This window comes from Halichoeres trimaculatus, unplaced genomic scaffold (genome assembly GCF_033239565.1).
Source record: "Halichoeres trimaculatus isolate MK-OKI-2021-1 unplaced genomic scaffold, fHalTri1.1 fHalTri1_scaffold_4, whole genome shotgun sequence".
NCBI classification, from domain to species: domain Eukaryota; kingdom Metazoa; phylum Chordata; class Actinopteri; order Labriformes; family Labridae; genus Halichoeres; species Halichoeres trimaculatus.
The window spans coordinates 27255273-27530756 of record NW_027437182.1 but is presented as its reverse complement, the minus strand read 5'-3'; the positions used below and the strand labels follow the sequence as shown (position 1 = coordinate 27530756).

At 41.3% G+C, this 275484-nt stretch overlaps 11 protein-coding genes and 1 long non-coding RNA gene across 19 annotated transcripts; 6 read left to right on the top strand and 6 right to left on the bottom strand.

Moving 5' to 3' along the window:
- The first annotated feature begins 24507 nt into the window (after window positions 1–24507).
- On the top strand, window positions 24508–28339 carry s1pr3a (sphingosine-1-phosphate receptor 3a). The gene is made up of 2 exons (XM_074668278.1): window positions 24508–24762; window positions 25531–28339. The coding sequence occupies exon 2, from the start codon at window positions 25686–25688 to the stop codon at window positions 26877–26879; it is 1194 nt and encodes a 397-aa protein (XP_074524379.1). The 5' UTR covers window positions 24508–24762; window positions 25531–25685; the 3' UTR covers window positions 26880–28339.
- A 10169-nt stretch (window positions 28340–38508) lies between these two features.
- On the bottom strand, window positions 38509–66274 carry shdb (Src homology 2 domain containing transforming protein D, b). 3 transcript variants are annotated; one of them, XM_074668320.1, is made up of 8 exons: window positions 66127–66274; window positions 62326–62699; window positions 60445–60595; window positions 57775–57996; window positions 47543–47620; window positions 46611–46785; window positions 44924–45043; window positions 38509–40911 (listed from the first exon to the last, which is right to left on the bottom strand). In XM_074668320.1, exons 1-8 carry the CDS (start codon window positions 66185–66187, stop codon window positions 40725–40727), a joined length of 1368 nt encoding a protein of 455 aa, XP_074524421.1. In that variant the 5' UTR covers window positions 66188–66274; the 3' UTR covers window positions 38509–40724. The 3 variants fall into 3 exon arrangements, with proteins under 3 accessions (XP_074524421.1, XP_074524423.1, XP_074524422.1); XM_074668322.1 differs by lacking the exon at window positions 66127–66274 and adding an exon at window positions 63311–63557 and having other exon boundaries at window positions 38510–40911; XM_074668321.1 differs by lacking the exon at window positions 47543–47620 and having other exon boundaries at window positions 38510–40911; window positions 66127–66266.
- Window positions 66275–66335: 61 nt separating this feature from the next.
- Window positions 66336–85624, top strand: ankrd24 (ankyrin repeat domain 24). 3 transcript variants are annotated; one of them, XM_074668317.1, is made up of 23 exons: window positions 66336–66633; window positions 66838–66906; window positions 68742–68872; window positions 69153–69241; window positions 69346–69410; window positions 69982–70039; window positions 70265–70335; window positions 70445–70551; window positions 71021–71193; window positions 71696–71718; window positions 71965–72057; window positions 75225–75341; window positions 75440–75559; window positions 75730–75859; window positions 75998–76176; window positions 76836–76999; window positions 79167–79954; window positions 80072–80388; window positions 81673–81906; window positions 82617–82793; window positions 82875–83042; window positions 83184–83249; window positions 85245–85624. In XM_074668317.1, exons 2-23 carry the CDS (start codon window positions 66871–66873, stop codon window positions 85305–85307), a joined length of 3369 nt encoding a protein of 1122 aa, XP_074524418.1. In that variant the 5' UTR covers window positions 66336–66633; window positions 66838–66870; the 3' UTR covers window positions 85308–85624. The 3 variants fall into 3 exon arrangements, with proteins under 3 accessions (XP_074524418.1, XP_074524417.1, XP_074524419.1); XM_074668316.1 differs by lacking the exons at window positions 66336–66633; window positions 66838–66906 and adding an exon at window positions 67958–68480; XM_074668318.1 differs by lacking the exons at window positions 66336–66633; window positions 66838–66906; window positions 71965–72057 and adding an exon at window positions 67958–68480.
- Window positions 85625–85695: 71 nt separating this feature from the next.
- shc2 (SHC (Src homology 2 domain containing) transforming protein 2) lies at window positions 85696–101195 on the bottom strand. 2 transcript variants are annotated; one of them, XM_074668899.1, is made up of 13 exons: window positions 99971–101195; window positions 96198–96268; window positions 92455–92515; window positions 92071–92190; window positions 91640–91693; window positions 91499–91550; window positions 91233–91359; window positions 90183–90366; window positions 89586–89679; window positions 88481–88660; window positions 88043–88371; window positions 87764–87915; window positions 85696–87484 (listed from the first exon to the last, which is right to left on the bottom strand). In XM_074668899.1, exons 1-12 carry the CDS (start codon window positions 100736–100738, stop codon window positions 87787–87789), a joined length of 2169 nt encoding a protein of 722 aa, XP_074525000.1. In that variant the 5' UTR covers window positions 100739–101195; the 3' UTR covers window positions 85696–87484; window positions 87764–87786. The 2 variants fall into 2 exon arrangements, with proteins under 2 accessions (XP_074525000.1, XP_074525001.1); XM_074668900.1 differs by having other exon boundaries at window positions 85697–87484; window positions 88481–88648; window positions 99971–101188.
- Window positions 101196–104045: 2850 nt separating this feature from the next.
- cks2 (CDC28 protein kinase regulatory subunit 2) lies at window positions 104046–107881 on the top strand. Its single transcript, XM_074668098.1, has 3 exons — window positions 104046–104269; window positions 104680–104807; window positions 107500–107881. Exons 1-3 carry the CDS (start codon window positions 104211–104213, stop codon window positions 107541–107543), a joined length of 231 nt encoding a protein of 76 aa, XP_074524199.1. The 5' UTR covers window positions 104046–104210; the 3' UTR covers window positions 107544–107881.
- Window positions 107882–107964: 83 nt separating this feature from the next.
- cimap1d (CIMAP1 family member D) lies at window positions 107965–110010 on the bottom strand. The gene is made up of 4 exons (XM_074668097.1): window positions 109918–110010; window positions 109299–109409; window positions 108799–108912; window positions 107965–108556 (listed from the first exon to the last, which is right to left on the bottom strand). The coding sequence occupies exons 1-4, from the start codon at window positions 109955–109957 to the stop codon at window positions 108069–108071; spliced, it is 753 nt and encodes a 250-aa protein (XP_074524198.1). The 5' UTR covers window positions 109958–110010; the 3' UTR covers window positions 107965–108068.
- Window positions 110011–111494: 1484 nt separating this feature from the next.
- On the bottom strand, window positions 111495–159489 carry cpamd8 (C3 and PZP like alpha-2-macroglobulin domain containing 8). The gene is made up of 44 exons (XM_074668096.1): window positions 158742–159489; window positions 156325–156476; window positions 155789–155811; window positions 155090–155255; window positions 154033–154085; window positions 153582–153599; window positions 153125–153179; window positions 152904–153017; window positions 151503–151587; window positions 151224–151332; window positions 150743–150970; window positions 150411–150581; window positions 150190–150318; window positions 149827–150025; window positions 149417–149592; window positions 148227–148376; window positions 147808–147969; window positions 147540–147682; window positions 146941–147003; window positions 144745–144976; window positions 142640–142793; window positions 141494–141624; window positions 141303–141354; window positions 140875–141173; window positions 140223–140291; window positions 139981–140137; window positions 139599–139775; window positions 138259–138340; window positions 133731–133887; window positions 133249–133323; window positions 128915–129080; window positions 127145–127231; window positions 126890–127026; window positions 125528–125683; window positions 124728–124790; window positions 122574–122842; window positions 122406–122493; window positions 118998–119072; window positions 118741–118846; window positions 118427–118537; window positions 118131–118343; window positions 115817–115891; window positions 112705–112906; window positions 111495–112588 (listed from the first exon to the last, which is right to left on the bottom strand). Coding segments are annotated over exons 1-44 (5616 nt in total). The 5' UTR covers window positions 158828–159489; the 3' UTR covers window positions 111495–112587.
- A 150-nt stretch (window positions 159490–159639) lies between these two features.
- Window positions 159640–165246, bottom strand: sac3d1 (SAC3 domain containing 1). The gene is made up of 4 exons (XM_074668370.1): window positions 165136–165246; window positions 162463–162877; window positions 160754–161036; window positions 159640–160529 (listed from the first exon to the last, which is right to left on the bottom strand). Exons 1-4 carry the CDS (start codon window positions 165210–165212, stop codon window positions 160063–160065), a joined length of 1242 nt encoding a protein of 413 aa, XP_074524471.1. The 5' UTR covers window positions 165213–165246; the 3' UTR covers window positions 159640–160062.
- A 263-nt stretch (window positions 165247–165509) lies between these two features.
- On the bottom strand, window positions 165510–205087 carry haus8 (HAUS augmin like complex subunit 8). Of its 3 annotated transcripts, none has more exons than XM_074668481.1 (14): window positions 205001–205085; window positions 197191–197299; window positions 173671–173788; window positions 171709–171809; window positions 169829–170035; window positions 169446–169510; window positions 168934–168992; window positions 168034–168160; window positions 167713–167823; window positions 167523–167626; window positions 167207–167365; window positions 166836–166977; window positions 166314–166455; window positions 165510–166033 (listed from the first exon to the last, which is right to left on the bottom strand). In XM_074668481.1, exons 5-14 carry the CDS (start codon window positions 169891–169893, stop codon window positions 165907–165909), a joined length of 1101 nt encoding a protein of 366 aa, XP_074524582.1. In that variant the 5' UTR covers window positions 169894–170035; window positions 171709–171809; window positions 173671–173788; window positions 197191–197299; window positions 205001–205085; the 3' UTR covers window positions 165510–165906. The 3 variants fall into 3 exon arrangements, with proteins under 3 accessions (XP_074524582.1, XP_074524580.1, XP_074524581.1); XM_074668479.1 differs by having other exon boundaries at window positions 165511–166033; window positions 168934–168995; window positions 205001–205084; XM_074668480.1 differs by lacking the exon at window positions 197191–197299 and having other exon boundaries at window positions 165511–166033; window positions 168934–168995; window positions 205001–205087.
- foxe3 (forkhead box E3) lies at window positions 178922–180172 on the top strand. Its single transcript, XM_074668828.1, has one exon. It carries the CDS (start codon window positions 178922–178924, stop codon window positions 180170–180172), a length of 1251 nt encoding a protein of 416 aa, XP_074524929.1.
- Window positions 186723–188973, top strand: foxd2 (forkhead box D2). Its single transcript, XM_074668428.1, has one exon. The coding sequence runs from the start codon at window positions 187177–187179 to the stop codon at window positions 188272–188274; it is 1098 nt and encodes a 365-aa protein (XP_074524529.1). The 5' UTR covers window positions 186723–187176; the 3' UTR covers window positions 188275–188973.
- A 3034-nt stretch (window positions 205088–208121) lies between the features above and the next one.
- On the top strand, window positions 208122–273017 carry LOC141789221 (uncharacterized). The gene is made up of 3 exons (XR_012598186.1): window positions 208122–208273; window positions 258879–259000; window positions 272850–273017. It is a non-coding gene; the product is annotated as an uncharacterized LOC141789221 (long non-coding RNA).
- Window positions 273018–275484: the final 2467 nt, after the last annotated feature.

Genomic DNA, 275484 nt, shown 5'->3' with positions numbered 1-275484 from the left:
AATAACCAAATTTAGAATAATTTGCTGTTCACTTTTAATTTTTAATTTTATATTGTTTCCCTTGATTCTTGTGCCAGCCGTGTGTTTCATCAACAGGCTGTCACTGAACGTATCACTGAGAGGAAACCACATGTGTCACCCTGCATCATGTTTACGGTAGCACATGGGGGCTATAGGCCCGTGCTGTTTATGAGGAGGGGAGGGGACAGGGTATAGTCACAGGAGATAAAGGTAAAAGACTGTGTCCTCATCCAATGACTGTTTCTAGATCTCATGACTCACCAAAGGCAAAGTTAATGTATGTTGACCACTACACGTGACACAGTGCATCAACAACAACACACATTGATCATGTGATGATGATTGAGTTAATGTGCCTCATTTGGAAAAGCATGTGGAGACAGCAAACATTTTTACATCAGTCTAATAAAATGGGGGAGAGGCCTGTGGGAAACAATGGAGTACAACTTAAAATATTGACTCTACATGTTTGAGGTTTCACCACAATATAAGCTGCAAAAATATTGAAATGTTACCCCAGTTAAAAAATTAGTTAATAAATCATATTGTAAGGAAAACCAACCCAAAATTGAGTTTTAGTAGGAGTGAAACAGAACCTTCTTGGAAATGTGTCTGTACTTTGCAACATAAAGTGAATATAGATAAGAATAGTTGGGGTTCACTGATGCAGTCATTAATAAACTGAATTTGGACTTAATTGCTAAAATTACATGATTTCAAAACATGTATTTTTTCTCTTAGAGCAAAAAACTCTAAAAATTATTATTACACAGAAAAAGTACACGCTTTCAAAGCTTTCAGAAAAAAGGATAGGCCTAACTGTAATTTTTTGCCGCCCTACTTCCCAGTTGTCAACATCACCTCAGTTATTGTGTCAAAATGTATAGCAGGTTGTGTTCAACAAAAGCCTAAAGCACACATAGAAAACAGAACAAAGCACATTGTTGTTTGGGGAGTTACTGCATGCTCTGGATTTTCTAATTGTGTCAGGTTTAGTCTATTTTTAGCCATGTGTGGACATATTAGGGGTGTGTGTTCTTGAGTATGATCATGTGTGAGGTAGTAATAAGTCAGTAGTGAGATTGAGCTACAGCTGTTTTGTTTTTTAAGTACGTTGATATTTGCCACCACCCTACAAGAATGCCAACACTTATGGACAACAGGCTAACTGTTAAAAAAAGGTCTAAACTGGGAGTTAATTCACATTTGTGTCAGTGTACACCTGACAGGTAAACAAATATTTGCTGACCTGTCAACACAGCACACCAAACAAGCACGTTCATAGTAACAAGACACATCATCCACCACAATTTTTGTTCTTAAATCAGTCTGTATATCTAACAAATGCTGCTCATGAAAATGGTTATGTTAACCAATGAGAGGTCATGGTGTTAATCTGGCTGAGTGTGGTCAGTCTATGAATTGCTCATCAACAGGCAGTCCCTCCCTCATTAAGAGACCTCTTCTCTCTTTATGACTCCCTGTGTGAAAGGGTTTGAGTGGGGCCATACAAGCAACAACACCTTGTTGTACCCCCCTGTTTTTGAGTCTGTCACTTAGCATGAATAGGAACAAAGGTGATCATAAAAAGAACAACTGAGAGTTTGTTTTCCCCTTGTTGTAATGCACTGTGCAATTTGAGCTCTACAATGAACACTTTATACCAGACCACACATTTATTTTATTGTGTCTTGCTTTTCAGTAAACCAACAACCACAAAATGAACAACACAAGAGAAGACAGGAGGCTAAGATGGAAGTGTTGTGCAATGTGCCTTTTTCAGGACAGGTAAAAATTTATTTTACGTTCTACATAATTTTGTTTGGTCAGGTGTGATGAACACAAGTTTCTGGAATGCCATTTGCAAATACGCTATGTGACGCTAGTGTGTTTCCCACATAAGCTTATATGAATGATTCAAATGTTGCTATAGAGTGAATAGGTACTTTTATCTGAGACAAACTCCAACAGCTGACCTTTCCTCAACGATTTCTACCCTTACACATTTTTGTTGTTCTTGGAAAGCATCGGAGTGCCAGTTTGCATTCGTATTTGTTTTACAAATGAAGGATGAAAAAAAGTTCTTGTCCTTGTAAACAATAGTGCTAACAGAAAAATGGTGTATCATTTAGTGATTACTACTTCATGGAATGATTGAATGAATTCAAACGATGAGGAACTAAACCTTGGGTCAGTGAATTTTTACATTTCAATCCTCAAATATGCCTTTTTAGTTGTTTTAATTCTTCACACTTCAGTTTGTGACTTTAACTCAGGAAAAGAAGCAGTCCAGAGCCCGTAGGAAGAGAGAGTAGTTACTAAGAAAGACTGAGACACAGGGAGAGCACGTTGAGGACAGAACAAATTTAGTCTCACAAGCATTCAGACCTTTAACTGTTCATCACAGTGTGAAAATATTACTCTGGTCCTCTCAAACTTTTCAGCTGCTTCCATCACTTTTCAAACTGAAAAAGGAGCAAGGTTTTAGGACCACTGCTGATCCAGGAGTGGGTTCAGCCCGTCCATACAGAAGGGATTTGTTGAGACTTTTTGGACTTTGGGTCACCTGGCACATAAGCATACAACTTATTAAAGTTACTTCATCAAAGAGGAAACATTCAAATCTTCTGATGTTCCTTTTTCTCAGTACAAAAAAAAATATAAAAAAATATATGGTCAAAACCATAGAGGCCAGCTATGAAAAAGTTTCAGTAAACTCCAGTAGTGTCAATAATAAATGTGTTTTTGACAGTCTGGGAGTTCTTTGGCGTTTGCTCGCAGTTTTGACAGACTGAATCTTCTCCTACACCTTCCTTTAAAACTGATGTGTATTTGTGTAAGTGTAAGTATTTTTCTGCAATTTAACCTCTTAAGACCTGAGCTTTTGTCTGGTGTGCAACTTTTATTTCATCTTGCTATTTGAGATGAGAGTAAGCCCCGATGAGTATAATGACTAAACTTGGTCTTTGTACAGGAAGTTTGAGTATTTGTGTCATGAGTTCTCCCTTAGTTGTTTGTTAGTGTCATTTTACTCAAATACATTGTGGGTTGTTTTTTTTTTTATACACAAAAATAGGTGTGGCTAAAGATGATGTGGGCAGTGTCCCTAAATGTGGCTAATCGGTGAGTTTTAAAAAATGAAGAATCATGAGTCTGAGAGGCAGAAATGTAGTTTCCACATATGAGGACACAGGGTCTTAAGAGGTTAAAGGAGGCACCAACTTAAAGCTGTGTAGAATATAAATACAAATAAAACTCAGCAGTCTGCTGTGAACACATGTTCATTGATTTTTATACATTGTACTTGTAAAACATAAAGACACATGCCTTGCCCCAAACAAAGTCTGAAAAAACTTTGCAGTGATTATAGCAACATGGAAAATACAAATATATAGGCACATATCAAAGTTTATCATACATTTCTATGAAAGTAAACAATATGTGATGTCTGCATCACAGCTTTGTATTTCTGTCATGTCACATTTTTTGAATGAATTTAAAAAATGTCTCCCAGACATTAAAAAACTCAGATGCTTATTCCTCACAACACATGTATATATTCCAAGATCCAAACCTGATGCTTATTCTTCATTCCAAAACTAACAGAGCAGGCAACTGTCATATTTCTGGTACAACAAAATCACTCACTTTTGCCATAACTAACAAAGGTTGACTTTTATTTTCTCTCTGTTAGACAGTGCGTGTATAATTTAATGGAAACAAAACCAAAAAGAGCATTTTTGGATTTAGAGTGTTAGAGGCAGGGTACAAATTATAGATTTTTAACCTAAGTCCTGTCTTTAATGTGAAATCAACTGACTGTAGCTTTGAATTTTGGGGAGGTGACAGCAGGGGCTCATGCTATTTCCCTGGACATGGTGATGCCCTACAGTGCCTCAGATGGGAGTTTTGCTAACTTGCAGCTGATGATATAGAGATTTAATTACATGCCTCAAATGACAAGATTTTTTCACTTATCTAACTTGATACATTTTATAACAAAACATACAAACAAAAATACAAACAGATCTTTTAGATTTAAATGCTGATGATGATGACGATGATGAAGCGAAAACAATGACCCTTCTACCAACATGCAAATAAGAACAAGTTTCCTGTTCAAATATTTGGCTGTATTGAAGAGTTTCTCAATGCGGGCCAGTTGGACCAAGGGTTGACCTTTTCCAAGATCCACTCATGACAGGTTTTGGTCTTTTTTTTTCATCTTAAAGTCCTGATGGTGACCACTATGCTGTCACATGAGCTTGACACAAACAAAGACTTCATCCATGCACATCAGTGTATGGCAATGCATTGAATGTAAACTTGCAAAACTCTGAAAATAATAGTAAAAATTCTGTACGACTCCATGAGGCAGTGTAGGACACCAAGTGACACTTCATATTTAGCATAAGGATGCTAAGCTTTTTAACTATAGGACATATCAAAGGACTTAGACGTGATGTAATGTTTGCTGGAAACAGTTATGGACAATTAAAATAAAAAGAAATGAAATATAACTCTCAGTAAGCACAATGGGAAAGAAAAAGTGACAGAATTGATAAAAACATTAAACGTTGTCTACTTCACTGCACAAAAAAAAAAAAAAAAAAAAAAAAAACAAGACCGTGTCAACGTGACCTTGCATCCTTAAGGAGTGAGGCTGTTACTGCAATACAAAATATCATCAATTTAATGCAGTAGAAGATTATAAGGTTCATTTATTTCCTCTCAACTCAGCCTCTCCACATTGTCCGTTTAAACAATTATGAAACAACATCCAACACTGTTCCTCATCTCACCGTTTAATTGAAAAAGAAAAGAAGGAAGAAGCCATTTCCTCATTCTTTTCTGACTTCCTTGGAATGCCCGTGTATTTTTCTGAGCTGACTGGTTTGCGATAAATCACAGAGAGCATAGCCATCAGCAGACTTGGACCAAACAACCACCCCATGATGACAACATATTAACTCTAACAGTATGAGAGGTTGCACAAACTCTTAAACGTGTCATTTAAAGAGTTTACAAGCTTTGTTTCAAACTCAGAAATCAGAAAAACTTTTAATGGAGTGAAGCATCTAAAATGAGCTGTGCAGTAACATGATGTTGGTCGGTTCAGTGGTAGACTTGTCTGTCAGTCAGTCAGTCAGTGCACATGTGTTGCACATCACACTGAAGCACATGCTGTTGAAAACCACCAGACATCAAGAAGTTAAATAACACCAGGTTGTATAACGAAAAGTCATCTCAAAACTTCACATTTTTATTGATTGTAAATTGTTTTGTTTACGTTTGTCTCTTTCTCTGTTTTGAGCCCCAATTTAAACATATATCAGTATTTACGTTGTGGCTCCGTAACTACCATTCCACAAGGGGGCGATGCTGTGCTGTGTATGGATTGATCCAGGAATTGAAAACTTCAGCTTGATGACAAACATTTTTTCCTGCGGTCAACAACCTGTTTTAGCTCTGTACAGGCACCAAGAGTCAAACAGAAACACTATTAAGGTGTTTGTTGTAATATATCCAGAGAGGTTAAGCTCCATACTCTGTATGTATCTGAGTCTGTGTGGCTCACATGGGATAAAGGAGATTACCTGCAGAGCAGAGGAGTCATAATTGGTCTAATTTTCAGTCTGCTGGCTGCTTTGTTTACTCTCAGGTTTCACATGCATACTAGCATGACTCACCACACGTCCCTGTCTGTGACATGTCACTTTTTCATTGTATGAAAGATAGTTCAGACCTGATGAGTAAACTCTGGAGCAAAGCTACGCTCAGTGACTGGTACATTGTCCCTAAGAGTCTCCTCATTGCACATTTTCAGGTCAGCACCCTTTCTCATTCTCTCACAGACAATTTTCTGCTGTTCTTTCTTCTTCTCTGTCTGTCTCCCACTCCCTCTCTAAACAGGATGTTTGTGTCTCAGTGGGGCAGCCGGCAGCGGACCAGCACAAAGCTGATGACCAGATAGCACGGCTGTGGAGTGCCCAGTTCTCCCAGCACTCTGACAGATTAACTGGGATTTAGGGCTTCCATTCAGATTCCCGACTAAACCAACGCACTGCAAAGACACAGCAAAACACAGGAGGTCATGCAGCCGACAGCACGCCTCCCCTGAGAGGCTGCTTTCTTGGCAGTGAAACCCCCTCACATGTTTTATTTCAAATTGCTTCTGCGGCCCACAAGTGTGAATACACAGGATAATGACGCCTTTGAGACAAGCATGGAAGTGATGAATATGACAATAAGAAGAAAAGAAGCAGCGAGGTCTCACTGGTTACAGATTGATATGTTTGTTTGCTGATGCGCTGACAGCTAGCATCACAAAAGAGGAACCGAGTCTGAGAGCCCTCTGTTTTATTGTTCCTCATAACTCAGGCTGCATTGGTTGTTACATCTAAAGGTGATATCATGGGGCTCATGAGACGTATGCTTCCGTGTATTGTGCCACTCTGTTTGAGAACACATCATGGTTCGTATGTGAAGCCAGGTTTGGCACTGTTTGTGGAGCACAGGATCTGAATCATGGGTACAAGTTGTTTCATGACAAAACAATGTCACACAAGTCTGAGTTATCTAATCACAATTTCTTGTTGGACAAAGTCATGGAAAAGGAAAATGTTCAACAAGAGGAAGAGTAACATCCAAATATGTTTTTAGGGTTTTTTATGTGTGAGAATGTGAGAAGTACAGAGTCAATAACTCAGCAACATTACTGTTAATAAATAACAGGAACAGTATTTTAAAAGTAAAAGCAGGAAAAGTGCTGTCATTATGGTAATATCCTGACTGTGTTCTGTTCTCTTGTTTTATTAATAGTCTGAGAAGAAGAAGAAGAAGCAGCTTTCATGGAAACAGTAGAGGGCATTTCCTGTGAGAGGCAACGAGCTCAAATAAAAACACAGGAGTGGAAAGATGTTCGGCTCTGCCCTGTCCTGTTTTAGCCGCTCTCCACCCTCAAGCCCCTTTTTCTCTCCTGTTTGTGACTCTCATCCCCGACCCCCTCCTCCACTCACCATTTAAGGTCCTATTTTACTCTTAAAGTATCTCCAGAGCAGAGCAGAGCTGGGGTGAAGAATATTCAGTTTGTGTAAGGTGTCTCTTTTCAAATTGCAGATGTGAAAACATGCCGGATGATGTCTGTTGGATAAAAGGATCGAGTTCCATTTTGACCCAGAGCAAGGATCAAAGAAGGTCAAACATAAACCTCTAAAAGTGTTCACCTCCAATTTGACTGACACAACTGATGCTCTGTTGGAGGGATTTCCTCTCATGTTGATTTTTTTAAACATTCACAAGAACCTGAGTGTGAATTAGGCCTGTAAGTGGTGTCATTAAGTCACTGACGCCCAGACACACGGGCCTTTCACACCCAGGACTCACTGTGTACACACATGTGCCATAGATACAGCGTACAACTAGTCCACTGTTTGAATCCAGGGTCAACCTGCCATCATACCCAGCCCCCTTTTCCTCCACACAATCAAATGGACTGGGAGAGGTCTGAAATATTACATCACAACTCAACGGTCACTGGTTTTTAATGCTCTGAGTTATATGTGGTCTTACCACTTACAGGCGGCTACTTGGTGTTCATGTCCAGGGATTTTCTGCTTCATGTTGAGTGACTTTTTACTGCTTTTCCTAGCAGTTCTACAAAATGCACAAAAACTTAACCATGTTCTTAAAAAGAAAAAAAGTCTTCCTGAGAAAATTGTACTTAAGTTTCTGTTTCAACCTGCAGTTGGTTTTCAGGTCAGTTGCACCAAGCTGGTAGGGATGTGTCCAGCGACTCAGAGTACTGTTTCAATGGACTGTTAGCTCACTAAATCCTAAATCTTTCATCTTGGAAAGAAGAGGGTCATAAAGTGCAGTAAATTCAGTGATTGAGTGAGTTTTAACTTATCAAATTCTATGTTTTCTCTGATAAACAATCAGCACTACAGTACTGTTTAATTGGTGCTAATGCTAACTGTGGCTACAGCTAGTTTGGTTTTTTCAAGCGGCAACCTCTGGTCTGAGAATATGAGACAATGCGGAAGTGCTAAAATCTGCTGTTTCTGGAGTGTCCACTTGAGGCTGGCTCCAGAAGTAGCGGAAGTCACATACACACCAAGCCAAAAAAAGCTGCTTACAGAGCAGAAATTAACCTATTTACAGCCTGGTTCAAAAAACGTCTCCTGTCTGAGTCGCTAATTTTATGATCGGCACAAACTGTACGGGGGGTGAATCTTTTTTCTAACTTGGCCGTTCAGAGGATATTAAGATCGCGAGCTTCCCCAATAAGAGGCACAGCTGAGGGTCATGTGATGGCCGACGCCCTATGGCTGTAGGCGAAGCCCTTGCCACTACCAATATGGCTGCTATAGCCAACGTGCTTCATTTTCCGTTTCAGAAACAGCCGGGTGACGCCGGCGAGACTACATCCATGTTTTATACAGTCTATGGTTTTTCTTCATCACGACTCTGAGATGGCAACTTCACAGGCTAACAAGGACAGGCTTCAAAGACTTAAAAGATCTGACCTTTTCCTTTTCTTAGCATACTCACAACACATATTTTGCAAGTTGAAACTTTTCATCCTCCACTGAAAGTAAAAAAGATAAACACAAACAACATCATTTATGCTCATTTGTACTCGCTTGTACCTCCACTCTGCTTGTTTACTGCTACCTTCTGTATCTGAATGTAGAGGCTTGTTAATGAGCAAACAAAAGCAACTTTTATTGGTTATTTTTAATGAATTGAACTCTATAATTGAAAAATACATCACATTAAATGTCATAATGAAATAATACATGACATAAAACTATTCCCTTTACTGGACTGATAACTTATCAGCCTAAAATAACCATTTATTGTTGCCAGTGGTCTTGTTTGCTTTTTACTATCACCTAAAGATATAAATATCAATTCAATTTTAGTGTCCAAACAGCAAAAAAAATAAAACATAAAAAAAGAATTCAAAAGATAATGACAATAATTCCCACAGGGGCTTTTAAAATAGGTATAACTTTGAACAAGCCCAACAGCATTTCAACCAGTGTTTAAAAAAAACCCAGTGTCTATGTCAAGATGTTGTGACTTCCAACAATGGCCGATAGTTAATTTTCCCCAAAGAATGTTTTTCTGTCAACCTTCTTAGGCTAAATTTGAAGTTAAATTTCACAGCAAGGCAGCAAGCATGCCAAAGGAGTGAGTGCTTCCATGGTGATTGTCTCGTAGGGCTGGCAGTCCGCTGAGAGGTCACGTCTTTATCTTTTGGTCTGCATCCATGGAAAACAATCCATCAGAATGAGAGCTGCAGAGAAAACATTAGGTCCAGTAAGCTTAACCTCTTTGGGAGAACATGTTTTGATATTTTATCAGTGACTCCATCTTGGTAAAGCTTTATCCTGTGGTTAAAAATGATCTTGTGGTGTACCTTAATCTAGGGACCAAACATTGCTGGGGTTTGTCACATTGTAGCAGTGTGAAGTTGTAATATATGTGTTGAAACCTAACACATACCCAAATGAATGTGATAAGATCTCATTCGCAGTCTCAAGCATTTCAAATATTCGTGTGATAAAAGCAAGAGCACAGACCATGTTTGGAAAATGTGTGTGAAAGGATCACTTCTCAGCGTGGGTTGTAGCTTGTTAAGTTGGTGGATTTGTTGGAGGCATATGTTCTCTTTCCTGTGTTGGTGGTTTGATTGTTTTGGTTAGGACTCCAGGGAGAGAGGTCCATGGCAAGGCCAGTGTTGTAACAGTTGTGTGCCTCTGTGTTTGTGTTAGCATGAGTTAGCTTTAACTCTGTTAGAAAGATGCTGTGGATGTATTCTGAAGTGGTTCATCGAATGGAAAGGATGATCTCAGAAAGTAGCAGCTCTTTGTGTTTACACAGAGGGCACACAGACCATGGACAGACCTGGATGTGACACACCATTGTTCGTTTGCTGCCCTCCTTGTGTATTTTTACTCCACATTCCCTCCATATAACCCCTGTCCACCATTTCAACCTCCCTCTCCTCTCCCTTGTTCCTTTTCACTTACACTCCATGAGTAAACAACCTATGACCATCACAGCCAACCTTTCTCCTTCTCTGTTGAAGCATGCTGCAGTTGGACCCCCTCTGGGTGCTCTGCACCAGTGAAGCTGCCACCACACACTGGCAGCGACGGGAGGACAGATGTGGGATGACTGGTTTTGCTGGGTGGGAGGTGGAGGAGGCGGCTGGGATCTCTGCAACGTGCTGGACTATCATGGGTTAGACTTATAAACACATGTAGACCACAGCACTGCAAGCCAAGGACTTCATTGTTTATATGTCTGGATGTGTGAGCAAGGATGCATACAGCTCCACAGATAAACAACAAGACCAAATGCCCCCCAGATGTCAAGAATATCTGCAGGCTGCTGTGCATTAGTCTGAAGAGGATGCATTTCATCTGTGGCCAATTATGATGCCACATGTTGTTTGTCTTTCTGTCTGGGATCTCATGAAGTCATTTCATTGAATGTCAATTTAAGACAAAAACAGTTTTGCCCATGAGATCAGAGGGATGTACTACTGATAGATATTTTAAAGTGGATTTAATGGGATTGACAGATTGTTTTACTCTGTTGAATGATACAATGAACAAGTATGGCTTATAGCAAACAAAGTCCTACAATTGACGTTGGCCCAGAATGTAAAATCGTACATTGTACCTCCCCAAAATTAAACTTTCTGGAAGTTTTATTTCATTGTCAGTTACATTCATTCAATCATTTTCTATACCGCTTATCCTGTTCAGGGTCGCGGGTGGCTGGAGCCTATCCCAGCTGTCATTGGGCGAGAGGCGGGGTACACCATGGACTGGTCGCCAGTCAATCGCAGGGCTGGTACAGAGACAGACAACCATTCACTCACACACTCACACCTATGGACAATCCAGAGTGTTCAGTTAACCTGGTGAGCATGTTTTTGGACTGTGGGAGTACCCGGAGGGAACCCACACATGCACAGGGATGTCAGTTGTGTATCATATTTTTTTCATTGTAAAATCATTAAAACACTGTTGTAAGAGTGGTCAGAGTCGACAAGTAAGTAAGTAAGAAGTAAGAAGTGGCTATGTATGAAAGTGAATCGAGTAATCAAGTTCTTTAAAGTAAGTTTTGGTCTTCAAGTTTTGGGCTTAGTGTATAGGTGCAGCTAATCAAACTGATGTTAGCATAATAAATCACCCTAATGCATGAACCATGTTTTTTTTTGAACCTCTCTCTTTGTGTAAGCCTTCCTCTTTTATTAGATCTCACTTCGTTCTTGTTATTTCAGGGGATTTTATTTATTTCGTTTCTGTATAGTGATAAAAAGCTCATCCTCTTTTTCTTTCGTTGACTCAACATTTCTCAGTTTTTCAGCTCTTAAAGAGGAAGTAAAATACAAATTAAAATTTTGTGAGTAACTTTACCTAGAAAATTTTTTTTGGTTGTCCTGCAAAGTATATGGATTTATTTGAAAATTAAAGTAACTTTGCAGATTGAGAGAAAGCTAAGTTGAGGCACTTTTTGCTTGTCACTATGGATCAGGTAATAGCTTTTGTATTTTTGCTGATCTCATCCTCTTATTGTTTGGGCCATGTAGACTCTAAAAGTTTTTTTTTTTGTAGTTAAAACAGTCTCCCATCATGAATATTTGCCATTGGGACATTCAAAGGACTGTGAGGACTTTCTAGTTGATTTTGAAAAAGTCTCCTTTCTAGATTTATGCCTGATTGTAAACCACACTTCCAATTAAATTATCAGCACCATTATTGGTTATTTCTGAATGCTACTTCTTAGCTCCCAATCAGGTTGAGTAGGATCGAACTGATTCACAGCACACTGAAGTCTCTAAGACAACACAACTCCGGCTGACAAAATTTAGTAGTGAGAGTAGAGATCTGGGTTTTTCTCTGCTGAAAACTATTACTGTGAATAATTTTTGTCATGACAGTGGACACTCTCAGACAGAAAAAGGACAGAAGAGCAGAGGAAAGATAAACGAGAGAGTGATAGAGCACAGGCTAAAGGCTAAAACGTGAGCTAAGCTGTTTGTGACAATGTTCGTTCCAACCCACAGTCAGCAGTTATTCTGTAGTGGTCTGTTCAAACTTGAGAGTCTACCTATAAAATGAAGAGTGAGGTTACGTTAGCTCTGCTTGCTAAATATGGCCGGCAACTAAACTACAGTACAAACTTACATTTGCTTATTGCCATGTTTCAAACAACAGTGCTACATAACTGTTAAAAAATATCGTACCTCATCCCGTCCTCTCCTGGTAAAAAGTTGTCTTGACCATAGGAAAGTTGTTTTAAAAACAAGACCAGATCTCCCTTTATTTCCAAAACAAACAGATGCCTTGTTAAGAGCCACGTCTTCACGACAGTGTGCGTTTGACTCTGGCCCAACAGGTGTTGCTGCAGTCCATTTAACACAGATCTTCCTCACAGCATCTTTAAAAAACTTTTTTTTTTACTGATCATTTTGCAAACTGCCCCATCTGACAGCCCCTGAAAGAGGTACCAGGCATTCAAAACTGTCATATTCAGTTTATTTTGTAGCATTTTTATGAGGTCTACTTTTACTTTGTCTCTCAACTGAATTTTCTCAATTTTGCTAAATTAACAATCCAGTCCCTAAAATATCTAGGCTATATACCTAGAGCAGGTCTACAAAATCTGTCTTTTTTTCTCACCTATTCACGTGCATCTTGTTGGGTAAATGTGGTGGAGTTGACCTGGTTTGGGGCCCTCGGTCAGCGGTCACAGCAGGCCTGTCTAATGAGATGTGAAGTGTGTTTTTAGCCTTTATGTTGTCCAGCGTGTCTCTGGAGCCGGGGAGCTTTAGGATGGCCGTGCCCAGTTGCAGACCTGTCTTATTGTTGTTACTGGTTGAGCGGTCACCATGATGGCCTTTACTACCTCTGCAGATCTCTATCAAGCCTCTCTTTATGTGGAGCATCACCGCGTCACGCCACAGAGCCGACTGTCAGTGAGGGGCTGTGAGCCTGGCTGTGACTGATGGCCATTCACACAGTAATTCATTCACAAACATACTCCATTCATTTCACAGAGCCACCACAGTCGGGCCACATGCTAGGGAAATACCTCCCTATTGAGAGTGTGAGAACAATTACATCCACACACTCCAACTCTCTTGCATGGACTATTAAAAGGACATGCTGTGTCAGTCTGATGAAACTTTCTTTAAAATGTTATCCACATACTTAATATACTTCCTTAAATGAAAACTTGAAAATGTGTTGCACAAAATGAAACCACTAATTTACATTTAAGAGTGTATTACTTGGTCCTTTGAGATTCAGCCTTTTTGTTTAATAATAAATTGATGGCATTTGTTCGGAAAGGTATTCAGCATCAGTATGCATCATTTTAAAAAGCCTTCAGCGTGTCACTGTGAAGCAACCACCAAAAAAAAGGCAAATGAATACAGCCCCTGAGTTAGGACATAGCCACGGAGTGTTGGAAGAGTTACTGAGTTCAACTTTTGTTGAGTTGGGCTGTGTCATATCGTAATAAAATCTGTTTTGGAAAGAAATGATGATTGGCAGCCAATGTTTCAGCTTGATTTGAGTCTATGAGAGCAGATATCATAAATCAGTGACAGAGTTGCACATGCACTGACATTATTCAAAAATAATCACCAAATTAGGTCTCCAGTGAAAAGACAAAAAAAGCAACCGCTAGGTGAAACATGCCCCCACAGTATGCTAATTCTAGCATCAGTGGCGTGGGGATATTTTTTTTAAGGAAGCCAAGTAAGACAAAGCCTCTAATCTGTGTGTTTTTATGGAGTGGGGTACATAAAAGACTATGTTGCAGCTTGTATATCACTATTTCATGTAATGGAATGACCTGTTTAGAGTGCCTAGTGAGCGCTAATTTTATTTATTTTAAACACCAACACACGCCCTTTCACTCTCCCACCTTCAGTCACTCATTCACACATGTACATTGTCTTCTTGACTTAGCTTAAATATTTTATTAATTTACTTAACCGGCCGCTTCATGCACACTGCTAACGTGCTAACTTCCCTGTTTTCATTCAGCGGCTTGATGATGATACTGTGATTTGATTGGTTTGAGGCCAAAGACGGGGTGGCTTCCCTTGACACAGTCTTGGCCAATCACAGGTGAGCAGAGTCGTGACCGGAGTCTTATCTAATTGGCTAATCATTTTTGTTTTTTTTCACCAAGGGACGCTAACTCGGCTTGGCCTCCTTGCGGACAAGTGTGTAATATTGTATTTTCACCGCTCATTCACCACATAACATTTAGGAGGGCGCTGTTTCACACATTGTAAAATGCTCAATAAGTAGAGGAGAGAAATAAAGAAGAGATGACCATGACCAAACACAGAAGAATTATCAAAACTGTCAAAAGGAGTATTTTCATTAAATCACAGCTACAGTCTGAAAAAAGAGAGGAAGCATGGCTTCCCTTGGCCTCTGGGAGAAAGCGCCACTGGCAAGCATCTGTAGACAGTGTTCACAAAAAAAGCAGTAAAAAGCTTCTCTGGTTTAGTCCAAAGGTAGTAAGATAATCTGACAACAACATTCAAAGCTTGTGAAACAAAACAAGTTTATGTTCAAGACATGTGTGCACTACCTACCTCATTTTACTCTGGCAGTGCCTATTTTCTATAAACTGCTACCATCCAAGTCCAAAAACATCTTCAGTGTCAGCTGTTTTTGTCGCTGCTCTCACAGCGCTCCAAGTTAAAAATACAGCAATTGCTGAAACACCAGAAAGATACTTTTCCTACGATGGCCAGCAAAGCCATGTTCCACCAAGCAGTCTGGTTCAGTTCAGTATGGTTTGGCATGATTTGGTACAGTTAAGCCTGATCCCATTTGTGTTTCCACAGCAGACTGTGCCCTCTCGTGGTAGGCGCCGTGAAAGATGGATGCCGAAAGCCACAGCTGTTAAACAAAAGCGTGATGCCGTAGCAGCGCAACACAGTGTACCCCTTCTGAGAGCGGATTGGTTCAGTCTGGCATCCGTACGAAAGGGTCCCAAAAAGTGGGATGGCTCATCTCGGTTTTTGGGGATCTGTCCCGGGATAAGTCAGTGGAAACGCCACAAAATGTGCGCTGTACCGAGACAAACTGAACCGGTCTGCTTGGTGGAAACATGGCTTAGGTGTCAGACAATTAGCAAAAGGGACAACTCATTGGTAGTACAGCCACAACAGAAGAGGTTAACTTTAATGGTGTTTGAACAAGCGGTTATCCTAACGTACTCAGAAAAGCTGTGAAGGTAAGTTAATCATCATTTTCTTTTTGAACTTAAGCTGTAAAAAATAAAGATATCATGGTTAATGCAATGGCATTATTGATTATTAAAGCTAAATATAAAAAGACACACCGCTATTAAATATCATAGAAATATAAAAGATATCCCCATACAAGCTGTGTTTATCACAGCCGATGTTAGAAAAGAAAAAAAAAAATTTCTTTCACAACTTGTGTGTGTCTGTTAAGATAACCGTCCGTTAGAAAACCATTGAAGCTGACCTCTTCTGTTGGGGCTGTACTCCCATTGTGTTGTGGTTTTTGTGTTCGTGATGTGGCTTTTCCATATCGTCGGACACATATTGGCCACCGTAGTTTTCCATTACCAACCAAATAAAATCAAGAAAGGGAGGAATTGATGATATCAGTGTTTGTAGAAGTCTACAAAGACAGAAACTAACCGCACCTGTTTTATTAAAGGTTTAACTTCACACATTTTTTTTTCTGTTTCAAGAGCCACCGGGACACTTTTTTTTTTTTTTTTTTTTTTTTTACCGTTTTGATGTTTGCCCATGTTTTAAAAGTCTTTCCCCATAGTCTTATGTTAAACCCACTGACTTAGAATTATAAAAATAGTCTGGCCCGTCTCTGTCAGTGAGTAACTTCGTTCTCAGGCTTCTGCTTAATTTCTTTGGAAATATGAAAGTGACAGGCTGGGGCAGGCCAAGAGACTGTCAGAGACTGGTGGTGTGTTGGGTCCTGGGGGAAGGAGATGGTGTATGATTGGGGCTCTGTGAAGATGTGTGGAGCATGAAACACTGGACTTTGTCACCATTAGTCTCAGCCTCATGGGAAATGTACCTTTGACCCTTTCTTATAGACCAGCAGACAGACAAAGCACAGCCGGCAAAGATAAATAAACATCCCAAAATAGTAAAGCAGAATTCCTGCATGTAAAGGATGCTCATTTTCTGCTGGGTTAGGTGGTCAATAACCTGATGTTAGAGTTTGCTTCATGGAGAATCATCACTCTGGTAGGGGGGAAAAAAAAAGACATGATAAGCACATACATCAAGCCCACACTTAACTCTTCACAAAGTCATTCATCATGCATGTACATACAAACACACACTCCTACACACACAAACACACTTACACAAGCTTTCCCAGACATCAGAGAAGCAGTTCTGAGAAAATCGGGCATGACTGTTTACACGACTGAGGTCAGAGTTATTTTCGACATATTTTGGCAAAGCAAAGGCTTAAAAGGTTTTTCATGTTTCTGACCTCCTATTGTAAAGAAAACAAATAACACAATTAAGATCCTGACTCAATATATAGTCTCTTCTTTAACCACTTTTAACATTAGATTGTGTGATAATATGTAATGAGACTGTTTCAGTCAGGCATCTGCTAGATAACTCAACTTCCTCTTCCTCACTGATAAGAGCACACATCCAGGGAATCTCATCTCTTTGACTTCTATCTATATTTGCTTATCCTTTTAAAGACATCTCTATAAAACTGTGAGACGCTCTGGTGATCGGTAAAGTAGTTTCAATAACACAGTCCTGCAGATAAAACCATTAAATTGGTTGAAATTGAGATTTCTGAACATATCAGTTCACAAAATGGCCAACCATGAAAATCCATCAACATCCATCTGTCCTCCATCAATCCATCCATCTTCCATCTGTACATCCTTTGATGTCATTATTCTGAGTTGGAGAGAGATAAAAAAGGTTATCTAAAAAGACCAGAGGGACTGTTTCTCAGACATGCAGTCACCATGTGCCCTTAAAGACCCCCCAGACCTCCACTGATAACCCTCCAGCAGCACCCATGCTCCAGATACATTATCAGCTCTAAGGGCTCTGGTCACCTGCTCAGATAGAAACTTAGCTAATATTACAATCATGAAAAAATGTGATGGCCCTGGAGTTTAAGATAGAAGAAGAACTCGGTTGGTTTTTTTCCCTTTTGTAAAGCATTAAAAATAAGTTTAATTAATTAGTTTAGTTAAAATTTGATTCAAACTATCTTTTAAAAGTTAAAAGTAAGGCTTAAATCAGAAAAAAAACAGCAGGTACTACTTTTATTGCCTTGCCTTGCCTTGCCTGGCCTTTATTCACTTATTGGTGTGTGTGTCATGAAGCCAGTGTGAGTAAATCTGGATTTGAAATCTGGCTTCTCTGAGAATTATTTGTCACACAGAGACAAAATGTTGAATTCTTGCACAATGCTTGGCTAAAAAGACTTCACTACTTTCTACAGATATTGCTTGTTTAAACAAAACTATAAAGAGTTGCAAGTTTGCATTAGTACAACGTTATTATTGCTTTTTTAAAAAGTTTATTTTCATGTTGATTCCCTATCTTAAAAAAAAAACCCAACATTATGAGTGTTTCAGCGTTTAATGTTGGGCTTGGAAATATCCAGTTTGGGACCTTGTTTAGCAAAAAATGTTTTGAAAACATTATGGGTTCAGAGGTTCAGTTTTTAACCTTAAAAATAATTCAGAATATTTGGAGAGGTCCTCAAAAGTAAAGATTTGAAAAATCTTGACAAAAAAAAAATGTTCAATTCAAAGTTTTAATGTATTCTTTGTTGTTGTTGTTGTTGACCACAGTCAGAATCATCCCCAATTTTTCAGAGATCAATTTGGAGCATATGAAATCAGACCCTGTACTCTGCAATGCATCAAAATTTTCAAGTGTCAAAGTGTGAACACATTTAAGATTAGAAAGAGGTGTAAGTAACCTAATATTGTTGACAATGTATAAGATGCAGTCACCTGGGCAGAATAAAAGCCATAATACAAATCTAAACCTGCTCTCAGTTTCCTGTTGGATGGGATCATTGCTGAGTTTCCAAAGATAAATGGGGAAATCAGTTCCTCCAATTATCAAAAGTTTAATTTGATGGCATTGTTAATATGTTCTTGGATTTCCACTTAATTTTTCAAGCAAAAAATGCTGGATATTTCTTTCTTTGATTTTACCCACTTAGTTCTTTTGGGTAACTCAGTCCCACAGTCCTCAAGTAAGTCATCAGAATTGTACAGCTCTGTGTCGTCTCCATAGCAACGGAGCTTTAAGTCATAGATGTGTTGGTGTTAGAATCAGAGCAGTAAGGGGCCCAACATAGAACCTTGAGGGATGCCACAAGAAATGTTTGCTCTTTCTGATCAGAAAATGTCATTTGAAAGGTTTTTTTTTTTTTTTTTTTTTTTTTTGTTCAGGGAATGTCCTGGACCAAGACATAACAGTGATTTTCAAGTTCTGTTTATGTTATCAAGTAGGTGGCTGTAATAACAATGGCTTGAGTAACGGCTGTGGTCTGTAAACCAAGCATAAAGAGTCTGACTTAAACTAGTGGATAAATATGTGGCACAAGACGTTTTCCCTTTTTGTTTAATATGCCAAACAAATTGAGTCTTTCTTATTCTCTTGGACACATCTATTTCATTTTTTTTCCCCAAGCTTTCTTTTTTTTGTCAAATCATCCAATATAAAATCTATTTCTCTTTTTGATTTCTCTCTTTTGGGTTTTGTTTGTTTGCATACCTCTGAACCACAGACCCACAATCAGCAGTTTACCACCTCTAACAGCTGAATACATTGTATTGCATTGTACTCCCTGGTTATAGGAGCAATGAGCAACCATTCAGTTATTGGGGCACAGTTATTTTTCAGTCAAAGATTCAATAAATAATGAAAAATGTCAAATCGGTGGTCAAGAAACCATTCTGCTTTTCTGAACTTGCCAAGAGATGTGGGCCATTTTAAAAATATTATGCTTTTGAACTTGCAACTCTCAGGCAACATTATTTTTGATTCCTATAAAAGACATTAAGTGGGTGTGGGTAAACTGCAGGAGAGGAGGGCCATGGGGTGACGGCCCAAGAGGCCTTTCTTTTCCAGTGCTGTGGTCCCTCTTTCGTTCCCACCACACTTTACATTCCAAAACTTCTAACTCACCATTGGAGCCTACGTCAGCGTGCCCTGACTCACGATGCTGCTGCACACATACACACCAGCACCAGCCCCATACACAGACACAATACAGTTACACAAATGCCTTGGCAATACAGGGGTATTTTTTCATAATCTGGTGACCTGAAGCCACATTTCCTCTTTCCACCATTGAACCAAACATCCAGGAAGTCTGTATCCAGCTTACAACAACACAGAGCCAAGGCCTTCAGGGTGTTTTCATTTGGTTATAAATGGATTGTCAGAGCGTCCGTACATCTCTAGGTGCTCAGGGTAAAGTCAACATTACTGGAGGTCATTCATTAATCTGCAATGCCTGGGGCTGTCAGATGCGCGAAGGCCAGACGAGCTGTAACCCTTCACAATCAGTGATACCAGAGGGACTGAGAGAAAGAACCGTCAGCTCTGACGCTCCTTCTCCGTCTTCGCCTCTTTAATGTTTCTTACATCTCCCCTTCTTTTTATCAGCACTTGTTATGCTGTCAGACTCTGTTAGCCTGTACTGTCATCAATCAAAGTCTCAGTTCATGGCCTGTTCGATGCTATTCTTGCCTTCTTGATCTAGCAAAGTCAAGGAATATAAAAACGAACACAGAGGAGATGGATGATTTGAAAACCAGAGCCGCCGTAAAAAGGAAAAGTCAATGCAAACACCGCAACCAAAGATCATTCTTGGCTAGGATAGAGATAGTTTGACCCTATGCTACCAGGCGTACTATACATGATCAACAGACTGTACCTTATCAATCAATTCAATTCAATTCAATTCAATTCAGACATCCATTAATTTTTTTTAAAATGTACAACATAACTTTTGTGTTTCTGATCTCTAACCGAAATCTGGGCACAATAGTTGTTCAAAAGTCTCAGCAGAAGGACTATTTTATTGCTGTTTTGGAGCGTTCAACTGTTGCATTACCTGTTTTGGCAAATGAAGCACAACATTTGTTGAAACAAGTCAATATGTTCTCAAAAAAATCTTTGCAGTTTTAAAGTTTAATGTGTCTTTTGATCAGCACAGACATGATGGTAGCCAAAAGGCAAAACAAGCAGACACTCAGAGTCCTGGTCCAGTGGAGACAAACTGTTTCCTGCTGTGCAGTGACAGCAGGAAACCTCCAAACTGACAGCGCTCACTCTGGATGTTCTACAAAGGGTTGCATGCATATTACACCTATGCAAAATTTCTCAATGAAACAACTCATTGAAATATAAAATGGTAAATTAATCGCCTGGCAGTGAGGAAAGCAAGAGGAAAAATTGGACATGGACTGCAAGACATGGTAAGAAGATGACAACGGCAATGAAGATGACTATAAGATGCCAGCCCAGCTCATCGGCAGGAGATACCTGAACTTCTGCTAACATATCATTATGATGCTTTTTCTTTTATCTACGACATTATTTCAATTAGCAAAAGTGTGTCCATCTCTGAGGCTATACCTAAGATACAGTGGCTGCTGCTGGTCAGTCAAGGAGGGGAAGCTCATTTTTTTACAGCCTACATCATAAATTTGTTTATTTATTTAAACGTAAATTCTACCCTCCGTTCCTTTTCAAGAAAATGATCTGTGACCCTGTCGTACCAACCAGGTGTTTTTGCTCCGGTGGGGGGTTGTACTTCAAGATCGCTGACTGGCTCATTTCAATGTCAATCAAAAAGGAATTCGGCCTCAGACAGATCATCCAATCATCATGCAGAAGCCCAGCGTCCAGGCCAGCCCACTGCCTCATAGACCCCCAGAGACGCTCAGCGTCCGATGGGCGGGACAAAGCCCAGCGTTTATCCAATGACCGTCCAGTTTCCACAGTGGAACAACCCACTCTACGCTTCCCCGCTGAAGTCAGAAGACGCTCAGTGTCTGACTGTGTTAAAGCGCTGAGACGCTGCAGGGATAAATGAGAAGGAGGTGGAGCCAGTTACCTGTGATAGGTAGCTGACTCTGAACTAAAGATGAAGGAATTCTAGCACATATTTTATCAATGAAATGTACACACAGCAGAACATATCACCACTTTTTAGGGACATTTTAGGGGAAGCTGAGCTTCCCTAGCAGTCTTAGAGCAATTGCCACTGCTGAGATAAGAGTTTGCCACAATGTTACCCCCAGAGTATTTAGCTAGGACCCCAACAGAGCCTTGAATTCCCACTGGATTAGTGGAGGGGGTAGTGACATTTGTCTTGTAGCTCTATCAGCCAGACTGCTTGTATGTATGTATTCCATGGCTCTATGTCACCAGTGAAATTAATCAGCATTCATCATCCATCAAGTCCCCATGGCAAGATCACCCCAAAGGCATGATCACGGGATCCTACATTTGTCAAGTTAACATACATATTGTACTTATTTTATCAAAATGCATTTTTCACAGTGTACCAGTACAAGTGATGACAAAGTATCTCTGAACTGACTCAGTGGTTTGGTTAGTTCACTGGCTAAACTTTACTGCTTTGTGTGAAACAGTGGTATCAACAACTGGCTTTCATTTCAAACCTGATTTCTATCCTGTGAGATTACTCTGTTTTCCATCCTCTGGAAATCCCGTTCTTTTTCTTTTCCTGTACTTCTTTTGAATCTGGTGACATTATTTGACCTTGTGTTTCCCAACTCTCCCAGGCTTAGCTTTAAAACCATGGAACCTAAACTCAGTGACCATCATGTGGGAAAAATGTAATAAATGCATAGCGTAACACTCACTCAGAAGTAACAGCCCCTACCTCTTTGGTTCAAGCCATTGCACCATCCCGCAGTTGGAGTAATGGGTTTCTGGGAATTGGATTGGAACATGGGTTCTGTTCTAGACACAATGCATAGTCAGCTCACAAGGGAAAAGGGGAAAGACTTTTAGAGTTGAAGAGAGAGGTTTCAGATGCACGTCATGCTGTGGAAAAAATAAAGTGGTATCATCAGGAAATTACTGCTGCATTTGGTCATCAACTTTTTAAAATAGTTAAACTTCTTTATGTCTTTGTTCACACTGCTGTTGCTGCTAAAGTTGATTAAACAGACAGCAATATGAAAAAGTGGCAAACCATATACCACAAAGTATCCATGCCAAATGTCAGAGTTTCTCTGTTTGTTGGTCACCTCTGGTTTGCCACCTGTACACCACAATACATTTTTTCTTTCTTGATTATGTAAAGGCTATAAAAGATGCTGAAAAAGGAATCGTACTCTTGTACATCCGTATCAATTGTATGGTTGTCTGCTTCTTATGACATGAGAGGGATTTAACCATAATCAGTCACTGAAATGGAAAGCAAATTAAATACAATTCTACATGGTGTTATTACATGTAGGATTGCACTTATGTCAAAAGTAAACAGGCCAAAGAAAGACATCCAACTCCAAGTTGAGAGAGAGTTTGTCTGTTTGTTTGTCTGTGAGCAACATAACTCAAAATGTACTGAATGGCTCTTGATGAAATTTTCAGGAAATGTTCAAAATGGGATAAGGAAGAAGTGATTAAAGTTTGGAGGTGATTTAGATCACCGCCTAGATCCAGGATCTATTTAAAGGACTCTTGATCATTGTGAGATAGGGCTGTTTTCACCATTTGTGTATATAACTTCAGGATAAATGGTTGGATTGCTTTGCAAAACAATACAAGACAAGGTCAGGATAATTTCTGACAGATGTTCAAGTATGATCCAGATCCTGGCAATACCCTGGATCCTAAGACCCAGAATATGAAATATGCACTGGGTCATCATAATTTTCAACACTGTCAGGAAACAAATTATCGTACAAACCTGCAACTAACACCAAATGGTAGCAGACAGTCTGCTGAAAGGGAGTATAACATTAAAGTAGGACTAAAGTGTTGGTGACAATCACAATACGTTTGACAGAGGTCTGCGCTCTCTGAGTGCTTTTCTAGTTTCTTAAAGAAAAAGGAAGTTATGAAGGGAGCTCACGATTACTCTGACTGGCTGTGCTAATAGGCTAGCCACTGGCGCCATTACCAAGCAGCCATACTTTTAACATACATGAAATATGAACAAAAGAAATGGATAGATTTATTTAACCATTTACACCTTTTTTTGCATTTCCATTTTTGATAAAGACAGAAAATGTTCAGTGGCAAACTGATGGCACAACACAGAGGGGACCCACAAACTGATCGAGTGACTGGTGAAGAGCTACCAGCATCTGCAGAGGATCTGCCAGAATATGGTGTAAACTATTGGCTGCTTTTTAATCTTGCAGCTGGATCTTGCGCAATGACTGAACCCTTAAAGTGTGGTGTTTCGGTTCAGGACATTAAACTCTATGGTGTCGCACATGACATCATTTACTGTAGAGTCCAGACACTCAATCTCTTCTTATCAGTGACATGTTTCTAGTAGAATAACACTTCAGTAGTTCATAAAAGGAGAAGGGAAGCATGGCTCTTCATTTCCCATCAGATCCAGTTGGCTCTGAAGGGAGAGGTCTGACCTATCTCACACTCTGAGGGAGTAAACTGGGACCTGGTTGTCTTTTATTTGAAAATAATGAGTCATCAAATCACAGAAACATAAATGTTTGAACTTCTTGTTCTCTCAAATAAATAAGTAAAATAAATAATCAAGAAAGGCAGCTAAGCATGCATGTTTGTTTGATCAGAAAGGTCAGAACTGAGATATGTTGACAAATCTTAATTTTCTCCTGGTAGGATTCGGTTAGAATCTTTAGATGATTTTGACTCTTGAAAGTTGCGTCACTTACATTAAGAAATGCAAGAAAGTCAACCAGTGTTAAAAAAAAAAAAAGGACAAGAGTCGATTTGGGACCGTCTGAAAGGAGTGACACAACTCCAGGGAGCACTTAGGGCCTCAAGGCAAAAACTATGTTGGGACAAGTGCTGCAATTTTATGACACAGACAAATTAGGTGTTGCTGTCTAACACAGTCCTTGCTCTCTGTCCCCATGAAAACAAAAACAAAACACTTGAGAGTACAGAAAACACACCAAAGTGAACCAAATCAGGTCAGTTAAACCAGTACTTACTTCACTATCAAATAGGCAAAGAAAGCTCATGATTATGCACAGACAAATCTGTACAGTGGTTTGGGTCAAGCAGTGAGAGACGTGTAGATTTAGCTCCTGACTCATTATTTATGGTAAAAAAAAAAAATTAAACGGAAGGTGAGGGACGACCCGCCCCATTGAGTGACTGAGAGGCCGGGAGGGAGGGGTGAGTGTGTGGGTGAGAGCGGGACGCACTGGGGAGCTGGAAAGAGTCACAGTTTGGGGAGGACGCAGCAGAGTTCATGATACTACACGCAGCGGAGGTTTGGAGGAAAAATAGTCCACAGAGTGGAAACTTTTTACCAGGTGAATACCACACATGGACGTTTGTTTTTAGGCGTGGAGAACTGATTGATGGTCATTTTCATACACAACGTTACGCAGAAGGAAAAGAAACATCTTCAGAGTCCTACGAGCCTCAGCGCAGCACCAGGATGTTCCGATCAGACCAGACACTCCTAACAGGTACTTTAAGTTATCACAGCTGTTGTGTTAAGCAGAAACAAAGTGTGAGGACATTGTGCGTTTCGTGCACCGCGGCAAGTTGGTGTCGAAATTATTTCCCATTAAAGCTCGATCAGTCTTCCCAAAACAGGAAAATGCTTTGAATTCCATGAGTGAGGGTCTGGCTGACATTCAAATAGAGTTATAAAGTTACAAAAGTTGGTCTCAAGGCGAGAAAAGTGGCCAATTTGGTTATTTTTAGTTTTTATCCAAATAGAATGAATAGATAAATAAATAACTTGAGCGTATTTGTGAAGCTTAACATTGAATTTACAGAAAACGACGACATAATTTAAGGATTAGAGTGAAACTTTGGACGTCTGTGTTGATGTGCGGGTCAAAATCATACATATGTACCTGCTGAAATGCAAATATTTGTGGCAAAAGATTTATGAACACACGGAACTTGTAAGCAGACAATAAATTAAATTAAATAAGTCCCCTACCCATAGACAGCTCTTCTTGTTTTAGAGATTTCACTACATTTTTTCATAAGATGCCATCCATTATTCAAGCTCTAAGTGACTCCTACTTTCTTTGCCAGGACATCAGGAAAGTTTTGAAACTTACTAATGTATGTTCTTAGTTTTATTGCTCTTGAAACAAGATCACATGTAAAATCTAAAGATTCCATAGTTTTCATACTTTGCTCATTTTCAGCCTATACAGTTGAAATGGTTTAATTTTGCTTTGTGCTGTTTTGATCAGGATTTCTTCATTCTCTCCCAGGTCTCCTATGATCTATAGGTCTCTGAAGAGGCTCTAAGATGCCAGTGGTGACCTCACAGGGTTGAGCAGCCCTGCCTCCCGCTGCTGTGTCCAGTGCTGTGGCGCCCTCTGCTGTGTAACCCAGGAAGGCCAAACAAGAGGGCAGGCCAGGCAGGATGGGGAACGTATTCGAAGAGGGGATGAACATTGTCATTGTCAGCCACTATAACCACTCAGGAAAGTGGGACCGCCCTCGAAGCAGCGGGGCCTGTAAGACGGCTGTGCTGCTCCTCATCTGTGTGCTGATCGTTCTGGAGAACGTCACAGTGCTGCTCGCTCTCTGGAGGAACAAGCGCTTCCACAGTCGCATGTACTTTCTGATCGGGAACCTAGCCCTGTCAGACCTGCTGGCTGGTGTGGCCTATGTGGTTAACATTTTCACCTCAGGAACTACCACCTTTTACCTGACCCCCGTGCAGTGGCTGGCCAGAGAGGGGAGTATGTTTGTGGCCCTTAGTGCATCCACATTTAGCCTCCTTGCTATTGGTATTGAGAGGCACATGACAATGGTGCGTTTGCGTCCCTGTGAGACAGCAGGTCGGGGGAGACTTCTTGGACTACTGGCAGCCTGCTGGCTTGTATCAGTGTTGCTCAGTGCTTTGCCCAGCCTGGGCTGGAACTGCCTCAATAACCGGGCCTCCTGCTCCACAGTGCTCCCACTCTACGCTAAGAGCTATATCGCTTTCTGCATCAGTGTCTTCAGTGCCCTGCTGGTGGCCATCATCATCCTCTACATCAGGATCTACCGCCTGGTGACCTCCAGCGGCCGCAGGGTGAGCAGCCGGCCTTCAGAGCGCTCACTAGCTCTGCTGAGGACTGTGGTTATCGTCCTCGGAGTGTTCGTCATGTGCTGGACCCCCCTCTTCCTCCTGCTGCTGCTGGATGTGGGGTGTAGTCCAGATAGATGCCCAGTGCTCTATCAGGTGGACTGGTTCATCGCCCTGGCAGTGCTAAATTCTGCCCTCAACCCTCTCATATACACTCTGTCCAGCAGGGAGATGAGGGCAGCGTTCTTTCGGCTGCTGTGCTGCCGTCAGACCAGCATGGAGTCCACGGGGACTCCTGTGGTGGGAAACCCTCACCTGGGCACTGCAATCCCCACAGCAGAGAACAGCAAGACCAGCCTGGGTATGGGAGGGGGCAGTGGGATGGGGAAGTCCACGCTGAATAGGGGAAGGGGTCCAGTGAACTCTGACAGCAAGCATGGAGATCCATCAGCGACTGCTGTGGCCCACCCCTCAGGACCTGCAGACCTGCTGTCTGCTGTGCTGGTCAAGGCGGGGGCTCTGCCTCCCCTCAGCAAGTTCTGATACAAAGCACCTTAAAGAGGCCTTACAAACAACAGAAATGAACATAAAATAGAAACACTACAGCTGTCTGCCACTTTTTGTTGATGCACAACGACCGGAGCAGCAAGGACACAAAGAAGGAATGACTTTAATATTTAAACCTCATGAAGAATGCCAGAAAAAGTACAACCAGAAAACTGAAGCCACTATTTCTCACAACACCAGAGTAACTGACACGTTATGTGCCTTAAGCAATGAATAAAGTGAATGTTTTAACCTTTAAAATACAACAGGACAGTTTCTAGGCCAAGGCCAAACCAAACCCCAAATTTAATCTCCTGGCTTAACCCATATCTGTGAATCCTGCTTTCACAACAGCTGAGTTTAACAAACAGTGTTTTGTCTTTGCATTTATATATTTTTTTATTTTGTCATTAGGAGCTGAAAGATAAAATTTGGGCACTTTTTTTGCATGTGCTGTGTGCAAGTACTCTTGAAACACCTGTATCTCCCACCACAAAATGATTTCATAAAGTATTTATTTTCTGTGAAAACATTTGCGGGCTGCACGGTGGTGCAACGGTTAGCGCTGCAGCCTCACAGCAAGAAGGTCACCGGTTCAAATCCCCACCTCGGCCGGTTGGTCTTTCTGTGTGGAGTTTGCATGTTCTCCCCGTGCATGCGTGGGTTCTCTCCGGGTACTCCGGCTTCCTCCCACAGTCCAAAAACATGCTTACCAGGTTAATTGGTCACACCAAATTGTCCCTAGGTGTGAGTGTGTGCGTGCATGGTTGTCTGTCTATGTGTCAGCCCTGCGATTGACTGGCGACCAGTCCAGGGTGTACCCTGCCTCTCGCCCAATGATTGCTGGGATAGGCTCCAGCCACCCGCGACCCTGTAACAGGATAAGCGGTATAGAAAATGGATGGATGGATGAAAACATTTGCAATCTTGATACTTTTGGTATATATTATTTGATATAGATTGTGTGCATAAAACGCTTTGGTACTGGGACTGAATTTTAATTTTGATGCAATCGAAGATGCACTGTGAGAGAAAATAAACCATTTATTTCTATTTGTTGTTTAGACTAGCGGCCTCTAGGGGCTGTGATACTCATTACACATCAGAAAAACAATCTTTTAGGTGACTGAATAATGGGGGAGGAAAAAAAACATTTTTATCATTTGATTCTTTCCACTCCCAGTGGGAAAGAGCGTAAAGATTGTCCTGAAGGTGAAGCTGTTCATACTGGGAATGGATTCATCTTTCACATGTGGTCTCAGCTCTGCTCTGTCGGCATCAGCTGCTCTGTGAGATCAATTAACGTGTGTAATAACTACAGTCACGGACACTTTTTCCTCTCATCAGCATATCTAGAAACCACTCACACGTCAGCTAACCACTAGTGAATAGGAGTGTTGGATGTGAATTATTTAATGGTGGTAGACTGTAAATTACATTTCTGCCTAGGGTGGTGCAGTGCCTGATGCCATTATATAGCAAATACAATAAAATCCTATTCCCTTATATGAAAGATTCACTCTTGTCATGTTTTTCTGTCAAATCAATAACTTGCCTGCTCTCAAATCCATTTTATACCACCCATGTTCAGTCTCTTCATGGCTCCTCTGCATAAATCATCACGGTGCGCATATAGGAAACACAACAGGGATTTTCTGTGCATCCTTTGCACCATTTGAGACGTAAACGTAGGTGCAGATCCTTCTATTATACTCAAGGTTCACTTTAAAGTTTCAGCAGTGAATATATTTATGTTGAAACTCTGTGATTTGTCAGATTATCTTTTGCTATTCAGACAGGAGCAGAGAAATGTCATGAATCGTAACCCACTGCACTCTTTTGATGTCCTAATGGGAGGTTTGATTGATGGTCTCATATCCCTGTTCACAGGTAGACCTGGGTCAGCCTGTGATGAATAATGCAGACAAACTCTTGATATTTATTTTAACCAGGGGTTTCAAGCTCGGTCAGGTCAGGTATGAGGTCATAAAAACCATACTGCATGAGATGTGTCCGGTTATTGTATAAGTTTTCCAGAAGTGGCTGTGACCTCGCCCAGATTACTTGATATTTTCCAAAGGAAAACTAAACTTTAAGGATACAGGGTTTTTTTTTTAAGTTTCCTTTTGTGATATCGCTTAAATGTGTTCCCAATATAGTAACACCATTAACATTTACAGTATGAGCTTAAAAACAATTCCTGACCCTGAAATGAGATGGGAGGGTTGCTTGCATTTAAGTGTTGTGGAATCTAATACTACAAGAAAGTATTATCAAATTCAGGATTCATGATATGATTTGGATTTTTAGGTCTCGTAACTTGAAATTGACTCAGACTCTGACCTTGACTTGAGCACTGACTTCATTTTGACAACACTCATCCATTCTCAACAAGGACTCCAAGACTTGGTTACTCAAGTACAACACTACAAGCCAAAGTGATTTTTTTTTTTTCTTTTTTTGTTAATCACAGTAATCAGCATCTAGATCTTTGGTTGTTTTAGTTGCAGCAGTAAAAGGTTATCTTAACTTGAGCAGACAGGTGGCCTGATTGCAGCACAGTTTGGTGTTTATACCACGTTGCACAGCACAGAGCAGACAGAAACTGACAGCCTGGCATTTCATACTCACCTCAGCTAAAGGATATGTCCCTGCCTCGCAACAGCACATCTGATGGAGGAAGACAGGGGGGACGGTTCCAGCTAAGCGTTTCCAGCTTAAAGGTCACTGACTGCTTCCCATCAGAAATGCTTCGACGCTCTTTCCTGGTTCAGTTTGGTAACAGCATTACCTTATGTCACATTGAATATAAAAAATGCTAAAACATTAAGCCCACATTTCTTGTCAAAGTTGTTACCATCCTCAAGTCACACACCGTCTTTCACCAAATTGTTCGGGTATATTGAGCTGCTGTTAATGCAAACAAAAGAAAAAACTCTTGAGAGGGGCTCACAGCTAACTAACAGAGATTTAACAACAGTCTTCAATAAATCGTGGTTAAAACCTTGTTGCTATTGGAAATGATACAATCCCATACAGAATATTTTACCTTCTATAAGTAATAAAATAATAATAAAGAGGATTAGTGGTGCCTGGTACTGCCATGTGTGCACATTCAAGAGAGCACCGTCCTCAGGTTAACTTCACAGAGAATAAGACTGATATTCAAGGCAACATTAAACGGTAAACACAAACTGTGAAGATATCAAACAAAAAAAGGCCAAGTTTAATCAGCTTCAGTGAATCCTGAAATTAGCAGATAAACTGTTTTTCAATAAAAACTCGAAAAAATAGCTGCTAGTTGCCAGAGAGCCTGGCACTGCAAACAGAAGTGACCCAGGTGCAGCTCACGCTTGCTCATCAGACCGAGGCTGAGCCTCTCCATCCAAACAGCCAAGGCTTGATTTTAAACCACCACTAGCTCCACAATCTATAAACAAGGGAGGGCTAAAAAGACAGATAGCAAGATGTGTTGTTGACCTGTGAGACAACAGGCAGAGATTTAATTGCATGGCTGTCCAGCTAATGATGAGCAGTTTTTCTTGGCCATGCTGCTGGAGGATGATGAGACACCAGGGTCAGGATTTTGATGAGCTCAAGCGATACCTGTGCTGGAGGTGAACAGTGGCAGCTCAGTGGCGTATGTCATGTCCTTATTCTCTTCCCACATTTCTTGACTCCATCTGAGCAGTCGTATTAGATGCAGGTAAAAAGCAGAAAAACAATCTAATCTATTTTTTCATCCTGACTCTTTAAATTACAGTTGACAGTACTTTATTCAAATACTAAACCCAGTATGATGTCAAAAAGCTTCTAATTTATATGATCTTTAATGAAAAGCATTCTACCTCTGTGGCCTTGGTTTACCTCAGGCTTGCACAGAAACGGTGTTTCAGTCGACCTAAAACACAAACTTTTGTAAACGGACTTCAGAGTGGGATTTTTCTGAAACGCTGTGGACACCGTTGCCGTGTTAACAGTAAGCTAGCGTTTTCAGTGGAAACGATGACGTCACACTCCGCCTCGCGCGAGCTCATACAATAGGACAACAGTACCGTTGTTACAATTGTTGTAAACTACCGTGTCATGCTTGTGTTGCTCAATCCGCTGTATCTGCTGACTGTCTTCATACAAAATGTGCATCTGTTGCTCCACTTTTTAACTTCTTGTTCCCCAATACACCAGATGATCGGCCCAACTGTACTTCTGTGGAGATCTACCAAAAGCGGCTTCTGGACAAGACAGTTATAGCACCACCTACAGGCCTGGCATGCTTACTACAGCGTTTTCAGTCACTCTGCGTTACCGTGTAAACGCAGTTTTTTTTTCCACTGCGTGAAATGTTGTTGTGTAAACTGGGCCTTAATGAGCCAATCAAGTGGCTTTAGACAGAGAGAATTCATAACTAGTGTATTTATTAATTTATCCAAAGCTTTTGATGGAGTCAGTGATAGCTTAATATAACATCCTTTGAACTAAAATAAACATCAAGTTTTATACGTAAAATTTTTTATATGTAATTCGAAAGCTCTCTGTCTCTATCCAAAAAATAAAAATACTTTTATGTAATAAGGAGACATTTCAGGAGATGATAAGGTAAAAAAAAAAATCTTGTTCTGAAATTTGGATCTCTCTACCCTAGATAGAAGAAAAAAATGGGTAGGACTGGTAAAACAAAAAAAAACAAACAAAAAACCTCTGCAGAAAAAAAACTAACCAAAGAGGTCAAGAGGTCACAGATGTAGATGTGCAGATCCAATGGTTACAGCGTTAGATATAACTACCTAGAATCAAAAATTTGTGTGTTTAATTCTACTTGTGGTTGTAAAAACAGTAAATATGTCATAATATTGATATGTACTGAGAGGCAAAATGCTGAGCATTTTTTTAAATTTCTCACCTTCATCCTGTTTGGTTTTAGCCTTCTTCATTCCAATTTCTGTCCAAATCTCAGCCCAAACATGTTTAACCAACATGCATAAATTCATATTCATTTTCAGAGCCCAAATTCCAGCTCCGACAGATTCCATTTCTCCAAACACCTGAAACAAACAGAGTTTAATGGCTTGCGCTAACTGGGTCAAACACCTTAATAAATCATGTTAACTAAATAGCCGTCACCGGCTCTCTTTGAGGATTTAGACACGCTGGATTTGTGTCATTCTCTGTGCACAATGCCTATTTGCATATGACTAATGTGAACACGACAGAGGACAAGAGAATCACACCACCCCCTGTCATCATGATCCTGGCTTTATGCTGCTGTGTGGGGAGGAGGAGAGCATGCATGTGTGTGTGTGAGTTTGCATATTGGCCATGTTGTTCAGAAAAATGTGTGTGGGCAATCATGTGTGTTTGAGAGAAAGAACAAAGGCTCCATCTGGTCCAAGCACCCTGAATGAGCCAGTGTGAAACACTTCTGTCATTCTCGAGTCCCTTTTTGAAGCTGCTTGGAGGTGGAGGGGAGGCCAGGCAAAGAACAGTGAGAGGTCCAATTTGAGGCCGGGCCCCCACAGCTGAAGCCGTTCTCTCCCCTACAGCTGAGTTGTTTTGCAGTGGTGTGTAATGATCCTGCTCCCCTACCTTCCCCTCCTCAGCTCTCTGATTCAATACGGTGTAATTACACAAGCAACAAAGAGAATCAAGACCCAAGCAGAGTTTGGTGATAAGCTCCCTGAGATCAGAGGGCTTTATCCGGGGAGCAGCTGGAAGGAAGGTCACTTCTTTAGAGGATATCTGAAGGAGCCGACTGAGTCTTGGACTGGTGGGCACTCTTCTCAGTGTCCCTGTCAGCAGATCACTGCTGTTAATTCTCCTCTCTAGAGCTGATCAAGTCTCGACTCCAGTGGAGTTTCAGCAGGCACAACAAAACAGTAACAAAGAACATTTTGATCTGACAGTCGTTTTAACATCTCAGCTACGCCATTCTATTTTCTTCCGTCTGAAGCTACAACAAAAAAATCCTCTCTGGGATATTTTAATCTCTTTGTGCTTTGCAGAGCTGCAAAATGTTCTCCAATCTTTTCTTAATGTTGATTAACATATCCATCTGACAGAACAAAGATTATACCCACAGTGTCTCCAAAGATACAGATATCTTATTTAAATCTCAGAATATTGTCATCTTTTTTTTTTATTGTCTGAGGACAGTTTTAGAATCGCAAATCAACCACTGTGAATTTTCCCTTTAATTCTTCAGTTTAAAAATGTAAATGTCCAGAATAACTATTCAACAAATGAGGCACCCTGGAAACAATAAATCTAACACTGTGTTTAGGAAGTAGATTCCAGCTAACACTGGATCAGTCTGATAACAAGGAAAGAAGTAACACCTCCTGTTCAGTCCTTGTCTGTGCTGTTAGATTCCAGATGAACACCTTGCAGCAAACAACCACCTGCCAAAAACAGCACACTCTTCTGTGAAGCTGCAGTAATAGAAAAATTATGACTAAAGTTAGAAAATTAGCTTGTGAATGTTAATCAAACTACAGGATTGTTGTAATCAGCTGTCAATGGTTGCAAGAGTTAAAGCCAGTGCTGAAGGACTACAACTAGGGGTAAGTTTTAAAAACACTGAAAACCACATACACACACTTTCAAAAAGCCTTCACAGCAAAAAGTAAACATGCTCACAGTCTGGTACAAAAATCTTTTTAGTCTAAAAAGCATATTTCTTTGAAGGGGCTGTTAGTTTATCTAAAAAGGCTAGTTTTTAAGGCATAAAGACTCTGTTTCCCATGAGCAGTAGCCACAGTCACGAGGATGAGACTCTACTCACAGCTCGGTGCTCTGAGACATGTCTGTAACATTTGTAGCCAATCCTGGTTATGACCTACCAGTGCTCATTTACTACAACCTAACCAAGCAAAGCAAATGTAACCTCACTCTTCATTTTATTGATAGACTCTCAACAGACCACTGCAGTATAAGTGCTGCATGTGGGCTTGAATCAGAAGGGCTTGAATCAGAAGCTGTCCCAATTCAGGGGCTGCAGCCTCCAAAGGCCGAATTTAAAGACAGATTACATCACAACTTGCACGTGAATGCCGAAGATGATGGACACAACAAAACCCTGGAAAAGGAGTCCTGTTTTATCCAGTTGTGAAGAATTTGTGTCTGGCACACTGTGAGATTCTGAAAAAAAAAACTTGGCACATGAGGACATAAATGACCATTACACCAAAACTCAAAGACTTCATAAGACCACGTGGTCTATCACTCTCCTGTTCAGCTTCCTTCTGCTCTTTGTCCCTTTTTCTTTTTGACAGCCCAGCTCCAGTATCCGCTTTTACTACAAAATAAATTCAACAGACTCTGATCACAGATCACAGATCTTTCTTATAAATGTTTAACCTTTTTAGCTGGCACAATGTTGTCATTAAAGAGTTCAATGTGCTGTAAATTATTCTGGTCCTGGATGACCCTGACAGGGGGACAGAGACAAAGCAATTCTAAATAACCTATTTTGGTGCCAATAATCTTTTTTTAAGTTATGCATTATGATGCAAAATATATCTAGAAGTGAAAGTTTTTCAAGATCACTGAGAAAGTCCTCACAGGGGCTTAAAGTGGCTGTGAGGAGTTTGAAAGTGATCTTGAAAAAGTCTACCTTTTAGATATATGCCTGATTGTAACCCACACTTTAAATTGTGATTATCAGCACCAATGTTGCTGGTTACAGGTTATTTTAAATTGTTACTTATTAGCTTTCAGGTTGGATTGTCCAGGACCGGATTGATTTACGGCACGTCAAGGTCTCAGGTCTATGAAAACACCGGCTGACAAAGTTTACCAGTGAGAAGAGATAAAACACAGAAATCTGTGTTTTTCTCTGCTGAGAACCGATTTCTGTGACTCATTTTGTAGTAACTGGGGAAACTGGAGCATAACTGTCAGACAAAAGGGTCAGAAGAAGCTGAACTGGAGTGATACAGCCCAAGCTAAAGGCTAATTAGCCTTTAGCTCGGGCTGTATCACTGTATAACATGGGGGCTAAACTGTTTGTGATGATGTTGATTTCAACCCACAGTCACCAGTTATTCTGCAGTGGTCTGTTCAATCTGAGAGTCTATCAATAAAATGAAGATTGAGGTTATGTTAGCTCTGCTTGGTAGATGACTGGTAGGACATAGCTAACCAGGAATAATAACATTACACATTACAGACATGTCTTAGAGCACCGGCCAGCTGCGCTAAATATAAACGGCTACTAAACTACTTACAAACTGACAGTGTTTAGTTGTTGTCGCGTTAGCCTAGTCGTAGCATCGGGCTAACGTATAGCCGGTTGCTACAACGTTTGCTTGATGTTACGTTTCAAACCGTAGCGCTACTTAACTATGCTGACATATTACCTCGGCGCGTTCTCAAATGACTGCGATAAGTAAGAAAAGCTCTTTAACATTTCTCATTTTGTGTTTGTTTCCGATGCCATTTATATGTTCATATGTGTGTCTGTTTCTTTTTTTCTGTTTCTTTTTTTCTTATTTTGGAAGAGTAAGTTGCCAATAGTTGGGTATTTGTAATTGTTTGCTGTCTGTCTGGGCAGTTTGTATGATTGCCGTCTCATTACAACAGATAGATGGCAGAAGTGGTTAAGCAAACCCTAAATTCCCCCTCTTTTCCTCCATGCCCCTCCAAACAACAGCTGCTTTCTCCCCTAACCGTCTCTGATTGCAGTCTTCTGGCGGGGCCTGACGGCATGCACGCACCTGCTCGCATCGACCTCCAATCCATCTCCTCCTCGCTCGCCTGACACAACTGAAGGGATTAGCACGTCTGGGGCCAGGGAAGAAGTGAGCGAGGCGATGGCGGCCTTTTAGTCTTGCATGCGTGTCCCGTCCCTCAGCAGTGGCATTGAGCGTGTGTGCACAGCTGGCTGATTCTCTTGCTCTGAGCATGCAAGCAGCCCGGAGGTTTGTGTGTTGTGTCAAAGAGCAAATGGAGGAGAGGACACCCATAATAGACTGTGAGTGAGTATGTCATGTAAAAACACCACTCCATGTCTTTTTACAACATCCTCATACTTTCAGAGTTTAACAGTTGATAACCCACTGCTACTTCAAGAGTTTCTACTTAAATTTCTTTAAAAAATCCTCTTAAAGTCCAGGGGTCCAGAAGCACATTAGCAAGGGTTGATAATGTGGAGTTTTAAGCTGATGCCAATAATCAATAATAGTAATAATTAATCAAATCTTACTCAAAGTAAGTGAGCGGGTTGCCACTGTTGGCTATGGCTGCCTTTTGCAGCAGCTCTCTTCCTTGCCATTTCTTGTAATTTTTTGTCTCTTTTTCATCTTTGTATTTGGAGTGGATCATTACTTTGTATGGCTCGTTTGTTGGTCATGGACACCAAACTTTTTGTGTCTTCAGTGATATTTTTACTTCTTTTTCTCCTGTGTTCGCTTGGAGATTCTACATTTAACCATGCTTATTTACATGTGAACTCAGCTGTTAGCAGCCTGTAGCATGTCAATGCTAACTGGTGTAAGGCCTGATGTCTTCCCACAAGGTGAGGAGGAGAGGAGAGGATGACATGCTGGTTCTCAGGTGTGAGCGAAGAAGTGAGGACATGGGCCTGTCCTTCCATCCATCGTTATTGGGAACGTAAGATCTAACTCCAATAAGATGGATGAGCTAGCCGTGCTAACCCAACAACAGAGGGAATATCAGAAGGCAGAGTAGCATCATGCTATTCACAGACATGGCTAACGGAGCTAACATCAGACACCAACGCCACATTGGAAGAGCTTCACCCGCTGTGAGCAGACAGGATCCAGGAGACAGATACTGCTGAAGAAGCTCAGTCCTGGACCCTGTGGAGGTGGAGGCTGGCTGAACTGGACAATGATGGACAAGCTGTCATCATCTATTTTCTTATGGACCTTTTTACACTTTCTATACACTTTCTTACTTTTGTTTTCTTGATTTCTGCTGTGACTTCAATTTTGTTGTACTTGTTACAACGAAATAAAATTCTATTCTATTCTATTCTATTCTATTCTTGTGCAAAACTTGTATTATTGACGTTGATCAGGCTGTGAAAGTGTGCCCCTGACACGCTTTTAGTTTACCCATAATCTGCTGGTAAATCATTAGACTACACATCACACAGCCCAACTCTCTGAAGAAATATTACATTGTATCATTTCAACACGTGAAGCTCCTTCCGCTTAGTTGGGGATCAAGAATTTAAGACACTGACACATCCTTTTTCATTACATTTGACCTTTTACCTCTGCAACTTTTTCGATCAAAAATAAACAGTAAGACTTGTGTCACAAGTTTTGTTTTTCTTGGTTACGGTAAATGCCAATGTGTGATCAAACATGTAATGCATTGTAAAAGGGTCTTTTTTTATTTTGTTTGCAAAATAGCAACAGTTCACAGACCTTTCCCCCAGCCTGTTGACTTATCACAGTAAATCCGTAAAGATGTTTCATAAATAACATTAAAAATAGCCCATTTCTATTTCAGTGTCCCACAAAGGCACAATAAAGTCACAGTTCACACAAAACCAAGCCCCAGACATTGATACACAAGTGGAATTCACCACCGCTATTCCGCTAATACTCACCTGTGCTTTTAACACACAAATATGTCCGCAAATACTTTCAAACACAGTTCTCAAAGACCCCACTTGTGTGTGTGTGAGTGTATGTGTGTGTTTGTGGTTTTTAAACATGTTTTCTGGCTCTGCGCTGATCACAGGTGTTCATTCCTCCGAGCCTGTCTGATAAATTAACAGCTGCCGTCAGTGCATAACTGCCAGATCTGACATTACACACTCTTGAATTCTGATATGACAGCTGCACACACACACTCAAACACACACACATACACACACACACTCAAAAGAGCCATGTTTTAAAGCTGCAAGGATGGTGCCGTTTGTTCCAACCCAAATGACTGTACGTGTAAAAATAGGGTTTAAAATAAACTTCTAAAAATACTGAAATACTGGAAGAAGCAGACAAAAGGTAAGAGCTCTACAAAAGCCAGAGGAATAGGAGTGTGATATTTGTTTGATTTTTACATGCGGCAGTTCTACTGTCGTTATTATTCATATCTCTCCCCAGGGAGCCTTGTTTGAAAAATGGGACTATTGCAGCCCCCCTCCATGTCACCGTCTCCCTCGCTTACACTCACAAACACCCACACATGCAGACAAACACACTTGTTTTGAGTCTAGTTGGAGAAGTACAGCCAGGCAGCATCTCCCTCCTCCTCCCCTCCTCCTTCCCCTTTTCCCTCCCTCCCTTCACTTTTTTCTCCCAGATAGAGAGTGATCCAGCTTGTCTCCTCTCTCCGTCACGCGGGTAATCAGCCTCTGCTATTTCATTTGGCTCAGTAATGAAAGCAATCCCAGTGCTTTTCAGTGCGGCACAGCCCAAATAATGAGGGCTGCCTCACCCCCTCCTCAGCCACACCTCACCCCCCAGTCCTCACCCTCTCTCCTCCCAGCCCTGCTGTTAATGGATGAAGGAAAGCAAATGTGTGCGCGTCTGAGGGTGCGCAGCACGCAATCTTGCCAAGTCCTTTGTGTCTCTTTTCCTTCTTTCTGGGTTGCAAATGAGACTACAGTATGAAATCTGATCTGTTCTACGCTTATCAGAATATTCGAGGGAGGGCTCTCTAAATTGTCTAAATTAATGGCATTACAATTGTACCTCATGTGATTTCTTTGTACCAGATGGAGACCACAAACAGGTTGCATGTTTACAAGTTCTGAGTTAAATATTATTGTGTAGTTTTATTCTGTAATAGCATTTATCTCTTAACCCCTCACATTACTTCAGCTCTCTGTGTGTGAACCATTAATCTATGTAAAAAAAAAAAAAACTACATGGAGAATCATCACTCTGAAGAAACAGTTTGAATGCAGACAAGATGTTTTAACAACATCCTGTCATTTTTTTACTTGAGACAGAAAATATTCAATATAATAACAATCAAAACAACCTTTTAATATAGACTTTTATATCAAGAAACAATGATTTAAATAATGATTTATACTGACTTTCCAATTAGTCATTTCAATGGTTTTAAGTGTTTGGCTGAATTTGGCTTCAGACTGAAATCAGTTTTGGGACATAACGTTGCAACTAAGCAGCAGACATGGAAACCCATCCCAGATGGCAAACATTTAACTCAAATACTCCTCACAAATCAGCATTGGATGACTTTGCCAGCAGATAAAAGTAGGAAGTGAGAATGCAGCCAGGAGTTGCAAAGTTTTAAAGGATTTCAATATTAAAGGGGAGGTATTATGCTCATTTCTAGGCTCTAAATTATTTCTCCAAAAGCCTCCAGGAAGTTTACTTTACAATCATAATAATCTTTGATTTATCAAGACAGGACTCAATGTTTGAGGCCCACAGTCTCCAATGTTGTCATGCAACACATCTGACACAGTGAGTTTGGAGAAGGAGCAAGAAGATTTGCAGCAGCAGGAAAAAGAGCAGGACATTTCTGTTTGGTAGAGCTTACATCCATCACAAAAGTCACCTGACTTACTCAGTGACTTTGTCGAAGATGTGGTGTTTTTACCACCAGACGAATTTTTTTATTTCAGCTTCTTTGTCATAGAAAACTTCTGCTGTAAAAGGCAGTTCTGCTGTGGCTGCAACACTATGTGCTTTGAATTGGGATACCCCAATTTGTGACATCACACATTGTGCAAGTCTCATTTCCTGCTTGTTTAAGTATCATGTGGTTTTTCCGAACAAGTTGTGTTAAGCAGCTTTATCCTGGGATTGCTCCAAATTTGATCTTGGCACACAGTTTGTGCTAAAATCTAACATTTTATCTATGACTTTGCTTTAAAAAATGAAAAAGCATAATACCGCCTCTTAAAGCACCTTATAGTACGGCTTGTAACTCTGCCTCAAAGCCAAACTCTAAGCCACTGAAAAGACAATAACAGAAGTGACAGGTTGCTTTTAACAAAGAAAGCAGTGTCGACTAAAAGCAGCTCAGGAAACCAATAAGATACAGGTCAGCGAGGTCAACACAAGTACCGATAAAACACAGTGTCTCAGTTGCTTTCCATGAACAATCGAACAGATAACACTGATATGTGTCAACAAACAGCAGCATGACAACACAGAACAGACTGATAGACGATAAAGAGGTGTGGCTTTGTGTAGAAAAGCGTCAGAAATTTAACTGCTGTTGGTAAAACCTCACATCTCTGAAAGGAGCACAATTCTTACAGAGAAGTACATTTTCCCATCTTTTAGAAAAAGAGTATGAGAACAGTTTCTTGTTTTATGCACAGCAATACCATTGATCGATTCAGGTATCAACATGTAAATTCAGCACAATATGACTTGCAAGGTTTTCACCTCACAACAGCAATATTTGAACAGGTGTGGATGAGGTGTTTTTTTGTGGGACAGCAGTAATAAAATCTCAATTTTCTGCAGGGCTTCTGTAAACTGGGGCATCAGTACATTCACAATTTACAGACTCCCTCCCATCTGCAGCTCAGCTAGCTTCCTCTGCTTTTCAGCAGGCTGTGAAAATGTAAAAAGTTAACAAGGGAATTTCAAATGTCCTCGAGTCTGCCCACATTAGCTCGGGGAGGAGATGAGAGAGGGGTAGCCTAAAGTTCAGTATTACATTTCACACGAATCAATCCCAAGGATGTTAGAGACTTTTGGCACAGGTATAACAGCAGTGATGGTTGAGGGCTTGAGCTCCTGGTGTGTTGAATCATCCAGTCCAGTAAGAAGAAGGAGTAAAGGTATTCCACTGGGAAGATTCCCAAAAATAACATTCAAGTGTTACATGTTCAATCACAATGAAATCCAAGAGTTCAAAGAGTAGGACCAGGGTCAGTCAGAGTGTCTGCACCAGCACGGGGAACAGCAGGGACAGGTGCTCGGCCCCCCGGATCGGGAGTTTGTGCGTGGTATAAAAGTGGATGACCTCGGGGATGGTGTCAAATGGAGGGCTGTTTTGTCCAAGCACGTACTTTCCATCTTTACACCGTGTGAACTTCATGTGCATGAAACCCTGGCAGCTTCTGGGAGGACACAAACAGGGAGAATAGGTTGATAAATGAGTAAAAAGAAGAGCAGAAGAGGACAACGAAAGAAGTAACAGCACAAGATATGGGGGCACATAAAACACAGCGTAGCCTTCAACCCATTTTGTCACATAATATCAGTGGAAATGAACGCCTGGATTTATGTTCGCTCTTTTTTGGCACTTTGAGGACACATTTCTTAACAAGATTTAACACCTTGTCACCAATTATGAACACAGGGACATTATGATGGATGGATGGATGGATGATGGTGTAATGGCACACAGAAGAAAAGACAAATCCAGAGAGAGCTAGAGAGACGAGCGCTGAAAAGCAGTGATGAGTGTGTCAGCCAAGAGAAACATGCTGGTTCCTTCCCTTTAAGGACCGAGCAGCCATGACATGACTTCCCCTTTAAAAGCCAGCCAGCCAGTCATAACTTAAACCTAATTATAGAAGCAGAGGAAAAGACAAGGGCTGGAACGGTCACTGTAATTGTCATTGTTCTAGTAAACCAAATTAAATTTTGAAGAGCAGTGAAAGCCAACGGCTCACTGTGACTACAAACGGCCAAACAACAGGCAGAGTATTATCGTCCCACCGGCCTCTGGAGCACTGACGCTTCAGCCTGAGTGCTTTCATCTAGTTCTGTTTGTTTTCAGGGATTTTCTGTGTGTGTGTGTGTGTGTGTGTGTGTGTGTGTGTGTGTGTGTGTGTGTGTGTGTGTGTGTGTGTGTGTGTGTGTGTGTGTGTGTGTGTGTGTGTGTGTGTGTGTGTGTGTCCCATGCTACATTAGAACATACCAGTGCTCTTATAAATATTTATGTGGGGTTATCTCCGACAGGGCAGTCTGTTTCAGTGCTGACTCACTTTGGAGAGGCTCTTCTTTTTGTCTCCATTAATCAAACTGGCCTCATCAGCCCTCCCACGAACTGGTTACAGTTTGATCCATTTCATCAGAAAGAGAGGTTCCCGAGGACTTCACAAAAAGAAGAGCACTTGGATTCTACAGTTATCCACAAACTTAGGTGGGAATCAGTATTTATAAAACAACCAGTCCTTTTTTCAAGGGTATACTGACATCATGAAGATATTTACGTGAGGTAAACCAGTCATAACAGCCTGATAAAGACTTGCTTCCTGCCTCTCACCAGTCTAGACACAGACATGATGGAATACCTTATTTCTGTAGTTTGAGCTCAACAAAAGCTCAACAAAAGTGCTGACAATAACACTACAGCTAAGTCAAACAGGGCAAGTGACTAACGTCATCTGAAAGTTAAACAAACAGGTCACTTGGCAGACAGTTTGGTGGTTAAACCCAAAGGATCTGTCTCTTCAGTCACCTGACTCAACAGCATAAAACACAATCTCTGCTCACCAGAGTTTGCTCTGTCGTGTTTCATGAAGTCGCTCAGGATTAAGGCTGAACGGTTTTGGAAAATAATCTAATTGCGATTTTTTTGGACCATTATTGCAATTGCAATTTAGCTTGCAATTTTTAATTAATTGAATAGAATAGAATAGAATAGAATAGAATTGAATTGAATTGAATTGAATTGCGTTGAATTGAATTGAATTGAATTGAATTGAATTGAATTGAATTGAATTGAATTATTATTATTATTATTGTTATTATTATCATCTTTTTTTTTTTTGAGGGGGGGGGGGGGTATCTTTTGCATTACTTACTAAAAACAATTAATAAATCATTATATATCATTCTATAGTATGGAGGCATGGAGGCTAGGCCTACATGTTATGATGAAATTAAATAGATTGACGCATGAATTGATAAGAATGATAAATCTTTCTTTAACTCTCAAGATCACAGAAGAAAATTGACTGATTGATTTAACTTCAAGCCCTGTAGACGGGTCATATTTTTGCCAGAAAAACAGCATTTTGACTTTCCGTGGTTTTAGGGAAGAAGGAGCACAAGTTACTATATCCCCTCCAGGTCTGTGTACATGAAACGTTCTAAAATTTTATGTTTTTAATTTGCAGACTCTGCGATTTGAAAATTGCACTCTGTTACATATCAATGTTGGTTTAAATTTGATTAATTGTTCAGTCCGACTCAGGATAATGTTGTTGGTATGTTTTTTGGAGAAAGCCTTGTCTCTTTAGTGCTGTGTTATTTTACACATACAGATTTGAAAATAGAAAACAGGGGTGTTGTTGACAAAGAGGCTTCAGCACATTCCCCTGTACAGAGGCCATAGCTCTTGTCGCAGCATGTCTTTCCCCACTCTCTCGTCCCTACACTCCCTGAATCTCTACAAATTTCTGATCCATCAAAGACGATTTGAACAAGAAGGAGGACTCCCGCACACTGTCTAACTTGCAAGAAAACAATTTATTTGCGACGTTTCACCGAAACGGTGAAACGTCGGACTTTTTCTCCGACGCACCTGTGTCCCAAATTAGATGTGCGAAGAACTCTCCTGATTTTGATCCATCAAAGACAAAATGCTACAAAATATCTCATAAGACCAAGTTATCTGTAACTCAAAGGTCTAGATGTCCAGCATGGGGAGTGTCTACGACTGACCAGTCTCTCCATATCAGCAGGCTTTAGTGTACAATAAAAGCGTCCACAGAGAGATAACCTGTATGAAGAGGAAAAGCAGGTAGGACAGGCACTGCTGCATGTAATCTATGATTGTTTTGTCTCTGTGTTCAGATATATTTATGCAAGTTTAGCGAACAAAAGTCCCAGAACAAGAAATTAAACTTGAGTGACAATCTGCCTGCTGTTGTGTTGTGAAAGCTAATCAGTGGTTATATTTCTTGACTCCTACGAATGCATCAGAAATGACAGATCCAGCTTCTGTTCAACAAACAATCGTGACTGAGGTCCTATTACACAAAGTTTCTTCTTTTGGGGAGTTTTGTTTTGTCAGACTTTACACCATATTGTAGGAAAATCAAAAGTAAGATGTTTTCTTTATCATGCCACTGAAGTAAAATAGAATAAAACCTCTGTATAACAGACTACTTAAACAAACAAACAGGCGCTTTAGGGTATGTATCGAGCCAAAAATGACAGCATTTCTGTTGCAGAAGAATAGTCTTGTACAAAAAATGGTTAGAGTGTTTTGTTAAATGTGATACCTGACTTCATTCTATCTTGTTTTGGTAATATTTTATAGTGTCTATTTTTGATGAGATTCAGACGTTTCACTAACTTAACTTTATCAACAACCAGCTAAAACTTTGTGGTTGACAAGTTTGTTTTTTTGTAAGAGACTTCCCAAACTCCACATGCTCCACCCAGGGAATTGGTTTCAGTAGTGACCTTGTTGCATGAGCAAGTGTTTGTGTGTGTGTGTGTGTGTGTGTCACCGTCTCTCTACCCATGTTAATGAGTAATGCATGAGCTTGTTTATATGTCAGCACAACACAGGGACGCCCATCCACCCCCCCTCCCCTCCAGATTTCCTTCTTGTGTGGCCCACAGACGGTAATTCATATTCATTAGTGATTATGGGTAGGATGATGTGTGCACTGAAGTGTGCTCTACCTGCCTGATTACCACTTAGAAGGCCCGCTGGGAGCTAAAGAGGAAGGCCACTGAGGAAGAAGCCAAGGATGGAGAGAGGACAGAGGATGATGGGAGAGCAGTGTGGGGCAGGGACGATGGATCACGTTTGTAATTACAAGGGAGAGATTTGACCAGATAAGCAGTATTGTGCCCTGCAAATGAGTATCGGGAGAGGAATCAGTGCTGCGGAGATCCTGAGTGGGGGTGATGCTGGAGGAGGCTGGGGGAGACAGATGGAGAGGTGGGGAGACTGCAATATGAGCTCAGTAGCTCAGGTGGTTTCATCCACTCTTTGCTGAATCTTCTCAGCTACACAGCAGAAGAGCTGTTTGCAGGAGAGTAATTTAATTGTAAAGTTGTTTATTGGAGTGTCATTGAAGCTCCTCAGGGGTTTGCTTCTCTTATCGTGGTCTGTCTGGGTGTGTATGTGTGTGTGTTTTTGTGTTTGTAGGTCTGACTTACCGCAGGGATAAGGAGTAGTCAGAGCGGTTTGTCTGGCTGTTTCTCACCAGGTAGCTGCACTCTTTACACAGCGTTAGCAGCGACTCTGCCTCTGACCGTGACAGGGAACCGTGGTACCATCTGATAAAAGACAAAAAAACAATGAGATATGGAGAGAATGGAACATCATGTATGATCCACACGTCACTAAGTTGTTTTAACAGTCATGCAAGCACCTTTTAAAGCTTGACTTTAGTGTTTTGCTGCTTTAATCTTAATGCTTTCTCCATTATGCTAACATTGCTATCATGAAGTTAGCCTTGTCTACCATCTTAGCTTAGGATATAAGCACTGCACAGTGGCAAATCTGCTCTCCAAATAATAGATAGCTAGAGCTGACAGGGATTCAAATGGCTTGGCAGATATTTTAGCACAACACTGAAATGCTAAAATTAGCTAGTAATGACTGTCGTGACTTGAAAAGGTGCACTGAATGCTAAAGGTTGATGATATTTCTTCATATCTGAGCTGAAACAAAAAAACACAAACCTCATACCCTGCCCTTAACAGATCATCAGAGAGTAATGGAGCATAGTAATCAACTACCACCCTCAAGTGAATTTGTACACATGTATGTATTTGAGAGCACGACTCAGTGTGTGTGTGTGTATGCAAATGTGTGCTTAAGGGTTGTGATTTGCTTGGATTTCATTAGTAAAACAGCCGTTTATGTGCACAGAAACTGCACATAAATTACACCAATGATGTCTGAAATTACAAGACCAGAGTAAATGTGTGTTTTTAATGTTCTGACTTAATTAGTCCGTCGTCTAACCTCCCTAGTCCTGTGAGCTCTGGAGAGAGCTGCTAAGTCAAACTACATAACTGTTTTGTTTTATTGTGGCCACGCCCTTGATGAATCAAAGCAGTGGGATAAAATGTATTCTTGTTCTAATCTGTGTGATGTAGAGCTCTGTTTTCCCCTACAAATAATCTTAATCGCTTCTATAACACTGTAGGATAAATGTGTTCATATGGCAGCTCTGCAGAAACATTTAAAGACTAGGGGCGTTAATACGATATGCAAATTATATTTACATGCATAAATACCATAGTCCATGTTTTCTAATATTTTTAATTATCTTTGCTTGGAGGAATTGAAACGCTATATATTATACTCGAAAAGCTTAAGGATATTAGTTATATTAGCATATAGGTTGCTATGCGCCGCCCTGTTGGCTGTAGCTGCCTTTTGCAGCAGCTCTCTCTTCTTCGTCCGTTTCTTGTAATTTTTTCGTCTCTTTTTCGTAATCTTTGTATTTGGAGTGGATCATTACTTTGTATGGCTCATTTGTTGGTCATGGACACCAAACTTTTTGTGGCTTCAGTGATATTTCTACTACTTTTTCTCCTGTGTTTGTCTGGAGATCCTACATGTAACCATGGCTGCATTGTTAACAAGTGAACTCAGCTGTTAGCAGCCTGTAGCATGTCAATGTTAACTGGTGTAAGGCCTGATGTTTCCCACAAGGAAAAGGAGGTGAGGATGTCGTGCTGGTTCTCAGGTGTGAGCTAAGAAGTGACGACATGGACCTGTCCTTCCATCTATCGTTATTGGGAACGTAAGACCTGTGTGCTCTCTGACACATAAAAACTTGAATGTGCTAATGTCTCTTCTACAGTTTAAAACATCAGACTGCATACATACACCTGTTTCTCCAGAGCCAGAGTAGGATCCACTCGCTCCCCCACCATGGACAGGCCCTCCTGTGGCATCCTAAACTTCTTCCCCCCTCCCACCAGCGGGCTGGACCTGGGCCCTGGGGGACGCAACCGCTCTGTGGGTGACGAGGAGCGGTCCCATTCAGCGCCATCGAACTGCACTGTTGGCAGACAGGGACAGAAAAAGTGAGTCACTGCATTAACACGGTGCAATGATCAAAAAGGATTTGACTTCACGTTAAGACTTGGGTAAACATCTGACTTCCGGCTTTTGTGAAACCATGCATGACGCAGAGAGACCTCTGATAGATGAGTCGACCCAGAGGAGAGCAGATCCCGGTCTGACAGACTCCAAAACTATCAGCATCATTGCAATCACTTTCATCAACATTTTTATGCGTCTCTGAGGGGAGATAGAGGCAGGAAGTTGGCGTCTTCCCTGGATGGCTCTTTTGCACTTCTTTGTTTTCCATTAGGCAACACTGCAGATTACTTTACACTGACTGTTCTGATGGTGGAGAAAACTGCTCACAGTGAACTGTTTTAACTCCTTTGAGGCTGATTTTAGCAACAAAACAGATCAAAAAAGGACACGTAACTTAACATTTACTGTGCTACAACACCACTTAGTTCTCTGACTTGATTGCAGACGCCCTAATTTCCTGGGAGCTTTTTATGCATGGCTGATGCGAGAGTGAAATGTGGTAAAAAAAAAAAAAAAAAGAGCTTTGAACCCAAAAAACCTAACACTCCAACCATTCAAGCAGGAAGAGACAGATGCAGGTTAGATGCAGAGCCAGGGGGTAGATGTAACAGCTTGGGTCATGACAGCCGAAGTGACAATGCATATATGCGTGTTTGGGGTGATAACGGAGGGCAAAGGAGGGGGGTGGGGTTGTGTTTAGGGTGAGAGGTCACCTTGCTCTCTGGCAGGGGGCTCCTCCTCCATTTGACCCACCGGGGCAGGCCAGGGCAGCTCCGACATTTCCCTCATTTCTAGTGGAGGGGAAAGGAGTGGGAAGGAGGAAAAAAGGGGTGTGACAGAGTGAGAAAACAGCAGATGGGTTAAAGGAAGTTAAGCTTCAGAAGGCGGACTAAAGATGTGATGATGGTTGGAAGATGAGAGCAAAATTAGGCGCAAGATTTTCATGTGAAAAGTAGCAAGCTGTAAGAAGTAATGGATCAAATAAAGAAAAAGCCTTGCTCAAAGTTGGCGAAGCAGCATGTGTGTGCTTTTGACAGGGAGGTGCTGTCAGGACTTTGGCTAACTGTACCACCTGTCATCAAGAGAAATAATGTACGCCACCACCTGTCTCCTTCTCTGCTTTAACTGGCTTACAGCTATTTATCAAGTGAGATAAGACTGAAGACAGAAAAAAAAGATGAAGTCAGAGGCTGCATTATTTATAGTCATCTGAAAGAATCCACTTTAAGGAGCTGTCTGGTTGAAGGAAACAGAACGAAAAGGAAACGTGACTTCTGGAGCTTGTCGACCTACAGTGCAGTCTTACGGGAGGCGCGTGGGGGCAAAACAAGGCTTTATTCACCGTCTCACCTACAGTAGGAGGGCGGCAGAAGGTGCACCAAGAGACAGAACTGAAAATAGCTCATTATCTACCATGGCGGGCACTGATCTACTGAAAGAGTCATTACTACAGCTTTACGCACGCACACATTATACCAGTCACCCACCTCACATTCAGCCCCTGCTAACAGAGAAAACAGATTACAAAACAAATAAAGGGAAAAGAGGGGTGATGTCTTAATGAGCCGACAAATCCAAAGACCCCCCAGGCCAGCGACATCAAAGGCCATTTGAATGGGCGTTTGGAGAGCGACCCGGGCTGTACATACATGCCGCTCTCCCTCCCTGGTTAATTATTGAGCAGGCAGACACACTCCGCCACTTTCTGTGGCTCTCTGTGAATTATTGATGCACAGCGCGGTACAATGGCCCCATCTGGAGCGGGCCGCACCTCGGCTGAAGCCAGGATTAAAGTGTGGCCTGGTATCCCTGAATGAGACACATGCACATGAACACACAGGTCCTAACACACACCTACACACTCACACACACACACACCTGACATCCTGCAACACCACAACTGCGAAACTCTGATCGCTTTCCTCACGCCACCGGAACACATTTCACACCTCTGATTCTCAAGCAAAACTGAGACAGACACATGGGGTACAGGAGCAGCACAAGAAAATCCAGTCACAGGAAAGAAGAGCGAAACAGGAAGAGAGCGCGAATGGACAAAGCCCGGACAATTTACAAAAGATAAGATGTGTTAAGAAGGATGGAGAAGGATAATCTACCTTCCAGTATTTAGCTGACTGTTCTACCTAAAGTACTATCTCATGTTATCTTCAGCAGTGTGGTCTAGTATGATAGAATCTTGATGTTTGTGTGCAACAAAAGCAGAGATGAAAACTATAAAAACTGTTGAGTTGACTGATGTCAGCTCCACTTCTTCATCTGATTGGCCCATCTTAGTTTAGGACTTAAATACTTTAAACAACATTTTTGCCTCAGGAAGTTTTACCTGTTTCAGTCTACCTTAGTTCCTGAATTCTTTCCACTGACTGTACTAATACAGAAAGCACACCTCTATGTCTTTCTGTAGTAAGAAGTGAAACAAAAAATACCATCTCAGTGGGTGGTGCAGACATGTTGAATGGTGGAGCCATGGTATGCACAGAAGCAATCTGGCAGGTGAAGCAAAGCGGGACCAATGTCACAACCCTTCTTGTAAATCTTTTAACTGATTCAATATAAAGCTTTTTAAAACATTAACACTGCTGAGAAATTGACATGATAAGAACCAATTATTTGGTAGAAACCATATTAAAGGGGAATTATCTGACATTTATTTTACAAAACTTAGTTTGAGTCATGTCCCATCTGTCAACATGGAGTAAGCAGGTTTTAAAATGACCTGAACTTTCACCTGGGGAAACTGTTCTGTCCATGTTTTTACACGGTCCATATTTGCAAGTTTCTTAATTCCAGGTAGAGCTGTTCTTTCTGTGATAGTTGGAGGATGTTTTTTCTGAATTCAAGCAGCACAGTGTTCCCAGATTGGTTAGTAAACATTGCTTGTGTTTGTGTGCATGTAGATAAGGTCATGTTAGTTGTACTTGTGTTGTGTAGGCAGGGCTGGGGGATTACTTTAAAAATGTAATCCAGTACAATTACAACTAAACTGTTAAAAAATGTAATCAGTAACTAACTCTAAATATCACAATATTAAATGAATGTACTTGATTACTTTCAGTTACTTTTGGATTACTTCGATACCAAACATGCACATAAAGACAAGAGAGTATAAAAGATGTGTCACCAGCTGTGTAACATACATCGATAAAATCTCCTTTAACACTTTTAACAAATCAGGTGTCCACAAACTAAATTTTGAAAAACGAAAAAAGAAATTAAAACTCTAAAGCAAATTCAGCCTACATCTGCTGATTCCAAATTATCCAAGTATTTGCCTACAAAACAGTATTGTTCACAAAGTTGACAGAAAATGTGTCTTTTCAAAGCCTAAACTTAAAATGTTGCATGCCTGCTCACTGTGCATGAGTCTGCTGCACTGAAGTATATCCAGTTTGATTTTAAAATGTAATCCTGCTAAATAATCCCCATTTTTATCAAATATACCAGTGATTTGCTTACACATTTTTTCTGTAATGTAATGCCTTACAGTTACGATCGTTTTTGTATCCTAATAACATATATGGATGGGTACTGAGTTAAGTACTTTTATAGGTACCGACCAAATTCTGTGAAAAGTACCGGGTACCTATTCTCGTAAAATCGAAGGGTAACATGTTAAGGTACCTAAACGCATCCTTGTGACTGTGAGGGAGTGGAAGAGTAGGCGATTTTCCATGCTGGGCATGAACACAGCATTGCAAGGTTATATAATGAAAAATAAATGTTAAATTGAAAAAAAAAAAGACATTTTGTTTTTAAACAAATTGATACTTTTCTCACCACATAAACACCAATTTGTACCGATAATTGGTACCATTGAGTGCCAATACGGATTGCCAGGTACCAGACATCAATACTGTATGATTTCAAATGATAAAGGAACCCATCCCTAATTACATAACGTCATTACATGTAATCCGTTACTCCCCAAGCCTGCGTGTGGGTGTGTGTAGCTTCCCACATGTGAAACTGCAGTTTCTGACTGTACCTATAACAACTTTAAAGACCTGATGTAGTATGTTAATCAAAGTGCATCCAGCCAACTCAGTTTTATGGTAGCCTCGTAAACTTAGGCCTGAAAATAATTTATGTATTGAACTGTCAAAACACACGTGTGTATATGTGTATATGTTTATATGTTTATATATGAGCATAAAACCACACTCTATTTGAATGAGGAGATATCCGGGAATGTGCCAGCCCAACAGAGACACCACAATGACAAACCTAAAACATCTCACTTAAGTAACAAAAGGCAGTTTTTGAACACCAGCCTGGCGCCAAACACACACACACACACACACACACACACACACACACACACACACACACACACACACACACACACACACACACACACACACACACACACACACACACACACACACCATGTCACTCATTCACCAGCAGGGAACATCTGGCTTCTTTTAACTTCTAACGAGGACCTGTGGATCTGTCTTATGGAGAGGACTGTGAAGCTTTGTTCTCAAACTCAAGACAATGAGACACACTGACAGTTTGCTGAAAAAGGTCCTCCAACACCAATGCTTAGAGCTTGTATTAATAATGTGTACTTAAAATCTATCACAGGGTGTTTACTACACCTCTTTAAACAAAGAAGATTTTCAATTTCAAGCACTTTTCTCTCATTTAAGCCCAGCTGATAAAACAGGTGACAGCAATTTAGTGAGTAGTGGTTTTCCAAAATGCCACATGTGTCTGGCACCTCAGCTACCTGCTAACAATTACCAGAAACTACCCAAGTGGGGGAGGGGAGTGCACACAGTTTGTGCACAGGACACAACGCCATGAGTGACTGATGACTGACTTTTCAGGCGCAGCAGCTGTTTTCTCCGTCATTGCAATAAAGGAGGAGCAGACAAAGACAATAGAACAGCTTGATTAGGTCCATTAATGAAGACATCTGTTTTTCAAACAGCCCTGGCATCTCGTCTTCTCTGCACACAAAGACCTTCTGCCGGGCGAAACGGCCCCCATAAGGACAGATGATTAACACCTTATGCCTAAGAGGGGAAAAACACGCACACACACTAAAGTTCCCATTTCTCAAAGTGTTCCTGTCCCATTTTAATCCTTAGCATAAAAGAATCAGACATCAACAAGCTTGACTGTGCTTCCATTTTCCAGACATTCATTATATTCATTCCCCTGTGGCCTCACGCTGCTCTCACTGTCTTTCTCTCTGTATTCAACACCCCGCTTTCCTCGCCCCCCTCTCACCTATCTGTCTAAGTGGGGCATTATCTCTTTTTCAATATTCCCTTTTTCCTCCTTCTTTGTCCTACTTCCATCATCCTTTCTCCTGTCTTTCATTTTGGTTGGCAGGAGGGAATCACAAAGGACCTGCCTTTTCATTACTGTCAGTAAAGGTTGGGGAGAAAGAGGAGGCGAGAGAGCATGTGACAAAAAGAGAGGGATACAAGAGTCCTTCCTCAGTGGCAGCAAATTGATGAAGAGCCCGGCCAGATGCCCCCAGGGCCTGTTTAGAGCAACAGAGAGCAGCATCTCTCCAGAAAATGAAAATCTCATTTTCTTTTTCATTTCTTGGTTCACATGTTTGTCTGCTGCACACGGACACAAACGTACATTTGTGGTCTCCTTCAGGGGTGCATGCACGCAGAATGGCTCTGGAAACCGTGTACTGCCCTGACAAAACACATGGACTCAGACAATGTGACACAACACATGTACACGTGGACCAGCTGTCAAGGTGTCCCTCCAAGCTTAGCTCAATTCATTTTTTTTCAAGCATCTTTCAAAATTCAGCCACCAAGGATAACGTTTTTTAATCAGTTGATCCTTGAGTTTAAAAAAATTATTTTGAGTTTCTTCAAATGTTTTCTTATTTTCCAACAACCATCTGCAAAATTTACACCATTCCTAATTTAAGCTACATAAAGTGGACACTATTGGCTATGCAAACCTCAGTGACTTTTGTCTTCCTGACATTTTCTCTCATATTTTACTCCACTTCTCTGCCAATCTTGTTAAAAGCTCTGCCCCTTTTTGTCTACAGAGATGTAAGTAATAAAGGCTAAAATTCTCCAAAACATGAACACTTGAAATAAAATATGTACGATAAAAACCAAGTGCTTTGGCAAAAAGCATTTTTGGGAAAAAATTACTTGACTTGTGTTGTATGTTTTAAGTTTGAGCCATGTTTAGTTTGTGATCACAGAGGAGGTGGGCCTTATGACCTACGGTGCAGCCAGACTCCAAGGGAGCTCTAAATGTTTTGTTTTCTCTAAGAAATACAGTTTCAGTCAGTCCACTGAGAGGTTACACTGAGACAGCTGCTAAATTTACCGCAGCATAGATAAACTTACATTTAGCCAGTCAACTTTTTACCATGTCCAGGATCTTAATGGTCATCCTATTTGAAGAGCAGCATGTATTACAACTTTAAACCAATGATTTACTCTGTCAATATTCAACAGGGTCATCAAGATGTTCGAATTCCTGACTTATTTCACTACATCTAAGCTGAGGAAGCTGCTAAAAAGTGCCTACTTGGTGCCTAAGTCAGATGGATTTTTCAGCAGAGCTATACCTTGCCATGCTGCTAGAACTGACACTTTTACACCTTTCCTGTTGTGATAACACCTGACTCACATACATGAAAGGAAACACCATGTATATGCGTCTTCCACCATCCTCTTGCTTTAATGACACACGCGTTGATTCTCTGCAGCTCCAGCCCATGTCCTCTGCTGCTGCCTAATGAGCAGCTGCACTGGAACAAGTGGAGTATAAGTGCTTCACTCTATGGCACGATAATAGTAATTGCTGGGGGGTTGCAATCTAATTCATTCACCTTGCCCATCCACATCACCAGCTGACTTACAGCTCTCTCATCATGTCCCTTCTACTCCACCACCTCTAAATGCCCATCATCAGCTTCGAATGACTCTGAGCTCCTGTATCGGACCATAAAACGAAGAAACAGGAAACACTCATTTGTCTGTTCATGAAAGTGTGTCCATCGCATGGATAATGAAATTGTGCCTTTCATTAGCTAGCTAATTGGTGCCAAATGGCTGCAGGGCCTATATCTCACTGCCGGACTTCTGTATTGACTTTTAGGGATAAATGAGTGCTGTAATTTGAGGTGGATGGTGGTGACTTGCGACAGCTTTCAAATGCTGTAATTAGAGCCCAGCGGACTGAGAAAGGCCTGTCAGGTCTGACCCCTCAGGCACTGCAAGGATCAACTTCATGGGGTTGGTGGTGGTGGACTCCAAACAAAATACAAATTTGTGGTTTGGAAGCAGCTTTTTTTAGTTACATTAGCTGCTCATAGTTTAATTCAAAAAGGTGAATCTCTGATTTGGTAAATAGTCTTTGAAAAATATAATTAGAGAAGGATTCTCTTCCAATGCACAATAACATCCACAATATGCAGCAGCTATACCATTGTAAACCCCCCCTACTTTACCCACCCTCACACTCATTTGTGCCAACATGCACACAACCTCTTCTCACCCTTCAATTAGCTGCCTGATAATCAGCCCTGGAAAACCTAGTCGAGAATCCACACGTGCGTAAGTGTGTGAGTGTGTGTGCCTTTGTGAAGGTGATGATGAGAGGCTTCTGGCAGACTGTGATGCCCCCCTTTGCCCCCTGTAGCGGGTTATCTTAGTGAGTGTGTCACATCCACAGGGAGAGACAGAGAGAGGGAGAAAGAGAGGGAGGGAGGGCAGTGGAGACAGCCCTGTCAGCGCTGCAGTGTTATGTGTAAGAGAGTGTGCCTGTGTTAGCAGATGACTGATTGCACCCTGCCACAATGGCCCTGACTCCCCCTCCCTCTCCCTCCTCCTCACCTTGCCACAGCCCCCGACCATTAATTTTCCCTGACGCCCCTCCCCTCTGAAGCTCTGGGCCCTCACAAACATCCACTGAGTCGTCACCAAACACGCAGTAACCTTGGACGTCCCTTTCTGTCCCTCTGTCTGTCGAGCTTTCTCTGGAGCCTCTGTATCCATTTTCTCTCTCTGTCCATCTCTGAGCCTCACACCTCCCTGTATCTGTTTCCCCCTTCTTTCCATCTCTGTTTCTGCTTCACCCTTTCCTCCGTGCTCCCTCACATGTGGGTCATGCCTAGCAACACTGAGTAGGTCTGGGAATATGGATTAAATGTGAGAATGGAAAATACTGTTTGTGTGTTTACACTCCAGTGCTTCGGTGGACAGACAGCACGCCAGCTCAGAGTGCTGACTCCAAATGGAAAAAACAAGGGGTCAGACAACTCGAGCCATGCAAGCGTTTTCCTCCACCGCCTCCTCTAATGGTGCTGTAAGCTCCCCCCTGCAGGAGTGGATACAGTGTGTGGTACAAAGAGAAAGAAGCAGAGAGGAAGAAACCACAGATAGGGCAGGAATGAGTGCTAAGTAGGTGAGAGGTGATATTGGCTTTTAAATTAACTGTCGTGCGCCTCTTTTGAAATCATCCCCGCTCTCAAATAAGTTATGGTCTCTCTTTCTCTACTCCCCTGGATAATGTGATTTGAGCATGAACCTAGTGTGAAGGGATATATATCAGTGTGCGTGTGTGTGTGTAAGCTCAGGTGATGGTTTGCTGACCATGACTCTTATTAGCACTGGATCAGCCATGCACACGTAGGCATGTAATTAACTGAGAGGGGGGGGCGCATGCAGGATAAGGAGGAGAGAATGGAGGAGAGTACAAAAGGGGGCAAGGTTGATTTATTATCCCATCACCTTGACCTCAGCGACTTGCAGATGCAGCTCAATTAAGTGGACTTGGCCGGGCGTGCCTCACACTGATCCACTCCTAAATGAGCCATCAGTCTGCTGCAGCTCCCCCGACTTCTTCTCCTCTCTCTACCTCCAATTATAAACAGTAGACAGAGCCTAATGGGATTGGATGTGACATGCACTGACAGTGCACATTTAAAAATAGTGCATGCACTTTGCCAATTGTTTTCAAAATACTGCTGATGTGATGATGATCATGCAAGAAAGGGAACCTTGCCTCGCGTCGGTGCCACTGCTAACTTTCCCTTTAATTACCTTCACTGTGTCTCTCTATTTCATACACACGCACAAGACATGTCTGTCAACTCTAATGATCATCTCAGAGGCTGTTGTGACAGTGGCCCTTCACATACATGAGGGGGAAATCAGTCGTTGCAGGAAGGTGTTTGAATGTAAAGGAAGAAAGAGTGAGATTTGTGTCATTTGAGCAGAGACAGAGGAGGTCACAGCTTTCTCCATATCTGACAAAAACTGCTTTGGTAATGGGGGTGAGCACTGCATTAAAGGTCAAGGAAGGTGGATGAGTATTTCAGCAGTGTCAGTTATGTCAGCAGCACGGTGCTTTGTGTGCTTCTGGGAGAGCTTTGACCTTTAAAACAACTTTTTCAAGCCCGACTTTTATCACTTTTACTGTTTCTGTTGAATGACTCCCTTTCAGAAGGGATAAAGCATACTCCACAAGATTGGTTCATTCTCCCTTAGGCACTCAGACTCTTCTGAAGCTTTTGTTTGTATATGATGAAATACAGGGTCACAGGTAAACTGAGTGTTTGTTTAAAGGTCCTATAAGGTCCAATATGCAAAAATCCCATTATTAAGTCCTTTAGTTTGTGGGTATTTGGCTTTCCTCCCAGCCCACAAAATGTTATATTTAATGACAGACCCTGTTCTTAATAGAGCTTGTGAATATAAATCCTGACCTAAAACGAGCTGTTTGGATTTTGGGTATTTGCCGACGTCAGTGATTCCCTTTTTTGACCAATCAGGAGCAAGTCTGACCTGATTGGTCCACCAGGGCAGATACCCCCGAACCCCCTCCCCGCCATCACTGCTCTATTTTTGGCTGTAAACAGCCAAATAGTTCCATGCACAGGCTTACTATCTCAGAAGAAGACAAGACTCAGTGGCTAGAGTTCATTTAATAAGGAAATGTGCCAGCTACACTCAGTAAAACTGTGCATGTGTGTGCTAGTCACTTCACAGCCGACTGCTTTTCTAACTTTGGACAGTACAACAGAGGGCTAGTGAATAGACTGGTCCTGAATCCAGGCGCATCAACAACCATCCACCAACAAACCTCTGACCCTAGAAATGTGAGTATTTTAAATGCTGTGTGCTGTGGAGCAGATTAAGAGCTTTTCCTCAGTGTCCCCCCGTCTCTGTGTTAGCTTCAGGATGCTAACTTTAGCTGCAGTTAGCCTGTTGTTTTAGCCTGTAATATTATGGTAAACAAGCGTCGCTGTTTTCTAAACATTGTGCACTCGGTGCTTGTGGCGCCGCTCTCAGTGATGTGGAAGAGCGGGGTGGTATCAGCGGTGGCTCATTTACATATGAAGGTCACGCCCACTAAATCAGAGCGTTCTGAACAGAGGGGCTATGAGAGCCTGGAAACAATGCTGCTGTGCTTGATTTATTGGCTTTTTGGACAAAAACATGTTACTACCATTTCATGAAGACATCAATGATCCATATTAAACTGCAGAGAAGGAGCATAATATGGGACCTTTAAAAATGCTTTCCCTGCACTGGTTAAGCCCAAGAGCTTAGGACACTGAAAGAAAAAGAAGTTTCTGTTCGGTTCACTGCTGCTGGAACATCATGGACTCACATTATAAGCAAAATATTCATCCTGAGCCTTGAATGAAGAATACTTCTACTGCTTTCAAGCCCAAACTGACAAAACTTAAAAAAAAAAGATTTTCAGAAGGTTGGGTAACATTTTCGCTACAACTTTTCTTTTTCTTTTTTTTTAATTCAAGGCAAGATGCAGACAACTCTGAGACAATCCTGAACACTTTGGGAACAGTTCACTGATCAGGGGCTTTTCAATCCTAAAATAAAGGACTAACTTTTCTTGACCCTCAATTTGCTGTTTCTCTCTGTTGGAATACTGTCAGATATTCTCCACTGACCTGCAAAAGCTTTAGAAATGTGGTCCTTCTTCCACTCCCAGGGTTGGTCGTACTCATCAGCTGGTCGCTCATCATCTTGCGGCAGCCTGCTGCTCTCCTTGCCCTCCTCCTGAGCTTCTCCATACACAAAACCCAGGCGCTGGCCTCGCTCATCTTCGTAGGGAGTGTCGTAGAGCTGCACTCCGCCCCGAGCTCGCCCTCCCCCTGTCCCCCGCTGCAGCTCTGTTGATGCATATGCAAAACAGCAGATATTAAACCATGCATGCATGCAGAATTTGAAATCTTCAGGATGTGTTGCATACAACCACTGCAAGACAAAATATGCAATCGGCACAGAGCAGCTGTATTTTGAAGGTTTCCCAAACACTGCATTGGTATTATTCTGGAGGAGAGAGTAAATCAAAAAGCCTGTTGAGCTCTGACACGACTTGAATTAGAGGAGGGAGACAAACAATGTTTGCACAGCTTGCCGTGGGCTCAGAATCTCATATAGAGGCTTAAAGAGGCCCTGGGCTTGTTGCTGAGTAGCAACATTGATGATAAGCTGTAGAGTGTAGACCAGCCCCCTTCCCTAGTCCATCACAGATCCCAGCAGCAATCCTAGATGGCTCACAACAGCATCCATGTTGCCTGTTTAACATTTTCATCAAATTCTCAGTGGGCTCCAACCAAGAAAGGATTCTCAGCACCTGCAACTGTTTGCAGGGCTCAGATATGACTGTGAGATATTGATGCAGGCAAGAGGCTGAAATAAGGTTTCTGAATCCATCAATGGAAGTCCTGTAGCTACAGGAGCAGTAATAACTACTGTCTCTTTGCTATGTTGACTCAGAAATGTCTTTTTTTTTAAATCAGGTGTAAAGGAAGAGGAGAAAACGGGCTAAAACTGAAGAAGTAGACATTTTTTATGTCCACAGCCAACAGCCAAGCACTCATGTGAGAGGAGAAGAGGACTAAATGGAAAGGTTCATGGTGAGCAGCAGGGGAAAAACTTTAACCTTCACAGAATATGACACCCTGTAGTCACCATGGCGACCAAGTGGAGACCCTGAGGGAAGGCCCCGAGGATATGAAGAAGAGGGTGGAGAGGAAAATGGAGAGGAGAAGCAAGGAGAAGGAGAGGAAAGAAGCAGGAGAAGGAAGAGGAAGCAAAGGGAGGAGTGGGGTGATGGGAGAAAAGGACAGGGGAGGGAGGAGAGGGAGGAGAGGGGGCGGGGGCTCTGTCATCATTTGATGTTAAGTCATTGAGACAGAAGCACAGCGGGGCTGAATGCTTCTCTACCTGCGCTCGGAGCCCGCAGTGTCAGCGGCAGCCTGGAGATGGAGAAGATGAAGGTGGGGTGATAAAAACAGGCATGGAGGAAATAAAAAGACAAATTTGTGGGAAATATGATGCAGGTGTGCGTGTGTGTGTGAGTGTGGGTGTGTGCATGACAGAAAAGTGAAAGAGGTTGGAAACTGAGGGAAATGAGGACGAGGGAGGCTGAAGAGTGTAAAGCAGAGGCTTGCTGTTTTCCTGATAAATGAAACAAGAAAACTGAAGTCCTGTCCAAAAGTCCACAGGTGTCTTGTCAGGACAGTCTTTGTGAGAGATAATTACTATTCCAATCCCACATCTGTCTTCTCCGCTCTGCAGTGTTTTCATGAGCAACATCTGACTAAGAGACAGACAGACAAAAGCAGGCAGACAGACAGCCCTGAAGTGACAGCGTCAATTCAAAGTCAGAGAAAGAGCCGAGACAATGCTTTGCCAAACGCTCCGCCATCACCCACAAGAGTCCCATCGCTCCTTTGGCTATATTCAGCTGCAGAGAGAAAAGATTTCTTCACTAAGGTTATTCACTCTGAAAGAAAAACAGATGCACCTTTCCCTTTCATTCTCAGAATTCATTTGATTGCCAAAAAAAGGCAGCACAAGTGACAGAAAAAGGGGAGAACAGGTCAGACAATTTGCTAAAGGACAGATGAGAGAGAAAGCCAGACTCCCCTCAGGGCTAAGGAGAGCCCTTGAGATGAGGAGAGATAGAGAAATGGAGGAAGAGGAAGAGGAAGAGGAGGAGGAGAACAGGGGGGGCTTTTACTCTAAATGACTTGGACAGAGCAGTGAGAGTGCAGGAGAAAGGGGCAGAGAGAGATGTTATGGGAGGAGAGACAAATGGAAAACGATAGATGTGGCAGGATCATGTGGGAGAGAATTACAGGGGGAAGAGGAGGAGGAGGAGGGAGGGTCTGGTACTGGATGTAAGGTAGACATCTGTAAAAAAGACATTTGTGAGGCCCTGAGAGGGGTCTGCCTGGGATAAACTAAAAACATGTAGTGCTTTGTTCTTACAGAAGGACTCATTAAACTAGAATTAATGAGCAAAAATGAATTTAAAACCAGTATTCTTAGAACAAAGACCTGAGAAATGGAAATAAGACTACAGCAGAGGTATTAAAGCGTAGCTATAGAGAAAAGGAACATATTTTATTCATAATTTGGTGAACCTGACATGCAATAAAACATCTTACAGGTTTTATTATGAAAGGTAAAAGGTTTTAATTTCCTTTTGTTTTTCAATAAGAAAAGAAAGAAGTAAAACAAAAAGTAACCAGAGCTAAAATAGAGCCATCAATGATAACAAGATGACTCACCAGAGGCTGACTGATGAGTGCTACAAGTTCACTGACCTGTTATGACCCTCTGGGCCTCATACGGCTCCATGTAGCCGTTGTTCTCACAGGGAACAGGTCCATGATCTGGTTCTGGCCTGTGGTCCAAGCGAGCGTCGAATGGGTCCGAATAATCTGTGTCTCCTGCCAGTGGAGCTGATGGGACCACCTACATGGTAACACGCATTTCATTAAAGCAAACAGTTTCCTGAAAACAAAGATCAATCTCTCTCTACTCTCCTTTGAAAAAAATCAGTCACATACTAAAATGAATTTGCTATTCTCCGAGTGTTAATATCAGCTCTTTAGAAAAACCCTGATTGTACTTGCAGTCTCATTTCTAGGGATTGTTTTGGTGATTTGAAGGATTCAGTCTGTAGCACGTAAAACTGCTGAAAAAAGTAAGGACAATTAGACGGACAATACCTCATCAAGACTTGAGGCGGAGAGAGCAGGATGAGAAAGCAATCACATCCTGGCTGACTGGCATGTTAAATACATGTTTGGCTACAGCCAAAATAATTATGGAGGACCATCAGGGCTCTAATTTGCACCTTTGGTGTGCAATATCATAAAACCACACAAATGTCAGCTGTGAAAAATAGCTCCCTCTTAAAAGCCTTTAAACGGGAACAACACTTTATCTTTATTGCTACATTTAAGTAACATGCAATGCAACCATAAATCATCCTGTCTAAGGTTCGCGTGATTTCTAGATGGAGACCACAAAGAGTAAAAAGGGTGCTGGTTGGCTGTGGGGAACATTTGTTCTTCCAAGCAAGCGCAGGAGGGAAGCAGTGGTCAGCTGGCACACTGACAGCTACAAAGGCAGCCATATGGTCACACACACACATACATATTGTCAGCACACACATGCCTAGAAACTCATACAGAAGCTCTTCTATCATTTAACCAAAAAAAAATCTCCAAAAAGAAAGACTGACTTCCAAAATTTCTGCTAAACCTACACTCACATACATGTGCGCTCCAAAAATTACATCCTAATCCCATGTTGTTTTGGTAACAGGATACCTATCGATGCACAGGAATCTGCAATGTTAATTAGAGTGCGGATGTTCCCACAGAGCCTGGGAAATTAATGAGAGCAGGAGGAGAAAGAGGTAGAGAGGGGGAGCTATCGACTCGAGTTAAGACTATTACTTCAATCCACTTCAAGACTTTTCGCACTTGTAGCATTTTCCATGAGCGGAGTCATGGATTTAACTGCTGCGCTGAAAGCCTGAAACTCTCCTTAACATACTCAGCATATGTGAGCTGAATTAATGAGAGTATCTTGGAAAACTTTTGCTTCTTCTCCAGTTGTTCTCTCAACATCTGTTTGCCTTTTCTCCATCTGTGTTTTCCACAAACAGGCTCAGGAAAGCACTGCAGTCCTGATGACAGAGTTTGAGTTATACCTCCTCACAGCCCCGGGCATATCATCATACTGCACGCTGTATACTGCGCCCTACATGTGCACATACGGGGGTCGTCTCTCAGCTTGCAAAACCAAACCCCATTTATTATTTATGGAGGGACATAAACTCATGGGACTGTGACCCTCTCAGACTCAATGGCCCGCTCAAGCCATCAATAATCCTTCCTTCCATCTATGACAGCAAATTTATGTCCCATGTGGGATGTAATGTGATTTATGAAAAGAATGCAAATCTGTGACATACATTACCAGATTTTTGCTTATGGAGGCTGATCAATAAAGCTGTCACAAAGATGGAAATGCAGAGAAGAGCGAAGTGGAAGAGTGGTTTTATCGTCAGCCACTTACTTGCTTCCTCCACTTTACATGAGAGCAGCCACGTAAAATAACATTTCATCTATCATCACCTGCTTTTTGCTCTCGCCACCTACAGATGCATTCTGAAAAACTGAGGCTCTTACAGGCTCCTGCTGGTCCTCCAAAGAGATAGCGCTGAGGAGGATCTTGGTGCGTCCCAGCTCCTGAGAGTCCACTTTGATCAGTCTGTGTTTGGGAGATTTCATGTCCACACTGGATGTCTTCAAGGGTGACCCATAAACAGGTGTGGCAGGGTCAGAAGTCCCAGACTCGCCCCTGGATCTGTTTTCAGAGTCCTCATATGGATCCTCAAAGTCCAGGTCTCTCTGGAGGCGGTACGCTTTAAGGATCTCGCTCTCTGTGTAGTCTGGTGTGGGCGGCTGAGGAGGCACCTTCCGGCTGCCAAAGCTCAGGTAGTCTTTCAGCCACTTGGCCATGGGAGCTCTGCTTCTGGTGGAGGTGGAGTGGGAGCAGGAGGCTGCAGGAGGGGGCACACAGGGACATACATGTGGATTATTGACCTTATTCTATGATGAGATGTGGATTGGATTTGAGCTGTGGATTTCAGAATAAGTCAATCAACAGATTAAAGAATTCACGTCGAAATAAATTGTGTTACTTCAGTAGAATAAAAAAATCCACAGGTCTTAATCCTCTCTTTACATCTGAGCTGGAAAACTTTCTCCCTCACTCACACACCCACGAGCAGTTCTGCGTTTACATGCGCTCATGTAACATAAAACTACACCAACAGCTGGGCTTTACGCACGCCTTTTGTTTTACGCAGGGAGCAATGACGCCTATAGCATCTGGACTTTGCCCAAAGGCTGCAATTAAATTTCACAGCCCTACAATAAAGTCCGACACTGATAAAAAAGGACAGACGACGGCTGAAAGTGCATGAAAGGCATGGAGAGCAGAAAAGGAGAAAGTTAAAATGTAACGTTTTGTTTGCTTTCCTAATGTGATTTCACAAACAGTTAGTTACAGCTAATTTTGAGAGATCAGTTTCATTCACTGACACAACAGTCACAGAAACCCTGGATTTAAGGGTCACTATGAAGCGACTGCGCTGTAAAGGCACATTACCTTGAAATCCTCTTCAGTCCTTCAGCCACTTTGGACGCTTCAGTTCGCGTTTCTCCATGTCGACCACAACAAAACGGCACAAAGAAGTGAAAAACTCTGCTCCTGTTCGCGTTTACTATCCCAAAAACCAAAACAGCAAAGAGACAAAGAAACGCTTTCCGTGAACAAAACAAGAGCGCTGAAATCCTCTGGAGCTCCTCTTGACGACTGATGGCAAACGTGTGCGAGTGAAGAGAGCGACTCCAGCTCCGAGACAAACTCAGCCGAGCGATTAAAGGGGAGGTGCTTCATTCCCAGAGGACTATCCTCCTATTCTCTTTCACAGTCAGCCGACCGTTCATTCATTCATTGAAATATCTGCGCATCACTCCGTCTACAAAAAGGGGAAATAAACCCTTTTTTCAAACTCACAACAACTGCACGGGGATCACAAATGACGAACAGAAACTGAGAGGAAATAACAGCTTGCACGAATATGCCCCAAAGATGTGAATTATTTATGAGAATGACATCACTGGAGAATTTCCCTCTTTAGCTTCAGTCAAGGTTTCTGAAATAACTTGTTACTTTAGTTCCTAGAAACTACAAAAGCCTGGGGGGTGCCAAAAAACTGTCCCCTGTTATCCTACAAATTGCTTTGTTGCAAAGGAGAACTTAGCCTCCTTTGGGAAGCTTGAACATGGTTGCAGTGAAGTTTTGATGGAGGTATAGACACAAAAACCACAACACATTAAAGCCTGCTCTGTTAAAAATCATATCGTTGAATGTTTGTCATGTCCTTTGTTTGATCATTTTCTCTGAATGAGTTTCATCCTTTCACAGTTATCCCATCATCCAGGGTCCAAGCTGTAAATTGGATTGTGTGCTACAGTGGGTAAGGCCATCTAAGTCTGTTAAGGATTGTAAATGCTTCTTTCTTTACGACACTCATGAGCTCACTTTCTCCCAGGGGCGGGAGGCTGGATGAGGTCATTGAGCTTGAATCCACCCCCACTGCTATCACCACTACCATCAACATTGTCCCATCAAGACCTTCACATCATGCCCGACCGTCTTGTCCGTGTGCTTAAGTGTTCCCTGAGCCCTGGCGTCAGATCCTCCAGTAGAGATTTAAAGTCCCTCAGTGTTTGGGATAGCTCAAGTAGGGGGTGTAACTGCAGACGGGTTGCAGGTCCCTGCAGTCCAGTTTTTATCTGTTTTAGTGATCAAGCGGTGAACTTGAGGACAGGATCAATTTCACAACATAGCTGGGGCCAAAAGCCTGTCAAATTTTGTTATACTGGAAAAGAAGCTCACAATTCCTGTTTTATGTCTCAGTTTTGCTGTACAGATGTCGTCCTAAAAAAGACTGTTTTTAAACAGGACCAGATCCAGAAAAAACGCTTCAGTCTCATGGGAACAAGATCTGTATTTTTTAAGGACAGGTATTAATCAAGTAGGAACAAATCAATATACTGTGAGAAGGGCCTTATCCTCTGGAAATCAGCTTATAGGTCTGTGTTGGAACACTGCAGTTCCTTCACAGAAGAATCTCTTTGCATAACAATATGAATGTTTTTCCTGTAGGATGCTGTAATCTGCCAGGAAGTTTAAAAAATATATATAATAACCAAAACTGAAAATCTCCCTCCTCTCCTCTTATTAAAATATCATATTTTAGTTCCTCTGGGCTTCTGTATCCATCTTTACCAAGACATTTCTACCTTTGGCAGTCTCTCCCTTGTTCTCCTTCTTTTAAGGAATACATCTTTTTTTTTCATCTGCACAATCTGCCCAGTCTAAACGCCACCTTTGACCCCTGCAATCAGGAGAAGCACCCAGCATACATTTTATTTCTGTTTCCATCTCGGCCAAGGTGAGTGCCAGATCTGTGGGAAAGATTAAACTGAGCATGAGATGGAAAACCAGCCAGAGATAGATAGACACACACACACACACACACACACACACACACACACACACACACACACACACACACACACACACACACACACACACACACACACACACACACACACACACACACAGAGGCAGGCAGGCAGGCTGTCAGCAAGAGGACACATGGACAGCATATAGAGAAAGAACAGAAATGGAAAACTAGAATACATCCAAGTGAGGGAAAATCTCACAGACCTACAGTCAGAAAAAAATCATTGTGTTTTTGCATGAAGAGTAAACACTGTTGCATAGGAGCCAAATATTTAATTGAATCACAGAAACAACAAAGAGCTGTGAAACATTTCAAAATTAATAGGACTCCCTCATTATGAGGTGCTGAATATGGATATGACATTCCCTCTGAACTTCTGCTCTCAGCTGATGCTCTTTTTATCCTGCTGAAAGGCATCATTTCTGAATTTCACTGAGGGGCAGTAATGAGAAGCGTGACACATCATTATCAGCTCCGTTTCAAAATCCTACATGTGATTTAAATGTCATGAGCGGACAGTATCTGACCATTTCGGGGCTGGAAAGATGCTTCACAGACTTGAGCACAAGGAACTGAGCTCTACTATATCCTCTGCCTTGTATTTACTGCCCTCATTTGGTGATTTACGGGAATTGCACAAAACCATTCAGAAAAGTCAACAGAGGCAGGTCTCACATTTGAAACTAGTGAAAATGACGAACTGCCTTTCATTCATAAGTAGAAACTGGGTAATGTAGTCAAAAATGTAGGCCGATATGAAACAAAACAAAGGTCATATGTCAGTGTCATCAGAAACTATTCAACCTATAAAGCTGAAAACTCATTGGAACCGAAATTTATTGATTTATATCAAAATGTTGTCCCTACATCGTGATTTTTAACTCACCTCTCTGCCACTGTGGTTTGTTATTGCGGGCTTCCGGGTTCAGCTGTTCTGGTGTTCTCATTGGTTGAATTCACTTTTTCGTTTCAGTGATTGGTCAGGCAAACATATCCAAAATAAGGAACTTTATACCCCAGCCCTGAGTCAAATTGTTAGCTTGAGGCATTGCTAAAGCTAGTCAGACACACCGGCGGAACACGAGCTGAACGTAACGGAATGCTACTCTTTCAGGTAACTGCGGTCTGTCAGACAAAATTATCATCTTCCCATGTCGACACGCGCTTAAACACGCTATATATGAAAGAGGGTATTGCCCGCGAGGAAGAGTACATCATCAATCATCTCCAATCAAACGCTGATCCGGTGTTTTGCGCATTGCTGATTGGTTGATTTACGACGAAGGCGGGCGCATTCCGGTTGTGCGTGAGGCAGCAGTGACTTCAGTATTTTACTGTGAGTAGCTAATGGGACAGACGAGACATTCACCTGATACAGGACTGTCCCCCACAGGTAGGCTGCATGTTTCAACAGTTGACTGTACTGCGGTATAACTGTCTAAGAGTTTCCTCTATGTTGCTGATATGTTTAAAATGTTACAACCACATGTTGCCGTGTAGCAGTGACTGGTTGGTGATGAATGGGACGAGGTTAAACGAAAAGCTTCAGAGAGGCACACAAAACAAGATGAAACTTTTTGCTTGTCTTTTTTTTCAGTGTTCATCTTGAGACAGAAAATTTCAAACAACTATGAAGAGTCTGAAGGCAAAGTTTAAAAAGACTGAGGTAAGAGCCACATGTTTTTGGACCTGTAAAAGTAAATCACCTGTTATTTAGTGTGGCGTATACGCACATTAAATGTATAGATACAAGCCATAAAGATGCGTATAGGCCTAATATTATAGCTGCTCTACACGAAGCTGTCATTACATAAGATCCCAAGCTGGATTCTGTTTTTGTGTATGGGGGGCACTGGGTTTCAGTGTCACTGAGCAGCAGGAGAGCAGGGCTGTCTCCAGACTGTTGCTATAACCAGTATTCTCAGGTAGCCTTTAATTATTCACATTAGACACACACACACACACACACACACACACACACACACACACACACACACACACACACACACACACACACACAAACATGAGCAATGAGAGATTCTCCACGCTCCAACTGTCACAGATATGAAACCTTATGTAACCCTCAAGGACTTTAAATTGTCGAAGGCCTGTTCTCCAGTTGACATATTACCTGCTCCATTTTGCTCATTCTTTTTTTTACATCTGGAAAGTAGAAGCTGTTGATGAAACTGAGCCCCAATGATGTCTAAAGCATCATTACAACCTTTCCTTTCTTGTTACTACCAAGTCCCCAGAACATTTACAACAAGTACGATCAAAAACCCACTTTAAGTGTCATTTACAAGCTGCTGGAGGATATCTTTCTTGTGTTACAGTCAAACTATTCAACTGCTAGATACGATAGCTCTCCTAATATAATTGATATTTTCACAGAAGTTCCCAATATATAACATGGCAAGACATTGTGGTTCATAACCAGCTTTTTTAAACTTGTTTGTTTCCTTTATAACATCTGCTCCTTTCTGTAAATAACAATCCAAACCTGCCCAACACAGTCAGCTCAGTTTCTTTCCTTTTTGCTGAGTCCTCACATCACGCAGGCCCTGCTCTGTAACTGCAGAGAAACAGATCTACGTACAGAATGACGCTGCCAGGGGGATACTGTACAGGACCTGACAAAAAAAAATGTTAATGATGTAGAGAAGAGGGAAGCTTGCCCCAGAGCAGAGGAAGAAATTAATAGGTTAGAGAAAAGAGGGCAGTGAGGGGAGGACGGAGGTGGCTGCATGTGTGTGTGAGGTGCAGGGTGCTGAACACCGGCTGTGTCCCCTGTTCTGTGCTGTGCTGTGTCTGTGCTAGCTGCCGGAGCAGGATGACGAGATCATGTTTTGGATGCGGAGAGGGAGCTCTGCACTGGAAGACGCTGTGAGGACAGCCTCTATAGCAGAAACACTTTTGTTGTGATGGAGTTTTTAAATTAGGTATTATCAGAGGACTCAAAATTCACCGCAATGTAGATCTCTGTGATGTTGTTGTGACCTCTAAAGGGTATGTCGGAGAAACTTGCAGGCAGCAGTAACTAATGTAAATGTGTGTGTTTGAGATTGAGCCAGGATGCAGTGTGAATTGTCAGTCAGGACACAAAGTGGTGGCTTAAAGCTCTGTAGCTGTGTTTAGTTCAGTGTTGGTGGTGCCCTGCTAGCTGGAATGGATCCTCAGCAGCCTGTTTTTAGCCTGATGAAGCGGCTCTGTCCTTGCTTCAGTCTGCTGCCGCTGCCAGTAGGTATCTTCTCTCTCTGTATCTCATTACATAAGAGTATGAAAGGAGGTTGATTTTTTGTTTCTGACTCTTCTCAATATCATTTATGTAATAGAAACAGTTTGTTATAACTTCTAAAACTATTCTCAAGCCACAAAAACATCATACCTGTATGCTGCAAATTCATCTGTTAAATTTTGTTGCATGAAAAATGCATTAGCTATCATTTTGCCATGGGTCAGTTCAGGGTGCTGACCTGTCCTCTGCCTTGCCCCCCTCAGAGTCAGGACTGGAGTAAGAGTGATGAAAGGCTCCTGCAGGCTGTGGAGCAGAATGAACCTGACAAAGTTATGGCTCTCATCGCCAAAAAAGGACTTTGTCCTACCAAGCTGGATGCAGAGGGCAAGTCTGCGTAAGTTTGACACATTTTTTATTCCTTTTTCGGTCAATGAGAGGATGCATCAGGAGTTTTATGAAGTCTGTCTTCCTTTGAACTTTCCTCAGTGTTGTAGCTGTTTAAGAATAGTATTTCTTGATTTCTGTAATTAATAAAAAGCAGCTTCTTGTATTGCAAACAAAACATATTTTGGAACTTGAACTGATGGATAGAGTTAGCAGTTAGAGCTTTAAACTGCTTCTCATTTCTCACCTGTGATCACTCGTGATATGTTTTATCCTTCCTTGTCTGGCAGGTTCCACCTATGTGCATCCCGAGGCCGACTAGACTGTCTGGAGGTCATCATCGCTCAAGGTGCTGATCTGAACGTCACTGATGGTGCTGGTAGGATATTTTATCACCCAATCAGAGTTTTGATATCACAATCCAAGGCTGTTGAATCACGTGTTATGGGCTGTTCATTGATGTCTTTTTATAACCGATTCAAGGCTTCAGCGCCCTGCACCTTGCTGCCAAAAATGGTCAATCAGAGTGTTTGAAGAGACTCTTACAGGTAAAAGACCAAACCACAGCATGGTCAGATTTTCAGAGTAATGTGTGAAATGCTTTTAACTTAGGATGGAGGAGTACTAGTATTGGTATAGGGTATCAGGCCGATACCTGCCTTATTTCAAGGTATCGCTTCTTGCAAAATCTGCCGATACTCAAAGAATTTTTTTTACACCAAGTCCTCCTCGCCAGTAGTTGGCACTACAGTGCTGCAGTTTGACACCACTGCAAATGTAGGTCCTGTTCAGACAATATGAATAAACCAGGGAGTTAAGTTAATTTTTTTTATTTTGCACTTCAGTTTATTTTTTTTTTAATTACTGAAACTCTGACGGTTGATAGTTTGAATTGTATTAATTTGTTAGAAACAAATTGTAAACTCAGAGAGAGTTGTTTGTGTTTTATTTTGGACTAAATGGCAGAGTTACTGTGTTGTCTGTGTTTAAAATGATCTGTCACTGTGTTCATTGAAACTTTATGTATCATGTACTTAATAGGGGAGTACTCATCCTGGTTACTTTTAATACAAAGTTTTTTTTTCTTTTTTGCTGTGTTGCCTCTTCTTTTGTTGACAGGAGAGACTAACAGTGGATTGCACTGACAATATTGGCAGGACACCACTTCATCATGCAGGTAGCAAAAACAAAAAGTGTAAAACAAACCCACCACTTTGAAAAACATAAATCTGCATGCTAATAAATCCCAGTCAACCCTTTTTAAGAGTCCAAAATGAGCCAGCTTCTCACAAAAGCTGAACCTTATCATTTTCTATCTATCATTCAAATTGTAAAGATTTGTGATATTATCTTTATTAAATTGTAACCTGATGTAAACCATTGTTTTGGGTCTTTCCTGCAGCAGTCAGTGGCTGCTTGTCTTGCACTGAGACCCTGTGGGACTTTAAAGCTAATCTGGATGTCCAGGACGAGGCAAGTTACAAAGTTTATTCACATTATTTTATATTTTATTTTTTGCTGACTTTTACTATGCTCTAGGATGTAGAGGATTTTGTAACAATTACCTGTATATTTGTCTCAGGACGGGGCCACCCCTCTGATCCTTGCAGCACAGATGAGCAGAGTGGAGCTTTGTGCTTTTCTGCTGGAACGAGGAGCTGATGCAAACATTCAAGACAACCAGGAAAGGTATACACAATTAATTATAAACAATAAGTTATCTGACTGCCTACTTTTTGTGGCTGTGGATGAAGTTTTGACAGATGAAATGACAGTGGAGGCTGAGCCCAACTGGGGCATCAAAACATCTTATTCGTTCCACTTGAACCCAAAAAACATTTAAGGACCATTCCTACAGCAGTTGGGTTATCTGAGTAAGTATCGGGGAAAGACTCAAATTAAATGCCTCATGCTGGCTGGGACCTCCAATGGTACCATCTGCTTTACTTTCTTGCAAAGATATCTCCTTATAGAAGATAATTAAAGCGTTTTTCTTTTGAGGGTAAAAAAAAACAGTGGTTTGTCACGTTTCTTCTTCATGCTCACTCAGTGCCTTCTGATTAAATTGTCCTATAGTTCACAACGCAACATACACTGATTGTTCAATTAAGGTCTAAAGTTTCTGTTTTGTTCTCTGATATTTTTTTGTTAACTGCAGGTCTGCATTGATGCTGGCGTGTGAGAGTGACAGTGTCGAGACTGTAGAAGCTCTGCTGAGAGGTGGAGCCGACACAAAGCTGGTAGACGCTGTTGGACAGAAAGCTGTGGATTACAGCATAACCATGGGGAACCAAAGCATCATTCATATGTTGGAGAATGGAGTACCCCCAGGTACAGAACAAGGCTTGCTGTTTTTTACTTTATCAAAAACGGTAATTATAATTAAACATGTGGAGTCTAAGTCCGTTAACAGAAAGCGGTATAGCTGTATGAAACAGATTCTCAGCCTCTGTGCATGGCTTCAGTGTGTGTCTGTGCTGCTCTGGATCCTGGCGGTGTCTCTGCTCCCCCAGGAAGCTACTGTTAATAGAAGGAAGTGGATCAGGAGGACAGCTGGGTTTAAAAAAAAGACTTGTTTCACTTTAATCTCCTCACAAAGACACCGCTAATATATGGAAAACAGATGTGTGGCTGGTTTATGAAGAAGATGAAAGAGAAAAGTGCACATGTTGTCTGACCTTCTCAGTTTAATCCAGAGATTGAAGTTTGTGTACGTTAATGACACTAACTTTACCTCAATGTTAGAAAAGTGGCACAAAGTGAGGGTGTGTATTTCTGTGTTGGATAGAGATTTTAAATGTTTTACTCCATCTCTCCCTCCCTGCATACGTAGCTGCTGAGGGCGCAGGCGAAGAGGTAATGTTGCATAGCTGTGTGATGGATCACTCCCTCCACCAAATGAGATCATGGCCTTCTCTGGCCGATCTTATTGTGCATGTTTTCCAATATGAGGTCATTGTTTTTGTGGTCTGCCTTCTTTTCATTTGCTTGTATGCTCCTTTGTTGCTGTCCCTGTGTCTTATCTGAGTTCCCTCTGTTTTCTCATTTTTGAGTTGAGCTTGACCTCTGCTTTTCTGTGATCACCCTCCCACTCCCATGCAGCCCTCCCAAAGCCCCTCAGGCGCCTCATCAGTGCAAGGGGGCACAACCCCCCGCAAACGGAAAGCCCCTCCACCACCCCGCTCTCCTCTTCAGGTACTGTGAGAATCAACCTCTCAGTGAATGGAGGACCACTTTCCTTTTTGATACCAGAGGGTGGCAACCTGTACAGTTTAAAGTGTCATTTACAGTGTAAATGAAGAGTGCACTGACCTATATAATTGGTTTCCTGCCTTCAGGTGGAAAGCAGTGACCACTATCAACACCATTTTTATGGCATCTTTGAGTTGTGAACTATGGAATGAGAAGATTTTCCATGACCAGAATTTTTAGTAGACATAGTGTTAAAATTTAAAGATCCATGGTTTAAAAACAGTTTACCATTTGTATACTACTTGACAGAAATAAGGTACAGGAGTGTCCATATTAATTCTAATTCAACAACAACCTCTCTGGAAATAGATACAGTGGGTAAAGAAGTATTGAACGCATCAACTTTTTTCTCATCACATTTATTTCCAAAGATGCAATTCAAACAAAATTTTTACCAGACATTGGTATTAACTCAGATTATCCACACATGAAAAGAAATCACAACATTCAGGTCCATAAATAATGATTATGTGAAATTAAATGCAATAACACAGGAAAAAAGTATTGAACAACTAATCGCCCACACTGCTCAGGTGTGATTTTGGTCCATTCCTCTGCACAGATTGTCTTTAAATCTGGAATATTCTTTGGTGTCCTCTGGTGAACCCTTTTCTTTAGTTCTTTCCACAAATGTTCAATTGGATTTAAGTCAGGTGATTGACTAGGCCATGATAACAGATCGATTTTCTGTATTTTGAAACCATTTGAGAGTCAACTTTGCCGTGTGCTTTGGATCGTTGTTTTGTTTACTGTTGGTGTAGTGTTTTTTGGTTGATGTGCAGTGCCATTTCTCCTCCAAACATGGTATGTAGTATGCAGAGTTGGGTATATAACTACAAGTAACGAACGTTACAAGTAGTTAAATTACTTTTGATAGGAACGAGTAGTGTAATGGCACTACTCCTCCTAGATTAGTAGTTAAACTAGAGTTAGTTTTACCTTAAGTGAAACGCCACGATCGTTACTTTTACAATGACTGCAAATATAGCAACCAAAATATTACTATTTAAGCTGAGTTCTTTTTATTACCACCAGTAGATTGAACGGTGGCCATACGACCAACTACTCGCTATCTCTTCCGGGTCAGGGCTGATAGAACTGTCACAGTAAAATTGGTTGCCTTATATAAATCTGTGCCCCACTGACAACACTGCACTCTCTCCCACTGTAAATGCCCCTTTTAAAGGATAATTTCAGTTTATACAGTTATTACATTGTTTATAGAATGAAGTAGAACAAAATACTCACCCAGAGGGCTTTCCTGATCCAAGCAGTGCATCGGGAGATATTTAGATCCAAAATTGTGCAGCGGACGTCCGTATAATGGGATCCATCGGGGCATAGACAGCGCCGCTCCTAAAACTGCATTAATCGTCCAAAAACTCGTGTTTTTCACTGATATTCCATTATGGTCCGCTCCAAGGTAGCCCTCTGCTGCAGTCTGTGTCACTCCAGACAGCCCTGTGTGGTTGTACTGATCTCTGAACTGACGGAGACTTTGTTTACGTTTGACCCGCAAAGAAAGGATTCGGGGCTCCAGAAAGTACTGCGCATGCGCAGTACTTTCTGGAGAGCTGACTCTTTGAGGGGCAAGTTTTTGGACGATTAATGCAGTTTAAGGAGCGGCGCTCTCTATGCCCCCAATGGATCCCATTACACGGACGTCTGCTGCATGATTTTGGATCTAAATATCTCCCGATGCACTGCTTGGATCAGATAAGCCTTCTGGGTGAGTATTTTGTTCTACTTCATTCTATAAACAATGTAAAAGCTGTATAAACCGAACTTATCCTTTAAAAGGGGCATTTACAGTGGGAGGGAGTGCAGTGTTGTCAGTGGGGCACAGATTTATATAAGGCAACCAATTTTACTGTGACAGTTCATATGCACATTATTTGGATTTGGTAGAGCAGGAGGAGAAGAGCGTGACCGTAAAATGCAAGTTATGCCCAGGAAATAAGAGGCTGAATACTGCATGGAACACAACCGCGAATCTCTTGAAGCATATAAAGATGTATCAGGGGGATAAAGTAGTGTAACGAGTAGTGTAACTTCGTTACTATTTCCATGGAGTAATCAAGTAGTGTAAGGCACTACTTTTTTCAATAGTAACAAGTAACGGGTAACTCTTTACTTTTTTGAGTAACAGACCCCAACTCTGGTAGTATGACAGCCCAAAAGTTCAATTTTGGTCTCATGTGACCAGACAACATTCTCCCAGCATTCTACAGGCTTGTCAAGATGCTGTTTAGCAAACTTTAAACCAGCTTCAACATGCCTTTTCTTGAGGAATGGAGCCTTGAGGGCTGAGCGTCCATAGAGGCCATGGCAGTGGAGTGCATTGCCTTTTGTTTTCTCTGTAACAATTGTACCTGCTGCCTCCAAGTCTTTCTGGAGCACTTTCAGGGTGGTCCTTGGCTCGTTGAGTACTCTTCTGACTATCTTTCTGACTCCCTGGTCAGAAATCTTGCAAGAAGCTCCTGTGCGTGGCCTGTTGATGGTAAGGTGGTGCTTCTTCCACTTGTGAATAATGGCCCCAACGGTGCTGACTGGAATATTCAGGTGCTTTGATGTAAGTCTGTGACCAGTTCCATTCTGATGCTGAGCAACAATCAGGTTGTGAATGTCTTCAGAGAGCTCTTTGCCTTCAGCCTTCATGAGGTGTGTCTTATTTAAATGCTTGGTGAAAAAAATGACCTTTTTTATAGGACCATCAATTTGCTCTAGCCCAGCTGATGTTGGTTTGCACTAATTGGAAGTTCAAGTAATAATTACTGACAGATTTCAGGTGGTATGGTGCATTTCCTTGCAAAAGTATACAGCCTTTCCATGGTGTGTTTAATACTTTTTTCCTGTGTTCGCACTAAATTTATGGACGTGAACGTTGTGATTTCTTTTCATGTGTGGATTGTTTGAGGTAATATCAATGTCTGGTAGAAATTTTGTTTGAATTGCATCTTTGGAAATAAATGTGATGAAAAAAAAGTTGACGCGTTCAATACTTATTTTTCCCACTGTATGTAATGCAGCACGGCCACTTGAGTGGTTAAACCAAAGAATCGTTAGTCTTTAATGAGCTAGATTGTTTTATTCTGTCTTGGTTCACTAAGATCCCAACTTTGCCACCCACTCCACGGCCCAGGAGTCCGGCTCCACCTCCCCAGTCGCCAGAGCCCCAGTCCCAGTCCCCTTCTCCACAGCCTCCAGACACTCAGCAACCAGCCCAGGTTAGCATTGTAAGCTGCTTCTCTGGTACACTGGCTGTTTGGCCTTCGGGTCATAACAAATGCAGATCAAACTGACATGTTTAATGCTTCCCTGTTAGCCAGAGGATGAGGAGGTGTTTGAGGAAATAAGACGACTGCGCCTGGAAAGAGGCCGTCTGCTGCAGAAGATCAAAGCACTGGAGCAGCAGCAGCAGAGCGCCCTCTCTGCCTTGGGGGAGGTACTGCACTGCCAGCAGCTTAAGAAAAAAACTCATATCCCTTTTAACTCTTCATGATACTATGTAACCTACACTTATAGTCAGAGCGCTAGTTGTACCAGACTCAACTAGGTAGATTTGAAGACTAAATGATGTTATAGTCACCATTTATACGTGTGTGTGCTCTGCAGCTGTCTCAACTCAGGGAGCGTCTAGCAGAGGCAGAGGCAGACAGAGACAAGTTGCTTGAGGAGCTGAAGGGAGGCCACGGCGTTGGAGCCAGCGACTCGGAAGACATGGATGAAATGTTGGACTTTCCAGGTATGCTATCTATTTGAGCTCACACCCTTTGCATTATAAAGGAACATGTGTGCCTACATGTGCCTTACTGTGTGCCCCTCCCATCAGGAAGAACATATGTTTATTTTTGTCCTGGCTGCTCTTTAACGTTCCCTCTAGAGAAGCTGCTCTCTAAGCGCTCCAGAGCCTCCCCTTCCCTCGATGAGGCCACTTGTAAAGCGGACACTGACTCAGCCCAGCCCTGCCTTGTCCCAGCAGACCCAGGAGCTGTTTCTGAGCTGCACAAACAAATAGAGGAACTTACCGCACAGAACTCTGAACTGGTCCTCAAAGTGCAGGTGAGGTCATGAATGGTACAGATCCCAAGAAACACACCAAATGTAGAAGCACTGAGTATGCTGAGACCCCAAAACACTCAACATTTGAAATCAAAAATTAAGTGCACACACTCACAAGAAAGAGAAGTGAATAGAAAATGTTTCCCCATCAGCAGGTGAGGACTCTGGTTCAGGGATGGCTGCATGTGTCTGACTCAGGCATTAGTCATGACCACTTAAAGTTTATGACTCAGGTACACTAAAACATGGTTCATACAGGTATAAATAGAACAGAGCAGCTTCATGTTCTTCACTAACTGGGTCAAGCTTGTTGGAGCACTGAGGCTTTTTTTCCTTTAAATATTCAGTTCTGGTGTTTTTCATTCACCACTGTATGAATGGCTGTGATAGAGGTTCAGGCCTTTAGTTTCTATCTGCTGCATAAGAAAGAGCCAGGCAGGAACGTAGGACACGCAAGGTCTTCTATGAAAGCAAAGAGAAATGGGGTCTATGGAGACAGGCCAGGAGGAAAGTAGCGCTCCAACCAGATTCCTGGGTTAAACTAGGAGGGCTATCCAGAGATCATGTTGTATGGGTGGTGTTTGTAAAAACTTTGAACTTGCAATTAATCATTGATAAATGAGCATCTATAAAACTGTGCTCCTCTGTGTTGTGCTCAGATGCTGGAGATGTTTGAGAAGGATGACACAGACATGCAAACCTCCAGCTCGGACTTTGTGCCCCTCGTCCAGTACGAGACCTTGAGGAAGGAGTTTGAAACCCTCCAGGAGCGCTTGTCTCAGGCCCAGGCTTCAGAGGAATCCTCCAGTGTGGCTGAGGAGAGGTAGGAACATAGATTCACATGTTCAGACATATTTATGACCAGCACACTGAGGTAGCCTTTACGGGTCACATTCACTTAAACTCTGCTGTGTACGACCAGGTCTTTAATCTGAGATGTGCACAACTGATATCAGTAAAGTCTCGGGGGTATCTGCTCAGGGCCTTTTTTAAAAGTGCTGAGCATTTATGTTTTTCCTGCAGAGCACAGGAGGTCTAGCAGGGGGACTGTGTAATCATGACAATGTTTATGAGGGAGAATTGGCCTCATTCAGACAAGTCTTTCCTCTTTTGCTTTTCTTTCTTAGTGATTACCTTTTATAGTGAGTGTAGTGTTGCAATACAGTGCTGTAATACACTGTTAGAATGAGCTGTTGGCAGATTACATGTCAGCAAGTTACTGAGAATAAATATCATTATAATTATCAAAGAGTTACTAAATAAGTCTCTGCATTTCAAAATTTATCAGTTACTTGAGAGAGTTGCTTATGTGTTACTTTTTTTTGCTTTTATAGTCTCAGCAATGCACACATTTAATGTTGTCCAGTCTCACATAAATAAGTCCAGCTGCCTGTTTCGGATCAAGCTTTAAATTGCCATGACCTGGCAGACTGAGAACCTTCACAGACTTCAACTACATACCTTGCAATCAGTCCAATTAGTCCTTCATAGCTTACAGATTGTAGAGCTGGCAGTGATTTTTGCTGTTTGGATGAAAAGACTCCTTCTTGGTCAGCTGAGCTTCAGTGATCTGCACCTGGGTTACCGCTGTTTGCAGCGCCTTGCTCTCTGACGACCAGACTAGTCGATAAAAATGTATGTGGTGTTTTGAATCGGCCGTATTGTATATTGTTTCCCACCATTCACAGCGGAAATGTCATCCTTTTTCTTCATATAATGGTCTGTTAAGCTTATTTATTTATTTATTTATTTGTTTGTGATTTTTAAATACAATGAAGTTTAGTAAATGAAACACTTGTGGTTTTTGTCAGTTTTAAGCGGCGGACAAGCGTCACTGTGCTGGCGTAGAGTAGAGGGCTCACTCATTTAAAGACCGAAAGCCCAAAAGAGCATCTGAAAAACAATGAACTGTGGTTTCAAAGCATGACAGGAGAGTGTGTGAAAGCCTCCTAATCACAATCAAGGCTGCTGCCTCTTCCTGGTAATCCACCTCCACTGGCCCTGCCTGGCTGTTCCCTAAGACCTCATCCCCCCCGAACCTCTGACCCCCCCGACCCATGTTCCCGGAGGTCTCCCTGGGGATAATAAAGGGGTCAAGGAAAGAGAGGACCGCAGAGAACTTCCATCTTTTCCCTGGCTCTGCCCCTGCCCCGCTCCTCCCTCCTCTCTATCAGGCTCAAAACTCCACTGAGGAAAACACATTCGGACTCAGTGATAGCCCGTGCAGGCAAATCCAGCTGGGAACGGATATTTACAGAACTTTCCTTCAAAACCTGTCTCCTCAACTACTTTCACCCAAGCCTGCTCCTGTTTTTTCAAGTCTCTGTAGAGTACACTCGTCGTATCATATAACTCTGGATAATGACACACCGCAAAAAATATTTTCTCCTCCATCTTCCAGCGGGGTTGGAGTCAGAGCAGGTGGCGGTCCCCCCCAATGTCATCAAATCAATGATGTCGTGGGGTAATATCATCGCTGATTGGCTGCCGCGGCATAACTTCACGTGAATTCGCATCCAAAGTTCAATAATTTTAACTCGAGCGTAGAAGGTCCGACACTTTAAACGCACCGACACCCCAAACGCGTCCAACGCACCGTCCAGAGAATCTGCGTCCAAACGGCGTCTTTGCATTGACTTTCTAAATTCACATCCAGTGTGGTTGTATCATTAGTCCTAACAGAGTTGATACTCAGGTAACTGTTCAATTCTATAAAATGTTAAAGTGCATTTAAACCATATATTAACTTTTTTCCAACCATAAGCAGGTCCTACAAAATCAGTTTTGCTTTTGGCTTTACTTCCACTTTCCAAAACTGAAAAACCAGCAAAGCATCCTACATGACTGTCCACACAGAACACTCAATCTACATTCAAAAGTAGCTAGCAGTTCATAGCACAAAAGTGTGCTGCTAACATTTGTGTTTTTCCCTTTTGGTTGAAGTGAGGATTTGAAAGATAACCTTTGTGATGATTTGTCTCATTCTGCAGTGGTGATGAAAAGTCTCAGGGAGGTTGTGTCGACGCACAAAGCGCAGAAGCTCTAAGGGAGAAACTGCGAGGCCTGACGGAGCAGTTAGCCTCCTCCCGGTCAGAGCTGGAGGAGCTGAAGGAGCAAATGCGCCTTGGGGTGCTCTCTGTGGAGTGTGGTGAGGGGGATACTGCAACAGCAGATGGTGGGACAGAAGGGGCTACAGGGGAGAATCCCAGCCAAGAAGCACGGCAGCTGAGAGCGAGGGTGACGGAGCTGGAGGAGGAGCTTGCTAAGAGACAGGGCGAGGCAACAGGCCAGAGCGGCCAGGACAGTGACAGAATCAAACAGCTGACAGAGAAAGTAAAGGAACTCCAGGCTGCTCTGATCCAGAAAGGATCCGCCAAACAAAAAGAGGAGAAAGACAAAGACGAAGAAGAGACTGAAACCGAGACTCTCCTCAGGGCAAAAGTGGCTGACCTGGAGGCAACCCTGGCACAGACCAGGACCTCAGGGAAAGAGGGAGGAGCAGCAGGGGAAGGAGACCAGGTCCGGCGTCTGCAGGAGCGAGTGGGAGAGCTGGAGGGGCAGCTGAGGAAGAGTGTGCCCCGCTCCGAGCTGGAGGAAGTGCAGGTGACTCTTGGGCTGCAGTGTGAGCAGCTGGCCAGGGAGCGTGCGGATGTGGCGCGGAGACTCAACGATGCCCTTCTGAATCTAGAGAGACTCCGGCCTCCTCCACGTGGAGACGATGAAGAAGAGGATGAAGAGGAAGAGCATTCAGAGAGTTCAGAGCTCTCAGTCACAACAGGTGTGCAGTGTTTTGTTGCTCTGCTTTGAGAAGGAAAGCTTAGAGGTGCAACAGATTGTGCAAAGATTACTGTTGTTCCCATCCAACTTGTGTTTGATGATGTCTCCATGCAACCAGATCACTCCAGACGCTCCTTGGCAGCAGTGAGAGAGGAACTGGAAGTGGCGAGGCAGGAGGCAGCTCAGGCCCTGGACTGTCTGTGTGCTGAGCGTGAGGGCCGGGCACAGGACGCTCTCCAGCTGAAAGATGCAGTGCCTCTGTCAAAGCACAGGGAGGCGCTGTCTGCGGTGTCAGAACAGTTGGCTCAGACGCTGCAGGAGCTCCAGGAGGAGAAGACCCTGCGTGGTCAGGCTGAGGAGCAGGCTGTAGGACTAGAGGCACAGCTGCAGGCCATGCAGGACGCCGTCCCTAAAGAGGAGCATGAGAAAGTCAAGGTCACAAAACAAGTTTTAAGATCATATTTTAAAGAACTGCACCTGAGGCACAGACTATTAGAAATGAGGATCCCAAGGTCACACGATAAGCTACAATAACTCAAAAGAAACAAAGTAACCCAAGACCCGGCTCTTTTATTTCTGCTGCTAGTTTAAACATTTTTCTTAAGATGACGTTTTTCTTACTAGTCAGAGATGAGTTAGTTGCTGTTTTGTAGCTAATACAAGCCATTTTGACTTGTTTTGTCTCATTTATATTGATGAGGAGGTAGTGGGTTGTTTGTTTATCCAATCCAGTCCAACTTTATTTGTTAAGCACTTTAAAAAACAACCACAGTTGAAATAAAGTGCTGTACAGGAGAATGACTAAAATACAAGATAAAAGAATAGACATAAAACATAAGTAAAATTAATTTTCAAAGACGAGGAGCAATATAAAAGACATAAAACAAATTAAAATGAATAAAAACGCAGAAGAAGCAAACAAAATAAAATAAACAGAATTATTATTATTAATAATAATAATAATAATAATAATAATAATAATAATAATAATAATAATACAATCACCAGCTACTGTGCATCAAAGGCCAGGGAGAAAAGGTGGGTCTTAAGAAGGGATCTAAAAACAGGCAGAGACGAGGCCCGTTTAATATTTTGAGGCAGCCTGTTCCAGTGTTTTGGGGCTGCAACGGCAAAAGCACGGTCCCCTCTGAGCTTCCGCTTGGTCTTAGGGACCTTCGGAAGAAGCTGATCGGCTGACCTGAGACAACAGGAAGGTGAGGGTGCAGGAGTTCAGAGAGGTAGGGCGGAGCAAGACCATGGAGGGATTTAAAAACAAATAAAAGAATTTTAAAATCAATCCTGAATTGTATGGGCAACCAGTGAAGTTAGGCCAAAACAGGGGTAATGTGCTCATATTTACGAGTGCCAGTTCAAAGACTTGCAGCTGCATTTTGTACCATCTGAAGACGGGCGACGGAGGAAGCACTAACCCCCACATACAAAGCGTTGCAGTAATCCAGACGAGTGGTCACAAAGGCGTGCGTGGATTACAGATTCAAAGTGCTGCTTTGAAAGAATTGGCTTAATTTTGGCCAGCTGCCTGTTTATTATTATTATTATTATTTGATAAAGTATTGTAGCAGGACCAAGGGAGGTAAAAAGGGGAAGTAAAATCCAGACAGGTTTAAGGGAATCTAATTTCAAATAGAAGAAGTTTTTGGATTTTTCAAAATGTACTTTTTACAACATGTAATTTTTCAGTGTGTGTCCTACTTACAGGCAGAGCTCCAGCGCTCACTGCAGGCCAGTGAGAGCAGCGCAGCCACAGCACAGGAGGCCCTGAACGAAAAGGAGATGGAGCTGAGAGAGCTGAAGTCTCAGAAGGCTGCAGAACAGGGTCTGATCTCCAAGGAGGATCACGAGGCCCAGCGGCTCTCTCTGCAGGCAGAGATCAACGCCCTCACAGCCCGTTTTAACGATCTCACTCGCAAACACGAGAAGACCTGCACTGAGGTGTGTGGATGTGCACGTGTGCCTTCATCAGCCCACCCTGAGCCATCTAACACCACATTAGATTTGTATTGTGCTCACCACAAAGTGAGCCAATGTTCCGTAAAGACCATTTTCCGGCCTCTACATTATTGATATGTGTATTACTTTCTCTTGTCAGTACCACCCTGTGTTACATCAACCCTTTTCATACTATATGAGCTTACTAATGTGCTGAAGTTAATTTGCATTTGTTTAAAAGGCTCCTGATGAGACTTCTAAAGTCATTCACCCCCCACCTGCATAGCAGAAATTAATTATAAAAACACGTCTTCGTAGATTGGGTAATTATCTCAGTAATTTTCTGCATGATATCTTTAAGAAACCTTTTAGCTTCTCCATATTTTGAGTGGAGGGATGTTACTGTGGGACTGTTGCAAAGTCTGACAATGCACTCAAGCTAACATAAATTGATCCACAGTAACATTTTGTATTATGTGCACCAGTATGAGTGTATGTAGATCAAAGTAAGTGTGGAAGTTCCTCAAAAATACAACTGTTTTAGATTTTTCAAGCATTTACATTTCTCTGAACTTGATGATCCAGCAGTTAATTTAGGTGTTACGTAGGTTTGCCTGTTTTCAAACATAAGCCAGAGATGTAAAAGGCGAGGTGACCAAACGTAGACGTCTCTGCTGTAGTGACAGGGTGCCCTGGTGGTTTTACTGCTCTAGGTGTTCCAGGTGCAGAGGGAGGCTCTCTTTAACAAGAGTGAGCGGCAGGTTGCAGAGTCCCAGCTGGCCACCGTGCAACAGCAGCTGGCTGAGTTACAAGCCAAATCCAGCCACATCCAGGAGCTCCACAAAAACATCCAGGAATCCCAGGGCCTGGTCAAGGAGAAGGATCGCAAGGTGAGGGTTCAGACAGCAAATCAGAATTTCATTTTGAACAGCTTAAGAGGCTGTCAAACTGATGTGTCTGTCTGTTATCAGATAACAGAGCTGTCTAAGGAGGTGTTTCGACTGAAGGAGGCCTTAGGAGCTCTGTCTCCTCCTCTAGGCATCACCTCTTCCTCCTCCTCCTCTTCCACTCATCATGGTAACCCAGGACAGCAAGTGGCTCTGCAGAACAGGATCGCCATACTCACCCAGCAGCTACAGGTGAAAGTGACACTGGAGAAGTTTGAAGTGGGGAACTGATGACACAGAAGTCATCTTTTAACGTTGCATGTATCAGCAGCTCTATTCACATTTAAACAAGTCATTAAATCGTTATGTGACATTTACGTTTTCTTCTTGCAGGACTGGGAAAGAAAGCACAAACAGGTGGTGGCTATATATCGCTCCCATTTACTGGCAGCTGTGCAGGTCAGTGAAGCAGGAGTCCTGCTCTTGTTTTTAGATTTAGTTATTTATTTGTATTTTTGTGAGGCTTATACTGCGGATTCTGCCTGTTTTCTGAGTTGATAACATTTCCAATGAGCAGCTTGTCAGATTGCATCACACTGTCCAGTGTGTGAACTCCACAAACTACATTTGACTTTGCCCTCTCTCCTCACTTGATTTGCCGACAGTTAAGGATGTAAATGATCTATCCATCGCTGTGCTAACCTGACAAAGTGGATGTAATTTCAGTAGAGGTGCAGGGGAAAGGGGGGGATCACTTTCATCACAATCCACACATAATGTGTACACATACGCTTTTCTGCCATGCTGGTTGTAACTTGAGAGTTTTCAGGTATTGACCTTTTAGAAAACTTTTGGACACTTGGGCGCTTCCTCTGGATATTTTTAGAAGGCCATTTTCTTTAACTGCTCCTTGAACATCAGACACAAGGCTGTCATTTAGTCTAGATGCTTGGATGTCTTTTGTGCTTGAACCTCCAAGACTGTCTTTGATTAGAGGCAAGGAAGGGCACTGTGGAGGGTTACCAGAGAGATTGATCTCTTCTTTTTAGTACACCTTGCTTTTATGAGTGTTGCTGTTAAAAATACTAAATTTTATATTCCCTCCAATTTGTATACATGCTTTCCTGATTTTTAGGTGTTTTGCTTGTATTTTAGCATGCCCCTATAGTAGTACAGTTTTTAAGCATCGGGTTCTTGCTATCTGATCACCCTCATGGGGCGGGACTTAGACCGCTAGTCCATCTGCCCCCCAATAGTGACCACTTGAAACAAAAACTTCTTTCTTTAGCCTCTTTAACTTGTTTTTATAAGAAAAACACTTCTTCACTTTCTTCTTGATACTACAAAAAACTACAACAGGCTACTGTAAGAAAATCTGTTGCTTCCTGTCCTGCCCAGATTAAGCACATACAAACATGCTAATTTACTGCATTCACTGCACTTTACCATAGCAGGACTCAAAATAAACATGCCAAGCAAAACCAGTAATTAGTTCACTTATTTCTACTTAAAGGTCCCATATTCTGCTCCTTTTCTGCAGTTTAATATGGATCATTGATGTCTTCATGAAATGGTAGTAACAAGTTTTGGTCCAAGAAGCCAATAAATCAAGCACAGCAGCATTGTTTCCAGGCTCTCATAGCCCCTCTGTTCAGAACGCTCTGATTTAGTGGGCGTGACCTTCATATGTAAATGAGCCACCGCTGATACAGCCCCGCTGTTCAGAACAGCACAAGCTCTGAGTGCACAATGTTTAGAAAACAGCGAAGCTCGTTTACCATAACATAACAGGCTAAAACAACAGGCTAACCACAGCTAAAGTTAGCATCCTGAAGCTAACACAGAGACAGGGGGGACACTGAGGAAAAGCTCTTGCTCTTCCTGGATTCAGGACCAGTCTATTCACTAGCCCTCTGTTGTACTGTCCAAAGTTGGAAAAGCAGTCAGCCGTGAAGTGACTAGCACACACATGCACAGTTTTACTGAGTGTAGCTGGCACATTTCCTTGATAAATGGACTTTAGCTACTTAGTCTTGTCTTTTTCCAAGATGGGAAGTTTGTGCATGGAACTATGTGGCTGTTTATACAGTGCGGCTCTTTAGCTTTGAACAATGGACCAATCAGGTCAGACTTGCTCCTGATTGGTCAAAAAAGGGAATCCTTGATGTTGGCAAATCCCTAAAATCCAAACAGCTCATTTTAGGTCAGGATTTTACATTCACAAGCACTACTAAGTACAGGTTTTGTCATTAAATATCACATTTTGTGAGCTGGGAGGAAAGACAAAGACCCACAAATTTCACTAAAGACTTAATAAAGTGATTTTAACACAACATGGGACATTTTATGAGTTCAATAAGTTACATCGACAAGAATGTATCTATAGCTTTTCCAAATGATGTAAAATTTAAACAAGAAGCTGAGCGTTCCTTTGTTCTTTGTGTTTCCTAACAGGGTCGAATGGATGAAGAGGTGCAGGGCCTGTTACTCCAAATCCTGAGGATGTCTCAGCAGTGACACTGACCCTAAAATGTCTCAAACTGCTTCTTCATATCCAGATCAGCTACTGGCACAGCAGCCAGTAGGATGAGCATCATTTAGACATTTTCTAGAAAGCCAAATAATAAATGATCTGTAAGACACAGCTGCATGTGCACAGTCCAGTGACTTAAACAACAGCTGAAAGGCTCGACTGATAAACCAAACAGTGAGACAGTGTAGTTGTGGAGTTCCTTCATGGCTTGGTAAGTCAAACCACTGCAGCCTGTCAGTCAGGATTTAGTGTTTTTTGAAGGGTGCGAAAAAAGCTGGTATTTATAAAACAGAACCGAATGTGTGACAAGTCTAATGTTTTGTATCATTTTCTTTTAATAAAAATAAAAATAAAAATGGTCTGTTACAAAAATAAAAGTGGTCTGTTAAGCTTGATTTTTGTACCTTGCCTCATAAACTAGTTCTGTGGATTGAACGAACTAGGTTTCATCAGCTTGACACTCTCCTGTTCTATTTTTGGGTGATGGAAATCTGAAGTCTTAATTTAGCAGCAGTGCATGTGGATGAAAGGCAGACAGCTGGTCCTCAATGTGGAGCTGCTGCAGATATAAAGAACCACAGACGACAAAACAACCTCTTTGAATCATACCCTCTTTTAAGTTCTTTGAATTGACAAACAGCCGTTAAAGTTATTTAAAGAGGAGAAGGTCCAAGAAAAATTCCTGAGAAAGCAAAAACGAGCTCTGCAATAATTAACATTCGTATTTGTTGCTCACCTCATCTCTCTGTGCATTCGTGAGGCTGTGGAGGTCCTAACCAAAGACATGTTTTTACTTTAACAAAGAAAGGCAAAAAGCATACTGGGAAAATCAGAAGCAAGTCACAGCCTGGCATGTAATAACAGACGTGGGACAAGAACAGTCAATACAGTGGTGTATTCCCCTGAGTTGGGACAAATAATGAAATTAATTTAGTGTCCAATCCCGTCTTCGTCATCAGACCAGTGCAGACCAGTTCTGTTCATGGCTTGCTTTAAAATGAGGGTATCATTACAAGAAACACACAAATACAACAGCATTCATGACACAATAAGACAGTATTAAACACTCTAAACAAGAGCAGCTTACATCACTGTTTCAGAATAAGAGCTTAATCATCCTGAAGTCTGTTCAGTCATTCATTGGCATGGCAAGAAAACTTTGCATCAGGAGCATAAATGCACAGTATATACACTGACACAAACACCTGTCCCTGTAGTCTTTAAGGCACTGAAGTTAGAGAGGCTGTGGAAATACAGGTACGAGTATACTGAGAGTTTCTGAAGAGATCTTCCTTTAAACCGAGACAGGATTCATCATGTGAGTGCAGTTCAACCATCAACAGGTTTATACGCTTTTACAATACAAACGAATGATGAGCAGCCCTTACAAACACAACAAAAGTGACTGATACTTAGGATAAAAGGGATTAAAATCCCACTGCTGAGTTAGTGTACTGCATTTCCAGTTCATTTCTACTTGGAAAAAGTGGATTTTGTGATGACGAAAGGCAGAAGAATGTGGCCTCTTCATAAATCAAGCACTGACTCATGATAAGTCTCTCCGTTGTGCCATCTAAGAGTCAGCTTCACCCAGAAACTGTCTTTTACCCCAATGATCAGATGCTTTTCAATTGTCACCCTTAGTCATATTTCTTGTATTTACACTGAACAAACAACTGAATAGCTTGATACATTCTGTTTCTGATCAGAGTCTGTTCCAGATATTTGTGACACGTTTGTTGTGTTGATGTCTGTTATAAGTTCAGTGGATAACAGGAGGTGGGTGTTACTCTGGAAGCACTTCACCGTCACAAGCATGTCGGGATCATCTGAGCATCAAATCCTGATTTGTTTTCCTGAAGTTTGGTTCCTTGGCTACTGAGGTTTGTAGACACTGACGCAGACTCTGGTTTGCCTTTTTTTTCAGCTTACTAGCTGCATGCTGAGAAGTTTGTAACAGCTGAGGGAAAGTTTGGTTGATCCTGTTAGTCCAAAGGCAAAGAAAGTATAGGAAGATGTCACAGGCTTTTCTCCTTTACGTAGGCTTGTTCACAGAAATAAAACATTACTGATATCCTCGCATCCAGACAAACATCCATCTGGAACAAATGTTTTCCGTTCATGTTTTATGTGGATTTGCATGGGACGCAACAGTCTCCGTCTGTGACACAAGAGAAAGAGGAGGGATCAGAAATCTGATGAAGTCATTTCTCAGGCCTGTACAAGATAATAACTGAAAACCTAGATTAAGAAACACAAATTTAACAGCAACCAGATAAATGTTCTATAAGATATGTCTTAATGTAATATTAGCTATTCTTTAAAAAAAGTGTTTTTAAGTAGTTATTATACATCTCCTTCCCGATAGCTTCATTTTCAATCACACTTATTTCAGACATATTGTAAATAATACTAAATAATGTTGAAGTGTACAGCTCACCATCCCATGCATATCCGATTGGCTCACTGTTTCCTCCTGACCACCTGTTTGAGGTGAAGCTCACTCTCTGCTGCCACAATAGGCAGCTCGTTCTGCAGATGGTAAGAGATGAGGTGACTGATGCTCTCAAATAACATGTCTTTGGTTCGGACCTGTAAGACATGAAGGACATCAGATGACAGGATGATGTAAGTAGTTGTGTGTCCTTAATTGAGAACATGCAGCGTTAGTATTGTTCGATTTCAAACAGTGCCATTTCAACAGCTTTAATTTACTAACCACTCCCTCTGGGTCCACTAGCAGCAGGTGTTTTGGCAGACCGCAGTGCATGCCCGTCAGCACATACTGTCCTGGGTTGGTCGTGCTCTCCCTGACAAGGAAATCTCCATCTCGGACCAGGAGTCTCTCTGCGTCTCGTCTGCTCATGCGGCTGTGGTACCACGTCTCCCTGCGGAGCTGTTCCTCGTTGGGAGCCACAGGGGCACGCCGGCGTGGAGGGCTTGGCCACTGGTCCTCCATGACCTGCACACCTCCAGCTGCAGTAGAGACACTGGACCCCACAGCTCCACCACAAGCCTCATGGAGCTTTAGAGCATCCTCAAAGGGCCCTGCAGAGGACAACGATATTCCACAAGTACAAAGTTACTCCAGTATTTAAAAACAAGACAAAAATATAGATTTCTGCAGAGCAGGAGAAACTCTGGTCTCATGTCATACTCATGTCAAAGAGGTCTTTTTTGGGGCTGTCAGGAGCCCTGGAGCCTCTGTGTCCATCTGGCCCTTTTGCCAGTGACTCCAAGTTTTCCAGACTTTGGGTGTTGACGTACTGATGCTCCTCATAATCTCTGCTGTTCGGTGGCTGGCCATCTGCACACAGGTATCCATCTGAAGTCAGACCTGACAAGAGTTAGTGCTCATAATGCATTTCAGAGCTGTGGGAGTGAATTTGTGTTTTGTTGAATTTATCCTCATTTTTAGGAGATTTTTATGGGCCTTCTTCTTTGTCTCCCTCTAGTGGCCAAAATTAGTATTTTAAATCTTGACTCATGTCAGACACCACAGAACATTTACAGTGGGTTTTTACATGTAGAATAAAAAAAATGTGGGTTTCTACCGTGACTATGAATTTTCCCATAGTATCCCATAGTGTCTTATTAAAGCAAAAATGCCAAAAAACAAAAAAAAATTAAAAAAATAACGCAAATAAAATGCAAAAACAAGGAACTCTAACCACATTAAAAAGTTTCATACTTACAAAACAAATTCCAACTTAATAATTTTTATTATGTAAGTTATTTACTCATGTTGTATAATTCACCTTCTCTTTTTCTTTTGCATTTAGCTGTGTTTCCTTTAACCATCATAACTTATTGGTGAATAATAAACACCATGCATACAAACATGAAACAAAGTTAACTGCACTGACAGGATGGATAGATTATTGATGGAAATTTTATGTTCATAATCCAACTAATTATGTTTTCTATACAGTATCATAGTTACAACTCCACTGTTTCAAACTCACAATAGAGGCATAAATAAATAACTCAAACAGCGAAGTAATGAGGATGAATTCTTTAGGGGAGTCAAAGCTCTAAGCTTCTGAGCTGAATAAGTTTATCTCTTTGGACAAATAGTGCAGTCACTAAAAGGCATATACCACCTCAGGTCACAAAAATTTATACCACTTTTGGGGATTAAAAAAAATACACATCTGTACATCCTCAGTTTAAACCAAACCTTTATTCACCATGGACCAAATCTCTCCTCTAAACTTAACCCCCCAGATGTTATACCTGTGTCCTGCCACATGATGTCTCACCTGAGCCACTGGTTGTCTCTGTGTCCCAGTGTAACTCATAGCACAGCTGACCAGGAGGATAAGACGCGCCCTCTCTTCTTGCCGGGGAGCCCATCTACAAATACAAGCATAGCTTGAAAACACATAAATTTGTATTTATGTAGCTTCATAGAAAACTCTCTCAGCTCCTGGCCGTGGATAATGCGGTTCTGCAGCACTCTATTTGAAACATTAGCTGTAGCATGTCACCATATTTTAAATTAACTGCAGGAACAGAGAGAGAAGAGTTCTCTCATCACAAAGGCACAAAGTATCCCAGGCTTTTAATCTAATTATATCTACCAGGGACAAATAAAGTGCAGGGACATCAGGAGGACTGCTATGGGATATATGTTATGTTAACATCATGGAGAAGTAGCAGGAAAACACATGCGGCATGGAATGTGTTCAAGACTGGATGTCATTGTTTGTAAAGGTTAGTCACACAGATGGTGTGATTGTATCTCATTCTTTCTCAAATGATTTGACAAAACATCCTGCAGAGCGTAGGTAATCAGACAAAAATCCAGGTTCTGACCTGTTCTGATGCTGTTACCAAAATCTGGTCGGGATGTTTACCTGTGTTGCTGTCTTGCTTGCTTGTGGTTGAGTGTGGATGTGACCCAGCAGGGATCCACTGGGCCTGAGTCTGGAATCCACCACTCCTCCAACAGGAGGCTCCTTCCCTGGGATGCTGTTGTAATAATCATGCTCAGAGGAGTCTTCATCTTCACCCCACATTGGCTCCTCTGTCCTGACCGACCTGAGGATGGACACGAATGACAACAAGATGCTTCTTACTCCTTAAAATCACTTTTAGTAAATAAAGTTTAAAAAAAAACTTTATTACTACTGCTGTAACATGACGTCTTTAATCTGACCATTGCTGATGACACTTATTGAGTTGTCGTGGCATTTTATTGTGATATTAATAGCAATGATAATGATGAGGAGGTCTGGGTTCTCAAATGCACGCAGTCTGATCAGATGACATCTCCACATCCGAAAGTGATCTATAACGATGTGCCAGAGTTTTATATAGATTAGAGGAGCTGCTGCTAGTGCCGAGTGCAGGAAGGAAACCAGAACATAAACAGTCTGACTGTCTGTAGTGGCATCATTGCAAAATATTTTCAACACTGTCAGAAGAGCAACATATTTATGAATGTGTGGTCATTAGGGATGGGTACCGAATTAGGTACTTTTATAGGTACTGACCGAATTCTGTCAAAAGTACCGGGTACCAATTCAGATAAAACCAAAAGGTACCATGTTTAGGTACCTAAGTGCATCCTTGTGACTGTGAGGGAGTGGAAGAGTAGGGGATATTTCATGCTGGACATGAACACAGCATTGCAAGGTTATATATTGAAGAATAAATATGTTAAATCCAAGTATTTTTATATTCTATTATTAAACAAATTGATATTTTTTACCACATAAATACAAAAATGTACCGTAAATTGGTATCGTTAAGTACCAGTACTGATTGCTAGGTACTGGGCATTGGTACCGTATCATTTCAAATGTGAAAGGTACCCATCCCTAGTGGTCATATTGTGAAACAGATAAAAAAAATAGACTTTGTCTTTTGAGGTTTTTCAACTTTTTCACAGACGTCCTCATTACCTCTCCACTGACGCCATGGTTTTGGGAGGACTGTGTAGGTACTGTTTGAACTGCAGCTCGAAGGCTTGTCCGATGGTGCTGATGACACTCTGTGCCAAACCATCTGAGCACTCCAGGATGTGACATGCTGGAGGAGACAGAAAAGAGAAGACATTTCCAGCTGCTTTGTGCTCTTCAGAGTTAGATCTTGAACATCATTCCGACACTTTCCGAATCACAATATGGTTACTTTGCTAAAGCTGAAGGAGAAGCCTTTGACGACGTACCTCTCTGATTCACTGGATCTTTGGCCACATACGCAACATAATCTGGCGTGTCCTGCAACACACAAGAGAGAAATGATGAAATTAAAGCCTTGATTGATTATTGCGTCATGAGATTGCAAACCAGTTCCATGCTGCACTCACCGTGTCCCCCCCTGAGGCAAAAGAAATGGACTGCATGGGATGGTGAGCTATCACCTGGAGGAGGAAAATGGATAAAGTGACACAGGTTTGACCGTGTACTCCAACATACCACCAGTGAGTCATTTACAAGGCCATGCAGACAACAATGTAACTGCATAAAGGACTACAGGAGCACAAAATAAAGACTTCCTCAGTGGAGTAAAGATGAGGGATTCAGAAATTTACATTTACATTCATACATGTTGACTTTTTCATTTCCAACCAGAGGATTATTAACTTGAAAATTCTTATACATTGTGGATCAAAATGTAATATCAACACATTTTGGAGGATATTGAATTTATTTGTTATTTATGTTGTCCAAGAAGAAAAGTTCTATGTATCATTTGAAGCAGCTGCTTTTATCTTTCAGTATAGTATTAGTGTCTCACCTGTCGTGTGGTCGGGATGAGCAGACCAAGGCCATCTATGGAAATATTGACTGCAATACTCATGCCTGCAAATCGAAGGTTACTCTTTCCCATTATGGACTGGAGAGCTTTGTTCAGGGCCTGTATGGAAAAGGAGATACAGTCAAAAACACATCATTTATAATAAAAAATGCTGTATGTACAAATAGTAGCGCTCTTATGACAGCTAAACTGGCTAGCATGATGAAATTGACTTAGTTAGGTCTCTGTCAGGGAATGGGTTTATTTCCAAGTATATTTTCACATACCACAAACTTGTCTTATATTAAAGAAACAGTTAATATGGATGTGTATACTAAAATAATTATGATTGTGAAAGACTGCATCGAAAGATTTATAGTTAACCTTCTTTCTCCAAGCGCCCTTTCCACCTGGCACAGCGTCACACAGCCTGTTGATGGCTTCTCTAATCAGGGAAATAATGAAAGGTCAAAGGTCAGACAGTACTGAGATACACTGGTCACATATCAAAGAGCTACAGGACACGTCCTCCTTTTAAAAACCAAGTGATTTCTTGTCATCTGTTTCACCATATGAGTGAAAGAGTGGTAACAGTATGGGCTATTAATAAGATTAAAAACATTGTAATGGAAAGTCAGAACTTCAAACCCAGACAAAACGCTGCATCACAGTGACGCACTAACCCGTAGTTAAACGGCAACTGAAGCTTTGTGTTCCTTCCCTCTGGCAGAGATCAGAGGTCATGGACCTGTCACAGTTCAAATGTCACAAAAAGGTTTCCAGAAGGTCTTTTTACAAGTAACCACCTCTTACTGGTGATGTTAATGGTCAGCAGTGACTGTTTATCCAACCCATGTTTAGCTCCCAGAATAACAATAACATTGTTATTCTATCTAAACCAGAGCAACGATGCTTTCTACAGCTCCTTTAGTCCACTGCTCCTTTAGTCCAACATTTATTTTCCACACTATGCTCCTCTCTGCAGTTTGTCACTGAGGCTGCTATAACTCCTGGGAGTGGCTGCCTAATGGGGGTTTAAAGCTCCTGTCCCCTGTGTGTCTGATGGCTGGAGTGACACATAATGTGGCTCTGAGGCTCACACTCTCACTACCAGGGGACAGCAGGGACAGCAGTGAAGAAGCCAGCTGCCCATATCAAGTGGCTCGTAAATATTTAAAAAGCAGCAGCCCAGGCCCCATCTCGAGTAAAGGTCTTCTCAGGGATTTTTGAAAAACATCACAATGACTCATGCTAAAAAGAGGACAGAGGGAGGAGGAGGAGCACGATGAGGAGGAGGAGGAGAGATGGGCTGAGTAAGATGTTGTTTTTGTCTGCAGCCTTGGTATCTTTTCTGCAATAAAACACCGTGCCAGAACTGCTGCTGCTGTCTAACACCTTCACACAGAGAGCGCTGCTGGGAAAATGTATTCTCTTACAATGAAGGAGCTAGAGAACAGCAGGGCTCTGCTGCACCCAATAAGTTACATTTAGAATTAATTAAGATAAAGTGAATAAATTTAGACAGAGTAATGTAATCTGTAAAGTTTTCTTAATTGATTAGGACAACAAATCATTGATTTTTTTTGGCCATGTGGGACAGATGGTCCATTTTACATTGCCCTGGGGAATCAAGACACACAGGTCTCATGTTTTCAGCATCACTGGAAAACTTGGAGATCTGTTTAAAGCTGGCATTGATAAACTGCGTCATACTGAGAGGAAAACGCAGTATTGACTAGTACTAAAGTCCAGAACCGTGAACTGTGATTGATGCTTTGAAATAAGCATGACTTCAATTTTCCTAATGCATTCATTTGTATTAGGGTAGCAAAAAAAACAGTCATCAAGGAATGAGCATGTGTTGTAGCCACAATGCTGTTATTTCAATAAATACACAAATAAAAAATATATGATGTGTATCAGGCTGATAGGTTATCGGTCCACTTAAGGGGAAAAAATATTTCAGTAACCACAGACAAATGACCTTCAAATATTAGTCCAGTAAGTATGTTTAGTTTAACAGCATATTAAGAGATAAAGGTCTCATATTATGCAAAAATCACTTTATTAAGTCTTTTAGTGAAATTTGTTGGTCTTTGGCTTTCCTCCCAGCCCACAAAATGTGATATTTAATGACAAAACCTGTACTTAGTAGTGCTTGTGAATGTAAAATCCAGACCTAAAACGAGCTGTTTGGAATTTGGGGATTTGCTGACGTCAGCAATTCCCTTTTTTGACCAATCAGGAGCAAGTCTGACCTGATTGGTCCACCAGAGCAGATACCCCTGAACCCCCTCCAGAGATTTCTCTCCAGCAGTGGGGAGGAGAATGCCAAAGTTGAAGAGCCATCACTGCTCTGTTTTTGGCTGTAAACAGCCACATAGTTCCATGCACAAGCTTCCCATCTCGGAAGAAGACAAGACTAAGTGGCTCGAGTTCATTTATCAAGGAAATGTTCCAGCTACACTCAGTAAAACTGTGCATGTGTGTGCTAGTCACTTCACGGCTGACTGCTTTTCCAACTTTGGACAGTACAACAGAGGGCTAGTGAATAGACTGGTCCTGAATCCAGGCTCATTACCAACCATCCTCCAACAAACCTCAGACCCTGGAAATGTGAGTATTTTAAATGCTGTGTGCTGTGGAGCAGATGTTAGAGCTTTTCCTCAGTGTTCCCCCTGTCTCTGTGTTAGCTTCAGGATGCTAACTTTAGCTGCGGATAGCCTGTTGTTTTAGCCTGTAATGTTACGGTAAACGAGCTTCGCTGTTTTCTAAACTTTGTGCACTCGGAGCTCGGAAGTCATGGCTATAAGGCGCTGCTCTCAGTGACGTGGAAGAGCGGGGCGGCATCAGCGGTGGCTCATTTACATATGAAGGTCACGCCAACTAAATCAGACCGTTCTGAACAGAGGGGCTATGAGAGCCTCGAAACAATGCTGCTGTGCTTGATTTATTGGCTTTTTGGACCAAAACATGTTACTACCATTTAGTGAAGACATCAATGATCCATATTAAACTGCAGAAAAGGAGCAGAATACCGGACCTTTAATCATGAAAAATACATTACTACATGCACAGGAGTGCTATGGTTTGCAATGAAAACAATAAAAGTCAAAGAGTCCGGGCTTTTTCCTTTTTTTTACAATCTTTCAAGCGCTGTCTAAAAGAGACAGACAAAATAGTCTCATATGCATTTATTTAATGTTTCGTATCATATTATTGCAATGCAATAAAAGATTGTAATGCTTCATCGCAGACTTATTTGGTCATTTAAGTCAAAAGAATGTGGATTGTTCCGCTATGGGCTGTATGCTTCCTCCTCATGTTTTTGTTTTGTTTTGCTGTTTTGTTTTCGACCAACCTCTCTCTCCCTCCTCCTCCTGAAGAAGTTACAACCGCAGACATTATCCAGCAGGGCGCGTTCATGGAGTCCACTGCAGCTTTCCAAACTCATTAGCAAACATCATCAATAATAGATCTCCCTCTCTATCACTCCATCTCTGCTGCCTCCCCACACCCCCCTGCACTTAAGCCTGAGCTGCACAGCGGGCTCAGATTACACAGGATCGATTATGGGAGAGGGAGAAAGAAATAGGAAGAGAGGGAGAGAAAGAGAGTGTGTCCCTGGAGACAAGGAGCCCTGCCTTTATAACAATAACAATAACATCTCATGTAGGGCACAACAACACACAGACGCATACAGAGACCCTGAGGTATCGTCTCATGTCCCAGAGCTGAGCATATACAGTTTACCGCTGTTTGGTTTGGCTCTGTACTTTGACAACTTAACACTTTATTGTCAGATTTTTGCAAAACAGTGTAAGCAGGATGCTTTGATCACATTCACTCCTAAAATTTTAAAATTGTGTTGCTGAGTATGAAACATAAGTGTCCTGTTTTGAATAAAATCTTAATTTATTGATGAATTTACCTTTTGCTTTGATTGCAGTGTAAAGTCTAATAAACGCATTAATTACTTTATTTACCAAAGCTAACTTAAAGAATCAGCCAGAAGTTGGCGCCTTGCAGATAAAAATTATATACAGCAATTATTTTTGTCTCATCCTAGTAGATGTTCTGCCAAATTCTCCTGATATCACTGCAAACCAAGAAAATCACCAGCTTACCTCGTCACCTGAGTCCTTGTGGTAAAGTCCAGTGATCGCATTGACTTCAGTACCTCAATGCAGCCCATGTACTGCAAAGAATATAAATAAAATTGACAAATGAGAAGTTGGCATTGCACATAAAATAACAGATGTAGATTGTTATGTTAGCATGAACTTTTTATGATGAGATTTCTAGCTCAGAGGAAATGTAGTCACTTCAAAAGTTAATGCTAATGGATTTAAGGGAACATGTTGGCCTTAGTGTGTGCAAGGTGACTAGTTTTACTCAAATGGAAATCTACTGTAATCCTTGGCCTTCTCACTGGATTCAGTCTAAACTGACCGGTGCTAAATCATACAGAACAATCCCTAATCTATCAGGGTCTTATTGGTTCCAATGTGGTCCCCTCGTCCTTGATGTTAAAGCTCCTGTGAGGAACTTTTGTTTAACGTCGCTTTTTGCACCCCTTGTTAACAAAACTGTACATATAATGTGTTTTTAAAAAAGTGATTATTGATTACCTTTTTTGTAACTCAAGATCTAATCCTGCTTTCTCTGAACAGTCAAATGCATGACACCTTTCACATCTTTCTCAATAAAAAACACAGAAAACTGCTACTACTTCTTTGTCTTGTACCAACTTCCAAGGAGTAGATATTGTCTGAAAATAACATCAGAAATGATCAGCTAGCTTCTGTTGGATTTGTCACCTTCTGCAGTTCTTAAGTGGGAGTTAGTATAAGTCAAGGTCTGTTTTCAAACCAACCCTGCAACTCCAGACTAATTTACAAAAATATGCCAAACAGTTGAAAAGTAGGCAACATCATGAGTAATCCTCTAATAACAGGCATGACCATGTCTAACACTGCATCATAATCTAACTCATATCCACACACAGGCCATTAAAGAGTACTCCAGTCAGCTGAGCAGCTTTCTAATAGCTGTCAGGTTGGGGTGCTAATGGCACCTTGACTAGATTAGCAGCACTAAAAGCTCCGGATAACGGACAAACTGCTGAGTCTTCGGCCTCTAGGGGATGCTAAGGGTGAGAGTGTGATGGTACACACAATCAGTGCATACATGATTTTCTAATCCTGTGAGTTTCACATAAAAGGACAAGACGCAAGGTTTTGTTTCTGTCTGTGAAATAGCTAACCTGCTGTTATCTGTAAACAGCTATACACAACATGGGCATTATGAACATTCATCCACCGATGAATGATGACAACTAACTATCCCACACTGTCACATTCAGGAAACTGTGTGAGATGAATCACTAAGATGTAAGTATGAAGAATCGACCAGTTACTGTTACAAAGTGAGACTTTTTGTACAAGAACTTCTCTCAACAATGATAACTCTTCAGCTATGTAATAGCTTCTGTGGTTTATGAGCCCTTGTGAAACTAATTTTGCGACACAGAATTCACATCCTCTTCTCCTCGACTCTTGTTTGGTCAGTGTCATATCTGGTTTGTCTCTTTTTTTGGATTGGTAGTGACTGCAGACAAGCAGCAGACAAGAAAACATGACAGCTGTATGGAGAAACTTGGAGAATGAGAGAGCAGGAGAGGGGGAGAAGGAGCGACCTTTGAGCCAGAAAGCTTAATGAGCTTTCTAACCAGATTTGAAACGCAGGGGGAAGTCTTCCATCAGGAAAATTGTCTCTTTTTTTCCATCCCTCTTGGCCAATGCTTCCTTTGTGACACACTACTCCTCTGATTCAACACAGCCACTCTTCTATCAATAAAATCTGCTCGCATAATCCTTTGGCCAAGTCCTCAACACCAAGGGACATGGACTTTCTAAGAAGAAGCAACTTTTTTTGCATCAAGTCCTTGTTAGGGTTACATCTTGTAATGGGTCAGTATGTAACATCCAGTTTTAGGCAAGTTCATGCAAAATGTGTAAGGACTGCAGGGCAGGTGATGGGTACATACCAGAAGTATCTGGTGGTTACTGAAGATATGGTAAAAAAGTGTAAACAAATTTAGAACAGTCATGTCGTGTTTCTGGCTAATACTGAGGCTGCTGACGTATTTTTTTCATGTTGTGCATGATAAAAATGCCACCCAATTTCATACTCTGATGCAATGTTCACGGCAGATTTTAAAGTATCCAACCACCATATGAACCATAAATAAGTCTTTTCTGTAAAATGCACCAATAAAAATGGTTGTTGATATGTAAAATCTGACAAGGATATACTGCAGCAGATTGTAATGTAGCAGCATGAAGTCTTCTTTAGTAGCTGCAGTGCTACTTTTAAAGCTCGCTGCAGTGTCCTGGCTGTCAACAATGGTAGATGCAGGCCAGACAGTGCCTGACAAAGACATAAGTGCGAAAAAGGTAAGCAGCTCTCAAAATCATCTGTGTCTTTCCCAGCACAGGACTGAATGCATGTGGGTGTGTCAGTTTGTGTAAGAGAGAAAGAGATGTGCACTACGGTAGCTATGCTGATTAAAAATGGCACAGCACAGCAGAAATCTACTGTCACTTTGACACTAATACATGCAGCAAGTACGCCTTGGTGCATAGATTCACTATTGAACTGCACCCAAGACCTGCTGCAGCTCCCACAAATTACAATTTAAACATAACGTTACGTGCACCATCTAAAACGACTGCATCCTCCTTCACTTCAAAACAATAACCTGATTAACACTCTGCTATTTTACACAGATGGTGATCTGGTATTAGAGCAGCACTTGTTATGAATCTAGAAAAGCCCTGCATGGTGAGGAAAAGAGAGCACACATACACACGCACACCCATCATGGGACCCCTCCCATTCCGATCCAGACGTCCTCCTCCACATCACATGATGCAAATGACTGTGATTAAACCTAATTGAATATAGGAATGAATGGTGCCTGTATAATGCCATTGGAAAGCGTTCTTGGCTCCCAGACTGGGCTAATCAGGAAACATGTCTTTAGTAGGAGGAGGAGGAACAGGGGAAGAGGAGCCCAAAGGGAGGAGGAAAACAGGAGTGAGGGAGGTCAGTGACAATGACGTCTGAATAAGACAATGTCCATATGTAAACAGAAGTTATCTGTGCAGAGGGCAATGATAACTTTATAAATAATCTTACTACTGGTGGGAGCTAACTTTCTATTGGTAGATGCAGCATATTTATTTATTTGAAAAAGCCTTGAAGTTTTTAATATCTTCAAAGATAGTGATACTCATTATATTTAAGAGCATCATTCTTAAAGCTTAAGGTTTTAAATCACATTATATGGATCTGATCTCTATGTAAACAATCCTGAAACAACACAAAGGACACCACTCCCACTCGCTGACAGTGACTGCTCACTATTAAGCATGGCTTAGGTCCACTATTAACACAAATAGTTACTGTATCATACGATGTGGTCTATGGTAAACAATGTAATTAATAATGATCCTGCCTAAAGCTTGTGCACATAATTTCATTGTTTATTTTTCAACAGCCTGACGCCTGTTTGTTATCCTGACGCAGTCCCCCTGCCAGCCACACCAAGCCCTCTATCTGGATTAAATTATGTATTCCCAGCCCTCCACATGAGCAGCATAACAAACTGCCTGGCACTGTGCTGTCCTTTTGTTTCCCACCTCCATAGTTCAACCTCTAACAGACTCATCAATAACGTTTGCCTCTCCAAATTACAGTGACAGGTCATTTTTTATGTTGGTACCAGAGAATAGAAAGTTGCTTTCAAAACAAAATCCTGAATTTTATAGATGTTTTAGGGGACTTTTCATTCAAAATGTAAACAGGTATTATTTAAAATGGCCCATGCACTCACTCTGACGATATAAGAGGCCCCTGGTCCTGCGATCTTCTTGTCAGGGTGCAGCCAGCCTTGGGAGGGTTTGTGGATGAAGCTTCCCTTCTGGGTGAAGTCCTCTCCCCCGAGCCACATGCCCTCCACTCTTGTCCTCCTGCTCATTCCTGATCTGGAGCTGCTTGATCCCCCAGGGCTCGCCATGGCCTCGGTGGCCCCAAATGTGTGCCCTCCTGGATAGGCAGAGTTCGCCGCTGCAACTGCTCTCTGCCCTCGAATGGCCTGCAAGGAACAGGGGGTGACACACACAGGGTCACAGGAGTTAAGCACCGCTGCAAGACTGGCCACAGGGCCACTGGCTGAGGTCACACCATTGGGCCTGTGTGATGATGAAGACAGAGACCCAGAGCTCTGGGTAGGAGCTGCTGCTGCCTTCCCCGAGTCCTTGCTAGAGCTTGAGCTGGAGCTGGAGTTGGATGGGCTCCTGCTGAGCAAAGAGTTGGAGAACTTCCACTGGGGCATCTTAGGGATGAGCATGCAGAAGGTAGTGGTGGCATCCTGTTCCCCGTCCAGGCATGGGGAGTCGACCAGGGCTGCAGCCCCAGCAGAGGAGGAAGATCTGGTACTGGGATCCAGAGGAGGCAGAGGAGGCAGAGGGAGGCTTGGGGTGGAGGAGGGGGCCACCGGTGTGGCCACAACTTTGCCGCTCATGGCTAAGCTCTGCATCAGGTCGTCGGAGGAGGTCACAGACTCATTGCGGAAGCGGCCATACTTTGGCTTAAGGAGCATGCCCAGAGGACCCGTTAGAAGCTGAGAGGAGGGATGACTGCCAGAGGATGAAGAGGGGAAAAGGGTGATAAGGGGGAAAGGGGAGGGAAGGGGGGAGAGGTGTATTGGAAGAAAAGGAGAAAACTGGAGAAAAAATTGTCCGGATCGGGTCTTATATCCTTGTCAAGTGAACGCTCCCCTCCTGCTCGCACACGCACGCACACTGTCCCACACTCATGCCACACTCCTCTCTGTCTGAGCCGGCCTGCTTCCTTTTACTGCCTAAGGCTCTGCTCCCTCTCCCTCTCTCTTTCTCTCTTTGGATGATGTCATTGGGTCTATTAGCCCTGCCCTGCCCAGCTGCTCTCAGACTGTATTAGCTAAAACACATCTGCCTGAACCACCCTCCTTCAGACACACACAAACACATAAACACTCTTCAAGCTATTGTTTTGTATATGCAGGGGAGATTCTGCAAATTAATAAAGAGCCAACACTCTTTTCTCTTTATGGAGACAAATATGCTAAATTTATGACATGATAAAGACACGATGATTCCTATTGGTTGTTTATTCTTATTTATGTTTTTGAGATGGAGAAGCTAAACTAACGTGTACCATCCTTTGAATCCTACCACAATTTATCAGCCCCTCCCTAAAAATTCACTGGCTTCAGGCTAATTATCGTGGGATGATAAACAACAGGACACAGCTGAGATTTAACAATGGTCGAAGCTGCCAGTGCATCACCAAGCTGTATTTTCACTCCAGTACTATCAAGTAGTCATGTCAAGGTGTAAGAATCTAATGCCTAACAGCAGTTTTGGAGACAGTTTTCTTTATTAGGTTACAACTATCAATTTTTTTCTGCCTCTGTTATCTGTCTATATGTATGTTGTGAATTTTATCCATCTTTATTTTAAACATATTTCTTATGAACATCTTCTATTATCAGCCACAGTAAGAAAGGTGACTGTGTGCATTATTCATCAGCTCGATGCTTAAAATGCTTAAAATGTATAAGACTATCGCATTAAACAACAACCCACCAGTAAAGTTTACTAACAAAACACAAGCAGTAACGTTTTCTGAACAGTGACTTTAAAAACAAGTAGAAGTCTCATCCAATTGATTAAAGTGTATTTTGAGTAATTTGTTTGAATGGTTGTGTAATTCCATCTGTCTTGGCAACAGAGAAAATTTTAACAAAAGAAACAATGCAGCTCATCTCATCAGGGACTACATGTCTAAAACATCCACCCAACCCCATCTGTCTGAATTATTCTCTCCACCACCCTCCCATTCACCTCCCCAGAGAGCATTCAGCCATTTTAGCACCATGCTTTTAGCTCCTACTAGCATCACAATCTCAGCCCTTTTCACTTTTTCACAGTTAAACCATTTTCCACTCACAATTTTTATTTTGTTCTTACTAATTTTTTTAAACATTTTTTTTAATTCTTTTTGTAGAGGTCACATATAATTTTAAGTCAATGAATGGCCTTGCCATTTTTATTATGTAATGAGTGATTAAGCATTGCTATACAGGTTAATTAAGAAATAAGAGACCTGAAATGCTAGGGAGAACATATAATGTTCTAAAATGAGCACCTGCTTACAGACATCCAGGTTTAAAGCATTGTTTACATAAATTGGAAAGTAGCCCAAAACTCTTGGTCATCTGTTTATCTCTAAGCCAAAAGAAAGCTGATCTCCAAATTTGATAATGTTGACTTAAAAGCCAGGAAGATACTACTGAGTTTGAATCAGTTTGCTTACATTCACTAATGAATTAGTCTCATAATCAATTGGAGAGTGTGACATCATGCTGTACATCTGCCAATATAGTAAACAAACAAAGGAGGTAGAGGCATTAAACTTACCTAAATGTTAGGGTCTGTGGAGGCAAAGGTGACAGTGAACTTCCAATGACTCTTACTGGAGAAAAGTAATGTCCTCAGCTGTCCAAGTACAAAGGAACTGCTGTGATTGGTGATGGACGCAATTTCTTTGAGAAGTCAGGAGACCCCAGTACAACAAAATCCAGGAAATGTAATGACAGGACTGCCCACAGCACCCCACCTTCCTACTAACAGCCAATCACTTTGTGTTTGTTTGACACGGAGTGAAAAAAGTTACTGATAAACCTGGCATAATCAATGCATGTTGACAGATGCACAAGTTGATGACCGTTCTTAGTATGTACTGTCCCCCTTTCCTGTTACAAAACAAACCACTGTCAGCACAGTATTCAAAAAGAAAAACAGATATAAGGCTACCTTTACAAACAGTTAGAGTATTATGCACAATATTTTCATCTGCAACTACTTGGAGGTGGTAGTGGGTTTGAGTTCCATTAATGACAGCAGATTTTTTATATTTTTGATAAATAACAAAGAATCTCTCTGTAAGTAAAGAGTTAACATTTACCGCTGGACTAAAGTAGTTTGCATTTACAAGCGGAACAAACCATGCTGTGAATAAGCCACCACTCATTAGCAGCCATTACCCAGAAAACAGTGATTACAACAAAAAACAACAACATAGGTTGTTGTTTAACACAGAGGGTTCTAACTGGAGCATATAGATTAGTTACATGGCGAGAGAATTCATGTAAATATTTTACTTTGAAAGGTAACATTTGTGTAAATACTAGTGAAAAATACACAATGGATGACAGATGCATTTTTTTAGTAGTAGGCCATGTCATGGCGTTATGAAAAGGTCAACTGAAGAAAAGTAAAAAGGAAAACTATTGCTGTGCTTCTGAAGTAAACTATAAAAGAATAAAAATAAAGAATATAATGAATATAACTGCAGGCTGTATAGACAAAGATAAATTAAGTGTGTAAGGCTGTAAGCTCGTTTTGTGTGTCTGAGCTTAGTGCTCACTTTCTGAGATTGATGGCCACAGAGCCAATAAATTCTGCATAACCGATATGAACCAAGATCAATACTTACATTTGATTTGCATTTCCACAGTTCTGACATTGTTTTGCCTACGCCCCCCTACTGAAGCTGCCAAGAAACTATGGCACGAAGAGCTTTTCTCCGACCCTAAAAACTTTGAGACATAAACGTTTCGTGAATACATGACGTAGCTTCAATCTAAACATATACTTTTGATCTTAGTCGAATGGTTCGCTCAAAAGCTGGACGTTATAATCAATTCGTGATATGTAAAGCCTAGTGAAAAGCTATTGTTGTGAACAAAGCTATCCTGGTGAAAAGTTGTGCTCACGGTGCAGGAGCAGCTCATCGTTTTGTAAATAGACGATCTAACTGGAGGAGAAAATCCGCGTGCTGTTGCTTTGACCAATCCGAGGACAGCGAGGAACCGTTGGCGTTTGAATTGTTCCCTGAAAACAGCGGCAGTTGACAGCAGCAAGCAGGCAGTTTGTCACGGTCCTCAGTATTATTTTTAAGCAAGTGGGCTTTATTAAACTGTTAAAAGCTATCTTGACATTTAGCTTTGACTTCATTATTGACCGAAGATGTCGAAAAAACAGATTTTCTATTCTGACAAGTACAACGACGAGGAGTTTGAGTACAGGTATGAAAGTCTCTGAAATTAACGTTATCTAATGTTTAGCGTTAGCGGTTAGCTCAACGTAAAGTCACGGTAGCCTAGTTTCTCTGGTCATTACTTCATCTCGATATAGCTGTAAAAGACTGCAACGTTTCTCACTATGACCTGTAGTGTATTGTTGTTTGAAGCAAGCGATACTCAACAACTGCTCTATCATCACCACTCCACAATTTTCAAGATGTATGAAAGTATGAAACGTATCCATTTGAGCAGTGTGTGTTAAACCTTAATCTTGTAGTATCTCAAAGATAGACCCGAGGTTACATCAGTCATCTTAATTTCTCTGAGTGAACGTCAAGCTATCTCTTAACTCACTGGTTTGTCTTTTAGATTTGTTTGGTAGTTCCTGATCATTCTGTTGTTCTGTACTGTAGACATGTCGTGCTTCCAAAGCAGCTGTCCAAGCTGGTGCCCACCTCCCACCTGATGACAGAAGAGGAGTGGAGGGGGCTGGGGGTGCAACAGAGCCAGGGCTGGATTCACTACATGATTCACAAACCAGGTAAGCAGCCACTGACTTGAGAGATATGTTAATGACTGACTTAATGTCGTCATACAAAGGTTACTAACCCAGTCTCACAGTGATTGAGATACAGGAAGTCACAACAGATGATCCTTTAAATTGCTGTCATATAAGTGCCTTTTGGACTGCCAGTGCAACATTTAAGTCTCATCTCTTATATAAATATATTTTTCTTGAAAAGGTTTGTTTTGTCGTTAACCATTTATTATACATTGGGGAGCCCAGGTATGGTTGTAACATGGGGAGAGTTGTAACACCACAAATTCCACCAATCAGGGATAAGATAGGAGACATATGATCATTTTAGTATTTACCCACTTTCACCCTGATCACACATGGTGATTGTCAGGGCTAGAAACAGGTGCATGCAGATTCGAGAGAGAAAAATAAGTGATTTTAAAGCAAGAAAGTAACTTTTTGGACAAAGATTATATTTTGTTTAGTACTTACACTATTCCAGATCAAACAATTTGGCTTATATCAGAATCGTTTGTAGTTGTTCAGGCAAAATTTTATGCATTTTCTCCATGCAATCCACTATGCTAATGCAGCTAGCTGAAGACTGGCTTACAGGGGTGGGGTGGGTTGTAACACATCTTTAGAAAGTGTTACAACCACCCTTTTATGTACAGCTAAAAACATTTACTTGATTCTAATAATGTTGCATAACCCCTAGGCAGTGGAAAAGAAAGACTGACAGGTGTGCCTGCAGATGTTTTTAAAGAAAACATCTGATAAAGTCACAAAGAAAGGTAAGTCAGTCAGATCAGTCAATAAAGCACAAAGGATCTACCGTGTCACTAGGAATCACTGCAAAAGCTGAGGGTCCAGTGATTTTCCAGTGTGGGTTACTGGAGCAGCAGCAATGTTTTCTCTAGGGGCAGGAGGGAATGTTGCACCTCAAAAAAGAAAAAAAGAGGAACACTCCAGGGTTACAAAAATAGACTGTATAAAACATGGACGTAGTCTCCCTAACATCACACGTCTGTTATTGAAACAGAAAATGAAGCACATCGGCTATAGCGGCCATATTGGTAGTGGCAATGGCTTTGCCTACATCTATAGGGCGCCTGTTGGTCACGTGACCCCGAGCTGTGCCTCTGATTGGGCGAACTTGAGATCTTAACATCCTCTGAACGGTCGAGTTAGAAAAAAATTCACCCCCCGTACAGTGGGTGCCAATAGTAAAATTAGACAGGAGACGTTTTTTGAACCAGGCTGTAAATGGGTTAATTTCTGCTTTGAAAACGGCTTTTTTTGGCTTGGTGTGTATGTGTCTTCCAGTACTTCCGGAGACAGCCTCAAGCGGACACTCGAGAAACAGCAGATTTTAGCACTTCAGCATTGTCTCATATTTTGAGACCAGAGGTTGCCCGTTTGGTTACAAAGGAACATTTGTCACCATTGTGACTTTGATTAAAAATACACACACACTCGAGTGCTGCACGATTTGGGGAAAAGGTGCGATTTGCGATTAGGTGGACTATATTGCGATTAGGTGGACAATATTGCGATTGCGATTGTGCTTGCGGTTTAATAAAAGAAGTTGTGTCATGATGAGTCTACAGACTTGCTTGGTTATCATGGAGAAAAATCTGAATTGCATGTGCTGACATTGCGATTGTGATTGTGATTGCGATTGCGATAATCGTGCAGCCCTAACACACACACACACACAGCTTTTTGTTAGAACTATGTGTTATTTACAAAGCTACATTGTAGTGTTTGAGCATACATACTGTTACGGATGAACTCTCAAGTCAAACTGAAAGTGAGTTACGGTCAGTCACAGAGACATTGTTCTGTTTCAGTGTACCTTTTTTTGAGGGACATGATCTCTGATTTTGCATTTTTTCTAATTGTTACAACCATAGACTGTATAAAACATGGACGTAGTCTCCCTGACATCACACGTCTGTTTCGAAACGGAAAATGAAGCACATCGGCTGTAGTGGCCGTACTGGTAGTGGCAAGGGTTTCGCATACAGCCATAGGGAGCCTGTCGGTCATGTGACCCTCAGCTGTGCCTCTTATTGGGGGAGCTTGCGATCTTAATATCCTCTGAACGGCCAAGTTAGAAAAAAATTCACCCCTGTACAGTGGGAGCTAATAGTATAATTAGCGACTCAGACAGGAGATGTTTTTTGAACCAGTCTGTAAATAGGTTAATTTCTGCTTTGAAAATGGCTTTTTTTGGCTTGGTGTGGATGTGACTTCCGCTACTCCCAGAGCCAGCCTCAAGTGAACACTCGAGAAACAGCAGATTGCAGCACTTCCACATTGTCTCACATTCCTAGACCGGAGGTTGCCCGCTTGGTTGCAACCTACCCTGGTAGTGGGGTAGGTTGTAACAAAGGACCACCATGTATTTGACATCGCCTGGTAAGGTCTGTGATATTCTTGCAGAGGTTTGAGTTGGTGCCATTTGTTGTAAAAAAAATGTTGGTACTTTGCGTTAAAATTTAAGAACTCTGACTCAAAAGTTCAGTGAATTGGAGGTGCTGAAGCAAAAAGTGTTACAATCATAACTGGTCTCCCCTACCAGTTTAGGATCACGAATCAAATATTCAACCATCACTTCAAAAGTTGTGCATCCATGTGTGTCACTACATTCATTATAGTCTTCTGTGTGTACTGTGCTGACTAACTTTCTCTTTGCTTTATTCTCCAGAGCCTCACATACTGCTTTTCAGAAGACCCCTCCCGAAGGATTAACTGGGAATACACCTGCTAGCTTTTTGCTGACTTTGGAAGCTCCGTCGCACCCAAACACTCATCTCCATCAGTTCTCATGTGTTGTTTGGAAAGTATTGTTGCAATGTGTTTTCTTTTACATGTTCCTCAATTTTTTTGAGGTATTGAGAGGCAAACTTCTTGGGTCCACAGTAAATGATAATCTTCTGAACAGTATGAAGGTAGAAGGGAGCCTGCCAATTGAACAATTTAAAACATTTTTATTATCTTATCCATTGAAGCCATTTAAGTGTATTCACTGATTACCTTTATTTTCCTTAAGCTAAACACTTTCTCAAGAGAGACTCTTTTTTTGTGAATATTGCTTGTTCTTTAAACTTGTTTGTGTTTTGTAAATATTATTTGTAGATATACATTTGAAAGAAAGTCATGGTTGATCCGACTAGGTCTTTGTTACTGGAAAAACATAATTAAATGTACTTCTTCACGTTCTCTCTCTTTTTTTCCCCCTTGGCATTCAATATGTCTTGTGGCAGAAGAAAATCCTTAGTCACAGATGTTGACAACTAGTGGGGTAACAAATTCTGAGTGTCTGATGCCCAGTGAGTAGGCTGGTGCCCTTGCTTTGTGAACAGTCACTTTCTCTGGGCTGTAAGTTCCAGGACCAGGTTTCTTGGTAGCATCTCTGGGTAGGCTATGGCGTCCCAGCATGGAAAAAGCAGGCTGCCGGGGTAGATACACACTTGGGTCAGTGCTGTTGTATCCACAAGGTCCTGGTGTCTTAGCTAAATCTTCAGATGGCCCCCCGGTTCCATAGCTACCTGACATTGTGTAGCATGCGCTGGCTGGCTTGTTTGGGACCCGAGGGCCCATCAGTGGAGGGAGAGAATACTTGTTTGGAGCCGGTACTGAATCGATGCTTCTGTAGTTTGTACGAGAGCCCATTGTGTAGCACGGGGGTCTTCGCTGAAGGTTGCATGGCGGTGCTTTCTCAGGACTGTATTCACCTGGACCTGGAGTCTGGAGTAACTCTTCTAAAGGGGAGAAAGCAGCAGAACAATATGGGCTGTCAAAACCATATGGGGCACAGCATGCACTTAACAGGGTTTAAATTTCAGTTGAAACAGCTGACACTGGATCAACAGCAGCATTAAAAGCAATACTAGAGCTCTGGGTTTGTAAACCATTGCATCCTGATGCCATCAGAAAAAAAAGCTGTGACACAAATTGAGTATTTACAGTCATCTTTATTTTCCTGTTAAGAATATGAACTTACTCTGAGCTTTCACTCGCCCCAACATGGAATACGCAGGACTACCATCCCTTCCAAAACGGGTGATTTTTGCATCAACGTGGTACTGGGGCCCAGGGCTAGAGTCAACACAGTACACTGCAAGGAAAGAATATATTTAAGTCAAGTTGGTGTATTGTCTCTTTAGACAGTTTTTTTTGTATTATGAGATGATTCTGAAATAAGTAGTAGTAGCCAACTGTGATGAGGTTAAAATATGACTCTGTCGCCCCCCTGTGTCTTTAATTTGACAGTACACAACTTCAAATGAATACTATTCAGGATAAGCTCATGATGGATATGTTGAGAAAATACAAATGCTGTTAGTGTACAGTGTTGTGACAGTTTTCCAGTTTATGCCAGTAATGACCTTTTATCAGTTTGACATGTTTAATGACAAAGTTTTGACCAAGACAATCCAAATGTTACTGTTCTGGAGAACATGTGTTACTCTGAAGTCACAGGATGGAGTATGATGCACTTACTATGGTCACTCATTCTGCCATGGAAAGAATAGGCAGGGCTGGTTGTCTTTGTGAAGTCATGGCCAATAAACCCAATAGTTGGAGGAAGTCCATAGCGCCCAGGTCCTGGCCCTATGGGGAGGAGACACCACATGGATAGAAGGCACATGCACACATTACGTAGTAAAAAATGACTGTTTTTCAGAACAGGAATGGCAGTAAAATGAAACTAAAAGTAGCAGAAATATTTCTGTAAATCATCACTTGTGATAAAAAATGTATTCATCACAGATGGTGGGGACATGTTTGCAATGTCCATTCGCATGTTTACGTCATCTCATTGTTATCTATCATGTTCCCATGCTGAGACATACAGCACACGACCTAAGGCGAAGTATTACATCAGCATACAAGTGTTCAGGGTGCATGTGAACAAGCAGAGCAAGCAGGAGCATATTTCACAGAAAACAACGAGCCCTGGCAGGTCTGCATGCTCAGGAGACCTCTGCTCTGCTCAAGTCAACATTTCTCCTTTGACACTATGTGACCAGCTGGTACACAGCTTTTAATATTGATATTCTGACACACTGGGCGAGCAGTTTTGTACATACAGAATAGTGATTTTAACACATAAACATACCTTTTTCCCTTCCAGCAATAACAGGGTATTTTTTCTCCATATGATCCTTTGAAGAAGCTTTGGATACTTTCGGGAGCCAAAAGGATTCATGCAGCATTGCAGCCACAACAAGAAACTGCCAAAAGAAATAGTGTACAGTAAGTGGTAGAAAAAAATAAAATGTTGCAGCCTTCCACGGGTGATTCCCCTTCTCCACCCACCAGGCTCCATCCTTGTACAATAGTACCTCACTGCTTAATCCATGTCGATCGTGGTGGTGTTTTTCTTCTGATATTGCAGTGATGTTCCTCCTGGTTGATGTATCACACCTACTCCAGGTTGAAAGTGAAACCCAGATCTGAGGGTGAGCCAGAATCAATCCCTAATTTCCTCTGAAACAATCAGAAACCTGAGACATATAATTCACATCAGTGTGTCAGCACCACAGCGGGCTCCTCACAGGGCTTTATCTAACTGCCTGTTTGTCCCTTCGTCACACTGCTCCACCTGTGGGGGCCCAGGCCGATGAATAGCCCTTTCTGCACATAGGTGGATGTAACGGTGCACTCAGCTGGTACTCAGGGACAATGTCATCACTCCGATTCACTCTCATGTAATGCTAGCTCTCCCTGCAAACCATGAAACCAAGATCCCCCTCTCCCTCCTTTCTCTTTTGACTCTTTCTGCTCATCCCAGTGTGAAGACACAGTATCACTCCTCAGCCATGCATGTGGTTGTCACAGAAACTGTTGAGGACAGTAGCGTAGGTCAAGCCCCCATGCACTGCTGGCTTATTGTCCCTGCAGGAACAGAGTTTTTTCCACTGAGGCTAGGAAGAATCCTGCTGCATCTCCTCAGAGCTTGGAGGGGCCAATAATTTTGTGTGTGTACATGGTTTCTCATCTGCAATTTAAGATCAAACTGATCATGCAGATGCAGCTGCAACTCAGTCTTTGATCTCTTCTAATTACAAAGGATGGGATTTAGTGTTACATACGCCTGAGCAGCCAGAGGACACAGTAACTACGAGGGTCAGCAGAAAACAAACATCAAACTTTAAAACTCTCTCTGCTGCTGCTTTGAGTAATGCTTACATACAGTGCACACTGAAGCCTAAAGATGTACAGTACAGTGTGTATTAACTTAAACCCATATGCAGATGCTTTCTGTTGCTAATGCAGAGGCATGCCAGGGGTCAGACAGTCACAGAGAGCCCTCTGAAGCAGCAGGCCTCTAATACCGTTCACTGCTGACAGGAAATGATCTCCAGACTTAACTAGCCACTCAAAGGAAATGGAGCAACACAGCTTTCAAAAACAACTGCACCGCTGCTCCTCTGCTACAGAGGCAGATCGCCGTTCTGCGCTGCATCTGCAAGGAATAAACTGTTTTAAAAAGCAGCAGAATGGGTTGAGGTTTCACTCTGACCCAGTCAAAAAGAGTATAATGGCTTAAGCTTCAAAAGAAAGAGGGAATGTGAGAAACTGGGCGGACGTTTTTTTTCTTGTTGAGTACATTAGTAAACCAAAACCAGAGCCTTGTATTGTATACAAATTTTATTCTTGTTTTAAAAAGCACAATATTTGAAATGAATAGGGACTACATTTGATCAAATTTGGTCCATTTACATTAATTAAAAACTTCAGGATTTTTCAGTTGATGGCTTCATGAATCATAATTTTAAACAAAAACAAAATAGCTTATGCACTGTACAATCAAATCTTAAGGTAGGTAAGGTGAAAGGTGACTTGAGAGTAGATGTTGTTGGTGTCTTGGTTGGATTCTTCCAGAAACAGTTGAATGAGCGTGTCCCTGTGAACCAGTGGCCCAAACAAACTTCTCCAACTGTAAGATTTGTGGTTTGAGTCGGCCAGAGGCCTTTGTTAAATGTCAGTCCTCTTCTTTCATCGTGTTTCCTGTCAGTCTCTGCTGTTCTATCTGTTATAGGCAAAAAGCCCCAAAGTATCTGAAAGATGAAAAACATCTGAGCTTATGTTTCTGTAAAGCATATGGTTTACATATGTCTTTTACAGCAGGATACCAGCACAGGAATTTTATCAAACATTCCAATGATTGGGTTAAAGCTTGCTATGAAAGAAAGAAAGAAAGATGCCTTTGACAGCACATATCTTCCGTTTGAATTCAAAGAATCACAAGGAAAAAGAGCAGACTGTAAGAGCGGGCAAAAAAAAACAAAATGATATGACCTCTAGCTATAAATAAATACCACAGATAGAAAATATAACAAAATATTTTGCTTAAAGTCAGGTGTAATTACAAACATAAATACTTGATTATTTCTTCTAGTGATTATAAAGGCAGTACAGTGAATAACAAAGACGCTATGGTGACTATGGGTGACTAGGAGTCTGGAGGAAGAAAACAAAGTCTGGAGGACACTCGCCAATTTTACACACACACACACACACACACACACACACACACACACACACACACACACACACACACACACACACACACACACACACACACACACACACACACACACACACAGACTCTATTCAAAATGACACACACGCTCAGACACAGTCACTCTCTCATCCCCCAGACTCCACCATCTCTTCCTTTCAGGCAGGACAAGTCACATGACTCTCTTCTTTTTCCATTTACTAGCATATTCACAAATAATGTACAATTTGGAGGTGGGTATGGCTTCAGTCTTCAGGCGTTTCTGTGGACAACAAGAAAAAAGGACACACTATTAGTACATGATTGTCTAAAATACTGAATATGTATGTGTAATCAGAATCCTTCATGCTCTCTTAAGGCAAATGAAACTTTTTGTACCATCGCTCAGGGGTGTTCTTTGTGTCCAGTGTGGTTATCTGGGTATCTGCTGGAAGGAGAACCTTCTGTTCTACAATCTCTGCCCCTTTAGGAAGGTCAAATTGGTCCCCTCCATCTGCATCAGCGAGGAAAGGCTCGGTGTCTGGGTCATATTCGTAGGAGTAGTAGGACACCTCTGCCATTGAACCTTGCTCCTCTTCACCTGGAGATGGTAGGGATGGGTCGAAAAATGAAAAGAATAAGAATGTGAGTCTAAGTTTCTGCTCATTTTTAGCTCTCCTCATAAGGAGACCTACCAAAGGCTTTTTTAAGTGAAACATATCGAGGTGACTATACCACAACTTAAACTGACATACAAAATTTCAAGACATATTCCTCCAAGTCTGCAAATTAGCCTGAATTGTACTTTTAAGCATTAAGCATTTAGCTTTCCAAATCTGCAATGGAAAAAACATTTGGACACTGACTGAAAACAAAACTCCTTTTTGCTCCACAGCACACTTTCAATAATATCTAAATCTAAACCTCTTATAGCAGTACCCCTCCACAAACAGTAGGGGTCCCTCTCTGACTGAAATGTTGTATTCTTACAAACTGTGGCATGCCTTTTCAAAATCACTCCTTTATCTCAAAAACTAGTATCCTGCTATTAAATGTTTACTTGTGTGAAGAGGTGGTGTTGGTCCAGTGTAACCAGATCCATCAGGTCTGAAAGTTTTTTTTTTTAATTCCACTTGGCTTTATACACATGCTCACACACACATGCGCTAATCACAAAAAATGCCCAAGATTTCATTTTAAAATGAGTAATTTTAAAGTTTTACCAAAGTGTACACAAATGCAGAAAACCTTGTTTCAAATTAAGCCTGCGAGTCTGTGTATCCCTTTACTGTATGTTGATCTCTTGTAGAGTTCACTCATAAGACAAGTCTGCACAGGGAAGCCAATTCCTGAGCTTCAGCTTCCTCCTCTCTTCCAGTGGAAACTGTCATTTCCTTGGCACAGCCCGCCTTCACCTATTACACTCTGAGTGCACTTAGCGGGCATGTCGTCAACATTCTAATGGTTTACAATGACAGTGTTTTCACAGTACTTATTCAATCTAATCAGCCCAGGGTTATCACATTCAGGGCAAGTGTGTGTGTGTTTTTGAGACTGGGCAGGTGTATTTGCCTGTGTGAGCATGCACTATGTCACTGTGTGTTTGTGTGTGCATATTAAGACATATATATGTGCGAGTGTGTGTGTGTTTTATAACGTAACAGCATTCCTGTGGTAAGTGTGAAGTGTTAGTTTTTGTACTAAGGAGACCTTTGACTGTGAGCAGCTTTGTAAGCAACAGCTACTGGGAGCTGCAGGCTGGGAAACAAGTCAGTGCAGGCTGTGCCACATCACACACACACACACACACACACACACACACACACACACACACACACACACACACACACACACACACACACACACACACACATATATGTATATATGTGCATATGTGTATGAATATATATATATTTGTGTGTGAGTGTGTGCGTCCACACACCTGTACACAACTCAAAAATTTCCCATAGGCAGATGTGACCATAACGTTGCATGTCAGTAAAGGCACAATAAACATACAGTATGCATGTACTTCACACTGGCTCCTGCGACCTCTGATTAACCACGTTCTCTTTTTTTTATTGCCAAATATGACACAACTACATCCTCCTTCCACATGCAGCCAAACCTCCTCACAGGAATTCTCTGGCTGCCTCCATGAAAGTGGTAGCTGATCCAAGCTCATGGCAGAGCAACAATCGAGCCCGCAGTGCGAAACCTATCCACCTATTTATCACACCGGTTGTAGACATGATGTGGTGGCTGGGGAATGTTCTGCCACACGCCCCACCTACATATCTCCTTTCCTCCTCTTTTCCTTTCTCTCTTTCTACCCGGTCCTTTTCCTCTTTCATCTTTCCCTCTGCTCATCCCTCTTTGACTCTCTTTCTTCTCACTCTTTTTTTTCAGTCTCCACATCCCCCATGCACCCTTTCATCTCTTTGTCTCTCACTCTTTCTTCGTTCCGCCCTTGTCAACTCTTGTTACCCCCACACACACAAACTCACAGTATAGAGTAGGACACACACACACACACACACACACACACACACACACACACACACACACACACACACACACACACACACACACACACACACACACACACACACATACTGTGTGATGAAAGTGTTGAATACTAATGAAAAATGACCTGAAGTTTGAACACTCTACATTTACATTTTGCTGACACAGGGCCCTGGATTGATGTATTGATTCCTTGAACAACCAAACTGCAGCTTTAACAGGGTTCCTTCAGCTTAAGGCAAGTTAAATTCAAGGCTTTTTAAGACGTTTTAATGCCATTTGAAACTAAATTTAACACCAACTTCACAATAAACACAAATGGAAAAACCACCACATCAGTTCCATAGGGTTACGGACAATAGAGTCCCAGCTGCAACCACTTCTATGTTTGTTGGTTCTGCGATCGTGATTTTGTGATGTTACCACAAGAGTCACTCAGTAAATTACTCAAGAGAAATGAATAAATAAAATATATATGAAAAAATACATAAATAAATTAATATTTTAAATAAATTATTATATTAAATAAATTAAAATAAATAGATAAATAAATAAATAAATAGATATATTAAATAAAATAAATAAAAAAGTAATTATTCATTTTAAGATTTGGGACTATTTACAATCATACGAACATATTAATATTTCTGAAGACTTTTAAAGATTAATTCAAGACATTTTAAGGCCATCTAAGGTCTTGGTTATAGATTTATGAGTTCACTGCCTTTTAAGACTTTTTAAGGATCCGCGGGAACCCTGTTTAAGACAGCGGATATCCCATCCTGCTCCTGCTCACTAAATGTGCCTCATGGGGAAAACTTTCAAGTCCTCTGTAGGTGAGAAACTGAGTTGTACTGCCCTTGCACAAGGGTTCCGCTGACCTGGCAGATGCAAAAGCAAAAGGAAAAGAGCAAGAAAGAGGTGATATGGAAAAAATGGTGGTGAGGGTTAAATGGGTGCAAAAATGGGGAAAGGTTTGAGTTACCTGTGTGTACAGGCACAGAGGGCTGCTCAGTTTCTTGTCGTGTTATTGGTTGCCTGTCCACCACCGTGGTCTCCACTGGAAGTAAAAACACACATTGGATTATTCACATTTATATGTCTGCCACAGCACCCACTAGAAAGCCAGTAATGAAATCAACAGAGGTTCAGTGTTGCATAATCTAAATACAGCACAGAAGCATTATCCAGCCCACTGCGCAACACTTCTTGGCAAAATAATGATGTACACTTAGTCTCAACAGGGGCCTGCATCAGAATCAGTCCAAAAATAGCAGCCAGAAGGACTGTGTGTGGAAACAAATTGTATCTTTTTCCTTTCAAAACAGGAAAATGGTGGCAGGAATCTCCCCCACACAAGCATACACAAACAAACAAGGTCGGGGAGCATGAAACAAAAATACGATTCTTTTGATAATCTACAGCATGAACCACTTGGCACAAACTGAGGTCTTTTCCCACCAAAGTTTTGTCTATGTTTTTTCCCAATCTGCTCCGCAACATGAAGGCTCCTTTGTTGTTGGGCTGTGCGTTGGAAAGGAATGTGACAAGGATTTCAAAGAGCTGGACAAAAGCACTCTGTCATTTGGAGAGAGCCCTGTAATACAGCAGAAAGCAAAGGGGGGAGTGGGGGCTAGGGGGATGCAGTGGGTTGCTCTCCTCAGAAAACTCATCCAGTAATCAGCTCAACACCTGAACAGCTGTTTCTACAGCTCAGATCACAGCAGACAGATGAGCATACACACTCGTGCATGTGCATGTAAACAGATAAATGAACAATGGGCATGCGAGCGATTACACACGCAGATTGTAATACATCAAAGGCTGACTGCATCCAATAAAACATACGAGATCACAGGAGATCACGAGAACACACACTTATTCAGACAGCCACTTTATTCCTGTGAGGAGAAAGAAGTTCAGGGATTTATCTTCAATTCCAGCTACTGGAAACTTATGAAGTATAGAGTTAACTTTAGTGCAAACTTCAATATTCACTGACTCCAAGAAATATACATATTAAAAAAAAAGGGAGTAGTTTAAAGCACATTAGCACATTAAAGTATACACACATACACACACACACACACAAACACACACACACACACACACACACACACAAACACACACACACACACACACACACACATATATATATATATATATATATATATATATATATATATATATATATATATATATATATATATATATATCAAAGAGATATGGAGAATATTTTTCAATATTTCTTTCATCTGCATTTCATTTGTTCAGGATTTTAACAAGGAGTTTTTGGCCTTTTAAAAGCTCCAGTGAGGAACTTTCAACAACACATTTGGTTTGATTTTGGCGCCCCCTGTGGACACAGTGATATCTCTTTTCTGACCTAGGGGCCGTTTTCACGACAATGATTTTAGGGTCAAACGCAAAAGTTTTGTTGCGTTCCAGTATCGTGTTTACATGGGAACGGTGTTTTAGCTGATCTGAAATGCAAACTTTCGAAAACGGCCTCCAGAGTGGGATTTTTTCTGAAATGTTGTCGACACTGTTGCCATGTAAACAGTAAGTCGGCGTTTTCAGTAGAAACGCTGATGTCACACTTCGCTAAGTGAGAGCGCATGCAACAGGACAACAGTAGCGTCGTTATGATCATCGGGAACTACTGTGTTGTGCTTGTTCTGCTTAATCTGCTGACTGTCTTTATACAAAATGAGCATCTGTTGCTCCACTTTTTAACTTAGTATTCCCCAATACACCAGATGATCAGTTTAACTCTACTTCAGTGGAGATCTCCCAATCTCCCAAAATCTGTGTTTCCGTGTAAACGCAGATTTTTTTTCACTGCTTTTTAGCGTTTTTAGATGAAACATTTTTGTGTAAACAGGGCACTAGTCTTGTGCATGAGTACATGCTAGAAGCAAATTCTAAATATATGATTTATGGTGTTTGGTAGAGGAGAAATCACAGGGCAAGTTATGTCCATTTTAGGATCCTCTTTTTGGTCCAATCAGGCGTCTCAGCAGGGAAGAGAAAGTTTTTGACTGCTGTAGTAACATGTGTTTATAGAAATATACTTTAATTAAACAGACAATTTAAACCTTTTCAAGAGAAATCATTGGACTGCTCAACGAGGAAACATGACTTGGACTTAGCGTGAGTTACTCAGGTTATCTAGATGCAACACCTCACTGACTGAATGCATTGCGAGACTCCAACATCTAAAACCAGGCTATGCAAGTTCCAGCAGCTGCTTAAGAAAGGCATCTAGTCTTGTTGTTACAAAGTAAAAAAGCTCTTACTGTGAGGACACTGGGACAGAGGAACCTGCTTGATGCGGGTCCCATTCCGACAGGCAAAAACCTCCATCTGACACTGGTTCTGGTAGAGCTGCCCGTCTGACCCACAGACAGGCTCCCCATCATAACCACAGTCCCTGTAGCAAGTGCAGCGCTCAAACTGTTCCTCCTCCAGACAGCCGAACACATTGTTACACTGGCTGGCCTGCACAAAACCTGCAAGAAAAAAAGTGTCCCTAAAGAGACTGATGGAAGTTGGAAGTATCTGTGACTCATTAGGAATGTAACAAAAGTCTTACCTGTCCACTGATTGGTTGAACTTTCCACCTCGTTGCAAGTGGGTCCATCACAGAGCTCCCGGGCCAGCGGACTGCTCTCGCTTACGTTGTAGAACCGGGTGGCCTCAAAGGCTACACAACATGCACAGACCGACCCACACCGTCACATTCACACATCCACACACGAAACAATGATTATGCTTGCCATAACTAGGTCATAAACTTCCCCATTTCCACTTGAAAGAAGCCACTTCATAAATCATGGTGAGTTAGAGGGTTTTCCTACTCTGTGTCTCTTTAAACAGTGGTGCTAAAAATATTCATCAGAGGCACACCTGGTTCATAGTAGTCATAGATCTTGACCGGAACAGGTGCTGTCTTGCCCACAATGTATTCTCTGACAGCCTGGAAGGCCACACACGTCATACACTGGCTGGGGATCTAAGAAGGGGTGAGAAACAGAATAAAAACCCCACAGAAAAACAAACAGCATGAGGTTAAATATGCACAGTAATACACTTTTACAACAACACATGATTTTACAAAGTGAAAATCTGTTGTCAAGACCTGTAAAAACTCAGGTTTAACTCACCTCATCAAAGTAGAACAACACTTTTCTCCCATTCAGCTCATATCTTTTCAGACCCACTCGCTTGTCCATCAGCAGCTGTTAGGAAAGACGGGAGAAGTCATGTTGTGTTTTTATTAGAATACACATCACAACAGGATAGAACCAAAACCCATTAACCTATTAACTTTTAGATTTTGGCTGCCATATTTAGTAAACCATATTTTTATTTTCTCTCTGGTGAATTTTATGTTTTAATTTTTTCTAAATGCCAACACTTCATTCATTAAATCAGGGGTGGCCAACCAGTTAGAGACCAAGAGCCACAAAAAACGTGGTCTTGCAAATGCACTTCCTCAAACACATGAACGAAATTACATGAAATGAAAAAGAATTCATTTGCAATTTTCAAAACTATCTATCTATCTATCTATCTATCTATCTATCTATCTATCTATCTATCTATCTATCTATCTATCTATCTATCTATCTATCTATCTAACTTTCCAACTATCTATCTATCTATCTATCTATCTATCTATCTATCTATCTATCTATCTATCTATCTATGAGCACATGAGCAATGAGAGAAGTACATGTAGAGAAGAGAAACTGAAACTTAAGTATCATTCTCATCACCCAAGTATTGATCAGTACTGATCCCAACGTTTGCAACAATATATCAGTTTTATGAATGGATCAAAGAGCCGCACCACGAAAGGCAAAGAGCCACATGCGGCTCGCGAGCCACAGGTTGGCCACCCCTGCATTAAATCATTGGATACATTTAAAGTTTCACCTACATGTGGGTGTTTGAGAGCTTGCATGCTTGAAGAAACACTTCAGTGGGTTAGTATTCACTAAATGACCTCTGTGATGCCTTTACAGTCCACAGCAGTGGGAAAACCCCACATTCTGTCATTTTTTGTAAAACAAATTCTTCCAAGCACGTCTACCTTTACCTTGTCCAAACATAATTATATTGAATGGAAAATGATATCAGAGGGAAGAAAACACTTTGACCATAATATAACTGATCTTTAGTGTGTTGATGGAACCAAATGCAAACACTTTGGATGGACATGAACTGAGTCAGGACAGCTGTTTATTTGATTCTAACACGAAACGAAAACTCTGTGTCATTGACATGCCAGTGGATATAAATAGCAATCAGCACCACAGTGGGATGGATAGCTCCGCCACATGCTAACAAACATTATCATACAAAGATTAACTATAAAGTAATAAACCTGTAAATACTGGAATTTGTGATGTCCTGAATCTGAGCTATAAGCAACCCATTAACCTTTGTCAAAGTAGCTAGAAACAGGACGGTACATCGGCCTTGCCACCCAACTCTCAAAGCACATGGGATCAACATTTGAATGTGCTTTGTGGGTAAGAATGGGAATGCAAACCACACATTTTACCCTGCTGTGATGGCTGGTTTGGAATAAACATCACCAATCATGGTACTGTAAACAAGACAAATATTAGCTTTCCTCACCAACTGCTTAATCAGCAATTATAGCATACACAAAAACCAGCCAAGACGTTGTGTAAAGTGTTGTTAAAAAACAAAATGGAGCTTTGCCAATCAATTAAATCTCATATTTTACTCAAAATAGTAAAAAAAAAAAAACTCATCAAATGCTGAAACTAAAAAAATAGTTTTACAAAGAAAAATATATGCATGTTACAAGTTTGATGCCAGCAACATGAGACAAAAAGATGTAACATGAGGATGTTTACCATTGTGTTGCGTCACCTCTTCTTTAAAATGTGTCTGACTCCTGCTTGACATGAGATATCAGCTGCTCAGCATCGCTTTGCTAACATGCATGTCAGTGTATAGCTGGGTCAGACATGCATGACGAAATCTTGTGATTCTGAGCTTATGAATGAGTAATTTGTTTACTACAAATCTGAGTAGGCATAGAGAGCGGGCAGAGGGGGGGGGGATTCATTCTGTCAAAGGTGGCAGCCTTAGGAGAGCAGGGGTTTATGAGGTGCTTAGCCTGTGCTGGCGCCACCGAAACACACACACACACAGATGCACACACTAGACAAGCTGTCCCTCTGTTTTCACAAAATATTGTCTAACCAGCATGTGGCCTTGCCAGTGAACTCCCACAGCTTGAGTGTTATTACTACAATGTGTCCCCAGCTGTTAAATAAAGCTCATTATATTGGGTGATAAGAAGCTGTGGTAGCTCCCGGTCAGTCACCAGAACAATCATTCACGACTTTAGCTTCTATGAAAGCATCTAGACATGACTGCAGAAGCCAAGCTTGCCACCATAAATTGAGGAATGCAAGTGGCAGTCAGGCAGGCAGCAGTAAAACTCCAAGAGAGGCCAGCAGGGGTGTAAACTGAGCTTGTTAGCCACTGCAACTCAGGTCAGCACCGATCAACACACTCCCAGTGTATGTGTGTATGTGTGTGTGTGTGTGTGCAGTGCTTTAACATCTCCCCAGGTAGCCAGAGAGGTGGCTCTTTTAAAAGTGGAAGCCTGCAGACTGAGGCCCCGTAATTGTCAGTAATGAGGGATAGGCTTGTGATGGGTGGCTGGGGAGCTGACCTGGATCCTGCTCTTAAATTTAACATCACTTTCTCTCATTCACAATAAGTGGACCAGTCATCAGATTGCCCATCCACCCTTGATTGCCACTCCTTAATTAAAATATTTCCTTCTTTCACCTTTATGAGCCCTTCATAAGTTTTAACCGGGCTACACTGTGAGGTATCAATAAGTGTGTGTGAGTGTGTGCCTCATAGTGTCAGTTATCCATGGTCCAAAAAGGTCAAACTACCTCCAACCCTGAGATGCTGTAACTCCACAGGGCTTGAGCTGGCTGCTCTCTCTCCCCTTTTATACCAAAAAAAAAAGAACACCATAAAAAGGACCTTCACTTTAATGACCATCCTGTGACTAAGAAACACACAAAAACACATGAAATCCTTCCCCACAGCACATGTGTAACAAACAGCATTTAGAAGCTGGTCACACACCAAAGATGTCTGTATGTTGTTCTCATCCAAACAACTTCAACGGAAAGAATGACGGACTCACTCTCCTCTGATAAATATTTACACCTTCCAACGCCCAAAATTAATATCCATATCAAAGTATGTAAGAGTTTATTTGTACTGGTTACCAGGAGATGCATTCAGGCATGTAGGCGTGAATGTGTACATGTGATAAGTCTGATGTACTTGATGACACACTACTTTTCATTAAGTCTCTTCCAGATGTTAATCCATCTGTCTCTCTTTCTCTGCCTGTCTTCAGGGCACTTTTCTACTATAAGCAATCTGTCAACCGATATTAGTAATAAGACCAAATAACAACTACTGGTTTCTATGGGTTTGAGCAGAACTAGAATGACGTTAAATCCTCTAAACCTTGGGAGATGTGTGCGCATGCATACCCTCTCCAGACTTTCCACATCTGCTCGGAAACCAGAAATCATCGGAACTTCGATGACGGCCATGTTGGATGAGCCTGAATGGAGCCACCTACACAGAGAATTGGGGTGAGGATCAAGAGCTATAAAGTTTTACACGTGTGTATTACTTGAACCCAAAGCTTCTCATACCTTGCACAGACTTCTAGAGAGATTTGGAAGTCCATTTTGTCCTGGTAGGCAGCTGGGTCGTCGTCATCAATGGGTGCACGCCGCTTTCGGTTAAGCTCAGAGCGGTTGTCAGCCCGGCTGCGGGCACGGGAGGATGGATGGCGAGGATTTGAGGAGGAGGATAAAGATGGAGGCTGCTGGTGTCGCTCCTGAAAAGGTTCTTTCAGGTTCACTTTGAGCTGGAAGGCTGGCTTTGATACTGGGTCAGGTAGGTTGTAAGACACGTCGATCTACAGAAAAAAAGACAAGTGGAAAGGTGTTAATTATGAACTTTGCATTTTATAAAGTACTGAATAGTTACCATTTGATTGGTACATTCATGGTGCCCTGATGATGAACCCTATCAATTTTCTTGATCCCTTGATATCAACTAACCACGTTTTACATCTACAACAGTGTGACCAGATTCTGCACAGACATTCAAGGTTCCTGAAAGTTAAATCTCACAAAGAGAATCACTTGAGTTTTTCTGTAGCTACAACAGGATTAAAACCTTTGGTTTTTGTTAAAAAATTAAACAAATCCATAACATTTGCTTGGGTATAAACTTCTAGTCTAATCTGCCAAACTTTACCCAAATCTTACTACAAATATGATCTTTAAGCCTGTGTGAGATGTACTTAGCTGGTTATGAAACAGCCTGATGTTCCCAGTGACGCAAAAAGAGACGGACAATTCCTTTATAGTAATTTTCAGTGCATCTCACTGCTGTGAGGTGGGGTTGATGTTAGAATAGTAAAAGTCTTTTCCCACACCAAATGTTTAAGGTGAGTGATGCAGTTGGCTGTTAAAAGACAGCATGATGAGACTGTTCATCAAACAAAAACTCTAACACGTGAATAAAACCAGCAGAGACAGGAGGTGCTGCTCTGTATACAGGGGGCACCTGAAGTGACACAAACAAAGAGTTCCTCATTGGAGCTCTAAAGTGGGTCACAGTTAGTGACACCCCCCAAAAAATAAATAAATAGAATAAAAAAACTCATCATTAACTCTTAAGCTTGTATTTTCTTTAATTTTAGTCTATGTTTGAAGATCTGAGTGATAACCTCAGAGGCGTTTTGGGGTCAGATTTGGTTTGTAGGGATGTCTTGTTCTAACTGTTAGAATGGGTTAGGGCTTTTTAAGGAAGAAAAATTAAAAACCTTAATTTATCATGTTCAGCCTTATCGATGGACAACATCCTACTTTGAGTTCAAACACTTAGGACCTCCAGCCCCCAAAATACTAGAAAGTCAGGGACAAAAGCCAGAAGCAGCTTTTATAAATGTAAACTACAAATCACATTTTCTTCTATTTCAGCCTGAGGACCTGCTGCTTTGATGCTCTATTAATTTCAAAGAAAATCACCGATATACACATCGTCTAAATAAATCATCCAGACTGATTTGAGACCTCTGCAAAAGCTTGTGAATAACAATCCTGAGGCACAGGACGTATACTCATCACATGGAGTACGTCTACAACACAAACTCAGGCAGGTCTCTTTGATTACCCTGCTCTTGTATTTCATTAGAGCCCAGGTGCTGCTGGCCCCAGGGCCTGTCAGAGGGGTGTGGATGGAGAGAAAGTAGAGAGGGTTAGAGGTGTGAAGAGAAAAATTGTGTGTTTGTGTGTAAGAAACCTGTTGAAGTGAACGAGTTGGAGGACGTTTCAGGCACTGCAAAGTAGAGCACAACATCTGCTGCCATAGCTGCCTCCAAAAAACTCACCAAGTATCCCTGATCCAGGTTTCTCACACAGACTGTCTTTAAAATGTTTTTACTTGTTTGGTTTTAAAGCAGACATGAGATTTCAGGCTCAAAACACTGATAAAAAGACTCCTTTTATGAAAAACATGTTCCTGTTTTTCTGTAACAAGGTAGGAGATAAACAGCATCCTGTCCTGAGGACCACAGGAATCAACACTTTCCAAAACAACTGGTTAAACTCAAGCAGATTACTCCAATTTCTAGAGAGGAATCTGGGCATCATGTTGCTACAAAGAGAGACCCTCAGTATTGCCAGATTCTTGCTGTGAGCAGATGAAGTTGGCATAACATTACAGCTATTTTTCTGGACAATGTTCAAGACTGCAAATGTGTATTTGAGTGAGACTTTTCAGTTTTAAGATACCTGCATGAGACAGCAGCCTTCTCCTTTAGCGCTGACAAAAAGGCCTGTGGGGATACTGGGGATCTGAGAAATAAAAACAGAGAGAGAAAAGAGAAAGGAGAGAAACAAAGAGAGTCAGAGGGGGGCAGGGAGAGGTGAATGAGTCATTTATCAAGTGAATGAACGCTGTAGGCTGCTGCACTGCCACTGGTGCTTCCCTGGCTACCAACCAGCAGGCTTTAATTGCCCCCAATTAAGCTGACACCACTAATCACAGCAGAGGAACACGGCCAGCAGAGAGAATATACTGCCCTCTCACCTGGGCCGCGCTGGCTGTCTGCAGGAGCACTTTGACTCACACAGCAGGATTGACCTGACGCCACAGTGCCCTCGCCAAGGTTGTTCATGCCCACACTGTCAAGTTTGTAACGTGTGGGCAAGCAGGCCAGTAAAACACAGTTATTAAATCAACAGACCAACAAGGTGTTTTTGGGAAATCCAGCCCAGTTAAGCCCAGTTTGGTTTGGCAGTGGGAAAAGGTCCTGGCTCCTCAACAGCCGGACACAGAAACCCAGAGATTAATGTTTGATGCCAAAGTGTGGCTCTGGTGCTATCATAAATCACTGAGCTAAAGAGGGAAATGTTTCTGACATGCATGAAAACACCAGGGTTTCTCTTGGATGAAATGCTCTCTCTGAAGAACTTGGGATCATAACTTTATCTTGATGGGAGCAGCAGCCTTAACAAAAAACTGTCAGGAGTGGAGAAAAAAAATCAACATTATTATTATTAATCTCCTGTTTAGTTGTCATCGTGCTTACCTTGGCACTCTGAAGAAGTTTCTTGTTGTCCCTGTTAAGTTCAATCGTCTCCTGAAAGTCCAGGTTTGTTGACGCCAGTGAGATGGTGAGGTTGACCCCACCAACGTAGGACAGGATGGCGTATTCTGACAGAGCCTGGAGAGCTACACAAGTATCCTGCACAGGGGGGAAAGCAGAATCTACTTCACATCCAAATTCAGGATCAGCCAATCAGTTGATAGCTTGAAGTTGACAATGAGGGACATGTGGAAACCAAGGTTATAATAGTTAACTAAAACGAAACTAAAAACGAAAACTATAATTTAAAATACATTGCAGTTAACTCAAACTAATAAAAACTAGAAAAAAAAACAAAAACGATAAGTAAACTAATACTGTATCTTGTGTTCACAAAACTAACTGAAACTAACTAAAATTAAAGACAAAATGTCCTTAGTTATAGTTTTTGACTATATTAATAGCCTTTAGGATTTAAATTAATCAGACACATTTTCCCAACCAATTTTACGACAGTTTTCGGCAGTTGTCAGTGCCGTACGGCACCATCACAGCGACGTACTGGGACGAGCTTGTTTACTGCACTGACTGGCTGTGCGCTGTGCTGCAATGAAACGCAGTGAAGCTATGAATCAGAGCAATTGTAATAGTTAAATTTCATGTGAGTCTGACTTTATTGTTACAAAGTCCAAGTTTCTAATTATTAAAGCTCATATTATATTGTTTTGCAAAATTTTTGTTTTTATTATTTTTATTTAATTCATGTTAACATTATTTTATATAATTTATGTTTATATTTTTATATTAAGTTTATATTATTTTCCTGTGTTTAAGGCAGCAGCCAGCAGTTCAGTATCAGCACTGACTGAGCAGTGAGCACTATGTTGAACTGGAAAATAAACTGTATTACAAAATATTTACTCAGACCTTTTGAATCCTGCACCTGGTTAATAAGGTATGAAAAAACTAAAACTTAACTAAAACTAAACTAAAACTAAGCCTTGTTGCAAAAATTAAAACTAAATAAAAACTAGAATGCCCACCGTAAAACTAATTAAAACTAAACTGTAATGGAAAAAAAAATGTCAAAACTAAACTATAATGGAAAATAATGTCAAAACTAACTAAAACTAAACTATAATGGAAAATAATGTCAAAACTAACTAAAACTAAACTGGTGGTGGAAACACAGTTTCATTAAAAATTTAGAGCTGTGAGTAAAAAAGTCTCATGCATTCATTCTATTTTTCACATTGGGAGAAATTGCAGGGAGTACTGCTGATTTTTCTTTTTTAACAGACCATAGGATGATTTTGCAAAAAAAAAAAAAAAATCAAGTCAAGAAGATCCAGTAAACAGGGATACCTGTGTGGATGAAAAGCCACCCAAGGCATTCCTCTGTTGGGAGAGCCATTTGACCACAGGCAGGGCAGACGCTACATCTCCAAGGAGGGTGTAGGTGAGAAGGCCGTAGGCTGTCATCTCTACCTCTGCTGACACCACTGAGAACAAGCAAGAAGCAATTTAGAGGGCTGTGGATTTTGGAAGGAGAAGCAGCCTCCTCTTATAAAACCAAGAGCAGCTGTGGGTAATATTAAATATAAGTCTTATGTGGTATACCTGACTGAGATAGGCCATCACTGAAGCCCATAAAAGTGTCCTCATCTGTCATAGTGCTGCCAGTCAGACTCCAGTGGGTGAGTCCGTCTACAAAACAAACACAGTTAGACAGAGACAGAGTGGGCGAAGGGGCGGCATCCTGTATCTTATGACTCATTGAATCAATGTCCTAACTGTGTGAATCTTTTAGCAACTATGCAACCAAACCCTGTGCCTTCATTGCACTGGGGAACAGAAATTATTGTGATAAAAGAAAACAATTTAGAGCTTTCCTAAACTTTTGTTAAATCTGCCAAAACTTGCAGAGAGCTTCAGTCAAGAGGAAGAGAAGGAAATGGCCAAAGGAAACCAGCAGTGAGATAAGGGACAGAGAGGGAAGAGAGGAGTGAAATGAAGGGATACAGCAGCTCTTTTCACAGTCATTCCAGACCCGTAACTTGTGCCTGACTGCTTTTTGAAACTGAAGGACAATGAGGTTAACCCTTATTCTGTGATTCTTCTGCTGCAAAGATCTAACAAGATACATAAACTGTATATTTCCCCAATCCCAAAACAACTGAAATCTGTGTGAAATGTTAATTAACAGATTTTGATAATTTGCAAATAATCTAAGCTCTAAATTCAATATAAAGTTGGGCAAAGATTAAATGTCAAATTTTAAAACTTAACATTTTCATTGTGTTGTGAAAAAATAAGATAAAAAATGTGTTCTATTTAAAAAAAAAAAAAAAAACACATTGAAGAGCATCTCCCAACAAATTAAGTTGAGAACATTAGGTTAGCAATATGAATGTGCATATAACAGACTATCCAGAGAGGCTGACCCTCTCAGAAGTAAAGACAGGAAGACTGCACTAACATTAAGTTCAACAATGATGTTCCTGAGTGTAAAGCCCCAGAGCAACATTTTATTTTTTCCAGAGAGGAACATACAAAGTCCTTTCAGGACAGTTACATACAAAAATACCAAAATATATCCACTTATCTATTACACTCCCTTTTATTTACAGGTATACGAATTAGAAAAACTAAACTAAACAAAACAGTGGGTGTCACACTGCCTCATTTTCCATGAATTTTGACTCACAACAGTTTTCAATCATCACTTACAAAACTTAATATTCTGGTACTTAAAGCCATATATTAGAGATACTCAAAACAATTCAGACCTCCTCGCATTTATATATCTTATCCATCTGGACCACAACTTCTTAAATTTTTTATATTGTAGTTTTAATGTAAAAGTCATTCTCTCCATAATTTAGATTTCATGAATAAATTCTTGCCACTCCCCCAGTGTTGGTGCATTGGGTTGTAACCACCTCCTTGTAATAGCTGTCCTCCCTCCTATCAATAGTATCTTAATAAATAATTGTCTGCTAATGATTGGGAATGTAATGCCATGGTGCCAAGGTACAGTGAACAGATATCAAATGGGACAGTAGTTTGAAATACATACTCTAGGCATTCATGAATGTCAGACCAATATGACAAAAGTAAATAAATGATAACGACTAGCTAAATCTGAAACACACATCTTCCAGCAATTTGCTCCACCACCTTGATGTCTCATCTGGGCAGGGGTAATGAAGAATCTCATAATGTTCTTCCATCCAAACTCACGCCAAGTATGTGAAGTTGTTGTTTTCCATTGCAATTTACAAATACTTCCCCATTCATCCTCAGGTATGACGAGCATTTGTGGATTTCATCATTAAAAGTACAGAATATTATTAAAAGATTCTGTGGCCATGATCTGTGGAACCTCACCTTGTGTGATGGCCATGTGATTGAGGCGCCGCAGAGCCAGCGGAGCGTAAGGGCTTCGTAGCAGAGCCAAGGCGTACGCAGACAGAGCTGTGGTGTAAGGGTCATCAGCTGAGTATGTGTTGCTCTCTAAGAAATCCTTGGCTTTGGCCACAGCAACCTTCTCTTCCTGGAGCAGATAGATACAGTACATGAATAAATATATGACAATCATTTTGTTCAACAGATGTCAGCTGATAAAACTAAAATTTGTAATTAGTGGTGTCTTGGCTCATTGGTCAGCTTAAAGATGCTATGAGGAGGATCTATTTTAGTTGCACTCCCTTGTCACCTTGTGGCCCGGAGTCTTCGCACACTGTCGTAAATTATTTTTGGTGAGGTTTGTGTTTGTTATGGAATTAAATGGAGATCAGATCAAAACAAATTTTCTTTGTTCAAGAAAACTTTTTACTGGATGCAACATACAGAAGAAAGGTGTTTATCAGTTATCAGTTACGTAGCGCTTTGGTTAGAAACGTGACATCAAGCAAACGTTGCAGCAGCCAGCTATATGTTAGCGACATCAGCAGCCTGTCACTCCAACGTATCTATAGGCTAGCATGACAACAAGTAAATACTGTCATTTTGTAAGTAGTTTAGTAGCTGTTTATATTTAGCATAGTTGGTAGTTCAGTGCTCTAAGACATGTCTGTAATGTGTAACATTAGTAAATTCTGGTTATGTCCTGCCAGTCATCTACCAAGCAGAGCTAACGTAACCTTACTCTTCATTTTATTGACAGACTCTCAGGTTTGATAGACTCCCTCTGTTATAGAGTGATACGGCCGAGCTAAAGGCTAATTAGCTTTTAGCTCGGCTCTGTCACTTCCTTGTTTAGCTTTGTTCTGCTCTTCTGTCCTTTTTATGTTTGACAGTTAGGCGCCTGTGTCCACCATCACTACAATATTAGTCATAGAAATCGTTTTTTGCAGAGAAAAACACAGATCTCTGTATTTTATATCTTTTCACAACTAAACTTCGTCAGCCAGTGTGGTGTTGTCATAGAGACCAGTAAATCAGTAGCAGTAAATCAATCCAGTCCTGTTCAACCCGACCTGGATGCTAAGAAGTAGCAATTTAAAATGACCTGTAACCAGCAATATTGGTGCTGATAATCTCATTTCAAAGCGTGGGTTATGATCAGGCATATATCTAGAAAGGTAGACTTTTTAAAGATCACTTTTTAACTCCTCACAGTCCCTTAAAAGTGAATAAAAGAGACAAATTAAAAACACAAAAAGAGAAAAGCAGTGAAGATGGATGGATGGATGAAAATCCAATAAGAGATGTGGTAAAATTTCAATTTCTCCAGTGGCCTCTTGAGGCTTGCTTCTAAGATGAGCAAATCCCCAATCTGTCCGACCCAAACCCTGAAGAACACACCTTTTACAAACTGAGGGCTTGAGATATTTCACTTTACATATAATGAATGAGGCAAACATTAAAGTTTACTTTTTCACAAACTGTCTCTTTATGCCAATCTGTATTTTCTACAGCAGCACCCAGATTTCCTCATCAAGGTCATCCGACCTGCCTCTTATATGACCCGACCTCTGGCGTACCTTTACACACCCTGACATACACGCAAATACGCGTACTGCCTCTACCATCTCTTTCAGTGTTCAACCGTTCCTCAGCTGTGTTTCAGTTATTGACTAAACATTCATTTTGGCCATTAAAAAGTTTAAAGTTGACTTTCATCCAATGCAGATGTGACCTTTTCTCTCATCCATGAGATGATAGGCCTCCAGAGCCACTCACTGTAATTGCAGCAGTCATCTTTTAATTAAGTGAAATTGGAGGGGGGCTGAAGGCTCGGCTTTGATGTGAGGGATACCTTTTCAGTTTTTATCAGTTGTAAAAAGATGGCCTGAGAAAAAAAAAAAGGAGACAGAGAGAGCAGTGGAGAGGGAGCGGGGCAGATGGATGGGAAGGGGCCAGGGAGGGGAAATGCTAAATAAAGAGTCAACCATGTGGACAAAAGGAGAGATCAAAGGCAAAAACAATCAGAGGTTTAGTGGCTGTCATATCACTAGAGCAGGCAATGCATCATTAGGACTACATTACCGGATATATGTTGTAACTTCCCCTTTTCTTGTCTTTTACTGATTGAACAGCCTTTATGGTGCCAGTATTTGATTATTTAAGTGACAGAGTAAAGAAAAACTCTGCCAAAAAAAAAGAGAAAAACAGCGCAACACAGATAAAAAACGGAAAGCAGATAGCAAGGAATGCAACCGAGGTGTCTTTTCCAGACCTTAATTGTCTTTACACGTCAGCCCAAATCTTTTGATGTAGTCCAAGACATGATTAGGTATTAGATTAGAAGCACCGGGGCATAACAAATATGAGTAGGCTGACTGCCAGCACATCCATCTTCACAGCTATCAGGAATGCAGAGATAGGTCTTCACACGACCTGTGCTTACATTCACAACAGGCTGGTAGGCCAGCTGCAAGAACATGTGGTGCAAGTGGGACAGGTAGTGCACTGGGTTTGTGCTTTTTGATCTCAGCCTTCATCAGTGCTTCCTCTTTTAAAACCAGACATCAGGCATTGTTTTGTTTTTCTTTTTTACCTTTGCATCTGTTGTTGATGACAAAGTAGATAAAAGGACTGGTCTACTTTTTTCTGACTACTCTTGATAGCTTGTTTTTTTTTTTTTTTTTTTTGAAGAGGGGTAGTATGGAGCACTTGTCCATCAGAAGTGTATTACTCACAGAGGACCCCAGAGTTCAGAAACCAGGTGGCTAACAAGCACAGACCTTTGGCTAACTTAACCCAGTAATTTAGAATCCTGAGCTTAATATGCACCAGTCTATCGGATGTTTTTGATGTTTATAGGGTTTACCTGAAAGAAAAAAGGTTTTATGTTAAGTCATTTTCCAGTGCTCTCCATTTATAAGCAACTTTGATTTAGCATTATTTGCAGATGCGACATATAAATGCTCCTCCATCTGCTGTGCGCTAATTAGCTTTTTTCAGTTTTTTTAAATTAAGCAACCCACTTGACTTCTGGTTTGTATATTGATATTTTGAATTTAGATGTTTGAGCATTTAGCCAGAGAGCGCTGACCATAGTTGTTGATATATGGTTGAAAACAGGTTGAGATCATGTCCGGGAGTCCAAGATATCATTTTAAAGAATTAGAATCAAGTTTAAGCATCAGCATGTCTTAAAGGTCCCTTATTATGCAAAAATCACTTTATTAAGTCTTTGGTGAAATTTGTGGGTCTTTGGCTTTCCTCCCAGCTCACAAAATGTGATATTTAATGACAAAACCTGTACTTAGTAGTGCTTTTGAATGTAAAATCCTAACCTAAAACAAGCTGTTTGGATTTTGGGGATTTGCCGACACCAGCGAGTCCCTTTTTTGACCAATCAGGAGCAAGTCTGACCTGATTGGTCCACCAGAGCAGATACCCCTGAACCCCCTCCAGAGATTTCTCTCCAGCAGCAGGGAGGAGAATGTCAAAGTTGAAGAGCCATCACTGCTCTGTTTTTGGCTGTAAACAGCCACATAGTTCCATGCACAAGCTTCCTATCTCTGAAGAAGACAAGACTAAGTGGCTAGAGTTCATTTACCAAGGAAATGTTCCAGCTACACTCAGTAAAACTGTGCATGTGTGTGCTAGTCACTTCACGGCCGACTGCTTTTCCAACTTTGGAGAGGGCTAGAGAATAGACTGGTCCTGAATCCAGGCGCATTAAACAACCATCCACCAACAAACCTCAGACCCTGGAAATGTGAGTATTTTAAAAGCTGTGTGCTGTGGAGCAGATGTAAGAGCTTTTCCTCAGTGTCCCCCCTGTCTCTGTGTTAGCTTCAGGATGCTAACTGTAGCTGCGGTTAGCCTGTTGTTTTAGCCTGTAATGTTATGGTCAACGAGCTTCGCTGTTTTCTAAACATTGTGCACTTGGAGCTTGTGGCACCGCTTTCAGTGACGCGGAAGAGCGGGGCGGTATTAGCAGTGGCTCATTTACATATGAAGGTCACGTCCACTAAATCAGAGCGTTCTGAACAGAGGGGCTATGAGAGCCTGGAAACAATGCTGCTCTGCTTGATTTATTGGCTTTTTGGACCAAAACATTATGGGCAGTGCAATGTTAAAAAAATTGAAGAGGAATCATAATGAGCCATTTAAAAAATATATAATTGTGTATGCACAGACACGGGCTGTGAAGTTCACTGTTAAACTAGTTTTTTTTCCATATTTTTAACGTCACTTAAAATGTTTCAGGTCAGCGTGCCATAATTACTAGAATAAAAGGTGCATTATCCAACTAGATTGCTCACCTCTGTCGTTATTCCTGTCTCCAGAAGCGCTGCTACCACGTAAGCTGTCAGTGAAATCTTCCCATGGATCCCTCCCTGTGAACAAAACATGAGGACATAAGATTACAGTTCATTTCATGCTGTTTAGATTGTGTCTGAAAATGCTTGACAAGGGAATTTGTGTTGTACCACACAATGCTGAGCCTTTCAGTTTTACCCCCAAGAATAAGACTTTTATCTCCTTTGGGTCTTGATTTTTCCAGATCTCCCTAAGCGTGCTTGGATGGTGGTCTGAGTTAACTTATACCTGACACATGAACATGGTTAAAGCAAAGTTTAAAGAATCATAGGATCTCAGGGACGCCATCCAAGCCGACACAATTTATGGTCTTTTTGTTTTAGGGAGTGTAAGAAATCCTCTCTTTTCATCTAGATCTCTCCTTCATGAAGCCTCTCATTGTTGTTTACTAAGACTTTAAACCTACTATGGCACAAGCATGTACCTGCAGATCTTTGTTTAGGATGCGTCCCATGGCAGGAAAGGAGCCATCATCTCGCTGGTGTTTGATAAGCCAGGATTTAGCAGCACGAAGCTCCTCAGGGTCAATGAAGATGAAACCCCGAGACTGAGCAAAGGACTTCAGCACGAACGCTGTCAACCTAAAGGAAGACGAGAGAAAAAGAGTGATCGGAGGAGGAAAAGAGGTGAAAGTTGAGTAATGAGATATCAAACACTGTTATGTATGTTTTGATAGAGGGATAAAAAAAACTTGAAGAAGGAAGCAGCTTAGTGCCACTGCAGTTTGATCAAGGATGCAAGAGCTGTGAAATCTCTACAGCGTAATCCAAGTATCTGTTTGGGTCAAAGATTCCCTGAAAGCATCCAAAAACCTATACAAACTGGAATCCCAGGGACAGAGGTTGTGAATCTGGCTGACCTGGGGGTGCAACCGAAAGTTTATGAGCAATGGTTTTTGTTGGCCATGACGAAGAGGGACCAGAGGAACCACAGAGAAAGGCCAAGGTTAGCCCTGGGGGACACGGCTGAGCTAATAAACACACACTCATCCATAAACAACAGACCTCCCGGTTGTAATCGAAAGCTGCAGTCTTTGGCCAACAACCCCTCAATGACAGCGAGGAATTCCATTACAGCACCTCTGACCACGACTGACTTATAGGATGAGGCAAGCTGCTTACCATAAATGAAAAAACACAAGATGGAAATGAGGACATAAATAAACAGGTCATGCTCTAGTTTCTCAACACAGCTCATAAGTGAGAGCAGAATCCAGGAAAGAGCACCAGGAGAGTCGAGCGGGGAAAAAAGAACCTCGCTCTCATAAAGCAAAACATTAAATCTTCCCGGCTGGAACCTGGATGTTATTTCCCCTCCGAGACAAAACTAGGGATGTAGCCACAAGCCTGTTGGAATTTTTAATGTTAAGTAATATTGTGTCGCTGGCTTTAAATGACAGGCCCCGGGGATACTGGTACTGGAAAGCGTAACAATGATTTAGTTAGAGGAAGGAAGGAAGCACTAGAAGCTGACTTCCAGCACTCAGCCCTTGGCTGGGGTCACCCTCTTAGGATCCCCTCCTCCCCTTCTTTCTTTCTTTCTTTCTTTCTTTCTTTCTTTCTTTCTTTCTTTCTGTTGTTTCCAACTTGCCTCTTCAAAATCCTATCACTGGGCTACTCCTATCCAGCCCCATGCTTCAAAAAGAACATCTGAACACATGGGTGTGCTTCATGATAAAGCCTATGTTGGAAAGTTTTAAGGGGAAAGTTGTGTTGGAAATGGAGTAAATGGTTCTCACTCTTCTTATTGTATTACGTGAGCTTGGTACCATTTGTTGCTGTGTACTACAGAAAAAGGATCTGCAATGTTTTCATGAAACTTTCTAAAAGGATTGAGCATGTGTCGAGGGAGAGACAACTAAAATCTGAACCTAAGTGGACCAACAAGTCGATTTTGGACCAGGTATGGATCCTGCCTACTATTAAGTAGTTGCCAAACCAACGAACCATATCACACCACTGTCTGTGTGTAGTTTTGACTTAGTTATTACTTATTATTACTTAGAAATGATGATACTGACACATAACACATGAACAGGTTTTAGCAAGATTATGGATGGGAATTGATAAGATTTTATCAATACCAATGCTCTTATCAATTTTGCTTATCAATCCAATTCTTTATCAATTCCCTTATCAATTCCTCTTGTGAATTTTCTCTGTAAAAAAAGTAACTTTACAGGTTTTCTAGGTCAACAACAGTTAATTGAGTTTATAAGTGAATAAATATGTAATTTGTCACTGGATCTGGATATCTCTAGATGCAAGTATACAGAAATTAGGGAAAATAGTTTTTGACGTGATGTCAATGTAGTGTTTTGTTACGTACTATTGACTGAAGTGGGCCATCTAGTATCTCAAAGTGGTTAAAACATTATTTTAAGTTGTTTGGAACCTTGCCGTAGTTATGAAGCCTGCCATGAGCCTGTACCTAACTTTTATTTTACTTTTCTGTGAGTATTTTGACATTTGGGGTTTTCAGTATTTTTTACAAAGAGTAACTGTGATATGTCTGTGATGTAAGTTGAATTTCTATTCTGAAGCCAAAGTTATACTGATGTATGCTAACCGCTAGCATACCAGTGCAGTTTTCCGTATATGTTAGCATCAAGCTAGCACCATTTTGTTTATTGGAGATTTATAACATGTTGACTGTAGTGACTAGGAATCTCCTGTGAGGGAGTAATGTACATTCCTTTATGAGTTTAGTTCTCCAGTAAAACTATAAAATAAAAATCCTGAATCAGAGTTTTCTTGGTAAAGTATTTTCATCTGCTAAGCTAAGATAGCCGCGGCAGTCTAGTGGACGTAAGGTCCAGCAGCTCTGCATAGTGTAAAGAATTGATAAGGGGATCGTTAAGCACAAAGGCTAATTATATCCATGGATTGAAGCATTTCTTATTGACTCTCAACAGGAATTGATTTTCGATTCCCATCCCTTAGAAAGATGTCAGAAGTTAGGGGACAGAGCTGTGAAGCAACTGGATTGAAGTAATGGGTTAACCACTCCTATCGCAGCTGAGCTGGAACATGACATCAATACATGAGTTGCTGCTGATCACTGGGCTTTAAACGTTTGGTTAACATGTCTATAATTTTCAATTCAAAGCATTACTTTGCAGGCTGCATGAGTTCATACTTGGTAACAAGGCTTTACCAACACAAATACAAACTCCCCAATGGGTCCATAGCTAAGCTACAAAGGACAAAAAGAGACATTGGCCTGAGAGTTTGGCACAGAGCTGTAAAGAGCTATTAGGTTAATACAGCAGCAGGTATCAGCCCTTTTAATCTCTGGTATTCAGCCCCCCAACCATGCTTATGCTGTCAGATAAGTCTTTGGGTTGACACAAATGCCATGCCAGCCTCAACATGTAGAGCCAAGGACTGAGACTGATAGGGAAATGAAAGAAGAACTGCCCCACTCTTAAAAAGATGAAAGGAGGGAGCACACTTGGACATGTTGGTTAAAAGACATGTTTTTGTGATTTCAAGTTTTACAGCCTTAATTGAAGAAATGGGGAACTAATACTCAAAATTCACTTTATAAACCTGAAGCGAGAAAATGAGGTTTCGGGAAGTTGTTCAAAGGGATAAATTTTGGGTCAGTGGTTAGAGAGCGAGTGTGGTCATTAAAAGTCCTCACAAGTTTGGCATTAAAATGCGATGAAAGTATGCAGAGACCCCCATCCAACAGTGCTCCCTCCAGTCTGTATCACCATGGGTGGGTTTACAGGAGGTGATCAAACCAGGGAACGAATTAAGAAGCTGGAGGTTGGAAACGCCAACACTGTCACCAGGTCAGCGTCCTTTCTGCTGAATTATTTTATAAAGTATGGTACACAAAAAAAGGGTTTGAAAGTCACATGTTGTTTTTGACATTTTAATATTCAACCCTCTGATCAGTGAAGCTCTTATCTTTGTAATAAACGTCTGGAGCTGTTTGTTAAATCCAGTCAGTTTCCACCTCGATACACTTTAACAAGCTGGAATACATTAACACAGAATCACCTGTGCTTTTAAGCAGGTAGTAAATACCCTGCTCTCCTCGTGAACTCTGGAGCAAAAGTAAAAGCTGGGCTTGTTTTGGATGCAAACATGTTGTTGATGGATTCATTAAGTGTCTGATGTAGATGTACTGAGGGCTCACTGCCACAGTTGAGCCCAAATCCCACACATGTTGTCCTGGCTGCCAAGGAAAACTCAAACACTGCTTGTTGCATCATTTCCTCCAAATGGCATCATCCAATATTTCCAAAGCTAGTTTCTTTCATAGTTAAGTTTAATGTTACCAATTATACCCAGGTAGTGAATCATTAACAGACTCACTCTACTGCTATGTTCAAGCCACTGTCAAAGTGGGTACTGGTAGCTCCAGACAGCTTATATCACTGTCTCTGGTAGTGGCATAAAGAGCTTCCCTGTGGGGCCAAAGCAGCATGAGTCCTCTCGGTGCCACGGATATGAACTCTGATTAACTGCAAATAAGTCCTGACAGCTTAGCCTACCTCAGGGATCCAATTATGCAGTTTGTTTGTGATACTTAACTGTTCATATAACCTGCTGTTTCACAGTGTTAGCTCTATTAAATATCATAATACCTACCTCAGCTCATAAATTAACCAGTGGTATGCACTCTGTGCACAGGCCCCTCAGTGCAAGCTGTATAATGCCCCACCGAAAGCATCGATTTCAGTTTTATAAATACCAGGAGATGGCTCCTCTTGCCTTGTCTGCCCACAGAGTTTTAACAGGAAATAAACACTCACCAGCCATTTCAACGGAACAGATTCATTTGAGCTAATCATACTGAGATGCTTTTAAGACCTTCATTGTTTGTCTAGCAAAGTATCTGCCAGAAAAAAAAAGCATAAAAAATGTGTCTCCAGCTATTCGTAGTTTGGCTGGAATGAGTTGAGTAAACTTTTAACAGCTACACCCACAAACACTTACCACATACTGCCAGAGGAATCCCTCTCTCCGAAGGCACTGTAGGATCCATCCTGCCTTTTGTAGGTCAGCTGTCTTTGGTAGCCTGGATGAGAGCAGACAAGGCAGAGCCTGTCAAGTCTTGACACATGGTTGAGTTTTGGTGATTTATAGATATATGCATTTGTACACAAAAGTGTAGTTATGAATTGACAGAGCGGAACTGGAAAACAAAAACTTGTTTACTCCAGCTCTCTGAGGAATGAAGGGCGTTAAGCAAACACGATTTCTGCTTCACTGTGATCTTTAACATCCAAGCAGGAAACCAGAAGAAAAATATCAGGTTGATGTGTTAAAGACATTTTAGAAATGGCAAAAAGTTTGCAAAAGTAGCATGTGCTCACTTGCTGTATTTACTTGCCCATGAAATGCTCTTTGGTCATTACTAAAATCCCTGTTTATTTTAATGCAGTGAACAAGACTGCAAAGTTTCGAGACAGACATAGAATTAGACATTATTCTAGTTTCAAGCATTTTTAGCAAAGTTTTCTTGTTCTATTGGAAGATGTATTTTACTTGTAACAAGCAATACAGACCTCTTTTTTGTCTTTAAACAACTTAAAACAAAACATATTTTCTGGACTGATAATTTGAATGTGGCTCATTTCAAGTGTAGTAAGTCAGTTTTGTTCAGACAAAAACACTTGATACAATTTCTGTTTCTGCAGTGTAGTCATCATTTATGACAAGATTTTTTTTTAAAAAAAGAATCACTTGAGCTTTGCCTCCTGTTCAAGGCTTGAGCAAAACTCCTTAACTTCCATCTGCAGAGTGGCCCATCTCTCATGTACAGTAGTTTGAAAACTCAAGTAAGTGAAAGGGAGGAAAGCCTCTGAGGGTGTAAACGAAAAAATCAAATGGAACAGGAAAAAAAATGGTCTGAGTAAATCTGAACAACAACATCCATGTTCCAATATGTGATCCAAAGTATTAACTGCCAGCCAGGCCAAGGTTCCTCTAATATCCAGGGTTCCACAAACAAAACCTGTTATCCAAGGTAAAACTCATTCCAGTAGTTTCCAGAAAACCCAACAACAACACACAACTTGCCAACAGTTAGGAAACACTTCTTCCGCTCTGCGTTAAGTCACTTTGTGCACAGTCAGACCTTAGGGGATTTGACTTGTTGAGATTCAGGGCACACTCTCAGAGCATAATTGACCCTTTTCTTTCCTCTGCTATAGCCGCTGCTTGCTGAGTGAAGGTACACGAGAAAGGTTCAGTGAATGCTGCCCATTTTTGGATAAAAATTTTATCAGTTTAATGGTCTGTGTGTGTTTTTTTTTTTTTTTTTTTTTTTTTACCTTGCAGCAGGTAGTCAGTTGCTTCATTCTCCACCTCAGAGCTGAGCTGCCTGGTCTTCTGCAGGTACTTCAGAACAAAGACATTGGGGGCAAAGTGGATCATGTTCTGCTCCCCACATCCAAAGGGGAGCCGCAACAGCTTGTCCAGGTTGTTGAGAGTCGGACCCATAACATCCCCTGATACAGATACACACGGACACACATGAATAAACACATTTTAAACCTTTTATTTCCATTTACCTCTTATTTTATCTGACCTTATGTCCTTTTGCTCTGTTCAGAGCAAAAGGACATAAATACAATCGGATGGGAAATACAGGGAAAGGAAATGGTTTTGAAATACAACAACATGTGAACGAATGCCAACATAAAAAAGGCTTACCAATCATAAATACAGTGGCTCTTTCAGATCCAGGCACCATGTTGTGTGGGACCCCCAGAGTGAATGCCTCATTGTGGTTTTCATCAGAGTCCTCTTTTCTCCAAATCTTGAACTCTCCAACTGAGCCCCAGCCTGTTGAGAAGCCAATGTGACGCACCTGGACGGCCAAACAAACTGTTATTCAACTGATCTTTAAAGTTTAAATCCTGCAAAGACGCTTTTCATGACACAAAAAGTCAAACCTGTCCAGGAAACTGGCCTGCCCACTGAAGGATGATGGATTCATTGGATGGATGTAAACCGTGGCCCACCTGGGGAGAAAAGTTTAAGAGTGCATTAGTTTGTGCTCATTCTTCATACAAGGATTGCCATGGATAATGAAGAAAAATCACAACACTTCGAAAAAACATTCATCGATAATGACTCTTTCTTAGTAGGAGCTGACAATGTCCTCACTCAGTAAAGAGGGCTGTATAGGTTATGTTCCTTTGCGTAATCACAGTAAACTGAAGCCGAGTTCAACTGCACATTACAAAAACAACACAATAAAAAAGCGGGCTTTCAGCTTTTAAGTACCCTAAAAGTTGTGATGCTGAGACAGAGGCTGGGGAACAGCATGCCCACCTAAGGATGCCATGCTAATACAAGGTCATGGATCACTGAGCGTGCTCAGTGACAGCAGCCTTTTAAGCTTGACCTTAAGGAAAGTATGCCAGTAAAATTGGCGCCGGTCCTTCCAATCCCCAGATCCTGTTGTCTGCTGAGTCTGTTTGCACACTTTGAACTGTGTTTGAGCACACACAGATATATTTTTTATTTATTTTAACATATTCTCATCTGTACTTTTTCATGATAAAAACATTCCTGTTTTTGAGCTTTTATTCAGCACCTCACCTGTACCACACCTCCCTTCCAACTGATCCAAAAGCTGCGGAACTCGTCCCAGGAGAGGATGCCTGGTGTGGCGGCACTGACGACAGGATCACCCATCTTTCCCACAGAGATCCATGAGCGAGTGTTTTGCCTTCCTCCAAGAACAATCTCCAGCATCTCTGCACTGTCATGAGGGCTGGCTGAGAGGGCAAAATGGGCATCGTTGTGGGTCTTCACCGCCACCTGGAACTGGTTCATCTTGGCCGGCTTCTTCACATACTGGTACTCATACTTATTGGGGGTGGAAATGTGGATCCTCTCTAAGAATGGATGTTAGGACAATCAGGTTTTGTGAAATTGAGCCAGTAAGACAAATTCTTACATAATAAGAGAGGGTATAATAAAACTATGATCTTTGATTTGAAGGGAATAAATATACCGGCACTGACCATTGGGACAGAAGAAGACACTGTAGGTGTACTCTCTGGGCAGACCTTCTGGCTAAAAAGAGAGTGAGAAGAAGAAACAACCAGCAAAAGGAGAGAAAAATAGCAAATAAATGTTTGGATGGGTTATCTCAACAAAATTCGACACCTAATGTTGAGTAACTGTTGATGTTGATACATATCAGCTCTCTTACTTCCACTTGGACAGTCCTGCGAACGTAGTCCAGGCCAATTGGGGTCCTTTTTTCATCAATGTCATTGCCTGTTTTTCCTGTTTGGAGTCCATCTGAACAGCAGCTGGGTTCACTGTAGGCGATGGCTCGTGCTATTTGAACAACAGAGAGCAAAATCTGCTTTAAGTGTTTGTGACTTTTTATCGGGGGACACCTCTCAGAGGTGCAGCAGTTTGCTGCTTTTGGTTATACATGTTTGACTGTAGCCAAGCGTTGAGGTTCACCCTAAGAAAACATTAGTTAGTCTTTCTATGGAGCAATTTAATCATCAAATTTGCAAATTTTCAAGCCATGTGAGGAGAGTGTCACATATAGTTTGCCAAGTATAAATGACTTCACCTGGATAAGTCCATATCTCTCGTGAATGAGCATCATCATAAGCTATACAGGACAGATATGGCTGACCGAGGAGTCCTGGTCCACTTGCTGTGGAGCACGTTGGAAACGTGGCCCTGTGCCAGTGGCGTCTCTTTGTGTGTGTGTACTGAAAGGGAAATGCAAGGGGCCAGAGGACTAGGAGTGGGGCCATGGGGGGCCCATTGACCGCCGGTGACCTGCAAGCTCATCAACATGCCACTGAGTGTCACAGTGCAGCTCTGGTTGCTCCCCCACTGCTGGCCAGCTTTGTTCTCACATGTGCTCTGGAGGGGACTGTTTGTAACTCTGGGTGAGTGACCAGATCACGCCTGGCTCCTTGACCAGCAGAGCTCCATCAAGTCAAAGCCTTGCCTTCTTCGTGAGGCATCCCACTGAGGGCACCTCAATCCCCATGAGAGGTTTCTCTCTTTGACGTCAGGTCATTTAATAAATCAAATGTTGCCTTTTTATGACATAGCAGACTTACAGCATTTTTTGTTTACAAGATATTCCTTAGCAGAAAGGCGCCTCCCTGATTGATTGTGCAGCTGTAAATGTGTTACATCCAAATCATTGTTTACAGATTTCAAAGGTAGCTTTACTTTTTATCTTTATATGATGATAAAAACCAGCACCAACAATGTGAAAGTAAGTCTGAAATTTGACCAAAATTAGCTGGATCTCATTTTGCTTTTGTGGTGTCATCTTTAGTCATTCTGGACAAAACTGTTGGCTTGGTTTATTCGTTACCTGTGATGTTTGCAAAGCCCAGCTCGGTGAAAGACAGCACAATGGATGTTGGTGTAGCTTCTCCAGGGGCAACACATTTCTTTCTGGTAAGATGGTGTTTCCCAGGGTGGCCCACAAATTTAATACCTTTCGGAACTGAGACTTTAACGTGAACCTGTGAAGGGAAAGAAGAGAAGAGGAGAGGAGAAGAAGAGACAAATCAGAGGCAATTGATCTCCTCTGACAGACCACAATGACATCATTTCTCGTGGCACGCCCCTCCCTCATATAGCGTGTTCTCCTCAAAGCTCTCAAAGAGATGGAGAATTTTTAAATCACATTGTGAATTTTCCATGCTGTCTGACTCATGCTTCTCAATCTCCCTGAAGGATTAAGTTCCACTCATCGTCCAATTTTCACAGAGGGCTCGGTAATGCAGAGTGATCTTTTTACTGTTCTCCATCCACACGCCACAAGTCGTAAATAACAGAGCAGAAAATATAGGAATCACATGTTGCCGGGTGGACATCAAAGGAAGGGCTACGCTGGTTTGCATGTTCACCTAACATGACATCAGGGCAAGACACGCACAGGCCATTTAACAGGCTCATCTGCAAACATCATGATGTCATCTATGTGGAGCGCAGAATGGACCCATTTAAAGCCAAAACAGAGTTTAGAAGGCTTTCCAAAGTAAGCACAGAAACATACTGTACTTCTGGGATAATCTCCACATTACAATCCTGTGCTTCCTTTGGCCACCACTTCTAATCCCCGAATACCCCTTCAGCCTACCTACCTGCAGTTACTCCATAACAAGGCCTGTGTCTTTTATTACTGGGTTTTGACATCAGACTGGTTCTGCTATGTGCAAAAATGCCAAAACTTCAAGACCTTCATGAAGACTTCCATGATTCAGCCTATTGCTGAAGTTATGTAGTCACATTTTCAAGTTATAGAATAGGAATTCCACTTAATCAAGGAACCTATTTTCTTACTGCTATTTGATTCTTTGCTTAAACCCTCCTCTGACTATTTCAATCAATCAATCAACTTTTATTGTAGAGCCCTTTACAACACACAAGGTGACCAAAGTGCTGTCCATTAAAATCAACATCAGGACACAACAATTCAGATTCAATGCAATAAAAATACAGTAAAATTCAGTCAAAATGGCAAGAATATCTCACCCCATTACTGTATGTTAAAAAACAGTCTGAATAAATAGGTTTTAAGCCTGGATTTAAAAAGCCCAAAGTCAGTAGTGATGCGTAATTCAGGAGGTAGCTTATTCCAAAGCCTGGGCCCAGCGACCCAGAAGGCCTGATCACTCCAGTGTTTAGTCCTTGCCCTTGGGACTTCCAGCAAGAGCTGGTTTGTGGACCTCAAGGCCCAAGTGTGTTTCCAAACACAGTGAATCCATATCATATAGGAAGGGGCAAGGCCATTAAGGGCTTTAAAAACAAAAAGGAGCAATTCAAAATCAATGCTAAAAGAAATAGGGAGCCAGTGAAGGGAAAACAAAACAGGGGTGACGTGTTCGAAACGGCGAGTATTCATTCTGTACCAGCTGAAGACAAGTGAGTGATGACTTGGAGACACCATCATACAATGCGTTACAGTAGTGGAGTCCTTGGTTTGAATCTCCTACCCCTAAAGCTTGTTGTTGCTTGTGAGCAGGTTGGTCAGTTCACACAATGACCTTAAAAAAAATCACTATTGAACAAAATTTTACAGAGTATATCAACCTGACGGAGACTATTTGACTGAGAATATAATTTCTAACATCCCATTTGTTTAACCATTACCCTCTGGAGCAGGGGTTACAAAACTTTTTAGCCGACAACCCCAGAATCCAAAAGCCGACAAAAAATTACCATCAATACTCAATGAAGCTGGCTGATCTTAAATTAGACTACTTTAGTGCACAAATGAATCTGCTGCCACTGATACCAACATTATCCTGGCTTAGTCACATTATGGGTCTTAAAGCAAAAAGAATAGTGGGAAACAGATCGAACACTTTCTGTTTGCACGATTTTCTATAAAATTTAACCCAAATATTTTCCTTATAATAAATTAAATGCATTTAAATGCAAATTAATGCATGTGATTTATCGTCTTACCTCAGCACAGGTTGGTAGGTAGTTGTAGACAGTGAGGGGGACTTTGGTCTGCTCTCCTCTGATTAAACTGTAGGGTAATGTGAAGTCAACAAAGAAGGGCTTAAAGGTACGAAGCTCTGCTCTCTTTGCTATACCCAGACCATTTTCTTCAGACAGACCAATAGCTTCTGTCACCCAGGTAGTGATTGAATCTGGCACATCCAGTCGAAGCTCAGCCTCCCCGGTGTCAGAGCTGGGAACGACACACAAGTTTACTCAACTGGACAGTGAAATAAGCATGTTTTTTATGGTTTTTTCACAACACATTCAATAAAAAAGCCTGAAGGACAGGCTTGATGAATCACTGTGGATTACTTTTATGTTAACACCTGTGTCAACACCAGCACCTGCACTAATAAAATGACAGCAAACACTTTAAAATGGACAGTCAGGTGTTGACCCGATCTGTTTCTTCGGTTCAAAGGAGCTAAGATCATTACTGGCAACACTTTTTTAGTGTTGGTCTTGGAAATCAGTCAAAGGGCATAATAAACTTGAAGAACTCCATGTAAGCACTTTCCTTTGATCAAAGTTGCCCAAACTCCACTTTCGTGGACATTTAAAGGAAATCAGAGCTTTGCACTTGACAGGAAATAAGGCAGAGCTGAGGTCCCATCCAAAGGAATCAGGCATATGGAAATCTATGGGCAGTTCATTTATTCTGGCGTACAATGAATAGAAGGAGCTGCTGAGAAGGTGACAGATTGTTCCAAGATCGCCCAAGTTAAATGAGGCACAGTCACACCCAGAGGGAAGGATGCTGGAGACTGCTGGAGTGATTTCCTCTCACATATAAGCTCCACTTGCACTTTTTTTTCTTCCATCTTTTTAGCATCTCTGAAAAAAAAAAAAACACGCTTCCATTTTCTCATGGACCTTCAGCATCTTTAAACTGATCCTCAATTATAATGTAACAGTTGCGATCAGATTTTTCTATTCCCAATAGAGGGCTTATCAGTCTACGTCATCATAAAGCTGCGCACGCATCTCGACCGCAGAAGCAGCATTTAGCTCTATTCATTCAGACGAGTTAGCGTTTTTTAAACTAAATTCAACCTGTTCAAAGCATCAAAACTTACGGTTTTTCTGTGGACAGCTGTCAAAAACAGTACTACACAATAGAGGCAACTTCTGCCAAGTTCCGACCGTTACAGCGCAACCTGTGTTTCAGCGTTAATAGCGACCATGCTAACTGGTGACATTCAGCCGACGGCAGCCGTGATTAACGGCCGAGAGTCACCAGTTAACATGGTCACACTTTTCACTGATACACCAGCGACGTCTGCGTGTGTGTAATTAAATGTGTATTCTTTATCCAACCTCCGTTAACCAGGTTTGACTGCAAACAAGCAATATCTACTGCTGATACTCAAAATACAGATTTAACTTTGTTTATTTAATGAAAAAGTTGGTTTGGGGCTGAGGTTCTGACCAAACATGGACTCGATATGGACAGTAAATAATGAGTGAACCTATACATTATGATTTACAGAAACGGTTTTTATGACCAAAGTGAAATTAGGGAATATTATGAAACAATGTTTACATCCTGGTCTGTCACAGTCTGATAAGTGTCCCCGGATAATGCAGTCATGAGCATCGAGTGAGAGTTGTGTTTTCTCTCTGGGTACACACTGGTTTCTCTGCTAAAATCATCTGTCCACCTAATATCTGTCCACTTGCTGATCTATTCTGTCCACTCACTGCTATTTTACAAACCTAGGAGCATTTTGCCGTATGTCTGTTGATAAACAAATAATCCCTCCATAATTGTGCTCCTTACATAACATACCACTGTCTCTTCAAATGTTTCTGTCTTTTGTTTCCTGTTTCTTTGTCTTCTTTACAGGTAGACAAAGGCTTGACTTTCTCCTCCTCTCTTCTCTTCATTTCTACATTTCTCTCACTCCTAAACACTTAAGACTGTGATTAAATCCTTCATAATTATAGACAATCAGCTGTACCTGATATTTCTAGCCACAGGCATTTAACACGTACATCAACAAACACTTACATTGACAGACACTGACAGACAGACAGACAGACAGACAGACACACACACACACACACACACACACACACACACACACACACACACACACACACACACACACACACACACAGATGGGAAAAATATTTATATTGAAGTTAAAATACCTGACATTGAGGCAGTGCCACACCCAAGTCTCTGGGAAAAATGTTCGCCTCCGCTTCTCTGCTCTGAAACCAAAACACAAGCTGACGTCAATAAAAGGCCTCACCTGCTCACAATAAAAACAACATCTTTATTGGAAAATGTATCATCCTGAATTCCACATTGACAATCTCTGAGTCATGTCATGTGTTTAATGTTTAACACCAGAGTAAGAGGTATTCGTGGCACTGAGGAATGTAGATCTAAAGGAAGGACAAAACAACAAAGCTAATTTCTTTTGTCATGTTTTCCTCAGCGTGTCCATTACTCATTTTAAGGACCTTGTTCAACCCAAGCATGACAAATACAGAAATGTGTATTACCAGAACATAATGATTCCTGTGAGTATTAGGTAATTACTGTTCTCTTATGGGTTTGTTTTCAAACTCATTGTTGTCAGAGGAGAACCTCCCTACATAACTGTGTGTGGTCCACGCTTACAGTGAATGTAACTGAATGAGCGTCAGGGTCATTTCAACAGTAAAACAGTTTAAAACCAGCCATCTTCTATTTGTTCAGAGATTGTTTTCACAAAAAATAAACTTTATAAATTATCCCTTACCTGGCAGTGGGGCGAGAGTGCATGGCAGCCACCAAGGTGGAGCTGTGCGGCTGGAAAGCTGGAACGGCCTCGTCTGTGTACATGCCCCCACTCTGCCGGTGGTTCAAACTCACCATGTCAGTCATCACAACAAGCCCTGTTTCCTGAGTTCAACATACAGAGAAAAACACACACACACACACACACACACACACACACAGTATTATTTATTCATTTTTATCCCTGTATCATCATCAGGAGAGCTTTTAATTCAAGTATGTGTTCTCACAGTGAAAGCAAAGCGTGCATCCTTAGTGATGTCCCAGTGCCAGGGGAACACAGAGGAGCGCCTGCGTCTTTTTGACGATAGCCCTGGCCACCAGAAGTGTCCGTCATCTTTAGGGATCCCAAAGGCATCAGACACATCAAATTCTGCCAGCTCTTTAAACACCTGCAGAGATAGAACACATTTATCAAAGCACTCAAACAATGCATGGTTATGGAGGAAGAAATACACTTTTATACGTCACTACAATCATGACTGTTTACTTCTTAAGGATAAATAAAGATATGTATAAACTAACACACAGTCTGAAATTGTTTTATGAGTTTGAAAAGAAACTTTACCACTTCAACAATAGACCTTTTCACAACAGGAACAATGTTGACATTATGGTGAAAAAGAATCACAGTAAACTTTGGACTAACCTTGTCTGGACTGATCTGAAAGCCAGGTTTTAATAGATAGAGGCTTTTATCCACAGTAGCCACACACACACAGGAGCCTTTTTCCCCCCGTACATGCAGCGTGATGGGGTCCCCAGGCATGGACTCGTTGGTTGACTGAGTAACAGACACCTAAAAAAACATTACCACAACATTAACAGAGGCATGCAACCTTCACTTTTTAGACCTTTCTATTAACCATCAACAATCTAGTTGTAGTATTTGTTCAGTCTTCTCGCCAATCTGCTTTTTTAGTTCATAACTAAATGTTCCAGCACTAGTTGGCAGTGTTGCTTGATTTTTCATTGGCAGTAAGTCTCCACCGTATACAGTGGAAGTGGAAGAACATTAAATCTATAGCTCTAAACAGTGGGACACGGTGAGGAACGTGAGGACAGGGTGGAAAACTACAGGCTTTGAAAAAAGGAGGAATGGTGAGAGTTGGCTGTAAACTTTCACACATCAGAACTTCAACAGCACACACAGTCACAAATTAGCCCCGTTAATCGGTTCCGCTGCCCTCCTTTCACCACTCTGTAACCTGTCATCCTCTCCTGTCACGACCCCACTCATCTGCCTCAAGTCTGCATGGCCTCTGTCTAATCATGCCCTCACAACCCCCTCCTCCACACACACTCACACACACGCACACACTCTCACACACACACACACAGAAAGAGTGTTGTAATGGCATACCAGGGAGCTGTAAATACTTCAGGGAGTTAACTCCACCTAATGCAGGCAGGAACTAGGGAGCTCTCCCAGGCCAACACAGCTGTTTGTTTACAGACATTACACTGTGGACAGAGCTGGTGCATAGATACTTAGGCTCACCTCCAAAATGTATTTATGTAATAATTATTACATAAACATTAACTTTGTAATCACAAACTTATTTCCAACATAAATGTTTGGGAGAGGAACCCTGTTATCCCAGGTTCAATGTTTTTAATTGTAGGCAAAAAAAAAAGGGTAATGCGATGAAAACTTCTCTGAAGAAGTCAAGGTTTAAAATAGGATGCTGTCTATTTTTTATCACCATATTTTAGCGTTAATATTTACAAAAATCAAATATCAACACTCCTGAAGAGGCAAGAAAGAGCAGGGAATAAGACCTCAGACTATATCTACTATGTGGAGCAAAGCTTTATGTTTAAAAAAAAAAAGCTCACCTGGTTCTCAAAGGCAGGCTGAATAGGGATTTGCAAACTGTCCGTGACACCTTCACCATTTTCCCTCACATAGTACACCAGGAGACGGCTAAGGGGTGCCATGCTGTGGCTAACTGGGAAATGCAGATACGACACACAGCTGTCCATCTCAGCCTGTGAGGAGGAGCCTGCAACACCTGGCAGAGTAATGGAAAAATGGTTTGACACATGTATTCTTATTATTAAGACATCACTAAATAGAAAAAGAATAAGTGGAATAAGTGCTGAGTTATGCTTTGAAAAGAGCTGGTCTGACGTAATGCTTAATATTTAAAGTTATAGCACACGGCTTCACGGAGACAACAAACAGCAGACATCCTAGAAGTGCATCTTGTATTCATTAAAGCGACAAAGGACAGAGGCAGACTTACCGGAGGCAGAGGGAGGCAGCTGGGTGGCATGAATGTTCTTATCAAAAATGACTGTAGCCCTTTTTCCTCGGTGAGAGGCCGTCATGTTGGCTAATTGTTGGCCTGACAGGATGATGTTCCCTCTGGATGTCACCTCATAGTGCAGGGTGAAGTTACAGGGACAGGTGGATTTCAGAGCAACTTCTGCTTCTTGGCCAACCTACGCACATGGAAAGATGCAAATGTATGGAAACTGAAAATGATTTTGCAGCGTTATGATGTATTTATTCATTGATTACTTAGTAACTACAGTAATGCTGCACACAACAGTCCAAGTTCACAGGATTTTGCTTGAAATGTTACCAAAAAGAGGGCGGTACTTACTTTAAGTGGAGCACTTGGGCTCTGAATCTGGATGTGGCACCTACTGGGGGAGTACCAGCTACTGATGGACAGGTAACTGGGCAGGTACTGGTCTCCTACTGTCTTTCCATCAATGGATGTCACTTTGGTCTGCGAAAAAAGAACAAATATACTGTTGAAGTTCACTAAGCTGTGCTAAAAATGAACCTCTTATTACCACTGCTACCACTACAGTCACTGACCTCTAACCACACATACTGGGCAGCAGTCGGGATGGAGGGGATTTCAAAGATGGCCTGGCCATCCTTCGAGATCAGCTCGCTGGTGTAGACATTGTCCTTGGGGGTCAGCTCTGCCTTGACTCTCACCTTTACACCATCAGCAGGGCTCCCATCAGGGTAGGTCACCTCAATCTAAGGGGCGGGGGTTAACATACAGTAAGCAGAAAACTGGTTCAATATCAAGGTATTAGGCCAAAGGTATCCATAGCTGGAAAATATCAAAGCAGTATTTTTCAGTTTAGTGCATTACAACACTCTCCTCAGCTTTGTGCGTAGAATGTCAAAAACCTCACCTTCCCTTTGTATGGCAGACCAGGCTTGAATTGTTTACGCGTGTCCTTTGAGTACTTAATGTCGATGAGCTGTTTATGGACAGGTGTTGAATCATCGAACATGGTTTGCCTGCTCCCATCTACACTGGTCACTGACGCCCAAATGCTCACAGTGCCCCTGAAGTGATCAGCAACATCCAAAGGCATCATGTCTTTGACACACAGGCTGAAGTTAGCAGAGCCTTTGATCTGAGAACAGCAGAGGAGTGAACTCTCATTCAGTGCGCAGAGCATAATGCTAGTGCCAGGGTTTGAATCACACTTAATTATAACTATGAACACTGTACGTATAATAATACTGGTGTTTTGGGTGTTGGCAGAAATTCAGCATCAACAAAATAAACTGACCCAAATAACATCATCAATGATCAAAGTCGATGCTAGCTCGTAAATTAACAAGAAGTGTGAATAAATCTGTTTATTGGAGAATAAATAAACTGACCTCCATGGTTTTCATGACAGGATGGCCCATCTCATGACGGTAGTAGCCCACTCCATTCACCGTCATGTTCACTGTCAGCTTCCCTGTGACTGGTTTCCCGAAAGTATACCTGTGCAACAATGACAGGTCAGACCTTAACGTCCACAAAACAAGCAACTGTCGGTGACTCAAGCGACTGGTTAAAAGCAGAATGACTGATCATGAGCTGAACCTGAGGTGCCCCCTGAAAAGACAAAAAAAAAGCTGGGTTTATTCAAAGATTGATTTTAGGTGACTTACCTGGCCCTGACAGAAGCTTGTTGGCATGAGTTCAGATCACTTATGTACTGTGGTGGATCAATCACCAACTCAAACTTTGGCATCACTGTAAAGAATATGATAGAAAGCTGCTTTTGTTACATATTCTTCTTTTAACAGTATTTTCATAGCAATGCTTATTAATGGCTTTCTGGCATGTTGGTGTTATCATCAAATTAAATGCACATCGAACCTAAGTTGGAATGTTATTGTCTAAACATGGAATATCAAAATATCACATGAAGAAATTAAAGCCTACAAAAGAAAAACATGACAAAATGCATATGTTAAAGGTCCCATATTACGCAAAAATCACTTTAAGTCTTTTAGTGAAATTTGTGGGTCTTTGGCTTTCCTCCCAGCCCACAAAATGTGATATTTAATGACAACACCTGTACTTAGTAGAGCTTGTGCATGTAAAATCCTGACCTAAAACGAGCTGTTTGGATTTTGGGGATTTGCCGACGTCAACGATTCCCTTTTTTGACCAATCAGGAGCAAGTCTGACCTGATTAGTCCACCAGAGCAGATACCCCAAACCTCCTCTCCGCCCACTCGCCTCCCTGCTGCTGGAGAGATTTCTCTCCAGCAGCGAGGAGAATGCTGAAGTTGAAGAGCCATCACTGCTTTAATTTTGGCTGTAAACAGCCACATATTTCCATGCACAAGCTTCCCATCTCGGAAGAAGACAAGACTAAGTGGCTAGAGTTCATTTATCAAGGAAATGTCCCAGCTACACTCAGTAAAACTGTCCATGTGTGTGCTAGTCACTTCACGGCTGACGGCTTTCCCAACTTTGGACAGTACAACAGAGGGCTAGCAAATAGACTGGTGCTGAATCCAGGCGCATTACCAACCATCCGCCAACAAACCTCGGACCCTGGAAATGTGAGTATTTTAAATGCTGTGTGCTGTGGAGCAGATGTTAGAGCTTTTCCTCAGTGTCCCCCTTGTCTCTGTGTTAGTTTCAGGATGCTAACTTTAGCTGTGGTTTGCCTGTTGTTTTAGCCTGTTATGTTATGGTAAACAAGCTTCGCTGTTTCCTAAACATTGTGCACTCAGAGCTCGTGGCGCCGCTCTCAGTGACGTGGAAGAGAGGGGCGGTATCAGTGGTGGCTCATTTACATATGAAGGTCACGCCTACTAAATCAGACCGTACTGAACAGAAGGGCTATGAGAGCCTCGAAACAATGCTGCTGTGCTTGATTTATTGGCTTTTTGGACCAAAACATGTTACTACCATTTCATGAAGACATCAATGATCCATATTAAAACTGCAGAAAAGGAGCATAATATGGGACCTTTAAATGAAAAAGTAAAAAACCCAGATGAATTATGCTGTACAAAACTTCTGTATATGCAGAGGGGTGCCCTGAGCCTCACCATATTTCTGGACTTCAAACGACTTGTTGTAGGTGTGTCCCTGCACCTCCACAAAGATGAACCACTCTCCAAGCATAGGCTGGTCAGACAGAGGGAAGCTCATGTTGACGACACCTGTGGGACAAAAATTTAGGAAACATCAAACTAAAACTGGGAGAAGCTCCACTTCTGTGTAGGTTAAGCTTGAATGCAACTTTAAAGGTACTTCAGATGTGACTCACCACAGCAGATAGATTTTAGACCTTTCCACTGGACCATCCTGGATCCTCTTGGATCCTGGGAGTGCAAATTATAAGTTCAGAAATCAATGTTAAAATGTCAAGTTTTCTTTTCTAAAAGTCATGCACAGACTTTACTTTGCTTCTGAAGAAGGAGCTGCAGCTTTTTATTTGCCTGATAAACATCCAAAGAACTCTAAGAGGCAATAAATGATCAGGGATAGGAAGTGTAAGGCAGGGACAAACAGTGTGTGTGGGTTTGTAGGGCACTAATAAATGCAAAGCCAAGAAAAGACAAGAGAAGAGAGGAGGTTCCTTTCATGTTGTTTATCCTTGCACTGTTCCAAAGAGCACCCTGTTATCTAGGTGAGCTGCTCTGACTTCTGCTCTGTAATCTCCCAACAGGCTGGGAACTAAAATTGCCACTGTTCCCTGGGTGGTCCTGCTGGCTTCCACTCACCAAAACATACGCCTCGATCTGAAAAAAAAAAAAAAAATAGAGAAACAGAAAGAAAAAAGATGAAGTCAAAAAATGTTATGATATCAATGTAAACTTTAAAGCTCAGTAAAGATCCTGAGCCTCCTCCTCATGTTTCTCACCATTTCTGCTTTATGCAACAATCATCCATCTGTGAAAGTGAGTATTGCTCTTTACCGAGAGCAGACGTTTATAGCTGCAAACATCAATAAACCGTCTGTCTGCACAGTTCCACGGTATATTTGGACCCATTGCTGACATTCCTGGAGAAATGACTCTAGCTTGGTTCCTGTAAATAGGTAACTGTATATTTCTCTGAACTCACTGCAGACTAGGTTCCTCCTCTTAATTCCAGCAATTAGAGATGTTAAAGTATAACTGTACTAAATACGCTGTCAAAAATAAACAAACAAAGGCACAAACTTCAGCTTACCTTGTCATTCACTGGCCTCAGGTTGGGGGTGACTGTGTAGACGTTGATGAGCACTGAAGGCAAAGAAGACAGGCGGTGATGTGAATTCAGCAGGTAAACCTTCATAGGTATAAAATTCATGTTATGATCAAGGAGCTCCTGCTTACTAAGGCTCAAACTGACCAAACTGAGTTAACTGAGGTCTCAAAGTAGTTTGATGACGTATCTAACTGTGAAAGCTACAATTAAAAAAAGTTTGGATCACCAAATCTCAGCTATTTCTATTATGAATGTCCTCCAGTCTATGGGCCAGGGGCGGCCAACCTGTGGCTCGCGAGCTGCAAGTGGCTCTTTGCCTTTTGGTGTGCGGCTCTTTGATCCATTCATAAAAATACATATGTATTTATTGTTGAGTGTAGTGGTGTGCCAATCAATCTAAGATATTGAAAGACTGATGCCAACATTTCAGATCAGTTTTGATTAATACTTGGGTGACAAGACTTATACTTAAGTTTCGGTTTCTCTTCTCTACATGTGCTCCTCTCAATTGCTCATGTGCTCATATCTACCTAGATAGATAGATAGATAGATAGATAGATAGATAGATAGATAGATAGATAGATAGATAGATAGATAGATAGATAGATAGGTAGATAGGTAGATAGATAGATAGATAGATAGATAGATAGATAGATAGATAGATAGATAGATAGATAGATAGATAGATAGATAGATAGATAGATAGATAGATAGATAGATGGATAGAACTTTGTCTCTTCTGCAGTAAAAACAGAAATTTGTCTTTGACATGGCTCTAAGTACAAATTTAAACACACTTACAAACACAACAAATCTCACTTTGAAAATTGGAAATGAATTGATTTCATTTCATTTCTGTCAGAGAGGAAATGCGTTTATAAGACCAAGTGTGTGAAGTGGCTCTTTGTCTCTGATTGGTTGGCCACCCGTGCTATAGGCTGACTTCCACTCAGATTTTTCATAAAATAACTACAGCTCCAGTTGCCTGCACTTCTGTGCTGGGATAATCAAATAATCTTTCAGTTGTACAAAAGGAAACCTTTATGTTTGGGTTTGTAGACAGGTTTGTCAGTCTGGATGAAGACAGTCGTGCCCTTGCTCTCCACTGTGACAGTGGTGTAGTTGTGGAAGATGTAGCCTCCCTCTGTAAGGTGACGGTTACCCCACACCTTCAGGTGAGCCTGGCCTCGTAAACCAGAGGGAACCTTGTTGTATACAAACATACACACACACACACACACATTAACACAGGCAAAATAAAAGACAGAGAGGATCAGGGCAAGCATAAGGAGAGTGCTTCAGTCAAACACAGGAGAAAGATGCCAAGCTATAACACAGCACACTACACATTACTGTATTTCATGAGAATGAGGGCGGAGGTTACAGGGAGGGGAGAGAGGAGAGAAGCGACAGAGGGGAAGAATCAAGTTGTGTATACTAGATTGATCTATTCCAGCCTTCGGGGGCGGCGGACCATACATGCACGTCAACAGCTGTTGCGTATTATATTGAGGCTGTTACCTTATTCCCAATGAATGAGTAGAGGCAGATGTTGCATTACAAATAATGTTAGTGTTGATTTGCATGTTGCCTGAGGAATGTGCGCACAACGGACAAGAGGGCTCTCACTACTGTGCAGCTGTCACGATTTAATAGTGCCATGCACTCTCAACATCTCTGGAAAGCAGCCTGCGTGCACTTCACTGCTCTGCTATGTAAACAACACAGTTTGACTCACCTTTAGTTTGATGGTGCCTTTATCTAAAAAAGACAGTGACACAAGTTAATAACAGACATTTTCATGTTTCTGTTGAGTACTTGTATCAAAGCTTTTAAACATCTGTAACAGCTAAACAGTGTCCACTGGTTATGAGAGATATCAGACTATGGCTTAACTTGCTTAATGGTTTGTAGAAAAAACCCAGCTGCATCCTGTGTCAGTACCACACGGGGGTAGAGCTAGGACCGTCTATTAATGGTGCTGTCAAACAAATCACACACTGTGTACACTAAGTGGCTGATGGGATAGGCTGCACCCTCCAATGCCTCCAATCACAGATAATGCCTATGAAAGCCATAGCTGGTCAGGACAACACAGTGAGGCTCTCTTTGTGGGAGTTCTTTGAAATATGATTGCCTGTGTGATCTCAACATCCTTTCATATATCACAGAGCAGAGAGGGGTGTCTCAAATCACAACTTGTTAGTGCAAGTTTTTCTTCCTAAAAGTGACGCATTGTGCCAGTGTAACTTAAGATCAAGAATGTCTCCTCACCGAGCACTGAGCCGTGGCTGTGGGCGACCGCCTGCCCCTTCACTGCCAGCTGCACCTGGACGCGTGTTTCTGCTTTTGCATTGAAGATGGTTACGCTCACACTCTCCTCCACGCCTGCTCGGAACACAGAGGGGGCAGCGACCAGATAACCCCTGAGAGGTGAAGAGGGCGGAGGGAGGTGGGGAGGAGAAAGAGAAGAGCAGGGTGGGTGGAGGTCGATATTGACGTAATGAATATCAGAGAACACAGAGAGGAGAAAAAAGGAGTAGAAGTGGTGGATTTTGAGGTGGTAGCAGGAGATAAAGAGAGGTCAGAGAACAAATGCACATGACATAACCAAAGTGCATCACAGCTCTGCATGTGCCACAGCTGCTCTTATACACATTACTCTACACTGCTGCACACTATTACTGATGTGATGTGACTATGATTTTGTTTTGGAAGAGTTCATAAGGATGAACTTAGAGTGCACCCATACATCACTTACTGTTTCTCACTTTCTCCCTGAGCTGTACGCACATCTGCATACGCAGCAAGAGCACATACAAACAGGGACATTCCACATGGATTTGTGTGGCAGGATCAGGTTTAATTGCAATGGTTACCAGGGACACAGTACCTGTTGGCCAATGAGCTTTCCGCTCGAGTGTTCTCTTTGGGTGGTCCGGCACCTCTGACAGAACCTTGGCGTCTGTTTTGAAAAATAACGACCGAGATTCCACACAGTCACTCTGACATTTAATTGAGGGAAGGGGCCTGTCACTGAGGTCATAGAGCAAAGGTCATTCTTTGATGCTTATCAAAGGTCTGGAAAAAACGCCCAATTGAAGTTTTATTTGGATGAAAGAATGTATCTTCTGGTGCAGAGGGGATGTGTCTTCAGGTAGCAAAGAAAGAATAATGGGTGCTGTTGTTAGTCATGATAGGGTAGGACAGCATAGGCAGATTGCTAATGAGTCTGGTCCAAAGTTTTTGCCTGTTTCCAAGTTTTTTCTTGCTACTGATGCAAAGTGCCTGCTCATAGGTTCCTGTAAAACCTATACATAAAGAGTCATGAGATAAGTTTTGTTGTGGTTTGGAACTATATGAATAAAAATGGTTTGTATAGATTGATTGACGAAAGGGCTAAGTTTAATTTGCCCGCTTATTGATCGACTGATTGATTAGATTTGTCAGATTGCATTCATTTAAAAAAATATGAATCACATTCACTGCATCATTCCTGGCTCTCATTTCTGAGGCATATAGGCCTGCTTGCTCCCTGCAAACTTTACTGAAGATCACACAAGTTAGTAATGAGCAAAGCCCTGAGCACAAACCCAATTGCATGCCTGAGAGAAGGATCAGGTGGTTGGCATTACAGCACTACAGCATTTCAGCCGGAGGCAACTGCAGTTCCCGAGAGAGAAAGTCATGAGAAAATCCCCTGAAAAATAAGACTTCGGGAGAAGGAAGATAATACGAGGAAATTGACTTTGTGCGTTTGATCTACAGTGAGTTTAACCAGCTCTTGGATGAGCCTGGATCAGGTGGTGGAGACCATGCTTATTTCAGTCACATGGCTTGATGTACTCAAGTTCTCATTGCTTTTTTGGCCAACTTTTGTCCTCGGCTAAGAGCTGGTCAGAGCCTGAGGCGGATTAGTGTTTTCTTCTGTCAGTTCATTTTTAGTTCAGTCACATGGGTTTATGTTCTTATGCTTTTCCACCCTCAGCTCTCTTAACACTTAAGAAAAAAGATCTCACACACCATCTCAGGAAACTAAGAATGATTCCTTCAGCCTTGACTCCTGCAAGAATTGTTGACAACCCCTCACTATAATCACAACTGTCAGGTCAGGATTAAGCCCCCAAGCAGCTGACAGCAGTCTGACCGATGACACTAAAGAGCCAAAAGTCCATTTAACCTCTTTGCCTGAGTGTGGAGGGATAAACAGAATAAAATGTGTCATACAAACGCATTTACCTGAAATATCTATTATTATCTTACTCAGCATGAGAAAACCTCAGAAAAAACTGCACATCTTCCAGCCCATGGCCTTTCATAAAAAGATCAGATTAATCAAAATATCACTTTTGGTAACTGTTCTCAGGTCTAATGACTCTGAACCCCTGACAAAAGATGAAGGATGCTGCACACTTTACATGTATGTACCAACATTAAATATCAGATTCAAATTAAGCATCAAGAACAAGGAAAATAAGGATCATGCTGCATGTATTTAAGTTGAAAGTTAAAGTTAGAGATGTTACACATATGGGGTAATCACTGACTTTTCAACCGTATCAAAACTTTGTGGCTGAACTGGTACTTTCATAAAAAGCAGCTTCTGTTTGAGAGTATCGGAAGTGCTTGTTGTGGGTTTAAAGCATCGCACCAGCCCTCAAAGAAAACGCATGCAGCCGTATGCTACTTACTGTCTTTCTTGTGCATAAGTTCTGCTCACGTTGCAGATGAACAAAGTCCATGAAAGACTCAAAGCTGTCAAAGACAACCGCAACATTTTGGCCTCAGTAGCCAAGACAATGCTGGATATCGGTTCTCCCCTCTGGATGAGGTTGGATCTTCCAACTCAGCTGGAAAGTTAAATGAAACTTCAACAGTCTGTATCTACAGCTCACTAAGTCTATCTATCCATTGAGGTTAGTTAACGTGGTAGGTGTTACAGAGCTTCGTCCGGAGCCTAAGATCAACTTTGTAAAATCATCCCTCTTCGGCAAATCCAGTTCCAAGTAAACCGTGTGTTTTTTCTCCTCTCAGAGCCCAGAGTACACGGACAGTCCTCTCCCATGTGCCTTCACCCGCCCCGGTTCCGTTCTCTCATATTTCAGCATTACAAATTGAAAGCGTCCTCCCACTTCAGCGAGCAGAAATGTCACAGAAAAGCAATGTTTGACAAGTGAAATCCGTGAAACTCCCGTTTCCTCAAGTGTTCCTGGTGATCTCTTTCAAGTCTCCAGATCTGTTTTTCCGCTTCTGCAGCAGCGAATCAGGAGACGATCGGCGTCAGGCTCCGCTTCATTCACGTCAATACCTCCTCTCACTTCTGTGCAGCGAGAGCATGACTAACCCCAGTGTCTGGCTGAAACCATCATAAATTACCTGCACAGTTCACATACTTCTGGTTCAGTGTACATCTCGGAACGTCCCCCGATTCACTTACAGCATTTAACGCAGGAAACAGCTCAAGATCACCAAAGATGGGACTTTCAGACGCAGTTTAAAAGAAGAGAAAAACTTTTCAGGTTTATCTTCATTTAAATCTCTAATTTTTGCTCTTGTACGAGTACGGTTAAATTGCGTATAGATATCTGCTGCCCTCTTGTGGTTGATGAGCTAAAATGCAACAAAGGATGAAGGAAATTCGTCCTGGAAAAATAAAATTTATTGAAACGCTTCCCATGTACTGCACACAAGAGCATAAAACAACTCTCTCACATTTTCTGAAATCTTTCACCAAACATGGTCAAACCAGACATATTTTACATTATTAAAATAACTGGTATTATAAATGAAGCAAAAATAGCACACCCACAACTAAAATGGTAAGATTACAATTCATCTGGCATCTACCAAGCAGAGGATGGTTAAAACTGTAAGCTAATCCTTTCATGGTTGAAATACATGGGCATTCATCATCCAGCGCAAATCCAAGGAGTAGACAGCTGCACATAGACAGGTGTGTTACTGGGCATGACAGGAGTACATGTTTTATTCTTGGTAATTTAACATTTTGTCTCAATAGCAACCATGAACAATCCTCCCAACAGTGAGGTCTCTCTGTTTTTCAGCCACTATATCGAGATAAAGTTGGGAGCATAGTGTTTCTTGTTCTGGCTCAATAAAGGCAGCTTTAGAGAAAACCACTTGGTTGTCCTGGTTAACCTCCACTCCATATAACTGACAGAGCTGAGCAGCAAGCGACTTGTCTAACAACAAGAGCTGAGCCACTCTGTCGAGAGGAAAGCGACAGTTGCGGCTGCTGTGTCCGTGACTGTATAGAAGCAGCAGATCTCTACGACATGTCCTCAGATGACGGTGCAGAGCACAGCTCTGCAGAAAGTTCAACCTTTGTGACAATCGCAGAAGTCGTACGGGGTTTCTCTCCAAGAAAGCACGGTTGATGGAAAGAGCAAGGGTGATGGCAGGAGAGCTCCGCAGCTGCTTTGGGAGCTCCATGATGTGTTGAGTATAACAAGCAGAGCCTTGGAGAGATGAAGAAATTACAATTATAAATATTTTTAATCCAAGGAGATCTGTTGATAATCACAATGACACTCAACCACTAAGCTGAGATAGTGGTAGACAGTGAGTCTCAGGAACTTTTGGGTAATGACTTCATAGCAACTAAACATTGTGTGTACAAATATTCATCTATGACCAGCATGCCAGTACAGCAAAACAAACTTTCTATTACATAAAAACCCACCCAAGTTGTACAGTAGACCAAGAGCCTGGAGCTCCTCCTGGTTTGGAAGCGGCCCAGTTTCGGTTTTGTAGCAATCCAACAGCCAGCCCAGATACTCCTGGAGATGTGTGTCATTAATACGTGGGTCATAGAGCCTGAGGGGCTCACCACAGAGCCGGTAAGAAGAATATATCAGAAAACGCACGGTAGGCTCCAGGATAGCCACACACTCCATCCCAGATACTCTCTGGATGATCATGTCCTGTTTCACAGCACGCAGTCGATCGAAGACGAAGCTGTACACCTGAAGACAAGCAGCAACAGATTGCAAAATAAACATGACAATTAGAAGTGCATTTTATGCATTGATGGTTAGAACATTAACATTTATACATATATATATATGTTTGTTTATGTAAATGTAAAAGTCTGAGGCTTGTGTCAGTGCATTAAAGTGATACTCCGGGATGGAACAAGTTGGGTCCTATCACAAGGTTTAGGGCAGAAATTACCCCTACAGCAGTGTTTTTGTGCAGCAGAAGCCCAGGGCGCTCGCACTAAAAACCCCCTCCCTGCTCCTCTGCACTAAGACGGGGCCATATTTTACTGGACCAAAAACACAAATAAACTGACTCCCACCGAAAAAATCGGATATCGGTCTGTATTCACGCTTTATTCAGAGAATTTTCAGCACGATACTTTCGCACAAAAACACAGCTAAATAAGGCTCTAGTTCTCATCGTGTCTCTTCGTCCTGGCAGACTACCTGTGTTTGTTTATATCTGGCATGCCGTGCGCGGACTGATTCACTAAGCGGCAAGTGCCTCGTAGCCAGCTGTGGCTCTGCAGCGGAGGTAGCACCGTTTTACAACACGATGAGAACTAGAGCCTTATTTGGCGGTGTTTTTGTGTGAAAGTAACGTGCTGAAAATTCTCTAAACAAAGCGTGAATGCAGACCGATATCAGATTTTTTCGGTGGGAGTCGGTTTATTTGTGTTTTTGGTCAATTAAAAAATGGCCCCGTCTTAGTGCAGAGGAAACCGGCAGAGGAGCGGGGGGGGGGGTGTTTGGTGCGAGCGCTCTGGGCTTCTGCTGCACAAAAACACTGCTGTAGGGGTAATTTCTGCCCTAAACCTTGTGATAGGACCCAACTTGTTCCATCCCGAAGTATCACTTTAAGAGCCACCACAGGAAAGGGGCCACAACTCTCTAGATATCAAGCCAGTCCTGAATAGATACAAGATCAGAAGCATTTTCCTGCGCCAGGGACTAAGAGAACTTAACTGTTGCTCACTGATCCAAAGTCCTTTTTATGGATGAAGGAAAACATTGCAAGGTTTGGGTCCTTGTTTTAAATCTATATTAACAGAATAAAATGACTTAAATTATCTTGTAAGTCTATTTACACAGCACCCAACTTTTTGATTTGGAGTTGTAAACTAAAGGCACTGAATTTCTAATTTTCATGAGATATAAGTCTCAGTCATCAAAATTAAACTAAAATTATTTCCTTTTACCAGTGAAAAACAGTTCAAATATTTTTTTTAATGAATTTTTAAAAAGAAATGTTTTTACAATATTCCCATGCCTTGAGATGCACCCCCACGCAAAATTTATATGTGTGAGTGAACATTTCATTAGTGTCAAGTTTCTCTTGTGGAAGTCTAAATTTGAGCGTAATTTAAAACTAACTGATTTGGCAAAATCACAAAAATAGGCTACTACTCACCTCAGTCCAGGGCTGTAGATCTGGCGATGCAGCAACTTCATCAATGAGGTAACACACCGTTTTCATCAGCACAGCAGGTGGACGGAGGTCAGTGGGCTTTGTCGAGTCTTTCCCAGCAGCTGGTCTGGAGTACTCTTTGACAGCACGCAAAGGGTCTCCCTTTGGCCTCTTATCTCTTTCACTACCTGCCAACATCTCAAATCGATGCAGACGGTCTTGCGCCTCGCGATCCCGCAGCTCCCGAGCAGGACACATGGTCTGGCATGTCCCCCTTGGCACAGTTTCTTTAACGTGTCGATCAGGACTCTCATCCTCCTCCACGTCTCTCACGCCTGATCTGTACTGGTCTGGACAATCCTCTTCCTTCCTCGGTCTCCGTTCTCCTCTTGGTGCACCCCTCCTCTGAGAGTGAGAGCTGATGGGAGAAAGTTGAAAAAGTAGTATGTGGCCAGTACCACACCTGGGGTCTGTTTCACAAAGCAGTTTCAATAAACTCTGAGTCTACTTCTGAATTGTGTTGATCTACTTTCAGAAAGAAAACTCTGAGTTTTCGGTTTCAGAACAGCTGATTTGTGTCAGTTAGATCGGCTCAGAGTAGATTCACTTGGACTTAAGCCTGTGCAGCCCAACCATAAAAAGCCATCATCAATGGAGCCCCGATTCAGTGATACACCATGGCAACAGAGAGGAGAAGGGATGCATTTTTTTATCCCATTTCAACTAGAAATTTCAATATGCTCATATGAAGAGTCCGAGCATGTTATCAGAAAAAACAGAGCAACACAGCCGCTGCTGCAAGAAAGAGAGAGACAGCATGGGAGAACATTGCTGCTTGGGTCGATGCGTTAGTATAAATGTAGTCCTTTGCGATCACATTACAGCTGGTTAAATTGTTGCATATAAGTTTAATTTATTTAATATGGGTGTGATCTAGAGCTGCACGATTTGGGGAAAAGGTGCGATTTGCGATTAGGTGGACAATATTGCGATTGCGATTGTGCTTGCGATTTAATAAAAAAAGTTGTGTCATGATGAGTCTACAGGCTTGCTTGGTTATCATGGAGAAAAATCTGATTGCATGTGCTGACATTGCGATTGCGATTGCGATATCCTCTTTTGCGATTACATAATTGCGTGTGCTGACATTGCGATTGCGATTGCGATTGCGATTGCGATTGCGATAATCGTGCAGCCCTAGTGTGATCTTGCAGGAGTGAAGTGCTCATGGCAGCAACTAAGGATGAAATATGCGTTAGGAGCTGAAAGGATTTTGCTCTGACTTTAAGTTGCCAGGATTCTGTGGGATTTTAATTCTTTTGTCTCTTTTTTTCCTGGTATATCAGTGTTTTTGTTGATCGATCAAATATTTTTGGGTTTTGGGCATTTTTTTTCGTGTGGATCTATCTTATGTTTCCTTGTGGATTTAATAGCATTCTGCGTTATGTGCGTCAAGGACCAAAAACTGAGTCATAGACAATTTAAAATAGCTTAAAAAGGACACATAGATTATTTTCATTAGTCTGGGACTTTTATATAATTTTGAATTGAAAAAGACTGAGATTGGGGAATTATTTTGGATTTGTCATTACGCGTGGGGTGGGCAAGAGAATGATGAGTTATTGATTGAACAGGAAACATTATGCTTTAAACACAGTATCTGAGAGATTCATTGGCTGCTTTTGTAAACAAATTTATTTTGATTGATATACTTCTTACTGCCAAGGTTTTCTACCTTTCCTCAAAGTTCCCACTTGAGTGTTTTTTTTTAACACTGACTTAATAAAGACCCCTCATGGTGGGGGTACCATTTTTAACATGCTCCACATTGTAGAGTAAATATTAAGTGGCTGTTTGACGGCGTTGTGGTTTGATCCCAAAAATAATGCTGTCTTCACACACATATAAACAGCTTTCTCATCAATATCATATTTTGTTAAATAACTAAGCCCATTTAAACTAACACATGCTTCTGCTCAGCCAACAGAAAGAAAGGGGAAACCACAAAGACTGGTAAAAGCCATTTCATGGTGAGGTACACTTTTCTGCCCACTCTGTGTACAGTTGCTTTTCTTAAATCCTCAGCATCTCCAATATTATACAAAAAACTTCAGTTTACAAAGAATCAGTGCAAAACTCAATATCTGCTGGGAAGTGAGCGCATGACTGTGAGCAGTAATGTTGTAAATGTAAGAACTCTCAGGTTTGATTAACCTCCCATTTTGAAACCCAAAACCCAGAGTTTCTCCTATTTCAGAGTTAATAGACTCTGAGTTTTCATTAAACCTGCTTTGTGAAACAGACCTCTGACATACAGTACCAATAATAAAAAACACATTAGGTCTATCAATGTTGATTCAATTTGTCACTGCAGTTCACAGCGTTACTGTGTTCACCGTTCACTGTTATGATAACTTCACAAGTTACTTCCCAGTAATAAAAGCGGACAACTAGAGGTACATGGTATCTTTTGACAACAAACCAGCCAAATCTCAGAAGACAACCACAGAGCTAGCGTTAAGCTAGCTAGTGAAAATAGACCCGTATAACGTCTCTTCTTAAGAAAATAACATCAAATACGTAAATAAAGCTTTGAACAAAAGGGCCAAGACTTCATCAAGAGTCATAAATTTGCCGTAATGATAGATATATGTAAAATAAAGCCACTAAACTCACATGCGACGAGGTGCTCTCCACCGTTTCATTAGTTCTGCTTTCAAAACAGTAGCCGCCCGGCCTTCAATTCGCAGCATTGTCCAATTGCGTGATGCGTTTTCTCGGTTTCCCCTTACGTCATATCCGGTACCTGACTACGGTTTCAGTTCACCGTTGACATGTACATTTGTATATCACCAGGGTTAGGCGAGGGTATTTCATGTTCTTGTGTGCAGATTTCTCTTAAATTCCTTCAAAAAAAAAAAATTAAATAAACTTAAACCCCAAACCTATACTTTCTGTGTGCTTCAGTTCTCTTTTTATTAAGCACATTCTCATGAGAATCTTGCAGACTTCATGTTAACTGAATAACTAAAGAAACACAGGAAGACAGGAAAAAACCATTTTCTATTGAAATGTGGGTTCTTTTGTTTGAATTTTGCACAAATCTGTATAAAACAAAAAACAAACATTTTAGAAGTGAAGAGGTTTAATAAACTGTCAACATCAGTCTTATCAGGTCATTCGGAATATTTTCTGCATGTTTATCAAACATTTACAAAATGTCATTTATCCATTCCCTTTAGCAATCAGTTCACACATTGTGTTCTTTTTCGTTAACAAAATGCCAACCATGATTTCTCAGTTTACTTTATTGTTTGTTCCATAAAGAAATTAGACAGTACACTATACATTAGAACTAGACGCAAATATGACAATTACACATAACACCAAGGGAAAGTGGTGTATCCAAAGTGCATGCACGGTGTATTTCATGCTGTGCAAATTTTTTCATTGTTTAACACAGTAGAGCTCCTGGGTTCTTGCAGTCCCTAGTTGTTGTTCTTCTGTGGCCTGCTGGACCTGGATCGTATGGCGACAAACTAAAGATGACAGCTCCAGCAATTCTGAACATGTCCTGGAAAAACAGAGAAAGAAAATGTTTGAATACAGGATTCACTTGGTCAACTGAACACAACTGTTGAATACTTGCATTTTAGAGAACAAAGGAAATCATGTTTGAACCATATGAACACTAAAAGATAGTGCTCTATAGAAGAGTTTATTCACATAGTTATGAATAAACAGTAACAAAATAAACCTTTTTTTTTGAGGGACACATTCAAAAGCAGATGAAAAATTTTACAGTGTTATCAGTTTTACAAGCATCTAAACCTCTCATTGCAGTAAATGCATACCCAGACAACTGTTGACTTATATCCTTTGATGTCATTCTTAGGTCTTTAAGGCACTCCAGAGAAGCGCTGTTGTCCTTGTGATCTCCATCTGTGCACTCCAACAGTAACTTCTCACTCTCCTTAAGGCAGGCTTCAGCTTTTTCTAAAACAGGTGGATAAACACAAATTACAACATCATTTCATCTGTCAAGCAATTAAAAATCTGGAGCAAAATTTTAAAAACTAAATTCCTTCAGACAAGCCCCAGTCAATGGTTTTCTTACTGCTAACAGATATTTTAACAGTCATCTGACAAAGTAAATTTACATTATTCATACATTATTAGACACGAGATTGCTGCTTTTGTTTAGTTTGTGACAATCACGCTGATGTAGTAATGTGTTGGAGAAAGGTAGCATGACATAAAATCACGCAATTAATAAAATTTTAGAAGATATTGTTTAGTACCAACAGCTGAAGATGGATGATTACATTAACACAACATTTTAGTTTTTGTTTATTTGATAAATACTTTAAAACAACCTAGAAAGTCCTTTCTGTCGCCGTCGATGTAGAAGTTCTTGACAGGCAGCTCATGTCTGGTGGTGTCAACAGCTTGGGCAAAAGTGTTGTAGTCCTTTGTAAACTGCTTTGCAGCCTCTGCCACAGGGGTCAGTGCAGCAATCTATTGGGAAATATAACATTTATAGAATAAAATTTTTATACTGTAACTATGTCACAAACAAAAACCACAAGTGCATACAATTGTTCACATTTTTGAAAAATATCATAATATAAGAACTTAAACCTGCTGTCAATTCATTTTTTTTCTAAGCTTGTTACAAAGGCCATAAAATGGTATAAAACAATACATAACACCATACTAGCATAGGATATTACACAAGATTTCTGACCTGCAAATCCAGCAACTCATTCACAAGCCTCTCCTTGTCCATCAGGAGATACTGGTGCCTCTTCTCCTGGACCTCCCTTTGTAACGCCTCCACTTCTTCCATCTCCTGGAGAATTCGTGCCTCTGCCTCAACCTTGAGCTTTGCAGTATTGCTCTCCATCTTAAATCAGACATCAAAGACATGGAGCTGGATCATTCCCAACATGTTTCCTCCCTACATCAGAGTCTTTAAATTTAAAGATATGGCATACTGCTTTATCAAATCAACCACGATGAGGGGAGTGAGAGCACACATATTTCAATGTAAGACTACCCACCTTAGCAGTGAGGTAGGCCAGTAGGAATGTCTGCATCTCAACGAGCCTCTTCTCATTCTCTGGATTTCTCTCAGGTTCGACAGTGCCTTCACTAACTGTTTTCTCTACAAAGAAAGGTTTTAAAAAAACGTCAGAGAATACTTGTTTTTGAAAACAAGTTACAGAATGTGAGCTTGTTAAATCAGTTTACCTTTAATGACTGACATATCGAAATCTGGTAGAGAGCAGGGTATATCTGCAAAGGTGGACTGAAGAAGGCTTTTCCCCAGCAGTGATGGATTAGACTCACGTGACATAATTGCTGTAACAAGGGTAACATGAAGAATTTCATGGTTCTCTTTTGGACTGTGTTCTGTTATGAATGCACGATACAAAAAATCCTCTCCAAATAAACACAATGCTTGCAAAAACACAAAGCAGATGTCACATGATTAAAATTAGACCTTTAACCAGTTATCGTGAACAAATGTGTGAGCTGATTTTCATATTTATCAGAATTCAATGTACATACTTGTTGATAGAGCCTGTGGGGCCATTGAGCGTCTTGGTGGAGTGCCCACCCTTGGTTTGACACCACTGGGTTTAGGTGAAACAGGCCTCAGCGGTACAGTAACAGACTCATTTGTCAGGGAGTTACTCTGCAAAATTTTGTGAGGTACAAAGAAATATTTTATATATTATTAAAACTGTGAACAAAACAAAGAGCAAAATTTTGGAACAATTGGACAGCGCAGGAACAGTACTGAAAAGAACACTGAACAAGCAATCAAACATTTCAAAGTAGAGGTAGACCAATATATCGGGCCGATATTTGGACATTCGTCTCTATCGGCCATCGGCCATATTTTCTTTTAAAAAGCCGATTTTTGATCCGTTGTATAAAATGACGCAATTTTTGATCAGGCACAAAAAAGATGAGCACCTCAAACTTGTGGAACCACTTAGATACATTACATACTTTTGTTCAAATTATATTAATAAGTTAACATTTTTTTTTGACATTTTAAGAAGAGTGTGAATGTTTACTACTGCTTGTTTCATTGTGTGTTTACTCAGACAAAATATTTCATTGTTTTGAAAGCTGAATAAATGTTCAGAGGACTGGACACGACTTGTTGTAATTGATTTCTTTTAGTTGCTCAGAAATTGCTGCGTTTCACAAAAATGTGATAAATATATATTTATTTAACAATCGGCCTGAATATCAAATTGGAAAAATCGGCTATGCATATCGGCATCGGCTGCCCAAATTTGGAAAGCATCGGCATCGGCCCCCAAAAAACCCATATCGGTCGACCTCTATTTCAGAGCACTTTGACAGTGTGGATACCTACACTGCCATTGGTCAGAGTGTCTGATGCTTTAACATGTATGACAGAATTAGAAGAAAATATACAAAACAGAGCATTACCTTTGAAAGAGATGTCTTCTCAGCAGCTTGCATATATCTGGATTTGACAACGGTGCTACCTGCTGAAGATTGATGAAATGATAACACACACATGCAAATATGAGTGACTGATGAAGCTTTGTTTACATCAAATCAACAAATATTCCTATGTCCAAGTCCTTCAAACTTATATTAAAAAATACTAACTTGGGCCAAAAGATGCTAGTCAGTACTACATTTGCAGTATTTTTCCCTACTAAGACAGTTGTAAGTTACCAGATGGTAGGAAAAGTAGAATATGCAAGAGTTCAGACGTTTTGAAAATGTCCTTATGCCAAAGTTGTCAGAGTTTAAACATCTTTTAGATTGAAATGTCACTATTTGTCTATCATTAGGACACACTCTACAAAAGCACAAGGATAAGACAGATGAAAATTTCAGGCATAAATAAACAAGTGACAGCTCTACTTAAAATTAATAATATTCACGTCCACACACTGTTACGTGTTTACAGAAATTCTGCTGTTACTCACATTTAACACTTTTCTTTCCATTCCCACTGTTGTTGGCTTTGGAAGCAGTGGTTCCCGTTTTTGAGCTGTAATAAGGGTGAGAGTGAGAGGCTGCTGTATCTTATAGGATAAAACTAGAAATACCGTTAGCTAATTAAATATGATAGGAAAATAATTATTAAAAGTTTTGATATATTCTACTTATAAAATATATATCTACTTTATTCCGTTAGAGAGATTAGTTACAGCGAAAAACAGAAATATAACGTCATGTTAACTTAGCACTGAAGCATCGCTCGGTCTTTGAACGTTATATCGAATTCTCCTCCATTCAGTCCGTTCACGTTACTAATGGGAAATAGCAAGATGTAGTATATAGCAAGAAAGTGAACGAGTTAAAGTACCTTTTGATGTCGTTTGAGACATTTTTAAAACTACTTGGTGCTGTTGTTGCTCTTCTGGACGCCATGACGCTTTGAAGGGGCCCGCCTGTGCAACAATTTTGATGTCCGGTGGAAACCTCAGGACTTCGGTTCCGCGCTGGTTCCTGTGCTTCTGCGTTGGGTATTTTTGCAAGTGTTTACAACAACATGCCGATGTACTACCGCCACCTATCGGTACTTACACCCATTTGAAAAGTACAAAAAAAAAAAAAAGAAGAAATAAAGAACGAATACACAAACAAATTAATCAATATGAATTCATCAATAGATGAATTAATAAATGAACAAAGCTCCTCTTTAAAATTTGTTTAACAAAGATATTGGAAAAAAAAAAGTTGTAGCAATCATCAGTTGAATTTCTTCCCTAGAGTGTCACATAGTTTAGTTTCATGTTATTGTCTCTAGGTCTCATAGTCAGTTTTCTTGTCTCGGCCTCATATCTTTGAACAGCTATGTGACAACATATTCTTCTTCCGGGAAAAAAAAAAGTTTTCTATGGGATGGTTCCTTATTCTGAATGATGGACTATTTAATCTCGCATAACCCAAATACAGTCTTCTCTCCTGGTTTTCCAGGTACTCTATATCTCATCAGTCCAGAACCACCTTTCTGCTAACTCCCTCTCTACATCTTTTGCCACCTTTCCCTGATTTTCTGTCTAATAACGGTCTTGACTCCAGGTAACTGAATGGTATTTGTATTTCAAAGGTATTTCTCTTTGTGGGACACTTTGAAAATTTGTCTGCAGCTTCATTTCTTTTTATTTCTACGGGAGCTGATGTCAACATAAATGTAACCTATAATTTGAATACTGTAAATTATTTGCTTAATCCCCCATAAAATATCTGGTCTGTAATCTGGGTTGTTATTTCAGTACTCAATCCTAATGAACTGGGGTCATAGCATTAAAGATCTAAATAAATACAGAGTAGTTATTTTCTATATACATTTGTTTTTTTGTGATTTGAAGTCTAATTTTTCTTTGCTTACTTTTCCAAGCAGGTAACTCTGCTCCAAAGAGGAACTTTGTTTAAGTTTTTTTTTCTGGAATAAAAGGTAAAAAAAAACAACAACAACGACAACAAAAACATATTTTTTTTCTTTTAAGAAAGAAATCATATAACAAACAAAAAAACTATCCTGTTTTTACTGTTTACCATCCTGTCTGAGTGTAACAATTTTCTGCTGATAAAGATAAATTCATCAATTTGAAGAAATCAGTTTTTACCATTTACCATTTAATTTTTTTTTCTTTGCTTGTCCTTGCCTCAAAAGTTAAATACATACCTATTTTTCTTTTCAAGTGTTTTTAAAAGCTACAGTTCTTGAGGCAGCCACTAGGTGGATGTAGGGATCTTTCTTTCATTCTCTGTGTAAACACATTCATTGTACAATACAAACGGTCAGTACAGAATACATCAAAGATTGTCTCTCACATGTTTTAACCAAAGATTTACTTAACTGGCATTTATCTTAACATTTGTATTGTTTATCATTCATGCCCACATTAGTGTTTGAGGTTAGTTGGACTCATTTCCGCCCAATATGCATGATTGAAGGCCATGGACAGGTAATTATGTGACCACAGAGATAACTTAGAGAAGCATCACTGAAGTTTGGGGCACCCTGATTAAGTTGCATATCTGTGAAACACATTAACCTGAGCCGTAGTCTTCACAAACACAAACACCCCTACTGATATCTGTTTCATTCATGTGAATCTACCTGCAGGTGTATGCCACAGTCCCATGTGTATGGGTACGTACTGAGGATGTTCTTCTGCCTACAGATCACATACTGTGTGCATGAGTCTTAACAAACATAATGGGTGCTGATCCCACCTGTCTGAGCTGGACTTTGGCGGCAGGAAGGACAATGGGAAGAGAGTGGGTGTGGGACAGGGAGGTAAACACTTGTCTGCAACTTTGGTCCTCAGCCACTTCTGTAAACATGAATAAACAACAGGAGATAGTGACGATTAAAATACTTTTTCAAGAAGTAGGCTTCTATTGTGTCCAAATAAAGGCATACTTCCACTGCACTACAGAAGTGCATTTGCTGGATAGCATCATAGTAGCTTTATTCTGACCTTTCTGCTTTAATGAATTCTCTTGAAAAAGGTTGAACATTTTGGCACTCAAACAAACTCTCACAAATACATGCCTGTATCTATATGTGTGTGTGTGCCAAGCATGTGATGTGAGGGCGTCCTTTTATCAGCCCCAGTAAAGGCCGGGTCTTATCATTGCTCTCCTCTCTCCCCCTCAGAGTAATAAAGACTTGAGGCTGGCTGCTGTGTGTCTGCATGTTGGCTGTCCATCTCTCAGCACCAAGCAATGCCAGCACCAATAGCTGCTTTGAGGAAGACAACAAGTACAGAGGATGGTGGCGGTGATATGAGCAGTGTGGATTTTTTTTAGTTCAAATCAGTAATATTTGTTTGAAAATACGGCATGTTTATGGGTGAGGAACTTTAATTTTGCTCTTTCTCTAGATTAAAAGGAGAGAAGAAGAGATCCAGTGCATGGTGGTGTGATGGTGAAAAAGAGAGAAGTGCACGTTGAAAGACAGCAGAATAAGGACACCAGGAGACACTGAATGAAAGTCCTTGTCCTCTCTTTTGCGAGTCTCTCTGTTCCGAAACTCTGACGTCTTATGAAGTATTTCATCTATGTCACTGTGACCTCACTGATACTCTGCTTTGCCACTTGAAGGTAATTTTAGAGCCATTAGATTTTAAGATGAAACAGCTCTAATTTATGTTGTGAATGAAGTGAAAGGCGATTTGTCGTCAGCTCTTCTAACACATACATGTACACGTGATTACACACACAGACAACCGAACCATGCAGCCCACACACCAGCCCTTTTCCCCTTTGCGGTAAGCTGTTACTCATCACAGCCCAGTCTGCCAGTCTGGTCCACATAGCCTTCCAGGAATGCCTCAAATACACAGTGCCTCATGCAGTAGAGCCAACAGGCAGCATTTAGATAGATCTGAATTCAATCCTACTGCTCTATTCTGTTTCTGTTATGGTCCTGACATTTCAGATATGGTGGCAATAAGAAGCAATTTAACAGATTCATGTTCAAGAAATCATCCATTCTGGTTCACTGACAATTCACCAAATCAGCTTTGGTTGGTCTTTTCATTTATTTCAAGCAATCTTCATCAACAAAAGACGTTTCCTTCCCACCTGAGACAGAAGTCCCTGCCCTCCCTTGTGCGTATAGGTGTTTGATTTCCACTATTTGCTCTTGTCTGTGTGGCTCTTATCACAGGGGGGAGCCTTACCAGTGAATCAGTGGCTTGCAGTATTAAACAGTTAAGCTTCTCACTGTTGACTGACCACTTCACTTTGTGACAGGTCCAAAGGATGATGGCATTTCATAATGACAGTAACAGAAGCTTTAATGCACCAAATACATTATCAAGACAACACAAACAAAAAACACATCTTAAAGGAAGAGTATGACATTAAAGCGTTAGTTCTTCTCTGGAATGTACCATTTTGTTTGGCTATGTAATAAAACAGTTAAATTGATTTAATATTTGAACATCTTGAAAGAATCCAATATTTCCATATAATTACAAACTGTACATACAGTTCTTAAATAATACACTGTTAAAAAAAGGTCACAATCATTTTAACTTAATTTCTTTTCACTAGAAGTAGAGCTAAACAAATAATTGAAAGAACTTACTTTCATGAACAGCGACTATTCAAATGTTAATACATTACAACAAGCCCTTAAATGACACAGATACAGTGCTCTGTTCCAAAACACACACACAAACTTGCCTGTCCTGCTGCAAACATCCCAGAGGAGCAGTGCTGGTCATGTCTAAGTGAGTGTCAGGGTGGAGGGGCAGAGTATCAACACCTCAGCCTGCTGGATAAAACATCTAATTGATCCAACCTAAGCAAGAGAGAGCATAATAAAGTTATGATTACTATAAAAGGTAAAGAATTAAAGGTTACTGAGGTGAGATGTTGCAGTATCAGGAATAAATAGTGCACTTTTCTTTAACTGCCTGGCTAACACGAGCCACATGGGGAATGGCTTCCAGCAGATTCCGGGCCAATGCAGTGTTTTCTTACTGTACTATGTCAGTCTTGAACTTACATTTCATCATCCTGCTTTCTGCCTGCCTCGTTCATCTGTTGTCTCTTTTTTCCCCCATTATATCATAGCTTGATGCCAAAACAACAAAGCAATTTTAACTAACATCATGTAAACAAACATTTTTGCTCACTGTTACAGTTGAGTTGATGGTAAAATACAGTAAATGTGGATCAAAGCTTAAATAGTTGTCTCAGACAGTAACTTTGTTTGGATGAACTGCATGGTCTCTAAGCAGCACTGCAGACTCAATCAAATGACCTGAAGCCACTCCATCCATGTGTTGCTAACCTCTTAACTGTGTAATTACTGTGCTTATCTTCACAGGATGTGACCTTAGCTTGATGTTCACTCTTGTGGATGAACCTTACAGCATCCCTGGCTGCAGTGCTGGAGGCTGAGGGATTTCCTGATAGTCTCTTTGAGGTAGAGGGGTGTTAATTCAGGCAAAAAATTTAAGATGCATACCTCCTTAGTTACACTGTTGCAAATATTTTGTCCCTGATCACTGAAGACCCTTGCAGAAAGTTTTAGAATTTTGTCCAGTGTAGTTAGTAGCCAAGTGTTAACCTGGCTTTAAAATGGGGCAGAATTTTTCAACTGTTAAGTTTGAGATAACTAAATGATGATACTTCATTAGGTATTTAATCATACAGATTATTGTGGTATCTGAGGTAGATTTGAATGCAGTTTGCACTTTGGTTGATGTTTTGGTGTCCATGTGATCAGCATCGTCTATGTGAACATTCTGCAAAAGAGAGATGAGCACCATACAGCAAGCATGACAAGTCTGTGTGTGTGTGTGTGTGTGTGTGTGTGTGTGTGTGTGTGTGAGAACCATGTGCAGTGCTTTAGCAGGGCAGTGTAGCGTGCAGTGCAGGAGTGAGCAGAGGCGGCCCAGGCCAGGACATCCCCAGTACCCTGATAATCCCCACGTTTTCAGGAGCCCTGGCCCGTACTTGATGAGCTTGAGCAAGAAAAAGGTTTCGCTCTCTTGTGTGTTTCTCTCTGTCTCTTTCTCTCTCTCTCCATTTCCCTCTCTTTCTTTTTCTGTCTCTCACTCTTTCATTCCCTCTCTTTTTCTCATGCACCCCTACACCTCCCTGTCCCCTGGAGCCACTTTGCGAGTGAATGAATTTTAAGTGTTTACTTAGCAACTGCATGTCCCTCTGTATTTCTCAGGATTTCATCCAATGTAAGAAAAAAGCAAACTGCTGTGAGAGTAAAAAATGTTCTATAAATAGATAAAAATATGAATAACTGTATTTCTACAGTACATTCATTGACAAGTAGAGAGAAAAAAAACTCATAAAAGATATCATGACAAAACCCCAATACCAAACTAGAAAAGCACTCAGAGAGCACAGACCTCCACCAAGCAAATTGTGATTGTCACCAACACTTTAGTCCTACTATAATGTTATACTCCCTTTCAGCAGACTGTCTGATACAATTTGGTGTTAGTTGTAGGGTTGTACGATAATTTGTTTCCTGACAGTGTTGAAAATTATGATGACCCAGTACATATTTCATATTCTGGATCTTAGTATCCAGAATAGTGTCAGGATCTGGATCATACTTTTACACCTGTCAGAAATTATGGTGACTTTGTCTTGTATTGTTTTACAAAGCAATCCGACCATTTATGGTGGAGTTATATACACATATGGTGAAAACGGCCCTATCTCACAATGATAAAGAATCCTCCAAAATTAAACCTGTTCTTCCTAATCCCATTTTGAATATCTCCTGAAAATTTCATTTAGATCCGCTTGTTACTTTTTGAGTTATTTTGTTCAAAGACAAACAGTCAAACTCTCTCAAAACACAACCTCCTTGCCAGAGGTAAAAAAAAAAAAAAAAAAAAGTGAAAAAATGTTACGAGGCAGTATGAGAAGTAATATTAATTCAAACCTTATCTTTAACTAGTTATTCTGACAAGGCAACATATAAAATTAGAAAAATGAAAAAAAAGTAATTAGAAAAATATATGCTAATATTAAATTTGATGACAGCTACACATTTCAAAGAAGTTGGCAACAGCTTTTTTTTCACTATAAAGGTGTGGTGTCCTTGCAGTCACAAGCCCCTGGTCACTAAGAACAACAAGAAGAGCTGCATCCAGTGATATTAGTTTATTAGGCACAAGAAAGTCAAAATGTCTTTTTCAGTCTTGTCAGAAGCCATTCAAAGTTTTTCTCAAAAGCTTTAATGGCTCTTTATGACTCTCCAGTGTTTAGTCTTCAGTTTCTGATACTGTCTAGTGAACCAAGCCCCCAGGAGGAATCAGTGTGATATCAAGTTTGTAGTCATTAAAGCTACACAAATTAAAGGAGTGATTAAAGTTCTTGGTCCTCCAGCTTTTAATACACCTGAGAAATGTGAGCACTGGTCTGAACTGAAAGGCTTAACTGATTGGAGAGGAACGTACAGCTGTGTGTCAAGGGAGTGTGTAAATGCCAAGCAAAAAAGGACCAAGAACAGAGCCCTGATGAATACCACAGTTAAAACCAACACCAGATGAGCTGGTTTTTGCTTTGATTAATATAGTAGATCTGTGGGACGAGTATGGATGTAGAGAAGTTTCTGTAAAGCTGACCTTTCACTTGCATTAAAAAATTAAAATTCAGGAGACTGGCGTGACCATAAATAAAACTACAAACCCTGTTTTCTCCCAAGAACTAAGTCTGTTTTATTCTATTAAATTATTACATTTAGAGCAATATTGTAATGCATTATTGTGTATAATCAGTGTATTCATACTAACTTACTGTTGATAGTGTATTAAATGTGGTATCATTTTTGGTCAGGTCTTGATACATTGACTTGTGAAGAACTTATAGATCCCAATGGACATCACAGGTCAACATCATCTGTTTTTCAGATATCAATGATGATTCATAATGTCTAAGTTTGGAGTTGATGCAAGTTATACACTTTCCATGCATGTATATGTTGGATCCACAAAATGAAAATCTCAAAAACTTGAACTGATCACAGTCCCCAACAAGTATGCAGGGAGCAAAGAGGTGCAGAGCGGTACAGGGAGGCTCTACAGGGCTGGTTTAGGAGGAGTGGGGATTAGTAAGAGGCTGCAGGCCCTGAGGCAGAGGGCCCGTTTCCTGGCCTGAGCCCCTGTTTGTCCTGCCTGACCTGGCAGCTCTGGGGGCAGATCCTGCTTGGATACAGCCCCGCTCCCACGCCTGTCTGAAGCTGTTAGCCACTGGCTGTGAGTAGCTAGCTGGGCTTAGTAGTGTCTGAGCTGCGGCTGTGGTGGGAGGGGTCTATCCACGCGTTGGTGGGGGTAGCCAGCTACTTTGTGCTGGTGCAGTGCAAGTTACGGTAAATAGTAGGCGGTTGTAATCAATAACTAATTTGACAACAGCACCAAACACTTTCAGACACACAGCAACAGAAAGCCATGCTTCTGCAAATATTGTGATTTTCTCCTCTTTTTGTCCCTCTCTATATGTGTTTAGGATGTGTTCAAACAATGAAATATTGTAAATTTCTTTTAAAAGAATTTCTGTCAAATCAATTTCAGAGTTCACAAATTTCAAATATACTTAAAATATTCTGCTTTTTAAAATGGTGAGTGAACAATAACATCAATAACTTTCTCATATGAAATCCTCTGAAGTTATGTTACGATAACATCTGGTAGTTACAAAAATGCTAATTCGTATACCTTTTAGAGGGACCTGATCCTTGTTATGCCTTCGACAGGTCTTTTTCAATTTTATTTTACTCTCACTAATCGATGCATCCCCAGATAATCTAATGTGTATGTAAAATAATGAAATTCTCCCTTGCAGGACTCAGGACAGACATTATAAAACCCACATTAAACAACATCCCCATGTTGTTTGGAGTGAATGCAGGAGGCCAACTCATCCCTTGTGTATCTTTTCCAATGACGCCCTGCCTGTTTTTTCTCCACAGAACCAATTAGAAGCACTATCACATTTGTGTGTCGTTAGAGTTTCGTGTGCATAGCAATTGTGTGCAGAAGTGTGTTTTGACTTAAAAATCCATAAGATAACACATCTCCTCTCCAGCCAGGGGTCTGTTTGATTATCACTCTCCAAAAATGAAAATGAAATGAAGGGATATTTACTTTTCTTCTACCAAAAGCTTTGATAGCTCAATTGCTTGTTTTCAGTGGCTTGTTTTTATTTTTCAATTGGTGGATTGGCTGTTGGGTTTGGAGTAGCACGGAGCAGCTCTGTGAGTGTTGTTTCTGTGCTGGATCTACACAGAGCTGGCAGTGAAAGCAGCCAGAAAGAACACAGAGAGAGATAGAGAGGGATAGATAGGTAGAGAGAGAGGGTGTGTGTGTGTGTGTGTGTGTGTGTGTGTGTGTGTGTGTGTGTGTGTGTGTGTGTGTGTGTGTGTGTGTGTGTGTGTGTGTGTGTGGTGGGGTGGGCATCAGTAAATCTCTTTTAGTGGCTCTTCTATTTATGTTGAAGTTTGTCTTTGACAAAGGTACGTGTGTTTACACAAGGCCATCTCTCAGCATGATCTGGGCTGTGACAAAAGATGTTTTATTTTTTAATGTAATTTTCAAGTAAAGTCTCTTTTTTAAATTAATGTCTGAGGAGGTAAAAACAATTACTGTTAGAATTAAAGCACAATAATAACCCAAACTAAAAAGAGGTTATGAGGTTTTGTCATGTGTGTTGGACATATTAATACCCCAAATGTTTTGTCCCACTGCCTCCACCAGTGACGTCACCCACCCCCCTTCTTTATAAACTGTCAACGCCTCCCTCTCACCTGGACTGACACACCACCCAAACACCAGAGCAGGACACACACAGGCAATTTTTGACCAGAGCAGGGATCCGTCACTTCAAAGGGTATATTCCTTTTTGGTATTTTTGTACTTTTTTCATTTTTGCATAAAGAGATAATCTAAGTGTGTTTTTTATGAATCTGGCAAGTTACTCTTACTTCTCTGGCATGTGCAACATGACCGCAGAGACGCAGCACTCGCCTGCTGAGGCTAGTCCTGTCGTCATGTCTCCCAATGTTAGCTTGGACTCCCCGCTGCCTCCACCGCCTCTCATGCTGCAGGCTCGCTCAAAGGACAACATCCTGATCAAGTCTGAGCCCAGGGGGACCAGCCCCAACACGGAGGATGGAGCCGCTCTGGGGCAGACTGAGGAGCACCTGCCCACTGGTGGAAGCAGGCGGAGGAAAAGGCCTGTGCAGAGGGGCAAACCTCCCTACAGCTACATCGCGCTCATCGCTATGGCCATCGCCAACTCCCCCGAGAGGAAGCTCACCCTGGGAGGTATTTACAAGTTCATCATGGAGCGTTTTCCCTTCTACAGGGAGAACTCAAAGAAGTGGCAGAACTCCATACGCCACAACCTCACCCTCAATGACTGCTTTGTGAAGATCCCGCGGGAACCCGGCAGACCTGGCAAAGGGAACTATTGGACGTTAGACCCTGCCGCTGAGGACATGTTTGATAATGGGAGCTTTCTGAGGAGGAGGAAGAGGTTCAAGCGCACAGATGTGAGTACCTACCCTGGGTATATGCAGAGCTCCAGCGCTTTCACACCGACCCCAATGGGCCGACCTACGTACCCAAACACCCTGTACGCCGGTATAGGGTCTGGGTATGGGTCCCAGCTGACTGCAACATCCCCACATCCCGCCATGTTGCACCACTACCAGACCCCCGGACAAACGCAGCCGCGTATGTTCAGTATTGACAACATCATCAGCCAGCAGACTGTAGTGCAGGGCGGGGATCTCAACTCCCAAACACTTGGGCTGCACGGCGGAGCTGACCTCAGCACCATGACCTCCAGCTGCTCTGTTACCGGCGGCCCTGACCCTTCCGCCTGCTTCCAGACCCAGACTGTCAACCCCTCAGCGAACATGCTGGGCAGAAACACCGGGAATCTCTCCTCAAACTTAGGGGGAGCGTACCCATACTCCACTTCGGCATCCCCACCAACTTTACCCGCCATGACCCAGTCCGGGTTCTCCCCAGGGAGCTCTCAGGTGTACTGCTCCGGGAACAGGATGCCCCTCCCGGCTCTGCGCCCGGGCTCGTGCGCCGATCATACGGAACAGCTGCTGGGCCTCTCGGGCCCCATGAACTCCTACAACAACAGCTACATGAGACAGGCCAACTTTGCTTCAGGGCTAGAGCGCTACATGTGAGGCGTTATGTGCCCCTAAAATCCCGATAAATCTACGAAATACTCTCACATGAATTTTACCTCTGAGAGTAGAACTGCCTGACTGTTACCGTAGTAAAATCCCCTCTTAGATTGTTCTGGAATAGGCCTATCTTGACCTAATGAAATGCTACCTAAGACTCGTTTTATTTCCTAAATTCCTGTAATAAAATTAATGAGTTATTCAAAATAAGAATAGTACCGAGCCTTATAATGAAACATTCCTTTTCTTAAAAGCCATTTAGATCTGTTTGATACATTCCATGACTGTTTTATGCGCCTTATTTCGTTCATCTGTTTTTCTGTTTTAGTTTGTTTCTTGAAGGTTACATTTGTTGTATTGGTCGTCTCTGCTGAATTTCATGTAAATAGTTTGTTGGATGTAAAAACGTTATTATAAGTTTGTTGTTACCACTGACGACAGGTCCTTTGAAATAAAGTGAATTTTACAGTAAAAAAAGAAATCTGGTCTTTATTACTGATTAGGACCTTTTGGGGGGAAAAAAAACATTTTTTTTTATTTTGAAATAAACGTTTTCATTTTCTCTAAAAACACATTTAACCCTTAACCTTCAAAGATATACAGAGCAAAAAGGGAAAATTAGCCTGCATTTTTGTTTCAATTTTAAATTCTTTGGATCAACTTGCATATCATGAATTTGGGAGCGATTTTAATTATGTAGTTCTAAAAGGGAAGTAGTGGAAACAATTTTTTAAAGTAAATTTAAAACTTTTATTCACAAAATTTTACATGAACTAGTCTGTGTCCCTAAAAAAAAAAAATAGGGGAATAAAATAAAGACAGAGAAGCTATGAGACTGTATATTACTTTACACGCCGGGGGCTCTGTAACATGCCAATATCTTAGCAAACCTGAGCTTTCTCATGCTGAAGCTCTATGGCTCATTTTTTTTCTTACCATAGATTTTTTTAAATCTCTATGTCAGAATCAGTTGACTTGTACTTTATCCTTATTCAGGATTATTATTATTATTATTTTCTAATCTGGATGCGTCCTCTTTCATAATTTCATGAAGCACACTGTTTTAACAGTGCAGATATTACGGTTACAATTTTTTTCAGTTCAATCAAAAAAACAAACAAACAAACAAACAGAATCTGCTCATTAGGATCTCAGCATCCTTAAACTGTATTCAATTTGAAATTTGCAATTTTATCAGCTTTTATCTGTTTTTTTTCAGTTGATATTGATAATTATGAGTAAATGTTTTAAAAGGAAACATAAAAAAATCTGGACAGCAAGAACTCTGCATCAGTTTTTGCCCACTGTGTCCAACTTTCTAACTGACAGTTACGGCCACTTTGGAGGTCAAAAATTACTTGTTGCTATTTTTTGTAGGATGGATGGTAGATCTCATGAGTCTCAATACATGGTCATATTTGCCATCACTAACAGAAGCTGAATCTACAGCTGTGACACCCTGGATATCATTGAATAGTGAGCTAAACTCATGATGAGCCAGATCTTTGAAGACAGCATCTCTTTTTAAACAAAAAGAAAACATGATTTCCCACATATTCATGGCCTGCAGTTTTAGCGATATTTTAAAGCAGTCAGCATAGTTGGAGTTCAAGTAAAGGTCTACAGAGGAAGGCAGAATATTTTCCACCACTAGATGGAAGCAAAGAACGTCAGTCCTTGTTATCTTGGTGTTTGTTGAGGTTGTGTTTAATTTCTTCACTCCTGCTCAGCAATCAGCACTGTGACCACTGCCAAGTGATGCACTTATGGAACTTTTCTGTACTTCAACTTATTCTTAATTTTGCTTCTACATCCAGGTTGTTTGATCACTGCAAGTATTAACAAATAGAACATAATGAGACATAATGTTGACTTGAAATGTTCATATCTTTGAATGGTTTCAGGATGTGTCTTCATACTTCAGACTGTGATCTCCTCTCTTACCCAGATTTAATTTTCCCAAGACATTACTTGAGAAAGTTGCAAAGGCCTCTTTGCACGTGATAAATAATGTGCAACAAAGGACACAAAAAGTGCAAGTAACCGACCATAACAGACTTCTGGTGAGCTGCCTTTAAAATTACAAGAAAAAAAAAAAGGAAATTCAAGATTGAAAAGACATGCATGCAAGACTACTTTTTGAGGTGGGCTTTTCTTCATTCTAAAAAACTACTTTTAATATGTGTACATACAAAAAATAGTGATCATCACTATTGAGACTACAAAGAAGTGCCACATTGCTGCATCATTACTTCAACATCCTTATCTTTTTTGATCTTTTAAGCAAATTTGTTCATCATTTTTAATATCTACTCAGAGAGAAGAGGGGTTAGTTCATGCCTGCATATTAGTTATCTTGAAACAAAATGAGGCTCGTGTATTAAATTTATCACTGAAACAAACGTTAATTCATATGTTTTGATCTGGGAGTTTTAAAAGATCTTGTATTGAGCTATGAGTGGGCTCATATTAACCAATTTTAAACATTCTCTTGGCTAAAGTTGAACAATTAACTCTACCTTTATTGTGTGAAAGAACTGGTTTTTGTTGTCTTATGTTAACAGAACCTGAGTTTACATTCCCAAAAGCATGATTTTTTACATAAACACAAGCATTAATGAAGAAGTCAACAGGCTGCCTTTTCACCTCCTGATCTGGCTGGCTCTGGATGATGATTATTTCTTGGTAAAACCCCACTACAGAATGTCTGGCTTTACATTTTTATGACATACGATAGCCAAAAAAAAAAAAAGATCCTGTTTTGCTAACCTGCTGAAACTCTTTAGATGTTATAACTTTTTCCTTTTACATTATGAGAAATTGGAACTTTAGTGTTTGATAAATTCTTAATCAGTGCCATTCAGTTACCTGCAGTTACCATCTGTTACATGTCAAAGCAGCATCACTTCAGAAAATCTTATAAAAGAAACAAGTTAGCGAGATGGCCGTGACTGAATATGTCTGTGAGTGCCTTGTAGTCTGGCTCATAGCTACAAACAGCCAGTCATAGATAGTCAGTAGGGTGGCTGACAGTAAGATGGCTCTTGTTCTTTGATTTGTCTGCATGTGACTCTGTGTCTATCAAACTCATATGGTGATTAATTGAGTAATAAGGAATGTTGCAGAAACAGCATTTTTTTTTTGAAAAAAAATATCTCCTTGCCATTACTGCTTTAAATGTCCCTTTTGTAGTAATTCAAAGGTTTATCTTATCTATTTTGTCTTAAAAGTCCTGCTTTAAAATAACAGACTGGCTGACGCACATTACGTATAATACAGTTTTTATACTCAAACCAAAACCTGGGATTTAATATCAATACAATTAAAGATATTCCTAGTTCTTACAGTAGAGAGGGAAGTTAAATAAGATAAATGGTGACAATCTGTAAATGTGCACCCCCTGCCCCCATTGAGCCACCCCAGTCTGAAAGTCTGGGCACGCCCCTGCACAGAGACACACAGTAATGGTGTGATATGAAAGCTGACAGGCTTTCAGGTTTAATCACCAAAAGCTGGAGGAAAACTCCTCTGTTGATTTTTAAATAATGAGAGGAAAGATAAACAAACTAAATCTTCTGTCCTAAAGGGAGCAGAAAGGTGGCTCATGTATGAGCACAAGAAGGATTAATGATCAGCTGATGCAAAATACATACAAACAAACAAACTCTGATCTACATTCACATACACAGTTTGTCTGTTTTTCCAGAGTTTTCTCATACTCTGATTCATTTATACTGCTCTCTGCAGACTGGTATCGTTTTTTTTTTTTTTTTTTTTTTTTTTTCACTTTTCCTGAAGAGAAGATAGCATTCCCTTTTAAAAAAAGAGAACAGCTTTAGTTTGTATTTCTAACTGCAAGTCATTTATCTGCTGCTTGCTCTCTCAAAGAGATAATGGGCAGTCTGTGATATTACCAAATGAAAATGCTGAAAACTTGAAACTTTGTGCACAGCTACCTAGGAGTAAGTCAAGATAATAATCATAAATGAGTGGTGAGGTGATCAGGGTCTACTGAAGAGAACAATGTACAATATTAATGAAATAATCAGCAAATTCTTAGTAACAGCTTCTTATGTAGCCTGTAATGACATAAGGTGCCCTAAACAGTATCTCCGTGTAATCAATGAGTTTTTTTCTGATTATTGGTTGTTTTAGACTACTCACAAACAGATAATTACTGAAAGTAAAGGTTTGAGGAGTGAGTCCCTAAAAATGCACTTACAGAGTTGTTCATTTACATATTATTACCTTCTGATTCCTTAATGGATCTAGCAGTCTGCTCTTTAGTAACTCATCAATTATCTGCCACTTATAAAGAAACTACATACTGATGACCAATCATGATTCGAATGATGCCCCTTTTGCAGCAGTGTCCTTAATTATTTATCAACTTTTAGCCTGTCTTTTCTTGAAGTTCACTTATAGCAGCAGAGGGCGCTCCAACACCACAAAGCAAAACCACTGAGAAACCATCTTTTTGCAGGAACCATGAGAACAGGAGCCCATTTGAACCTTTTGGATTTGAAGGATCTGAGATATCCAGCTGTGAATAATAAACACGTTTCTAAAAATAAAACTTAAATGTAGCTCAAATGTTTAGTCTTTATAAACGATCAGAAAATAGCCTGAATGTCTGCGCAATGACATTCGGTGGAAAGTTGATTTGCACAGGAGCGCTGGGAAGCTGGATACCAAAAAATAATCTTTAGTATTTATTTTATATTTTCAGAAATTAATACTACTATATGGGTCTTGTCGACAATATCAAACTAATTGTCACATTAAATGTGATCTCAAAATATGTTGCCAGCGACGTTAATGTGACACGCATTTTAACATTAGGATCATATAACGACGTGTGGGCCGCGGATGTGTTACAGGTCTGAAACGACTATAAGCGAAAAAAAAAAAAAAAAAAGAACGGATAAGAGGTGTTGTTTTTTCATTTCTGACGCCCACTTTTTCGCAGATGAAAAAATACTAATAGGCCTAATTTTAATTTATTTATATTTATAAAAGGGATGATGCTGCTCAGACGTATAGGAAGACGTCTAAAGCGTGCCGTGCGTCAGGCAGCTTAGTTTGACTGCCTCACCTTCCTGATTGACAGGTCAGAGAGCCGAGGCCCAGTTTGGGTTTCTCCGGGGAATTTAACAAGATGCATGCTTGACCTGCACTTGATCAACAGTTGTTTCCTCCAGTTAAGAAAAAATACATCACATCAGCTACCGAGTTTGGAAAGACAGAAGCAAACAAACCATGATGATATTACAATCTCGATCATCAAAAAAAAAAAACTCTCGTACAAAACTGAAATATTTAGCTCGAAAATGCAAAAATTTATGACAATCTGGATGTAGTTTTTACGCGATCGATTCATGGGTTTGCTGGTGCAAATGCACTGGAATAACGACAAAGTGTTCCTTCCTGCGCATGTACACACACACAGACACACACACACTCTTCTGCTTGCCTTTAGTCTGGGCGGAGGTGGACTTAAGCTGGTCGAAGCTGACTACATGAAACTGGGGGTGTAGAGGAAATGCTGATGGAAAGTGTTAAGACTTCTGATGAGGCACACAACTACAGCAAGACGCGAGCAAAGGAATTGGGAAGTCTGCCAAAACACCCATAAGGGGATTCAGACCGACAAAACTGCTGATTTATTACAGATTGTCTTCTTCTTTCTGTTAAATAAATAAAATAAGACAATTAAATAAATAAATAAATACACAAAAGTTAATCATATTCCATTGATAAACGATCATGCAAATATTAGATTCAACGTCAAAATATAGCAATATATCGAATTAGTTACAGATTTCAGGCTTTAACCTCTATTTTTAGACACACAAATTGCAGTCTATATCAAACAGGATTTAAACAAAACCACGCATTGTACATGAAACGAACTCAATAATATCAACAATAATAACTGGCCTTTCAACCCCTTCAATTTCTCCCATTCAAAGCTTTAGGTGTAATTCATCTTCATAAGTGTATTTGACTTAAACATGTCGATAACATCTTGATTCGATTGAAAACAAATATTAACACATTTTTAACATTTCACATTTTTAAAAAAATATGAAAGACATGTTTTTCTCTAAAATTAGAAATGAAAAAAGTGGCAAAGTAAATTGTACTGCGTAACTAAGCCACAAAACCTTGTATTCATAAAAAAAAAGTCTTCCTAAACGATTAAAACAGTCGGAAATGGATTGAAAGAGGATGTGTTTGATTTAATGATTAAATTTTTAAAATTTCTCAAATATTAATCACAGAGTTTAGTTTCAATAAATGAAAACATTAAGAAAATCAAAGAAATTAATGCACATTGCAACGAGATATGTGTTCTACGGTTTGTTGTAAGGTTTGTGATTTTATAACAAAATCTGATTATGAGATCCGAGAGCAGATCCGTTAATGACTTTTTTTGCAGAGTAATTTCACTCAGTTCCTGGTAACAGTGACTCGAAGACCACGTGATCAGTGTGCTCCTATAAATACCTTTTGGGAGCTAAGCAGGATAGTGTCATAGTCTGGCTGGATACATACCCAAACCCGTGCGTAAAAGAATCAACGGACTGACACTTGGATATCCAACGGTAATTTGTCAGCATGACCTACAGCAGAAACTCGTCTTAAAAGGCAATAATAACATCTCAAGAAGACAGAAGGCAATCTTGGTTTCAGATCGATGGTCTGTGACTATCTTTTTACGCGTGGAAACCAGAAGTTTTTGCTCGCTAACAATCCAACACGGACCTGCTCCAGCAGCCTCGGATGACCAGGAGTCGCCATTTCCACAGGTCAAAGACACATGTTCTTTTATTTTAATAGATTTTAGTCATGTTTGCATTCAGCTAAAACTGCTGGGAAAAGTCCGGTGTGATTGAGAGGGGGTGGAAGAGAGTGGACGCGCGCTCTCGCTCCGGAGCCTCACTGGACCAGAGGGAGAGAAAATCTGGGAGAGAGGAAGAAGGGCAGCAGCGTCTCCAAGGATGACTTTAGGGACGGATATGTCCGACAGCTCTGCATTGTCCGAGGATGTGGACATCGATGTAGTTGGGGGTGATATTTCCGTTGGAAAGGACGGAAAGTACATCCACCACGAGTTTAACTTGGACAATGACTCGGACGATAATTACTCCCAGAATGCAGCCGAGAGGGTTTCCTCCCCCGGGCTCAGCAGCTCTGACTGCCCGTCTGATCAGATGAGCTCCAGCGCAGAGGTGGGCTCCGTGATTGGGGAGAAAAGCAGAAAAAGTGCACTTGTGAAGCCTCCGTACTCTTACATAGCTCTGATCACCATGGCCATCCTGCAGAGCCCGAAGAAGCGCCTCACTTTAAGCGAGATCTGCGAGTTCATCAGTAACAGATTCCCGTACTACCGGGAGAAGTTTCCCGCGTGGCAGAACTCCATTCGCCACAACCTTTCCCTCAACGACTGCTTCGTGAAAATCCCACGAGAGCCAGGCAACCCCGGGAAGGGCAACTACTGGACCCTTGACCCGGACTCTGCAGACATGTTCGACAACGGGAGCTTCTTGCGCAGGAGGAAGCGTTTCAAGCGGCACCAGGCGAATGAAATCCTCAGGGACTCTGGTGGCTTTCTGCCCGGGTTTGGATACGGACCGTATGGATACAACTATGGACTCCAGCTGCAGAACTTCCACGCAGCACACAACCCGTATCACCCGCACCACACAGGAGGCTCATTCCCGTTCCCCAGCGCTCCCTGCACCTTGCCCTCAACTGCCTCCATATTCCCGGCACCACACCCCTTACCTGCCCTTTTAGGGGCTGATTTAAGAAAGCCCTTTTACCCACAGCTTAGCCCGTCCTTACCACCCCTCAAAGCAGACTCCAGCACCCCGAGTCGGCCTTCCTTCTCCATTGACAATATCATCGGCGCGGCAAACTCCAGCGCCTCCTCCTACAGCGCGCAGCCGAGCAGCCAGGCGCAGATCCTGGCTATGTTGACCCCGGCTCTGGCCTCTGCTTCCAACCATTTGAATCTTTCACAGGAGAACATACTACCACCGCAGAGTCAGACTTTTACCAGCAAAACCCCCAACCTGAACACTTGCCCCTTCTAAGAAAAGAAAAGGCTCTGAAATGTTTTATTAAAAAGTAAAATGTGGCGTCGACCTATGTGAAGGTAGGCTGGACATTCTTGCTGAAATTAGAGTGCTTTGGCTCCAAATTTCCTACCGATGTAAGGAGAGAGGATTATTTATGCTTTGTAAATATGTAAAATAGGAAGAGACACAAACGAGCGAAACTCCGAGAAGGATCTGTCGTGGCCTGCAGTCTGACATGATGTGGCCTTCACTTGTCAGAGAGAGAAAAGAAAGACAAGACCCAGAAAAGTGCCACTCGATTTTAAGAATATATATAATTGAGAATTTTTATTATGATTTATATTGTTTTTATTTTGTGCGTCGTGAGAAACTGGCACTGTTGTTGTTGTTGACATAGGCTGACAGAGACGGCAAACTCAGGTTTTACTAAGAAAGCACATGAAGACAAAAGATGGGGCTGGCGACAGGGGGGTCTGATACAGAAAGGTTCCTCTATCACCCCAACACCCTCCCGAATCCCCTCTACACGGTGAACTTGTGATAATGTCATTTCATGTTGTCGGTGGACACCTAGGCTGTGTGGTTTATTTTGGATATAACAGAGCGCATTACCTCTCTCAACCTTTTCACTGTTGTTCGTTCTCTTTCACGACTGAATCTGTGAAACATACAGTCTGTCATGTGTTGCCAATAGAGAGACACTTAAGTGTTCATAGGTCATTTTTTGTTGTAATGACAAGAATAATAAATGTTTGTGAATTCGAAAAAAAAAAATCAGCCTAGTTTTTTTTTGGCATGGAAATATGGGGTCAAAAATGGACCAAAGATTCATCTTTTAAATCAAGTAAGCCAGGAGCAATGAGAGCTGCTTTCTGTGCTTTATTTTGAAAGGGCTCGCGTTCCCTATGGGCTTCAATTTTTTCATCAAACATTCTTTTTTTTATAACGCAAATGTTTGTATATTGAGTGCATTATTTCATTCGCAAAAGTGCAGCTTGTACACAAAATTAAATCATTGTTTTGGAAAGGGCATTTCAGACGAAAATAGTTCCTTCTCAGTGCAGTTAATTACAACTGATTTACGCACGAAATTCGGTTCAGATATTTTAAACCCGACTCGATTCGGATAACAAATCTGAAATCACGCAACAGTGCGCAAGTATTCCTCTTGTGTGGCTCCTGGTAGCTTCTAAAGGACCCGTTTCTAAAGCCCCCCAAATGAATGGGGGGCGTGAGCAGGCCTCCGCGCTCTGTAATTGAAAGTGAACAAGGATATACCCACGCTCTTTTGGGGTTTTCGTTGCTAATTTGTAGCAGCATTTTTCATCAGGTTCCTAATCCACCATAATGCGCCTTTCTGGTCGTTTGTTGATGTTGTCAGTGTGGACCCCCGGCCCAGGGGAGTGAATGTGTGCGCAGCGAGCGGTCCCCCTGTGAGACCCGCCACACACATTCGGAGCCTGAAAAGCAATCTTCTCTAAAGGCCTTCGCTTTGCTCCGCTTTCATGTCGCCTGTGTTGTCTCGGGAAAACTTCTATAAAGAAGCAGTGGGACTCGTCCTGCTACAGAAAACAGGCCTATTGGTCTTTTTCAGAGTTGTTGGAGCACATGTTTCCAGACAGAAGGGGGTGTGAAGCCTCTTTTATTTACCAGATCTGTGTGTGCAAACGCTTCAATTAGTTTGTGGCTGTTTTGACAGATGATTATTAAGGATGAAGGGTGGGAGGGCTGACTCCTCTGTTTTCCCTCAGCACAGCTCACTGGAAGTCTTTGAAACGAAAACCAACACATGACTACTCTCTTTATCCACACACAGCTTTTCTTTCTTTCTTTCTTTCTTTCTTTCTTTCTTTCTTTCTTTCTTTCTTTCTTTCTTTCTTTCACTGTGCGTGGAAATTGGACAATTGATAAATGTCGCGTAAAGATTTGGGAAATGGTTCAGATTAGAGCTTCCCCTGCTGTATCCATGCTGTTAATTGATATCCTTCTTATGTAATTTGCAGAGTAAATGAGGTGGAAAAAAACATTAGCAGACTCTGGAAGTCTTGTGCGCGCTCTCCCCACTGACAGGGAGTCATTACGCGCCGCATCAGCCCATTAAAATCCACATGAAGCGTTTGCAGAGGTGGTTAAAAAAGCCATTGGAATAACGGCAGAAACGAAGAGAAGGCCAATAAAATCAGCAGACACAAGGCGCACACACTGTATCTGGGGAGGTTCAGCCAAAAGGCTTCGGTTTTTAAAAATGGATGATATGAAACGAAACCCGTTTTTTAAGGATTTTGGCTCAAATGCTCCCCAACACTCATCTTTGCTACAGATTACAGGCTCGTGACCAGAAATAAACTTTCATCTTGCTCTTCCTCAAACCACAGCAAACACTAATCACATTAGGCATCTGAGGCGCATCTTTAACGCCCTTTAATTTCTCATGCCACTCTGTATGGCAAACTATCATCGCTTTAATTTTTACACGTTCAAACTCAGTAATAACCTGGTTTCAGTGAAGGTTGTCACTTTTAGACCACCCACAGTCTTAGCACCAGAGGGCTCTAATTTAGACACCACCATGACATTCGTCACTTTTTACGTGACATTTTCTCAAAAGTGAGTGATATGTGGAGTGACAGCTTAATGACTCAACTGTCCTAAAAAACACTTTCATACATTTCAGGGCTGATCCCATCTCTTTCTGAACGCTCCCATATGCTCTGTTTTGTGTTTCTGTGCCACTGTGTCGTATTTATAGACCGAGAGATTGATCTGTCATTTTTCCTCAAATGTTTTACGGTCTTCAGGATCTTCGATGAGAGTCCTATGATGTGATGATGAAGGATACGATTACGATTAAATGATTCCCAGGATCAGGGTACTACACATCATTTTCTTTAAAATCATTAAAAAATGGTGTAAATTCACCAAAAACAGCGCGTGACAGCAGGGAATTAGGTGAAATCGTTTTACATAAATCTTTCACCGACTTGCCAATAACGTTGTGTTCACTGATCGATGCATGTTAAGGACACGAAGATAGAGGGCGTGTGTGTGTGTGTGTGTGTGTGTGTGTGTGTGTGTGTGTGTGTGTGTGTGTGTGTGTGTGTGTGTGTGTGTGTGTTGTGTGTGTGTGTGTGTGTGTGTGTGTGTGTGTGTGTGTGTGTGTGTGTGTGTGTGTGTGAGAGAGAGAGAGATAAAGAGAAACAAAACGTTAATACGCTATATATATATATATATATATATATATATATATATATATATATATATATATATATATATATATATATATATATATATATATATATATATTGCTGCAGATCTGCTTCACGTTTGATACAGAAGTAAAACAATAAGATCTATTATAAAGCCTACATAAAGTAGCCTTTCAGTAGAACAATAATAATCGAATCTAAGCAGATATTCATGCTAGAATAAAACTGTTGCCTGGCAAAAAATATAATAATAATAAAACAAGAATAAAAAAACAACAGGCGCGAAAACACCTTCAAAACATTTTTTTCTGTACCACTTATTTAACTTTCTTTAACTCCCTAAAGCAGCAGTAGCATTTTTTCATGTTGAAATTAACTCAGAATTAAGAAAAATCATCTCTTGTCCATGTGATCAATAGTTGGTATTTGCCTTAATGTCTTTTATTTGGTAGGCCCTACTTCAAGTTGAACCAATACTAGCACATGACTTTTTGTTAAAGACATCCTTGAATCCTTGATACATAGGCTACATGGGGGACAACCCACCTCTTGCATCTTTGTGCAGCAACTTGTCCGCATCTTTTACATCAAGCTGACCTTTATCTTCCACCTTAACACCACCTCTCTGTCTTTACCCTGTGCCTGTGTGTGGTACGTCAGGCAGACGAGCCTTCTCGCCTCCCTGAGGAATGTTGGCCCGGTCCGCGGCTCCCCGCCCGGCCTGGAGGAGCGTGGAGCCGCGGGCCCAGCAGCAGCACAGCCGCTATAAATCACAGCCTCCCCTTGCTGCTGCCGGTCCCCCTGCAGCCTCTGTGTTTTTGCAACAGCCAGAGGAATCCTGCGCTTAATTAATTTAGAATGTGTAAATAAAGCGAGGACAGTGAACTCCCCATCATCTCTGGAAACACAATATTAACTTTGGAAGATCTTCGCCCCGCCGACTCTGACACACTAAACGAACACCTGCTGCAGGAGGGCGGAAAAAGACGAGGGCGCGCGCGCGTGCACACACACACACACACACACACACACACACACACACACACACACACACACACACACACACACACACACACACACACACACACGCTCCATTTCAGAGCAGGGGTATAAATGACGGCAGATATTAGCTACCATCACCAGAATATGATAGCAGAGGATACCCGTCATTCAGGCCTGTATTAGAGGGACAGTGTTTACTGTAAAGTCTGGGTGGTGCACAAAAAATCCACTTAGACCCCTGACCTGACCAGGGGCTCCTGTTAAGTTTTTGATGATTTTACCCCTAAAATATATGTTAATAAAATAAATTAATATTGTATTGATTTTTTTAAGATCAAAATATGGGAACTGAGATCAGTGTTACGACTGGGGCAATTTACCTGACGATAACAGAGTAATGGCGTCTTTGACGTTTTTCCAAACTGACACACCAAGCATCTAGTGTACACTTGCAGTTGTTTTATGACAGTAAAAATAATAATCACGTGCACATCCAGGTACCCTCTGAGTCGAGGAAGGGGTCCACAGACAACAAAAGTTGCAGGTGATGAGATGGGTCACATCAGCCACATAAAACCAATGCAATAAAATTTCAAAAAAAATATGAAGAGGCAGCTGTCCGCACACACATTTCCATTATCAGTTTATCACCGGGTTTATATCCCTGCATGTAATTTAGCTACTGGATCCAAACTACTTTTACGCTGAACATCTGAAAAAAAATGTAATGAAAACACCCTAACACATTCACCTCACATCTTATCACCATGCACTCTCTCTCTCTCTCTCTCTCTCTCTCTCTCTCTCTCTCTCTCTCTCACTTAGGACTTGTTTGGTGCATTTGAGAATCTGCTTAGTCGTCTGGGGACCACACGTTGAAAAGCACGAGTGTTGGCTTTACCAGGACGTGCAGAGGAACAGTGCAGTGTGCTGCACCCTCTCTGTAGTGGAGAGGCGCAGCTGCTGTTTGGTTGCTTTCAGTAACTTGAAGGTTCTCCATCCTCCAGGTGACTTTTTGATGCAAGCGTTACACTAAGCCATGACCAAGGCTAGGGCCCTCTGCAAATAATGATGCTATAGGCTACTCTACATTATTATCGCTTTTCTATCATAAATTAATTTTACGCACTATGCGATTATGGATTAAACGCTGCCTGCACGTAGCAAAGTGGGTGACTTTAAATTTTTTGACATGCATGTCCACAATACACATCCGGACCTACCCTTACTGTAGACATAATTTCCCTACTCCCTTGCTTACCATGTGATAGGCTGAGGTAAAACAATTAATTCAACAGTTAAAAAGTCGAACTATTTGGACGGAAAGTGAAAGTGTTTTTTCTGCTCCCATAAGCAAAACGTCAAACTTCACGTGGAGGTAAACAAGTTAAGATGACCTAAAGCTAGCTCTAAGTATGTCCCCTGTGTCCCCTCACTCAGCAAAGGTGGAAATGAAACAATGCCCATCTAATCTCTTTCAGTGTGAAAGTGTCTCTCCTCTAATAGTAGGAAAAATCTCGCGATAAAATTGAAGTTTACAATCCGGAGTGAAATGCGATCATGCCGAGGTCGTGGGGCCAAACTTTTTAAGACTAATGTTTATTTAGAGAAGTGAGCGCTGTCTATGGGACTCCCCGTTCCCCCAGAATGCAGCACTAATGTCTTTAGCAGGTCTGAGCAGACCACCAGCACGACATGCACGTCTCTGCAGTGTTTGGAGCACGGACACACACTGCCCGAGAAAACTGCCGACTGACATGACGTGAAAAATTAACAGTTATACAAAAATGTTTTCAAAACCTTTTAAACAATAATCTTTTAATAATGCCCCTTTTTAATCACTGCCATCAGAAGACTTTCTGATAGGGCATTTAAATGACTTTTTGGTTTCTCTTCTGTATCTGTAGAGCTATAGCCTACCAAGCTATTTTACTGAACAAATGTACTACCTAAGGTTCTCAGCTAGTATTAATTGCCAATAAAAATAAAAAACGATTTATTGAACAGAATTTTTGAGATACTGTAAAGCCATCTCTCCAAATCTCCGTTTCCTGTGTTGACCCAGTATCAACAAATTTCCCCATAAACTTTCCAAATAAGCGTCAGAAAGTGGGATTATGCAAGCGGACTTTTTGGCTTTTTAGATCGGAAAAAAAGTGTCATCGTGAGGTGTAAAAATGTGCATATTTGCAGTGCATTTTCCCACTGCTGGAAGAGCAGCAGCGTGTTTTCTTACAGTTTGTAAAATTGAATTAGATACGGTGGGGAATCTGACCTCCCGCCAGAGCCGCATATTTTTCACCCCTCAGGTTTTAGTGTTCCTCGGGTATTTTTGTTTTCTCAGCTGGAACTGCCATTAGACATTGTGTCCGCGCCGTCCATTTCTATCTTTACCATCTCTCCTCTCCACCCCCCAACACCTCACTTTCTCCTCCTCTGTGCAGCTCGGCTCGTACCCCGCCACCAACGTCGATCTGAGTCGGAGACTGGACACAAGACTGCAGCACAGGCAGCGCTGCAGAGCTCGGGCATGCGCACTGTAAACACAGTTTACCCAGAGGAAAGCACATGTGTACACACAGGAGAGCAGAGGGGCCCAGGGCCTTCTGTCAAGTGACAGTGTTAATCAGACTGTGAAACTTCCTCATGGTCATTTTCTGAGGAGTTAGACAGGATTAGTGTTACTTTATGAACTGTAGAATTTTTATTTCCATGAAGAATGAGATAACGTGTGAGCCAATACCCCGAAAGATTCAATTAAACATTCATTCATTGTAATAAATGTTATTTGGGGAGCTAATTTTGTGTGCTAAGGTTCAAAATGACCTTTTCTTAAAGATAACAACAGCTCACCAGCTAAGGCTTTTGGACTTTTATAACTCAAAACAAAAGGTGCTTCATAGGGAATAAAGTAAAATCACAGTGGTCTTCTGCTCAAACATGGTTAGTGCCAGACCATAAAAACCACCAGTCCACAAAGATTGATGCCTTCTTCTATGCAAGTTATTGACTGAAAGTGCCTGTACAATTGCTCACAATATAGCCCCATATGATTCTTCAGCACATAAGAGCCCTGAGGAGCCACAACAGCAGTTATAGAGTCAGCAGCATCACAGCCTGCGAGCAGCCACTTCACTGGAGAGGTAGTGTACAGGAAGAGTCAAAAGGAAAAAAAGAAATGTGTATGTGTGTGTGTGTGTGTGTGTGTGTGTGTGTGTGTGTGTGTGTGTGTGTGTGTGTGTGTGAGGTGGGTCTTTGATATCCCTATATTTTCTTCTTCTTTCAATCTGTTTCTTGGGACACTATCGATCCTCTACATCTTCTCTGAAGGACACTACATGGCATTATAAATGACCCCCATGGAAAAGTTCACTGTTGAATGTGTGGTTATACACTTATACACTTTTAGTATATAATATGCCAAGGATTTCCTCTATAAATAAGGATTTACTTAACTCATAAAATCAGGAGCTTTAAATTCATTATTTTTCATATCAGCCCATGAGTATTGCACTGCTTTTATCTGGATGAGTTTAACCGTGCATTGAAGCAGTTAGACAAAACATCATATAAGTCTTATGAATAGCAGCTGGGACATGCTTCTCCAACAAAGAGCTCCTCAAGTACTCCTCAAATACCATACACATGTCAATGCAAACTAACATACAGAAAGCCCTGATAACAAACTGGGTCTCCAAAGAACCAAGCAATGGTAGCATTTATTTAAACATTGATTTATGCCCTTTTTTACGCTACTAATCAGATTCCCTTCAAAAGATGGCTGAATCGTGTTTTAAGAGTATCAGGTTGAAAGGCGTTCCACAGAGTGTATTTCTATCACTGAGGGTTACAGTACGTGAGTGAAGGAGAGCACACAGAACGCCCAGGTTCAAAGGGGAATTGAATAAAAAGGCCATAGTTGATGGGACCACTCTGAGACTCCTCGTGGAGTAGAGATGTCGCATATAAAGGAAGGGAAGCAGGGCAGAGAAACAACAGCCTGCACACTGAGAGGCTGCTGCATGGGTGAAGTAGCCTGAGATTGCACTCAGAGTAGAGGTAAAGGGGCATCTGATCACATATATGTACGTGTGTGTGTGTGTGTGTGTGTGTTTGGTGTGTGTGTGTGTTCGGATGGGGAGAGGTTAATGTTGTTCATGACTACTAGAGTCATTTCAAAGGGCTGAAGGCGCGGCTGCATGATGGATTGGAGGCTGAAGGAGCGAGCAGATGGGTAAGTAGAGAAAGTGAGGTTAAGTGGCAGTTAGATGTTGCAGATCTAAGCAGATTGAGAGCAGCAGTGTATGAGGGAAAAAAAATCAGTCATGCAGGCATGCTTTCAGTTATACAGGCATGCTTTCTTTTAGAGGAAGCCACCGAGATATAATCAAAGAATCTTAGAGAGCAGTGTTTGTGACAGGTTTCTCACTTCATTTCAGGAAAATAAGATTCAAACTAAATGTAGCTTTTAATGTTTTGTTCCAACAATGATTGGAAAAGAGTATCCAGTCTTTACCAAATAAAAACTGTAAAGCCAAGCTATGCTCCCTGGCCTATAAAGTTGTTATAGAGGTGAGGAATTTTCCAACTAAAGTGGAACTGTCTCACAGAATTCAAGACTACCAGTTATAAGTCATATTTAATGGTATTGTTTTGTTCCACATATATTCAGTACACCTGAACATGCTTGCTAACTCATTCACTCACTTTTCATACAACTTACCCCATTCATGGAGACTACAGGACGAGAGAGAGGGCACACCCTGTAAAGGTCGCATAGGAACTCTTTACCCATGCAATTCCATTTGGAATCACCAGATACCGTATCTGGACTGTGGGAGGGAGTCAGAGTACCTGAAGTGAGCCCATGCATTCACAGGGAAACAAGCAATCTCCACACAGACAAAAAATGAATAACCTCATGTCTGTGTGTTAACAGTACTAACCACTGCACTTAGTTTATAACAAGAACTGACTGTTTAAGTGGGCACTCAGTACAGAGAAACAATACCGTTCCTTGTTTGAACCTTTAATACCATATTGTAATGTCTATGTGCTATTTTCCTAACACTAAACCTGCATCCTAGTGGAAAACCATAAACTCAGATTAAAGTTCAAAGTAACTTTTAGAATGACAACTAAATGCTTGTTTTATAGTTCTGGCAAAGTATTGCAAAACTGTCACATCACCAACAATAGAAATACTTTTGGTAGAAACTGTGGGATACAGCTATTTGAGAGCAAGGCCTAAACATCAAAGGCGCACCCACATCACCTTATGTCAAATACTTGCACTTTCATGGAGACACTGGATTCACTAACTACACCAAGAATCTTCTGCTCTGCGCTTTATGATGCTGCACTCTGTCAAGGTAATAATACAGTATATAACACATAGTATATTATATAACATGTGTGACTCTTCTGGAGGTATCAAAGGAGCTACATACTACTTTTTGCCTATACTTGGTTAGGGATGGGAATCGAAAACAGGTTCCTGTTGAGAATCGATAAGAAATGTTTCAACCCATCGATATCATTAGCCTTTGTGCTTAACAACTCTCTTATCAATTCTTTACACTATGCCAGAGCTGCAGGACCTTATGTGACTAGTCTGCCGCAGCTTTCTTAGCTTGACAGTTAGATAACATTTTCCAAGAAAACCCTGTTTAAGGATTTATAACTTGAAATTTTACTGACAACCTGAACACAGAAATCTACATTACTCTCTCACAGGATATTCCTAATCAATGGATTCAAAATAAACAAAATAGTGCTAGCTTGATGCTAATGTATATAGGAAATTGCATTGATATGGTAGCGGTTAGCATGGATCAGTATAACTTTGGCTTCAGAGTAGAATTTCAACTTTCATCACAGAAACATATCACAGTTACTCTTTTTAAACAATACTGAGAACTCCAAATGTCAAAATACTTTCAAGCAAATGAAAGAAAAGTTAGGCTCATGGTTGGCTTCATAACTACGACAAGGTTCCAAACAACTTGGAATAACGCTATAACCACTTCGAGATACTAGATGGGCTATTTGAGTCAATAACATATTACAAAACTGTACATCAACGTATGACGTGCAATTTTTACTTATTTCCTTATATTTACGCCAGGAGATATCCAGATCCGGTGACCAATTACTTATTTATTCACTTGAAAAAGAAGGGATTGATAAGGGAATTGATAAAGAATTTAATCAATAAGCAGAATCGATAAGGGCATTGATATCGATAAAATTTTATCAATGCCCACCCCTATAGTTGGATGTACATGGACCATTTCTGTAAAAGGCATCATGCAACAATAGTTAGAGTGGAGGAAGCACAGAAGGAAAAGACAAACCTGCCGATGCCAACAGGCTTCATTCTCTGAGAATCAACGACCAATTTGAATTTCAGTGTTATAGTATTACAGTGGCAGCGAGGTGGTTAGCATTTCTCAGAGTCTCTAAAGCTGGATTCTCGCATGCACAAAATTCTCCAAAGATTATTAGCTGTGTAGATGCCAACAGACATCATTTTAACCTGACTTTGCTTTCACACATTTTCCACTCCTTAAGTTTCAGCATGAAGCTATGGTGAGCTGATGTGAAAAAGTAGGGGTGATGATGTTTAATTTGCTCTGTGCAAACCAGACAACATCCATAGAATGAATAAAACCTACTGAGGTTGGGGAGGAAGAAACTTTTCAAGGTTAGAAAAGTGAAGATGTCTGTACTCATGTCTGTTTGCAAGGAAGTAGCTAACTGTAACTTTGGGAAATTTTGGGGACCAAGCTCCTGAAAACTTTTAGAAAAGTTCAGGACTGCTCATGTAAAAGAGGTTCACGGCTGGTAAACTTTCACAGCTGACCGTACAACTGGGCGCCTATATAGTTTGGGGTGAAGGAAAGGGAGCTGTTCTTGTCTGTTTGTCTTCTGGTGTGTTATGGGCTGGTTGGTTAGGGACATGCCGTGCGGGTGGCAGGCCTGTCATGGGCCTGTCATGAGAGTTGTCACAGACCATTGTGGCAGTAGGGATTGATGAGGAGCAGAAACAGGATGGCTAAGGGCTGCTGGGAAACAGGAACAGGAAGAAGAGGGGGAGGAGGAAGAGAATTCAAGTTGCTGTTAGGAAATTCAAAGAATAAAATTGAAGATCAGAAGTTTTGCAAATTATTTCAATACTAGAATCAAAATACAAGTTGAATATAAACTAAACCATGGATGTAGTAAGGAAATACGAGATGACATTCTACTACTGATCTTGTAAAGAAACACCACTTAGAGCCACCATTAGACTACAGGAAACCATTTAAAATCAGTACAGCAGTTTTGATGTTTTTACCAACTTCTTGGTTCCCTTAAATCACTCGCCCGCCTACTTTCCCCTGACCCCACCCACCTGCTACTCTATGAAGCCAAAAGCCAACATTATTTGCAAATAAAGTCCTGTCTTAACCTCTTTTTATGCCGACTCTGATCTGTTTCTTAATCTACCCCAATCATCCTAATCTCCCTCCCTCCATCCACTCCATGATGCCCCTCCGCCTCGACAGCCGTCAGGGGATGTAACGGCTGATCTACGAAGGGTAATGGTCCTCCTCTTCCTCCTTGCACCCCTGCTTTCCTCTCCTGTTTGTTTTGCTCGGTGGCTCTCCCTCCCCTAATTCAATTCTACATGCTTTTCTTGGCTTGGCCAGCTCAAGTTTTCTTTCAACAATTTTGCCCTCTGCCTCCTTTCCTTCTTTTCTTCTCTGACCTCCTTCCTTTCTCCATTAATTCCTTTTTCACTGTTTTTTTTTCTGTCTCTTCTTCAACTCCCAGCGCTCACTGTGTTTTTCCTCTTTCCCCGTTCTGTCTCTCATGCTCCCAGTTTTTGGTGTTTTTAGTGCTGCCTCTGATTTGCAACCTCTGGAAGGACCCCGTGTTGCTCTCCCTCTCTGGGCCGTCTGCCTCCCTCTGAGGGAGCAGCTCACTGGGGCTGAGAGGGGTCATGCCTGGGTGAGAAATATCACTTCTCCCCTATATCCTTCTATCAATCCATTCTTATTCACCATTCAGTTACTTAGCCTTTCCTTTCATCTCTCTCAATCACATGATTTGCTTTTTGGAAATCACTCCTCTTCTTCTTCCTTTTCCTTCCTTTCCTTTTCAAGTAAAACAGAAGTGATTTGCTGAATTCCTCCAGAAGTACAACAAGCCAAAATCCCATTAGAGAAATACTTTAAATATGTCATCCAACTATGAGCAGACTGCTTTGGACATAAAAATATACATATGATTTCAACATCTCAGACATACTGCAAAGTGTATTTATGAGGCATATTTGAAGGCAAAAACATGTATATCTCTTTTAAGTCAGTGCTGAAATGATTAGGCAATAAAATGTGTGTAAGAAATTGGTTCAAGTGCTGCTGATTGATTGAACATTCGCCAGTGATAGGATGTGGAGACACAGAGAAAGTGATGAGTAGACACAAGAGGTAGAAGAAAGAAAACGGTGACAAAAAGAGGAATAAGAGACCCGTTATTGTGTGTTCTTGTGGGGGGCAACTGAGGGGATCATCTTCCCCCTCAGCCCCTCCCTGGCCCCAGCCAGAAGCCTCCAGGGGTCCCTGTGTTCCTGAGGAAAAACATCTCGGCCCCCGTCACCCCTGAACCCGGCGCTGGGCTGTTTACCTTGGCCTGGCTGCCTGACAGCTTTACTGATGTTACATACAGGCACACAGGGACCCTGAGTCAGAGAGGGAGAGGGAGCATGGGCAGGAGGCGGAGGAGAAGGGGAGCAGAACGGAGGAGTGAGGAGGATGAAGGGGAAGAAACAAGGATGGAGGGGGAATCAAGGGCACACATTAAGGTGAGAAAGAAAGAAGAGGTTTGAGAACAAGAGGTGTGCAAGAGCGAGTGTGAAAGCTTATTCTGATCTTAATCGCCATCATCTCAATCCATTTCAAGAGAGATCCAGAGGAAAGAGAGCTGTTCAGAGGGCAACAGAGTGCACACTGAGTACACACCAAGAAGAAATATTGCCGGCCGGCAAAAAGTCTGCACAAGAAACACAGGCATTAATTTTCATCAGCTTTCTAAGTAGATCACTGTGTGTATAAAGCAATATTTTGTTTTCAGGATCATTGCTCAATGCAGAGTGTGAGATTTGGAAAAGCAAAACTAATATATTTTTAAAGAGCTCACCTTACTCAACACAATGTGGTACAGAAAATACATTTACTTTCTATGTATCTACAGCTGCTGATGCTCCAACTAATGGTTCACAAAGTTTTATGGAAGCAGTTCCTTATAACCTCTGTGAACAGAGTTAACACACCATAAGAGCTAAAGGAATACAAAAACAAACTGACTTTTTGGCCCTCTAAATACAAGTGGTTATTTATATTTTTTATTTTTTTAAATAATTTTTTTAGCTATAAATTTGACAATTTTTTTTTTCAAAATGATGACATCAGAATAGAGAGCATAACATAATTTACTTTGCATTAGTTTTGACTTGCTTTCTTTTAAAATCAACACAAAAAAAACAGTTTAAACCATATTTTTGCTCACTTCCATCTGTTCCATCTGTCAATTTTCAGTTCAAGTGCATATGATATATAATAAACCAAAGTAAAGTCAACTGCTTCCATCGTAGCATTAAAGTTGCAGCATCCTTGTTAGCTTAAAAACTTGCATATAAAAATTAAAAATACAAAGAGGCTAAAAGAAATTTCCTTATTATGAATGAAAACAGAATAATTTAAACCTCTGCTTCTTTTACTCTGGTTAATCATTTAAAGTAAGTAATTAATGGAAGACAAGTTGTTTGACTTTGGTTCTTTTTCTAACTTCCCTATCTTCACCCTTTCAAAATAAAAGCACCTTACTCTGTTACATCTTTAACAGGAGATACTTTCAAAGTGAAATTAGAGTCAACAACAAATTATTTGCCGTATGTGCATTTCTTATATTGAGCATTGATAACATAGAAAAGGGCAGGAAGAGGCCTCTGGGGGGTAAACCATGTAAATATTTTGTATGGTGAGCATTCTAATTTTAAAAAACAGGAATTTTCTCGTTATTAATAATAACAAAAGAAATTGACTGAAATTGTGACCAGAACTCTTTAGAAATTCAGTGCCAAATCCTCCTGTTTGCACTAGACAAAAAAAGAATACATAAAAAATGCTCTCAGTTAGATGAGGAGTTGAATTTGCATCCTCTAGGACAAAACATCTCCATCATGCCAGCAGTTTGTCTGTTTGTAGGCGTTTGTTTGTTCATTTTTTCTACAGCCACAATGCTGGGCCGGGCCGTGCTGGGCCGCAGGGGTTTCTGTGATGGGGGTGGGAGGTCTGTGTTTTGCGGCTCAGAGCTCTAAGTCTTGTTTGTCTGTCCTGAGCAGCTGGACAAGCTGTAATAATACAAACGGGCCTTTGAACAGGCTGCTGTGTTGTGCCGCTCCAGCTTGGGTTACATCCCACACACACACACTTTCTCACTCAGAAACACACAACATATGACAGGCAGGCAGGCTGACTGGCAACCACAACACATGCATAAAACTGACCAAAAGCATATGTCAGCGCAAGTCGACACAGGCAGACGTGTAGACATGCATGAATGCTCTAATATGACACACAAATACAGCCCAAACAAGTGCGCACTGATCTCTGCCTAACAGTGATTGATCACCTTAAACCTAGCTGTCACTCTGCCTGATGGCCTGTTTGTCTGTGTCCGCTGTTTGTTTGTTTGTTTGTGTGGACAGACGGGTGGCTTGCTTGTTGTTTGTTTATGGCTGATCATTTGTCACTATAAATCATTAGGGATGAACACACACACTCACACAAACTAACACACATTTCAGTCCCCCATGATTGTTTCCGCCCCTCTCAACTGATATAGGCCTCAGCAAACACTTCAGTTTGACTGCCCTGTCATGCTGGAAGCTGCAGCTCAAACTGAGAAAAAAAGTGGGGACATAGTTGAGTGCCATCGCACTCCACTACACTGACGGATGACTTCCTCTGTCATTATGTAATGGAGTTCAGGGCTTCACCTGCCCTAGTCAGGCCAGTGGCCTCTGTGCACAAAGCAGGATATGAGGGGATGGGGAATTGGTCTGTAGGTTGCTGGGTCACTACTCTGGGGATCTACATCAATAATGGAGAAGAGCCACATAAACAATATATATTTTCTTACTCTTTTGGTATTTAAACTACAGAGACTAGCTTATTTTGATGTTTTTATTGTGTAAGATTTGTTCTGTAAATATGTAAATTAGTGTCTGGCTAAGGCTGTGTACATGTTTAGTAGCTACTTGTTACTATTTAAATAAGTGTTTCTTCTTGAAAATGCAACATCATTGGTAACTTCTGGTGCATATGAATGGTTAGTTAGGTGATATTAGAAACACTCAGATACTTGAATATTAATAAATCTATTTCTAAAGCCTCTGAGAGGAACTTTTGGTTTCTCTTAATGTAGCCCTGTATCTCTCACCTCCATCAACTATAATCAAAATGGGCGGTATCAGTTTGGATCAAGTTGAAAAAGTGATTTACAGTACCCCATGTTGACGAGCTGCAGCATAGGTCATGAACCCTGCCAGTTACACAGAGAACATCAATCAAACTATCAAGTTTATATATGTCACATAAAATATTCCTTGACATGTGTTTCTGGCAGTACAACTTGTTCTCATCACACTGATTTATGCCTAAAATCAGACAAATTATGTCTTAAAATTATAGTTAAAAGGTGATTTAATTTTACAAAAAGACAAGATGACATCCAGTTCATTTGACTATTGCGGGCTCCCAAGCTTTGTGTACTGGCTTTGCAGCATACAGCAGACTCAGTGAGAGAAAGCACAACAAACACAACCACAAGCATCATTAAACTTTCCAAAACCATAACTGACAGCTGAAAGTCAACTAATGACATTGTTCTGCTAAGAACTGTAATAATCTGAGGGATCTTTGATGTTTTACAGGTAAGCTTAACTCTAGTTTGGTAGTGTTGTGGGTGTAATGTGAGTCTGTATTAGTTCAAGATGAGATGAAAACATAAAACAAGAGGTTTTTAAGAAAGCAATACTGGACTGCCCAATCACTTATCAGTCTACTTTGCAATATGTCTAAATTTTGATGGCACAAACTATGAAACAGCTGTCTGCCAGTTTTCAAAAAGGAAAGGATTCATTGAGCCACTTGTTAAGTATATTTACATCAACTGTAAAACGGCCAGATAAGTGGTCGCCAACTACTTTTTCTTTGCTTTTAACGCTGAGTTCAGAGAAAGAGCATGCTGTAGTGTGTGCCACAGTCTTGAATCTAACATTGGATGAAATATGTAGATAAAAGTTGTTTTAGGAGTTTTATTAGATTTTTACGTGCCATGATTTTACCTTAACGAAGATGCTAGGACAAAAAGACAGCTTAACATGGACTCTGGCTGCAGGCTGCAGGTTAGGTCAGGTAACTTTGAGCTGAACGTCTGATCAGAAACGCAAAAGTAGAAAATATTAAAAAAAAAAAACTTACTTCAGATGGAGTCTTCAGCTGCTGCTTTTGATTAAGAAAGATCGCGAAGGATAAACAAAATGCTCTTAATTACTTCCTGGTTCAACCATGGTGCTACTTGCAGTTGAACAGGTTAGAGATATTACAAATATTGAAACCTCTAGCTTTCCGTTTAGGCTTCAAAATATACAACCTATCCACAAAATATTCTTCAAATTGATTTCACATCGTTTAAAAGTCATTTAAGAAACACTCAAAAAAGAGAGAGTATTCCTCACCCCCTTGTGCCAAAGTTCAACTTGGTACAGTCCAGGTTTTTGCGGCGGGGTACATACATGCCAGCGTTCATGAGGGTGACACCCCCAACCAGGAAGTGGACCTTAGAGAGAAGAATAATCACAAATAGAAGAAACAAACACACAAGAAAATAGAATTTAATTTAATTTAATTTAATTTAATTTAATTTAATTTAATTTAATTTAATTTAATTTAATAATTTAATTTAATTTAATTTAATTTAATTTTAGTTTTAATTTAATTTAATTTAATTTAATTTAATTTAATTAATTTTTTTAATTTTTTTTATTTTTTTGGGGGGGGGGGGGGGGGGGGGGGTATGGGTATCTGTCATACTGGCCACCCCAGGGTTCCTTAAAGTTACATTGGTAGTATTTATGGTAGTATGGGACTACAGTTAGCAATGGATACCCATGTTTTTTGTTTTTTTGCAACCAAACAAAGACCCAATTTTTGCTTTTGTTCCAGGATCAAAGAGTAATATGACCAATAGGTTGCCTTGAAATTTGTTCAATACATTGCCAATGGAAACACATAGGCCTAAAGAAAAATGTAATTATAAAACAAGTTGAAATTGGGAAACAGAAATCATCATAAGATAAGATAATCCTTTATTGATCTCCAGAGGGGAAATTCATAGAGGGACAAACAGCAGTGTGCCCCTGTTCTGTGCTCCTCAGCCACACTACCCTCTGTTTTTGACCCTGAAACCTCAGGGTGAGTTTCTAAACAGTTTCTTGGTGAACTCAACATTTGATCATCTTGTTCTCTACGTGCATTGGGAAAAAAAATAAAAAAAAATAAAAAAATAAAAACACATTCCAAAACCACACCATTATGATGTTTGTTGTTATACAGTGTATTTGTCTGCTTGTGTTTGTACTTTTATGTTAAAATAATGTTGGTAAAACCTCTCTCTGTTAGTAAGCCTTTTTATTTACTGTCAAACATCCGTGGGAGTGCACATGACACAGTGACACAGTTCATTTTGCATGTTTTGTTTTTCGGGTCTCTTGAGCAATGCTTTGTTTTTACACTGCATGCTGGGATTTGTTGTGCTTGGGATAGATCTTCTCGGCCACAGTCTTGATTAGATGATGAGGGGGAACAGTATTTGTGGTGGGAAGGTGGAGGTCACAGCAGTGTTTGGAATGCATTCGCATGACTGGTCAGTCAGCCCTGTTGCGTATTTAGACGCTGATGAGTCAGTAAAAAGAGTAGTTTTTTTTGGAGAAGAAAACCATCAGTTACCAACTATTTATTTCAAGTTAACTTGGACACCAAAGCTTGTTTTAACTCATCCTTCAAACTTGTAAGAATGATCCCCTCAAACACAAACTGTCTCCCATGTAACAGAGTCATTCATAAATCTACAACCTTTTTACTTTTTGCACAGTGAAACAGCTTGTGTAATCAAACCATACAAAGCATGTAGTTACTCCTAATTTTTAGTTCAAAGCTTTTGCAACCAACTTTCAGTTTGTTCTGTTGCTAGCATTCTTTGAAGATGAAGTGGAATGCCCTTTCTCTGCATATCTCGATCTGTGCATGCACAAGTTGTATATGTGAAGACAAATCTCATCATGCTTTTTTAACAGTAAAACACATGAGTCACTGTGACTGTTGGCCATGGAATTTGTACACAAAGACACTTCTGAGGAGGGTGCTGTTAATTCCCATGTCTGACCTGACCCTGTGGTAGAGTTGACAGACCTTAAACATTTTCAGTGTTGCAATAGCAATCTACGGTGGTACAGTGGTTAGCACTGTTGCCTCATAGCAAGAAGGTCATCAGTTTAAATCTCATTTTAGGCAAGTTAGACATTTCTGTGTGGAGTTTGCTCCCTGTGCATGTGTGGGTTCTTTTCAGGTACTTAGGCTTCCCACAGCCTAAGTACATGCTCACCTGGTTAACTGGTGATTCTAAATGTCTCGTAGGTGTGGGTGTGCATGAAAGGTTGTCTGTCTCTGTGTGTCAACCACTACAGAGTGTACCCTGCCTTCCACCCAAAGACAGCTGGGGTAGGCTCCAGCCACCCATAGCCCTGAACAGAATAAGCAATAGAAAATGAATGAATGAATGAATGAATGAATGAATGAATGAATGAATGAATGAATGAATGAATGAATGAGTGAAAAACAGTCCTCTTGGGGATGATCTTGTTTGCCGTTTTAAGTAATGAGGTTTTGTTTACAACCAAAGATTACTTCCCAAGATTGTAGCTTTGAAATAACTGCTCATTGTTAGCCTTACCTAAATGTATATTTCATTCATTCAACTTTTTATTATTTGAAATTTTTAGAAACTTCTTCTTCCTTTTCACATTATTCATTTCTGATCTGGATGATTTAGGTAGGGCTAAGCTACTATTGATTACTGTTTAAACAATGTTTAGCTCAGAATTATAAAGAAAATGACATTCAGCATGTACAAAAAGTCCTTAAAACCGATGGAGTGGAAATTCTGAGAAGCAAACTAATAACTATGAGCATTTCAGATGAGTGCTGCTTTTTGTACAGTCGGGAAGGTTAGATTTAGCGGCTCTGGCAAACGAAAAGACCACAAATCTAAGACCCTTGTTGTTTGCAACAGCGCCACCAAGTGGTTGCTAGTAGCGCATTTTTTCGCCCATGATGTTACCCTTGCTTCTGTACAATCCCAGCTCTTACTGTAACTATAGCCACAACTATCACGGCTGCGGGAGTTGTCCTGGGATGTGCTCCTAAAACCTATGGCGCTGTTGAGACGTTGTATTGGAGCCAAAAGCGTACTGTTGGAATAACCTGACATAAAACTTTTTAAACCGGTCACTCGGCAGTGACGTCATCAAAGCGTTAACGCTAGTGTCCGGTGAAATTACGCCAGATGGAGGCTAATATTTTAGCCACATTTACAGTATTTTGTCATATTTTTGTACAAAGGATGAGGAAATAACGGTCTGGAGAAATGAGAAGCAGCCGAGTCCAGAAGAGAAGAGGAGGCCTCTGGTGACACCGGTAAGGTATTGATGCAGCTAGCTAACTGCAGCAGTGCTAACGTTAGAGGGAGCTTAAACTTACGTTTTATATATTGTTTGGAGAGGTATGTTTTGTCAACCTGCGGTTGGTTTTGATAGACTGTACCTGAGCTGTGTATCTTGTTCCGCGAACACACAGGTGTATCAAAGGTTTAGTGTGTGGGTGAATGTGAGTGGGACTGTATTGTAAATCAGTTGAGATACAGGGGAATGGAAATCTAGTGGATGGAAATAGTGTAGGAAAGAAGGGCGACAGTAAACGGTTCACAAGAAATACTGGGAATTATCTCAAAGCATTCATAGTTGATTGTTTAATTCAAGAACAAATTTGAAACACATTCTGAAACTGGCGAGTAGACTTGGCACATCCCTTTTGAAGTGATTGGCAGACTCCTTTTCGTTGCAGACCTCCCATATGACATTGATGAATTTCGTTAGTCTTTCATTAGTCTTACTCACAGGTATATGCGCTTGCTGGTCTTCTCCAGTCCAACTGGCCATCCCTATTGCTCTTTCTGTAGCGTTTGTTCACTTCAGAATTGCTCTGTATTGTTGGGTGAGTGAATTACTTGGAAGAAATTGAGAGATGTCAGCGCAATAAATAAACAGAATCATAGAGAGGAAAAAATGAAAAGGCTTTCTTCCATCTGATGAGCTAAGTCCCTGTACCAGCATGAATGATGAAACCGAATAGGGAAATAAGTCCAGGAGTAGTTTGGGAAATTAAATTGGGAAACAAAAACGGAATACGAGCAAAGAGGAGTTGGTGGGAAAGAGCAAAAGGGCATGTGGAGGCCACATGATCCTCAAAAAAAGGGTTGTAATGAAATATTGCATGCAGCCCTGCTGGCCAGTCGGGTCAGATTGAGCGGACAGGGGGGAGTTAGGGGTGAGGATAGGGCTTTAGTGGGGCTATCAGGAGCAGCACATCTGCAAAAACCATTATGGACTGTGTATGTATGCAGTGTGACACTGTGTTTTCTCTGCCAGGCCTGGCTTGGGCCTGTGCGGCAAAACTGAGATCGGGTTTCACCAGCGTGCAGTGGGGGGCCGACTCCAGTTGACGCGTGATGATTTAGTCAGGTGTGAGCGTGCACTTTCCAATTTGGGGGGAAATAAATTAGAAGTGATTTTTTATGAGGCCTCTGTCCCAGGCTGTCTTAAGGTTCCCTCTCCCTCCTGCTGTGCACTGTCAGTCCAACTGATGTGTTTATAAAGAGTGCTGTGGTGGGAGCTGCCCCCACATGAACACATGCACAGTGGAGATGATCTACAAATACACACATGCACATCGAGATAAGACTAACGCAGAAAATATTGTGCATGAAAAACATGTACTGACATTTAAGAAGCAATACACGTCATCAGCTGTTTGCAAGCTGTGCACATCATATCAAATTTGACCTGCTTCTGATTCAGGGTTGATTCAGTCAAGTTTCACAGTGTCTTAATAGTGCCTGTGAAGTGGAGGGATCAAGAAAAGTAGATACATTCTGGGGAGTTACACTTTCATAGTGCATTTTTAACAAGTCTCAAAGCCCTTTTTCCTTCCACTAATGTGTTTGCAGAAATCCTGCATAAAGCGTGAACAAAAACATTATGATTCAGACACGTCTTCATGTTTTTTATATTTACATTTTTGAGGGATACAGCCATGACATTTCTGTATTTAGAAAACTATATACAGTAAACTATATACAGTAAACTACTACTCTACTGAAAATCCCATTGATTAATCGAGTAATCGGATAAAATACATTTTTGTTTAGTTAAAGAGCAGTTATTTTTCAAATGAAAATTTTTCTCTTTAAGAAATAGATTTTTCTGGTACAGCATGTCAATATGAGCACTTGCTTTGGTAGCTCCAAAATTTGTAAACACACTTTGACACATTTTTTGTGCCTTGTACATCTCATCAAATGTTGCGGACCCAAATGGCCCCTGTTTCGTAGAATGACCCATTAGTCTCCAAACTCCAGAAAAGAAGCTAGATTTGTTGCTAGTTGCTATTTTGTATAAGAGGTAGCTTGAGGGGTCTGAAAACTCTCTTAATATGGCCTCAGCTCTATTTGAAATACCACTCCTTGATCTTTTTTAAAATTAAACAATTCCTTGAGGCGGAGAAAATTACTTGAGTATTTTTTGTAATCGAATACCTCAAATAATTCGAGGAATCGTTTCAGCTCTAGTGATTATACAAGTTGACCACAGCTGGAAGAAAAGATTGAAATGAATAACTGATTTAAAAATCTGAGTTGGTGTCATAGAAATGATGATTGTTTTTGGCAACAAACCGAAGCCTTTACAAAACCTTTGATTCAGGGTGTACTTCCTGCCTTCAATTTGCCTCTAAAGGTCAGGCCATTGCAAGCCATCCAGCCTTGCAATGGTAATCCCAGTCAGTAGTTAACTCTACCAATATCCTTTAGCAGGGTTTACTTTTATTAAGGACCTTTAAACAGGAAGTCATATGTGTCTAAATAGTGTCTAAAGATAGTGTCTAAATTTGCTTAACCCTCCTACACAGCGCAGATGAACAAATGAGATCAGGAACTTTGTTTCTGAAGGGGTCAAAGTCTCCTCCCTTTATGAGTTGTTACAACATGAATGGAAGCTCTAGGAGAGGGAGACAGAGAGGAAAAGTGAAGGAGAAGGGGAGGGAGGAAAGGAAGGAAGTAAATGGTGTAGTTTTCCTCAGCTATAGCGCCCCTGAGCGAGGTGAGAGGTGTGGGCCAGAGGGCACCGGCTGGGTGGTCAACATGAACGGAGACCTGTGTGTGTCTGTGTGTGTTTGTATATGTTAACGTCTGCATGTGAATGTTAAAAAGTCAGAAAGGGAAAAAGGGGTTCTGTCTGCAGGGTTTCAAACTGTGAGGATAATCAAAAGCATTTCATATTTCCCCAGAAGACGTTTGGTTTTCAATTATAGTTTTATTTTCCTTCTACTACCACGACCATTCTGGTGTCATTGTTATTCCATGCAGGGCTTACACATGCACACTGAGGCTTTGCTCTTTATGGGCTGCAGAATGAGGTGTAGACCAAAACGACTACTCTAATCGAATAGCCACACGAGTCCTAAAACAACAGACTACATTCAGGCAATAGAATTCTTTTCTCTTGACCATAAAATATCCAAGCTTAAAAAATGGCATCAAGTATTGAAAGCTTAAATGTTTCACTTCATACAGGCTCTTTGTAAGAAAAACACTGCAAGCAGGGGTCTACTTTTGGTCTTGGCAGGATGTGGATGGTGTTCAAAAAGTACTGTTTGCATCTTTGTTGAAGGTTCCTATAACCCTATAATGAATTAGATTTAGAATTAGAAAATCTTTATTGTCCCCAAGGGGCAATTTGTTTTGCAGCCGTAGTACATACATCAACAGAAACAAGCAAACAATAAAAAAATGAATAAATAAAAACATACATGTATAGGTTAGTCTGACTAACTCATGGATTACATCATAGACAGTAAGTTAAAAAGTAAGAATAAATAGAAAAAACAACACTGTATAGTTAAGAACAATATGCAAGGTATGCGAAAGGCAGCATTTGTCTGTATTGTCTATATTATTGAAAATGAGAATGACTCTACAGTGAGAGGACCAGCTGTGTGCAATAAACTGATCAAATGCATCTTTAAACTTACAGTTAAACAGTGAAGATCAAGTTGATTTAAGTTGGTTAGACGTTTATGCCAAAGTGTGAAAACTATGTGAAGATATGAATCATCTCAGTGTTGGAATGAAGGAAAAGGAAAATTTTTAGGGTTAGTTAATTTGTTCCTGTATGTATGTGCTGGATTTCTTATGGTTGCAGACCAAACAATTTTTTCAACTGAATCTCCTCCAGCAAGCCGTCACCAGTCCATATAGAAACCTGACAGGATAAAAACTGTTGTCAGGTCATCAAAAACTCTGATATCAAAAGTGAATCAAACTCCTGGAAAAAGCGCAAAGACTACAAAAGCATCAGTGCTTTTCTTCGTTAAACAGTGATAATTAGAACATCATGTGTCTTTATTTTGTAGCTGTGTCACTGGACCATGTTCTGTTACGATTCTGAAGAAGAAATCAAACATTTCTTAAAACCCACTAATTCTTTTTCTGTTTCAACTGCTTTATTTCACATAAGTTTTGGATGAGAAAACAAAACATAGGATATAATGTCACTAGTTTTAATATTATGAATAAGCTTGTGTTTCAGAAGCACTGCCTCTGTCTCAGAACTACACGTTACTTGATTGTAGAGCTGAAACGATTCCTTGAATGATTCGAGGTACTCGATTACAAAAATTACTCAAGTAATTTTCTCCGCCTCGAGGAATCGTTTAATTTTAAAAAAGATCAAAGAGTGGTATTTCAAATACAACTGAGGCCATATTAAGGGAGTTTTCAGACCCCTCAAGCTAACTCTTATACAAAATAGCAACTAGCAACAAATCTAACTTCTTTTCTGGAGTTTGGAAACTAATGGGTCATTCTACGAAACGGGTGCCATTTGGATCCGCAACATTTGATGATATGTACAAGGCACAAAAAAATGTGTCAAAGAGTGTTTACAAATTTTGGAGCTACCAAAGCAAGTGCTCTTATTGACATGCTGTATCAGAAAATTCTATTTCTCGAAGAGAAAAAAAAATATTTGAAAAATAACTGCTCTTTAACTAAACAAAAATGTACTTTATCCGATTACTCGATTAATCGATGGGATTTTCAGTAGAATACTAAAATATTCGCTGCAGCCCTGCTTGATTGCACAATCAATGATAAACTAAACTTTCAAAAGGCCAGCAGGGGGCGACTCCACTGATTGTAAAGACATCAGACATGTGACAGTCTGGTCTGTAAAGGGGATAGGAACTTAGCAACGCATGTGCACCTGTTTGTCCGTATTGGTCAGTTCTGCACTGATGGTGTCGGCTTCGTTTAGGTCTTAGTGCAGTCTAAGCTTTATTTACATGAGAGTGTTTTCTCCAGCCTTAGCAAGAAAGATGTGAATTTCTCTAGATGTCAAAGTACTTTAAAGTCAAGGAAGTTCATGATTTGATGTACTGTAGTTCAGATTTAGATTCCCTCTCTTTCCACATCTGTCCATCAGCCCATGTCCAGCAGTCCTCTGTCTCTTACTCAGGCTGTAGCAGCAGTATGAGCAGCTGATAGCCACATTCAAGATCAGCTAGCTGTCATCAAACGCTGCTAAGGCTAAACACTAGCAGCCCCAGACTCGGTTCCCGCTCACCCTGATACAACACTCCTATCGGCTTCCCACACCAGCTTTAAACAAGCACACATGTTCTCGCTCCTTCAGTATTACTCTCAGAAATATTCCTTCATATCTTCTCACCCGGCTCTTTCTCTCATTACGTCCACACCCGACAGCTTTGATCTCCTGATTCGTTTACTTCTTGTGCTGTCTCTCGAGCGGATATCTCCCAAATGCACACATGGCAAGTTGGCCTACATAAGGTAAACACCGAGTCAAAAGAGAAGCATTGTAGATTTATTAGGCTTTGATCCAGGGGGTTCATGTGTGACCAAATGTGTTTGTGAGGGGGGGAAATCTAAACCTGGCAGGAGTAAGGGGATGGATCAGCAAGATCAAGCAATGTGGGGTGAGAACATTCATTTCAGATGGCCCGGGCCGTGACAGAATTGTTCCTGCATGCTGTTTTCCATCCAGCGCTGGTGTCATGTTCACAGGTTCCATGCGTTGTAAAGTCAGAGTGGTTTTGGCACGGGGGCCTCGCCAGCTCCTGTTCTGAGGGTGAACCTCATCCTGCCCGATGCATGGTGGGCTGCAGAACAACACAAAGCCAGGCGAAAGGAGTGAAAGTGTTGACAACGCTGAAGCTAGAAACCCAACCCAACCCTGACACAGAATCCTCAGTCTGCCACTTCATGTTCCCCTTCACAAACATCAGCCCCTTCCAGAGCTGTCGGTCTTCCCCTTTCTCTCTTTGTCTGTCTCTCCAGCAGGATTTTTTTTATATTTGCCCCTGTGTCTGGGCTTGAATTTCAAGTTTTTATAGATAATGATGTGTTCAGTTACAGAAAAAGAAAAGCCGCAGTTCAGAAAGGTTTCCCAAGTGTACAAGTCTGTTACTGGTGTGGGGCTTTTTTCCCTTCTTGTCTTTTGCTTTCTTTTTCTCCTGTCGACTCCTGTGGCTGTCCAGTTTCTGTGTTTATCTTTTTTTCTGTTATTCTGCTGGCACTGAGCTTAACTCAGCAGTTTGCACCATCATAGTACTTCACAAATGCCAAAGAGCCTTGAATCACAGTATCATAAAAAGCCAAAGCATAATATTTGCACTTGGAAATAGTCCTTAAAGAGAAAGTCAAGAGTTTTTGAAGCAGGCTTGCAACAATACATATCAACACTGACTATACTGCCTACAGTAAATGGTGGTCAGCACAGGCTTTATTTGGAAGAGCTGCCATGTTTGCAACATGTTTGTTCTGAATCCAAAATAAATCCCAAGGCAGTTTTTTCCCACCACTACACTGGTACCAGTTGAAGGTGCTGCAAGGACTATCTGGAAAAGCTAGTGTTCTTCTGTGATGAAGGCTCCGTTTCCCTTAAAGATGGTATGAGGATCCGTTTTGATTGCACTCCCTCGCCACCTTTTGGTGGAGGCACACTGTTGTAAATTACCTTTATTGAGGCATGTGTTTGTGTTTGTTTTGGAATTGAATGGAGAGCTGATCAAAACAAATTTTCTTTGATCAAGACAGCTTTTAACTGGATACAACACGCCGAGGTGAAGTGGTGAAGTATTTTAGTACAGTTACGTAGCGTTACAGTTTAAAACGTGACATCAAGCAAACGTTGTAGCAGCTAACTATATGTTAGCCTGGTTCTCCAACGTATCTGTAGGCTAACGTGACAACAAGTTAACACTGTCAGTTTGTAAGTAGTTTAGTAGCCGTTTATATTTTGCACAGCTGACAGTTCAGTGCTCTAAGACATGACCGCAATGTGTAACGCTAGTAAATCCTGGTCAGCTATGTCCTGCCAGTCATCTACCAAGCAGAGCTAACGTAACCTCACTCTTCATTTTATTGATAGACTCTCAAGTTTGAACAGACCACTGCAGAATAACTGCTGACTGTGGGCTGGAATGAACATTATCACTGACAGTTTAGCCCCTGTGTTATGGAGTGATAATTGTCTCCTGTTTAGCTTTTTTCTGCTCTTCTGTCCTTTTTCTGTTCAGCAGTTATGCTCCTGTGTCCACCATCACTACAAAATAAATCACAGAAATCGTTTTTAGCAGAGAAAACACAGATATCTGTGTTTTATCTCTTCTCCCTACTAAACTTTGTCAGCCAGTGTAGTGTTGTCATAGAGACCTAGACGTGCCACAGATCAGTCTAGTCCTGGACAACCTGAACTGGAAGCTAAGAAGTAGCAATTTAAAATAACCTGTAACCAGTAATAAGGCACTGATAATATCAGTGTAAAGTGTGGATTACACTCAGGCATATATCTAGAAGAGAGACTTTTTCAAAATCATTTTTAAACTTCTCACAGCTCCTTCAAGAGATAGCACCTACTGCTGTGAAGATCTGACTCTTTGCAAGGCGTGCGTTTGTTTTGAAGCAAGTGAATGGAAAGCAGATCCTTTTAACATTTCTTTTCTTTTTTCAAGACAATTTTGTCCTGGGTACAAAGAGACGAGGTAATGTATTGGGATTGGTAGCTTTCACATTTGAAACGATACGGTGCTGTTTCCGGGTACTTGGCAATCAGTATCAGTACTTAGCGGTACCAATATTCGGTACTTTTGTGTGCGTATGTGGTAAAAAATTTCACTTGTTTAATAATAAAATGTTAATTCTTTTAATTTAACATATTTATTCTTCAATATATAACCATGTAATGCTGTGTTCATGTCCAGCATGGAAAATCTCCTACTCTTCCACTCCCTCACAGTCACAAGGATGCATTCAGGTACCTAAACATGGTTCCTTTTGATTTTACCTGAATTGGTACCCGGTACTTTTGACAAAATTCAGTTGATACCTTTAAAATTACCTAATTCCGTACCCATCCCCAATAGTTACATAGTGTTACTGTTTGAAATGTGACAACAAGCAAACTTTGGAAACTCAGTTTGTACTGTAGTTTAATGGCCGGCTATATTTCGCGCAACTCACAGCTCATTGCTCTGAGACGTGTCGGTAACTTGTAACGTTAGTGAAACCTGGTTATGTCCTTCATGTTCTCATCTACCAAGCAGAGCTAATGTAACCTCGCTCTTCATTTTACTGACAGACTCTCAAGTTTAAACAGACCACTGCAGAATGACTGCTGACTGTGGGTTGGAATGAACATGATCACAAATAGCTTAGCCTGTTTTAGCCTTTGCTCTATCGCTCTCCTATTTAGCTTTCTTATGTTCTCCTTTCCTTTTTCTTTTTGCCAGTTTAGCTCCAGTGTCCACCATTACTACAAAATAAATCCAAGGATTCATTTTCAGCAGAGAAAGAAGACAGATTCCTTGTCTCACAGCCAAACTTTCCCATCCAGCGAGGTGTTTTCATAGAGACTTCTACTTGACACAAAATCAATCCGGTCCTGGATGACCTGACCGTGGATACTGGAAATAGTATTAAAAATTAACCTATTTTGGCTGTGATAATCTCATTTTCGATTGTGGATCACGACCAGGCATATCTAGAAGAAAGGCTTTTTCAAGATCTCTCAAGGAGCCTTTGTAGGGACTTTGAGACAAACTTAGCTGGCAGCTAGCTTATGCTTTGCAAACTTATTTCAGAGCATCCCCATTAAACACAGACAGCCATCCAACTGTTCAAAGTTGTTGATGAAGGACAAAACCTTGCTTGTTTATATTTAATTTCCCTTTAAATTCAGACTTTTGAGATATTGGGAAGCTCAAGTCGGGATGTCTCTTCAACTTCAAAGAATTGATTGATTTTTGGTCATTTGGTCATTTGGTCTGGCTAGATGGGCTGCCAGACAGATGTTTTTTTTTTTAAGTCAGTTTGAAGAGAAGGGTGATACTCCTGCCATCACTTCAGATACCTGTTATTTGTGTAAACACAGAATTACTGTCCCTCAGATGGTGACAGGTTGGTTGAACACCCCCAGATTCATCCAGCAAACATGCTTTGGATAACCTGAAAGTGAAGTTTAAGGCAGCAGTGTTGAGAGCTACAAAGTAAAACTTGAAAAGAAAAGATGGCGGTGCATGTAATCAGCTGCTGTTTTCTCACCCACATACAGCTTGTGTCTTCGTGTCAGTCATTTTATTTCCGGATGATGATGAGGGTGATGGTTATAAAGGTGAAGTAGAGGCAACAACTCATGTTTACTGGCATTGTAAACAGCTGATAAGGGTGGCAAAGTTTGGCATCTAATTCAGCAGTAGCAGCAGTAGCTGCAGTAACTGCTTCCCAGTATTGTAATCTGATAAGGTGTAAATTATAACTCTTCGTATCATTGTTCTGCTGATATACTTGTGTGGCTCTGTAGATATTTGTGCACAGTAAGAACCTCATTCACTAAAGGGTTGTTTGGCCTTCACACCTGCTGAACCTGTGCAAATAACCCATTAAGACATCATCTAATTAAGAAAGCACGCACAAAGGATTAAATGTGCTGAGGACTTTTGTTATATCCATCTGAATGAGCCATTAATGCATTAATTCCACCTCTGATGCCAAAATAAACGCATTAGTGCATAAAGGCTGACAATATTTCTTTCAATATTTCGCTGTGCTATCACGCACAATTATTATTATTATTTTTTTTTTATCAGAACAAGCTTCTTTTTGCTAGTTCACCTCAGGAAGTAAACTGTTTACAAACTGTTAACTTTGTCACATCTCCATGAATCAATACCACAAAGAAACGGTAGGGTCCATCTCAAATCAGCTCATCAGCTTGGATGAAATGTGTCAGGATGAGTATGCACTAAGGTTGTTATAGTTAATGAAAACTATTGAAGTCACCAAAATAAGATGTAAAAAAAAAACAGGTTTTGTTAACTGAAATAAAAACAAAGATGAGGCTTAATACCCCCCCCCCATAAATAAATAAATAAATAAAATAAAATTTAAAAATTAAATAAATAAAATTAATAAATAAAATACCTCTCTTTAACTGTGTTGTGGGTTTACAGAACTATCTAAAAATTGAATTAGAGAGGAAGCTTGTTTTCGTCTTTGTGATTCTGTCTCACACATAAACTTTGTTTGGATATGTAATGTTTTAGTTGTCTGCCTGTCTCGCGCCAGTTGGTGCTTGTGCACAAACAAGCATGCGACTGCATTTTGTCTCCTAGCAGAGCATTAATGGCAGCAATGGTTCGAAAGCTGCAGAGCGCCATTTAGGATTATTATGACTATGACTGTCTCTGATAGGAGCAAGTGTTTTGCAGTGTAAAGTGATAGTGTGCTGAACGTTTCTTGAGAGCAAGAAATCACTTATCTCTAAGTCTATTATAATAGCTCATACAGGGAGGCTAAGTTAGCTCACTGCCCAGCCCCCTTCCCTGACACAGAAGATAAGTCCCGACTAGGGATGCACCAGTGAGGAGTTATAACCTGCATGCTCTACTGTGGGATAAAGTTGGTAATGTTTTGAGTGAAAGACAAAATGAGTACATATGATGAAATTACCAATGTTGATGTTTATTTAATCTACAAGTGTTGAAATGTTTAACCGCAGTTCGGTTAATATAGCAATGCTTCAGAACTTGCAGAAATGACTATTTTACTGTGAAAATTTAATACCGGGTAGACTAAAACATTGTCTAGCCTAGGACTGGGTAATAAAATGATAAATATATATCACAAAATAATGTTTTCCTTAATAGAAATATGAGACATGGTCAATAGAATTCATTTCTTCATGTTTTGACAGACATATGACTAGCCAATCATATCGGAGAGTAAAAGGTGCAAATATAATCATTTGGCAACTGTTAGTCTCTGTTTTTGCGTCTATATTTTGCGCGACTAAAATAGGGCTGCACGATTATCGCAATCGCAATCGCAATCGCAATGTCAGCACATGCAATTATGTAATCGCAAAAGAGGATATCGCAATCGCAATCGCAATGTCAGCACATGCAATTCAGATTTTTCTTCATGATAACCAAGCAAGCCTGTAGACTCATCATAACACAACTCTTTTTATTAAATCGCAAGCACAATCGCAATCGCAATATTGTCCACCTAATCGCAAATCGCACCTTTTCCCCAAATCGTGCAGCTCTAGACTAAAAGGCAGGTGCAAACTCAGACACTTTGAGGTGTAATGAAAGACAATGGAGAGAGTGAATCTTCTGTGTGCGCATCAACACTTTTGGATAGTCAGAAATAAAAACAGTGGAGACATACTATCTGTCCAACAATGGCATTTCTGAGCTTTGATTTTTTTAATGGGGCTTTGTGTTTTTTTGCCGGCTGTGTTGGTCTCCACCTGTGTGTAATGAATGTGAGCAGGAGATGAACCTCCCTCTTCATTTGCTGGTGACTCAGTTGAAGGACCACTGCCACTGAATGACCTCCAGACTGTTGACAGGGTAGTCACGATCAACGTTAGCCCAGACACAGCACTGACCAGCTGCAATGTGTGTGAAACTATGGCCTGAGTGTCATGGCGGAGGGTGCACACCCCAATGGACGCAGGTCTCACTTCCTGTAAAATAGCCTGTGACCCGTACGTCTGAGTTCTCCAACTTCATGGTTTCAAACTCCACTCTGGCCTTGTCGCCCAGCCCTAGTTCAGTCTTAGTTTCAAGTTCGGACTGATCCTTTCCCACCGATACCTGATCCAGCTTTAAGGGGCTGGATCAGGGGTGATACTCGATACCAGGACCGGGTTGTTGCATCCTTGGTCCCGACCAGGCAGCACGATGAAGCGCAAGTCAACTGTAGGGCAGATAACACGGATGCGGGGCTTTCTTATTTTATGAGGATAGTTGTTCATCTGTTCTCAGTAAATACATTTTTGAAAATGAAATTATGTTTTTAGTTTTTACCACACTTATCTTTTTCTGACATTTTTGAATCTTGGCCCACATAACCATTAGGGATGGGTACCTTTCACATCTGAAACGGTACGGTACCAATGCCCGGTACCTGGCAATCGGTACCGGTACTCAATGGTACCAAGTTTTGGTACTTTTTTGTGTTTATGTGGTAAAAAATATCAATTTGTTTAATAATGAAATATATAAAAAAAACAATTTAACAAATTTATTCTTCAGTATATAACCTTGTAATTCTGTGTTCATGTCCAGCGTGGAAAACCAACTACTCTTCCACTCTCTCACAGTCACCAGGATGCATTTAGGTACCTAAACATGGTATCTTTTGGTTTGACATGAATCGATACCTGGAACTTTTGACAGAATTCGGTCGGTACCTACAAAAGTACATAATTCGGTACCCATCCCTAATAACCATGCAAACAAACTAAGACTAAGCAACTTTAAAAAACAAAAACTTAGCTTAACTAGACTAGAAAGGACGCTTTAGGAAGAAATTAAACTTGACTGAAGATGAAAAAAAGTCAAAGCCAGATGAAAAAAAAAAATTAAGAAAAATGCATTTAACTCTTTCACTGCCATTGACGTATTTGACGTCATTTCAGTGCGGAACATGGCCCGCTAAAGAACAGAAAAAGGTAGAGACAATCTTTTTTTTCTGATGAAAGAAGAGAGTCTACTCCATATTTCGGTTTTCTGTGTTTACAGAGTCATAGAACTCAATATTATGTGGGTTTTAAAAGATAGGTTAAAATCCGCTAAAACGGCTGGCAGTGAATGAGTTAACCATAAACATCCTCGTAATTTTTCTACGCAGCCCAGTTCTGCACAACAGAGACCTGCTGATGGCAAAACATTGTTGGAAAATTTAATTTTAATTTTCTGTTATATGAAAATTCTGCCCTTGAAGTCTCATCAAAGCAACAGATAAATATTTCATGTTGGGTTATTTCTGTCCTTTGGATTGATCACGTGAAACAATAATGTCTCGTTAGATAAAGATGTGACAGTTTAAGAGAGGAGAAGAGTTATGGGGATGGAGTTAAAAGACAATGGTTGTGTCTATGTTGTATTGCAGTGATTCCAAATCTTTTTCAACTCAGGGCCCACTTTTAAGTCTCAAACATCTTCCATGATTGTAACTTCTGTCACAAGAGAGCAGAGAGAGATGTTGCGCTTGTGAAAAAAATCTGTTTTCTCCTGGGCAGTGTCAGGTGCACCTTTGTGGCATCGGAGAAATGTTAGTGACGTTCTTTAAAGTTTTGATCACATGTAGAAGAGCCCTGTGCAATATAATTTACACTTAAAACATCGGAAAAAATAAAGACTATCATTCTGAAGGCATAGCGGCTTTTATTTTGGTGTGGCAGTGTGCCATTATCATTTACATGTAGCGGACACCCTGCCATATACGTTTCCAAAGCACTTTTTTATTGTAGATTAAACATTAAGGACTGAACTGAATACACGAGAAACTTTCCGGAAGCTCCACAGTCGCAAACGCAGCATCTGTAACATGAAAATTTTTGTTTTGTTTTATTATTTCATTTATTTTTAATTCACACTTTATTTTATTTTATTATTTCATTTATTTTTATTTCATCCCCACCGCTGCAAAAAAATCAAACTGTTTTGAAAATGATTTGGCAGACCATGAGCAGGTCACAAGGAGGAAGGGGATGGTACAAGAGAAAAAGCCGACAAAGGGAATTTAGTGTTTTAAAGGTTGGTTTGTAAAAGCAAAGAGCTGAGGATAAGAGTTAATGTATAATAGAATATAGCTTCCTTGTATTTTATATAGACGTCCTCTTTACTATACAACCCAAAGTCAATGAAACCTCCATACACAGCACAAACACCCTGCATAATATTTACTTTTCTCACAGTGACCTGTCGCCCTGCTCTCCCAGTGTAAGGATGTGATAATCAATACTCTAAGTTCCGCCTCAAAATAACCCTATTTTCCTAGAGCTTAGCTGCTCTTATAAAAAAAAAAAACCCTGTTATGATTCATGCAATGCCTAAAATCTCTGATACAAACACTTGAGGGCTTCCCATTATGTGACAGTACTTTAATGCTTTGGCTCACAAGTGGATGAAACATTGGTCATTAATGTGCACCAGCTCTCTTAAATCCATAGCCATAGCAAAGCCGACCCCTGACACACTCCATTAACCCTCCCCTGCTTTTTTTAGTCCCATACAACTACATGCACTTTTATGACTTACTTTTTATATTATCTTAAAATGTACAAAAATCATATAGCTTTGCTTTAGTCACTAGAACGGTATATAATTTTTTAAGAGGGTCACCACCCTCTGAATGCAAGCATCAGCATAAAGAAATTAAAGCAAACTGCTGATTTAAACATTAGCTCTCCTGTAAATTCCCTCTAAATGAGAACTTTGACCTAAAATAGATTTATACATGAGAGTCTTTCATTAGTGCGCATCCTGGTCACTCATTAAACTCAAGTTTCTGTTTTGGCACAGAGAAGAAGACATAACTGCATCACAGTTCAAGAAAATCCCCAAGACGACTCTTTCCTCATCTTATCTCGTGTCGTTAATGAAACGTTTCCCCTCGTACGTCTGAGACTCTGGTTTGATTAGCTAATGAGGCGGCATTAAACACGCACTTGTGGCTAATGATTCTGTGTGGTGTGTAAACACTCAGAGGCAGACGGGGAAAAGCTAGTTTGTCTGTTTGGCTGGTGGAAAAACAGTTGATTTAGTGTCAGTGCTGCAGATCAAAAACACACAACGGAATAAATATAGAGATAAAATATAATAAAAGTGTTTTTTTTAATATATTTTAAAAACTCAATTACTTAAAAATGTTGAGTGACTGCTCCTTGTATTAGCTTGTCTCACTAATCTGCTCTATAAGAAAGGAATACACACTATATTTACACAGTGCTGTGTGAGTGACAAAGAAATAACAGGACTGTAGCAGTGAGGTCGTTCAGCTCAGCAGCGTCTTGCTCAAAGCAGTGATTATCTGTGATAGGAGGTCCCCGTGCCTTTATCACAGTCTTAATCTCAGCTCTGGGTTCAGCTGAGAGCGGGTCAAGTTCTCCGTGTGACAGGTTCCCATTCACTGCTGCTTCAACCCACTCCCTTGATCTCCTCCTGAAACGGCAAAATCACACACACACACACACACACACACACACACACACACACACACACACACAGACACACACACACACACACACACACACACACACACACACGCACACACACACACAGTGTAACATGCTCGGTTCAGACAAGCTGCCAACTTCACTGTAGCTGTGAGAAACCCATGTTTGAGGCTGTTTGATAGTTTTAGTTTTTATCATAATGAAAGTAAATAATCTACAGAATAATTGTGGCATAAATGACACAAAACCTGAAACATAGCCAAGAAGTAGGAGAATAATTGTGTCCTCTTCAACAGTTGCTGAGCATTTCACTTTGATTTTTTTTAAATTGACCAAATAAAACTTAAATTTTTTTAACTTAGGTTTAATAAAGACCATGCTGCTTATAATCCAGGGCGGTATTTCAGTTTAAATGACAAGTATGGAACAGTTTTTACTTGAACTGTTATAAAACATGAATTTTGACTAGGACTGAACAATTAATCAATTTTAAACTGACATCGCAATGTTATAGGATGTAATTTTCAAATCGCAGAGGCTGCAATTTAAAAAGAAAAAAAGTTTAATGTACACAAACCTGGAGGAAGTATAGTAACTTTTACTTGTCCGTCCTTATAACCAGCAAAAGTCAAAATGCTGTTTTTTCCAGGCGAAAAGGACCCCTGTGAGCTACAAAGCTCCATCCAGTAGAATGATTGTGGCTGGCAGAGCCATACCCCTTGATCTCTTTGTTTTGTATGGTTTGTTACTCTTACTGACAATGGGAGGTCAGTAAATTTTTCCAGTGTTCCTTTTTTCTTTTCCATTTAAGAAATGCAAAATAAGACTTGTTTTATCGTTAAAAGTACATTTTTTGTGTTAGTCATACTGTGAAATGACTTAAAACTTGTGAAGTGAACGATGCAGAAGATAAATATCCCCCCTAAAAAATCGTATGCTAAATCGCAATCCCAATATTGGCCTGAAAAAATTGCAATTAGATTATTTTTCAAAATCGTTCAGCCCTAATTTCGACCTACTGTAAACTGAGCCTTCACTGGCTTTTGACAGACACACTTTTGACCTTACTCTATTATTCTTTTTTTGATGAAGATGCAGAGTACAAAATTTGCCAAGTATAAAATTTTGAAGAGCCGGCCTTCACTTGAAAACAGTGTCACAAAGCTGCTAAGAGCAGTTTTCCCTACCTTTTCATGAACAAATACAGAAACTGTATGTGTACAGGTGTTTCCTGACAGTGCACTGAATAACTGCACAAGCTAAGGAACATGTGATCACTAAAGAAAGCTAAAGATGAGTGAATGTATCAATTGAATTCTGTGTTTCAGAACTTTGCTTGTTGTAAAATAGATCAGGAAAGTGACGCATAATGCATTTCTAACAGAAGTACAAACCACAACTTAGTGAGTTGTTCAGAAGAAAATGGATTCATACACAAGAAATTGAATTCATACTTGGATTAGTAATCTTTAAATGATGAGGAAAGATTGTTCTCACTAGTTTTCCTCCCCAGCTTTCTGTCTTGGGAAGAGGCTTGTGAATTACAGGATAAATAACGATTTGTTAACATACCGGGTGCATTACCCCAGTTAACTCCACTGTTGCCCATTGAGTCAGAATAAATTACTTCTCCCTCTTCTCATGAAATGGTTGTGACCATGTGATTTATTCTATATAAATAAAGTGTATATTCTCAAATATTTATTGATCAGTCTCTTCCAAACATATCACAGTTAAAAATTCAACCACAGTTAACCCTTGCACATCACAGTCATTTCGCAAGAAGAGTCAGAAAATGTTTTATTACTATGTTGTAGAAATTCTGTTGTTACTCATGAATAACAAAGCAATGAATTACCACTTCACAGAATATAACAAAAAAAGTGAGGATAATTATCTTAACACCACAATAAGTCATAAAATAGTGAGGTGGTAGGTAGTTATTGGAAGATATGAAGGTTGTCACTTTAAAAAAAAAGTTGTATTGATTTTTTACTGTCTGTGATATTTTAGTATTTTTTGTACCCATAATTGGGATGTTATAATAAAACCAACACTCTTCAAATCCTAAGCAGCCGTAACCTCCACCTTCATTTTCTGGTCTTCCCCTTGTGGCTCAACAAACACACGTTCGCACACCCATGTCCACTTCTCGAACAAGAACAACAGCGCACGGTGGAAGTAGGCTGGCAGGGGGAAGAACAGGGTTTTACAGCTCCGGCTAAAATAAAACATGAGGACTTTGTGGTCCACAGTGCAGTTGGAAAGACAAATATTATTTTCTTTATGAGTGAGAGAAGTCCGGGGACAGGGAGCATAAAACGCCTTAATGATAGAATGGCTGAAGTATTAAACCTTTTAACCTTCGCTGTGGGGCCCTGACCTGGATGAGTGGGAGGCGAGAGAAGAGACGATTACTGTTGGAGCAGTTTGATAGAGCAAACTGTAAGTCAGATCAGCTCACGGAGCAACAACAGAAATACTGACACACTTTCTTTGCAAGTTCCTTGGCAGGGGAGGTGGATCTGTAAATCTGTATCCTGGAAAAAATATTGCAGGAAAATAAATTGTCCTGCTTGAGGCTGTTGAATCTTTTACACACAAACTGTATTGGAGGGAAAAAGCTCTGGTGTTTATTTTTTTATTCAGACTTATTTATGACTAGTCTTATTTTCCATTTCATCAAGTTTTAATAAGTTAAATAACTCAACTATGAGACTCCTGACACAAAATGATATACATTACATGGATAAAAGCTTCCACTAAATTTGAGGCGGTTGTTGTCTGCATTGAAACGATTAGAAGTCTGTGATCATTTTTTAGATGAAGCTTTGAAGCTCAGCCACTGTGGGGCACTGCCATGTTCTTTGATCCCCTCCACATTCAGTCTAACCTGGGATTTCCTTTTGCACTCAGACACTTTGAACTCAGTATGCTAATGTTGACACGCCGCACCGACAGCTCTCCGTTACGAGGCTCATTATCCGTCTGCTCCTCCGCGCGATGATCACCATCATTACTCCAACGGAGCTGACACATCCAATCACGACGCTGCTGGTCAGCATTTCAGGAAGGGCTCAGATTCCAGGCGGGCTTTTCTCACGAGTCCCCTGGGGGGCGACGAACGGACGGACGGAGGGAGGAAGAGATGGGTGTAAGAAAGGCAGGAGGCAGATGAGCCTGCAGGCATGTCAGATATGTTAGGACTGTGAAATTTAAGCATGTACACAAATAAAGGCATGTAAAGAGTATGCATGAGAACAATCTTTGACTGTGGCTCACAAACATGCAGCAACGGATCACTGCACCTATCTCAACCACAAGGAGAGCCACAGGTGGTGCTGGCATGGATGCAGATGTCACAGTTATGTCCTTCAGAGTTTCGTCCTAAATGTCCGAAATGATACAGAAAAATTTTTATTTCAGGCAACACGTGTGGCTGACACTTGTATGAAAGAATCCTGAAGCACACGCACTTCAGAGTGTGAAGCTTGTCACTCTTTTTGTGCCTGTGTGTATGTGTGTGTCCCTCTGTTTCCAGCTGCAGCTCTCATGCTGGGGCCTCCTCCTGGTAGCCATTATTGGTGAGTATGTGTGTGTGTTTGTGTGTGTGTGTATTCGTGCATGTGCTTGTGATTGTGTGTGCGAGTGTGTCTGGGTGGTCTCACCCCGTCTCCCTCCTTCTAATAGTTTTATACCGTTCTGCCCTGGCGGTGCCCGAGGGCAGGGGAGGGTGGAGAGGAGGAGGGCTAAGGTTGGGCGGCGGGTGTGAGCGGCCCCGTTGAGAAGCGCAGACGACAGGCCTAATAAAGCTTCACAGGGTCTAGGCCCATCGCTCTCAGCACTTCCTCTCTGCTGCCCTCTCTGCCCCCTCAGCTCGCCGCTGCCCCCCTTGCAGGCACATGTGGTCCGGCCCTAATGGGACCCAGCTGGACTCCCACCTTCTCTGTCTTACGGACCCCAGCCTCTGCTCTCCTCACTGTTCTCCTCGCTGCCTTTCAACGTTCAGGCCCAGATGGCACTCCTTCTGGCAGGATATTCACCACTGGGGGATGTGTTTAGCATCCTTCTTTATTCTCCTCTTCTTGCTCTTTCTTTTTTTCTTTCTTTCTTTGCAAAACTTGGTGGCCGTGTGATGTGGCTCAAATCAGGATTCTGCTTTCCAGAGGTGGTGGTGTGACTGCACAAGTTAAAAAAAGAGGAGAGCAGAGATGAAGCTGTCTTGTCATGCAGCAGACCCTGACGATTGCCTGCTCCCACCACAGCCAGTCATTCACACGTCAGACTCCCTGCGGCTCCCACAATCAGTGCCTCTCTGCGGTGAGCTCGTGTTGGGAAACATTTGCTCCCCAGACCTTCCCTGCTTCATCTCTCTGGAGTGGCAACCTCGACGTATAAACAGGGTGGTACCAGTTGCCCATCACCAACTTTTTATGGTACTGTTGCAGAGTAAACAAACAAAGCTGAGAATTTTATGCAGCAGCCAGCAAAACATTCTCACAGTGCTGCTGCAGGGGACAAGTGTTTGTAAGGCCCCTCAGCCTTAGAGGGGGAACAGGAATTCAAGCACGTATGTAGGAGCATGCTGATGTGAAAGCAGCTGTGCACAAACTTGTACACAGATACCCTAACTTGTACTCCATGTGACATGATGACATACTCTGAAGTTAATGATACAAATCTGTTGTCATGAGTCACTGCATTTTTGTGGCAGAAAAGTGCCCACAACAGCTATTTTCATTTCCAGATTCTTCACGGCTGAAAATTTTTAAGACTTTAGGAAGAGAAAAACAGTGTTGAAACTGTGCAATATTTTTGTGGCTGAATTCAAACGCAGACTCGACAGCACACATAATTTCTAAATCACTTCCTCCTTGCAGCCGTGCATGAAGTAAGTGTGCTCACACACAGGGGACAGACTGCGCACTTTACCAAAACATCTTATCATTCTCAGACCATAACTAGATGTTCACACTGATGACTGGTTTGGGCCCTGCTGTGTGGTCCTCCTCGGTCCCAGCAGATGGTGTCATAGTGGTTCCCCTCCATGTCAGAGATGAGAGGGAGTTGGGTGTGGCGACACTGGGTTTGTGCTCTTGAATTCATTATCTCTGACCAGATCCGTCCCTGTGATCAGAGCAGGAGTCAGGATGGTGGTGGAAGAAAACAAGGAAGTCTTTCTTCCAGTTAATCTTCCAAGATTCCCATCACACATGTAGACACAGGTTATTGGGATAGTGTGTGTATTTATTTGATGCAAACAGGTGAAATGTGATGCAGGTGCGTTTGGCAGAGAGAGTGAAGCAGTAGTCAGACTGAAGCCATGTGACGCTCCATACTTTGAAGTTTGTCCACTGAGTTATAATGTTACAGCGTGCAAAGTTACGTAATAGTGTATTATAAGACACACCCCACTTCCATTTGATTAAAGACAGTATTTAAAAAGCAGATCATAGTTAACCTTATAACGCCAAACATGTCATATTTGATACATAAGTGTCAGAGACCTTTGTCTCATCAACATGTCAATGGTTTTCTTAAAAACCTCTTAAAAATGTAAAAAAAATAAAAATAAAAATTCTACCCCCTTGAGGATTATCACATCACTACAGGCAGCTGGAGTTGAATTTTGGACCCTTTCAATATGGCTACTCTCATACTGTTCAAGCACTTAGTATTTTCTGCATTGAAGGAATTAACGTTTATTAAAAACTTTTAAAAAGTTGTCAAAACCTCTCAATGTGTCAAGTGTGATACAGAAATATATTATTGACAAAATGATACAGCACATTAAAAAAATACATTTCCAAAAAAAGATAAATTGAATTTTTGATTATTTTTGATGGGTCAGGCTTTACTGGGTTAAAATAATTATTTTTGTGTTTCTCTGTTGAAATCTTACCATCAATAAATGTTTAATTAAATCCAGAAATGATAATCATGATCCTCTTAGAATGATGACTGAGTCTAGTGATGGGTACCTTTCACATTTGAGACGATATCGGTACTCAACAGAACAAATTTTTGGTTCTTTTGTGTTTATGTGGTAATAAATATGAATTTGTTTGATAAAAAAATCTCAAAGTTTCTCAATTTAACATATTTATTCTAGAGAAAGACCAATATGGATATTTTGGGGCCGATACCAATACTGATTATTAGTATGCAAGAAGGGCCGATAACTGATATTTGAAGCCAATATTCATTTGCAGTCTATGTGAAAATATTGGCATACAATTTTTTTAACAATACAAACTCAAATACTTAACTGCAATCAAATGTCTGCAAGCATATGTTTATTAAACAGCTCCCACTCTTAGCAGCACATTTTATAAAGTTAAATGAAAACGTAAGAAAATAAATAGCTTAAGTTTCCTACAGTGAATACAGTTTTCCAAAATTTCTATGTAACTATTAAAACTGGACAGAATTGAGTTTGTGCTGCTTTTTACAGGCATGTAATGCAGTTGAATTAATTTCCTTTTTGGTTTTACATGACTGATTTTAAATGACCATCCAGGGCTTCTAAAGTGTAGACAGGGAGAAATTCTGTGCAGAGAAGCATCAGAGTCAAAAGAACACAGTTTTGAATGGGTGTCATATCGGCCGTCGGATTAAAAAAAAAGACTGATACTGATATGCCCCAAAATGCCAAATATTGGCCCCGATAATCAGCCCGGCTTATAATCGGTCTATCACTCATTTATTCTTCAGTACATAAGCTTACAATGATGCGTTCATGTCCAGTATGGGAAACCACCTTCTCTTACACTCCCTCACAGTCACAAGGATTTGTTTAGGTACCTAAACATGGTACCGTTTGATTTTACCTGAATTGGTATTTGGCACTACAGATCGAATTGGGTTGATACCCATCCCTGACTGAGTCACATTTAAATCATTCATTTATTTTATGGGAAAATAGTTTTATTGTTCCTCCACAGCTTTAAGAGACAAGGCTCTACTTTTCTGTCTTACCATCAGTCAGTGGTAGTAACAGGTAACTCCTAATGTTTTTCACCAGTTTCTCTTTCTCAGCTCTCTGTTTTTAACTGTTGTACTTGAAACTGCTGCTGCAAGCCAGAGACCTCTCTATCGCCCCCTGGGGGAGTGGCTGTTAGTTTAGGGAGTGCTTGATGTGATATGCAGCAGCATTTTGTGCAAGTGGAGCATGCTTTAAAATCACTGTCAGTCATGTTGGTTTAACTGCATTACAGCCAAATCTTGATTGTTTCTGTTTCATTTGTTGTGAAGTCCTTCTGTCAATAAGTTTACCTGCCTTTATTTGGTCAACAACAGACATTTAGCTCTCAGCCCTGAGTCAGTCAAAAACACATCACAGATTATTAATGAATTTAAAGAAATCTGTATTTTACTTCATAGACAATACTTGTTGGGATCTCTTTGTTTTTTTGACAGCAAAGAAAACAGAATGTCATCAGAATTGTTCTCTGTGTTTCAGGGATGCAAACGCTATGTTTGGTGAGAAACATGAAATGTAAGCACACTGTAACTGTGTTTGTTTAGGAGGAAATTCCACAGGGTACTTTTACGCACAGAGGAAAGTGTGAGTTTAGTTTTGGGCTGAGTTTGGGTTAAGGATCATCCCTCCACAATGCCCCCTCCAGTCAATCTGAACACTGGCCCTCTCTGACGTGGCTTTCCAAGGGGATTGAAACCATAACCCCCCTCATCTACAAGGGTCCACATATCCTGCAGCAGAAGAGGCCCCAGAGTGTTTATGTGCGGCAGACGCCCAGGTTAAACAGGAAGGGACAGGAGACCGTCACCCTGGACTCAGCAGTCAGACCCACCTCAGCAGGCTGTCTCAGTGTGGATCAGGTCTGCAGCCTTTGGGTAAAGTCAATATCACAAACTTGACAATGACATTTGTAAATAACCACATAAAGGCTGGAGCGCTGTGTGTGGCAAAAGTTCTGTAAATGACTCGAGTTCCCACCTGCGGTATGTGCACACACTTTAATCCACGCTCATGTTTGAGTGTTGATGTGTGCGCAGAGCCGGGGTGCAGCAGCACTCGTGACAACTCAGGCAGACGGTACACTGTCCATGCAGGGCTTCATGTGGGCCGTTCAGACAGAAAAATAAATACTGCCAGTGGAGGAGAGCAGAGGAAAGCGAGTCTGTTTGAAGTTAGGGAGCTGCAGAGAGACACACATGACCCATCCTGTTTCGGAAACCTGAACGCAGCCTTGTTAAGGAGCAGTAATATGTGTTTGTGTGCGGCAGCAATAACACAGTTCCGAGACTTGGCTCTGTGTGTACACATAATCTTGCGTAACCCTACACACCTCCCCGATGATGTCAGATTAGCATTAAGCGTGAGGTTGGGCCTGTGTTTATACACGTCTGAATGAGTGTGTATTCAGTGTGGCGAGCGAGATGTCTGGTATTGTTTTTTGGCCAGTAAGAGAAATGTAAACAGAGGAAGGTAGCGGCTAAGGGAGAGTGGAAGAACAGAGACGTTCCATGTGTGTGTTTGTGTGTATTATACGTGTGTGTGGCGGATACGTGGTGACATCAGCGGCTGGGCAGGGAGCGGGTGAAGGGGCTCTGGTCAGTGTGAAAGTCAAGTCTGTCACGCAGACGTCCTCCAACCGCACGCCACGCTCACAACAGAGCACTCAGCCACTGGCAGGGGCCTGAGGACTGGCTGACGGTGGTCTGCCAAAGCCTGTCAGCTCTGTGGCAGCTCAAACGTTCGGGGCAGCAGTCTGGAAAGAGAAAAGTAACAGTCGCAGCAAATGCTGGCATTGGATTTCTACATTAAAAGGTTTCCATCTCAACTTCACGGCTATACAAAAAGAAAACTGTGTGTGCTTTTCTACGGTAAATTGAACATTTTAAGGTCAATTACTTAAAATTTGGATAGAGTTTTCTAGTTTTGGTCGTTTTTAACTAAAATTAAAATAAACTGCCCCCAAAGGATACAAATGAAAAGCAGAAATAAGAAGAGAAGGTAAATCTGCTTCGCACTGTACATTCAGCTGTGTGCCAGACGAGTTTGGATGTTTCTGATTTCCCCGATGAGACGTGCAGAAATGCCCAGCTGTTTCCTGTCCCTCAGTTTTTATATCCATTAATTCCAGAAGCTACCGTGTTGCACGCCTGTTGTTTCTGGAAGAATAAAAATTCTCCCATTTTCACACCCTTGTATTTTTAAAAATGGTCATTCTTCTCATTTTTTCCTCTTCAGTCTGAGCCCCTGTCACAAGTCGCTGGTCTGAAAAGCGTTTATGAGGAAGAGGAAGGAACCATATGAGCCCTGGAGTTGCTCTGCAGCTGAACCAGCAGCCTGACCTCCACGGTTGAGGGCGAGTGTAAAGGATATTCCCAACAGGGATCAATGAAGTATCACTTTTACAGTAGTGTTTCATTAAGTATTTTTGTTGAGACCACCAGTGAGGGACTGGCTCCAAATGCAGCCAGAGGAATGATGAAACTTCTCTCAGGCCAAGGCTCATCGGTTCTCTTTCTCCCTCAATCAGAGGAGGTGGCCCTTGCTTTTTTTGTAGCCCGCCTTTGATCTGCGTCTCTCTTCTTCCCCTACGATTCATCCCTCTGGCCCAGACAAAGACTCCTCTTCCAACAAACGCAGCCGCTGCCTTTCAGGGCCAAGCGTCAGGCTGTTGAGGAAAGGAGACAACAGGACAGGAGCAGGGAGGATAGAGACAAGGAGAGCATGCAGTTTCACCCACCCCCGGAGGTCTCAGGCAGCCCCAAGCTCTCAGTACCCTACCTCTAGAAGACCTCATTCAGAGACTCACCTAATGAACACTCCTGCCCTCATTCAGCCCCACAATGGAGCCCTCCACTGCCATTGAGCCTGCTCACAATGGAGAACACCGCTCCAATTAAACCTCAGAGACAATGAGCCCGGGTAGGTAAGAGGTGGAGGTGTGCATGTAGTGTGTGTGCGTATGAGGGGTCGAACTGGGGGGTCAGCAGGGTAATGAACAGACCCAACCTGGCGGATCTCTTCGGAGGTCCACTGAAGTGCCGTTGCCTCTGATGTGCTATTTGGATCAGTAAGAAGCAATTAGGTGCCCATTCCCAGCATTTCCAGAACTCTTATCCTCCCCCAGGAACATTTAGCGTGTTTGTGTGTAACTGAAGCACACATGGGAGAGAAAAGGCAGTGACAGGGGGCAGTCAAAGCAAGAGTTAACCATGAGAGAGGACGGATAAGGGAAAAAAAAAATCATGATTATGCAGCATTAAAAAGAAGAAGAGGAACATGAAATCATGAACTGGCGAATAGGAAGAAGAAGATCATATAAAAATGCATCAGAAATAAAACAGCTGAAACCTTCAAAATAAAAGCAGCACATCTGATAAAAAAAACTGTGATTAAAATGCAAAAATGTGTATGAAGAGGACAAAACTACACATAAAAAAAATGTCACATTGTGTCCTGAGCAAAGGGACCACACAGGCTTCCATAATGTTGTACGTCTGATTATTGACATTGATGCTCAAAATACAGTGTCTGCAGAGACATGACATTTGACAGAGGCAGGAGAGCCAACAAAGGCCAGAACAAAGGCGGGATCTGGGCCATGATAATGCTACTCAGTGCAGATCCCACTCATGAATATGGCAGCTGTGGTGGTGACAGAGGTGACGTTGTAAGCGGGTGTGTGTGATGCATGCTTATGTGTCTTACTGCATGTTTGCTTGTGTGCCTGTGCAGTTTGACCCAGAAGTGATGCGTGTCCGAGCACATCTGCTTTTTAACTGACACGCATGTATTGCTGGATCGCGCCTGTTGGTGTTGAGGCATGTATGTGCCTATCTGCATGTGCTGACTCCCACTGGGGCTAAAAAGTCAATCAACGAGTCTGTCAGGGGAGCAGGACACACACTCTGCCCAGGGATCAATGCCCCTCACCCCCTGGGACCCTCGCTTAGTCAGTGGGGGCATCCAGAGGCTCGTAAAGCTTCTTAAATCCCTCGTTCTGCTCTGACAGCTGACTCAAAGGGACACAGCTCTTTGTATGTGTGTGTGTGTGTGTGTGTACGCACTTGTTTAAGTCTGCTGCTTTATTGTGTTGTTTTTTTTTTCATTTATTTGTTCTATTTGCAGATACAGAGTGTGACTGGATTATTTATGCATGTCCCTTTTAAGGCAGCGCTTCTGCTCCCCGCGGTGTTTGTTACCACATGAGATTTCTTCATAATTTCACGACAGTTTTGTGGACAGAAAAACATTCTGGCTGACCTGAGGAACTAAAGGAAAGGAGATAAGTGCCTCAAATGCTTGAGCTTGTTTGTTGTTATTTATTCTCCTGTAAAAACATTTGCTTTTGTCCAGGATTTCTCTATGGAAACAAGAAGACTACAAGCTTTGTACGAGCTCTATGTGCAGCCTTTATTGAAGCCGTCCAGCAGCAACAGCCTCCATTTTGTCGCCCGGTGCTTTCTGTAGGAGTTAGTTAGCTTTGTTTAGGATCTCATCTGCCCCCAATTTACTCTCCGGTGACCTCCTCGCCCTGACCTGTCAGTGCAGCGTTCCTTTCTTTATTACTGAAAGCCGTTTTTGTTTTCAGATGAAAAAGGATATAAATACTCTCTGATATTCTAGAGTCTCACTCAAGTGGAACTGAGAGTTGCAGTAAATCAAAGACCAAAAAGAGGAGTCCCACCACTGTGTCCAAGTGTCCATGCTGTGTGTCTGTGTGTGTGTGTGTGTGTGTGAAATCTCCCTTTGTGTATGAGTGTGTGTTTTCAGGGAACTGGGTGTGTGTGTGTGAGTTCTCGCCTTCTCTCTTATTTTTTAGCACTTGTTGTCTTCCTCGCTGGTGTTGCCACAGACCTCCTCCTCTCTTCCTCTCCGGTTCCTGTGGCCCCTCAAGGTTTCCCCTTGCCGTCAAGACGTAGGGCTGCTAAGGGACTGGGATGATGGTGGAGGGGGTGGAGGTTTCTAGGCGTGGGGAGGGTATCATGTTCACTCTCTCTCCTACTACAGATTTATGTGGGCTCAGTCCTTCTCTAAATATTTGCCTTTCCCCCTGTACTGTGGGAGATTGATGGCCTTTGATGTGGGGGGGTTGATAGAGGATGGAGGTGTGGAGGTTCAGGGTGTTGGGATGGAGGACGGGAGGAGTGTATGGATAGGTATAGATTGGATTTAGGGCCGCTTAGGGGGCCCAGTGGTTGAGCTGTACAGTGGAACGTTGCTACATGTTAACCTTATGTCTGAAAAGTCCTCATTTACAATCTGAGTTCACTCCCCTGTTTTGATCATGCTTTCTGTGTCTTTTCAGCTGGTGCACGATGAAACAGATGAACCCATGATTGTAACGTGATAGTTTAGGAGTGATGGAAAAAGTCTACCAGTAACCTGTTTCTGCTGAGCGGAGCTGCTAATAATAATCCTATCCAGAGTTGATCACAAGTTACAAAAACATCTGTTACAAAGCTAACAGTCAATCTCTCCCAATCTCCACTTGTAAATAATTGGTTTCAGATTCCCCAAATCTATTTTCAGTTCCCCCCAAAAATGTTGCATCATCTGGATTTAAATATGTCAACGTCTGTTTTCTTTCTGAATACAACTCTTGCTTTCTCTCCCAAAGCTAATTGCATGCTCTCCACTGCAAAGGCCAACTTATCCCAGACAATGATGTTTGTAATTGTCGTAAGTGGACAGCAGATCTGTCCTGTTCTCTCTCTGTCTTGTTTAATAAATCCAAATAAATCAGATGAAGACTCCTCAGCCAAAACAGTAACTGCAGTTGAAAGCTAATGCTTGCTTTGGTTATTTGAGCTGATGGGAAAATAAAGGGGTTATTTTAGTTATCGTGATGGTTAAATCAGGCTTTTAGTCTCTTTCCAAGTTTTCTCCTTCTTGTTGTAGAGCTCTGCTCACACACAGAACTACACACTCACACACTCTGTTAACCCACTGCACATCTCCTTTTCTACTTTCCCTATTTAACAGCTCAGTGTCAGGGGGTAAGTACTGGGGCCTTACCTCTGCACCCTGCTGAGAGGGGGGAGCTCCCACCTCACACACATGCAAAAACAGACACTGAAGTGTTTACACTTATATTTTCATACACACATCCATGCAAACATGCAAACATGCAGGGATGCAAAACTAAAAGCACAAGATAATACAAACAGATAAACTGCATGTACATAAAGTACATGGACATGCTTTTTCACACAGTCTGTTGTCACACACACTCAGTTCAACTCTGGTTCCTATTTACCTCCCTCCTCCCAAGGCAGCCATCGCTCCACAGCAGTGCTTTGCGAGTGACATGGAAGGGAAGGAGGAGGAACACAGAGGTCATTGGGATGACTAATGGTAGAATTCACAGGAAACTCCAGGAACATTCTTCCTCAAATTATGCTATTAGCTGCTTGGGGGAGCGGAGAGAGGGAGAGAGTTGGAGTAAGAGAAAAAAAACAGTCATAGATGTGTGTGTATATGTATGTGTGTGTGTGTGTGTATATATGTATGTGTGTGTGTGTGTGTGTGTGTGTGTGTGTGGTAGGAGGAGGGGGTCAGGCCTTAAAACAACAGAAACAGAAAGAGAAAGGAACTTGTAGCCATTTGGCCTCCTGTTCTTTGGCGGAATGTGGTGCAGTGGCATTTACACGTTCGAAGTGATTTATCAGCCCTGGCGCCCCCCCCTGTCTCTGTCAATACAGGCCTCTCAGAGCCAGGAAAAAGCCCTAAGCCCAAGGAGACAGTGGGCCTGAACTATTCTCCCTCTCCCCCTGCACCTGTTCCCTCAGTGGGGGGAAATGCTAGCCTGTAATTATGTGTGAAAGGGGCTCAGCCGGATAGCCGGTGTGATAGTGTCAATCCGCTAATGTTTTGGATGGAGGTGCCAGATGATCCTATGAGGGGGGATTCTTTGAAGATATGTCTCAATATTGTACCACACAGAAACCACAGTGTTAGGGCTGTTAGTGCCTTACTTTCAGACCTAAAGCTTATAACATCCAGAGATTAAAATGGACTACTGTCTGGTGCTTGTAGTGTCACACTCAATCTGCTCAACACTTCAGAGGTGTGACAGAGATGTCTGTTTTATAGTTTAACACATCATAGGTCTAAGTGTAATATCATGGCCATGTGATGATGACGTTTGTACAAATGGTTCTCTGCACTGTTGTAATCTCCAGGAACTAGTAGAAAATGTTATCGAAGATCAAAATCATAAACATGTTGTTAATATTATTAGGAAACCAGTTAATACAGCTTCAGAGGCCCTTTGAGGACTACATCTTGAAAAAGTCTCACACATGTATTTGCTACATCTACCTTTGTGTTCTATGCTGAAATCTGCACGTGTGTTACTGCCAAGTTAGATTTCTGAGGGGGTGGTGAGCTGTCCACCAGCCGGGGAGCGTTGGATCTCCCGAGGAATAAAGTTATAAAAACTTTGGAAGTCCGGAGTGCAGTAATTGCTACTTGCAAGTGTAAACAGCCCAGTTTTATTGTACTGAACTAATGACTTTGTTTCAAAAGACAATATCTACAACAAAAACACAAAAAAGCTGCTAACTGTGGAAGACACTGGGCCTCTGCGTCCGTGCATGCCGCCATCTTTAATCTCTTTTGTAGTATCACCACGTAATACAAATAAATACTTTCCTCATTACACTGTCCTCTGCAAAAAGTTGTCTTGAACAAAGAAAAGTAGCATTGAAGAGACACACTCTCCATTTATTTGCCTGGCTTGGCAAGAGTTAAGTCTGTACAACAGTTAGTGATAGTGCTTATGGGAAACAGAGTCTTTATCCCTGAAAAACAAAGTACTTACATTAACCTGCATGAATGCAAATTAATAAGCCATTGTTTTAAAAGAGAAGTGCTGGGTACAGAACGTTTATGGCACCAACTGAAACACTTGGATAGTACCGAATATCAAAAAACGCTTCATTTTTGATGCCAAGGTTTGGTACCCAAAGGGTTAATCACATGATCAAGATCTGATAATGCCACCAGCTACTGGCTGTAATGTTTCACTTCATTACAGGACAGTGCTGTCAACTAAGTGACTTTGTTGCTATATTGAGCCACTTTTCGGACCCATCTAGCATTTTTTTTTTTTTCAAAAAAGGAAGTAGTGACAAATCTAGCAGCTCTTCAGGAGTCTGGAGACTGATGTCAAAGCATGTATTGATCTCCAGAATCCGCTGCTTTTCAGGTCCCTCCCATTTGCAAAACAGTCTTGCGGAGCAGCCAGAGCAGGCCATGCAAATTTATCGTGCTTATCCTCGTCTCTTTTCGGTTACTTTGGCCAGTCCAAGCCCAAATAAAGGAGGAGAGTTTTATTTTGACATAAAAAAAATAAATAAAGAAAGAAGAGAGTTCATTTATAGTAAACACATTTATGATGTAGTCAGTTTAAACTGACCTGTCTTTGCACTGAAAATTATTTGTTGTTTTTTTTTTTATGTAAGAGAACTGCTTTGAGTGAGTGGAGAAATACCAAAGCTGAACAATAAAACTCAAGATTTGTACTTTAATATATAATGTAATTTTCTTTTTTCTTAGAATTGATTATTAAAAATTATTTAGGAACCGGTATGGAAGTGAGGGTCTCAGTATTGGTACAGGTATCAAAAATCTTTGATTGATACCCAGCCCTACAAAAGAGACTTTACCACTGATCAAAGTAGACGTTATTCCAGCCATAATATAGATAATGTATCCAAAACATTGCTGCATTCCTATTTGACTATTATGTGGTAAGCAGAAGGATCATTGAGCTTATGAATTCACAGTAAACACTTCATTTATTAGTTCAAAGAGGGACATACTGATCTGAACTGGTTGTACAAGTCAGTTTGACGTGCAAATCGGCCAAAGTTCCTTAAGCATCGACATGATATGATATACATTCTTAAACTTGCATAGTGAAGGGTGTGTGGCTCATTCAGCTTCCTGGTTGGCACACTGTGACTGTTTGTGAGGCAGTGACCTTTCCTGCATCAAATTCACTTGGTTGTTTTGTGGCCGCTTTAACTTATTTCAACCTGAGCAACTGATTTAAATATTAATTTATATTTTTAAATCAAAGTTAAGCAAAATGCTAAATTATTTGAAGAATTTCTGCTTTTTTTGCAGTGTAGAAAATTACAAAGCAGTGGAACAAGTGGGTGCAACAAAGGCCCTAGACGGTAACCAACCCAGAGATATGTTGTTATACTTGGTACCACCAAACTACCAGACTACCAGGAGGTCTAGTGTCTCTACTGTGAATCAACATGTAGTCTTTTATGATAAATTAGAAAAACAGCATTGCTTGATTTTCAGTGAAAATATGGAGTCCCTTTGAAATGTTTCACTGCTCTTAGCACCACTAAATGATTTAATATGTGGTAAATCTGTTTGAGTACTTCAGCTGTAGTGTGGGTTTTGCTTCAGGTTCAGGTTCCCCAGCCTGACTGTGGCTCAAGTTGAAAATAGCTGGAGTGGGAATGAGGTCAATTATTAAATACCAATTTCTGTCCTCCAGGTAGCGGCCTCTGTATCCAGTGGTCAGAGTGGGGCTGTGCTAACAATAGCGGCTCTGGTGTCTTTACTTTGGGAAAATAAAAGGCAAACTGGAGGTTAAACTGCAGCTGTGGCAGCCATGTTTGTTGGAAAAGACTGTCGTCTCCCACTCATCCATGAGGGACACAAGCAGACAGAAAAGGTTATTTCAGTTTTTCCAGGAAATGTTTCTGTATTGTTTATGTGTGTGTGTCTGTGTGTGTGTCTTGACAGCAGTGGGTATATACAGGAAACCACAGAAAGCTAACATTTATCTCCATAAAATGAGGGAAAGGTTTTCCTCCACCTGCCTGATACAGAGAAAATCACAAAGTGCGGCGGTCAGACAAAATAACCGGCAATTTCTACAGCCACCACTAACTTTATAAACCATCTGACCCTGTGTGTGTGTGTGTGTGTGTGTGAGAGAGAGAGAGAGAGAGAGAGATTGTAGAGCGACACTGTGTGAGTCATGGCGAGGCTGCAGGTGATTGGTCAGGAAGTGGTCATGTTATTATCTCTAATTTAGGGGTAATTGTGGAGCTGAGTGCACCGTACTGTACGTGTTAGTGTGTATGTGTGTGTGAATGTTTACTTGTGCCCCTCTATGTGTCTGTGTTTGTGTTTAGATGTATGCAGAGTGGAAAATTACATCTGGAGTTTAGGCTTACTGTGATTAAAAACGAAACAGAGTAAACAGTAAGCTTTAGTGGGCAGCACCAGGAATGGCTGGTTGTGCTGTGTGTGTCTGTCTATGTCGGACTGAGATAAAAAAAAAAATGCTTACCATAGGCTGTAAGCTTCCCTTTTTTTTAGCATATTATCATTGTAACTGGTATGTTTTATTTACAGTCTGCTTATTACACCTGCTGGCTCCTCAACCTCTTATATTAAACTGTTTTTATTTCCGTCATATTTAGTCATAAAAAAAGTCATAAAAAATTTGAAATATCCTCTCTTTCCTGTGGCTGACCTCTCATCTTGTGCAGTCAAGGAGTGGAACCCTAAAACAAAACAAAGATGGCAGGTCACAGAGGTTTACTGGTGGTTACAAACCATAAGGTACATTTTTAAATACAATGTATTTGTATGTGCTTATATTTTCTTCCATTCAAATTCAAAAAGAAAAAGAAAAACAGTTGGTGGAAATCCTATTGCGGAATTAGCACCTTCACCACTTATATTCACCATTACTCTGTGATCAGTAGGGCTGGGACAATATGCTATTCTCACAATTCGATTTATAGATTTTATGATTTTGGAGGCGCACATTTGATTTAAATTGCGATTCTTCAATATGAACTATTTTTTAGTTTACTCTTTATTAACATCAGACCATGTGAAAAAGCTAAATGACGATAATGTCTACAGACTCTATCAGGAGCCATATTTTCCCATAAAATGCACATCACGTGAGTCAGAGAGAAACATTTTAGCCCCTGGTGGAGGAAAGTGGTAACTTTTTCCAATCCATTTTATAAACAAAGACTGAAATAAAGTATTTGAAGAAAAAAAGATTTCTTGAAGAATAATCCAGATTTTGATATTGTCAAACAAAAAGTCTCGGTATATTGATTTTTTTCTCCCACCTCTAGTGATCAAGTCGGGACACTGGTGACCGCAATGGAAATCAGCTGGGGATGTTTTTGCACTGAGGAAACTGTTCCTTCACTATTCACAGTTGAAAATTTTGAAATTTGAACTAAAATTCATGGTCCAAACAACAAAACTAGTTCATGTTTAATTACTCTAGGTGTACTTTTTTTCAGTAGAGCTTCCTATAATTTATTCCCAAGCCTGCAACCACTAACAGTTCCTTTACTCAATAAATTGACTTAATTTAAAAGATTAACAGATATTAAGTTTAACAGGCCACACAATCCCAATTTAGTTTTGGAAAAAATTTCAGCTTTGAAAATGTTGAAACACACAACTTTAATTTGTATCTGTCTGACTGTTACTGGTTCAGGATCTGCACCAACTCTAACATCATGGGTATGCCACCGTACCCATCTGTATTTCAATCATTACCCTTAGCAGAGCTTCTGAACTGAGTGATCATCGTGCAAAGAACACAAAGGCCTTGTACACATGTAGGTGGGTATTTTGAAAAACGAATATCCCTCCATTTGTTTTTTTTTTTTAAAATACTTTCGTCCACATGCATGGGGGAAATCTGCCAGTGAGTGCAGATTGAAGCATGCCAAACTCATATTTGGCAGAGTTTTTCAGACATGAATTTCAGAATGCCATCCAATCAGGATGAACCCTGTTATTCAGCTGTGACATTTGAGAACCAAAAACTCAGTTTTTCAGCCTCTAAACGAAACCATGAAACCAGGGTTTTCCAAAGACTTCACTTTGGCCCAGAATTTTCAGAAAACATTGTTTTCATAGACATAAAACTGGGGTTTCATGTAGACGACAGGCCTAAACGTATTAAAACCTGGCTAAGTGTGGGCATGGCCAAAGACTTGTTTAACAAGTCACAGAACATACACTGACTGCATGCTCAGTTTGTGGTTTTTATTTTTATTTTACCGTGAAATATCACTGTTTAAATTATTCAAAAACGCCAACTCACATTGTATATTAATATCTCTATACTTCTAGATCCTAAAAAGTCTTAGGTGGAACTTCAAAAAGTGTGTTTCACTATCTGTATCATTTACACTGGCATCAGAAAATTATTGAAGGAAATACAAGCGGTCGAAGCTGATCAATCACGGGCTTCTTATCACCACGTGGTTTGTATTGTACCTCCCTCCCTTCCTCCATCGCCTCCTGTCAAAGATGTTTCCTCCCGGCATGTTCCCACCTCCCCCATTATACCGTATACTGGTTTGACCCCCTCCCCACCTCCACCACCTGCCCCATCCCAGATAGCTGTCTGTTCTCACCTACTCTGGGGGAACAGGGATCTAATTGAGGGCAATCATTCAGATAAAAAGCCCCCTACAATGATGCCGCTGTGTGTGTGTGTGTGTTTATGTTTGTGTGTGTGTGAGTGAGTGTGGGGACCAGTGGGGTTGGTCCTCTCAGCTTGTACACCTATCCAACCTCACCACCTCCTCTCCTCTCCCACTCTCTTCACTACCATTAAAATGCCATGTTGCTCTCTCGACCCGTCTACCCTGCAACGAGCCTTTTGTGTGGCAGGGAGAAGAGGCAGAGGCAGAGATGAAAAAGAGACATATCTGCACCTTTTGTTGACTGGTTGTCTCTGGGTTCATGTCCTTAACACTCAGAGATCTGGGGTGCTTCTGAAAGGGCTACACTTTTCACTTCCCTGTCCTGTCTTTTCAGCCCTCTTTACAACCACACCAGCACCAATCTGACCCCATCTCAAGTCAAAATGGGGCCTGTGACGTGTTCATGCGTATCTTTGACTTCAGCACATTTGTTAGCAGTTTTGTGGTTTTTAAACTTTTATTTTAATGTGCTGCAAAGAGACCTCTCTGTTTCATTTTGATGACTACACACTAAGGCCTTACTTGTTAACATCTCACGTCAAGTCTTCATTAAGGTTTTTTTTCAGCAAATTTTGGCAAAAATCATCTTGAAGCGGGTACATAAATGCATTAAAAAAATGCAGTTCAACGTATTTCATCTGCATCAAAAGTTTTGTAAAATTGATCTCATTAGTGATTGACACCCACAGCAGCTGCTGCAACAACAAAGCACACCCTAAAATATGTGCAATGATTGCAAAGCCCTCAATGTGAAGAGCACCCAACCGTCCTATCTTGTATGCACCCCTCTCCCTTCTCTCTCTCTATTCACCCAGTAAGCACCAGTGCTGCTGTCATTGTGGTGTGACTGGTGGTGTGACCCCCATAGAGCAGGGGGAACAAAGTGGAAGTGGTGGTGGTGGTGGTGGTCGGGAGGTTTGGAGAGGGTAGAGTTGGGGAGCTCATAGGCTAATAGGGTGGGACAGGCCATTGTCAAGTGATCCAACCCCACTTGGCACCACTCTGCTCCCCATAGTGTCTGTATCCCACTCGGGATTCTTCCCGTTCCTCTGACCCTTCTTCTCAATTCAGGTCCAGTTTCATTCACGTTTTATCAACATGAGATCATTTTTTAAATCCCCCTATTTGTTCCACTTTATCTCATAGTTTCATTATTTCATCATTATGACATGTGGATTACATCACTGCTCAGCTTTTTACTGTCATCGCTGTGAACTGTTTCCTTATGTTTCAGCATTACTTCAGTAAACACAAAGCTTACTTTAAGCTCTCAGCACACTAAAGCGGCGTTTTCACCAAGCAGTCCGGTTTGGTTCAGTACGGTTTGGCATGGTTTGGTGCAGTTAAGCCTGATCCAGCAAAACTGTGCCCTCTCGTGGTAGACAGCGTGTAAGCCGGATGCTAAAAGCCGCAGGTGTTAAACAATAGCGTAACACCGTTGCAGCATGGCATGGTAAACCCAGCTAATAAATCCAACAAAGAAGAAAAAACGTGACACAGTAAACAAAGAGCAGAGATGGAAGACATGCAGCATTTCGTCCTCTCTGTGATTGGCATGTAGCTCTTTGATACAAAATGCAATCAAACTTTGTTTCAGAGAAGTCTGTGTGCCGCCAGGAGAAATGCTGCCGCTGTCGCGGGTTAAGTGACGATTCTACCGACCAATCAACAGTCTGCAGTGTTGTAGCTCCACCTTCCGAGAGCGGATCAGCTAAGTCCGGCACCCATACGAAAGGGTCCCAAAATGTGGTACGGCTCGTCTTGGTTATTTGGGGATCTGTCTCGGGTTAAGTCAGTGGAAATGCCACAAAATGCATGCCGTACCAGGATGAACCGAACCGGTCTGCTTGGTGGAAACGTGGCTTAAGATTACCCTGTTTGTTTCCAGTGGTGTTTTTTCTGCCTCTGTCGCATTTGCAAACCAGCGTGAAATACAAAAGAAAAGAGCAATTTCAATCAAGACACAGTAAACATTTTTGCATGATCTTCTCTGTTCTAGTTAAGTTATATCTGTCCCCAAAGATGAACCTACACCCAGTAATTTGCTTTACTATGGACATTTTCATTGCACAAGATGATTTTTATGGTATATTGAATGTACTCAGGCTGCATGGTGGCGGAACGGTTTGCGCTGCAGCCTCACAGCAAGAAGGTCGCCGGTTCGATTTCTGTCTCACCTGGTGTGGGCATCCTCCCACAGCCTAGAAACAGGCTCACCAGGTTAATTGATCACTCTAAATTGTCCGTAGGTGTGAGTGTGCGAGTGAATGGTTGTCTGTCTCTATGTGTCAGTCCTGTGATTGACTAGCGACCAATCTAATGTTAAATATAAACCTTCTTATCGTGATGTTTTAAAGAATCTATAAATAAATAGAGACTATGGAGTGAAGACAAAGACTGTGTAAAACATGGACGTAGTCTCACCGACGTCACCCATCTGTTCCTGAAACGGTAAATGAAGCACATCGGCTGTAGCGGCCATATTGGTAGTTGCAAGGGCTTTGTGTACAGCTATAGGGCGCCGGCCACGTGCCTCTGATTGGGCGAGCTTGCAATCTTAATATCTTCTGAATGACTGAGATAGAAAAAATTCACCCCCTGTACAGTGGGTGCCGGTAGTAAAATTAGTGGCTCAGACAGGAGACGTTTTTTGAATCAGGCAAAACAGCTTTTTTTGGCTTGGTGTGTATGTGACTTCCAGTACTTCCGGAGCCCGCCTCAAGCGGACACTGGAGAAACAGCAGGTTTTAGCGCTTCAGCATTGTCTCATATTCTTAGACCGGAGGTTGCCGCTTGAGTGAAGATTACAGAATACTTAATGTGTGATTTGGACATCCTTATCGTACATTTAACAGAAAACTTTGCTCCACGGTCAGGTTATCATACGCATCTGCCTGAGCGGCTTGAAGTTCATAGATGCACTCTCCAGTTTTGTAGCTGCTGTCTGGGGTCAAAGACAGGATCTGGCTCCTTTTTTCCCAGTCAGAGATGGTTGGGGGCTCAGTAGCTCCCCGGGCTTTATATCCTGGCTCTCAAAACCACCTTGAGACTGACTATTATTAATTATTGCTTTTTCTTTTAACTGTGTTACTGTTAAATTGCCTAGACTGTGACAAGACCTTCATGTTCTTTTTCTTTTGTTACTGTTATTTCTAATTGTGGACCTCTTGCATTGCATTTCTCTTATGTCTACATCTGACTGATATTTATTCTATTACCCCTTCAAGTTTCTGTTTTTGCTTTCCTGTCAAAGCATGTTGTAAACATGTATTCTTAAAGGTAATAAAGTTGTTGTTTTTCTCCTCTTCTGTACACTTCCTGCTGATGTTAAGTGTCTCCCCTGGTACTCCAGCCATGGCTGGGAGTTCAAAGGTCAACTTCTGACCCTCTGACTTTGTGTCTTCCTGTGCTCTACCAGACCCCCTTTTCATATATTGTGAAGTCACTCCCTTGTGACTATATGTCAACTTTATTTTCAGTGTTTGGGTGTGCAAAGTCATGTGGGTAAGTGAGGAGGACTGGCGGTGAGAGGAAAGGGAAAATAAAGAGAAGGAATGTTCAGTATTTTGAGGCGAAGGGCCTCTTTGGAAGCATTATTCTGCATTTACTTACTTTATAGTTGGCAAACGTGAGAGCCAATAAGTAGAGCTGAATGAAACTTCTGCGTCGGCTCTAATGTGATTTGGAGCTTTTGGCTTATGGGTGCATTCTGTGGGCGGCTACTGTACTCGTTGTAATGTGGTTTTATGTGTGAGAGTGTGGTTGAGTTTGACACTGCAGGCTGTTGGGCAATTCAGTGAGAAGACCCCTCTCCAGTATCAATTAAAGTCACCCGCTCACTTCATTTGCTTCTGTCACCCAGGTTTACCCAGCTCTCTACTGCTCCCAACACACTCGCAGGGAAAACATTAACATAAGTAAGCCCTCTACTGACAACTCTCTCCCTCTCTATTTCTCTCCCTCCTCATATCGCCCTCTCTCCACTTTCTCTCCACGCCTTTTTTTCCTCTTTTTGCAATCTGTCCCTAGTTCTCTGTCCCTCTCTTTGACTCTCCATCCTTCTCTATCCGTCTCTCCAGCAGGGAAAACATCATTGTCATGGAGAGAGGGACGACAACAATGAAACGGCTGCAAATCACACTGATTGTTAGCGCTGGACCTGGTGGATGGGGAGAGGGCTAATGTAATTGTCCAGGCTCTTGTCACTGTTGATACAGGCTCTTCAGAAGGCGGGGTGATTTAGCTAAAAGCTATCTCTGGGCCAAGTAATTAGACACACCATTCAGGGTGGCATTAGCACGGGCTGCTGCCGCTGTGTCCCTCGCTCTGAGTGAAAACCGCACACACATGTGTGCGCACACATTCACACACAACTGGCAAAGGCCTCATCATGCCACTCTGGCTGTTATTCAAACCATTAGCAGGGAGCATGATGTCCCAGGCTGGGAACAAGTGTGTGTGAATTTTTGTGTGTTTTTACATGATAGAGAGATTCACGCTCTTTCTGCTCGCGTGTTCTCGCCTGCAGCTCTATGTATCATCACCATCGGCTGTTCCTGCACGCTGACACGGGCTGTCTAAGATCGAGGTGAGGTAGCGTAACACACTTGACTTCACTAAAGCATCCTGTGTTCCCCGTCTCCCACTGTGACTCCATGCTCTCCCATTAAATCAATTAAAGCAATCCAACACTCAGCTCCAAACAGACAGGACCGAGCAGAGCAGCCACTGTGCCCCCCTGTTCAGCGTGTACTTCAGTGGCATTCTAACCTAAAAACCCATGGGAATTAGACTGAAGTGTGTTGGATTGTTTAGCTATACTCACTCCAGAATAATGCTTTCTGTAGAGGCCAGTTTTCATTTGAGACCTTGAGATGAAAAACAATATGTCCATTCTGATTTCTATAGTTTTCTCTCTTTTAGTTGTGTGTTCTAACCAGTTTGTTTTTTACATGAATGACATGCAGTATACTGCCTGACAGGACAGGATCTGGGGATCTGGTTTTGACTTGAAAGCTGCTGTGGTTAAAAGCTGATGTTGAAAATCAAAAGAAAAATAAAACACTAATTATTTAACTAGAAATATGATCAGGTAAAACAGGTTGACTTATAGAGCTGCCAATCTCTGTAGTTACATAATGGTAATCTGTGCTTTTACCTGGCGTTGCTCCATTTTCCTGATTGGCGCTACGATCCGTGAAACACCAAACCCCAAAAGGGGGAAAAATAAAAGCAACATCCCCTCTGTACATAAAGTACCAAAAGAAATACTGTAGTTTCAACAAAAAAAGGAAAACAGAGAATTGTTTTTTAATTTTTTTTCTCCTTCTTCCAACTCTCCCTCCTGTGTGCTAATGCCGCACTTCCACCAGATCTTCATCTGATCCTCCCCCAGGCTGTGTTATCACAGAGCCAGACTGCAGTACAGCTAGAGTCTCGTTGTCCATATGAAACGTGTTGACTCCAGGCCTGCCTCTGCTAATTATAACGGTTTGTTGTTGTAGTTAAGTGAAATAAGAGCTGGCACCACCACAGAGTCTTGTACTCTGAAAATCTACCAGATGATTTAATATTGTTTCTGTGCTTGATTTCCTGTCCTGTTCAGTCTGCTTTGTCCAAATTGATGCGTCATCGCTTCTGAATCTGGCAAAAAATAGAAGTCTTGAGTATCTGATCCAGAGGGCTTCAACTTACTGGACTTGAAACCCAGTTGGAACGCAACAGAGCTGAGTCAAAGTTATCACATTGACTAGAATCAGATCCTGTGCTGTAGCGGAGCAAAGAAGAGCTGTACATGGATCTGGTAGAATTTGACCGTAATAAAGGTCTGGTTAATGGAGCACCTTCAAGCTAAGTGTTGTTAATAAGTGTTTCTGTCTGGTATAAATGTATGTTTGTCATTAAGTGGGATGAGTAAATGGTATTTAGAGTTTTTGCAGTTCAGTTAATCAGACTGTGCTCAGGGACCATAGACTGTATAAAACATGGACGTATATCAACCGTCTGTTTCTGAAATGGTAAATGAAGCACATTGGCTAATAGCGGCCATATTGGTAGTGGCAAGAGCTTCGCCTACAGCTATAGGGCACCTGTCCGTCACGTGACCCTGAGCTGTGCCTCTGATTGGGGTAGCTCTCGATCTTAATATCTTCTGAACAGCCGAGTTAGAAAAAAGTTCACCCCCTGTACAGTGTGTGCCGTTAGTGATATTAGCGACTCAGACAGGAGACATTTTTTGAACCAGGCTGTAAATAGGTTAATTTCTGCTTTGAGAATGGCTTTTTTGGGCTTGGTGTGTATGTGACTTCCGGTACTTCCGGAGCCAGCCTCAACCAAACACTCGAGAAACAGCAGATTTTAGGACTTCAGCATTGTCTCATACTCTGAGACCAGTAATGTGTAATGACCAAATGTAAATAGTTAAATTCTGATAATAACTGGAGCTTCAAGACTAATTTCTGGACCTGTATTGAAAATAGAACACTTATTTTGATATCTCCCAATCCTATAGAGGGTCTTCGTTTACATCACTCCCCCTCCGGGACATGCCCACTTCAGTCGGATTGAGTGGCAAAATAAACCTCACTTAGAATTGTGGCAGTTAATATGGTGAGACTGGGAAATATGTGGAATATGACAAGAAATTAAGGATAGTCAGACTCGGCATTGATTCGTTAAAAGAACTAAAGACCCAGGGGTCCACGAACATCGACGTGTCGCCAGAAATCATATCCTGCCAGGAAAACACAGTGCAAAGCCTGAAAGCTACAAAAGCCTCAATTTCAATTTACAGTATAAAGTGTATTTACCCAAGAGAATACACGTATTATCTATTTGTACTCTTGTTATTGAACACAGACTGTATAATTAACAGACATATAGTCTCCACAACAGTATTTAAGAATAGTTACTATCAAATACTTAATACAGAACAGCTACAGCTGCTTGTGCTGGAGTCGCTCCTTACTTGGAAAACTGGGTTAGCCTCAGTTTGAGTTGGTTTACAAATAATGTCGAGCACAACGTTCATAATCACACAAAGACAAAAATGTTTCAGTTATGAAAAGCATATCTGAATGAAAATGCTAACATTTAGAGACTTGGTAGTGTAAGAAATAATTTAACCCACAAATACAGCATAAATTTACGTTAGCTGACATAAAATGGGAACAGCAAATCCAGGTTTTGTTGCCTATCTCCTGGTAGCCTGTCAGGAATTAGCTCTGAATGATTTTCAAACAGGTTCATTCAATCAATCATGCAACACCTCTTCCCCATTTTTTGATTTTGTTTTCGAGTTTAGCCAACGCTGCCACTCATCTCCCTCTGTCTTCCCCTCAGTGGGTGTAACCACGGCGACTTCTGCTTGCTGTGACATCATGTGCATACCCTCGACTTTACTTTCACTGTTGGTTGTTTTATTGTGTTGCAGCTTCGCCACTCTTCATTCATTTAGATAACTTGTTGATGTATTTCTTTCATTTCTGTCCAGCCACAGTCCAATGTAAACGTGTGTTTTGCTCTGATGTCAGGCTGTTAAGATGTCATCCATGAAGACTTTCACATATTCGGCCTTCTCAGGTGTCAACAGACAGTAAAACAGTGTCAACCACTTTGTAATTCTAACAGCCATTAAAAACAACTGGTAGCATTAGTGGTGAGTTAGCTTTACCCACCTAGCATCCGGATAGCCTGAGGGAGGTTTGTGTTGAAGTCGAGGCCAAATGGAAAGCACTAAAATTCCCTCCTAAAAATCATTCCCTCTGTCTGTATTTTCCACCCCCTCCTCTTGCTCTGCTCCCTCTTTATGGGGACACCGGACTCCCCGACAGTTTGTTTTAAATTTGACCGTGCAGATGTTTCTGTGGGTGACTGACTTTTATAGTTTAGAAAAGATTATATCAGCTTTCCCTAAGATTGTGTTACTGTATTTAAAAATGGCTGGAGATCGAAGGAGGAGGGTGGGTGAGGAGGGTTAGTGCAGCAGGGGAAGGGGAGAGGGAGTGTATGCTGTAGGTCTCTAAATCCTGGGTCTCCCTCTTGGTCTTAGCAGTGCAGACTGGACAGGGAGGATGGAGGATAAAGGGAGGGAGATGAAAATCAGGGGAAGGAGGTTAGAGTTCACAGCAGCCAGGTTTGGCTTATTGCATTAGACACAGATTCTTTCTAATTTCAAAGGACAACACAAGCGTTAAATTTGAGGATATTAGTTTTTGATAGGCAGCTGGGGCAAAGCACACAGTAAGAGGGAGGGTGCAGAGACGGGGTGAGTTTTACTTTTTCAACACATAACCAGACGGCCTCTCCTCTCTCCATCTGTTTCCTAAACATTTAAAAATCCTCTCTCTGTAGGGTCAGTCTGCGGGGAACTTTTTCTGCGCCTTTTCCCAGATAACTGCCATAACGTAAGCTGCAAATTGTCTGGTTATTAAAAAGGTGAAGGAAAGGAAAGGTGATGGACTATTTGATTTCAACTTGACCTTACAATAGTGAGCAACTGTTTTCTACTTGTGTGCAGACTGGAGTGGCAAAGCAATTTTCAGCTGTACAACTGCAGGTGTAATTCAAGTGTTCCCGGTGGTTAAACCGCAGCATGTGTAGCTGGGGAACTCGCAAAAATATGCCTCATTTATTTTTCAAAAAGGCAACAAAACACGGCAACAAGCTCTACGTGGAGAGAGGTAGAACCTTCTGCACTGAGGAACAAGAAAAGAAGACAGAGACGGAGGGGAAAAAGTGCATATCACTGATGTGTAATCTGAAAATCAGACAGTCTTCCTCCACCGTATTGGTGTCACGATGAATCGATTAGGTCATTCATCCACAGGCTCAAAAAGGGCAAATCCCATCACCGGTGACTTCTAATGTTTCCTTACACAAATATGCAGAATAGCAGCGGTAACTATAATTGAAAGATTAAAGAAATGGAAGGCGGCCATTGAGTCTGGCTGGTTCGACATGTCCAAGCCATTTTAATGAGACATGAAGAAAGGGTGACGTGGAGGTTTTCTTCACAGGTTGGGCCTGTTTGTTTAACAGGGAGCTTGAGTTTCATTCATTAAACCACAGGCTGCTGCTGAACTGTACGGCTGTAATGCATACGTTATTATCAGACTGCGTGGCAGGAACAGCTTTTAACTTTACTGTGAGTCCTGTCTGATCGCCCGCCTGCTGCACAGCCGGACTCTGTGTTTGACTGATTATCTGATGAGCCGGCTGGTTGACTGAAAGATCAAAATACTAGACATGAATGTTCCTTGGAGTCAAAATAAAACTCTCTTTGGGGGTTAAGATGGCCCTCATCGGCATGAGTAACACAGGAAAACAATGCTTCTCCAATCAGCAGCAGTGCTCAGTGGGTTTAATTACAGCCAGGGTTAATTGTCCATCATTTCCAGTTGTGGTTCTGGTGCATAAAGCAGCATCAAAACAGCTCTTTACATACTCATCAAACGAGGAGAAATTGGGCTTAGCTCTTGTAATTTTCTTGCTGCTGTGGGCGGCCCACCAAAGCTGAGAAAATGCATAAAGGTAATGTTGAAGACAAGCTGTGGTGGACCTTTGGCTCGTTGACTGGTCTGATGTCTGACTGGCTACTGGGCGGACTGACTCATCCATGTTGTTGAATCACCACTTCCTCCTCTCTCTCTGCCTGTGAGGTACGATGGCTGCAAACAAGACTAATTTTTTCTAACTTGGAGCTGCTGAGAGGAGATTTAACTTGAGATGAAAGAATCTGAACCAAGGTTATAATAGTTAACTAAAACGTAACTAAAAACGAAAACTAAAATTTAAAATACATTGAAGTTAACTCAAGCTAATAAAAACTATAAAACAATTATAACAAACAAACAAATAATTATAACCTTGATGTGAACCCAAAGCAGATGCATTAGTATGTTCAACAAACCGAGCAAGACCATCTGCGACATGGCTGACTAATTCTCTGAGACAATGAGAGTCCCTTCTTTTCGACACAGTTAGCAAGAGATAGCAGGGAACTGCTTTGTCCACCAGAGGCACAAAAACTTACACAAATTCAAAGCCTATGACAGGAGCTTTAAAGCAGCGTGAACAAGGAAGAAAGCGATCAAAAAGCTTTCTTCTAAAATAAATGAGAATATAACATGGAGTCAGAGAACAGGTGGAGAGATGTCGTCTGTTCTGCAAAGGGTTGTGCACCTGCACTTTATTGACAGAGGACATCCCAACCAACACCAAAGAAAGAGTCATCCACCCTGCAACAGTTCTATATTGAACTTTGTGTGAAGTAACAAAAGGAGGTTATTTTGAAAGTAGAAAAGCACCCAAAGAGCGCAGACCTCCACCAAGCATATTGTGATTGTCACCAACACTTTAGTCCTACTTTAATGTTATACTCCCTTTCAGCAGACTGTCTGCTACAATTTGGTGTTAGTTGCAGGTTTGTACGATAATTTGTTTCCTGACAGTGTTGAAAATTTTGATGGCCCAGTACATATTTCATATTCCAGATCTTAGTATCCAGAATATTGCCAGGATCTGGATCGTACTTTTACATCTGTCAGAAATTATGGTGACCTTGTCTTGTATTGTTTTGCAAAGCAATCTGACCATTTATGGTGGAGTTATATACACATATGATGAAAACAGCCCTATCTCACAATGATAAATAATCCTTTAGAAAAAAATTTGGATCCAGACGGTGATCCAGATCACCTCCAAAATTTAATCACTTCTTCCTCATCCCATTTTAAACATTTCCTGAAAATTTCATCAAGATTTGTTTGTTAGTTTTTGAATTATGTTATTCACAGACAGACAAACTCCCCTCGGCGGAGGTAAAAATAAAAAATACAAATACGTGTGTAAGTCCTACTCTAGTTTACCTTACCTTTAGCTTTCTGGATAATTTCACAACATTTAGGCCTTGTACACAAGTAGCCCCCCCAATTTGTTTTTAAGAAATACTCAAGTCCACTCTTAACTGGGCAATCCTGCTGATAAGTGTGGCTCGGTCAATCAGAATGAACCCTGTCTTTTAGCTGTGACGTTTGAGAACCAAAAACTGGATCCTGGCAGATACAAAAAACATGGAACCAGAATTTTTCCAAATCTTCCAAACGTTTTCAGAAAATATCATATTTGGTGATATAAAACTGCAGTTTCATGTAGATGACTTTTTTGTTTATTTTTTTGTTGTTATTTTGTTATTCTGTGTTGATTAAAAACCTAATCAAGATGGCATCATGTTTGTATCTTATATTCAACTTATTCCCACAGCTGAAGCCGCCCCAGTAAGTCAGAAAAGTATTATTCTGGAGTTAGTTGTGCCACCACCTCTTCACTTTTCCCTTCCTGTCACTCTCCCTGCTGAAAGCAAAGATTGCTAGTTTGCAGTAATGTACATGTAGAACCCAACGTGATTGTCTTGAAATAGATGAAAGGGCACCTCCGCCTTGAACTTTGAGTGGCTTCCATCTTTTTATCATCTCCTGTTGTGTTCGATCCTCCAGGCTACTCAGAGTCGAGGAAGATGGCAGAGGAGACAAAGAGCCTGTACCTCCAGCATCTCGCCTTCCCTTTGTAGCGCTCTCTCCGTCGCTGTTAGTCACACATGATTATGCCCTGTCGACTGGCGACCAAGTGTTGCTATTTGGCTATAATAGCATGACAATCAGTGTGGATCCGTGCTGGGCTGCAAATGTTGTTCACACTCTGTGCTTTGACTGTGTGATTTACATATGGTTAACATACACAGACGTAGCCTCGACTCCTCTTTGTTGATCCTGTTCATACGTCTCCTCAAAATATAAGATGACTGCACATATATGCCACTAATCATGATCTATACTTTCCATATAAATACCCACTTGGTGCATATTGTTGCCTACATCTAAAGGGTAAATATTTGACTGTCTGCTCTCGTCAGATCAGTTATGTTTTATTGTTGTGAATGCTTTTCACAATCACACACACAGTAAGATTGAACTCCAGTGAAGAAAGAAAGGGCTGATGGGAGATGAAGTGAGAGAGAGGAAAAAGGAGGCAATGAGGGATCATCTCCTTAAGTGTTCTGCTTCACCTTTAATCTATGGAAATGTATGGAGCAGATGAAGTATAATTGTAAGTTGGACTTTGACCATTAAAATCTCTCAAGTGCTTGTTGCAGGAGGAGCCAGAAGGAGACGGAGCAGTAATCACTCCGGGTTCACTCTGCTGATGATGGGGAGGGAATTAATTTACCCCGGAGAAAAACAAATTAAGGCTCTCCTCAGCCCGGTGCTTCGTCACACAATAGCATATATAAATATTTTATCTTGGGCGATCCAGGTTAGCAAAGGTTTAGTACATCTCCATTTTCACAAGGGCCCGCTCTCCACGTCATGGCCTCCGCTCCTCTCTCGGCTCTCCTCCTGATGAGTGCCTGCTGTCCTCTCCTTCACCTCCCTATCTTCTTCCTCCTTTCACTTTTTCCTCATCCCCCTCTCTCCCCATCTTGCAGCAGTGTCTCCTCTCTTTTCCACTCAGTATTTCTCCCCTCGCGCCCTCCTCCACTCGAACCCCCGCTGTCTTTGCTCAACACTTTTCTTCCAGTTGTTTAACACGAAAAAAGCCAAATATTCATCCTTGCATGGCTCCGATGTCTTAATCCCCTCTGACACAGACGTATCGCTTGTTGACAGACAGTGTAGAGTACACCGTGAAAAACAGGATTCAGCTGACACAGTTGAAAATGTCACAGTGATTTATGAACCTGTGTGTAAATCAAGTTGGGGCTGTACTGTATTATAGAAACAACTCACTTTTCCTATTTAAAATGAAGCAAGCGATCCTGCTGGATGTTTTGGATTGCAGTAAATTTCCCCTGGCAAGAGCTTGGGGTTTGTTATTTTAGCTTCCATTTTCACTTTCTTTCCAGTTAAACAATAAAAAATAAGAGTGTGTCATACTATATTATAGGAAATAGAATAATATTGTAAAATAGCTTTCCCCTGAACTGGCCCTCACTAAGATTGCTGCTTGTAAAGAAATTCCTTTAGTTATAGGTCCCCTGAAAGTGTCATGTAGCCCACAGCTGGATAGGTGAGGTGTTTATCAAATTAATAATAAAAACTGCTGTGTTTACCCAAGAATAAAACTTTTTTTTGTTTTTATTTGTAGCCATGAGAAATATGGGTGACTTTTCCAGGGTGTTCTCTGCCTCTCGGCCCTAATGGTAGGACGTGGTCCTGCAGCAAAGGAGGGTTTGATGTCTGTGAGTAGGGATGGGTACCTTTCACATTTGAAACGATACGGTACCTGGCAAGTACTCAACGATACTAATTCGTACTCTTTTGTGTTTATGTGGTAAAAAATATCAATTTGTTTGATAATAGAATATGAAAACTTTTCAAGTTAACATATCTATTTTTCTATATATATATATATATATATCCTTGTAATGCTGTGTTCATGTCCAGCATGGAAAATCGCCTACTCACTCACTCCCTCACAGTCACAAGGCTGCATTTAGGTACCTAAACATGGTACCTTTTGGTTTAACGTGAATTGGTACCTGGTACTTTTGACATATTTCGGTCCGTACCTATAAAAGTACTTAATTCGGTACCCATCCCTATCTGTGAGTCATATGTTCATGTGTAACTGTGTTTTTGTGACTTATTTGATTTGATTTGATTTGATTTATTAAGGATCCCCATTAGCTGGTGCCGTAGCAACCAGCTAGTCTTCCTGGGGTCCATATTAAAATAAACATACAACAATTATACAATTATAGATGCGAAATGAATACACATCACATCATACAATGTGCAACGAATAAAATACATACATTTGAAAAAACAATAACAGCATTACAGATGACGGAAACATACAGTAAATTACAGTGTTAAGTAAACCTTAAGAATTCTTTTAAAAGATAGTTTGCTAAGAATTATCTTTTAAAAGAACTCTTAAGGTTTACTTAACACTGTAATTTACTTATTGCTCCATTCATTTCTACAGTTTTAAAATACTTAAGCTGCTTCTTTTGCCATTTTAGAGTCATACTGCCCTAGTGGGGAACTATAAAAAAACTTTCCCTCCAAAGCTTAAATATGATGGGGATTGTTGAGCTTTAAAATTACAAAAGTACACAACTTTAAGTAAAGTGAAATAGAATAACATACAAGCTTAAAGGTGGCTTCACTTTAACCACCTCAGAATTTTTTACTGATACCTTTTTTCTTCCTTTAAGGATTTTAATGCGTCCTCTGTCACAATGTACTTGCCGGTCTTTTTCAAAGTCACACAGGCTTTGAAATGAGCTCATCTGCTTTGTTGTGCAGAAGTTGTGTTGTTGTTTACTGAGTCAATTAGAGCCACAGCGAGCCAGTAATGACTGCGGCAGAAGGAGCATGGCGACACCCGGTGTGAGGAACAGCACGCGCCCTCACTCTGCGTGTCCCGCCTCGCAGCGATGAGGCTCATGCTCTAATGAGAGGGATTTAATGGATTTATAACAGTGGTGGATTCCTGCATGTCCACATGCTCTTGGCTCGGCTGACCAGAAATGTCTGTAATAATTAGTGAGCTGCTTCCACATTAACACAAACCGTACAAAGAGGGAGAGGGAGAGAGGGGAAAAAAAACACTTTGAGTCCTCCTGACTGCTTTCCCACGACCGGGAGGAAAACAGGTAGCGCTGGCCAACATAGAAAGTTGGATTGTGGAAAGTAGTGTTGACTTTTGTGTGAAAGAATTGTTGACCTGAGAACTCGCTATGAAGGAGAGTGTGTTATTCTTTCTATTAAGGTTAGACTACCAGGTGAAATTATTAAAGAGTGCTTGTAGTCTCAGTATTGTCACCAATATCTCCAATGCTAGCATGAACATTAAAACTAAGTTTTTAAAAGACTAAAAAGTTTCATACTTTTCTTTAAAAAAGGCATCAAAAAATTGTTGGTGAAAGATTTAACACATCTCTAAAACAAAAATTTAATTCAACATTGTGTGGAAATGTAGTCATAAGCTGGTGAATTTAGGTCATTTTTCTTTATCATTTATAGACCTTTAAACAAATTAAGATTAAAAGATCTATTTAATTTATTTCCTTTTCTTTCTTTTTTTTTCTTCCTTTTTTTGTATTTAATTGTCAGATGAAGGTCACTTTCCTTTCTCTTATTCCACAACATACCCCCAACCAACCTCACAGTGCTTTCAATAATGCCCTGCATTTAGAGGCACAGAGCCTTGCTTAGGTTGCTTAGGTTGCTTGTAATTCCTCTTCGATCCAACCTTTTTGAAACGGAGCTCCTCACCAGCTGTCACCGAGTCACAGCGTCCTCTGCTCTGTGAATCAATAGGCCCGGTCTGCTAATTCATTGTTAATATGTCCATTGATCAAGTGTCCTGAGGGGCCTGATAGAGAAGCAGCACTGAGGCCAATTTAAACTTAATTCTCAAATAGATCAAAACAAGTCAAATTGCTATGCAAAGCCATGCTACATTAATATAATTAAACGTTATGACTCATTTGGAAATTGTAATTCAACCAAAAGTTGTCTAGCTGCAATTACACTTGAGGTTCTTTAAGCTATAAAAAAAATATTTTCTGCTTGTGATATTTGTGTTTCATATTGCTGTAAGTGTTTATCAAGATTAGATTTTTGATTTGCCTTTTATATTAAATTAATTGATGTAAAAAATATTACATAAGTGGAATAAATTGTCTGTTTTAAAGCATCACTTTAAAATGAAAACACTAATGTTCCCAAACCTTGAGCTTTTGAAGAGTTACCAGGTCATTTTTCCCCTCCCAACTCACCAGCTGAGGAGAATTTCAGGACAAAAGAAACATTTAGTGTCTGCTTGTTTATTCCTGTGCTCGCTCTGTATTTATTCACTCCTGTCACTCATCTTTTTTTCCCCTGCTCTCCCCTGCGGCTCTCTCTCACACACAGGCAGTGTGACGGCGCTGCAGCAGAGAGAGAAGGATCCCGGTGACCATCTGAAACCAATTATGGCGGCGCTGCAGCCACCCAGAAACTCAGTGACGGATGGGGATCTTGTATTTATAGCTGGGGTAATTGGCAACACTCAGACACACACACACACACACACAGACACATACTCACACAACATGAGGAAGTACAAAGAAATGGATGCTTTTAAATGCGCACACACAACGCTGAGTTTGTGTTTACACACAGGGATAGAGATCACACATGCAAAGGCCTCACAAGCTGCAGAGAAAGGTGCACACTCCTTCAGCGCAAGTTGCTGTAAAGTGATGCAGCCGGTGCGTGAAATCTAAGACCTTTGTCATGGGAAGACAAATACGGCTCAGGGATGACCAGAGAAGCATGTTTGTGTTTTCCACGGTCTAATCAGAGCTGATGTTTACAGCCAGCGCTGCAGTCAGGACAGAGGTTGTACATCTCAGCTATCTGTCTCAGCCTGTCAGCGCGTCAAACCTGCATGTGAAAACATATACAAAACACATCTGCCTCTTGTTAGCCACTATAAATGGCTGCCATGTGGTCTGCTGATAAATAGGCCAGTCTATTTATTGGAGCACAACAAATTGGCTACAAACACTGACAAGGAATTGGGAGAACTATAAATATTGCGACGTGATGAAATCTTTAAACGTGCTGCAGGTATTTTACAAGGGTCTCCACTTCTTTGGCTGTTTTATGTAGTTGGAGGTATTTCTTTTGACTGCTTTCTTCTTTCACACACCGCCTTGTTAAAGAGGTGGGGGGACAATGGCACTCTCACACTGAGCAGGTCCACAGCTGAGTGTGTGTGTGTGTGTGTGTGTAAGGCTCAGCCGCGCTAAAGCCGAGCAGATCTGCCACTTGAGAACGATAAAGAGCCCTGTTACACCCCAGCGCTCTGAGAGACGTAACCAGAAATTCCTGAATGAATCGGCAACAGACAAGCCCTAAACCCCGTGTAATTACATATTTGGAGTTTATCAGGGTTTATGCGAAAATGCACAAGTTTCCCTTCCCTGGTGGTCCTTAAACACATCCATATGTTTCCATTTCTGCTCCTCCCCCTGCTCTATTCCTCTCCCTTTCTCTCTTTCTCTCACTCCCCTCCTTTATTTTCCTCCTCCTATTTTTCCTCCATGAAAGATGGCCGTGGTGCCCAGATGGATGATGCGATCCGTTGGAGTGGTGTTTTCCTTTGTTTAAGTTGTTGTTGACTCTCTAGACTCACAGTGGGACAGATCCAGTTTGGTGTTTTGGAGCGTGTCAGGGCCATCAGCGCCGGGCCAGAGCTCTTGGTGGAGCTGTGTGCAAACAGAGGAAGCCGCAGCCCGTCCACATTGCACAGACTGGAACACACACACAAATCTGGGGAGGCCTTCTAACGTGTGTGGGCCAGTTTTTTTTTATTTCTTTTCCTCCCTGTCTGCCTGTCTCTCTCTCTGTGCTTCTCTCTACTTGAGAAAACCGATCTGTTTTAAAACACGTGCTAAATATTACCATATTTACATTTTCCTGTTTCAAGGAGGCAGCAAAGGGGGATTGTGTGGTGTGGATTTTTCTTTTCTTTTCTTTTCTTTTTTTTTTTTTAAGTGGAAAGGTCTCAGTCCCGGGTTAGGCTCTGTTTGAAACTTTAAACCTTTTTCATGCTTATTTGTTTTATGATTCTGCAGGGCACTGTGTTTATACTGAGAGTGCAACATCTGGATTAGATAATTTGTTGGGAATTAACTGAACCCCCAATGCTTATCCACCTCATCTGATTACATCTGTTTGATGTTTGCTGCTTTATTTTTGTCAGTGTTCATTATTTTTCCAGTGGGCTCCTCTATAATTCAGTTTGTGCATTATTTGTCTGATGTGTTTTCAGAAAAATGGAGGATTAACTTTGTACGGCATTAACCTTGGATATCATCATCAGCAGGCAGGTCACATCTCTGCAGCCAATGCAGTGCTGGCCGCACCATAATGACCTATTTCCAATTAAATCTCACTGGTAATGTTTGACATCCTGGTGACGTGGGATTCTGCTGAAATGGACGTGTGAGCAGCAGTTACTGCACTGGTTCTGTTTTCATTAAGAAGACACATGAACTAATTAAATCCAGAACTCAAATCCTGACTCTGATCAAATTTATAGTAAAAGCAGACAAAAGATGATGTTTTAAACATTCCACAAGCAGATTGAGTAAACAGTGAATCTAGAGTATCTAACTTTTATGGATTCTGTGAATGAAACATACTTTGAATTGGCTCTTCTACATTACTTCTCCAGCTACAAAACTTAATATTTAAGCTCTTTTTATTCAGACAGTTTTCAAAGCTTTACCATCAGAAAGCTTGTTTCTCAATATTCTTGGATGTGGCACATCCATGCTGTTCCACCTGCAGTGACAAAGTTGAATGACATTTTTGGCACAGCACCACCTTAGGGCCCAAATAAGACCGATATAGATTTTTAGGGCCGATACCAATACTGATTATTTGTAGTTAAGGAGGCCGATATCTGATATTTGAAGCTGATATTAATTTGCAGTCAAAGTGAAAATATCGTTGTCAAAATTTTGAACAATACCAACTCCAAAACTTAGCTTCATTCAAATGCCTTCAAACAAATGTTTCTTAAACAGCTCCCAGGCTTAGCAACATGTTTTATAAGTTAAATGAAGATATAAAAAAAATAATAGCTAAAGTTTTCTACAGTAAATAAAGTTTTCCAAAATTTCAATCCAACTGCAATAACTGTAATAACTGCAATGCTGATTGGCTGTTTCCCAGGCCATGGCTCTGCTTGTAACCAATCAGATGGTACTGTGGGTGGGACAGTGCTGGGGACTGAGTAGTGACTGCAGACAGCGGAGCGGCTGCATCAGAGCCGCAACAACACAGTTTTAAATTTGTTACTTATCGGCTGCCGGATAAAAAAAGACAGATGTCGCTATGCCTCAAAATATGCTAAACATTGGCCTCGATAACTAGCCCGGCTGATAATCGGTCTATCCCTACAATTTTCAATCTTGTCTTTTTCACAGGGGTTTCTCCAGATTCTTGGATTCCTTTATCGATCGATGTGCTGTAGCTGATGAAACTCTCAAATTCTTTGCAGTTTCATGCTGAGGAACATAATTCTAAAACTGCTGAGTTATTTTCTCAGGCAGAGTGGTGAATCTCTTTCCATCTTTACTTCCAAGGGGACTCAGCCTCCCTGGAATGCCTTAATTATACCCAGTCATCTTTCTAACCTGTTGCACATTTCTTTAACTTGTTGGGAGATATTCCTCCAGGTTATTCTTTTTTTTTTCAGCATTACACAACATTTTTAGTGTTTTGTTGTCCCTTTCACAACTTTTTTGAAACATGTTGCAAGTTTAAAAAAATGAGCACTAAGAAATAAAAATTTTGTTTTAACATAACAAGCTGTCTTTCCACTGTTTTCAATTAAAGATAGAGTTGAAATGATTTCCAGACCATTAAATCTGGTCTTATTAACATTTTACACAGTGACTGAACTCCTATGGGATTTGCAGTTCTACTTGAATTTATGGAATTAGTAGATGCTGGTTGCAAAAAAGATATTGCTGGAGATATTTTTTGTTAGAGAAAGTCAAACTTTTGGAAATCTATTAAATCATGCAAGCATTTCCCCAGATTCATATTGTTGTGAGAACAACTCCTGGTTTTTAAACTCTGAGTTTAGTCCAGAGTGAGAAACATGGTCTGTGTGCTTAAAATTGTTGAAACTAGTTGAGATTTTAATTCATTCAATACTTTTTGGTTTTCATCCTTAGTTAGATGCCTCATTTTAATGCCTCATTTTAAAAGGTTGTGTTATATGACAGAAATTAAACACAGGCCCTGATAGAACCACCACAGCTTCCTTACCTTTCTTCATTCTCAGGTCATGAAAACCTGTGACCTCGGGTGCTGCTTTGCTCTAAAAGAATTACATGTAGTAAACCAATAGACTCATGATAGGACATTAGTTTCTGTCTTTCATTTACAATTCTGACTTAATTTGATTTAAACATTAACCCCCACCCCCAGTCTCTATCCTCCTCTTTCTCTTTTCTACGATCTTTTACAAAGCTGCTTGCAGCCCCCTGGGAGATCCTCTCCGTCCTCTCTAATCTGGCCGGGCTGCTGTGATTCCATCACTCCGGCTCGAACCACACAGAAAGATTAGTCAGACTCTACATGCAGCAGATGTGTCCAGCACTTGATTTGTGTGTGTTTTATTGACTCTGGCCATCTGTTAATACAGTTGCTGGTTCCTCCTCTTGTGTTTGTTGATGCACACGGACAGGGGAGCTGAGTGCCAGGAGAAACATTCAGCGAAGGAGAGATGAGAGATAGAGACGCACAGACGCAGAGAGTGAGAGCGAAGTTGGAGGTAGGGGGGTAATATTTCATTAAAGGCTGCTGGTTTAAGTGTTAACCTGCGACCTGATGTATTCCTGCATGGAGTACACGGGCATTTGCTCTTCCTTTTAGCACAGTTGTAGCATTGAATCAGTAACACACAAGCTGTGTTGGTTGATGAATGAGTCTCAGATGTTCAGTGCTTTCACAAAACATTATGAGCTTAAATTCCTTCACGAGGAGGAAAGTGAAAGATGGCCTCAGATATCTGAAATTCCTCCTGAAACCATTCCTCAGATTCCCACTCAACACTGAAGGCGCATAAGGAGCAGTTGCTGTCAGCATTCTTTGGATTGTCCATTTGTGTGTATATATCTATGCATGCTTTCCTGCATTGCAGGAATTTCTGGCCATGCAGAAGGATGATAATGCCCAACAGTTGCAGCCACTTATGTTGGGTCATCTTGTGTTTTCCTGGATTCTGACAGACTCCTCATCTTCCTTCTCTCGGTGTCGCTCCTCCTTGCTGTCTTCACTCCCATGGTGTCTTTTTTCCCTCTCCTCCTGTCTCACATAACATTTGTATGAATGCCTTGGAAGCCACAGAGCTTAAGAAAACTTTTGCCTCACATTAATTATCCTCGACCTCACTAAAATGCCTAAAAGGTGAGATAGATTACATCTCAAAGCTTCACCTCCTCACTCAGCAAAAATGTCTTCATTTGTCACCTCAAGCTCAGACAATATTTTCACTCTGATACATTTCGTCTGTCCTTTTCTCACTGGCTGTCCTCCCTGCATTCCTCCCACCTTCTGTGAAGCTGCTTGTTTGCCCACTGAATGGAAAGTTGAGAGAGCTCTGCTGTTAGATGCCTGGCTTTTTAGCAGTGATGTTGCTCCCCTCTCTGCCATAATGATGATGTGATTTCTTGACACAGGCCTCACTCGGCCAGTAGAAACCCCAGAACTCTGTGTGAACCTGCTGAAAGGGAGGTGGGCGTCCAGCCTGGGTAAACACAGGGTGAGGGGGAGCCCGGGATGCAGCCTGTTGGTACTAAATGTGAGGGAAAAAGGTCCAATAACTACGCCTGTGGGAAGTGAGCAGGGCCAAGGCTAACTCTAACACATGCACGCTGGGAGCAGGCACTGGAGTGAAGTTGGATCACAGCTGCTCTGAGGGATGTATAGGTAACAAAAGGGATTTGAACTTCGGTTTTCCAAAAGGAAATCCTTTTCCAGGGGGGCAGTTTCCCCTTTGCAAGGCAACAAGATTAAATTCACATCCAAGCCAACCTACCAGGTAGATTTTCTTAAAAATTAGAGTTTGAAATAACCATAAAATTGCTTCACTAACCCTCAAAGAAGTACCTCTGAAATAAATGTATCATTTAATGAATTACAGTTTTAAGTTTCCCTGTAAACTAAGCAAACTGACGGCAGATTGACTTCAACTCTACACAGGAAACATTTGAGCCTTACATCGACTGCTACTTATGTACCCGCCCTTCATCCTGTACATCCACCCCTTTGAAGAGATATTGATATTACCCTTTATGCTTTCCACCGCATTGACTCTATAGCCCCTTAAACTTTGACCGTTTAAGCACAGGCTGAGCCAGCAGCAGGGGGTTTGAAGGAGGAAAAAAAGAGCCTTGCACACAGAGAGAGTAGTGTATTCAGCACAGGCGAGAGGTGTTAACAGTAGTTGTGTCTATAAGAGGGATAACATGGGCAGACCCCTGTTGGATCATCAGAAATAAGTCTCATGTGTGTTTGAACCTGCATAGCTTGTGAGGAGGCTGTCAGATGAAGTAGTTTTTCAAGATAAAAATAGTTGATGAGCCCTTGCAGTTTTTCCTCTTTATTTTCTAAACTTGTTGGCACTGTCTTATGCATTAACCCCAGGAGAAAAGCGCTCACCTTTTAGGCAGGACCACTGAGTATGTTACAAGAAGAGACATCTTTACATTATACACCCTTACATATAATTCCCTTTTGTAAGTTTCAGCATTTCGTTGTGCGTTAATGTAATTAAAAAGCACAACATGCTCCATAAATTTGTCAAACACAGCAGTTGTTAGTTATTTTCTTCAGCATGTTAAATATACTGAGTCATCCTCTAACCCTGCGGCATCCAACCTTCTTCTTTGTCATTGTGTATTCAGAGATGAAACCCTTTTGAACTTGTTCTGGGTCACCCCTGTGGCCACTTGCTCAACGCCTCGCCAAACTGCCACCTCACAACCTTGGGGAGGCAGTTAATGCTGTAATTGGCACTTAATTAGTTAATCGACCCCAGTGTTGTTGGGAAGTAGGGTAACATGGGGACGTGGGGCTCCAGGGGCCACAGGTGAGGGGTGGAGAGGATTGGCCTAAGGTGCTTCCTGTGTCACATCACCAGCGGAGGTACCCATCAACCCCTTTGAACCGGGACACAAACACTGGAAACACTTTCATGGGGCCGATGTGTCATCACAGCCGGGTCCCATGTATATGTATGGGACCGTCTGAAAATATACAAAGTCCAATTTGCCCGGGACAGACCAACCTCAGGATAATGAATCACATGTGAAGTGTATCTGATATGCAGCCTGAGTCATCACCAGATGTTTCAACAGAATTACTTCCAGTTCTGGAGAGGACTTTCAAAGAGTATCCAACAAGAAAGAGAAATAAGTCAGCAAACATTTGTTGCCTCAATGAAAATAAGTTTATAAAGAATGTGTCTCACAAGGCTCTCTGTGCATCTGAAAAGAAGAGTAAAGTGTTTCTTATGGCTGTAATTGGATGCACACATGCCAAATGAGAGGAGTTTTGAGGTCAAGTGCAAAAAAGGAAGTAACTCGTGCACTGGGCCTTCAGATGATAAAAGCTTACAGGTGGAACTAAGTACAGTCCTTCTCATGTAAGCAAGCTGTACTGGCTGTTTGTTCTGGTGTCTGCATGTGGAAAACACAGCTCCAAGCACATAATGTGTTTGCACAGTCAAAGCATAGCATGTACTCTGGATAACATCTCCTGTCTCCTTCACTCTGTAAAGAACTTATAGAATATAAAATAGAGGCTGTCCACCCTCCAGTCTCTCTTTTTCTCAAACACATGCAAAACAAGCGACATCTCTCAGTTTAAAACTTCCTACTTCCCGTTTTGGAAGACATCAATAACTTTTTTGACTTGTGGGAGGTTTGATCCGTGTGTGTGAATCTGCGTGTGGGTTCTTGTGTCTGCCCCTGTGTTTGCACCCATGTGTGTGCATCAGAGAGGGGCGCCCAGCAGGCTGTGTTGTTGTAGGTGAGGGTGAGGAGCCCCCTGATGGGCAGCTGTGGCAGAGAGGCCAGCTTTGATCAAAAGCCCAAGAGGAGGAGGAGGAGGAGGAGGAGAGGAGAGCAGCAGCAGCAGGCCTTCTATAGGAGAGAGGAGGTGAAGCAAGTCTGCAAAGTGAGGGGCAGAGGATGAGGGTGTCCAAAAGCTAATGGTGGGGCTCTCCAACTCAGAAAAAAAGGGAAACACCTGTTTCTTTCATACTGAATCACATATTCTCTGACAGTGGTGAAAACTGAATTGTTTTAAAAGTATTTTTTTTCTGAATTAATTCCATTTAAACAAATTTGGAGCACCTCACTCTTACTCTTTTTCTGCTTTTGGTCTTCTTGGATGAGTTACAAAAATAAGCCATGTAGCAGCTTTTTCCAAATAATTAAATCATGTATTTATTCAGGAGGCTCTGGGCAGCCTATTGATTGTCGACAGATTGAGTTACTCTCAGAATCTGTGGGAAGTCTTGCAAAAGGAGACAACGTAACCAGGGGCATGTGTGCAAGAAGCCGTGTGGCCAGACAAATGTATTCAGACCAAAATCATGGAGCTTAGGTCATGACGGCTACACTTGTGCCTTGGGGGAGAGATGTATTTAATCAGGACGCTTTGTGCTTTCTTGTCTGTCCCATTCTGACCTCTTGTTATGTATTGTGTTTTCCAGTGCTTTTTTTTTTTTTTTTTTTTTTTTTTTACTTTTTGGAAGAATACAGGTATGAATACACATTTAAAAAATAAACATTATTTCAATTTATTTGCTTCATATAATGTTATTCATTTATTATATTTCTATATGAATATCTATAACTCATGAAGCCCTATTTCTTATTTACATTGACTGGGATATTTACTGTACCTATTGACACAATTCGAAAACTCCAACTTCAGGGGCAGATTAATTGTACCTAAACTCAAATAAACTTAAACGTATAATCTTCAAAACAAGGTCCCACAGCTCTGTAAAACAATTCCAGCTTTTTCTGCCAAGCACAAATCCAAACACTCCAAACTATATTTTTATTATTTTAAAAACAGCTCTGCTGTTGGATGTAAAAAACATAAAATAAATCAAAGTTTTTATTTTTTTTTGCTTCACTCAACTGCACTATTATATTTCTGTATAATAATTAAATAAATAAATAAATAAATAAATAAATAAAATAAATTAAACCTTCCAAACCTAAACTTGATGGTTCTAACAATTTAGCTTTTTTTAAAGGATTTGTAATGGTTTTGTTTACCTGATTTTAAGTAATGGATCAAAATGTTGTGTACTGAATGTATATAACAAATGTTTTTATATCTGCGTCACTAGCCTAACATTTAGATAAGCTTATTTCTAAATTTATTATGCCAAAATTATTAGTATTATTATTATTATTATTATTATTATTATTATTATTATTATTATTATTATTATTATTATTATATTTTATTTTTATTATTATTTTTTCTTCTGAATTGTGTGTTGGCTGTTGTCATTCTGGGGATACGGTCAATGAATCACACAGCAGCTTTAGTGACTGTGAAAATGGAGAACATGTGTTTCAGCTTTGACTGCATGATGCAGGTTTCACGCCGTTGTGTGCTCTGTACAATGATGGACAATTGTTTTCTTAACCCCTTCATTCACCTGCATAATGACGTTTCTATGTGTTACAGTGAATGACGTTTAAATAAGGATAAACACGGATTAGGGCTGAAAAAAGAAAGGGCATGAAAATTGACTGAACCGGACCTTGAAGTAAGTGATAACTGGTCACATCAGCCTCTGAAGGCGGGAGAGAAACTCTGACGTTATGACTAATAGGTGGGGGCGGCTGCTCTGTATCATCCCGGGAGCACGCGGACAATTAAAATGGCACTATTACTGTAATTTCCTCCGCGTGCACTGAGGCAGTGACTGCGTCATCGTGCTTTACATGGATAGAAGTAGACTGAGATGCTTTATGCATCTCCTAAGAAAAATAGCCTCGCCCATAGGTGACATGATTTTTGTCTTGCTCAGTCATTTGATATGACAGTTTTTCCCCAAAAGCATTGTTGTATGTGGAATAGAGAAACTTCGTCCCGGGCAGTTACCAAAAGTGGTTGAATAAAACAAATGTAGATGGATGTGTGAAGATGTTTTTTTCATTCAGATTCTAAAACGGATTTTGGCTTGAGTTATAATTATAGCGGCGTTGACCGTTTCCTTGAAAGGAGAAACACGCTCACTAAGCCACCGTCCCGTGTCCGCTCCTCGGTGCGTGCGATGGGGTACGCGGGCCAAGCGCAGCGCCGTTTACTGTGGTTTCAGAGGACTGGTGGCATAAATGCAGTCTGTCCTGCATTACGCACGCGCAACTTGTGGGCACAACGAAAAAAGAAAAACAATAATTAGGCATGAAAGTGTGTGTCCAAACAAACGATTCAAAGGACCCGTTGTGTTTGTGGAGAGATGACCGGTGGGGGAGAGATCTTCCCCCGTCTCCCTCTCTCTGGGCTGACCTTGCGTTTGAGTCCTGCTGCGTGAGGCCGAGACTCACAGATGGGCTGTGATGTCTCACTCTCTCTGTCGCTCCCCTTTATCTTTTATCATAACCCCATTTCTTTTCAGATCAATTCGGTTCAGCTCACTAATTCAGTTTATGTAAAATTCTTTTCAGGTGCCTGATTTCCAACTAGAAAAACAAAATAAAAACAAAACAAATAAACAAACTTTAACCTAAAAGTGCATGCTGTGCAAGCATCATCGTCTCACAACAAATAGAAAAATTATATAGCCTATAGTATAATTACAAATTTACGCTGTAGTGGTTTTCCTGCACGTGAGGACGTGGTTCCGCTCCAGCAAATACAATAACAGGAGCAAACAAATGACTTACTGACGTCATGTTGTCAAAAAATAAAGATTACAAATCATGATTTAAATAAGATAGACTGCGTTTTATGATTACTGCGACGCTCGTCACTAGAGTAAATGACGCTAACAGGGAAAGACCAATTAAGAAAGAGGGAATACCAAGAAACGTAGTATTGCCTGACACATGAGGCTATATTTGATGTTAAACAGATGATTATAGAAATAAAAAAATATATATAACCTAACAAATCATAACGTGTTTATTTTTCACGGTCATATATTTATTTTCCATTAGAAAAAAAACGGAAGGTATCGTGGTTTGACGCAGTGTCACGGTTATTCTACAGCAATAAAAAACGCCTCTTACAAACTTGTACTCTCCGTTGCAGCGCAGCTTGTGTGGCCTCGCAGCGGTGCAAACCCCAATCTGTGTATCTCCGCTGTTTTGACACCAAATAGTCTCAGTCTGATCCATGGTTTCGGTCCCTTTCTGCCACACATGCTGCTCACAGAAGGTTAAAAAAAAAAAACTGAGAAGTGTATGCAGCCTGAAAAGACTGGGGGCCAACAAGACGGACGAGCTGTGGGCCCCAGCCGTGCAGGGCCCCGTGTTTCCAGGCGGTGGAGTCGAGACGTTACATGAGGCTGCATGTGAGGCTCCCTCTGCTTTGGGCAGTAATAGGTTTGGGATGACTTAAACGATTTGTTGACTGGGACAATAAATCTGTTGTGTGTTTCTTGGCATGCTGAGGGGAGGATTACAAGTTGTCACACAAAGGAATGCAAATTGCAAGCCAAACTCTCCGAGAGGCCTGTGGAGTAGCCAGCTATTTAGAGCATTTGTGGGGACCTGTGCTTCTCTCTCCCACTATTTTATCTTTCTCTATTAGTCCTAATAACTGTGAAGGGTCTGAGAGTAGCCACTGTATTCATCTCAAATCAATGGCTTTCCCGCACCAGGCCCTATACACCTCAAAATTTGCATTCTATCGAGTGAGATGACCAGCAGGACTATCGGCGTTGAGTCTCTTTCAGGCGGCCAAATGGAAAGCTTGAATCCTAAATGACATGTTCACTGGGCTCTTTTGCTAAAACCCACTCTTCATATTTATATTATTCTCTGTGCTGAGAGTTTCTCACTGGTTAAAATCTGAGGGGGTGAAAGGCGAAACGAGCTTTGATTCAATCTCTTTCTCTCTATATAGTCTGAAAGAAATGTGCCGCAGTAATTAACACCAGGCAACTTGTGATTTTTATTAATTTATCAAATAAAATTTAACTTTTTTAGTTCATTTTTGAAAGAAATATTTATAGTAATCTTAAAATGTCTGTTTTAATTCCAGTTTTAGTAAAATGGTTTGACTGAACCCACAATAGTTTGCAATCAGTCTGTGCAGAGGAGAGCTGTGTGTCCTCATTCATGCCTCCCCCTAGCGACTGCAGCGTGAAGTGCAGCTCACCCATCATCAGCTCTCGTGCATCAGATGTAAGAAAGAGCAGTTTGAGCGCGTTTGACAACTACAGGAGTATTCTTAAGAATCTTTATTCGGCCTTTGATAGCTATAGCCTAAACGACAAGACCCTCAGCCACACGACTAAAAAATTGTCTGAGCGCTTTTTATGGTGGAGCTTTTTTTAGTCGGTGTCGTGGTCCTCGGGGTTAATTCGGACTGTGGTCCGTGCGCCAACTTTCTGTCAAGCAGCAGATGCCTGGGGCCGGCTGGACGAAACCACAGGACATGGATCAACACGGAGATAGCGGAATTATTCCTCTCATATCTCAGCATTAGCCGCCCTGACCTACCGCTGCTCGACTGAGAGACATCACAGGGAGGAGAAACTGTCTGCTCGAGTTACCCGGCGGCATTGAGCCATCACCCTGACACAAAGTCCCTTTAATAGTCCCAATTAATTCCCTCACTAAACTAGGCTGAAGCATTGCTAATGTGATTACCACGTTTCACTATTTGCTAAGCTCTAACACCCTCTGACACATAAACACTACCCTGATGCATCATTACAAGTTAATTCCTACATGGTGGCAGATGTAGATTTATTTAAAACAAAGCTACATTAAGCTATGCATATACTGTATCACTAAAGATATATTTATCTTCTGATTATGAAAATAAAAAAAACATCATGGACTGATACATTATGTATAGTTTCATGTTTAATCATCAATTCCTGGTCAACAGTTTAAACAAACATAGGTCTATAGTATATGAAAAAACTATTAAAAATATCCAAAGATCAACTTATTAAAAATGCAGCTTATCTCAGGTCAGCTCTCCCTAATAATACACAGGCTTTAGTTAGTCTTTGTTATTTTTCAGTGCATTGGGACCTCAGCGCTGTGTTATTCTCAATATTTAATCATGGCTCCATGTTTTAATTTGGTAAGCTGAAGCTGCTTCAGAGGCCGATCACCTGATTTCTGTAATGAGCTCTGATGGCTGATTCAACTGCGATTGCAAGAGTCCGTTTCAGTTTTGACTAAGCCAAGGCTTGTTTTAATTGGCGATCACTTCGGAAAGTGTTCACACACATTACTTGTGCGCACATACACACACCACCACCACCACCTCCACCTCCGCCACCACTACCTCACAAAGCGCCTGCAACACTCCTTACTGCTCAGTGTTTACAGCCATTTGCTCAAGGTTACCGTACCCATCTGCCTCTCCCCTCCTTTACCCTGCACAGAGATGATTTAATTAAAGAACAACATTTTCTTAGGGCAGCTGCACTCCTTACAGCGAGGAATGCCCTGTTTTCAGTGCTGCGTCAGACAGACTGACAGAGCATGCTGCCTACATTTGTCTGCCGCTCACCCTCCTCCATAGCTTACATGGCCCATGCTCTCTCAATAGCTTTTAATAGTGTGACTGTAAAACGTCTTGTCACATGAGGGAGTTACGATGATGTTTTACAACCTCCTGCTTTCAAAGATGAGCCATAATATCCCCCACCGTAACTTTTAAAACAGGCGCTGTGTGTGCAAAGAGTTGCATAACGCCATGATCCATCATTTTCAAATGCACTTTTGTGTGAGTGAGTGTGTGTGTGTGTACTTAGACACAAGGCTGCAGATATAGACACAGGAGTGAACATACTCACAAGGCTGACTACCCACACATGCACTTAAAGGAATTAATATGTAACATTATAAGGGAGATACTGTCCAGATTGCAGAAATATTTGGACCATGGTTTTTCTTCATGACAGACACAAGCAACAGTAAAACATGAAGTGTTAACAGACAGGCAGGCATTCAAGGTTAATGGGCTGTTTGGAGGGGAAAAGGAAGAAATTGAGTATCCCTAGACAATGCTGAAGAATGATTTTGCAAGGAGAGATGTAGTCCCTGAATACCCTGGTTATTAATTTGCTTTCCATTATCTTCCTTCTTTCAGCGAACACTGGTGTTTGAATGCTGATCTGTTGGCCAGGTGAAGCCCAGTCGCTCACACGACGTCTGAGGCCAGCCGAGAGGGCGGACCGATTAAACAAATTTTTTTTCCTCTTAATCAACACAATCGTAACCCCTGCGGAACAAAGGCACCAATATCCATTTCCAAGGAAAAGGGTGAGTGCCCTCTCGGCCCCCCCACACACACCCTCCCCGCCCTTCCATGTACTGTACTTGTTACCCTGGTAACCCCATGGGCAGAATGCAGATCAGGGGGACAGCGGAGCAGCCCCTTGTCTCCCCTTCACAATTCACCCTGATGATGACTAACACTTTTGTTCATGGAGAGGGCAGGTGGGAGTTACAACATGCTTCAAATCATTGCACCCACTGCGCTCCCTCTCTTACCCCCATCCTTATCTTTCTTCATCTTTAATTTCTATTCATCCTTTTTATATTTCTTCAATTTCTCTAGCTCAGCCGCTCAATTTTTCTCTATTTTTGAAAAGTCTTTTCTCTTGGTGTCAGTGCGTCCTTTCACTCCGAGCTGACAGTGAGCTCACTCACAGCAGATGTGGCGGTGGTTTGCGAGAGGTCAGTGTTATCTAAACAGACCCATTGGGCTATTTGCTATAGCACCCTCCATCAGGCTGGAAGCTCTGAGGAATCAGCCCATCACTTCAATCAGCCACGGTGGAATACAATGAATTTATAATGACCAGAGCCGGGCTGAGGAGAAGGATCAGATGAAAACGGAGTGAGAGAGAAGGAGAAGGACAAAGAGGGCTGAGAAGAAAGTGAAAAGATGGAGCGTTAAAGAGCCAGAGAAGTCAGAGCAGAGTTCAGTTGTCAATGAGCACTATGCAGGAGAGTGTGTTGTTTGTTAGTGGCGTGAAACAAACAAGTGGTTGTTGAAAATGAGGAGATGGACTGTGACTGTGTTTGACAGTAAACTGTTCAGTATATTTGTGTGAAAGGTTACCTCCATTCATGTGTACAGCTCAGAGTTTTCATTACAGAGTATGTGTACATACAGTAGAGGCTACAACGGAGCTGTCCACATGCTTTTATGCATGTGTGTGTGCGTACATGTTTGTGCTCTTGTGTGTTTATTGGCCTGTGTGCAAAGAGAAGTTGTAATCTTATCCCTGTTCAGAGGGTAAGTACATGTGACAGTAGATATATACAAACTCTTGATCAATATCTCGATAGATTGTCAGATAATGAGTCTTCAGGCTGATATGGACAATTGTTTCAATGTGTATGTTTTCCTGGCTTGTTTGCAGACGCCTTGGCTGAGTGCCATCATCCACTATTCACAGTCCAAGAGCTGAGTGCGGTTCAGTCTCTGCATGGTCTGACTGACTACAGCAGGCCCCCCTTCACTCCCTTGCACAGCCTTCAACCTTTGACCACATTAACTGCTGCGGTCAGACTCATCTCCCCGTCTTTCCTTATCACCTGGAATCAAACATTAAAAGAGGGAGGGAGCCAGAGTTACTCATAAAGTCAGAGAAATACGGGCCCTGAGGAGGGAAAGATAAAGACGGTGAGATGCAGCAGAGGGAGCTGATATCAAAGATTTAGAAACACACAGAAAAAGAGGAATGAGGGCTAGTATGATGGTGAGATCAGGACACAAGATCATCAAATGAGGCAAGACCACTAAAGTAAGACAAGGTGTAGGGCGAAATCACGACATGTCGCTGCACCCAATGAGCGGTCACTTCCTTCTCTTCCAAGTTTGACATCTCAAACAAGCAAGGCAGGGCGGAGTTCAGCTGTAGGCAAACAGGCCATTTTACGAGTAACCCATCCCGCAATTACCCGTTACCTTGACTGTCGTGGTTTTAAGAGCGGCCTGGCCTTGGAGTTACCTGGATACACCTGGAGGACGGCGATAAAAAAGAGCCGGGAGTTTTTAGAACCTCGAGGGTGGGTGCTCCTACCTGAGCCGCCAAAGTCCTGCCCCCCCAAAAAGTCCATCTGTCTGTCTGCCGTACCACCACAACTGGCGCCCACACACACCCTGACTATCTGTCTGTCTGCCCGCCTGTCTGTACGTCTGTGTGAGTCAGTGTCCAATAAAGCCAAGTAGTTTCATCAGGTGTTTAAATATGTAGAAGGCTCCACCTTGCACATGCAGACACATACACACACAGACACACACACGCAAACACACACATGTTCACACACAGTTCTAGATCTCAGGCAGGTGGTTTGCTGATAGTGATGGGTAGGAAAATATTTGATGTCCCCAGCTTGGCCATTTAACATTCTCACCCTGTGCTCTGACCTTAAAGAGTGTGCATGCATACAGCGTGCAAAGCTCTGTGTGTGTGTATGTGTGTTTGGCTGTGCGTGTGTGGGTGTGTGTGTGCTTGTTCACTTAGCTTTTAGCCGTGGTTAGCAGCTAAGGTCTCCCTCCCCATCAACCCATCCCAGACACACACACACACACACACACACACACACCCCGTCCTATTAGCACCACCTATCAGAGCCCATTTGACCTCCACCTTCTCCCTGACCTCCATAAGGTGGGGGTCTCCATCCCTTGGGACAGCAGGTTAGCAAGGCGAAAGTGTGTGTGTGTGTGTGTGTGTGTGTGTTTGAGTGTGTGACAAGATGGGGGGTGG

Bases quoted from the DNA above. Each gene is read 5' to 3' on its own strand.
- s1pr3a (XM_074668278.1), top strand. From the start codon at position 25,686: ATGGGGAACGTATTCGAAGAGGGGATGAACATTGTCATTGTCAGCCAC.
- shdb (XM_074668320.1), bottom strand. From the start codon at position 66,187: ATGAGAACACCAGAACAGCTGAACCCGGAAGCCCGCAATAACAAACCA. The intron at 62,700-66,126 runs GTGAGTTAAAAA...CCCCTCCTGCAG, and splicing joins CAAACCACAGTGGCAGAGAG to CCTCCTGCTCCCACTCCACC. The intron at 60,596-62,325 runs GTAAGAGCCTCA...GTTACCATGTAG, and splicing joins TGGAGGACCAGCAGGAGCCT to GTGGTCCCATCAGCTCCACT.
- shc2 (XM_074668899.1), bottom strand. From the start codon at position 100,738: ATGCTCCTTAAGCCAAAGTATGGCCGCTTCCGCAATGAGTCTGTGACC. The intron at 89,680-90,182 runs GTAAACATCCCG...TTGTATTTGTAG, and splicing joins CAAGCAAGACAGCAACACAG to ATGGGCTCCCCGGCAAGAAG. The intron at 87,916-88,042 runs GTTAGTAAATTA...CATGTCTTACAG, and splicing joins TAGTGGACCCAGAGGGAGTG to GTCCGAACCAAAGACATGTT.
- cks2 (XM_074668098.1), top strand. From the start codon at position 104,211: ATGTCGAAAAAACAGATTTTCTATTCTGACAAGTACAACGACGAGGAG. The intron at 104,270-104,679 runs GTATGAAAGTCT...TCTGTACTGTAG, and splicing joins GACGAGGAGTTTGAGTACAG to ACATGTCGTGCTTCCAAAGC. The intron at 104,808-107,499 runs GTAAGCAGCCAC...TTTATTCTCCAG, and splicing joins CTACATGATTCACAAACCAG to AGCCTCACATACTGCTTTTC.
- cpamd8 (XM_074668096.1), bottom strand. From the start codon at position 158,827: ATGTTGCGGTTGTCTTTGACAGCTTTGAGTCTTTCATGGACTTTGTTC. The intron at 140,292-140,874 runs GTGAGGTGCTGA...TTTTCTCCCCAG, and splicing joins GGAAGGGAGGTGTGGTACAG to GTGGGCCACGGTTTACATCC. The intron at 127,027-127,144 runs GTATACCACATA...GCTTGTTCTCAG, and splicing joins TGATGGCCTATCTCAGTCAG to TGGTGTCAGCAGAGGTAGAG.
- haus8 (XM_074668480.1), bottom strand. From the start codon at position 169,893: ATGGCGTCCAGAAGAGCAACAACAGCACCAAGTAGTTTTAAAAATGTC. The intron at 169,511-169,828 runs GTACTTTAACTC...CCCTTATTACAG, and splicing joins GTCTCAAACGACATCAAAAG to CTCAAAAACGGGAACCACTG. The intron at 168,161-168,933 runs GTAATGCTCTGT...AAAATTTTGCAG, and splicing joins AGAAGACATCTCTTTCAAAG to AGTAACTCCCTGACAAATGA.
- sac3d1 (XM_074668370.1), bottom strand. From the start codon at position 165,212: ATGCTGCGAATTGAAGGCCGGGCGGCTACTGTTTTGAAAGCAGAACTA. The intron at 162,878-165,135 runs GTGAGTTTAGTG...TTCTCCCATCAG, and splicing joins TGGAGAGCACCTCGTCGCAT to CTCTCACTCTCAGAGGAGGG. The intron at 161,037-162,462 runs GTGAGTAGTAGC...GCTTGTCTTCAG, and splicing joins ATCTACAGCCCTGGACTGAG to GTGTACAGCTTCGTCTTCGA.
- ankrd24 (XM_074668316.1), top strand. From the start codon at position 68,409: ATGGATCCTCAGCAGCCTGTTTTTAGCCTGATGAAGCGGCTCTGTCCT. The intron at 72,058-75,224 runs GTACTGTGAGAA...TGGTTCACTAAG, and splicing joins CACCCCGCTCTCCTCTTCAG to ATCCCAACTTTGCCACCCAC. The intron at 75,560-75,729 runs GTACTGCACTGC...TGTGCTCTGCAG, and splicing joins CCCTCTCTGCCTTGGGGGAG to CTGTCTCAACTCAGGGAGCG.
- foxe3 (XM_074668828.1), top strand. From the start codon at position 178,922: ATGAATCTGGCAAGTTACTCTTACTTCTCTGGCATGTGCAACATGACC.
- cimap1d (XM_074668097.1), bottom strand. From the start codon at position 109,957: ATGGAGAAAAAATACCCTGTTATTGCTGGAAGGGAAAAAG. The intron at 108,913-109,298 runs GTAAGTGCATCA...CTTTCCTTGCAG, and splicing joins TGGCAGAATGAGTGACCATA to TGTACTGTGTTGACTCTAGC. The intron at 108,557-108,798 runs GTAAGTTCATAT...TCTCCCCTTTAG, and splicing joins GGGGCGAGTGAAAGCTCAGA to AAGAGTTACTCCAGACTCCA.
- foxd2 (XM_074668428.1), top strand. From the start codon at position 187,177: ATGACTTTAGGGACGGATATGTCCGACAGCTCTGCATTGTCCGAGGAT.